The following is a 250,436-nucleotide window of genomic DNA, read 5'->3' as shown; positions in this document are numbered from 1 at the left end:
ATGCCACTCCACTCGCAATGGCTTTGACATAAGCTTCATTCAAGCACCAACACCTGCACAGTACACACACACACACACAAAAAGAACTTACAGATCATCAGCTGCTCAAATTTTTTAAATCACCTGGATGCTGTTTGTTTTAGAACTAAAATCTTATAAGGCAGAAAATCGTTCCATTTGATGCTCCGTTTTGTAAACACTTGGTTGAAAAAATTTAATAATATTATTATTATATTAAATTTATTAATTGAATGGAAATTAGAAGTGGAGTCTTTTGGTAGAAAGATGTGTCTACTCAAATGAAGGGTTGCAACTTTTGACTCTTCATGAATAGTCATATGCTTTCCAAATAGGTATCTCACATTCTATAAATAGGGAAGCCCCCTATAATCACTGAGAGAACTTTTCATTGTTTACATAATCATACATAGAGTGCACTAAATATTAGAGAGTCTCATTGAGTTCATATGAGAGAGTTTTCAACACAATCGTGGTTCATGGAGCCTTGTGATTTGGAGTGCTACTATTATAAGGACGTGGTCGTTGTATCTTGGGAGACTTGCGATGATCAACCATGAGCACTGTAGTGGAGCGTAAACTTGTCTTAAGAACAAAGTGTCTAACACTTGCCTCGACCGTATTTCCAGGTTTTTGTAGTCCATTATGTCATGTTCATTTAACATTGTTACTCATGTGCATGCATTATTGTGATATATAATTGCATGAATTATTTCTTGATTTTCTATTTGATTTATTATAGCAATTAGACCCTAATTTTTCCAACAAGCTTAAGACAAGTTTGCCCCTCAATGGTGTCTCAAGGTTTGCATTGGCAAATGTCTCCAAGGATACACGAATCTTTCTCTTTGCTGAAGTAGCCCTCCAATCCACAAAGAACACCGAATCAAAAGTGTTTAAAACTCTTTCTTTATCAGACACTAAACTACTCTAATTTCTAATTGATTTTTGGATGCAAAACTATATCTAGAATGCTTGACTTGGTGGTCTATTTATAGGCATTGACATACCCATTTTCAAAGGTTGTGTCTGCTTCCAAAAGACAAAGGATGCAATCTTTGTTCAACAGTCATATCCCAACCTTGTGGAAAAGCTGAAGGAAACCGTTTCGGTTTTCAAGTGATTCGAACAAAATGAGGCGTCTGATAGTTGGTATTAGTGCCCACATGTATAAGTGCCTTTTTAACCAATATGTCTTTCAAAATTCTTGTTTGAATTCAAACAAGAACCGGTCAAACCCATGTCCACTTTCATAACAAGATAAAACTAAAAAGAACTATTGCAGACTGCTAATATATAGCCAATTCAAGACTAAACCATTTTTTCTATTTTAATTTCCATTCACTTGAATATTTAATATTTAAATATTAATAATACTAATATTTAAATTATTAAATTTCTAACAATCCCCACATGAATGAAAATTAATAAAAATTAATGCAAATGAAGATGTAGACATTAAGAGAGACTTTGTTGCTTTAATTACAATATATTTATTCGTGTGATCTTTCTCTCTTAAGGGAAAATGGATGATACTAGTAATTCTTCTAGTAAACTGGGCAGCACGTCAGTTGTGAGTGTTGTGCCCGTGGTGATCCCATCTTCCACCAATCATGATGAGAAGCCTGAGAAGTTCAATGGGACATATTTCAAGAGGTGGCAACAGAAAATGTTATTTTACCTCACCACTCTGAACTTGGCAAAGTTTCTTACTAAAGATGCGCCGGTGTCTGGAACTACCGCAAAAGAAGTAGATGCAGTAGATGCATGGAACCATTCTGATTTTCTTTGCAAGAATTATATCCTCAATGCATTAGATAATGCACTATACAATGTGTATAGTCCAATTGAAAATGCAAAAGCCTTATGGAACTCTCTTGACAAAAAAATATAAGACTGAAGATGCTGGCATGAAGAAATTTGTGGTCGGTTGATTTCTTGACTACAAGATGACAGACTCCAAGAAGGTTATTAATCAAGTCCAAGAGCTACAACTTATTCTTCATGAAATACATGTTGAAGGGATGTCGCTAAGTGAGACCTTTCAAGTGGCTGCAGTAATTGAAAATTTACCTCTGCTACGAAAGATTTCAAAAATTATCTCAAACATAAGCTCAAAGAGATGGGACTTGAGGATTTAATCGTAAGATTAAGGATTGAAGAGGATAATCGTTACTCTGAAAAAAAAAAGTCTAACAGTCAACTTATGCAAGCCAAGGCACATATTGTGAAGGGTGGGTCAAAGAATAACAAAAAAAGGAAGCACTCTGGTGAAAGTTCAAGCCAAGGGAATTTTAAGAAGTTCAAAGGCAAGTGTTTTGTTTGCAACAAGACAGGACATCGTGCTAGCAAATGTCGAAACCGCAAAGGCCAAGATAATTCCAAAAAGAAGAGTAATGAAGTACACATTACTGAGGAAGAGAGGCTTTCCAAAGAGATCTCTAATATAAATCTTGCGGCTGTGGTATCTGAAGTCAACATGATGGGAAACACTAAGGCATGGTGGGTTGACACTAGGGCTACTCGCCACATATGCTCTGATAGAAAAATGTTTACCACCTAGCAAGAAGTTACTCATGGAAAGCAACTGTTTATGGGGAATTCTTCTACATCCAAGGTTTAAGGCTTAGGAAAGGTAATTCTAAAGATGACTTCTGGAAAGGAACTCACTCTTAACGATGTGTTTCATGTGCCTGACATCAGAAAGAACTTAGTCTCCGGACCATTATTGTGCAAAAATGGTTTCCGTTTGGTTTTTGAGTCTGATAAGTTTGTACTAACAAAGAGTGGAATGTATGTTGGGAAAGGATATCTTACTGATGGTCTTTTCCAAATGAATGTAATGACTGTTATACCCAAAATTATCAATAAAGTTAATTCGTCTGTTTATATTGTGGAATCACCAAATATATGGTATGGGAGGTTAGGACATGTGAATTATGATACTATCCTTAGGCTAATTAACATGGACCTATTACCTAAGTTTCATATTGATGTAAGTCATAAATGTGAAACTTGTGTGGAAGCAAAGTCAACTAAAGCACCTTTTCACTCTATTGAAAGAAGTACGGAACCTCTAGAATTAATTCATAGTAATATTTGTGATCTAAAGTTTGTGCAAACTAGAGGAGGCAAGAAATCTTTTATTACTTTCATAGACAATTGCACAAAGTACTACTATGTGTATTTGCTAAGAAGCAAAGATGAAGCCTTAGAAGCGTTCACAAATTATAAGAACGAAGTTGAGAATCAACTTAGCAAAAAGATAAAGGTTATAAGAAGCGATAGGGGAGGTCAATACGTTGCACCCTTTTCTGAAATTTGTACTCAGCATGGGATTATTCACCAAACTACTGCTCCTTACTCAACCCAACAAAACGGAGTTGCTGAACGCAAAAATTGTACATTGAAAGAAATGATGAATGCTATGTTGATAAGTTTTGGGGCAGCCCAGAATTGTGGGGAGAAGCATTGCTTTCTTGCAAACCACATTCTCAATAAATTACTTCACAAGAAGTTAGATAAGACACCTTATGAATTATGGAAAGGCACAAAGCCTTATTATAAATTTCTCAAAGTTTGGGGGTGTCTAGCTAAGGCAATGGTCCCTGATCCTAAGAAGATTAAAATAGGACCTAAAACCATTGATTGTGTTTTCATTGATTATGCCATAAATAGTAGTGCATATCGGTTTCTTGTACATAAATCGGATAATCCCGAAATACATGTTAATACAATAATTGAATCAAGGAATGCTACGTTCTTTGAAAATGTATTTCCATGGAAAATTGCACAAGAACAAAGTTCTTTGAAAAGAACTTATGATGACTTTAATAACAATCGTAAGACAAGTTTTGGTTCATTTGTTATATTTATGGTTGAATGAAAACATGAAGAAACGATATGTTTATTGGTTTATTTGGTATATTTATGGTTGATTGAAATATGAAGAAACAATATATTTATATTTGGTTAAAGGGGACACATCTGCGTCCTGGGAATTTTGCTTAAATTGATTCATTTTTCAAGTTGTTAAGATCTACATGCACGGTATTTAGACATAAATATATGATACTTATTTTCAATTTTGTTTATTCTGGTTGGTTTCCAATTTATCTATTCTTAGTTTCTTAATAACCACATGTGACTATGTTGAAACTACAAAGTTTGTTTCCTGTTAGCAAGTAATTTACAAATGCACACAGTGATCAGGAATATAAGAGTATACTTGCTTTCATAACTCTATCCTTATAATATTCTTAAGCGATTACATGTTTATGAATTTTCAAAAATGTCAGTTATTTGGTTATTCAATGCAGAAACTGTATGCGACTTCTGATAGTCGCACCGTTTCGTAGTGGGAACTAATTTGGAATGGATGCTTTTTTTTGAGTTCTTGCATGGCACGCAAATGTAATCATACAGATTGCACACGGATGAACTGGAAATGTAGATTTAATTCTAGCGACTCCAAGAAGAGTCTCACCATTTCAAAGCAAGACCACTTGATTAAGAACTTTGAATCTTAATCCGTTTGTGTCTCTATGCCTATACGAAAACGAATTGGTGAACCATTCGGTCACTGATTACGTGCAGAAATGGCATGGTCACTAGTTTGGTTCTTTTCAGACTGTGACCATATCGGTTACAGTGATAGTGCCATTTGGGATTTTGAGTGGCATAAGTTGATTTTCTTTATACTTGAAATGCCACTATATGATATTAGTAGCATAATTGAGAATAAAACCGCATATAGAATGCATTCTAGTCAAACGGTTTTGCTTTTGTTCCCAAGCACATAAATTTCTGAGATAATGCAGATGCAAAGTGTCTAAAACTCAACTGGCAAAAATTATTGTGCTTCATTTGTATAATACCACTTAGAAGAGGCAAGTTGATCCTTACGAAATATGTGCATTAACCTAAAAGGAAAAATGAATCCCCTGAGAGGCGAAATAATGTGATGGTCATCACCGAAGTTTCAAGTGAGTTTTGCATAACTCATGATTGGTCATAGTATCATGAAGTTGTTGAATGGCGACACAAAAGCACTGTTGAATGGCGCCAACAAGTGTTTTTCTTAAAAACACAAGTGACTTTTATAAAGTCTATGTGAAGATACAAAGAGATTTTATCTTTACAGAGAATTCCTACCTCTTAATATGAAATATAATTTATTGATAGCGTTAAAAGCAACGACAATATGAAAGGATTGTGGGGGTGACTTAGCTAGTTTTGAGAAATGGAATATACTTAAAAAGAATGTAAAAGTAATTTGCTTCTAGAAAGAGATAACTACAGATTATATCTTATAATTGAAGTTTTAAGGTATTGAAAGGTTGGAGATCTTCTAGCAAATACCTTAAATGTGGGGGAATGTACCCGAATGTTAGCAAATTATTTTGTAAGTCCTAACATATGTTTCGAAGGACTTAACATTGGAAAACAACTACTCTCGAATGAAACATAATTTCATAAATGAAAGTGCGCACCATGAGTGATAGTCATCAACCTAGTGGATCCAATTAATTAAAGGTTTGACTAGAGAGTAAGTTGTATCATCGAGGGGAATGGGTTAAAAGCCTACGTCTTTAAGAATCGCCATAATGGCAACCCAACCTAGCTGACTTGAGATCCCAAGATCTAGGTTCAAAGGGACAACCGAATTGTGGATGATTCAATGGGAGCACTACGGAGATCACCTCCTACCCATGTCCTATGATGAAACAGTGCTCTCTGCAGCGTATTTAGGATAAGCTTTGCTTTTAATGATTCCTATACTTGGAAATAACAAGTGGGGTATTGCAAGATACTCTTAATAGGAAGTCACCTATCTTGAGTGAGGAATGGGGCCATTCCTGTGAGAATTTTTTGAAGGGCTTCGTTTTCTAAAAGCACTCATGAGAAACGAAGAATTGTTCAGGGCCAAAATGAACACAACCGAGCAACCACGAGGTGTTTGGAAGGGTATTGGGTGATTACTATTTTCTTGGTTTACACAAACGGCTGATCAGTTCAAGACATCGCGTTCACTGATTAGCCAAGTAAATCCAATAGTAATTCACTACGGAATGTTCAAAGCTAAAAACCACCTATCTCGATGCAGTACTTTTCCTATTGAATTCTCTCTCTAGTGTCTGCATTGCCATTTGCATGATATTGAGTCAATTTCCATTCATGTGGGGGATTGTTGGAAAATTTAATAATATTATTATTATATTAAATTTATTAATTGAATGGAAATTAGAAGTGGAGTCTTTTGGTAGAAATATGTGTCTACTCAAATCAAAGGTTGCAACTTTTGACTCTTCATGAATAGTCACATGTTTTCCAAATAGGTATCTCACATTCTATAAATAGGGAAACCTCCTATAATCACCGAGAGAACTTTTCATTGTTTACATAATCATACAGAGAGTGCACTAAATATTAGAGAGTTTCATTGAGTCCATATGAGAGAGTTTTCAACACAATCGTGGTTCATGGAGCCTTGTGATTTGGAGTGCTACTATTACAAGGACGTGGTCGTTGTATCTTGGGAGACATGCGCTGATCAATCATGAGCACCGTAGTGGGGCATAAACTTGTCTTAAGGACAAAGTGTCTAACACTTACCTCGACTGTATTTCCAAGTTTTTCTAGTCCATTATGTCATGTTCATTTAACATTGGTTACGTGCATGCATTATTGTGATATATAATTGCATGAATTATTTCTTGATTTTCTATGTGATTTATTATAGCAATTAAACCCTAATTTTTCCAACACACTTCCATTCCAAACCCGAATGACTCAACTAAACATTCAACACAGAATTAAAAACTTATATTAAAAGGTTTCTACTCGAATAGACGTGTGAGCTAATCCCGACAAATAAACAGATTGAAATTGAAAAGTTAAAAGTTTTCAGGCAAGGTCTGATTGCCATATCTACAGAGGAATCAAGCCACACAGACGACAGAAAAAAATGTGACTGAAGGCCGAAATAAGATAGGAAATAAAGTGTTCTAGTAATCCTCTAGTGGTCAACCCGGCTTTGCAGTAAGAAAACAAGTACGTAATTTATAAGCATATCGAGATGTGAACATCTTTTCAATGAAAAAAAGAAGGCTTTTGATTACAAAATGAAGAAATGACGAACTGCAACAGATCTAAATGACGAACTGATAGATGAAAGATTAGGGTACCTGTAAAACGCTGTGGTGCGTTTGAATCACTTATTCATGTCTTTAGAGATTGTTCCTTTGCTGGTAAGGTTTGTTGAAGTTTTCCTATTCCTGATCAAAGTTTTATTGATGCATGTACTAACAATTGGTTCCAGAGTAATCTCTCTTCCAAAATATTAGTCTTGGACAATTTAGAAAGGAGACTTATTTTTTGTATAACGTGCAGGTTCTTGTGGCATTTAGGAAACAAACTTTACCAGGATTTTGCTCTCCCTAAAGATTCCAAATCAGTTATTATTGCCTACTTAAAAGATTGGCTTCAGACGAATATTGTTTCCTCCATAAAGCCCTTTTCAAACACATGCTTTTCTTCATTGGGAACATCTTTCTGAGGTTTGGCTAAAGCTTAATGTTGATGGGTGTTGCAAGGAGTGGTCAATTTTATTGGTGCTGGCGGTGTTCTCAAAAATGCACCGGGGGCATGAGTCTCTAGTTTTTGTGCTAATCTTAGTCGATGTGAGATTCTTTGTGCAGAAGTTTGGGGTGTTTTGTTGGGTTGCAGCTTGCGTGAAATAATGGAATTAAAAAGGTTTATGGTGGAATCATGTCACATCCCGACCCAGGCTCGACTCAGCCATAACAGGATATTGTTCGCTTTGGATCCCGATCATGCCCTCACGGTTTTGTTTCTGGGAACTCAAACGAGAACTTCTCAGTAAGTCACCCATCTTAGGAATGCTCTCGCCCTCCACTCGCGCCCCCCATTCAGTGCATTCACTTAACTTCGGAGTTAAGATGGAACTCGAAGCTGGTAAGCTCCCAAAAGGCCTCGTGCTATATGGAGGTGGACATGTACATATAAGGCATAGAGGATCTTCTCCCCTGTGCGATGTTAGATCTAACAAATCAAGTTCTGCACTTGCAGTACAATTGATTTTAAATGTAAAAGTAGATAATCACCCTTTAGGAAGTTTGGTGTTGAATTGTCGTGCTCTTATGCATCAAAGCTGGTCTTGTACATTCAACATTTTTACTGTGAAAAGAATTTTGTTATTGATGATTTGGCTTGTTAGGGTATGTCATGCAGTTTGGATCAAGTCGTTTTTGAGCAAGTTCTTTCTTTTTATAGTTGGTTGCTAGTTACAGATATAACTAAGGTTTCGTGGCCTCATGATATTGTTATGTTATCTTTCCTGTAAAGCCCTTGTAATGGACTTGAGAATAAATATAAAAAAAAAAAAAAACTCTTACAAGATGATATTCTAGGTTATGGAAATTCAAACTTGAGTGAAAATGAACATGCATACTCTCATAAGTAATTGACATAACTCACGTCAGCTCTCTATTATTTAGTAATATTTATCTTCACTTATAAATGAAACTTTTAACATTTAACTCACTTGAATGACTTGTTCGAATGTTCCATACTTAAATATTATAATTGACTCATTGTCTTGCTAGGTCAAATTCCAACTCTACAATCACGTTGGATGTTCTCTTACGGTTGAGATTACGATCCTAACCTCATTAAATGAAACCAACCGGATTTGCAAGTTGCCCTTTATCAAAAATAAATAAAAATAGAAAAAAGAACCCGTTGAACGCAACAACAGGAAAACGCATATTTCTGTGCGAGCCACAGCCGAAGAAGAAAAAGGAGGCAAACTCTCTCCTTCTCTCTCTCTCTCTCCCATTCGCCATTGGGTTTCCACATCCTCTGCAACTACGAAGCTCTCTCCTCCAAATCCAGGTTTGTTTTCTCAATAGCTTTTAACCTTCATTCTCTTCTTTTTTTCTGGTAATTTTTACTTTTTTGGGAATAAATTGGTGTCTGGAATTTAGGGGTTTAGTCTAGGGTTTTGATTTCGTTTTCTATGTATTCCCAAATTGTACCATTATTAGGGTTTCTAATTTAGGGCTATCAGTTATCTTTGTCAAGATTTCATCATTAAAAAAAAGGGTCCTATATATCCAAATTGTTGTTGGGATTCATTTGGTTAATAATGACGAAATGCAATGTAAGCTCTGCAATCACAAAAAATTGACATCTAACAATCTCTATGTTGCACAAATGCAAATACGGCGTTTTGGGATTCATATAACCGATCAGTTAGTGGGATAATGCTTGGTTGTTATTGTTTTATTAGAAGAAATTAAGTGTTGTTGGTAACATGATATATGTCTTGTAGCAATTTATATTATCATATATCATCCCTTGAATGAACTCTTTTTGTTTCTAGGAAGATATTGGCAAGATACAAAATCAAAATGTATGGATCCACAGCGAAGCGGCTTCTTCAGCACTTTGGCGGACCGTTGGTTGGCTGCAGCGGTACCCACATGATTCGATTCCGTCCTCTTCAATCCCTTGTTAGTCGTTCTCACTTTTCCACCACTGTGAACTCTGAACCATTTGCCAATAAACCCCCTAGTTTTGCGAATTCTACATCATCGTATGCCGATGAATTCCCTAATATTTCAAATTCCTCGTCGTCAACAGCCGATCACACTAGGAGATCGAGAGTGGAATACCAAGATGAGCAAGCTCGTGTGCTCCAAGCCTCCCTTCCGCATGTGATAAGGTTGGGATGGAGTGAAGCTGCGATGATTGCTGGTGCGAAGGATGTTGGCGTGTCTCCATCTATTGTTGGATCATTTCCGAGGAAAGAAGGAATGTTGGTTGAGTTTTTCATGGATGATTGTTTGCAGAGGCTTATTGATAGAATCGAGTCAAGTGCAGATGAGCTGAAAAGTTTGATACCCAGTGACCGTATCACCAAGCTTATCCGCATTCGCTTAGAAATGCAGGCACCCTACATATCGAAATGGCCTCCAGCTCTTAGCATCCAGGCACAACCAGTGAACGTCCCCACAAGCTTTAAGCAGAGAGCGATGCTTGTGGATGAGATCTGGCATGGTGCTGGCGATGACACCGCTGATTTTCAGTGGTATGTGAAGCGGACTGTCCTTGGAGGAATATACTCCACAACTGAGATTTACATGCTTACTGACAATTCCCCAGATTTTCGTGATACATGGGCATTCTTGGATGATCGGGTGAAAGATGCTTTTGACTTGAAGAAAACCATTCAAGAGGCCACATACTTGGCAGAAGCTGTTGGTGCTGGAATGGGGACTTCTTTGCAAGGATTTGTGAAGAGAGTCTTTCAGGGGTAAGAAATTACGAAAGCATTCTTTTGCAAGCATCAGTCCTCCCTCCGGTCAGTATACTTAGATGAGATCCTGTGTTAGTTACCACTTTAGTAGTTTCCGGGTGGATCGAAGTTGAAATTACTGTAAATGTTTTCTCTCTGCCGAAGCCTGAGTTACGTTTAGTAGTGGTCTATTGCAAGATCCATTTGTTTGTCAACTAAAGTCTCTGTTTGAATGTCTTGGCGATACTTTTGGTACTTTCTCGAGTCTGTTGAACGTTCTGAGCCATACAATAAATAAAAATATAGTCGAATTAAAGGAAAATGGAGGTGTAATTAAAAGTGTATGAGGTTTTATATGATGTATACAAAGAAAATGCTTCCTATAATTTAAATTCTTTTGCCTTACAAATGAATTTGTATAACTTCATATCCAGCGCTTTAATAGTTCAACCATGGCTTCGTTGCGAAAAAAATTCCAACGAGGTGCTTCGCTACAGGGGTCGCTCGCTTTCTTTCAAAGGCAAGTTGGTGTTCTTAGCTTCTTGATCTGTGGATTGCATTGTGCAACAGCTCAAGTTTGGTACGAGCATGGCTGAACCCAGTTGTTATCACGACCACTGTATCTTCAAGTGGCTCCGCCCGTTCAGTCTCATCCTTATTTGCAGAACCTTCAGGTTTGGGAACATCGTGATTGAACCGACCCTAGTACTGAAGATCCGGACTGCTAATCAACATGCCCTTGTCTACGAGGCTGGAGGGCCCAAGGTTAAGAGGTTCCTTCCTCGACTATGATTGTTTGAACGGGAAGTTCAGATCGCACATACCCACACCGAAGTATATGCTTTATAGATGTTCAACGTCGTATTGGCACGCATTCTCACCAGATTTCCAAAGGACGTAGTTAGTCCTAAATTTACGGCATGCGTGCCATGTAGTGTAACTTTTAAGGTTGCATAAGTACGTTGAATAGTTTGCAGTTCTTCACTGTAAGATTAGTCGGGAATTGCACAACCATTTCCGTCCTGCCCCGAACACCAAAGCTGAAAATTTCGTCAAACTTCTTATCATACCGATACTTATCCTTCATACCCGACCGATTAGACAGACCACCGAGACCCAAACCCGCAAGACCCTACACAATTTCATATAGAAAGTACAGAACCATTGAAGTGTATATTTTGTTCCCTTTTTTAATCCTAGTCTTTCAGAAGGCAGACGATGAGGAGATGGAAATCCTGAATCATGTGGAAGATTTTTGGTTGCCTCAAAGTTTCTTTGCTAAGGAAGAACCATAAGCGAGCGTCAAGCGGCTGTTTTTGTATTGTGTTTGTTTGAATTGATTCAATCCATGTCTATGGTGAATTTTTCTGTTACGTATGAGAGGGAGAGCGTTTAGTAATTTCCTTTGAATTTTCCGTTTGTAGTATTCATCTCTTGATCAATGAATTTCCTTTTTATGTAGACTGAAGAAACAATTAGCAGAGTGAAATTATCGATCAGATGAAATGGTAAATGATCGCGGTCCGTTAGATCTATAGCATCACTTACAATCGGCAGCCGTGGAGAAGCGGCGCAACGGGCAGAAGCGGCACAACGGGCAGAGCCTGCTCTTCTCCAACCACCGAACAATGCAACTGTCATGGTACAGATACCCCAGGTGATTATGAGGGTTGCATTCTCACCTTCTCCAATTTCTCCGGGGAAGATTTAGTTGCTGGTACAAATGTGACTGATCCCCACCAGCACAACCGCCACTATCATCCGGCTTCTCAACCACGTCAACTTTGATGAATGCCTCCATGCCGCCTCGAGCACAATACTTTGTCTGCCACCGAGTAGCCGTAGATCCTCCATTGCAACCATATATGTAACGTAAATTGATCAGTAGAACCAGACGTAACAGTTTGTAATATCAGCTGGGTGAAGAATAGCTAGGAGTATAGGAGTCTTGCTTCTCAAGTCAGACACGAAGCCGTTGAGGAATATTAGTACGTGCTAGTTGTTCAAGCTTGGTTAGAAATTGATTGACATAAGCATCCACTTTGCATTTTAAATTTTAATTTAATTTTTCTCACAGGAGTGATTTTAAATACCGTCACAGTAATAACTCTGTTACATAAAAGTCCTTCTTAATGGTGAACATGAACTAAATTGGGAAAATACTTGTATCCATATCGTATGAGGGAAACTACTTATCCATCTACTTGTGATTATTGATTAAAATATTTTTACTCTTTAAATATTATAAACGAGATTGTTCATTCTCTCTATTATTATTTAAAGATCATATATGTAAAAATCATTCAATTTGGAAATCGTTTAGTCATTTATATATTACATCAAATAAATAGATGGTTGATCATAAAGATTCTATTTGTTTTCAAAATTGTCAATTTATTCGTCGTGCACACGTGAATGCTAAATGGTATGTAAGTTGAATATTTATTATTGTATTTTTTTTTTTTAATTGTTCTTGTCACAATAAACGTAACCAATACGTCAAGCCCAAAAACTCTCCTACTAATTAAGAACATTTCCATCCTATTGGGTGACCAAACAAAACCTAAAAATCCCAATAAATTAAAATTTTCGTGACGTTAATCTTGTTCTACAAAGTACAAAAATAAACTATTAAAAGGATGAGATTACCACGACGGCAAACTAATGTAAGCCTTTCCTTAAATTATTGAAATGGCAAACAATTTTTTAGTAAGATCAGAAATGGCAAGCAATTAAACAGCTAGATTATACTGTTTTTGGCAATATTTTGTTATCTCTAACGCGTCCAACTAACATATAAATAAGCACTCCATCTCCATGCATGCATTAGTCCTTCATTTGAAAAAAAAAAAGTCTCCTTGGATCGATCGAATTATTACTATCGAAGATGATGATGAAGAAGTACGTGAAGCTTCACAAGTGCAAGCTCCAGCAAGACCAAGAGTCGTCTCAAAGACCCATGTTAATGGAGGACCACCATCATCACCACCACCAGAGGCGGAGCCACCGGGAAACCAACATAGATGTAGTTGTTGTTGGTGATGATAAAGAAGTTGTTGGGCCCCACACACCTAGGAGCACAAAACTCATGGATGCCATGCTCAATCTCATTGTCCAACGACAACCCTCCAATCTTGCTCCCAAGTCCCAAGAACAACAGTAATAATACTTTTACTATTGCTCCTCAAGAACAACAATAATAACATATATATCATCATGTCACATGTGGTGGTGGGACGGCCGCTACAGGCGGCGGCCGGGGCTTAGCCGAAATGTGTCACTTCTCGTGTTCCGTGAATAGCTTGGATATTGAGGAAGATCTAGAAAGACATTTAGCTAGAGAATCAGTTTGATTCTATCTCTCTTTTATTATGGTTGAAGGAAAGAAGGATCCTAACGGATCGATCTGTCTTCTTTTAGGTGTTGAACATGCTTCATGCTTGTACAATAGAATTACATATGGAAGAAAGAATTAAAGGACATGAAGATGATTCTGTTCTTTTTCTCTTTGTAATATACTTGTCTTGCCTCTCTTCATTTTTGTTTCATTTTCTGGGTTGTGCATGCCCGTGAAATTGGCATGAATTAGTATTTCACCCTGTGAAATGTTTTAAGGGTGACTTTTTTTGAACCCATAAATTTGTCCAACTATCCACTTTAACTTTTTTGGGGGGTTTATGAACTTTAATCAAAACACTAAAATTTAATTAAAATCTGAAGTTAGATTACATATTGATTATAATTTTTTTACTAGATGTCCATGTCAACATAAATAATAAAATTCTTATTTGACTTTTGTTTAAATATTTAATCCGTATTATTATTATTTTTTTAAAATTATTTATTTATTATCTTTAACATCTTCCAATAATAAAAGTACCTAAAATGTGAAAACATTCCCAAAAAAAAAATATTAATTATACATAAGGAAAATATGCAAATACATGTGTACCGAAATCTCCAAAACAGTTGTGAAAGTATGCAAACACCATGGCGGTTGTGTACACCTTTAATTTTCAGTTTTAATCGTGTAGAATTTTAGTGAAAAATAAATGTTCACCAACACATTAAATTTCGGCATGTGAGGGTTGTAACATGCCACATCGTCCAGGGGAGTGAATCCTCTAAGCCTTATATGTATATTATCATTTCTATCTAGCACGAAGCCTTTTGGGAGCTCATTGGTTTCGGGTTCCATCGGAACTCTGAAGTTAAGCGAGTAGCTCGTGAGAGCAATCCCAGGATGGGTGACCCACTTGGAAGTTCTCGTGTGAGTTTCCAAAAACAAAACCGTGAGAGTGTGGTAGGGGCCCAAAGCGGACAATATTATGCTACGGTGGAGTCGAGCCCAGGTTGTGATGGGGTCCGGGCCGGGATATGACAAGGGTGGACAAGTTATCGATGACACATGTCAATATTTGATTTTAATTTAAATTAAACAAATTAATTAATTTAAATTTAATCAAATAAAAATGCCAAATTGGGCAGATTAATTTGTTTGATTTTAATTTAATTTTAATTTGATTAAATCAAATATTAATTGATGGAGTAAAATCACAAATCACGAACCAAGACACAAATTAAATCCTAGTTCTTTCATAGGCAAAGCTTGGAGAGTCTGTAGATAAGAGGATCCAAAACAAAGAAAAGAGTCAAGAAAATTATTCACACCCAAATGCGAAAGCCTTGAAACTCTAAAGCTCTCAAGCATCCAAATTCTCCGAATTTCCAAATACTTAGAAGAATTCAGAAAGAGCTCTATGTACTTCGTCAAACCTTTGAAGAATCATCAAGCACCACCAGCACTCGTGTCAATTCTTCAATTGCCACAAGCCAAAACCTTGAGCGTTCGTTCATTCGAGATCAAGTCATTGCGACCTTCGGATCAACAACACTACATTTTTTTTCATCTTCAGGGACCGAATCAGAGGATCTAGTTGTAAAGAGATTATAACCCTACATTTACATGGATACAAATTTTCTTTGTACACATGTTCTTGTTTAATTTGCTACAGGTATTTTTGTGTTTACAAATTGTCTGTGCCATATTCTCATATTTTGCAAACGTCGTGTCACATCATCATTTTCAATAGAATCAAATACATTTTTCTCAATGTATACAACCAAAGACGAATCCAAAAACCAAAATTGACGTAAGCTGAACTTTGAAGCCAAATTCTATTAGTGGAACATTTTATATATTACCCAACTTTCGCACATATTATTGACTTCCAAGTACAATATATACAACAGTTCTATAAACAAAATTTGACCGTAAAAAAATACATTTAATTAGGGAATCTATGAGTCTGATTCCTTAAAATGTATACTTATGCATAATAAAAACTCAAGAAAAAAAAAATAATTCCATATAAACTACTTGTAAGAAGTGAACAAAAAAATAAAAATAAAAAAAAAACAATGTTTGATATGGAATGAAAAAGCAAGAAAATTAGTTTTAAAAAACATAATTGGAATATAGGATAATGCTAAAAAAGTGAGGACTTTGTTGAAATGGCAAATCACAACATGTTTGAGGAACAGGTCTTGGGTTGAGTTAAAGTGAGTGGGGCTGAGGGGAATTGGGGTCGGCTAGATGGGCAGCCAGGCCTGGGGCCCGTCCCTGTATACACCGAGCTATCATCAATGCTAATGTTACAAGCAAGTAGACCGAGAGATACTATTTATCCCACCTTGCCTCTATTAATTTTTATGCAAGACTACTAATTTATTTCAATCAAGAAAATTCATTATGTAGATGCTTGTTAGAAATATAATTCTTAAGTTCATCTATAAGAAGTGTGAGCTCTCGACCATAAAAATCTTTTGGAGAAAATCGAGCAAAATGAACTAACTTTTCAATGCTAGAATTTGAGAATGAGTGATTTGGGTTTAAGTATGCCACACAAAGGAGGAACTTTGCAATTGCCTTGTTAAAACAACTATTCAACTCTTGAAGTTGCTTATCAATAACATCAATAAAGAGATAAGTCTGTGACCCCAACAATGCGTAGAACAAACCATGTGGTTATCACGCATCATCGAATGGTTAAAGATGTCTCCACAAGATAATTGTGGTATTTCAGGTCAAATAACTACCTTGCATTATTCCAACTGGTAAACATTCATTAGACATGAGTGTGAGAACTCTTGTTTAATTGTTTTCGGTGAACTAAGTCTCCAAAATCGTTGGGCCGGGTGGACCCAACACTTTATAAAATGCGTAAGGCATAGGCCCAACCAAGGATCGTTAAAAAATTTTGTTGGTAATCTAGCTCGTTTGTGTTTGTTATGCAGTGTGTTTCGTTTGTGTTTGTCGATTATTACTTGGTAATTGGAGATATAATTGAGATAATGTGAATGTGATCTTTCCATTTCTCACGGCTTTTACCCCGTTGTCAACAAAAAAGAAAAAGAAAAGAGATTCAGATTCTTTGAAAATTTTCTTCATGTCCCCCTATTTTGGGTAGAGCTCGTACACATTCGTAATAAACAATACACATCTGAATCTTTTCAACAATATTACAGCTGATGATTTGATAACATGATTGAACACAAGGAACCATGAAAGCCGGGGGATTTTTTTTTATTTGGACCTAACGCGTTTGCTTCTGTGTCCTCACCCTCCTCCCATTCACATTCACATACAAACCTGTCCAAATAGAATAATGCTTCTCCAGTGGCAGCAGATAGAGACATACAGGAAAATCTACCCCCATTCTCTTTGCAGTCCATTCCTACTAGCTACTTGCCCATTATCTTTCTCTCACCTACAACTTACTAGCTACTTGCCCTTTATCTGTTTCTACCTGTCCTACTCAGTTCCTGTTTCCTTTTCTCAGTTGGGTTTTGCAGCACCATGCTTGAATTGTTCAAATTTGATAGCCTTTGATTCATTTGTTTGTTGATCTCATCTGACTACTTCTTTGCCCTTTATTTTCCTTGGTTTTTTCATCTCAAACTTGTCAGTAATTGTAGATTTAGTCGTTGATCAAGCAAGGTTTTGACCATTTTTATCTATCATTTCTGAAAATTATACTTTGAGTTTATGATTTCTGGGTTTCTTCTTTCAAACACAAGAGTTCATGTGCTATAGTCTGATGCAATCTCAGAAAGAAAGTTGGTAAGGGTGACTTCTGTCTGTTGACTTGGTAGAAATTTTGATGCTTTACTTTTTTGGTTACAAATCCAAGCTTTTGATCTTGCTTCTTTAGTGTATAAATTAGAGTCTAGAGAGAGAGAGAGTGGGAGGAGAGTTTGACTTGATCAACGATAGTTGTCGGATTCCGAAATTAGATCTTATGTGTTGTGCTAAGAGACATTCAATAGAGAAGGTTAGATTTTGATGTTAAGCAAGTGTTAAGGAAGGAATAGAGTTTTGGTCGAAATGGGTAACACTTGTGTTGGACCGAGCATTTCCAAGAATGGTTTCTTCCAATCAGTTTCAGCTGTCATGTGGCCAAACCGCTCTCCCGATGACTCAGTTCATACTAACGGAGAACCTGTCAATGAGGCATCATCACCTAAGGCACCTGAGTCACCTATGCCAGTACTAGACAAACCACCAGAGCAAGTGACAATACCAAAACCAGAAACCGAGCCAAAACAATCCGCAAAACCTGAAACTGAGCCAAAACAATCCGCAAAACCCAAGAAGCCACCGCAGATAAAGAGGGTTCCTAGTGCAGGACTTCAGGCTGGTTCGGTGTTACAAACGAAAACCGGAAAGATAAAGGAGTTTTACAGTTTGGGGAGGAAACTTGGACAGGGGCAGTTTGGAATAACGTTTCTGTGTGTGGAGAAGGCGACAGGGAAAGAGTATGCGTGCAAATCAATTGCAAAAAGGAAGTTATTAACTGATGAGGATGTGGAGGATGTGAGGAGGGAAATTCAGATCATGCACCATCTGGCAGACCACCCAAATGTTATCTCTATTAAGGGAGCTTATGAGGATGCTGTAGCAGTTCATGTTGTTATGGAATTATGTGCAGGAGGTGAGCTCTTTGATAGGATTATCCAGCGCGGGCATTATACAGAAAGAAAGGCGGCTGAGCTAACTAGGACTATAGTTGGAGTGGTCGAAGCTTGCCATTCATTGGGAGTTATGCATCGAGACCTTAAACCGGAGAACTTTCTCTTTGTCAGTCAGGATGAGGATGCACTTCTCAAAACTATAGATTTTGGATTATCTATTTTCTTGAAGCCAGGTAATTATCATCGTGTGGTTTTCATATTATCAATGTCATTTCATATTAGTATTGTCGTTTCAGTTATGATGATCAAGATTGTTAAGCGTATCTTGCCCATTATCTAGTACAATACTTTGCATAAAATGTGCCAGAGAATTCTTTTTGCTCTTTGAATAAAACTTATAATTTACAATACTTTGCATAAGGTTCCTTGGTTTCTCCAAGAAAATTATAATTTTTGAGAACGAGTTTGAATATCAGAGTCTGCTGAAGATGTAAGAACATGTACTGTTAATCACAAATTTTTTTTACTTTGACAGATTATATTTCACAAACAGAATTGTGAATTTTATGAGAAAATGGGACTTGAGGTCAAACGTTATCGATTATTGTGGATTGAAATTCGAATCAGTAGATTTTAAATGATAGGAATGATCTTTGAGCTTAGTACCAAAAAGTTAAAATTTTATTGGAACATAAGGAACCCAACCTAAGTTATTTCCATGTTAGTCACTTCTTAAATAAGCAGTACTTGTAATATTCTAGAGCAGTAACTTTACATTGGCATTATTTTGTGCTCAATTTCATTCCATAATCTATGCACCTTGAGCTGAGACCTGGATGGCAACTTATGATAAAAAAATTACAATTCACTATGTCTTATTATACAGTGTTCAGCCATTAACTTCGCAATCGTACTCGTTGAGTATTTGAGACTTCAGACTATCTTCTTTCTATTTTTGTAACTTGGTCCATTTGTCTCGGTTGTTCACTTAGTGAACCAACCTCTTTTGCAGTTTGGGAAATGTTCTGATTTCAGAGAGCTTCGTAGTCATTGTGTTCCCAAATAGTCAAATAGAAGTAATGACTGCAAAAAGCATCTCATGATGTATGGGATTTGTATAATCCGACCCTACATTCAATCCATGCTTCCTAATTGTTACTTTTGGACAAGTTTTCTTCTTTTCAGTGCTCTTTTTGACTCATTGGTGCTTACATAACTAGAGTTTATGATAAAATGATTCAGAATTGATGATTGAATCTAGAGTTGAAAGATTCATGCTTGCCTCCTTGCAGGAGTAAAATATAGTGATGTGGTTGGAAGCCCCTATTATGTTGCACCTGAAGTGTTACGCAAGCGTTATGGTCCAGAAGCAGATGTCTGGAGCGCAGGAGTGATCCTTTACATTCTGTTAAGTGGGGTGCCGCCATTTTGGGCTGGTGGGAACTTTTGACTTGCTATATATTTGATTCTTGATCTTCATATCATGCTTTAACAAACATGAGCTTACTTTTACTGATTGTAACTGTTTTCCAAATTGTTTTCTTCTTAATGTACTTTGTTATAATTCCCCAGAAAATGAGCAAGGAATATTTGACCAGGTCATGCATGGTGACCTAGATTTCGAATCAGACCCTTGGCCTAGTATTTCTGATGGTGCCAAAGATTTAGTGAGGAGAATGCTTGTCCGAGACCCCAAAAGGCGGCTGACGGCCCATGAAGTTTTGTGTGAGTCTCTTCCATCACTTTTTGTATATTATTTAGTTATTTTTTCGTTGCTGTATTTGGAAGTAGGTCATAATATTGTACGTTAAGTACTCTTCTGGATTGTTAGTCAATCTTAATGCTGTGAATCTGACTGTTGAGTAATTGCCTCATTGATGCTTGCCTCTATGGGTTCTGCTATGAGCTCTAATGCGTGCAACATCTACCTCCATTGACTTAAAAGAAAGACAGAATTTCCTTCCACATCATTTGCGTATTGTGGGTATTTTCATTTGTTTTATTGTCTCTCAGACCGACAATAATGTTACCGTAGAAGTGATTAAATCTTTAATTTTATAAACCTCTTAAGAATTCCTGAGATCATTTCTGCAGCTACACATAAAGATACAGGCATTTCTTTAGATATATAATTTTTTTTTTTTTTTAAATTGCTATTTGGTTTTAGGAATGCCATTTACTTTTGATTGATTAGGTAGGTTTTATTCCTTTCAGGCCACCCCTGGGTGCAAGTTGATGGTGTGGCTCCCGATAAGGCTCTTGATTCTGCAGTTCTAAGTCGCTTAAAACAATTTTCAGCTATGAACAAGCTCAAGAAAATGGCTCTCAGAGTAAGTATTAATTGTACCAGACGCATACTTTAGATGCCTTTGGTTAATAACTCTTTTCTTCTGGCCAGAACTTCAATTAGTAACGTAAACATGTATTTTCAGATAGTCATTCACCAAGGAGGATGATGATTTCTTTTTTAACTATTTGGCAGGTCATTGCAGAGAACTTGTCTGTAGAAGAAATAGCTGGCCTGAAAGAAATGTTCAAGATGATAGACACTGACAACAGTGGTCAAATCACTTTTGACGAACTAAAGATCGGATTGAAAAGATTTGGAGCAAATCTGAAGGAGTCTGAAATTTATGATCTAATGCAAGCAGTATGTACCAGATCAGAATTGGAGTACTTTAAACGATAATGATTCATTACGTTTTCAGGATGTCAAGAAGTAGCATAGTAGTAAAGCTCCATGTGCCCTCATAAATGTCATTTTATCTCCAGATAAGCTTGACCAAAAACAAATTCATCTTATCTCTCTAACCTTTTGCCGCCACCCCTCTTACCCTCTCTGGCCAGTGCTTCGTCCAGCCGTAGCCACCATGGTCATTCTAGCCATGTTGACCTGTTTTAAGAAATAAAACAATAGAAGAAGAAATACTAGTAGTATTTTATGTCCAGGAAAAAAAAAAAGTGAAGTTAAGTGAATTTATTTTCTCTCTTTGATGTCGTGTTTGTCAAAAGCAAATTTTAGGGAATATCGACAAGTGACAGTTTCAGTTTCCTTTGTTATCTATGGAATCTAGTTATCATAAATGCTATAATTCTTGAATTTCAGCCATAGGGGGTGTACACATGATTATGCTAATCTGGTTGATAATTTGTTTCTTAAAAACGTCGATATCAGTATATCCAGATTTCAAGATCATAAAGGAATACCCTTTCTGATTTGCAGGCAGATGTCGACAACAGTGGAACAATTGATTATGGGGAGTTCGTAGCTGCAACATTGCATCTGAACAAAATTGAGAGGGAAGATCATCTGTTTGCAGCTTTCTCCTACTTTGATAAGGATGGAAGTGGCTATATTACTCCGGATGAGCTTCAACAAGCTTGTGAGGATTTTGGCATAGAGGATGTTCGCCTCGAAGAGATGATAAGAGAAGTTGATCAGGACAATGTAAGTGACTACATCTTAACAATACAGCATTTGTATCATATTAGGATGGGAAAATAGTTGAGTGAGCTATTTCCTTGCGTAGAAAGATGATGTGGCTCAAAATAAGACATGGATCCTGAGCGTCTAAATTCAGTATCAGCATGAAACTTGACTTAATTCAAAAGTAAACTTGCATTAGTTTGAAGAGTAATACAACAGGTTCACATATTGGAAGAGTGATATATAGTATAAATTGACATGGTAGTTCCATTTCAGATTGTTATAATCCACAAGAAGCATGCTATATGCACCATATTAATCATGTGATTACGAGTGGCATGTAAACTCAAGTCCTGTGTCGGTTTATGCAGCAAATTTTTGTTAAGCTCGAAACTGTGTCAGTAGTATTTTGCTTTCATGGACCCTCATAAGCCTTACGGTGACTGATTAGGGAGCAAGACCGTATGTCTTCTTTCGAGAAATTGGGATTTGGCCTAGTTGCTTTAATTAACGAATTTAAGGCCAAAGTAATGACTGCAATGTCAAGCAGTGCTCTTTGTTATTATGGTGATGATATTCAAAATAGTACAGTGGGTTTGGGGTTTACACTCATGATGACCGAAATGGAGAACCGAGTGTCAATAGTCTGTGCCTTTTCTTTGTTGCAATATTATCATTACTTGCATACACGAGAAATTATTCCGTGAAGCCATCTTTTCTGATCTGTTTGTATGTGAGAGTTACCGTGTTGATTTGTTATTGCAGGATGGACGCATAGATTACAACGAGTTTGTAGCCATGATGCAGAAAGGAAATTTTGTTGGCCCCGGTAAGAAGGGATTGCAAAGTAGCTTCGGCATAGCATTTAGATAAGCACTTGAAATTTAGCTCATAGATAACAAAGAGGGGTTCGGGTTTCCTGCTTCGTTCTTCATTGTTTTGAGGTGTTAAGATTGTATAGAAAGGTACTTAACTGCTCTTCCATGTCGAGCCAGGCATTTCGGGTTATTTTATCCGAATTTATCCGAGGGATATTGAATCTGAAACTCGGAGCCCTTTCAGTATTGTATACAGCGAGGAGAAATTTCTTTTATTGGCATATGTTTTTTTTTTTTTTTTTTTTTTGTATCGATAATGAATATATGCATACTTGGTTTGAAAGACACATTTACGAGCTGTGATGGTAACATACACTGATTTATTATGTCATTGTCACCATACGAACACTCTCCTAGTTATTTAATTTTTTAGTTATTTATTTATTTCGGAAATTCGAACACTTTATCCTAGTTGGGAGTTTTGAAATGTGGAATGTGCCCTCTTTCTAAAAGTAAGCTGAAAGAACTAGTTTATATGGTAGTTGGGTAGAAAAGTGCTTTCACAACTTTCTGCTTTGTGGGCGCGCCATGCAAAAGGAAGGAATTAGAGCATCCAACTGCATGAGCGTATCCCACTTTCTTGCCCACCCGCTCCCTCCCACTCAAAATCATTATATTTGATTTGATTGAACATAGCCAAAGTACAATTCTAAATTAAAATACTTAAAAGCAGATGACGTTTTACTGCTGTGACGGAAAACAATCATGTTTATGCATTCTGGTGCAAGTTTGATCTCTATCGCTCATTTTTCCCTCTAACAACTAACAATTTAACCAATGATGTTGTTTATCAAATAATAAAAATAAAAATACTTCATATGTGTAGACTTCGCGTAACCGGTTGATTATGACAATGTGCTTGTAGTAACTAAATTTCACCGACCTAAGATGGAATACCACATGTACAAGGAGACCTAGTTGAAAACGTCACCCATATGGTTTCGTCAGTGCTTTAACCCTCGCGTGGGAAGAGGGGGCAACACTTTGGGACCTTGGGTAGATATTACAAAGACAAAAGTTGGGGCAGAACCATCTGCATCTAAAAATTTTCAGATTATAGCACATAACCAAGCTAGCAGTGCCTCCTATACCTACTGCATGCGAAAACACGTCTTTACAAGACGTCATGTGGTGGTAAACCCGTGCCATCAAAGTCTTTCTCACAATATCCTTATCGACTTGTTAAATAAATTAATAAACACCCCATTGACTCAAATATATTGATTCTATTTATTAGTAGAACACTGCTTATGGATTTGACGGAGTAGCATGTTTTTGTGGGTATATTTTCAACATGCAAAACTAGATAATCAATCTAAATTTTGAATTGCCTGCACTTTAGCCCTTAAACTTACTAGGTCTTCAAATTTGGTCCTTAGTAAATACTTATAAAATAAAATTCCAATTGTATACCACCCCAAAGTGTGTTGATTAAAAACAAGATATGATAAACATTTACGAAGTTTAATTAAAGTGCCATTGTCACTATGGTTTATTGGTAACCTTTTTCACTAATAGATAGAGATCTAAGGTTCTACTTACGTGAATGATGAGTTTGAAGTGTAAAGACACTTTTAGCAAACAATGTTGTCTAAACCTTTAAATTTGCGTTTTAGGTTTTTAGAAAAATACAGCTTGTTTTACTAATCTATAATTGAGACTGAAGAAAAATGGATTAAGGAGAATTAGAATTCGGATTCTCATTGAAGTTGTTTAATAAACTTTTTTGGAACTATTGTAGGAGCATTGGTTCCATGTTTACTTTGCAACAATGGAAGGAGGAAATATACCAGAGAATTTAAAAATATGGAAAATAAGAAAAGAGAATCAGACCAACCAGGGGAAAATGGAAGGTTGGAGAAAAGGAAAGGAAGTTGCTGACGGGGGACGGTTTCGACGTCGGGGAGAGCGGTAGGCCAGGGAGTTACTAGTAGAGTAGGAAGAAGCCCAAATCGGGATGTCGATTGTTTTGTTTGCTGTATTCAATTAGAACTTTAAAAAAGTTTACAAATTCATATGTAATCAATCCAGATTTTAAATACAGTTCATGGGTATTAAATTAAGATTTTAAGAATTTATAAAAAGAAAAACTAATGAAAATGACTTGAAAATTTTGAGTTTGAACAATAAGGACAAAATAAAGTGTAAAGACTAAAGTGAATAATACCAAGATTGACTTTTAGTGTAAAAATATGGTTTTTCGTTGAAGTGAACAGTACCCGGAGTTTTTTTGTTAAAATACCCTTTATAAAACTCTAGAGAAATATGAGTGTATTCATTTCAGATTTTAAAGTAGTTTATCAAACTTTATATGTATTCAATTATGATTGGAGTTTAAAGTATTTTTAAAGATGAAGGATTTTAATGAGTTTAGAGAGGTTTTATAGTGTTTTATAGGTTTTAAGAAATTAAGTCTCAACCCATAAGATTTCTAATAATTTCCCTTAAAATTCATATGAAATGTATGAAACTCCATTTAACTTCATGAATATAGAAATCTTTTAAGATCCTTCAAATCTCAATTGAATATAACCTTTTATATTTTTAATTGGCTCTTGAATTTTAAGATCTAAAGTAACTTTAAATTCTATAGCAAACAATTTTTTTGGTATTAATCAAAACGGTTGAAAAGATGAATTCTTACAATTATTTTTGAAATTTATCAACGTTTTTGAATAAAATATAAAACCAGTCTTAGTTAAATTGTTAGACTGGGTTGAAATTCTCGGCAATATTTTTATCGAGACCCATTATATGTACCCTATCCTCAATGATTGTACGTGTTCTATTACTTACCAATGAATATCTTATTGTTTAAAAAAAAAAACCAATCTTTGTTATTTTTATTTTATTTTTTTCATTGTTTTTTAAACGATAACATTAGTGAAATAAATTATTAAATATTTATAAAAAGAAACTGATGAGGATCGAATGCGAAACACGGTGCATACAAATTATTATTTTTTTTCCAGTGGTAAAGTACCATATTCATTTTAACCGAATTTATTAGAGCTAGTTTCATATACCTGTGGTTTCCCCAACAAAATAAAAAAAATATCATTCCATATTTCTGTCACTCTCTCCCTGTCCCCGACACGTTTCGTTAAATATCAAATTGGCCCCCTTCATTTCCACTCTCGGTCGGTGCAATTAAAAACCCTAATTTGCAATCCCATCCCTCTCTCTACCCCCACAAAATTTTGAAACCCTAGCGCGCTCTCTCTATCTCTCTCCTCTCTCTCCTCTCTCTCATGGCGTCGCCCGCGCGGGAAGAGAAGCAGAAGCAGGCATACGAAGGATTGGGTGCGGGTGGCAAGTTCCGGAAGACGCCGTTTCGACGGACCACCCAAGCAACACCGTACGATCGGCCACCAAGGATTTTACGAAACCCTAGCGCCGCCAACGATGGCTGGCTCTCGAAGCTCGTCGATCCGGCTCAGCGCCTCATTTACTCCGGCGCCCACCGCCTCTTCTCCTCCGTCTTTCGCAAACGCCTTCCTCCGCCTCAGTCGACTTCTACAGGTTCGGCTTTTACTGCTTTCGTGACTATCTCTGTTAACTATTCCATGGGTTTCTTAGTTGTGCCCTAAGTTTTGGGGGAATTTGTTTGGGTTTAATCATTTAATGTGGAGTTGGGATTTCGTTGTTAGGGACACCTTTCGTTCTGTTTTTGCTAATTTTACTTCCATGTTTTTAACAATTATCTTCTGGCTGAGTTTTTTGTGCTGTGAAATGTAATGAGGTTGATTTCTTTGATATTTTCTTGTTGATTTGAAGCTAGGTATGTGAGACTTAGAATTCATTGTTTTCATTACAATAGTTGTGGCGTCTATAAGAAAAACCTGGAAGTTCATCATGTTTAATGAAAACTGTTTGAAATTGCAATCGACGGAATCCAAAATTCAAGTTGGTCTTCTGAATTTCAAGTTATACATAACATGCAGAGTTACGCTATTAGGAAGACGTAAAAATCCTTTATTTTTGGTAGGAGGAAGACAAAGAATCCTTGCTCCGCCTTATTCTACTGCTGGTTTAATTTATTCTCTTGTAAATTGTTAATTGGTATGATCAATAAGTAGTTCTTGTAAGATTGAGCTTGATTGATACAGAGTCTGATGTTGGTATATCTTCCAAAATCCCCTGATTACCCTTTTTTAATTATTGTTTCACTTTATTTATGAGTAATATATCATCCTTATTAATTTTTCAAATATTAAAAAAATCATCTGTATCCTTTCTTTGAAAGGATGCTGCACCTTTTTAAGTGGTCATTGTGACTTTAACATTTAGTTGGTCGGTGGCTCCTTCCTTTGTTTCTTGAATGCAAGTATGTTCATACATACTGTTGCATGTATGTCCATGTTATCTTGCATGCCTTGTACTTGTTATCATAAAATGTCTTCATTTTTATAAAATGAAAAAATTATGATTAGCCATCGTGAACTTTCTTCTGTGCCCTTTTCAGAAAAATAAAAAACTTTTTCTCTGCCTTCTCCTCTGAGCTTAAGACTGAGATTGCTTTATTAGTTTCTTTACCAACTACTTACGAATTTAGTCTTCCATTACTTTATCAGGGGTAAACCATGAAGCAAAGGTGAAGGACAAAGAAAAAGTTACTGTGGTAAGTTTAATGTGTTAGATATTTGTATTTTAGCACTGATTGGGCTTTGCGCTTAGTGATTGGGAGTAAGCTATATGCTTATTGTTTTGTTAAAAGTCCTGTTTTTAGATGAGATTACATCATTTCTTTCTGGAGCTATTTTTAGGCAGTACATCATGATACTTGGATCTTTCTTGGGCCCTGTGTTTGAGTATTATAAGCATAGTGAACTTTTTTTCCCTCCCATTATTTAGACTCGAAATTTATGTTCACGGGAAATATTTTGTACCCTGATTTTCTTCTATGTTGCGCGCGTCTTAGAATACATTTTAGGGTTAAGTGAATATCTCAAGTTTCCTGCAAGTGCACTGCTTGGCTTTACACTACTAAAGTTATGTTAGAGGACATTATTAAGGAACAGATAATGGCCCATAAAAACTTGATATCCTCAATAGACTATTTATTCACATATTTACTCTTTGGTATAAGAGTAGTCCATGTTACATCCACACATTTTTTGTTGCCCACTATTCCTTGTTGTTTTACCACTGATGTGTAAATTTTATTTTGATTGAGTTATGATGGTATGCTATTATTTATTTTCAAGTAAAACAATTTTCAGTTCAATTCATTTCATAGATTCTTAATCATTTTTTTATGGTTTTGATATCATGTTTGACAATATGTTGTATGTAAATGTACACTGTAAAGGATCTTCCTGGAGTGCTAAAAGTCCCAATTGGTCAATGTTCCGGTCCAAGTCATCCAAGTACTACTGGTGATGGAGGCGAGCTCACTGAGCTTGAACAAATTTTAGAGCAGAAGACCTTTACCAGGTAAGTTGTTATATGCATACTTCTTTTTTGGTCTGGTCAAGTTGATATATACTTCGTGGTATTACTTCCAAGTACTATTGATGAATGGGGATGATGTTTTAGAGAGAGAGAGAGAGAGAGAGAGAGAGATGAAGTGTATGTTTGTGTGTGTTCTTAATGGAATTGATGGGGGTTGGTGTACCACTTGTGCATTTATGATTTCATCCATGGCGTGTTTGGGGCTTAGAACATTTTTTTTTTCTTTGAACATGTGTTTATCATGGAACTTTTTTTCTTCTAACATGGGCTTATCTTGATGTTGAATGTTAATCACCTCTGCAGATCTGAGATTGATCGATTGACAGAGCTGTTGCATTCAAGAACTGTTGATGTGCCAATTGAGAATCAAGAGAAAAGGTCTGAAGTGATACCTTCAAAGTCGGTGGTTTCTCATGACAGAAAGGAGGAATTTCCTAAAACTCCGTTGCTAGACAAAAATGGGATTGAGAGCCGCCTTGCTTCAAACCCTATTGTTAGTGCTAGTGTATGATAACTTACTTTCCATTTGTATATTTTGGCTCATTAGTTTGTGAAAGCCATGGTCTTGTGCGAGCTTATCTTTAATTTAAACTAATTGTGGAATGATAGTTCCTATGGAATATTCACTTTGGCTTTTTTTCACATTTAGTGGTTAAAATGTCTTCAGGTCCTTGATGAAGAAGTTGCTTCACCTGCAGAACTCGCAAAAGCTTACATGGGCAGTAGGCCTTCAAAAGTATCTCCATCATTGTTAAATTTGCGAGGTCAAACACACCATGAAGATTTCCCTATTTTGAGCAGTCTGCCATTTCCTTCAAAATCGCCAACGATGTCACTTGTGCCAAGGAATTCTGGCAGTGGCGTGGCTCCACAAAATGGTTCTGTGACCCCTAGATCTCATGGCAGGTCTGCTATATACAGCATGGCTCGAACACCATACTCTCGAGTCCGCACAACGAGTACTTTGAAGGTTTGTTTGCTATGAGAATAGTTCTTTTCAATTAATGTTGGTTTAGTTGAGTGATTCGGCATGTGGTACATATGTTCAAGGTATCTATGTAGCCATTTGCTAGAGTTTCCTGCCTTCCAAAGATTGCAGGGTTGAGCGGTGTTTGTTGGGTTTTTTTCCAGCCCATGATAAGTTGTCCTACGTCTATAAGGAATTATAGTCTTAGCGGATTAAATTGTTTTCCCAATTGGAGTTGTTTTCTCAATTGGCATAACTAGATGCCAATTAGGATTAGTAATCCTTATTGAAGAAGACCTTTATTATGTCTATATAAAGGGACTATTGTACTATTTTTGAGTTGGGAGCAAAACAATAAATTGTATACCACTCAAGGGATTAGAGTGAGAGAATATTGTAAAGTGTGCGAGAGAAAAGAAAAGAGAGTGTATTTCTTGTTCTTGTTCTTTCAGGTTTTTCGTCAAGTCCTAGTTCTAGAGATTTGGCAAGATTATTGGTTGTACTCATTATTGATATGGTGAAAGATTGTTGTTGCTGTCCCGTGGATGTAGGCACATATTGCCGAACCACGTAAATTCTTGGTGTTATTTATCTTGGTTATTTGTTTTTGATTTCCGGAGTTTGTTCTATTTTTCCCATTCTTAAATGCGATATTCTCAAAAAGTGTTATTAGAGCCAGGTTTGGCTGATATCTGTTTAGAATGGAGGGTGCAACCCGCTTTAATTAGGTTACGTGGAAATCAAGAGGAGGACATGCTTTACTGAAGTTGTTAGGAGCAAGCCAGCAAGTATGTTTGATGCTGATTGGACCAAGATGACAATAAGCGATGTTTTCTGGCAAAGAAGTCTATACTTGCCTTTGCCAATGACGATGGGTATTGCGATCAGGGGGAGCCTGGTCAAGAGAAGTCTAATCAAGAGGGTCTTGGTTAATGAGTAGTTCGATCAAGGGGAGCTTGATTATGGGTAGTTCGATCAGGGGGAGTCTGGTCATGAAATGTTCGATCAATGGGAGTTTGGTCAAGAGGAGTAATCCAATTTTTTTTGTATACCTTCCTCATGGTCTGGAGGGGGAGATTGTTGGGTTTTTTCCAGCCCATGATAAGTTGTCTTACGTCTATAAGGAATTATAGTCTTAGAGGATTAAATTGTTTTCCCAATTGGAGTTAGTTTCTCAATTGGAGAAGGATTCATAACTAGATTCCAATTAGGATTAGTAATCCTTATTGAAGAAGACCTTTATTATGTCTATTTAAAGGGACTATTGTACTAGTTTTGAGTTGGGAACAAAACAATAAATTGTATACCACTCAGGGGATTAGAGTGAGAGAATATTGTAAAGTGTGTGAGAGAAAAGAAAAGAGATGGTGTATTTCTTGTTCTTGTTCCTTCAGGTTTTTCGTCAAGTCCTAGTTCTAGAGATTTGGCAAGATTATTGGTTGTACTCATTATTGATACGGTGAAAGATTGTTGTTGCTGTCTGTGGACGTAGGCACATATTGCCGAACCACGTAAATTCTTGGTGTTATTTATCTTGGTTATTTGTTTTCAATTTCCGGAGTTTGTTCTATTTTTCCCATTCTTAAATGCGATATTCTCAACAGTGTTCTCCAATTTGACATCCGATTTCCCAAAGCAGGTTTGAGGATTTCTGGGTATAAGAAAAAGTACAGATCCCCTTCAGGTTTTGAATGTTTACTGGGATTCACTTGGTCAATCCCAAAAACTTATCTTTTAATGAATGCCATTTTTGGCTTTGGAAGGGCAAGAAAGCCAAGGTCATATGGATTGTATGTTCCATGCGGTAATTTGGGTCATTTGGATGGAGAGAAATAGAAGGATATCTGTTAACTAAAATAAAAAATTAGAAGGATCTCGTTGCCGGCTTCCTTTTCCTCAGAGTTCAGGGAATCTCTCTCTTTTTGCTTAGGCTAGATCAGAAAGTGGTTATCCTTTAAAGTCTTCTAGGTGTTTTCTCAGCTGATTGTGCTGGGTCTTTTCTATGTTCATCTAAGTTTTGTTTATTTGCTGTGTTCTGGGTTGGTCTTCTCGACCGATCCCTTTGTTGGTTTCTTGATCTTCATACAACCGTTTCTTTAAAAAAATCATATATGTTTACTGGGAGTTTGGGCCCTGACTTTGTATTTGCTTGTATTTCAGGGTGCTGGGTCGAAAGTTGATGCTTATGGTGGTGCTTCATCATCTCAGTCTGTATGGGAGCAAAGCCAACTTTCTGGATCTAAACAAGGGGTATGATATCTGATGATTATCTAATGCTACTCTTCATTTGCACTAATCACCTCCAGATTTATGTCATTTGAATTGTTTGTTTTTATTTGTAGGCCTCGAAGCGCAGATTCTCAGTCTTAGACAATGACATAGGATCTGTTGGTCCTATTCGGAGAATTCGTCAAAAACCTAATCTTCTGTCTTCAAGAGGCTTGAGCTCCCCTACTACTGCCATTCGTGGGGCAAGAATAAGTTCTGAGGCTGCTCAAAACTTGTGGAAGCCACTATCATTGGGTGAACCTAAGCACAAAGCATTACCAGAAACTGGAGACAATTCAGGTCCTAGTACAAGTTTCTCTACTGTTCCCTCAAAGTCCAGTGAAATGGCGTCCAAAATACTTGAGCAGCTTGATAAGTTGGTCTCTCCAAAAGAGAAATCATCTGAGCCCAATCTCCATACTGTGAGAGACAAATCGCCAACTAAGCTTTCCCCATCAATGCTATATGGTCAGGCTCGGAAAAGCCTGGAGGATGTGGATTCACCAAAATTTTTGGACAACGAACATAATAATAATAAAAATTTCAATTATAAGTTTGATGTTTCCGCTGATCATGTGATACCAGATGCTCGAGAATTCACCTCTCAAAAGCAGGATAAGGTTAGAGAAAATGGCCCACTTAGGATCGGTGCTCCTCAAGACTTCACCTCTCAAAAGCAGGATAAGGTTAGAGAAAATGGCCCATTTAGGATCGATGCTCCTTCTGACAGTTCAATTTTACAAATAAATGGAGCAGATTCTACAACAGAAAAGAAGGATATTTTGCTAAATGTTAAAACTACAGTTTCTGCGGCATCAAACTCTGTTCATTCTCCACAAAAGAAACGGGCATTCAAGATGAGTGCACATGAGGTATAGTTGCGCTTTATTCTCTTCTAGTAAGTTCTTGATTATCTTGTTTATTCTTTCTGGTACCATGGAATTTGAACATTATGGGTATTGTCTGCAGGATTTTCTGGATCTGGATGATGATGACGATTCAAATGTGGTTGCATCTGATTCAAGAGGAAAGGTTGAGGCATCTTCGACCAATAATACGACAGTTTACTCTGAAGTGAAGACTTCAGCTGCTCCTAGTTTAGCTTCATCCAGCTTGACAGTCTTGCCCAGTGTAGTAGCTACTCAGCCATCCTTTACATATGACAAAGTTGATCTACCGAAAGATTCGCATCCCGGTCTTCCCACTTTTAACTATGGGGGTAATGTTACTTCAGTTAACGTTTCAGATGCAGCTACTCCTCTGTTTAAGTTAGGCTCTAAGAGTGTTGACAAAGTTGCACTGCCAGAGTCTACTTTTACTTCATCACCTGCAGTTGGTGAATCCGTGAATGCAACCTTTTCACACTCCAATGCTGAAAGCTCAAACAGGTTAGTGTGTTAAATCGCTTGTTTCTTTTCAATCTTTACGTTTTGATGAAAAACATAGTTGAGGGCTCTTGAGTGTTGCATTTATTTATGCTTATTATTTTCTTTCATATGAAAAGATAGGTGGAGATTCAAGTGTATAGAAAACTAAGCTTCTGAAGGGACAAATGGAATGAAACTACTCCATTGTCTTTCATTTTGTCATAGTATATGTGTGTCCAAAGACCTTGAGGGTAGATAACCTAATACCATGAAGGCACACTGCCTGTAAATGTCGGTTAAAAGTGCTCACTGAAGGGTGGCAATCCTGTAAATGTTGGTTAAAAGTGCTCACTGAAGGGTGGCAATGAGGAATTAATCTATTGTCAAGAGTAATTCACTGCATTTTCAGAACTATAACCTTCTTTTCTAGTGGTGAAGGCGGTTAGCTTTAATGGTGGTGGTTCTTTTGTCCCCAACCAGATTGTTCATTAGTGATGGGCGGGTGGATAGGTTTGGAAATGGGTTTGAGGGGTTGCTTCTGTGATGGGTTGTAACTTGTAGTTGATACAACTATTGAATGAACAACAAAACAATAGCTTGTTTTCTATATTTTCAAAATGTAACTGTTTTCTCTGTTCCTTGTTTTTCTTTTCAATGGTCTTCTTGACCACTCGTTTTTCCCTTGTTCCATTGTCTTTTGCAATAAAATAGTGGATGTCTAAAAACAAAAATATTTAATCGGTCGTATCATGTGGATATCCCATTCATTATGTATGTGATTGTGGGTGACTTTCTGATTTTTTTACGTGTTGCCAAAATTTTTGTTATTTATCTTTGTTTTCATCTGCAGTGTACATGCGGTTGTATCTGGTGCAACTTCTGTAGTCCAACCACACAGATCAGGTGAAGCAGTTAATAAGAGTAATTCAAATGCTGGAGACTCTTTTGTGATAACTAAAACTACCGTATCATCTGCACCATCAACCACAGGCATATTCTCCTTTGGCACCCCTAATTCAAATATAAATAATGGATCAAGCCCTCTATTTACTTCCTCCACTCCTTCAATCTTCAGTAATGTGACAAGTCCAAATTCATCGGGTAGCATGAGTCTCACTGCCAACAGAGACACTGTTGACTTCTCTACAACTGCATTCACCACCAACAGTAGCAATGGTTCTAGCTTGGCTCAAGCACCTTCATTTTCAACCACGCCTACAGTCAAATTTGAATCGTCTACTGCTTCAACTGTAGTCACACCAGTTCCAGTAAAATCTCCCTTGGAATCTTTTGAAGGCAAGAACAAGGAATCATTTGGAGGCAAGAACACGGAAGACAAAGGCTTTGGTAACATTAGCAGCACTTTGTTTGCTGGCACATCTGCTGCCATTTCAAGTCCTGCTAACCAGTTCCAGGGTTCTCTTTTTGGTGCTGGCAGTGGATCTGCTCCTATTGCCCAGGCCTCGTCTGCTGCAACTGGAATTGCATCTGTTGCACAAAGTTCATCCACTGAACCTGGTTCATCAGCATCCCCACTATCACAAGGGTTTGCTGGAAACACAGCTTTCTCTTTTGGAGGTTCTATTTTTGGCCCAACCTCTACTACCAAACTCCCTAGTTCAGGAACCAGTACTGCTCTTGGTTCTTCTACTTCCTCATTGGAGGCCAACTCCGTTAGCTCTGGCACTGCCCCTAATGTATTTGCTTCCAGTTGGCAACCTGCTGAATCTCCTGTTTTTGCTGCCACTTTGAACTCTACATCTTCGTCAACTGGGTTTTCTTATGTAGCATCCTCCGCTGCTCCTGCTACTAACAGTGCACCTATTGTATCCGGAGGATCCTCCACTGCTGCTACTACTAGCACTAACAGTGCGCCTTTTGTATTTGGAGGATCCTCGACTGCCGCTGCTACTATTAACAGTGTGCCTTTTGTATTTGGAGGATCCTCGACTGCCGCTGCTACTACTAACAGTGCGCCTTTTGCATTTGGAGGATCCTCGTCTGCCGCTGCTACTACTATCAGTGCGCCTATTACTTCTGCAGCATCCACAGTTTCTTTTACAAATAACGGTGCATCTATGTTTCGATCATCAAATGGTGCATCCTCAACTTCCATGTTCTCATTCACTTCAGCTGCACCTAGTAGTGCCCCATCACAGCCTCCATTTGGCAACTCCAATCCTGCATTTCCATTTGGTTCCCCAGGTAATAATGATCAAATGAGTATGGAAGACAGTATGGCCGAAGACAGTAATCAGGCGTCCATGCCTACAGTCTCAGGTTTTGGTCAACAGTTCCAGTTTGGTCAACAGCCTGTTTCAAACTCACAACTTGCCTCTGGATTTGGATATACACCCACAGCCCCAGCGGCGATTCCCTTCCAATTTGAAGGCCAACAGAACCTAACCAACCCACAGAACCCTAACCCATTTCAGGCCTCTGGTAGTTTCGGTGCGAATCAGGGTTTAGGGGGCAGCTTCTCAGTTGGCTCCAGTGGCGGTGATGGTGACAAGCCTCAACGAAGAATAATTAAAGTTAAACACAACAGGCCCCGGAAGAAGTAAAAACTCAGTGGTGTGGTTTTTATGAGTTCTCTGTTTGTCCGAGGGTGAATAACTTGAATGCAATACTAGAGGCAAGGGATGGCTGTTGTCACCCAGAATGGTTCGATACTGATGAAGGTATAAATCGGCCTTCTCAGGTTCCGAGGATTGGATGATTCTGTTTGCTTTACCGATATTGTTTCCCTTTTTCTTTGTACTACCGAGCCAAATTTTCGCAGTTGCAATGAGAGCGTAAGTTTTCACAATTTTACACCAGTTTGTAGTCGGAACGATTATGCAATTGTATTAGTACAAGCAGTAGGTCAATGGTTTTGTATTAGTAAGTGTAGGGGATAGGCTTTCTGGCTGGGCAATTGCGTTATCAACTGTTTTGTGTACTCTGCTATTTGTAACATGAAAGAAAACAGCGGTGAATGTGTCGAAGCTTCTCTGCCGACATCCTGAATTTTTCGAGTTGCCTTGGCAGGATACAGGACGGAGCAGTGAGCACATTGTTTTTGGTATTTAAACAAAAACGGATTAGCTTCTTTCCTAATGAATGTTTTATTTTTTCCTGTACAATGCCGGAAGTTTGGAAAGGTTTGCGTAAGACGAGGTAGCGTAATGTCAGTATGTTAGAATCGCGCGATTGAAAGAATGCATCTTCCGACCCTGACCCTTAGAGAACGCAGTTGACTTGTATCTAATGTGAAGCAAATGGTGACAGATGAATTAGCCAAACCCTCGGACTAAGTTCTGTCACGACGTCTTTTGTGATGGAACTTAGCCTGTAGTGACGTAATTTAGTCTGGTGAGATAAGACTTGAGTCCTTATAAAGCAGTGCTAGAAAGGCTTTTTACTTTAAACCAGTGTTTTAAAAACTCTCAGGGCGTGCGTAGGCAGCCTTGGAGGTGGGGCTTCAACATTGCCGCCTCTGTTTTGTGGGGCGCGCCTAGGAGGTTGAGACGCACTTGAGGCGTTCCTTTTTCATTTTAAGTTTGGAAATCTAGAATTTTTTGGGTTATAGGGTCTGCCCAGCAAAGAAGATGAACACGAAAACGGCTATGGTTTTTACTAGACTTTTCATTTATTAATCCTCTTTGATGATGTTTATTACCCCACCATCCAGAAACCTCTGATCCACTGCAAAGGGTCAATGCAAGGAGCTTACTTCAGGGCAACCTCTGGAGTTTTGCTTTATCCAACCGTCTTTTTGCAATTATTGCGTTTTTGTTTTTATGCCGAGAAACTGTTTCTTGATACTCATTCCAAACTGTTTTCTGGACTTTTTATCAACATGAGGTGATCGAAAAACACCAATTCAATCTAAGACGTAAGCCCCCCCCCCCCCCCCCCCCCAATTGACGTTTTCCGTTAATGGCCGACCAAACGATCGAAGGGCTATGCATATCTTGGCAGCCATTACTTTCGTTTGACGTCCTTCAGGCCGAGTCCTTCAACAATTACCAGAACTATTAGTCAATAGACATAGAAATCACAGTGATATAAGGAAGCTAATTGTTTAAATAACAAAGTAAAAACAATATCCAATCTGACAATTTTTATGCCAAATCAGAGCATATTCACATCTTTAACAATGTTTAGCAAATCATTAGGTAATTGCTCAAGTCCCACATCGGACAGAGATTAGATATTAAATATGTTTTTGAGGATTTACAAAATGTTATGATATTGCCGAGCCTAGTAGCGTGAGTTTGTAACTAAGCAGGGCATTAAAGTGAATGGTTGCCTCCTAACTAGGTGAGGTTATGGTGGTCTTGGTCTGTTCATCCTTGGGTGAAATCACACAAAGTGCGCCCTTAAGCCCTCAGGTTAGTAGGGTTCCTTATCCATCATGGTCGGGTAGCTAATATAAAACTGCTGTTTAATTGGGGTTACTTGGGTTCACCCAAGCTACCCAAATATGTAATACCAAAAGTACCGTAAGACAAAATCAATTCATTTTCTAAATAAACTAGTATACTCCAGCACTACTCTTTTTTATTTTTTATTAGGATTAGAATTTAAGACCTCTTCCAACGTTAATATTGTATATCCAAAAAACTGAGGCTAAATTAAATAAGAAATGCACCGCAAAACATTAGATAGAGATTTGAAATCTCTTTACGTGCAAATCCCTCGTCCGAACACTCCTTAGCCAACACTACTTTTCCATTTTACAACATATACCAAGTTTCAAACAAATAGCAAATTGACCAAGGAGCAATGTATTTATGTTGCATTTTTTATTCCAAATACATAGAAATTGGGGACAGAAAAATCTTTTTGCTCAAACTATTTCTCTTCAGAACAAAATATTTCATCTGTAAAAAATTGGGCAATTCTTGTGAAATTAGGATCGACAAAGAAAGTATATTACAAGAGAATGTTTTGCCATAATCAAATTTCTGTTAATAATGGAATAGTAATATACATCGAAGAGCCTATAAACTAGGAAATATTTGCTAAAGTCCCACGTCAGACAGAGATCGGATGTTAAATATGTTTATAAGGATTTACAAAATTCTATGATATTGTCGAGCCTAGTAGCGTGGACTTGTAATTAAGCAGTGCATTAAAGTGATTGGTTGCCTGATGATGCATAATAAGTGAGGTTATGATGGTCTTAGTCTGTTCACCTTGGGTGAAATCCCACAAAGGGCAACCTTAAGCCCTTGGGTAAGTAGGGTCCCCATTCACCATGATTGGGTAGTTAATCAAAAGTTGATGTTTAGGTTGGGGTTATGGGTTCTAACCCAGGCCCTGCAGACTAAGATATGCCTGCCCTCAGAGTGTGCATTTCATTACACATTCGTTTTTTGCGCAAACCCACATCAAGGTGATAAATATCTTGCAATTTTCCTACGACGTCCTCAGAGTGTGTCCCCTTGTGTAAATGTCGATTGTAATAAAAATGGGGCAAAAAAAAAAAAAAACAATTCAATGCTAAACGGACGAACAAACAAATTATGAAACTACAAATATTATTAATTAGAAACAATAAACAAGAATGACGAGACAACTCCAAATTAAGGATTATACCTTGACTGACTTGTTCATCAAACTAAATTACAAACTATATTTATAGAGAACAAACTCTAAGAAACCCTAATATGTAAATCCCCAAAAAACCATAAATACAAAATCAAATTAAATCTCGAATTAATTCCAACACTACCGGTTTATTTTTTATTTATAATTGGGAGAGTCAGGATTAGAATTTAAGACCTCTTCCAACGCTGATGTTGTATTTGGATGAGGGTTTACCAAGTATCCAAAAAACCAAGCGTAAATAATAAGAAATGCACTACAAAAACATTAGATTAGAGAGATATGAATAGGGCCGTCTTTGAGATTTCGGGGGTCCTGTACGAAATTTATAAAAAAGCCCCTCCTTAAGATAGTATTAAAAAAAAATTAAAACAATGTATTGATGTTAGAAAACAATCACTTGAATCAAAATAAACTTTAGCACTAACTAATTGTAAGTTTACAAATGTCATTAATTATAAGTAAAAAAGCTACAAACATAATTTTCCCTAGATAATCAAAATCTGTTCAATCTTAAACAATCACACATGAAAAAAATAAATAAATAAAATTCAAAACTCTAACTTTAAAGTTCACTTGAATACATAACCTTATTATATAATAAAATTGAAAAACTTCGTTCTTTATGGTGTTATTATTGACAATCAGAATATCTCATTGTACTAGAAATTTTTATATTGAGTGATGCTAGGGATACTAAATTTGTAGGTAAAATTTTGAAAATTAAATGATACGGAAGTTGATGATTGATTATTACTTAAGCATTGATAAACGTGATTCCTATTGGTGATTCACCATTTGGTTCACAAATTTAGTCTCCTTAGTATTATCCTTTTATATTTAGAAAGGAAAAGAATTTACTCTTATAAGGAATGCACAATGAGATTTTAAAGTACTAACAAAAACAATTTTCTAAATATAAAACATTATTACATAACATTAGATGGCAAAAACATATTCCAAGTTTCAAACAAATAACAAAGAATTTACTCTTAAAAGGAATGCACAATGACATTATGGTGGTCTTGGTTTGTTTACTCTTGGGTGAAATCACACAATGTGCACCCTTAAACCCTCGTTAGTATGGTTCCCCCATCCACCATGGTTGGGTAGCTAATAAAAAACTGCTGTTCAGATTGGGGTTATGAGTTCTAACCCAAGCCCCATAGACCAAGATATGCTTGCCCTCGGCGTACTGCCTGGTGTGGCAGCTAAATACACATTCACTTTTTGTAACCCACATCAAAGTTAAGAATATCATGTCGTTTTTAGTGTGTCCTATGAGTTCATACCCACATCAAAGTTCTGAATATGAGAACTATGTCTTGACTAATTTGTTTGTCAAACTAAATTACAAATTATATTTATAGAGAACACAACTTAAGAAATCCTAATATGTAAATACCAAAAATATCATCAAATCCCTGATACAAAATCAAATTAAATCTCTAATTAATTTCTTAAATAAACTAATAAATTTCAAGAAAATGTGTCAGAAATCCATAATAAAGTCCGACCAAAACGTCCGAATTGGTTATCGTCATGCATAAGGATACTAGAATAGTATACAAGCATATATATATAGAAAGCATATATATATAGAAAGCATACATATAGAAATAGAAAGAGATAGACTAGAAACGATTTTTCTTATCTCAATGACCCCAAAGGGATATTAAATTAATGAAATTGAGATATGAATGTAATATAATGAAATAGGACGGTGTTGAGGATCCCTCACCACTTTTTTTATTGTCAGATTCGATGATTTGAAAAATATCAAAATATATAAATTAATCAAAAATGTGTGGAGAACACATCCTTTAACTTACCATCTCTGACAACCCTCTCTACTTTAACAAAAAATATAATAAAATATTTTTTATTATATAATTTAATTGTTAAAATTTATCACAAGTATTGAAGATGCTCACCATCACTGCTTCGACAATCCCTCTCACATATTTTATTAAAAGGGTATTCATGTAATTCTATTACAAAGAAGGGGCGACGGGTTTCGAACTTTGGAGAAAAACCGCTTAGTTGGTAGAAGCAGAAGCCGGCACCGCCGCAGTGGGACGTCGAGCCACTGCCGAAATCACAGACAAAAATGTGGAGGAAAGCCATAGCAACAGCAGCGGCAAGACGCTTCGGCGTCGCACTTCACTACCCGTGGCGCACGATAGCACGCCCCCACTCAACAACCGCATGCCCTTCCACCGCCGTCGACTCTGTTATCCTGCGGTCCCTCAAGGAACACTATATCGATGCCCAGAAAATGAACCCTCCCCCAAAAATCAACCCTCCATCGCCCTTCACAGTCGTCCAGGGCTCGCTTGACGGCAACGGCCCGGCTCTCAAGCGGACTTACGGCCGTGAAGAGATCACCATATCGGTAATGCGAATGGCCAATATAATTCCCGGCGATGGCGAAGGTGGAGAAGACGAGGATGCCGATGACACGAACCAGTTGTTCCTGCACCTCGACGTTTCAAAGCCCGGGCAGAAGGAGTCTCTGCATTTTCTTTGTGCTGTGTATCCGGATGCTTTGGGAATTCACTCTGTCTCCTTGCGCAGAAATGCCGATTTTTCGAGCTCTCTTGATGTTGCTTCCACATATAATGGCCCTGTTTTTGAGTAAGATCTCTTCTCCTTCCTTCTCTTTAATAAAATTCAAATTGCCAATTTGCCCATAGGGTTTAGGGTTTAAAGTTTAATTTACAGTATATGTGGTTGCATTTCGATCTTACTGAGGAACAAACTAAGCAATTTGTTTTAGAAACTCGAGAATAACTACGATTTTGGTGACATGATTAGTTTCAACGGGGCCGGAATTATCAATCTTATATGTTTGGACTTGGTGTAAAGTGGAACTAGGAGCCAGACTTTGTAGAAATCTTACCCAAGTGCTTGGGATTTTTGTTCTTTATCTTTTCTTGATAGGATTTGGATGTCTCATTGCTTCTAAAATTGCATAAAATTGTGTAGTCAGTCGCCTTTATCACGACAATGATAAGAAGATCAACTGGACCTGTACTTAATGTGTGTAGAAATTTATGTAAGCAAATGTTTACAGAAACGGGTTTCAGTTCCCAGCAAGAACGAACTATTTCGGTGCTGCTTGCTAGTGAGCTCACTTGCATTCCCCCTTTCTTCACCAAAAAGAGTAAAAAGTCCATTTAGATGTTATGTAAACATGCTCAAGAGAAGCTCTTTCTTTTGGTTTTGTTTTGTAAGGATGACTTTATGATTCTGTCTGTAAAACACTTCTCCTCTATTCCCTTCTAATCGAGAAGTGAAACTTTTGGACGCTTCTCTAGCTCAGTGATGACTGTATTTTTGTGAGTTGGTAGTTGTTCTCTCTGGTTGTAATTCTTGTTGAAAGGTATATCGGCTCAAGTTTAGTCCTTGAGAGTTGAAACCCTTGATCCTCATTTGTTTTGTTCAGTCCAGTGGCTAAGAAAAGAAAAAAAAATAAAGGTGTGCGGAAATCATTTCCTAAGCATATATGTTAACTCTGTCACTGAGATTATTGTATCCAACGATCCTTATTCAATAATTCGTGCATAAGGGTAAGGAACTTTGGATGAACTAATGCGAATGGGTGTAAGCCTCGCTGCTCAGAAACACCCAGTGCTGACCACACTGAGAGACACGAAAGCGCAGGTAACGCCAGTTGGCGAAGTGACGTTAAGCACTGTAGATTATTGTATCCCTCGGTGCTGCTCTTGGTTTGAGTTACTGAATTTCTTTTTTTCTTTTATAATTTGGTTTTGCTCTTTAGAAATTAAACCTGTCATGTGCTCTGATTTATGCATGAAAAACTGATGTATATTTGGGTTGAATTGTTCTTCAACTGACAGAGATCTTGATGAAACGACGAGGGACGCGTTCCACAATTACGTAGAAGAGCGGGGTGTGAGTGAAAGTCTGTTTCCGTTTCTTCGAGCATGGCTTTATGTCAAAGATCATCGTAATCTTATGCAATGGTTCAAATCAGTGGGAATATTCATTTCTGAAAACAAGAAGGCTAAGGATTACTAGGTTCATTAGGAGACCCAGAAAAATGTTTAGCAGTTTCAATGAGGGTTTGATCTCAACAGTAAGTGTCCATTTATGGTTTAATTAGTCTACGTTTGAGTTCTTTGGCGAAATGTCGCTTAGTACTACGGTCTAGTGGTATTCCTCCACTTGTAAGTGAGAGGTCTTAGGTTAGATTCTTGTCAAGGGCGAATTTGAACCACATTATTGCTAATCCGTTGGGAGGCTTAACCCACTCCTCTACCCTTTTAATGTAGATAGGGTGAACTGCCAATTTAGTGAAAATTAGGTCCCTAAACTATTTTTTCAAAAAAACTAGTCTAGAAATTAGGTCCCTAAACTATTTTTTCAAAAAAACTAGTCTAGAAATTAGGTCCCTAAACTTTTTTTTGAATCGGTTGGTTTCTGTGAAGATGCATCTGATTTGGAGTTTGAAACTTCTTCTTCTTCAATGTGGAGCATCGCTGCTTTTGCAAGTAATTGTTGCGCTAAATCTTGGAGTTGGACAACTTTGTCCTTACTCTGTGCTTGAGTAAGATTAGTCAAGTGGTGGGATAAATTAATTCACCAGAAGGTCATCAGTCAGGTCCTCTCTGAATTTCTCATTACTCCACCTCTAGTCATTCCAGCACAATCATTATCGGACAATAGCCCATCCTCATCCAAGTCAACAAGCACAAAAAGTAAGGACAAAGTTGCCTAGCTCCAAGATTTAGCGCAACAATTACTTGTAGAAGCAGCGATGCTCCACACTGAAGAAGCAGTTTCAGACTCAGAATCTTCAGATGCATCTTAACAGCAACCAACCGATCTAAAAAGCCAAATAGCTAAATGGATCGACTACTAGGATTCTCAAGACCCATTTGCATAAAGCCATGTGAAATTTCAGTCATCATGAGTGTAGCCTAGTCAAAATTCTCATCATTAATACTGACAAAGTAAGAAATTATTCATCTCGTGCTTCAACAGTAAAAGCAACAATCATTCTAGACAAATCACTATTCATCAACAGTGAAAGTAAGTCATTATTCGTCTCATGCTTCAACAGTAAAAGCAAGAATTATTCCAGACAAATCATTATTCATCAACAGTAAAGGCAAGTCTTCATTCATCTCGTGCCTCAACAGGGAAATCCAACAATCATCCAAGTTTCTTTTCAAAAGCCTTTAAAAGGAGGACTCCGAGGAAGGAAGGGCAAGTTTTTGAGTTTTCAGAAAATTTTCTCTAAGTTCACAATGCACTAAAAGAAAATCAAAATTGTAAACAATTTAAGTTCTTAACTGTCAAGGATGTCTACGTGCACCAAGATCCTTCTCATCAATCAATTTCTTATTTGCTGACTTAATTGTCAGTAAATTAATTGTAAGTCCCAATGTAAGTTTTGCAATAAAACTTATTTTCAAATTATATCTACATCATTATTTTCATTATGAATATTTTCATAACAACTTATTTCAATTGGCATAGAATTCACACTCACAATTATCAAACAGCCCTAGTTAGTCAATATGATCCATATTCAATCTCAACATATCAATCATCGTTTTCACCTCAACCAGTTAGTTATACCAAAACATCACCATATGTCAAGAAAAATCCTAGTGAATATCTTTTCATTATTCCTTTTAATCTCAACCATGAGCATGCACCAGAAAAAATAGTCAAAACTATATTTCCATCCAACTTCCATTATCACCCTACAGAGTCATATAAAACATTGAAATTCTATCAAGTCATCCTTAGTGAAACCGAATCCATTTCCATTAAACCACTTTACAATAAAACTCATGAAAACAAAATCCTCTTCCATTCTCCTTACATTGGTCGGTTTCTAACCGAATGAGATTGGGGAATCCCCTTTTACACAAGCAAACCACTTCATACCCAATATGTCCAATTACCCAATATTCACTATAATTATTTTGATGCCTGGACTAATATCTTTCTTCACTAGACATAAGATTTCAGTTATTCATGGTTCATTAATTTTGATAAGAGTTTTAAGTTAAATTTTCCTACATGGTTCCAAATATGGTGGTCAATCCATGGCCCAACAAACATTCTTCTACCACAAGAACTTATGCATAAACTCTCCACAAATTTTCGGCTAAAATTTGATAAAAGCAGATTCAACTACAAGGTTACACTTCTACCAATATTCATGGCCAAGTACAAAGTCCCATGAATTTTGAAGTGGAATTATGAAGTTATTACCGACAAAGTCAATAGAGTAAGATAAGTGGTGAGATAAATTCAATCACCAGACGACATTAGTCAGGTCCTTTCTAAATTTCCCATTATTCCATCTCTAGTCATTCCAACACAGCCATTAATGCTAGTCATTCCAGCACAATCATTATTAGCCATTAGTCCATCCTTATCCCTCAAAGGAATAGTCAAGTCACCCAAGTCAACGAGCACAAAGAGTAAGGACAAAGCTGCCCAGCTCCAAGATTTAGCGCAACAATTACTTGCAGAAGCAACGATGCTCCACACTGAAGAATAAGAAGTTTCAGAATCAGAATCTTCAGATGCATCTTCATAGCAACCAGCCGATCCAAAAAGCCAAATAGCTAAATGGACCAACTACCAGGATTCTCAAGATCCATTTGCATAAAGCCATGTGAAATTTCAATCATCATTCCAAGTCATCATGAGCGGAGCCTAGTCAAAATTCCCATCATTAATGCTAATAAAGTAAGAAATCATTCATCTAGTGCTTCAATAATAAAAGCAACAATCATTCTAGACAGATCACTATTCATCAATAGTAAAAGCAAGTCATCATTCTTCCCGTGCTTCAATAGTAAAAGCAACAATATTCCAGACATATCACTATTCATCAATGGTAAAATCAAGTCATCATTCATCTCGTGCCTTAACAAGGATATCCAGCAATCATCCAAGTTTCTTTTCAAAATCCTTTAAAAGGAGGACTCTGAGGAAGGAAAGGTAAGTTTTTTAAGTTTTCAGAAAATTTTCTCTGAGTTCACACTGCACTCAAAGAAAATCAAAATTGTAAACAATTTAAGTTTTTAACTGTCAAGGATGCCGGCGGGCACCAATATCCTTCTCATCAGTCAATTTCTTATTTGCTGACTCAATCGTCAATAAATTAATTGTAAGTTCCAGTGTAAGTTTTGCAATAAAACTTATTTTCAAATTATATTTGCATCATTATTTTGGATTCATTATTTTCATTATGAATACTTTCATAATAGCTTTCAATTGGCTTAGAATTCTCACTCACAGTCTACCTTATACTTGAGATATTCAATGAATTGACTGTGAATGAGAATTCTATGCCAATTGAAATCAGTTGTTGTGAAAATATTCATAATGAAAATAATGAATTCAAAATAATGATGCAGATATAATTTGAAAACAAGTTCTATTGCAAAATTTACACTGGGACTTACAATCAATTTACTGACGATTGAGCCAGCAAATAAGAAATTGATTGATGAGAAGGATATTGGTGCACACAAGCATCCTTGACAGTTAAGAACTTAAATTGTTTACAATTTTAATTTTCTTTGAGTGTAGTGTGAACTCATAGAAAATTTTCTGAAAAACTGAAAATTAAAAAACTAGTCATTCCTTCCTCGGAGTCGTCTTTTTAAAAGCTTTTGAAAAGAGGTTTGGATGATTGCTGGATTTCCTTGTTGTGGTATGAGATGAATGATGACTTGCTTTTACCATTGATGAATAGTGATCCGCCTGGAGTAATTGCTGCTTTTACTGTTGAAGCACGGGATGAATGATGATTTTCTTTTACTGTTGATGAATAATGATATATATGGAATGATTGTTGCTTTTACTGTTGAAGCATGAGATGAATGATTTCTTACTTTGTCAACATTAATGATAGGAATTTTGACTAGGCTCTGCTCATGATGACTTGGAATGATGACTAAAATTTCACATGGCTTTATGCAAATGGGTCTTGAGAATCATGGTAGTTGGTCCATTTAACTATTTGGCTTTTTGGATCGGCTGGTTGCTGTGAAGATGCATCTGAAGAATCTGATTCTGAAACTTCTTCTTCTTCAATGTGGAGCATTGCTGCTTCTGCAAGTAATTGTTGCGCTAAATTTTGGAGTTGGGCAACTTTGTCCTTACTCTTTGTACTTGTTGACTTGGGTGACTTGACTGTTCCTTTGAGGGATGAGAATGGACTAATGTCTAATAATGATTGTGCTAGAATGACTGGCATTAATGGTTGTGTTGGAATGACCGGAGGTGGAGTAATGGGAAATTCATAGAGGAATTGACTGATGACCCTCTGGTGATTAAATTTATCCCACCACTTGATTGATCTTACTCTGTTCACTTTACTGATAACTTCATAATTCCACTTTAAAATCCGTGGGACTTTGTACTTGGCCATGAATATTGGTAGAAGTGTAATCTTGTAGTTAAATCCACTTTTGTCAAATTTTGGCTGAAAATTGGTGGAGAGTTTCTGCATAAGTTCTTCTGGCAGAAGACTAGTTGTTGGGCTACGGATTGACCACCATTTTGGAAACCATGCAGGAAAATTTAACTTAAAACTCTTGTCAAAGTTAATGAACCATGAATGACTGAAATCTTATGTCTGGTGAAGAAAGATATTATTCCATACATCAATATAATCAAAATAATTATAGTGAATATTGAGTAATTGGACATATTGGGTATGAAGCGGTTTGCTTTTGTAAAGGGGGATTCCCTAATTTGATTTAGTCAGAAAGTGACCAATGTAAAGAGAATGGTAGAGGATTTTGTTTTCATGAGTTTAAAGTAAAGTGGTTTAATGGAAATAGATTCGGTTTCACTAAGGATGGCTTGATAGAATTTCAGTGTTTTATATGACTCTGTAGGGTGATATTGGAAGTTGGGTGGAAATATAGTTTTGACTATTTTTTCTGGTGCTTGTTCATGGGTGAGATTAAAAGGAATATTGAAAAGATATTTGCTAGGATTTTTCTTGACATATGGTGATGTTTTGGTATAACTGATTGGTTGGGATGAAAACAATGATTGATATGTTGGGATTGAATATGGATCATATTGACTAACTAGGGCTGTCTGGTAATTAGGACATGGTGATTGGTAATTTGGCCTGAGGCTTCCTACTGTGGAACCTAAGGGAGTGAAATGGTTGGTTATGGCTTGGGCCAATGAAGAATCTAGGTTTGATTCTTGTTTTACTGGTGGTAGGGGTATAAAGGTTGGAAGCCTTCTTTGATCAGGTTTTCCTTTTGTCATTCTTTCCCTGCAGAAATTTTCTGGTTAGGAAATCAGGAATGCAATTTTGACTACCTTTGATAGATTCAATTTCAAAATTGAAAATACTTAATATAGCTTACCATCATGCAAAAATCTGTTTTGATGAAATGTTTTAAACATCTTTTTGTAAAACATGCTTTGCAAACTTGCAGTCGACTTTTATAAAAAAACTTTTGATTTAATAAATCATCTTGAAATGCATTATACTATAGATAATATTTCTTTCTTAATAGAACTATAATTACTTTGTGCTAAATTTGATACTTCTGAATGAAAGCGAAAAATTTGTTCAGGAGATCGAAAAGAAATTGACTGTTTAAGAATAGCTCCATAACCAATTTCAGAGGCATCAGTTTCAACAATTTTGAATGAATTGGGAGTTGGAATGCCAAGACAGGGCAATGTCTTAACATGTGATTTAATTTGATTGACTATGGAAGTATGAATATTGGACCATGGTGAAAGATTTTCTTTTAAACGATCAAACCAAGGTTTGCATTGTTGCCTAAGATGTGGATAAAATTCTACAACATATTTTAAAGATCCTAGAAATCTCTGTAATTGGGTTCTGTTAGTGATTTCATCTGGGAATTTATCTGCAAATGGAAATTACTCTATCTATTGGCTGAATGGTTAACTGATGGATATTGTATGCTAAAAACCAAATTTTTGTATGAAATAACTTAATTTTGGTTGCCGAGACAACTAATCCATTTGATTTAATTATCCTAGCAAACATATTTAAGTGCTTCCAATGCTCATCTGTTGATCTAAAATAAATGAAAAAATCGTCGATGTAAACAATTGAGAAATGACTGTATAGATTAAATATTTCATTCATGATATTCTGAAATTCACTGGGTGCATTCTTAAAACTAAATGACATTACATTCCATTCATAATGACCAAAAAGAGTGATAAACGTTGCTTTGTATGTATCATCCTCATGAATTTGAATTTGCCAAAATTTAGAATTCATGTCAAATTTTGAGAAGATTACTGCTTGACTTAGTCTCTTAATTAAATCTCTTTTGTTAGGAATTGGATACCGTATCCATTCCAAGACTTCATTAAGAAGTTTGTAATTAATCACTAACCTAGGCGTTCCTCTTTCTAATTCAGCGGTCTTTTCGACATAGAAAGCAAGACAAGACCATAGTGATTTACTTTTCCTGATTACTCCTTTATTGAGAAGTTCTTGAATTTATGTTTTGCAGAATTCCATAACTTATTGACTCATTTGAATTGGTTTGGCTTTTGTTGGTATTTTCTTTTCATCAAATTCCTTGTTGTAAGGAAGTTTAACAATGTGTTGTTTTCTATGCCAGAAAGTGTTGGGAATGTCAGAACAAATTTCATTAACAAATTTCTTTTGAAAGCTATCAATGTTTTGTAACAAATATTCTTCAATTCTTTTGTAATTAATTTCTTCTTTTAAAAAATTAATTTGCTATGATTTTTTGGTAACCAGATTGATGGTTTTTGAAATACTATCTTTTTGTAGTTGTCTTAATTTTTTGAGATCTGTTTCCGTGCAGAACTCAAATGTGATTTTTTTTGTCATAGCATTTTCGTGGTTAAGTGATTGTGGTGTACTTTGAAAGGATATAATAGAGCTATGAATGGTAACCCTAAGATGATTGGGTCTGATATATTTTTTATTAGAACAAATGGTGTTTTAAAGCAAACATTGTTTTGGCAAACATGTGCTTTTGAGATTTGATATTTTAATTGCATTGGTGACTGGTTTGCTATGCTAAGGATTTATGTTGATTTATGGAAATATTTAGGAAGAACTAAACCTTCATGAATACAATTTAAATATGCACCTGAATCAATTAAGACAATTGTTTCTAATTGGAAATCTTCAATTATTATTTTTACTTTAGAATACCATTTCTGGATTCTTATTTTTTGTAATAATCCTAATACTAAGTTATGTGTTGAATTTTCTACAGACTTGGATTTCGATTCTTGATCAGATGAAGAATTATTTTGTTCTTCGTTTGATGGGGATTGGATGTAATTTTTCCTAAGAAATTCTTGTATTTGAATGTTACTGAGGTGAGAACGAATTTCCAAGTTTTCTGATTTTAGAAGCTTAATTCTTCTTTGTTTTTATTGACTTCTCTTTGTAAATTCTTGATTGTAATTTCTTTCTTAATTTTTCCAAACCTATCCATGGTTGTACTAAGACAAATTTTTGGGGTTACTTGTGGTTGACTAGTACTGACTTCTTCTTGGAAGACTAACTTCTTAAGCATTTTTTAAGTAAAATGATTTTAACTTAGGGTCATCTACTTTACTGATCAACTCGATAAGAAGATCTTCTTGTTCTTCTTGTTCATTGAGGATTGAAATTTTCTTACAAGTGTCTATGCATCCTATCTTGATGTCAGGGGATGAAAGGATACTTGAGGAGTGATTGGGAAAGGATGAACCAGATTCTAAATCATCTTCAGATTGACTATGATCTATGTCTCTTAGTTCTAAGACTTGCATTAACTAAGTTTTCTCTTCTTCAGATATTTTTAATTGGTTGATTGTTTTCTTAACCCTACACTTGTTTGCATAATGACCGAATTTGCCACATCTGTAGCAATTTCCTTTTTGTTCTTGATTTTTGGAGTGGGATTTTCTTGAGGGCTTCCTCTTCCACTTGCTGGGTTTGGGTGTCTCGTAAAATTTGTTTGTTACAAAATTCTTTTTTTTTGAATTTATATTTGTTGTATTTGGGATGTCTTCTACTTGGGTACCTATCGTAGGTTTTTTATTTTTTCCTTTTGTTGGATGGAGCAATAGGGGGTGACCCATATTGTTCACAAAATCTTCCTAATTCGTTTTTAGCTATTGATTTGTCTCTATTGACTCGTTTTGTAATTTTCATACCAATACACATTTTTAATCATTCATTCTAGATAATATTAATAATATTTTCATAAGTAAGGATATTATATGGTATGATACCTTCTTCATTGACTAAAACTTGTCTGATTTTATCATTGTTCTAAGAATCCCTGCCTAGGCGCTAGACGGTTGGTTACCATCCCGATTAATGCATAGGCGTTTGGAAATTAACAACGGGCACCTAAATCTGTTGAGGCACCTGCCTACATTGCAACTTACTTAGACAGAAAATAGATAACTTTCATTTTGAATTTTATTTTTTTTCAATAAATTGTAAGAGACTTGTTGAATACTTAAATGAACACACATTATAGGCTTGTTCCCCATATTTTCATTATGTTACAATCCTCCATAATATATGTCATTCTATTTTGTAGTTTATGATGAAATAATATACATTTTAAGTATAAACAAACATTTATTTATATGAAATATAATATATTTACTTAAATCTGCCTAATCCGCCTAGGTGCCCACCTAGGCCCCGCCTAGCTACCTAGGCGCTAGGCCTCAGCCCGCCGCTCGACTAGCGCCTAGCGTTTTTTAGAACCTTGGATTTTATGAGCAAACAAGTTTGGTAATCCATTAATGAATTTTTAATGAATTTTTCCTTCCAAAATGGTTGATTACTATCTTCTCTAAGCATGACTCTAGACATGAAAACATCTTTGTACCATTTAAAATCGCTTAGGGTTAGACATCTTAAGTTACTAAGTTGGTCATGAATTCTTGAGGTGACACTACCAGATGTTCCTATGAAATGTTCTATCATTGTGAAAAGTAACGTATTGACTGCATCTGGGACTTCTCTTCTGATACGTGCATCGAAAATAGGTGTTACTTCTTCATCTCTTTTGACTACATTTTTAATTTCGTTTTTGGATTGTTCAGTGAGATGCTTTTCCCACCAAGAATGAAGCATTCCTGTAAATCCAATGACCAAAAGGTCAACAACTTGAGCTTGACTAAGGTTGATTGGTGATATAACTATTACTAACCATGGAGATGTGTTGTGATTTGTTCAGAAGTTCCTGGTCTAATAATCCATCTATGCTCTATTCAGAGTTTATCAGCTGAGACCGAGAATTGGTTTTGGATGTTTCTTTCCTCAAATTGAATATCCAAAGGTGTTGGTCTTCGATACCAATTTTTGGTAAGAGTTGTTGGATTGACTCTTTTGTTTGTGATTCATTTTAGTTCAAGGTTCTGAAAAGCTTTTTCAACTTTTCTGATCAAACTTGTTTCACTTTCTCCTTCTGAATCCCATATTGCAGAAGTTGTTTTTGGTTGAGATTCATTTGGACGTTGTAGGACATTAACTTTTTTTTCTTGTTCTGATTCTCGTAACATGTGATCTATTTTTTGACTTGTAAAGATCGTTTTCAAGGCTGTTGTGCTAGATGAGGCTTCTGGAAAGTTGACTAAGGGTTTTTCCTCAATTGTGGGTTTGGGGGTGTGAAAGCCTATCTATTTTGGTTTCATTTTATCTAGCTGTTTTCCTATGATGTGTAAACTCTGGTTTGTGAAATTGTTTTGTTCAATGACTGGCTGAACTCTGCATCTTCTTTGGGAAGTTTGAAATGAGTGGCCAGTACCTGAGTGATAGCAGTTGTAATTAAATTGTTTATTGTGGAGGGTGACTAGAGGAGACTATGGTTTTGTCTTCTCTGACCCAATTTTCTTTGGTAACGATTTCTAAATTCTTTTCAAATTCATAACATTTTTCAATGAAATCGAAGAAAAATACTTCAAATCTGTGTTTTTTTTCATAAAATTGGTCCATTTATTGTAAATGTCCAATTTTTGTTCTTTGGTATATTTTTCCCTAAAGATGTTTCTCCTAGGAATGTTTTCTATTTCTTTGATGTCAGAATTGAGTTTCTTCCATCAAATTTTGAATGGTTTTTTGAGGACTAGCAGTTGGTGGTTGACTTGATTTGCTTTGAAATCAGATTATGTTGGAGAGGTTTGTTCTCCCCGATTGTGGGTGTTAGGTTGATATCTTGGATGAGTAACCTGAGAGTTTGTTTCTATTGATTTTAACTTCATGTTGATCAAATCATTAATCAATTCTTGCTGGGTGACTACTGAGCTAGTTTCTACTGATTTTAATTTCTTATTGACCAGGGAATTGATGAGATCTTGATCTCGAACTAACATATCAGTTGATGTGGATGCAGAAAAAGAACTCCTAACTGGTTCTGTAAATCTATGTGACTAGGCTAACTCTTGAAGGTGGACATTAGATTTTCGGGTCGGAGGGTTGAAGTTGATTTTAACTGTTTCGTCAAAATATTATTCTATATTGTCTAGGTTGACTAAGCTATTTTGTATGCTTACTTGTTTTCTTTCATTAATTAGGCACCTATGAAACCCCACCCCCAAATAATTTGTAATTTTATTTTTGTTTAACAATTTATAAAATTATGAAATTGCCCCTCACTTCCTACCCAATCCGAATCCCTTTTCTAGATTCTCTCCCTCTCTTTAGCTACCACGCGGCAGACCCCTAACCCATCCCCTATCTCTTTTTCTCCTTCCCCCGAGTCAACATTCTTCCTCTCTCAGCTCACACATTTTTCTCTCTCTCACAGATCTCTTTCTCGCACTTTCCCTTCCCGATCTATCCACACACGCACACCGAAACACCACCACCCCAATGACCTCACCACCACCACCACCCTCGTGAGAACCTTTTCCCTCCTTCTCTTCATCTCTATGAAGCTCCGAGGCACACAAAGGACACCCAAGAAGCTGTGGTGTTCAAGCTCAGATTCTAGCCACCTTCGGCCACCCCATGACAAATCAAAGGTACCTAATCACTCCATCTCATCTCTAACTTCATTTTGGTACCTAGTTAATAGCCTAGCGGCGAGTGTTGACGGCGACCGGAGCTCGAAAAGCTCCGGACTTCTTCCTCAGCGAGGAAAAAGCCTTCAAGCCCAAACCCAAAGAGACAGGCCCTTGGGGCCATGCTAACTCGGGCTATTGGCTCGTTAAACCCTTAGCCCAAAAACATAAGGGCTTTAGCCCGTTGAACTTTAAACCTTAAAACCCTTGGGTTTCAAGCCCAGTCCTTTTGACCCAAAACCCATTAGACCCACACCTTTGGGCCTTAGAACCCAACCCAGTGGCGAAGCCTAGGCCACCTAACCCAAGCCCAATAACCCAGGCCCAAATCCGGTCTAACCCAGCAGCCCAGCCAGTATGAGGGCGCGTGGGGATACCCGAGGTCCCTCTTTATATTTTTTGACGTCCTAAATTTGTTTATGACGTCCATTTTCCAAAATTCAATTTTTTGAGTATAGTTTTATTAATTGAATCCTTTATGTGCTTAGGTGCATTTATTAATGATGATTTCGTCATTTCTATTTTGTACGGCTCTTCGACGACGGAGTATTTGTGAGTGGACCCCTTCCAAAATGCATGTTTTAATAGTAGAAATGCATACATAAAAAACATGATTTAATGGTTATGTTTTATGAAACGTTTTATAAGTAAATTGGATTTACATTATATGATTATCATGCTTACTAAGAATATTTTGGAATACCATACTTTATCGAAATTATGTTCTTTGTAGTATACTATTTATTAACATGTTTTCTTTACACTTCTTTATATTATATATGATGGATGACTATATGCTATGAAGATGATTTTGAGATATATGTACTTATGTTTGGAAAGAGTATATTCAATGTTTTGTGCGTATCTAGTGGTCACTGTTTTGCCTATGGGCGATGATACTTAAATTGGCTTCAGCCGGGCTTTGGTAGATGGCTTCGACCGGGAGATACTTCAATTGGCTTTGGCTAGGCGTTGGTAGATGGCTCCGGTCGGGAAATACTTAAATTGGCTTCGGCCGGAAGATACTTATATTGGCTTCGGCCAGGTGTTGGTAGATGGCCACGGCCGGAAGATACTTATATATGATACCACTAGTTAGCACACTATACGATATAGGTTTCATGAAAGGCATTATGGCACACTAGGGTTTTCGGAAAACTTAATACATATTATGCTATTGAGTTTTCATAAAACTTTAAGGGTTAGTATGTTGATAATTGTTTTCATGTTACATATATATCAACTTGGTCCACTCATATTTATTTTTGCGCCCCCTTAGGACATAGGAACGAGGCTTACAATCCGAGCTACGAGGCTTTCCCCTACCAGTGATATCGTGCCTTCATCTCTGCTTTAACATCATTGTAATAGCACCTTCCGTTGTATTCTGAATTAGATATATGCTCTGAACATGTCATGCACTATCACTACCTTTATCATTGTTAGCAGTTGAATATTAGTATATTAATTTATATAGTTCGAACAAAATTTATATGCATGATTTACATGTTCCTAGCATATGCATTCATTAAATGGCTTGCGTCACCCTCCGGTGTGGACCAGCACGTGACCATCCCGATGTCCCTTGGACATTGGATCGAGGCGTGTCAGCACTAATCTGAAGGTAGACTGATGTCTAACCATTTGATAGTTCTGGGTATTTTGATATTGGTATTTTCTTGATTGGTTTGTATTAAAAGTGTGTGGTCTCTAGGGCTTTTGACTAAGGCTTGGAAATTCATGTTTGTTCCTGTAACTTTGTAATAAACTCTAAAAATTAAGGCTAATGGTTGGACTCCTTCAAGGACCTGGTACCCTGAAGTTTTTATGTTTAATGTGAGTGTTTTCAGCAATGTGAGGATCTGAAAGGCTTATTGTGAGATCTGGGGTGAATTGGTCTGTTATAAGGGTTTGACTTGATCATTCCAAGAATGCTATCACTGAAGTCAGTGAATCTTGCATCTCTAAGGCATAACAAAATAGAGGTATTGAGGCCTCTTCTTGTTAAATGTTTGACTATGATCTAAACTAGACCTATGTGAATGTAATTGTAACCATCTTTTCTATGGACTTTGATTTGTTCTAGTGTGAACAATTGACAAGTCACATGTTCTTTACTGAGAGCATAAGCCTTTTCAACTGTTTTAACATGATGTTCACTTCTAAAAGAAGCTACTGACCACTTTTTTTTGTAAATGTTTTTAATGGATATTTTGGGGATATTCCAATCTCCAAAATAGACGCTTTCATCCGTTTGAAATTCTAATTTTCGTTCCTCATTTACTATGTCTGGAATCCTACTCAAAGTGGACATAGAGGTAGTGTTGGCAGTTGAATTAGATCTAAATAATCTACTCATCATTCAAAATGCAAATTTTCTAATTACAGAAATCTTACCAGTTTTTACTTTCTTCGCGTATTTGCTAAACTCTCTCTCCACTCATGCCAATCCTATGGACTTACTGTTTGGAACACGCCATACCATTTGGTTTGAGAGTAAACAAATACTTAGAAATCTTAACAGATAAAGTAAACCGTAACTGAAAAGTCGAAAGATGAACAAGAAGAATGGACGATAAAGATGATAACTCAATTAACATGTTTACTTACTTGGACCGATAAAAGTCGCAACATCATAAACCAGGAAAGAGAAGATGAATAAGAATGAGGTTGATTAGTCCCCCTTCCAGATTTTTCAGGCATTTGATTATGAATTTCCAGGCGAAACACATACTTTTTTCAATTTCACGTGTTGGCAAACATACAAGAAGTTCGGAGTCTAAATGGTTCAAATCGTAGGAGAGTTTACGTTAAAAATGATTCCAAATCCTATACGCTTGTAAACATTGCAAATTGATTTCAGCAAACGGAATGAAGCATCAGCGCCGATTCCTTATTTCGGCGCCAATTTACAGATGTTTATCAGCTCCCAACGCAGAGCTTCATCAAGAGATTGTTCGAGGAAAAAAAGGGCAACATCAATTGAAAATATTTATTCTATTGATGAGAAAAGATGAAAAGTCGCATCCTGCAAAAGCTTTTGCAGATTGAAGGAAAACTTTACCAAAACTTTCCTTTGGTATGAATCCAAAAAAGCAGGAAAGGCGCTTCGAAGTAATGAAATATAAGAGCATGCCACTCAATCACCTCCAACTGGACAAAGTTGCGAAACAAGCTTTACGACTCCCCACATGGGTGCATCATTCTGCAGGAAACCATGGAATAAGATGAAAACGTGTACTAGCTATGTTCGTACTTTTATCCTAGTAACCCTCACAAGAATTTCCAAGGTATACTAATCAAGGACATAGCTTATCTATCCCGGTTAACACTCACAAGAATCTCCCACATCTAACAACTTTGCTGAAACACTTAGAAATTTACTATCTCAATTTTTTTTTCAAGGAAGGAATCCTCTCAGCTTCGAACAAACATTATGAATCGTTGATGCTGAAAGGGTACACTATCCAGGGACAAGATAATCTTAAAACGCCAAGTGAAAGAAAAATAGCATTCCTATTCCTTTGACAACTAGAAATGGTCAACCAAAATAGTGAAAGCAACTAGAAACTTTGCAAGGCATTCAGCTCACCAGGTAAACCATATCAAAGGCTTTTCGATAGCCATCAAGAGAGTTCTCCACATTGTCATTCCTGAAACAGCAGTTAACATGGTTCAACAATTAAACTGATTTAAGGCTCACCATTAAATTTTCTTTGACAAAATTATCAGATTTATTAAGAAAAAAAAAATGAAAGAAACTTATGTGCAATGTAAATTAATTTATTCTTTTTCCAGCAAAATAATTAATTTTTAACTTCATTGGAACTTAATAAACAAACAAATATTTTTCAGTTGCAACTTTCCTCTAATTGTTGGTAGCAATGGAACGTAAAAGTAATCAGTAATATGCAGGTGTCCACTCATTTTGGCCAAACAATAACAGCCTCTTCACTTTCCTAGACAACTGAAAAATGCATATTCCTCAACATATATCCATTTCACGTTCTACATAAACTATCTAAGAAGTTGCTTCCAAGATATATTAACATGAGCACTGAAATACGAAAGAAGTTAGTCTTAGATTCACAACTCCTAATTTTTTTATATATATTTTGGGTATGGAATAAAATAAAATATAGACTTACAGAAATCCCACGGATATTCTGTTCTCATAGTTCAAACCGTCAGACATTCCAAGGTCACCAATGTGATCACCCAGAAGCAGGACATTTAACCTGGTCTTGACTGAGGCATTCTCATAAGGTGGCCCGTCTACATCACCTAATCGATCATGAAGGGGACCAGCCATATCAAGAGCATGCTCATTTTTATTCAAACTATGAATTGTCTTCCCTGAAAAATTAAGTCAATTGAAACTCAGAGTATGCAAATTCACTACCTCATCATGATGAATAGAATTTGCATCAATATATGAAGGATAGAGGATATGAATGTTTAGTGTACACCAAGAACCTATGCTCCCATAATTCATACTAACTTACTAAGACATTATCTTAATGATTTGTCTTTCTAGTGTGAGAAGAATTTATCATCAGTGGATACCTCTGAAAGTTACGAGGCGACCGTTATCATCAAATACCATCCGATTGGAGACAATCTTCACATTTTTGAAAAGTCTGTGAACCTTCTGCCGCATGACCTGGAACAATGAGAAGAGCAAACATTAATGCACAAGAAAGTCGCGAAATAGACCTGGAACTTGGAAATGAACACACAAGAAATATGGCCACAAAACTTAACTAACCTCCTCTATGATATCAGCAAGTCCCGCAGAAAATATAAGAACGGGGATGTCTCTTTCCTGCAAAAGCGGATAGTAGGAAATTATGAGCAGAGCTTAATAAAATAAGTTTTTCTGTTTCCTAATTAAAAGAACAAATAAAATTAAGGGGCAAATGAGAAAAAATCAGATGACAATTGCCAACATGAACTAGTTCACACTGAATAAACTCAAACACTAAGAATATCAAAATCTTCAATTGATTATTTCCTTCCGGTGACAAATTTTATGTATTCCGCTAATAAGAATTACTAACATAGTCGTCGGATAAAACAAAACTTACCTCCAAAAACTCAAATAGTTCTACAACACCCTCCCTAAAAGCAATCGTGGAGTCAGCAACAGATTGCTTTATTCCATCGTATGTAACGCCACCCTCAACTAAGAGTCCATGAGTTTTCCCCCACCTGTATCCATGCAATCAGTATTTCTGTGATCTGAAATCCAATAATTGGAACTGAGGTAACATGCGGTAGCTTCCTATGAATATGAACTTTCAGGTGAACCAATCCATGATAATTCGGTGATCATAAGCGAAAAACAGACAAAAAGAGGCTACCTAGAATCGTCTAATGCAGGTATCCATATAGATTCATTAGACTCCGCATACCCTCCTTTAGATAAAAATAACAAGGGAAATTACCATTCTTCCATAAGCTTAGTTTTCTCTTCAAGTGGAATTGTCGGGGAGAACTCTAACGGATGATAATGTTCATACAATTCCTGTCTTTTCGTATCATATTCCGGATTCTCCTGCTGCAATAGACCATGACTACCTACTCTTGTTATCAACGAAAATCGAAAACAAGAAAACCTTGCAAACAGAATCGAGTCCAAAGAACACAAAAGGAACTTACTTTGTCCCCGGCAACCATTGACCCGGTACCTGGTCAAGGTGGCATCAAAATCTGCTATTACCTGACATAAAAATTAATTAATTAAATAATAAAACTCTAAAGTTCTATGTGCACATTAAATTTCCTTCAATGGAAGAAAGTTTCACTCCAAACTATCTTACTTCTTTGCAGTTTAGGACACAAAATAAAGGCGAAAGAAGGGGATGAAGGAGGCAAACCTGAAGTTTGGCGGGACCGGCATCGCGAATAGCATCAATTTTCTTGAGCAGGAAGTCGGAGTCACCCACAACCGCCGCGTCACAAGAAGCATCCGTTTCCATGTGGGTCGGATTTCTGAAGCTTCTGCCGCTACGAAACCAAGCCCTGCAATTGCAATTGCAAGGCTTAAATTCGATATAATACGCACATACATACATACATATATATATATATAGAGAGAGAGAGAGAGAGAGAGAGAGAGAGAGAGAGAGAGAATGTGATAAGATTGGAGTTGGAAGAGGAACCTGGAAATAAACGAGTGGGGTGGAAGCAAGCGGCGGTGGGGGGTGGTGGTGCCGAGAAGGAGGATGCTTTGGAGACGATTAATGTTCATTTGAGTTGAAAGTTGAGAGTGTGTAATTATTATGTCTCTCAGATTCTTATTTGGTAACCACTACCAATCACATATTCCATCATCATACTCGGTTTAACTGAACCCTAACAAACAATTTAGGGGCAGATATTTTAGCGGGTTTACCGACCAATCTTAACCGAAATTAGTTGAGTTGCAAACTTCAAATTTTTACTTTTGGTTAAAAATCATACCACTCGTTTCAAGGGTTGAATCGGATTGGGTTGAAGTATTATTAACCGAAGAGTAATGCTATATTTATTATATCTTTTTCATACTACGTGTGTACAACATTTATAATAGAGGTAAGGAAATGTCGGTGTTGTCTATATTAGAAATATAGTACAAATGTAGCAAGAATAACATTTTTTGTGAACCTAATTGAAACCGACTGAAATATCAAAAATCCTAAAATATACTTTATAATAGATTATACATAAAGAAAATTTAATAATTTTTAAACACGCTTTAAATATTAAGTAACAATAGTGATTTTAAAACACCAAATTCATATGATTTAAGCCCAATATGACATTCATTTTGGATTATGTTAATTATACTCACATTAATGATAAGAAAGTAATTAATCCCATCATAACTTGCCTAAGAATAGTTTGGGTGAGCTGGTTTGCCAATTTTCTTAGGTGAAAATAGGTTCAACTCGACCTTATCGGGCTGGCTAAGAATGATTTATTGTAACATCCCGTCCCGAAACTAACGAAACGTACAATTGAAATTACAATTTTACCCCTAATCTATTCGTTTACGCTTAGTGTTGTGTTGTGTGGGTTGTGGGACCACACACACTCATACACTCTCTTTTCTCCCGGGATTCCCTCCCTCTTTCCCTCACTTTCTGTCACTCTGTCTCTCAGTCTCTCTCTCTCTCTCTCCCCGAGTTCCTCTTCTTCTTCTTCTTCTTCTACATACGGACATACACACAAACATACTCAAATCTTCACCAATCGAGAAACCAAGACCACCCTCGTGCTCGTGAGGCTGAGAGGAGTTCAGAGGTACCATTTCCAGGTAAGGATATAGTTGTTTTCACGTCGATATCGCCATGGCCGAATTATGTACTGTTCATGCAAACCTAAACTAGTGTGTTTTTGGAATTTCTAAGCTTGTAGATGTGTTTGTGAGGTCCCAAGGAGCCTCGGAGTGGTTCGTTGGGTGAATTTGGACGTCACGATCGTTGGATGTAAAGTTGGCCGAACTTGGATCGTTGTTGCAGGTATGATCGTGTGATTTTTAGGCCTTAAAACTAGTCTAACGTTGTTCTACTAGTCCTAAGCTTCATTTTGGTATAAAGATCGTGAAAAATGGTTAAAAAACGAAGGAGAAAACTAAGTTTGAAAATTTCCCCAGTTTTCCGGCGCCGGAGGCTCGCCGGAGAAGAAAGGGGAATATTCCGTTAAGTTTAACGGAATATTCCTAACGGCAGTTGACGGCGTCAGTTAAGGTTAACGGAATATTCCGTCAGTTTAACGGAATATTCCTGACGGCGTCAGTTGACGCCGTCAGTGTGCATGGCACGTGGCCGCGCGTGGGGGGCGCGTAGGTCCGTGCCTAGGACGGCGCGTGGGGGCGCGTGCGTGGTCCAAAAATTATTTTAAAAATATGGGTGTGATCCTGAGGTTGTGTAGAGCACGTTGGTATATTCATTTGTCCAATTTGAGCAATGTATGAGAAGTTATTACGAGAAGTTGGTTATGTGCTTTTAAATTAACGTTTTCGTAGCTTTTTCGCGTATAGGTGATTCGTATTCCGAGGACGAGCGTACACACTCGAGGCAGGGGGGCTACGACCCTTCTAATTATCAGTGAGTGGGCTTTTGTTTTCCGTATATACCTATATACATATTAATTCCCAGAAATTAAATAGAAAAGGTTATTTGTTTTATGCCATGCATCATATGAATGTTGTTTACGCATCATCGCATGTATTAGTAGTGACATACATATATATATATATATATATATATGTGTATTTGGTGCTGTGGACACACAGGTAAGTGCCAGGTAAGCGGTATTCATGTTATTATGCAATAGTAGTTTGAGATGTTTAGAGAGCTCATAATCTGCACCCCCGGTGTTAGTGCTCCCGCCCGAGGCCAGGGCACAGCCTTCACGTGTATGTTCACCAGCACCGCATGCTCGCCTTGGATCCAAGTTAGGTGCAAGCCTGTCGTACAAACCACATTAGGTGGTTCCGACTTGTAGGTGACCCGCGATTTATCGCCCAGCTTCACGTGATCGTAGCACTATAGCATACATATATATATATATATTACACCCAGCCTGTCGTACAGACCACGTTAGGTGGTTCCGACTCGTGTGCAGATTCAGATATTGAGTTGAGATTGGAGCTCTATATGCAGCCGTACAGGTCACGTTAGGTGACTCCCGGCTGCCGGATTATATGTTATTGATGTGATTTACGCTTGAGCATTTACATTTATTATGAGATCCCATTGTGGCATATTATGGAGCATGAATGGCATATTTTGGAGCATGATTGGCATATCTATACATACGTATATATGTTCATTTTCTGGGAAGTATACAGGTTTTACGGTGAGGGGTTAGAATGTATTTTGCTAAAGAGTTTTCAAAGAACTTTGTTTTTGCCCACTCACGCTTTTGTTTTTGCGCCCCTCCAGGTTCTAGTGGTTTAGAAGGTTCGGTGGTTTTTCCCAGAGGGCGTCCCGGCATTTCTGACAGACACTCACCATTGTAGGGTCACCTTCGGGTGTATTTATGTCGTATCTTTTCCTTTTGGACTGTTGTAGACTTGCTCTGAGTTGTGTCTCACATACACTAGTACTTTGTATGCTAGTTAGTTTTTAATTATTCGTACTTTTATATTACTATCTTAATCGCTTCCGCACGCGCACATGGCTACGTCACCTTCGTGTGACGGCCAGCACGTCCTGATCTCGGTCGGGGTGTGTCATTTATAGCCTATGCCCACCCTTGACAAGCATGAGTGAAATTCTAGTCATATCCTTTTTAGGGCTGGAATTCTTTTTAGTGCGGATATGATTCCATTAGAGGATTGCACTTGAGCTTCGAACAAAAGATGATTACACTTGTGAATGAAATAAATAACCGAATCTTTACTCTAGGAGATAGTTATGCGGGAAGTACCACTAATTATGTGATTAAAGAATAAAATATATTTTTAAAAAAACGTTTTCAGTTATTTTAAAAGCACTTCCAAACAAGCCTTATATTGTATTATCTCCAACTGAGGGGGCCACAGGGCCATAGGTCAAAATATAGCTTGTTTGACAAAAAACATATCTCCAACCGAAAGAGGCTATTTTTTAACCCCCTCAATAATTTATTATTTTAATTGAATTAATATGGTTAATTGAATTAAACAACTATATTAAATCGAAAGAAATTAAATTAAATCAAAAAAATATTGAAAGAAAAGAAAAGGATGGACCTCCTCCAAATGCGGATTGCAAATAAAATTTCCTAAAATTAAAAACAAATAAAATAATAGTACCTCAAAAAATGGTACTAGATTCCGTGAGAAAAGGATCCAGCGATGATCCTTTTTTTTGGGGATTTTCAGGAATCTCGTGATCGTGATCGTTCATCGTATATCGTGCGATCAGTTTTCATTAGGTACTATTTATATTTAATTTAAAACTTAAAATTAAAAATGACTTCTGACCGCATGATGTACGATGAACGGTCACGATTACAAGGACTCACAACACCATGTTAACGCAACCTAAACCAGAGCGGGATCCACAACACCAACAACGCCAAGTGAAGTGGGCTACCCAAATCAGGCTGGCTTGCTAGCTTCCTTTGGCCAGCCCGTTGGCCTTGTGGCTGGTTTATGGTCAGGTGGGGCCCACAAGCCTTTTGGCCTAAATCTCGGTTGGAGATGGTTTTCATATAATAAGGCTATATTTTGGCCTACGACCCTTTAGCCAGGTCAGTTTGGGATGACCTTAGGATCGATCAAGGCTCTCAACTGCCCTATTCTTTCCAAATATAATGCCATAAGATCATGTGTGCTACCAGAAAGTTGAAAATTCTTATTACTGAAGATCGGATTCGATAATCTCCTTCCTGCATTTGATGATGTGCTTGACTGGCTCCTTCAGCTCTCATATCCAGATCATGGTAGATGAACATCACCACCACCACCACAACAACAAAGCCTTATCCCTTTAAGTAAATTTGATTGTATATATGAATCCTAGAACACAAAGCATTATCCCACTAAGTGGGTCGACCGTATGATTAATAGAACGCCATTGTACTCGGTTTTGTGTCAAATCTTCTGTTAGATCCAAGTACTCTAAGTCTTTTGTTAGAGTCTCTTTCCAAGTCTTCCTAGGTCTTCCTCTATCTCTTTGGCATTGAGCCTCAGTCTCGTAATCGCATCTTCTAACCAGAGCGTCTATAGGTCTTCATTTCACATGTCTAAACAACCTTAACCGATTTTCTCTCATCTTATCTTCAATTGCAGTTACTCCTACTTTACCTCGGATATCCTCGTTCCTAATCCTATCCTTTCTCATGTGCCCATATATCCAACGAAATATTTTCATCTCGGCTACACTAATTTTGTATATGTGTTGATGTTTGACCGCTCAACATTCCATGTCATAAAGCATTGTTGGCCTTATTGTTGTCTTATGAAATTTTCCCTTCAACTTTAGTGGCATACAATGGTCGCAGCTCAACACATCCGATGCATTCTTCCACTTCATCCATCTAGCTTGTATTGTATAGTTGATGTTTCCATCCAATTCTTCATTCCTTTGCAAGATAGATCCAAGATAACGAAAGCATTCACTCTTTGGTACTTTCTGACCTCTAATCCTCAGCCCGAGTGTAGTGGCACAAAACCGAGCGCAGTGACGTTTAGAATTCATATAGCCAATCCCATTTAGTAGAATAAGGCTTTGTTGTTGTGTTTCATCACTACATGCATTTGTTAAAACAATCAGAAAACTCCCTCTCCAAAGCACATCTGCTCTCAATATATTATCCATGAATTTTGTACCAAAACAAATTTGAAAACATATGATGAATACAAAGAATAAAAAATTTCAAGTTACATACATTACACAACAAGAATCAAGATTTCAAGTTTGTTCAGCAACACAAGGGGCATATAATCAACCCATTTTCGTTACACTCGGGGCACTTATCCGGCTGCCCCTTATCGCCAATGAGCTTGCAGCTCCCACTGCATCGAAAGCAAATCACAAACCGAACTCCATCACAAGCTTCACAGGTGCCAATGGACCGATCCATCGGCACTCCTTCAAAAAGCGGCTTGAGCTTTCCTTGCTCATGAAGTGTCAAAACCTCCTCTGCTCCCCCGATATATCTCCCCTTTATGAAAAGCTTTGGAGGCAGTGCTTTGCAATCCAAAATCTTCCAAAGCTCTTGTCGGAATTCCATGTGCATCGACACATCTCGCTCATAGAACACAACCCGAAAACTCTCCAAAAGAAATCGAACGCTGTTGCAATCGTCAAAAGTCTTTCGAATCCCCCGAAGGGTTGTAGTGTAGAGAACTACCGATGATTCCAAACTACCAGGCGGGCACTTTTCTTCGAAGCCTAATAGAGGGTTTTCATTTGAAGGCGGTTCTTGCTCTGGCTCGGGATTTGGCGCTTCTACAAAAATGGATTCTATGTCTTCATTTGAAGTAAACCTCATATATTCCATCACCGCTTGCTGAAAGGCTAACAGTAGGTTTGGGTCGAAGAGGCTACCGGAGTTTAAGTCCGGTCTCCGGAAAGACAAGATGTCAATCTGCGACAAAGGGGTCTGTCTTCGATTTTCTGAAGCTTCAGAAGCTCTGTTTTCCTCCAAATTTGACTCTGTTGTAACCCAATTGTTGTTGCCCTCTACTCGGTGTTTCGCCTTCGTTTGAGGCCTTACGTTTTCCTTGTCGTTGATGTCAATATAATCGCCATCGGGCGACTCTTCTTCGTCTTCTAGGTCTCTCATAAGCTCCGTGACATCGATAATGTCAGGCTCTTGCTCCGTCACTTTCTTCTCTAACCGTTTGATCTTCTCCTGCTGCTCCGTTTCTTTTGAAATGAAATTATGGGTCTGAATGTTGAGATTTGAATCTGCATATCCATCCGATGCATTTACCTGAAGAACTCGATCTTGCGGTTTCAGGTACCCAATTCCAATCGGTCCGACTGACTTCAACTTCTTCATCAACTTCCCTTTCACCCCTTTCATTGTTTCCAAAATTGAGCTCCGAAAATCTGAACCAGGCAACAGAATTTGAACACGGAAATAAAAAAAAGGGGGGATCGTAGAGATTAGAGAGAAAGAGGGGGAGAGCTAAGGGTAAACGAAGCTGCTGCTGCTGCTTCTTTCTCCGCCTTGACCTTGGTGGTGGTGCTACAGCCAGAGCTTTCCAACTTCAACGGCTACAAAGTTGTTTTTGGAATTTTAAAATTCGAAAATGTGGGGAATGCTGGGAGATGCGGAACAAGATAAGTGTGTGGCTAACGGTCATAATTTACTAGTGGCTTCTTTCTACATCTCTTTAGCTTTTTTCACCTTTTTTGTCTTCCTTTTTCTCTGAAGGACATTGATGGATGGTTGATTGAGAAGCTAGATATAGTATTAATCATCGAGGTGTATCTTTTTGGAACAATGTCGATCCTTCATAATTAATGAGTTGTTTGTCAGATGATTATACTAGAACGTAGTCATGTTGTTTACCCGGATTAATCATCGAGGATTGCATGAGACTTGACAAGGAGTAGATGTTTTCTGAAGTGCCATATGTGATTAAGGATTGTAAATTTAAGATACGCATACGCTTAATGGAGTTCTACATGTTTCAACTTCTCTATGCTTAATGAAGTTTTACAAGTTTTGCTTGAATTGGATCAAAAAGTAACAAAGGGTTTAGTAAGACTATAAGGGTGCGTTTGTTGTCATAAGAGAAATAATTGGAGGTTTGAACTAGAGTTATTGAAAATAGAATTGGGATTGTTTTAGCAGAAAGTTGGATTCAAAGAGTTCTGTCAAAATTAAAATGTCATGCTACCTTTAATTTAACGTTTATTTGATGGAATAGACGAAAATGAGGTGAATTGAGAATAACTGTGACAAAAAGGACAATTTCATGGAAAAAAGTAAGACAAAACTAATTTCAAGAGGTAAAGTAAGACTAAATGACAATCTTAAGGGGCAAATCAATTAACAAGACTTTTTTTTTATAAAATAATTTAACTTCTCACGCATGCATGTACATGTTTCTGTTAATAATTATGATCATTACTCATTAATATGCCACATCTCCCAGTTTTTTTTATTCCAAAAAAGAAAATAAAATACCACATCCTCCTACTCCGTTAGATCATCTTCAACCTTAGGGTCAAAATCTAAAATTTTTAATTCAAAAAATTTAGGTTTTAACCCAGAAATAGTTTTTCTCCTCCAATCCATTTGGATTAAATTTTTAACCTGAGATTAGTAAAAAATGAATTTAGGATAATTTTTTCCTTAAAGTAACTTTAAAAAAAAAATTACGTAGGCTATACTAATTTAATTTTATGAACATTTTAAATTAATTACACTAACACTGTATGAGGTTTATCGAGTTTTCACAAAACACCATCACATTTGAATCATTACACTAACATCCCTTCAAGTTTTAATTCTCTTTCACAAAACCCCTTCAATTAAAATTTTGCTAATAAATTGACAACTTTAACCTTATAACTAATTAATTAAATACTAAAGAAATATATTTAAAAAATAAAATATTAAGTAAATTAAACATTAAAAAATAAATAAAAAACTTAAAATATCGAAAAGGCAAAAAGAGAGGAAACCTAAACCCTACACAATTCAACGTCCCACCATTGCCACCTTCATCCCTTTCCTCTCTGCCCCCACCCTCTCGAAAAAAATTGAGGGCTAACCTTTGTTTTGTGTATGAATGCACCGTACACATGGTCCATAACATAATGGAGCATTACCAGATTCACCACCATTTTTGAGAGAAAATCAATTTGAACAAAAGCCAGATGAGATTATATGCAAATTGTCAGAAACAGAGAAGAACCCAAAATCCAGAATGTTGGAAAAAAAAATAAAATTTGTGAATTTTATCATCTGAATCCTATCTCTCACCGATGCCACAACAGTGCAGAGTTTTCCGTAGTGACTGATAATAATTCTTCTTATAGTAGTGGAATGATCAATGAAGGGCTTTTTCTTTCTTGATAAATATATGACTTATGCTTGATGGAGGAGTTCAATGATCTGAGCAGCGAGCAGGCATGGGAATGATGGTGGTGGTGCAAATTAGTCATAGAAAGAAAGAGAGAGGGAGAAGTTTTCAATTTATTTTTTAAATGTTTAATTTGTTTATTTTTAATATTTCCTTTTTCTAATATATTTCTTTATTATTTAATTAATTAGTTATAAAGGTAAAATTGTCAATTTATTAGCAGAATTTGACTGAAGGGTTATATGAAGGTGAATTAAAATCTGAGAGGGTGTTAGTGTAATGTCTCAAATGTCAGGAGATTTTGTGAAAACTCGATAAACCTCAAGGGATGTTAGTGTAATTAACCTATTTTAAACTAAAAATATTTAGATTTCGATATAAATATTAAATAATCACTAAACCAACACTATGAACTATGAAAAAATATGAAACACATAAAATATTTTTTTTATTACTTTAGCCGTTGGATTTAAATTTGGACCATTAGATTTTATTTTTTTTACTGTTGGATTTGATCATGTTAGATCTTAGCCGTTGAATTCAATAAATTTATAAATATAAAACGAAAAAAAAAACACATATATGGTGGGTCAGCCCCACTAACACCCAGGGGATCATGGGCTAAATTTGCCCCACAAAGGAGTTTTTGATTAAAACTCATATTTGTCTCTTGGAGCAAGTTGAGATAAATTTAAAACCGAAAATTTGAGTTTTACTCGTCTAAAGTCGTCCTCATCGTTTCCATGAACATAACAAGATGATGGACATGCATCTGTAACTATTAACGTTGCTTTTCAATGAACGTACATTTATGGATTTCCTATGACTCCATAAATTAATTTTAATTTATAGCAAATACTTTATTTCTGAATGACACTAACAGGAAATTAAACCTTGTATATCTATATGATGAATGAATGCAATGAAACCGTTAAATTTCCGAAAACTATTTACTACTGAAATGGAAATATGAACGGAAAACCTAATCAGGCCTTGACTGGTCGTTTGCGAGTTATAAATACCGACGACTTTACCATCTTTATGTATAAAACCGTTATCTATGTTAATATTCTAGTCTCTTCATTGCCTTGCCTAATTGCTTGCTACCCCTCTACCTAGCTATAAGTTACAACCGCAGAAAACTCTCTCTCTCTGTTTTCTTCAATGGCTGTGAAGAGTGAGCTTTCCATGGCATTAGTTGTGATGGTGGCGGCGGCGGCGGTGGGTTTGGTTGTTCCTGAGTCACTTGGTTGCATACCGACCCCGAGTGGTGGTGTGAAATACCCAGTCGGAGACCCCTTTTGGACCATTCCTCAAAACCCTGATTACTACACAAACTGGTCCTCTAACCATTTCTTCAAGATCGGTGACTCCCTCGGTAATCCTATTCCCCGTGTATACATATATATATCACTCTGCCTCATATGCATTACTCAAAAAGGGACGACCACAAGCCAACGAGGCTTTTCCCTATGCGAGGGTCAGAGAAAAGTTTATTGTACCCAACCTTACCCTTATTTTGCAAAGAGGTTGTTTTCACAACTCAAACCTCTGACCTTTTGGCCACAAAGGAGAGCAAACTTTTTGTTGCGTCAAGGCTTACCCCCTCCTCATATGCATTACTATATATGTATGTATATGTATACAAGTCTGTGCACATATACACTGCTAAATTTTTTTTTCCAAATGTGGCAGTAATTTTTCTGGTATATTTGTTATGGCACGAGTGCATGTTGACTTTTTTGGAGTTTCCATTCCAATTCCTTACTTTGAAATACTAAGTTCTTCATCCACTGTGCGGTTATATTGTGGTAAATTGGCACACAAAAACTTGTTATCATCAACTCCACATAAATCTTTTTCACACTTCGACTATATATAACATGAGAGATATAAGAATTTATATGTTCTATATCAGATTGACTAAATTATATTGCCTTTTTTTTCGTATTTCCTTGAAGTTTTTGCATTCGATACGGGGCGTTACAACCTCCTGCAAGTGACAAAGCAAGAGTATGAGAAGTGCACAGGTTACAAGCCACTGAAAGTGTTCAACACTGGTCCAGTGACTATTCCATTGGAAGAAAAGGGTGTGTTTTACTACATATGCAACATCTCTACGTACTGTAGTCTTGGCCAGAAGATTTCTATTAAAGTGAACGAGTGTCCTTGCCCACTACCAAGTCCACCTCCGTCTTCCCCACCTCCCGCTTCTCCAACTCCTGTTCCTCCGTCTTCACCACCACTCATATCAACTCCTCAGCCATCTCCAAGCAGCCCTAACGGGTCCCAGCCTCCTTATGTGCAGGTTACAAGTCCAGCTCCGTTGCCAGTTGATAACGGTTCTCCTGAGGGTCCTTCAAACTCTGCAGCATTGATGCATAAAGGGATGTTTGGTGTTGGTTTTGGGGTGCTACTCCTCGTTTTTGGGTGATCTAGGAAAATAATTTGACTAGATTTAAGTTGTTTTCTTAGGATAGCAGAGTTTATGTGTTTAATTTCTTTGCAAACCTTAACCAGAATAATTTGATTGCTTTATTGATATTAGATTAGAGGATTGAAGATCCTGTTGGGAGTACTTCGATCCAAACATGGACAGACAAGAATTTGGTTATGACATACATGGGTCTTTTAGTCACTCAATCCTTTCAATAACATATAGCATTGCTTTTTATTGGTGGAACTGTTTGTACTATTTGGGAGATCCAATCGATTCTGCGAAAATATTTATGATGTCCTAAAGTATCTACATTTTGAGAATTTTAATCGTTAAATCTTGATCATTGTACCTTTGTCCAAAGATATATCGGTTTAAAGTTTAAATCTACAAAGTATAAAATACCTCGGTGTATACTAAAACATTTCCTGATTTTGACTACAATCCTAGTTGAGGTCATCAACTTTTGAAAGTTCCAACTTTCTTTGTTATAAACTCTCACGTATAATGTTCTAACATTACACGTGAAAGTTAAGGGTAAGGGCAAGGGCACTCATTAACACTCAAGAGTTAACATTACACTTTAAGGGCAAGGGCAAAGACAAGGGCAAGACCTTTCACGTATAATTATAAACGTAATGATCATAACTACACGTTTTATGAGCTAAGGGACCAATGGTAATGAATTTTTAGCTGATGAATTATTGCTCCAATTTAATTAAAATTGAGGGACCATTTCTACAATGTACTCTATTTTATTAGTACAACACAAAAAGAACGAGCAGAACCACTCAACAAATATTAAAGTGGAGTCAAAACTGTTGAAACCTAAAATAAGCAAGGGCCAAATTATTAAGAGTATGAATCCAATATCGGATAACAATTGGATAAAAAAAACGGATTTTCTTAGTTTATAGATATAATTATATAATTATATATCTATTATTTTACATAAAATAAATTTTTTGCTACATGGACAAAAAGATATACGCCAATAAAAAATCGTGTCTACAGTTCCCAAAATTGTATTGAACCACGGCACTAGCAGCAGATGCATATGGGGTTGGTAAATAAAGAGACTTGACTTCGTACTTTCATATTGCCGATTCTGGTGACATGAGCTTGTAACTAAACGGAGCATTGCGTAATCGGTTATTTAAGGTTATAAGTTATAAGCTCAAGCCGCACGGACCAAAGATATACCAGTCAGCTGAGGTACCTTGCTACACATAACCTCTTCGCAGTTGTACTCCAACCAGCATCCAAAAGCAGCAGAACAAATTCTTGGCATTCAACAACTAACATCATATTATATATAACCATCCACATGAAGTAGAATAAGCATCTCCTTAACAGCTATTGTTCCGAAGAAGTTTCGGATTCACAAACCAAACCAGAAATAAACGCTGGGAACCTAGACCAACAGACCACGGTGCCGATAACTTTTATTTTTCTCAAATAACTTCATAAAGCTTAATTTAATCATTGCTGAGCACATTGAACCCTCTGGGCACCACCATGCATGTCCTCATCCTCGTCATATGCCTCTTGCGCATGTGCTTGCTTTCGACGCATTTCCTCCTCTATGTTTACATCATGCAGCGTGGTCTCCTCACATTCATCCAATTCCATGTCGGTAAGTTGTGCCGAAGTCCTGGGGGGGAGGACGGTCTCCAGGGCCTTGCACTGTTCTGGGTTCAGTGAGTCGGGGAACTCCACTGTGAAATGAATGTATAACTTACCTTTCATGAATGGCCTCTGGTACATTGGCATACCCTCATCGTTTATAGCCTTGAATTGATCTGAGAGACACCGGTGAAGATAGAAACAAAATCAGGGTAACTACAAAAAAATCTGATGCAACCAAAAATTTCACACTAAGAGCTAAAAAAACCTAATGGTCTAGTTTTCACTCCTGATGCATTTCGTAATTGTGTACTGAATAACCTTATAGAAATTAACAACACCTTGTCAAATTACCAACACCTTATCAAATTAATAAGTAAACAAGTGAGAACTATAAGATAAATTTCCAACTCAAAATGGAGAATGAGAACTTGACTACACAAGCATGTTTGTTGTTCTAATCTTGTCCACGAGTATGAAAGAGTTAAATTACGACTTTGGGGACAAGTTGCAAATATCAATTGGTCCACAATAATTGCACCGCAGTAAGTAGAACACATGAGTCACTAACTACGAGAGAGAGAGAGAGAGAGAGAGGTGCTATTATAGGGATAAAGGGAGATATAAGGTAATATGTTTTAAATTTAAAAGGCAAATATGTTATTCCCACCCACTCCGTTTTCTTATTCTCCATTAGATTTAGAACATATTACCTTCTCACTCCCATTATTCCTATAATAACCTTGAATCCTTGTTATTTTTCTCTTTTCCAGAAAAATTGGTCATCTTTGAATGGCTGTGCACATATTGTCATCACATATTCATCAGTTGTGATGTTTGTTTTCTGTTCATGTATTTTTGGTTGTTTGTTCTCTCTTTGTGACATACCCAAACACTTACGCTGATACATGTATAAAATACCAATCGAAATAATCATCATAGGTTCAAGTGAATATGGACTACACATTTATTTGACCAACCCCAATAAAGGTAGTATAGGAAAAAAAACCAAGAACCAATAAGACAATGACTCATAACATCAAGAATTAACCAAATCACAAGTACAGGGCAACTATTCAGAATGAATACAGTAATGATGAAACTTACCAGGCTTTACAACTTCTCCAGGATGAGATTTAATGAGGAGTTGTCTTCCATCCAAATGCGTTAATATGAATTGAAAGCCACAAAGTGATTCCATAAGTGACAATGTATGTTCAAAGAAAAGGTCATCACCCTTTCTCTTAAACTTAGGGTGCTCTTTTTGTTGTAGGACAAAAACAATATCACCTGTAACGGTGTCCGGCTGTAGAATGAAATAAAACGAAGAGAAAATAGCATGGATCAATAGATATACCAAAGATAACTGACATACGGAGGTACTGAACAACTGAACCTCCAAAGTTCAAAATGAAAGCATGTACACCTACCGCTTCATCAGCTTCACCAGGGAATGTTATCCTCTGCCCATTTTGCATGCCCTTCTCTACAATTACTTCCAAGACTTTCTTTTCCTGAACAACCTTCTCACCCTTACATTGTGCGCAGCGATCCTTGTCATTAATGGTCTCGCCAGTACCCTTGCACTCATTGCAAGGATGTTGCATTTGCTGGATCATCGAGGGGCCAAGATGTCTAATAGACACTTTCATTCCAGAACCTTGGCAGCCAGGACATGTCATTGAAGCACCTGACTTTGACCCTTTACTGAATCATGTCAAATACCAACCCCATATCAGAACCATAGAGCACAAAAGTAAATTTTGGATAACATTCAAATTATTAAACACTAACCCCTTGCACTTGGAGCAGATTACGTTGCGCGAGAGAGAAAGCTTTTTGGATGTCCCATTGTAGAGATCTTCCAAAGAAACCTTAAGGGGATGGATTACATCCTCTCCCCTTCTCTGCCTTCGACCTCTGCTGCTTCCACCACCTGAGAACATAGCATCAAAACACTCAATTCCAAATTACACAAAGTACAAACACAAGGAGCTCCAAACAGGGAAAATGCCTTACCACCGAATGGGTTTCCACCAAAGAAGGATTGGAAAATATCAAATGGGTCATGGCCGCCACCTCCGCCACCCATTCCTTCCTTGAGGGCATCCTCGCCATATTGGTCATAGATCTCACGTTTCTCCGGATCACTCAGAACCTCGTATGCTTGAGCCAACTCCTTAAACTAAATTACAAACCGGAATGGAAACAGTTAGGAAATCAACATAATAAGAAATTACCATTAAACTTTGCTTATTGACAATGAAATTCTAGCACAAGCAATCCCCGGCTCGAAGTTAAACTCGGTGCCCAAGTGTCTGAAGACAAACATATAATAGGATTGAAGAAACCGATGTTCACAAGTAAACTGCTTTATGTGACACCTCTTAGTCATTAAAAACGATTCAGATGAATTATAAATTTCAATAATTTAACAATTCCAACTGCAGCAAACAACAATTCCTATAAAACCCAGAAATCCCCAACATTCCAAAGCATAAAAATAATTAAAAAATTAAGAAAAATATATGCCAGATCTTCATCAAGGGAATCATAGATTTGAACAATCAAGAAGCTGATTATTCAAAAATAAAACAAGAAAATATTATCAGAGGAAAAAGAAAGTAAAACCTTTTCGGGATCGCCGCCCTTATCAGGGTGGTTCTTGATGGCGGCTTTTCTGTAAGCCTTCTTCAGATCGTCCTGCGAAGCGGTCTTTGAAACTCCAAGGATCTCATAGTACTTGCTGTTATCGCTTTTCTTTGGAGCTCTCCCAAACATTCTCACTTATTCCCCTTAATCTGTTAAATAATTAAAAATTAATTTTAAAAAAACACCATTAAATTTCAAAAAAATTAATAAGAAAAAAACCAAATCCCAGAACTCGATTCTGAAATTCATACAGAGAAATACAGAGAGCATACCGATTTTGAGATTCGATTAATTGGAGATATGTCGTCAGAGGGAGCAGAGAAGAACGAGAGACGGCGAGGGAGGAAGAGGAGTGTGGGTTCTGCCGGATCGGTATATTAAAGCGAGGGAATGGACGGCTGCGATTGATTGCGAACAGGGTGGTAGCTAAGGGTTAGTATTGACATTTACATGCAAACATATGTGTGGACATTTACATGCAAACATATGTGTGGATATGCGAGCAAGGAAGGATCTAGAATTTGTCCTTTTTTTTCTCCCTCCGGGTCTCTTACCATTTTTTTTTTTGCCGGAATATTGTTTTTATTGTGTAAGAATTGTTTTAGCATATTTGATTGTGTGATTATGTAAATTAGAAGAGATTATATGGATTTGGAAGAATATTTTGTATTTAATTGTATTATTTGGGATCACTTAATATTATGGTATAGTGGTATTATTTTCGCTTATAAGTAAGAGATCTTAAGTTCAATTTTATCTCTTTTTCATCCATGTCCTTCCGCCTCTTTAAATTTTTTACTTATAACATGTTTTCAGTACACTCTTGACATGTTATCAATATGCTCCTAAAGCTAGGCTTCAGATTTGGAGAGGTCCCCTCAACAACGGAGTTTGGTTACATCAGTCAAGTACTTCTATACGTGATTTCAATTTAAAAAATTTCAACCTTAGTTGCATAAAACATTCATCATAAAGCAAGAGCCTAATTTTACGTTGGATTTTTGTGAAGTGGGCCCAAGCTGCATTTAAGGGCGAAACCAAGATTTTTATCTTGGATGGGCTACTTGAAATTAGTACCGTAGAATCATATGTTCAATTTTTTTTGTCATATAAAATTATATAATAATCAACATAAAATAACAACAATGAAGAATAAGCTATTCTCAAAATCGTAACCCTAATCCATAAATTCAAAAACCATGTAAATAATTAACCTACTAACTAAATCAAGAATAAGTAAATAAAAAAATAAAAAAAACACATAAAAGATGACATTCGTTGGAAAATCTTAATGGAAAGTAAGAAAATTGCAGATACAAAGATTTAATGGTGGATTAAAAACAAGTTTTTTTTTCTTTTGTTGAGTGAAAAGCATAGAAGCGGCGGTAGCTACAGCCCACTTAGCCATGTGAGAGACTCCGCCGGTGCCAATAGACACGTGAAAGGACGTCTGAGACGAGTTTGGCTAGCATTTCTCTAAAATATTTAAAGTTAAATTTTATAAAAAAAAAATGTTTTTTTTAATGAATATGCTCCTAATGCTAGGCTTCAGATTTGGAGAGGTCCCCTCAATAATGGAGTTTGGTTACATTAATCAAGTACTTCTATACATGATTTCAATTTAAAAAACTTCAGCCTTAGTTGCATAAAACATTCACCATAAAGCAGGAGCCTAATTTTACGTTTGATTTTTGTGAAGTGGGCCCAAGCTGCAGTTAATGACACACCCCGACCGAGATTGGAGCGTGCTGGCCGTCACATGAAGGTGACGTAGCCATGTGCACGTGCGGAAGCCAATAAAGTAATAATATGAAAGTACGAATAATTAAAAACTAGCATACAAAGTACTAAACAAGTGCTAGTGCAAGTGAAAGACAATTTCAGAGCAGGTCTACAGCAGTCCAAAAGAAAGTTGCGACATAAGTACACCCAAAGGTGACCTTACGCTGGTGAGTATCTGTCAGAAAAGCCGGGAGAATCCTCTGGGAAAACCACCGAAACTGCTAATCAACTAGAACCTGGAGGGGCGCAAAACAAAAGCGTGAGTGGGCAAAAACAAATCTCTTTGAAAACTATTTAGCAAATACATTCTAACCCCTCGCCGTAAAACCTGTATACTTCCCAGAAAATAAACATATATACATATGTATAGATATGCCAAACATGCTCAAGGGTATACTAAACATGCTCAAGAATGTGCCATGTCAAAGCCTCGTAACGATATGCTAGTGCTCAGGTATAAATCACATCAATAGCATAACATCTGGCAGCCGGAGTCACCTAACGTGACCTGTACGGCTGCATATAGAGCTCAAATCTCAAACTCAACAACGGAACAATTGAACCTGCCCACGAGTCGGAACCACTTAAAGTGGTCTGTACGACAGGACTGGGTATAACGTATATATACGCTCTAGTGCTACAATCACGTGAAGGCTGTGCGAATAATCGCGGGTCACCTACGAGTCGGAACCACCTAATGTGGTATGTACGACAGGCCTGTGCACCTAGCTTGGATCCAAGCTGAGCATATGGTGCGGGAGGTGAACATCACGTGAAGGACTGTGCCCTGCTCAGGGCGGGAGCACTAACACCGGGGGTGCAGGTTATGAGCTCTCTAAGCATGTCAAACTATTGCTGAATGTAAATATGAATAGCATTTACCTGGCACTTACCTGTGCTTCCACAGCACCCAACATGTATATATATATGTATGCCACTACTAATGCATGCGATGATGCATAAACGACAATCATAAGGTGCATGGCATAAAACAAATAACCCTTTTTATTTAATATCTGGGAATATAAATGTATATAGGTATATACGGAAAACAAAAGCCCACTCACTGGTATGTGGAAGGGTCGTAGCCCCCCTGCCTCGAGTGCGAACGCTCGTCCTCGGGGTACATGTCACCTATATGCGAAATAACTATAAAAACGTTAACTTTAAAGCATATAACCAACTTCTCGTAATAACTTCTCATACATTGCTCAAAATAGACAAATGAATATACCAACGTGCTCTACACAACCTCAGGATCACAACCATATTTTTAGAAAAATTTTCCTCCGCCGCACGTGCCCCCATGCGCCGGCCAAGGCACGGCCACACGCGCCGGCCACGCGCAGGCACATGCGGCGCACACTAACGGCGTCAACTGACGCCGTTAGGAATATTTCGTCAGTTTTGACAGATTCCGTTAACGGCGTCAGGAATATTCCGTCAGATTTGACGGAATATTCCGTCTCCTTCTCCGGCGAGCCTCCGGCGCCGTCGCCGGCGCCAGAAAACTGGAAAAATTTCAAACCTTGTTTTCTCACTCGTTTCTCAACCATTTTTCATGATTCTTGAACCAAATCAAAGCCCTAGACTAGTAGAATCACGTTAGATCACTTTTAAAGCCTAAAAACTACGCGATCATACCTGTCTCAAAACTCAAAACTCGGCCAACTTCGAACCAGGCCTTCCCGACGTCCAATTTCGTCCAACGAGCTACTCCGACGCTCCTTAGGACCTCACCAAGACACCTACGAGCTTAGAAATCCCAAAAACTCAATGAATAATCTTTGCATGAACAGTACTCAAAACGGATAACCTCGAATCGACGTGAAAACGGTGAAGTTCTTATCTGAAAATGGTATGGCTGTGTTCCCCTCGACCTCACGAGTTCAATGGTGTAGTTGGTTCCCTCGATCTGTGATGGTTTGGTGGTTTGTGAGTTTGTCCGTACGTATATGGTGAGAACGGGAAGGGAGAGAGAGATGAGAGACAGAGACAGAGAAAGGGTAGAGAGAGACAGTGAATGTGCAAGTGTGTGTGTGTGTGGCCCAACCCATGCCACCACACACAAAACAACCAATAAACGTGACGAAAATGAACTAGGGGCAAATATGTAATTTCACACGTGCGTTTCGATATTTCCGGGACGGGATGTCACAGTTAAGGGTGGAACCAAGATTTTTTTCTTGGATGGGTTAGTTGAAATTAATATCATAAAATCATATGTTCAATTTTTTGGCTATATAAAATTATATAATAATCAACATAAAATAACAACAATGAAGTATAAGCTATTCTCAAAATCGTAACCCTAATCCATAAACTCAAGGACCATATAAATAATTAACCTACTAACTAACTCAAGAATAAGTAAATAAAGGAATAAAAAACACCTAGAAAGTGACATTCATTAGAAAATCTCAATGAAAAGTAAGAAAATTGCGGACACAGAGATTTAAATGTGGATTAAAAACAATTTTTTTGTTCTTGAGTAAAAAGCATAGAAGCAGCGCTAGCTTGCGTAGTATAAATGGGAAAAGGTTCCTTGTGCGGAGAATCCTAGAGATTTTGTGATCATGACCATTCATCATACATCGTGCGATCAGAATTTCAAATTTAAAACTAAATATAAATAGTACTAAATGAAAAATGACTGCACAATATACGATGAACGATTATAATCACATATTCTTAAAAAAAAAAAAAAAAAAAAAAAAAAAAAAAAAAAAAAAAAAAAAAAGAAAAGGATCTGACCGGATCCTTTTCCGTATAAATGGTCTTTTTGTTTACGGGTTTACCAAAAAACCTCACTGGGCTACAGCCCACTTAGCCATGTGAGTGACTCGCCACTAGAGTGCCAATAGACACGTGGAAGCACGTCTGAGGCAAGTTTGGCTAGCATTTCTCTAAAATATTTGAAGTCAAATGTTAAAAAAAAATTGTGAAAATCCAATCCGATTGGCTGAAATACCCACAGAAAAGATGATATCTCACGTCAAGTGAAAGAGAAGGACAATGGTTTTGATCTGTACATGGTTTTGTTAGTTTGACAACTTCCGACGTTGGTGTCACGCTAGTCTGACTCTAAATCCCATATCCAAATGGAAAGTTGAGAATAATTGGCTGAGGGCAGTTTAAAAGGAAGGCTGTCGGTCTGTCTGGTTGTGTTTGGTGTCGGTCGCCGAATCGCAGAGGGAGACGATGGCGAACAGGATAGAGGGGTTCAACTTTGAGCAGAGGCATGGGAAGCAAAGGGTCAGGGTGGCGAGGGTCTGGCGGAACATCGACGGACGCCATACCATCGTCGAATGGAACGTCGGCATCAGCCTCCTCTCCGATTGCGTCTCTGCCTATACCCGCGACGACAACTCTGATATCGTTGCTACCGATACCATGAAGAACACTGTAAGTAATAAGCCTCTCTCTCTCTCTCTCGTCGAATCAAATCAACAATCCAAATGATTATGATTTCCATCCACTCTTAATTAATAGATTATGATCAGTGAAATGATATCTTGTTACCTAGATTGATAAATCTTTTGTTAGTTTTTCAAAGATATGTTTTAGAGTTATTAGCGATCTTGATATTGGCGTGTCTTTTCATGTTGGTCCTTCCAATTTAAAGTCGATAGAAGTGGTCTTAGAGACTGTCCGCGTCACTTATTTTGCTCTTTTTGTAAAAGATCTCCGTTAAATTGAAGAATCACAGTTCAAGTGGAGGGGTTGATTTGACAAAAATATCCTCAAATTAACGGAGGTTTTGCACAGAAGAACCAAAATAATTGACAGTGGAGAAAACTACTTCTATTAATTTTAAATCTTAGGGACAGGTAGAATCCATGGGTGAAACTGCTGTGCAACATATCAACTCTAATGAACTATTGCAGAGCGATAACTCGTAAGGCATATTTAGCAGCTGATCATGATTCTCAGCACCAAATGGCAAAAATATCGGTTGAAACTGGGAGCGAGGAATTTAAGGTTCCTCAGTTAACATGGCTGCTTATGGACTCTAGTTCCAATTAACAGGATGATACTTTTAATGTAATGTCATACTGACACAAGAGAAAAATAATATGTACATATACATGTTTGTTAGCTTCCCCAGTGCTGGAAATCTGCTATATTTCCATCATTTAGGTTGCTATTTGCTTTGGGATTTAACGTAGTTGCAACGCAGGTGTATGTTAAGGCAAAGGAATGTAAAGAAGAACTTTCAGTGGAGGAATTTGCAGTTCGACTTGCTAAGCACTTCACATCTCTTTACCAGCAGGTAAACACTATGTACTTCCAAGTGTTTGTTTTTGAATTTCATCAGTTAATCCCATGCTGTAGATGAAAATAAAAAATGGTTGATATTTTTACCACTGTCACTGCTGAAATGATGGCTGTTTGTTGTTATTCTTGGTTTGCTTCCTGGTTAACTAATCAAGCTTTCATCTGGACAGTGTAATGTTTTTTTTCCTTATCCCTGAAGGCATGACTCATGGTATCTTTTTAAGCTTCTGTTTCATCGGTTGTCTTAAGTTTGGACTTTTTCTGTGCTCTCTCTCTCTCTCTCTCTCTCTAGTGGTTCGTGTGAAACTTGGTGTCAATCAGCTTTAATGAAACAAATTGTGTCTGGACTGTGTGCTATTGTAAGATCAAAAAAAAAATTTCGAGCTAGATATGCTCTCAACACAAACAACCGCCCTCTTTCCATACGCACAGAATTTCACACTTTGAATACTGCCTGGTTGCAACTGCAGCACCTCCTTCTGGCCTTGTCTAATGCTTTTAGTATTTGCTTAATCTAGAAAGAAAGCTGTCGTTTTTGAAATATAAAAACAAATTACGAAAAGGAGAAAGCTTTCCTTCCTGCAACATTTACTGCTAGTTATGGTAGTCTCCCTGAGAGAGACTTGGATAGAGATAGATGAAGATTGGTAATGATAAGGAATATTTTGACACAAACTTCCTCTGCCTACTGTTTTGGACAATATTCACATTTTTATCTTGCTTTTCATTTAAAGATTACATTCAAATTGGCATCTCATTTTTTTTTTTCTGGTAATATTTGATAGTTGGTGAAAAAATTCGGTTGTTCTTATTTTTGTAGGTCACTACTGCCATAGTAAGGATTGTGGAGAAGCCATGGGAGCGTGCATATGTAGACGGTCAACCCCATGAACATGGTTAGTCTATCTTCTGTCCTGCATACAAGTGCGGGCGAAGCTATAAAGCTACTGTATATGATATCGACTATCTAGTGAAGACTTTATGATGCAGGGCAATCACAATAAGCTGCTGTCGAGCGGGTAAAATAGCAAGGAAATAGAGAGATAAAAGCAATAGAATCGAAGTAGAAAGGACGATAATTGAGTTCTAGGGAGAATCCCAAGCGAAACTCTTAAATCTGAAACTGGAATACATTCGATAAAAAACACTGGATACACGGTTCTCTTAATAGCCTATTTATACTAGAGTACAGCCGCCCAGAAACCCTAATCTTGTATGCTAAGAAATCTCATCCAACTAGGACTTACCTAATTAATCACATTCCTATTTAGAATACATTAAACACATAGGGAAGCATAGAAAATATTAAAGAACTAAATTTCCCAGATTAACTAAAACCTTAGCCTAATTCCCCAGTGGACACAAGCAATCTTGAAGATCTTTCTAGATGCTCCTCCATCACTTTATAAGCAGAACACTTGGAAATTAATTAACCATATTTCACATATGAATTATCATTTGCATTTAGCGATTTTTAACTATTTGCTCCACGTTGTTCCTTGTCGTTTTTACTGTATACGAAGATTGTTTATTTAGCTGAGAATTACCTTAACTTGGAACCTAAACAGTGGTAAGTTTCGGGATTAATTTGTTGTCTAGTTGCTTGTAGAGATAGGGTCAAGAGATGACATCATGGATGGTATGTCCGTTCTTGTTGCCTCAAGCTTAATCTTGTTAGTTCACTGTTTTTTGCATCCAAATGTTGAGTAGAAGTCCTTGTTTTTCACATATATTCTGAAAGTATTTCCAAGCATATTGATTTGCAATCTGGAGACATCCATTCTGTTCATTTTTTTAATTTTTAATTTTTTTTCATTGCCATATTTGTTAAAGGTTTCAAATTAGGATCCGAGAAGCGTACAACAGAGGTAATTTTAAAGAAATCTGGTGCACTGAGGGTGACTTCTGGGATTGAAGGACTATCTCTGCTAAAGACAACAAAGGTAATCTTATCCAATCAAATTTATATCAAGGTTTTAAAAGTTGAAGGTGTAATGTGACAATGGATATCGTAATCAATTACTCTGTGCATAACCAAGAAAGGAATCCGCCGGGGGTGGGGGTGGGGACCAAAAGCTAAATCGATCCAAAACTTCATCTACCCTGAATAATCCTAAAAACTCATTCTGTTTAACTCCATCCATATGATCTAAAAAACTGTCATGCCCTTCTACACGTAACAGTTTTTACAACATTGTCTTTCTCAAGATTTTAAGCTGCATAAGACCCTCGTAACATCTGTTTTGGACCACCTAACTTGAATGAGCCTCCTTAAACAATTTCTACCAGATCTGTATCGTAAATGGACAATTAAGAAAAGATGATTGACAGTTCCTTCCCCAGCCCTTCAAAGAAATTTATGGAGCCTTCTTTGAATCTGATTACAATTATTAATTTTCCCCTTAGCCATCAGGAATGCAAGCACTTGAATCTTAAGAGGAATCTTTGCCTTCCAAATTGGATCAAAAGAAAATGGATGCGAACTCTCCCCTATGGTATCCCCCTTTGATCGTAACTGTCCCTTGAATATATACTCCAGCCCCTGACATCAGGGCAAACTCTTCCGACTGTTAAGTCATTGAGATTCCTAACTTAAGTCTTAACCGGAAGGAAACACAGATGCATCTTAAAAATCTTGAAGCTTCTCGATGCTCTTGCTGGAGAGTGGAGAGTGATAAGATCTGGAAACAGAACTTCCAATGCATTAACCTCCGGCTCCTTATGAGTTATCAAAATTTACCGTTTCGTGGTTTCTAACTAACATGATATCATCTGCACGTGGTTGTATTATCATGCTAATGCATTATCAATTTACTGAACACGGAAAGGAGACAGAAAAAGTATGCATTGCAAACATTGCAAGTTGATATAATTTGGGAAGACTTTAACTGCTATTTGCATGTTAGCGTGCATGTGTGTTCTTTTTCTCTTGTTGAGTTTGTTGTTTGATTGATACTGATGATTTTTTGTTTGGATTCTACCTGAACAGTCAGGTTTTGAGGGGTTTATTAGGGACAAATACACAGCTCTTCCTGACACACGAGAGAGGATTCTGGCTACAGAGATCACTGCATCATGGAAGTATGCATGTTTTCATTTGGTGACTTGATATAATGCTTGTTAAGTGGATTTGGTTTCTTCTGTATAATAGTCTTCAGTGGTTACATTGAGCCTAGAGTTAATTTCCACAGGTGTTTGGAGACTACAAATCTACGTTACTGAAACAAATTGCATGCAGGTACCAATATGAATCCATTTTTAGCATCCCTCAAAAGACGCTGTACTTCACTGAAAGATACCTGAGTGTGAAAAAAGCTCTGGCTGACACTTTCTATGGTCCTCCAAAGGAAGGAGTATACAGCCCATCTGTCCAAAGCACTCTTTATCACATGGCAAAGACTGTTCTCAATGGGTATTTCTCTGTCAGCACACACATTCATATTGCATATGCTTGCCAAATAATATACTTATTCATGTTCATGGTTACAGGTTTCCCGACATAGAAGCAGTACAACTGAAAATGCCAAATATCCATTTCTTACCTGTTAATCTATCTAACAAGGATAATACTATTGTGAAGGTAAGACTCTTTTGTTATGTAAGTTTTTGCATACAAAATCTATGTACTTATTAACATATTGAACTTCTGTTCGGTGGCTCACTTGCTCTCATCTGTAGAAGTGTAGTGTTTGAAAAGAGTAAATTGATTTCTTCCCAGTCTAGCATATTACTCAGCAAGCTTTCCTAAAACTATCTTTTCCTTTTATTCTGCTTAGTGCCATGTTGCTTTTTATCTCACATCCCTTGTTTCCCTGCAAAGTAGTTGTCCACTGCGGTGTGCAGTATATTTTGCCTTCCTGGTGCCTTCAGCCCTCACCCTTCATAGCTTGTTTAAAGTCTACTATCCCGATGGTCTCTTCTTTGTCCAGTAGTTCTGTGACTGTTGTTTGGAAACTGCTGTTTCTTTTGCCATACTGGAATTGGTATTCCCTGCGCTTTACAGGTTCAATTCATGTTGAGATCACGTAGGAAATAGGTTCTTCGTGATCAAGATTCATGACTAATATTCTTATGTTATTGTAATGTAGAATCGCAAGGATTCTGTTGTCGGAAACTAAATGGCTAGACTTCATCATTTGAATAATTTGCAAGTTGATAAAACCCAGCCAGTTATCGTGTACAATATACACGTGTTTTAGGGTCGTGACAATGACACATCTTTAAAATAAGGGACTAGGTTTAATGAGATAAGTGTGAAACCGAATCCTTGGTACAACGAAAACAATACTCTAATGGACAAGACTTTCCGATGCACTGTACTTGTATGTATGTGGATTTTTATGGTGATGTTAATCTGTTATTTCAATCGTTCTTTTCTTGGGGTATTAGCTAATGATGCGTTATCCTTCACTGACTCATGAAAATTTGTTTCTCCTTTTCCGTTGTTTGCAGTTTGAGGACGATGTTTATCTTCCAACAGATGAACCACACGGATCAATAGAAGCTACTCTAAGCCGTTTCTGGTCAAAGATGTAGTTCTCGCCATTTCTGTACTTGTAAACTTTTAAAGATACAGAACCAGTTTGTTCGACGTTTGAAGCTATAAGCTTAACTCTTCCTGTAAAGTAGAAAGTATTTCTGAAGAAGACTAAGTCCGACCTCAAGAATGTCTGGAGGTTTAGAACTGATGCAACTGTAAAATAGAAATAAGAGTGTTGATATGATGAATAATGTTTGGAAGTCTGAAACAACTGAAAACCTAGAGTTTAATTCTACATATACATGGTCAATATGTTGTTCTAAAAACCTTTTAAACATCAGTGTATCCCATACATCAGTTTTTGGGAAACTTCGTTTTTGTTACTTTAGAGACGCACACGCTAGAGGTTTTTTTTTTTTTTTTATGTCGATGGAACCACATCCATGCCGATCCATCGGATGCCGTAAGCCAACAGAAACAAGTATCCTCCCATGTGGTGTGACAAATGTGTGTAGAACCATGTAGCACCCATGTAAGAGATGCAGTGTGGCACAGTGTGGCAGATGTCTAACACCAAACAAATCATGAAATTAAAATAAAAAACAAGCCTGGAGTCCATTGGCGCTAACCTCTGAGTAAAAATGAAAAAAGGAGTACAAAAGAAAAAAATGGGTGAAGATCACTTAACAATCTAAAGTGCTTTTGTTGCAGTATTTGAAGTCAATTGCGTATTTCGTGCGTTTTTCAACTTTTCTATATGCAAGATTAGTTTGACATATGGACATCGTAGCATCATGTTGCATTGCATCGTGTCAGTGTCATGAGGTGAAAAGAAAGAGCACGTCAGTAAAAAAAAATAAATCACTGTTGATGAAATTAAGTTGTCATGAGAATTCCACTCCACATTTAAATTTAGTAGGTAGGAAAATGCTTAATAGAAATCACTTTTAAAATGAAGTTGTCACAAAAGTTACTCTCCTTCAACTTGACCACATTCGCATTGAAAGGTAGTAGGTAGGTTACAAACATAGAAAAATGATTGACTTTAGTAATCACTAGTGCATATTGAAATTAAACCCTATTTCTTTTGGATACAAACATAGAAAAATGTTCTCAACATAGAAAAATGTTCGTTGATTAAATGTGTGATCTGTTTTTAACTGCTATGGAGCTACATCTCTTAGCAACATTGTTGAGGAGATCTTAGTCCAAGTACTTCATGGCACCAAAATGTTCGTTGATTAAATGTATAAGCTGATATACAAGGTCCAAAAGTTAGAAGCCGACAAGGCTCTTGAGCTTTTAAGTTTGAATGCTTTCGGAAGAAAAGAACCTTCAGATGATTATTTGAGACTCTTACAACTTGCAATAACTTATACTCATGGCCTTCCATCAGCTCTTAATCTTATAGGTTCTCATCTGTATAATAGCAAGCTATATTGGATAGTTACGATCCTTACGGTGGAGAACCTTATAGAGGATTTCAATGAATACTTCAGAAGAGTTATGATGCCTGGGATGATGTCGTGCAATCACTTTTCTTGCTCAAGCTTCAAAACTGTAACATTACCACCAGAATCTCCATCATACCTGCAAACACAGTTGTCCAATACATAAATTTACTCGAAACAAATGAAGCCGCCTATCTACTCGATCGATCCCAATTGGGAGTGACACACACTTACATGTAGGGACTATATGCTGCATAACCGTGGGCAAGGTAATATCGTGTTGAAAAGAATGAACATCAGCCAACATGTTCTTTTCTATGTCCCAAACCTAAGCACAACATTGCAAAATAATTATTACACGGCAGTAGATAAACAAAGCCAAAAACTAAGTTTCGATAATTCATTCATCGAAGAACGAAAAATATATCAGAGGAAAGCATAGTGTAGAAACTTGCCTCGGTGTGATTCTTGGTATGTGCATTTAGAAGTATGCCTTGGTTCTCCATAAACTGAACACAAACATCACCATTATATCTGACTATTGAATCATCGTACGAAAGAACTGACTGCTATACTTTTCAAGAAGAACAAAGGGTCTCTAAATTTCACTACATTAACAAGAAAACCGAAACGAAACAGTTGGAAATCGAAGAAAGTAACACGTAATACTTGTACCCTGTAAAAACTTGCTTGGAACTGCATTGACAGATTCAAGTAGAGCTTCAGTGTTATCTTTGCCAAATAATTTGATTCGCCATCCCTGTAAATGTGAAGAAATTATCATATATATTTCAAGTGAACGAAAATGAAGACAAAAGACGAACATCTTGCACAGACAATTTCGGAAAGGCAATAACAAGGCTAACTTTGGTAGAAGAAATGGACTACTTGGTTGAATTTGCAAGTAATTTACGGATGGAGTCATAAGCCAACAAGTTACAGCCTGATGGTATTCCATGATGGAATAATATACGTGGATCTTTATCACTGCCTTTAAAACTATGATCAGACTTTCCTCCAGGCTACAAAATACATAACAAATAAGTAATGTTAACTCTTAAACTGCCTTTAGAAACAAATAGATAAATCTGATTTTTAATTTAATACTGTCATCAACTATTTCTGCCACAAAAGCAGCATAAACACTGACCAACAAAAAAAGACAAAGTTTGAATCTATCCCGACTTCCGAGTGACTTGTTGCACAAAATAGTTTAAAACCTTTACTTTTGTTCGACTTTCTCCTCCCTAAAAAACCACTTGAGTTGTTTTACTAGAGAACCACATCTATGAGTGCTTCGAATCCAGATGTAAGGAGGCAGGTTAACAACTGAAAATGCCTAATATCCATTTCTTACCTGTTAATCTGTCTTACTAGGATAGTACTATTGTGAAGGTAAGACTCTTTTGTTATGTAAGTTTTTGCATATAAAATCTATATACTTAATAACTAACAGATTAAACTTCTGCCAGTGGCTCTCATCCGTATATATCTACTGTTTGAAAAGAGTAAATTGATTTCTGACCAGTCAGGCTTTTTACTCAGCAGCTTTCCTAAACCTATCTTTTCCTGTTATTCTGCTTAGGGCCATGTTGCTTTTTAGCTCACATTCCATGTTTCCCCGCAAAGCAGCTGTCCACTGCAGCGCGCATTTTTCCTTCCTGGTGTCTTCAGCCCTCACCCTTCATAGCTTGTTTAAATTATAGTATGCTGATGGTATCTGCTTTGTCCAGTAGTTCTGTGACACTTGTTTGGAAACTGCTGTTTCTTTTACAGGTTCAAGTCACGTTGTGATCACGTAGGCAATAGCTTCTTCGTGATCAAGATTCATGAATAATATTTTTATGTCAATGTTGTAACGTGGAATTGCAAAGATTCTGTTAGGCATAGAAATTGCAAGTTGATAAAACCCAGCCAGTTATTGTATTCAATACACACGTGTTTTAGAGGTCGTGAAAATGGCACATTTTTAAAATAAGGGATTAAGTTTAATGAGATACGTGTGAAACCAAATCCTTGGTATAACGAAAACCTACAGACGCTAATGGACAAGACTTTCCGATGCATTGTACTTGTATGTGGACTTTATGGTGAAGTTAATCTATAATTTTAATCGTTCTCTTCTTGTGGTATTAGCTAATGATGTGTTATCCTTCATTGAGCCATGAAAATTTCTTTCTCCTTTTATGTTGTTTGCAGTTTGAGGACGATGTTTATCTCCCAACTGATGAACCACACGGATCAATAGAAGCTACTCTAAGCCGTTTCTGGTCAAAGACGTAGTTCTCGCCATTTCTGTATTTGTAAGCTTTCCAAGATACAGAACCAGTTTGTTCGTCGTTTAAGCTAATAGCTTAACTCTTTCGTTAACTGTAAAGTACAAAATGTTTCTGAAGAAGACTAAGTCCGGCCTCAAGAATGTCTAGAGTTCTAGAAATGATGCATGAGTGGGGGATACGATGAATAATGTTCGAAAGTCAAACAACTGAAATCTAGAGTTTATTCTATGCATGGATCAATATGTTGTTTTGACAACCAATATTCTTTTTATACGAGCGATATTCTAAAAACTTAAAACTACTCTAGTTTATGGGAACGGAGATCTGAACTTAATCTACGTTTAAGAATGTTGTTAAATTCCAATTCACACTCGGCCTCCAGCCTCCTTCCGTGTGTAAGTACACATTTGTAACAAAGACATTGATGCAGATTAATCAAAGAGTCATGTGAGACAGAGATCCTAGACTATTTTAAATAACACACTAACCTTGATATATATTTTCTACCAAAAACAGACGTGTAATGACTGGAAAGTCAACAGCTACCAGTATAGGGGGAGCACGGCAGGCACTGGACTGGAGGACCACAACACCACCAGGGAGGGAGGACAATGGTTCTTTGTAATTGATAAAAGAACAGCCGCATCCGCATGCAGCCGCTTCATATTTATATATCATTGTTGGGGCCTACTCTATAATGTATTTCAACTAACTAATAGTCAATAAAATACGACAATTTAAAACTACATAACCGTTGGATTAAATAATGGTCATTTTTTTTAACAAATGATATTATCTATAGTAAGGAAGAAGGGGGTGGGTTTATCTTCACAATGCTTTGGATAGTCATTTTAGTATTTCTTTGTATAACCGTATGAGTCCTGGTCTCCTATGACCCTCATTTGAGGACCAGTGAGGACCAAATGCATATTAGCCACAAGATTATATTAGTTTAGATTCAAAGGCTTAAAATATTTGACAACTTAATAAACCAAAACGAAGATGAGTTTTCTAATAGTTCATGGATCTTAAGTTGGTTTTACTTTATTAAGTTGAATGTATTAACTATTTAGATCTAAACTAATATAGTCTTGTGGCTATTATGCATTTAGTCCTCACAAGTCCTCAAAATGAGAGCATTAGGAGAGCAGAACTGATGATGGCATTAGTCTATTTTCTTCACTATAAATAAATATTTTAATGATTTTAAATTAGGTATACTACATGGATATAGATGGTTTGGATTCTTGAAAAATGCTATGGGAATTGAAATATATAAAAGGCAAAGGCAACCGGTGGAACATATACTAAATTATAAAGGAAAGAAACAAACAAAGTAGGAGCTACCTTAAGTAGGAACGTGGGTGGGTTTGGTCTTTTCAATTTATTCATGTGCATATCATATGATTATGCCTTCAATTTATTAATGTCCAATTCATACACTTGCAATTTCTTAATCTCCTTTGGTCTATAAATTCAGATTGCTACCATTCATCCTCTCCACCCCCTTCCAATTAATACACCTCCCTCTCTCTCACCCCAACTTAATTTATGGAGTTCAAAGAAGCTACCATCTCTTCTCCTTCTCCTCCTCGTTCCCTCTCCCCAGCCCCAACCAGCAGGTAAAAGATAATACCTTCTCTCTCTCTCTCTTGCATGATGCATGATAAAACAGTATTTGATTCCTTTTTTTTCTTTTTTTTTAAATTATCATTCTATGCAGACTTAGGTTTAGTCAAGTTGATTAGAATAGTACTTTCCTTCTGCACTAAAATTTGAATCCCCTACCCCATAGTTTAAATGAATTCACAATATTAATTGTAAAAAAAAAATAATCTATGTTGGTTTCAACCCATTACTTTAGTTTGGTCTCAAACCATTTAGGTTAGGTCTTATTAGTTCTCCTTTCTTTTCTTCTCTTCCTTTATGCGTTTAGGTTTGGTCCTTAACCGTTGCTTTTATGTACTTTGCCATCACTATATATTATTTGAGCTTTTAATTTTGGTAGATGCATGCATGGGGTCATTCAATATTACTACTGTTGTTTAATTAACTTTCATGCCTTGACTATAATTGAGAAAAAGAAAAGAACAACAATAATAATAATATTGTGGAAGTACAATTTGTTGTATAATTTTGATGGTGGTGGATCGACATAGAAGAAGATGGTGGTCGGAGGACACGGTTGCAATAGTGACAGGAGCAAACAAGGGAATAGGGTTTGCAGTTGCGAAGAGGATGGCGGAGTTGGGAGTGAGAGTGATATTAACGGCCAGAGACAAGGAAAGGGGTGGCAAGGCTCTTGAGGCACTCAGAGCTCAAGGTCTTCACAGTGTAGTCTTCTCTTGCCTTGATGTCTCCGATCCTGCTTCTATCAAATCTTTCACCTTATGGTTCCAAAAAGCCTATGCAGTATTGGATATTCTTGTAAGCTTTCTCTATTTCCATCTTAATTACTTTTTTTTTTTTTTTTTAACATTACAGTGGAATTATATACCAATTTATGTTATTTACTTGGGCTCCTTACCTTCACGTTAAGTGGTCTTAAAACATGAAATTAATAACGTCTAAATTGTTAAAATTCATGGTAAAGTTATACTATAATCGTCAAAAGTTTAATTTGCAGCTCAAAGTTATATTGTGGTAATATTATGATATAATAACACATAATAACATTGTTATTACTGTAACAGAATCGATTCTTACATTGTAGACGTCATATTACATTGTCACCATATAGTATGTTAAGTGTGAACCTAATTACTTTAATATTATATATTTGACAATGTGATCCGTTATATATATATATATATATATATATAATCGAATATTGGATCCTTCAATATATATCTGTGTGACAATGTAATCCATTCTATACAATCTGTCCATTCTATACAATCGAATATCTTTAATATATATCTGTGTCACAGTGTGATCCGTTCTATATAATCAAATATCTTAAATATGTATCTGTGAAGTTTGACCTTATATATAATATGTTACGTGTATTTGATGAGGGACAAAGAAAAGGTCGGTGGAGATAGATATTCACGTTTCTAGAGAACAAACATGGTCAAGTGGATCAAATGTCATTAATAGTGTCACTGATTATAAGTTTACAGTGAGATCAAGAAATACCTAAATTTACAAATTTCAACATAAATGGTGAACTGTTTAGTGATTTGAGAACTTCTCTTAATTGGCACGAAATAATAAATTAGGGTTAAGTGGTGAGTCCGTGAAAAATGGAATAGTGCGGGAGATAAAACGAGAGGCTGCATTGAGAATTTATTAAAATTTCTATTGATATATAAGTTTGATTTGTGATTACATTTGTAGGCCTCATCACTATATTATTGTTACTATTATTAAATATTAATGATATTATTTATCCTAAGAAATGGAGATGTGCTAAGCCACACATAAGTCTGTCACAATATTTAATATTAAACTCACATCACGATATTTGAACTTAAAATCTTCCGATTACAAAGGAAAAAGAATATCATTATACTATGGTAACATGTGACCACTAAATTATTAATAATTTTTTTAGAGAAATCATAAAAGTGGGACAGTTTTTTTGTATAGATTAATTATCAAAAGATTTTTTTTATTTTCATGTATAGCATTATTATTTACAATATTAGAGAGGGCAAAAAAAATAAATATTGGTGTGCTTCAAACTTGGGGCCTGTGCAATCGAATCTTTCGCTCCTCCAAAGCCGCTATTGATTCTTTATATTGATTATAAATTTGGATATGAAGGTGAATAATGCAGCTGTGTCGTTTAACGATATCAATGAAAATTCTGTGGAACATGCTGAGACAGTGATGAAAACCAACTTCTACGGATCTAAGTTACTGACGGAGGCCCTCTTGCCCATGTTCCGTCGTAGCACCTCCTATGTTGGTCGGATACTTAACGTTAGCTCCAGACTCGGCTCACTAAATGTAAGCGATCAAAAAAATTAAACTTGCTAATTAATATATTAAGCTCACGAAACAACAGATGCATGCATTAAACCTCGATCATCAAGCTCTCAATATTTTTTTCTGCAGAAACTGAAAAACCCTAGCACAAAACAACTTCTAGAAAGTGAAAGCCTATCGGAAAAGGATATCGAGGGGGTGGTTAGTTTGTTTCTTGAAGACGTCAAGAGCGGGAGATGGAAGAGCCAAGGGTGGCCTGAAGTATGGACTGACTATTCTGTATCAAAGCTTGCACTCAATGCATACACAAGAGTTTTGGCCAAGCGATACGAGGGGAGGGGTTTGAGCGTGAATAGCTTCTGTCCCGGCTTCACGCAGACATCTATGACTCGTTGTAAGGGCGACCACACAGCCGATGATGCCGCTAATGTTGGCGCAAGGCTGGCACTGCTTCCTCCTAAGGAGATTCCAACGGGGAAATTTTTTTGGTGGGTTAGTACAAGTAGTAGTAATGTCATACTTTCTAAATTGTAGCTGCTCGAGTCGAGTGATTATTACATTAATTTCGAGTCAACTGTATTAATCCGTTATGTGTGAGGCTCCATGCTTAAATTTGTGTTAGAATTATATATTATGTGAGACATTATTTATTGACGCATTTGGATTTAGATGCCATATCAATTTTAGTAGATTAACCATGTTTAGCTTTTAGACTTTTCATCAACAATATTGTTAGTCATGTTAAATACAAAAGCTAGAAAGTGAAAGGCTGTGTTGTCTTTTTTCGCGATTCTCATTCCTCTCCCTTCTAAGGTGCTACCCATCACACATTCTCTCCCCCCACCTTTTTGTTGGCAACCATTTTTCAATGGCTTAATTGGAGCCTCCGCCCCAAAGTCGAGATCTTTCTCCTCCCAAGGCCTTGTCCTTTGATTTGGAGTTAGATTTAGAATTTTGAGGTGGTTCTTGGTTGTTGGTGGTGAGATTCACCTTCGTTCGCTTAAAACGCAGTGGCAACAACCTCAATGACATGTTTTGCGGTTGCACCGCCTTATGCCCTCAGATCGGATGGCTGCTCACCTTTGGATGACCGGATTTGAAGGTTGCGCCGTCCTAGGCAACGGAATCTGGCGTTTGCGACTCCTTGGGTGACCATATTTTTCTTTTCCGCGATATTAAGCATTTTGACTTGGTGGCCTGACGCCTTGTATGCACTGATATGTCAGTTGATCACCTTGGTGACTGAACTTAACGGCTGCGTGAGTCCCTTCTCGATCGACGTAGGGCAATTTTGTTGTCTTGTCGTTGTGCTACAACAATGGCTATATGTGGTTTTTGCCTTGAGTGAAGAATTATGTTCTCTTATCTATCAACGATGACTTTATGTGATCTTACTTGTGCACGATAACTCACTATTGCGTCTATCATTTTGTGACAGCTTAATATGGTTGGTGTTTGTAATTTTTGTATACGGTAGCCGTTTCGTGTTTACTATTGTCTCTGTTTACCCAATTGATGTACAAACTAAGAACTTTGAATGTTGTAAAATATGCAGCTAGGTTTTCACAGTCAATTGCATACCCACTGAAGCTTGGGTTGCATGTATTTATAATATACTGAAGATTACATTCAAGATTTCAAACCCTTATTTACATTGAAGGTTTGAAATTCAAATATACCATCAGAGCACTTAAGAATATTGACAAAGTCCTACGTCTAACCAACTGTTTAGAGATAAGAATTACAAAGAGAATAAAAGACTCAAACATATTTGATTCTAACAGACTGAGGACTTGGTCTAACATCCCCCTGCAAGATGACAGGATGAGAAACAACTGGAAGCTTGGAAACCAGAAGCTTGAACCTTGATGACGACAAACCTTTCGTGAATAAATTTGCAACTTGATCTTGTGAATAGATAAAATTAACAAGAAGCTCACCACGAACCACTTTCTCTCTGACATAATGATAATTGACCTCCAAGTGTTTGGTTAGGATTAGAGGCCAAGGCTATTGACGAAATGTTATCACACCATATTTGTGGACGAAGAAGAGGGAGTTGCAGATCACGAAACAAAGAACACAGCCATGGAAGCTCAACTGCAATATAGGCCAGCTGCCTATATTCAACCTCTGTGCTTGAGCGCGGGACGGTTTTTTGTTCCTTGGAGCTCCACGAAACCAGGTTTGAACCCAAGTATATATCGAAGCCTCCTGTCAAATGCCTTGTGTCAGGATCTCCTGCATAATCAGCGTCTGAAAACGTACTGAGATGCATGTTACCAGGTTTGTACAGAAGTCCATGATCATAGGTAGACTTAACATATCGCAGAATTTGTTTCATATTCGTCCAATGCTAATTGTTTGGAGCATGCATAAACAGGCACCCTTGATTAACCGCATAAGAAAGATCAGGATGTGTGATTGTGAGGTATTGCAAAGCACCCATGACACTTTTGTAAGTATGATGATCAGGATGCGGTTCACCACTTGCAGGAACTAGTGTAGAGATGGGCTTTGCATCAACGAACTTGGTCCGCTTTAGAAAATCTAATGCATACTTTGTTTGACTAAGATGCATATGATTCTTCAAATAGGAGACTTCAACGCCCAGAAAATAGTGGAGGCCCCAAGTCCTTCATAGAGAACAAAGTACTAAACTTCTTGATTAAATGATGCATTCGGTGTGAATTATTTCCTGTAAGCAGTTTATCATCCACATAAATCAACAAAATCAAGTACACACCTCATTGATTGAAAACAAACGGTGAATAATCACATTTTGATTCCTGAAATCCCAAATAAAGCAAGAAATCTGAAAAATAAACTTGAATAGAGCGTTTAAGAATATTTACAAAATCCTACGCCTAACCAACTGTTTAGAGATAAGAATTACAAAGATAATAAAAAACTAAAACAGATTTGATTCTAACGGACTGAGGAATTGGTTTAACGATTGAAACCTCTGCATTTGTTTTGATTGACTAAGGAAACATCAAACAACCGTTTGTTGTATAAAAATAAGGGGAAATGTTTGGAGGAAACACATTATTGTCTAGGGATAGGTAGGAGGAAATATAAAAGAAAATTTTATATCGACCCAATTAAATTATCTCTACACCTAACTTAAATATTTTCTCCACCAAACTCTCATATATTCCCTTAAATGTTTTTTTTTCTCTACCATATATTCCCTCAAATGATTTTTCTCTCTACCCCCATTAACCCTAAACCCACAACGCCACTGCAAACTGGAAGCATGCATTTTCATTGACTGACTATAAATAAGCATAACAACTATCCAATAATTAATGAGAATTTTAACGAAAAGCTTTCGGTACTGTTCATTTTAACGAAAAACCACATTTTTACACTAAATAGTCAATCCTAGTGCTATTCATTTTACCCTTTATTTTGTTCTTATCGTTAAAACTCAAAATTTTCAAACTATTTTCATTAGTTTTCTCTTATCTAAGTGAGGTACTAAAGCAAGCAGTAATAAAACTGTGGTTCCCATTTGCAGAATCCATCCCAAGTGCAAGTGGAATTTTCCTTGTTTTTCTCCTCTCCCTCTTGTGGATACCCTTAAGAATGGGAACCACCATGCTCTGCCAGTGTCGGCGTTGAACGTGGCTCCACTCTATAACATGTGGCCTCTTTCGAGATTAGTAATGGATCCAACTTTGCCTGGAGAAACAAGTTGGAGAGAGAGGAGAAAGATAAAAAGAGACCATTAATTATTTTTTCTAAATTTTTTTTCTGGTTTTACCTCCCAAATTTTTATCTATTGATCTTCCTCGATCTATTTAATCTGACAGTTTAAACAATTCAATCGATCGGTCAGTTGAAAATTAATAGAGGTGTGTGAGAGATAAAAAAATATGTGTATGGATATCACAATTTTTTTTTATTAACATAAGAGTGCTGCTAGACCCACTCTAGTGTTTTATTTCTCCACCCACGTTATAATCTCACTCATCACAAAAAGTTAAAAAATTGAAATGTTATTTTCCCACTAACTATTATTCCTAAAATAACCTTTATATTGAAATTACTTTTTTTTTTATTGAGTAAAACAAAATCTACAAAGAAACGATTCAATTGATCAAGATGCACAACGAGAATCGCAGCTATACAATTTTACTTACATTTTACACAATTCTCGGCACCTTCTCCATCCTCCAGCATGCCACCCTCCTTAAGAACACCGTGTTCCACTTCATTCGCGCCTCCCACTGCAATCGATATTTGGATTGGACAGACGAGCCTTTATCCTAGTTTTCAAGGTTGCTTGTTGGTACTGTCAACAAAAGCAAACAAATCAAATTAAAAAGGCCAAGGGTAATGGGGACTTGATTTTTTGAAGATTTAAAGAGGTGGATTGTTCTAGAAGATAGGAAATGACGAGCTTGTCAACCTAGAGAGCAGAGGTTTTTCTTTTCTTTTATCTTGGATATCATTTTACAAGAGAGATGAGTGAATTTATCAACACTCTAACATAATTGCAAAGTTGGAATTTAAAGAAATAATTTTTTTTCAGTTGGGTGTGGGTTGAAATATAATTTTACCAAATAAAAATTCCTGTTGAGAGGGAAAGAGAATGAGAGGAGACTCGAGAAAACACTGTGTCCAGAAAACACAGCTTCTGACAGCCGGAAAGAAAATGTCCAACTGTCAGTGGGGTCCACCATTACCATCTCGCCAACTTTTAAGTATTAAAAATCAAATTAAAATTCAATCCTCGTTCTTTGTTTGCTTTCCTCTTTCGTTCAGAAACTCTGCAGCAACAACGAAGGAGGAGGACAAAGGCGAAGCAGATTCAAACAACAAGGACAAGGATGGGTGTTGTGGCCGCCGCAGGAGGCGGCGATTCATTGAGCGCCAGAGCAGCCACAATGAGAGAGTCATTGCAAAAGAGCCAGACCATCACCGACAGCGTCGTCTCAATTCTTGGCTCCTTTGACCACCGCCTCTCCGCCCTCGAAACCGCCATGCGTCCTACCCAGGTCGGTCCCACCCTCTCATCTTCCTCTTCTTCTTCTTCTACCTTTCGTTTTCTGTTCCTAGAACATCTAAACAGATGCAAGTTCGGATCGCTGCTTTTGAGATTGACTTGGCCTTTTACTTTTTCTCACAGAAGAGTAGCAAATATAATATGTGTGTGTATATATATATATATGTATGTATGTATTTTTCTTCTTCTATTTCTTAGTGACCAAACAGCGGATCTCTCGGGTTTTGACTTATAGTTTCATAAGCTTGATCTTAGTTTTGTGTTTTCTTATTTGGGTTGGCTTGTCTGAATTTTGGATTGTGCAGATTAGAACGCATTCTATTCGGAAAGCCCATGAGAACATTGATAAGACATTAAAGGCTGCCGAGGTTATATTGGCGCAATTCGATCTTTCTCGTCAGGTACATTTATCATTTCTAAGCTTTAACTTGTAACAACTCACATACATGTTAGTTAGATAGTATATCTAGAGAAGCATGTCGAGCTTTCTTCGCATATCTTGGAATTGATTTGTTGGCTTTTGATTGTTTGCAATTGCGCCGTTTACAATGAATTGTGCCAGTCTGTTCATCCAGGATTTTGGTGCTTACATACGACGAGCATTGTTCGCTTTTTGGTTCCATTGTAAGAAACAAATTTGATATTTTAGAACGTGACTAGATTCGGCAGAAAAACTATAAAACCCTGGCTGGCTACATTGTATTTTAAGTGGGATTTGAAATTACTAGTTCCACATAGTTTGTTGAATTTTCAATAATCTACCTTACATTTGATTAGAGTTATCCACGCTTTATAGCTTGCAAGAGAGGATCTTACCTTACATTTGATTCCTTTGTAGTCGTTGGATGTTCAATAATCTGCCTATCATTGAATAATTCTTTACTATTTCCAGCAGTGAAAATGCTTATTAGAGTTTTAATAGCTGGGATATTACCGTATGACAGTGTTGTTTTAACCTTATCTTGCCTATGTTTGTACCATTTCACGCATATATTCTGTACCCCTTATGTCTGATGAATAATGTTTTCCCATTTATGGTTGTTGATTTCATTTTGATTTCAATTCACAGGTCGAGTCAAAGATACTTAGAGGGCCACATGAGGACTTGGAAAGTTATCTAGAAGCAATTGATCAGCTAAGAAGAAATATACGGTTCTTTAGTAGCGCCAAAGGCTTTAAGAGTAGTGATGGAGTTCTCAGTCATGCAAATGGTTTGCTTGCTAAAGCTATTTCAAAGTTGGAAGCAGAGTTCAAGCAGCTGTTATCGTCTTACAGGTTAGTATTTGAATGCCAACGATGTTGTTCTTCTGGTGCATTAGTATTTCAACTCTCAAATGTGTCATTGTCTTACAGTCGAGTCCTAAATTATATTTTTTTTCAATCTTTTTGATGGTAGAGTCATTAGTGCTGGGGTAATATTGTCCAAGAAAAAAATTGTTAAACTATTAAAGGAAAATCTAACATTGAATTCGTGAATTAAAGTCTAGCATGGAAGAATTACATCTTCTCCAACTATTGTACAATCGAATCCCATCCCATCACTGGAATCCCCAATCTAATCAATGCAATCCCAAACCCATTTCTTTATTGTAACCACTAGTTAACACAGGTGCTTGTTTGAAACAATTTGAATGACAGGTATTGTGAGACTGTGACAAAGAGACGTGATGCTGTGGTAGGGCGATATGAAAACCCTAAAAACTAGGATACGAATACGCCAAATAGAATACTATGCATACTTTAAAAATGTGTTTAATTAGCAAATTTCTACCCATCATTTTGATATAGATACCATTAGTAATTTTAGTTCAATGTTCGAACAGGCTTTCTAGAAATGTGAGAGGAGAGAATGATGGGCTACTCCACCTCCGTGATACCTCTCGTGGTTCTCTTTATGTAGCTGTTCAGTCCAGCTCTTAGTAATATTCTGTAATATTTTGCATCATGTCAAGAAATTTCTTAATTTCTGTTGGTAATTAGTCACCACATGTAATGTCACACTTCTATTTTTTATTTTTTCTTGGGTTGACCACACATGGTAGGCACAACTTGACAGTATTGAGACTGGTTCCAGTCCAGTCTTGAAGAGACCCTTCCCCTTTGAAGGATCCGTCCCTTTTCTTTTCCACTTCTTCTTGTTATAAATAAGAATAAGGATAATGAAATCTGTAGCTCCCTTTTCTGTTACCAAGAAGGAGAAGAAAGACTCATTTGGTAGGCTAAATTTTCTTTTAAAATTACAAATTGACCTCAAAGTTCCTAAAATTATAATCCCCGTTAGTGCCGTAACCTCACCATATCTGGAACGTATCTATACCTATCCATACTGTACCCGAATGTCAACAGATACTTCAATTTCTGTATACGAAATTTATATCGGGGCCGTATCTGTATGGGATACTCACCCTAAAAACTTTGCAGTATCCATATTACATAGACTGAGACCCAATTGAATCCAATGTCAAACTATGGAACCAAAATGGTCATTTCCATTAACATCATTGTGTATTTTAATTTTTATTGCTCAACTTTGTGATAAAAGGTGACTTTTCTTTGGGAAATTTAATGTTTTGTTAATGACCTTCAGATAGGTTGTTAGGTCCTCTATTGAACTGTAACTGCGCTTCTTCTTTTTCTTAGAATTGAATTGTGCTTCATTTACACCATATATTTGTTTTTTTATTTCAGCAAACCTGTGGAACCTGAGCGCCTTTTTGATTGCCTCCCAAACTCGTTGCGGCCATCCTCAGGATCTCCTGGGAATCAGGGTGATTATAGTGGCAAGAATCCTTCATCCAATCACCATCCTGAACACCACAACAGTAACTTAGAAAATGCTGTCTACACACCTCCTGCTCTGATACCACCGCGGGTTCTTCCATTGTTACATGATTTAGCCCAGCAGATGTTTCAAGCTGGTCACCAACAGCAGTTGCTAATAATTTACAGGTAATAAAAGGTCATTCTCTGCTTTTCATTTATCAATGTGTTATGTTGGTTTTTCACGTCCTACTCATGACAACAGGTTATTTCACGTTTTCATATTTTTTGAAATTCAGATGATCCGTTGGGTATAAAGTTATTTAATGTTGGTGAAGCTCAATTTTTATTTTTTAATGACCAGAAGAGAACTGACCTATGTGTGTGGACGCTTCCATAGAACATTTTCCATGTTGGGCACCCAAGGACATGACACTTGTGTTGTGTCCATGTGCCGAAGACTTCTTTGTATTCTTGGAAATGATGCAGCTTCATATGCTAGAAAGAGTTTAAACTTAAGAAGGCATTGATCACTTTTGCCAAGAAAACTGCACTTAGTTATTGTTGTCTTAAATAGTTTGATAAATGGTTCTTTTACAAGCAATTGTTTTCTTAAGCACTGATAGTTCTCCAAATATGTGAATTTTCACAACTGTATCATAATCTTTGCATCTGGACTTTCAGAAAACGCATAGGGAACACTATGCCCATGTCAACACACCAAAAACATAGGAGTTAAGTTTTCAAATCCTAAAGAAAGGTTATTGTGATTGTAGAGTTGTCTGTATGCTATTATGCTTCAATCTCATTTGTAATTTCTGCTGTCCTCCCTAGGTGCCTAACCACACCATTAACATTGAAGCTAGCTTCAGATCTTGTATTTGAATTTTTATTGGTTACTTAAAGTCTACTTTTCCATGCATATAGTAGCGGAATTTGTATGGACTATTATTTTCCAATAGTGCTTTACTTATATGCGCTTCTTTGACTCATGTCTTTTTCTGTTTAAATTTGGAATATATTCTATCAATCTTTATCTTGTTTATGTTTTTCAGGGATGCCCGTTCTTCAGTTTTGGAAGAAAGCCTCCATAAATTGGGGGTCGAAAAACTTAGCAAGGATGATGTTCAGAAAATGCAATGGGAGATTTTGGAGGCCAAGATTGGGAACTGGATTCATTACATGCGTATAGCTGTAAGAACTTTATGGAATCTGCTCAGTTTCATAGATTATCTGTGTTTTTCTTCAATACCTAACTGTCCTTGAACAGGTCAAATTACTCTTTGCTGGAGAACGGAAAGTTTGCGATCAAATTTTTGAAAGCTTTGATTCTCTCGGTGACCAATGTTTTGCTGAAGTTACCAGAAGTAGTGTCTCAGTTCTACTTAGTTTTGGGGAGGCAATTGCTAACAGCAAAAGATCTCCGGAAAAGTTATTTGTACTTTTAGACATGTACGAGATAATGCGGGAGCTTCACTCAGAGGTTTGAATAATTTAACAAATTTATAAAGATGCACTAGGTATACAATATGAGAAATTGGAGCTAAGGAGACGACACAATTAGGAGTGCCCCTTAGGTGTAGTTTCATCTCTTGATAACCTGAATTTTGTAAGGATATTGATTTGTCTAGAGCACTTTGGACGTTAGGAATTCATCACATTTGGTAACATAGGATCATTAAGTATATCAGACAACTTTGAGATCAAGAATTAGGGGATTTTATTGTAAAATTTATATTCTCTTGTTTCTTTCCCAGATGTGTCTGCTTAAAATACAGATGGCTTTTGTTCCACAAATTATCAATTACATCCATATCAAATTAGATAATTTTTTTTTTTTTTTTTGTTTCCGTTTCATCTATATCAAAATACTTGGTTTCATTGTATTTTGACCTGATATTTGTTTGGTTATCTTTCTTTTAGAAATGGGTTATAATCTTTTGTTTGATTTTGTCTCAGGATATTACTATACAGTTAGGGCTTCAATACTTTAGGATGTCCATGATGCTTTATTTTTATTAATTTTTTTTTCATAATTGGAAGAATTAGTGTTATCACTTATTTCATTCTGTACACTCGGTGGCTGCTTAAAATGCAATTTTTGTAGAACGTCAAATTTAATATAGGGGTGTGATATCCACACACCCCATTTTACTTCTCACCCACCTTTTTAATTTTCGGCCATCGGATCAAATGAATTGAAGAAGATTAACGGACAGAAATTATCAAGGGTGTGTGAGAAGTAAAATGGGGTGTGTGGATAGCACATCGCTTTAATATAATACTTTCTATTTTGCATCAACGTAGTTTCTAGGTCACTTCAAACTTGCCTGTTGTTGAGAAAGTAGGTAGCTTGATGGCCTGGTGCCAGATTGATGCTTTGAGTTGATCCCTGAATTCATCTACAGATTGAAACAATCTTCATAGGTAAAGCTTGTGCTGAAATTAGAGAATCAGCTTCAAGCTTGACTAAAAGGCTTGCCCTGACCGCAAAAAAGACCTTTGGGGATTTTGAAGAAGCCGTTGAAAGGGATGCAACGAAAACTGCTGTAACTGATGGCACTGTCCATCCTTTGACAAGCTATGTGATCAACTATGTGAAGTTTCTTTTTGAGTAAGTTCCACGAATTAGGCTTTAAGACTTTTCCTAGTCCTGTGGTCTGACAGTGATGCTCTGTGGTTGGATGATCATTCCTCTAACATGCCTCATAGTTCTATTGAAATCTTTCTTTATGCTGCTTAACTCTTGGATACATTAATACATAGGATACATACTTTTTTGGCCAATCGACCAGCATATGTTTCTCACTTAGATATTAGGTTTTAACGGTTAGATAGGTTTTTTTATGCCTATTTCTTAATTTTTCATTAAACAGCTTTTTAAGTTGACCAAAACTATATTTTGCAGTTACCAATCGACATTGAAGCAACTTTTTAAAGAATTTGAAAATGGAGATGAAGATGGTTCACAATTAGCCGCTGTCACGATGCAAATAATGCAAGCTCTTCAAACCAATTTGGATGGGAAATCTAAGCAGTACAGAGATCCAGCTTTAACTCACCTATTTCTCATGAATAATATTCACTATATGGTCAGATCTGTGCGGAGGTTTGTCTCAGTTATGTTTTATTTGACTTTTTGGTTTTATTGTTGCAAGCCTATTTTATGTGGCACTCCTGTTTCAAATTGTGTTCAGATCTGAAGCCAAAGATTTGTTAGGGGATGATTGGGTGCAAAGACACCGGAGAATTGTGCAGCAGCATGCAAATCAATATAAAAGAAATGCTTGGGGAAAGGTGCTGTTTGTTAACATAGTTGATTTGTTGCCCAATTGAACCCTGCATGATCTTTCCATAATTTACCTTAGTTTTTGTCTTTATAGGAAGTTAGGAACTTGGTTCTTGCTTTTTGGGCCGTCACTATTTGTATTATAATCGATGTTAAGCTTTTAGCATTTCTTTTATCTTTTAAAAATGTTAATAATGGAGATAACGTTTACAGACCTTTGAAATCCACAAATAAGAACAAATTGATGAAAAATATGATCCGGGTTTGAGATATTATATTGTCATTGTGATATTATTAGACGTATTAGTACACCATTGAGGAGTTATGGAATGTAAGTTTTGTATAAACTGATAGACACGTGCTTTTGTAGTGTTGTGTTTTGATTCTGTTGTGTGTGGCTGGTATGATCAACCATTAGTTTGGTATGTTGATTCCTATTATAAGAAATAACTCCTTTTTTCAAATCCATGAACAATGTGTTTTTTCATATAAAAATCCATTACATTTGCACAATTATGGCCTTTCTTGGAAAATATGGATTCTCTTTTCCATATGCAGTGATGCAGAAGCTACTATACGTATATTTAACACTGTCAGCATGTTCATTTTACTTGGAAGTATTTTTCTCTTAAACAGTTTTTCACTACCTTCTGAAATGTTGGTGTTATCCTCCGTGCAGATTCTGCAGTGCCTCTCCATCCAAGGCTTGACATCATCTGGAGGTGGTAGTTCAGTAGCTGGTGATGGAGGAAGTAACAGTGGAGTTTCAAGAGCAATTGTTAAAGATAGGTTGATCTCAACTTCTATCCTATCAAACATACACTTAAAAATTAAAATTTGATTATCTATCGATTGATGGATTTACTTTGTCATCAACATTTTGACCTAGCTGAAATGTTCAGGTTCAAGACATTTAATATCCAATTTGAGGAGCTTCATCAAAAACAATCGCAGTGGACAGTTCCTGATACTGAGTTGCGAGAGTCACTAAGACTTGCAGTTGCTGAAGTCTTATTGCCTGCCTACAGATCATTCTTAAAACGTTATGGGTGCGTTTTCATCATCTTCTATTGTTTTTCATGCGCTTTCAACATATGTCCTGTATATATCCCTTTAAGAATCATAAACATTGAGGCCCGTTTGATAACCATTTCATTTTAGTTTTCATTTTTTTTTTCTGCATAGAGATATAGGGAATGTATAAGTAGGAATGAGGGATGAAGGGTGGATGAATGGTAGAGGGAGGGTGGAGGGAGAAGTGAAGGAAAATGTAGGAAACAAAATCCAGAAATGAAAACCTACTTAAATTTGGTTTTAGTTTGTAGTGTTTATTTTTCATTTCTTCCACTTACTTCCCACCACCCATCCTCCGCCCTTGGTCATCCCTCATTTCTCTCTTATATTTCTCCTCTATTCCTAGCATTAAATGGAAACTAAGACTGAAAAATGAAATGATTGTCAAACGGGCAAAAATCTCCGTAATTGGTGTTATAAAGAGTAATTTTAGGATGAAAAATAAAATTTCTGAAACGGAAGAGAAACTAGATTGCCTAACAGAGGTAAATACATAGACCAAATTGGCTAAATTGAAAACACCTACTACTTTGGCTAAATGGGTAAATCACATTGACCATTTTGACAGTTAAGCCTTGTAATTTATTAGACCAAACTTGATGCTCTGGCTCTGAAGTCTGGACGTTAAGTCCTCGTTGGGTCTCGAGGATTGGATTGGAAATAAAATAACCCACTATAGTCAAAGGATGTTGAAGATAAAGGTGAATGATTTTTCATTTGAAGGGAATTAGAAGGAGATTAGACATGAATGAAACTTAACCCTTCCTATCCTACCATTTTTCGGGGACTGGAAGGAAGAAGTTTCCTTCTTGAGTAATCTATGTAATTCCGTGGAATGAAAAATCATTCACCTTAACCTATTATGTTGAATATAGTGAGGTCAGTCATTACAATGCAGTACTAGAGACCAAACGAGGCCCACAACTACCATAGACACTGCTCGCTAGACCCAAAGACTTTATTTTTAGATTTGGACACGGACTTAGTCTTGAGCTTCAAAGGAGGACATCTCTTATCTCACCATGCTGTAGATGCTCTCATCATTTATTCATTTATTTATAATAGGACAATAATTTGTTTCTGTTATTCTGGCTGAATGATATGTAACTATTGTTTTTTAATTGGCCCGGAAATCATCTCAAAGGCGTCATTGTTTTTATTTTCACCTTCTCAAAATATGTCCAAGTGTGAGTTACATCTATGGGTTCCAAAATCTGTATATTCTGTTTGTCTCACAGGCCTCTTGTTGAGGGTGGGAAGACCCCCCAAAAGTACGTCAGATACACAGCGGAGGATCTCGAACATATGTTGGGTGAATTCTTCGAGGGGAAGAACGTGAATGAACCCAGGCGGTAGATTTGACTTGTCTCTCGCTCTTTCTGGCTCTGTGAAGGTTTTGCCAATGATGCATAGGCTTTGGTACCCTGTGGAATGCTCGTTGCCCTTCCCGCTGAAAGTTAGCATCTAAATCCCTGCATGGTTTCAATGGATTTATGTTTAGGCGGGTAATGAGTTCGGCATCCATCTGGAAAACGAAAAATATAGATCTGTAGATGTTGGTTTGGTGCTTAATAGCACACTGAATAAGAGGAGTCTTTCTACTGTTCTGCATATGCTTGTATAGTCCCTATGGCCCGGCGGCATTCCAAGTGCATATTTGTAATTTTACATAAATGGGCTGTCGTATTTCAGACCAAATTTGGGTCTTTTCTTGAATATTTTCAAAACCCATCACCGTCGGCAAATGTTATTTTTTGAGCAGATTTTAAAATTCTTTTGAGGAATACCAATGATTTTGTAAACCCCACTACGCTTGCATGTTTCTGTACTGCCTAATGGATTCCAAATCTGCCACGTCATCAATTTAATTTTCAAAATGATTTTACGTGAAAAAATTGATATCGAATTCTGCATCAGTCATGGTATGTCTATGATTGAAGTGTTCAGCTCCCAACTCTTCCATGTCCATCAGACAAGCATCATTGAGAAGAAATTATTAGGTAGTGTAGTAGTACCACGTCAACCACCTTAAATAATTTAGATGGTTAAATCGGAAATTTTTTTAACTGGTAAGTGAGAGGTTTTAGATTTAATTGTCGTTAAATACGAATTTAAATTATATTACTGCTAGTTTATTGTTAGACTTAACCTACTCTTTCCCTTAGTATGGATAATATCGTTTGTTAAAAAAAAAATAATGTCGGAAATCCTCAATTGGAGACAAAACCGTTGTCCCAGTTGCTGAGGCTGCAGCGTTGCATGCGTGATACTTCGAACTTTGTAGTTTGTACACCACCGGAAGTACAAATACATCCTTGTTGAAGCCGATTCAAAACTTGTCATCGACATTATTTCTGGACGTTGCTCTCTTCCTTGGAGACTCAAGATGATTGTTATCTAATAGGATTTAGGTTCGAATTTCATAAATGACTAGTTCAAATCAAATTATTATGGCACGTTTATTGTGTGGCTTTTAAATTTTTCACTCCTTGCTATAAATATAGTAAAACCTTCATATGGTATGTTTGTCTATATAAATATATGAGGTCATAGTGTTGGGATTAAATCAATTGTATGAGGGTAAGGTTTGTATCCCCCTCTTTTCCTGTATTTTCTTTTTCAAGAAGGATAAGATTTATATCCCTCTCTTTTTCTTGTATTTGGTTTTCTTGTTTTATGAGGAGTAAGGTTTATGTTCTCCTGATTAAGCGTAACTTCTTCTTTTTTCATATCAATAAAATTCTCTCGTACCGCCGAGGTTCCCAATAAAAAAAAAGTTAAATCAATTGTATGACTACATGGTGGTTATTACTTAAATGTGAATGTATGTATGAGTGCCTTCGATAATTCAACCTACCAAATAGTTGACTATAGAATCAATATTCACCGTTCGTTTCCAAAATTAGTGATGAAAAATGATGGATGCAATGCTTCTTTAACACCAAAAGTTGATAAAAGGGCATTAAACATGCTTCAGATGTTAGAATTACTTTGGTTTTAAATATCGTTCGGGTTAAAAATAAAGAAGATGAACTTGTTGACGGGTCATTATGTGTCTGCAAGCTCAAATATATGACACTATTTCTAACGAATACATCATCCCATACAACTTTAGAGAAATATTTTACTTTATTTTAAAATTTCATTTGTGAAACTCCATTTTTTTGGATTTATTGGCAATTAGGCGAGTCCTTTAAAATGAAATTTAAAGAATTATACGAGGTATCATCAATATATATATATATATATATATATATATAAAATAAAAAGGAAAAAGAAATAAGAGAGAAATGGACAAGGAATGGCCACGTTGCGCGCCATGAAGCCAGGACTTGTTGTTTGTTGAGTTGGCTGAAGTCGCTGCAGCCTCTTCTTCTCAGTTCTCAGTCTTGTGTTCTTCTGAAACCATCACCTCACCTGTCTCGCCTTCTCATCGCTCGCCATGGAGAAGCATCCGCAAGGTTTTATTTCTCCTTTTATTATTATTTATTTGTTTCTTAATTTGTCTGACTCTAATTGAAGTGGGTTTTTCTACAATTTTCCTTCCGTTGCTGGTTTTTTTTTTTTTTTTTTTTTTTTTTGAATTTCCATATTCGCGTGGTCTCAAATTTTCATATATGAAGGAAAGGAAAAGGAAAAGGAAGGGAGTCAGAGTCAGACGAAGAAGGAAGGCAGGTGTGAATTTATTTCAGGAAAGCAGGACGGCGTTTCAGCTTCTGTTCATGATGATATCATTCTTCACATTCTTAAACTGTGAGTCTCAATTTCACACACACACTCTCTCTCTCTACCGTCTTACACTAAACAGAGAATTTAAGCATATCGGTTGTTAGCAACAGAAGGGTTGCTTTGTTTTGACTGAAAGGTCACGGTTCTTTGAGTTGTGAACACTGTTCTAAAAATTGCCGCTAGCGCCGCTTAGGCAGTTGGCCACAGCCCGATTAATGCCTAAACGTTTAAAAATCAAGAAAGGGCGTCTAGCCTAGACCACCTAGGCACCGGCTAGTCCGTCCACCCCACCTAGGTTGCAACTTACATAGACAAAAAATATATAACTTTCATTTTGTATTTTATTTTTTTAATAAATTGTAAGAGACTTATTGAATAGTTGAATGAACACACATTATATGTTTGTTCCCCATGTTTTTCCTTATAATCCAATATTTCATAATATATATGTCATTCTATTTTGTAGTTTATGAAGAAATTATATATATTTTAAGTATAAACAGACACTTATTTACACGAAATATAATAGATTTACTTAAGTCCGTTTAGGCTCCAGCCTGCCGCCCGACTAGCATCTAACATCTTTTAGAACCTTGGTTGTGAAAACAACCTCTTTGCAAACTTGCAAAGCAAGGGTAAAGCTGCGTAGAGGTTCCACGTACTCTCCCAAAGCAGGGAGCCTTGTTGACTTTGGTCACCCTTTTGTTGTTAGCATGTTGAGACAAAGCTGGTTTTCATGCTTGTATATAGCCTTACACTCGTACAAGTTATTGCATTGTCAATCCTAAAAATGGCTTACTTCATGCATGATCAATTAAATGGGAAAAACATGATTAATTTGAAGAGTAAAAGTTACAAGGTGATCATTTCCCTGTACAACCTGCATATCAAATTGAATTCAATTGATGGTTTTATATTTCTTTTTTCCTTTTTTCCCGGTAAATTTGATGACAAGTTTGTTTTGAATCATTTCAGATACGGGTCCTGTGCAACGCCTTCCGACTTTGAAATCTACTCTCCAAATGCTTCCTTTGAGGACCCACTGATGTGCGCTCGTGGGTATGTATTAGCAATTTGGCATCAGTCAATTTATATGGAATTTTTCCATTAACTATGCTAGAATTTCATTACTTAGTATACTCGTGACGAAATCAAGCATTTGCCTACGGGGCTATCCATAAAACGCCTTGGCTTCGCCTTCGCCTTTTGAAACATTACGTCCAATTTGAAGAGTTAGAGGGTATCTTCCTTGTTGGTAGACCAATCTTCCACCAAAATATGAGCTTGTTTTTGTCATACTCGACCGATGCTCAGTATATGGGATATATCACCTTTTCAATAAGCTGGTTCATTGCTAGATCTTGTTGCTTCATTAACTCTGTCACACTGAATTTATAATTTACAATCTGTGCATTACATTATCTCTATATTTCTTTTGGCAGGTTGAAACAGATCAAATCGGCATTTTATTCACTTCCCAAGGTCCTGTTTCCATGCGGAATACAATGTTCATTTTTTTTTTCTCGTGTGAAATTCTTTTGGGTATCTTTTAAATTCAGTGACAGTTGATGTCATGATATTGCTAGAGCCTTTGAGCATGCAAAGGCTCGTTGGATTCGTTTCTTTTGTTTTTGTTTCCTGTTCTGGTTCAAATGGTTTGTAGTGTATTGCCAACTGTAAAAAGAAATTGACATTGAAGGTTAGCTTGGACTAAATTTCACGATTTATATTAGAGAGTGCTTCACTGAAAACCCGAATTGTTCGTTTATATATAAAAGTGTAGGTTAGCTTGAAATGAAAAGTGATTTGGTTTGAAAGCCAAAGAATAATTTGGCTTAAGCTAAGATAGTATTTTCTCCATAAATGACTGGTTTGAGCGTTCTGGTGTAGCGGTTAATATGGCGGCATTGCTGTCTTTCTTCTTGCTGCAAATTTGTGATCACTGCTGTTGAACGTATTGTTCCACATTTTAACAGCTATGATTTGCCTTCCTATATTTCAGGTCTTTAGTGAATCAAGAATTGTGGAATACAGCGTCAAAGAAAATATGGTTTCACCTGGAAATCACGAGGTCCGGAATTACTTTTGCAACTCTCATCCATTTTCTTTCTGTTTGATCTTTTACTATATGCTTTTGTTGGGTCACTGTGTTGTGACAAGACCTAATTAAAAGTTCCTGTCAATTGAGTCCAGATATGGGTTGATAACAAGCAACACTACAAGTTCATGGGGAAAGACATAGATATGATATCCCTCATCAAATTGTCTGTTTTGGAAGGAAAAGTCGTTCGCCATGAAGATTGGTATGCTCTGCAAGCTCTAATATACTCCAGATCTTACATTTATTTTTTGGTATATTTTGGTCTATTTTTCTTTTAAGTCAAATTTTGGAGCAAAATATGCTTTCTTCTGATTCTCTGATATTATGTGCAAAATGCATGATAGATATCGAGTAAGATGCATTTAAATACAGTGTAATATGCTGTTGTATATGTGATTTTGTTTTATGATCGATGTTAAACCCTGAGAACAAGGTAGTCTGAGAGCCAAAGTTTTGTTTAGGGTAGTTCTCTCCCCACCCTCTCTGGCTGCACATAGCACACTTGCTAAGAGCTTGAATGCACAGAAAAACCTGACCGCGTGGTAAGTTGTATGAGTAACATGCAGATGCGGCATAAATGTAAACCAAAGTTTCATCAGTGTAATATAGGTAGAAAGTTGTTCGTAAGGATTTACTTTCAGAACAGATGTGGTTGAATTTTTTACCGAGCTACTCAGTATATTCCTTAAGAGTGATGAGTATTCGTCGAAGCATGGGGTTTTACAGCTGTATAGTCTGTCTAAGGACTGATGTGGATCGTAGATCTCTAGTTCAATGTGAGATGCAGTTCTTGTTACCAAGAATTCATTCCTAAATCTGCAACGCTATTTACAGAAATTTTCGGATGATGTTTGAAATGGTACGTGAAATTTGTGTAGGTGGGACAAGAAGCCTCTTTCAAACAGAGAAACGGTGAAGGTGCCGCTGCTTGGCCGGATTTTGGAAATGGCTCGTAGGGGTTCAATGCTGGCAACTCATGTTATGATGGGGTTTGGGAAGGATCCACCCAATTCCACGCCTACAAAATGACTTTGGATATCAAATTAAGACTCTTGTTTGTATAATATTGTTTCCTTTGGGTTTGTGAATGTTTTTCTGCAATTTATCTCCTGTTAAGAAGGCATGTCAACATAAACGTTAGAGCTCAAAACCAGCTCCATTGCGTGCTTTTGTGAATATATTACACTGTATGGACGGACAACTGCGTACGTACGTACCTTCTACGGCATCAAGGATTCCACATATGTACGCCAAAGTTGTCATGAATCCGTTGAGGGATACTTCAAATAATTTAGTTATACTTCAAATAATTTTGTTAAGGGACATCTTGTGTTGCTCATTCTGTAACTATTTTTTAACAATCCAAACCGTCTATAATTTAGTACATCATTCTTAAATTATCTTGTAAAAATATTGATGACTCCAAAACTATTCAGACATTCAATTATATGGAAGAAAATAGACGAATACGGTTTTTCAAAGAAACACTATTACAACTTCCAATTAATCCAACAGTCAAATGATTTTGAATTTGGTGATTTTTGTAGAATATAATGCTCAAATAATAAACGGGACTTGGTAGTGTTGTTAGTGTTGATTATTAGAGTAAGTCCACCTGTAGCCCAATTAACAAGGCAATTGGGTTAAATTGCCCTTGGCCTCCGAAAGGGCCCGCCTACCGTCCACTCAGAGCACTTCCACCGTTGGGTTGAGCCCGATGGACTATCCCCATTTGCAACCCAATCATCTCCCTTTCTTACTCTAGCCCATTCGAGCAATTGGGCCAAGGGGGAGCTCGTGGGAAAGGGCAGGCAGCAGTCTAAGGCCCGAGTGCTTAAGGGCTAACGTCAGCCACGTTATACAAAAAATTTGCATCAAGCGCGTGTATAACACGCATGCGTAGGGGCGCGTCACAAACAAGATTTCAAGCAGTGGGGCCCACGGTTGGAATTCTTATATGTTAACATTACTGGGCGCCACATGGCACCCTCAAGGCGGTTGGATTTCAACGACTATTTTTTCTAAACCGTTGGATTTCCAACGTTCAAAAAAAAATTCAAACCTCCCTCAATGGCTAGATGACATGGCACAATCTCAATCGTTCGATTCCAGATCAACTATCCACATTTTTCAAATTTAAATTTTTTTTAAAAAGAAAAAAATCTGATATGTTACTGTTATGTCACGTGGCACAATCTGGAGGGTTAGATTTCAAATTTTCTTTAATCCAACAGCAGAAATTAATTAAGTTAATAAAAAATGTTAAAAAATTAATAAAAAAATCCGAAAAAAAAAAATTTAAGATTTTATTTTTCTATAAATACCTTATAAATATCTTATCAAAATCTATATTCAAACATTCTAAACAGATTGTGACATGTGGCACGACGTGATTGGTTAAAAATCTTATCGGAAATCTATCTTTGACGATTCTAAAAAGGTAACAACACGTGGTGTGATGGAATTGGATAAAAATCTTATCGAAATCTATCACCAAAAATTGTACTTTCGAATAATGACACGTGGCGTAACGAGACCGGTTAAAAATCCTATCCGAAATTACAAATAAAATTATTTTTATTATTTTATAAAATAAAAAATACTAATATTTAATTGTCTATTGTCATGGCTATTCAGTTTAGAAGTGAAGATACAAAAGGCAATTACTGTTCATTAAAATCAATTACTATTTAGTGGAGGGGATTCAATTGCCAATTGCCCTGGGGGACCTTCCTACACTGGAAGTGCTCTAAAGAGGAGGTAATTGGAGGAATGGCAAGAGCCGGTTGGGCTGCCGTGCCAATTCTCGCCTGGACTTGGAGAGATTTTTCAGTGTAACCGTTATATGAGGTGGTACACCACGTGTCCTTATATAAATGGTGGGTTATGTGTGTTAAAAGGTTAATAACTTAAACATTAAAATTTTCCACCACTTGCATAAAAACACGTGGTGTACCATCCGGATTCTCGTCATAACTAAAAATTTCTCCTGGACTTGAGCTCGTGGGCAATGGCCAATGTCAACAACAGACGAAAGGCCCCCCACTTGTAAGCCACAGAGCCAAACGACTCTTTTATCCGTGCACTTCAGCCGCTGAATTCCAATGGGCCCTTGATTTAGACCACTGGATTTTCAAAGGTAGACAAATTTTGCAAAAGAATTTGCAGCTACCATGTGGCGCAATCTGGGGCATCCAATGGTTTAAAAATCAACCAGGATAAATTTAATGGTAAAAAATACAAATAAAAAATAAAATAAAAACCAAAAGACCAAAAAATACCCAAATTTTTTTTTCTATAAATACCTAACAATCTTCTTCATTCCCCACAGCATAACTCAATATTTTTTTTTTTACTACAATCTCCTATATTTTTTTTCTACTTCCCAAATCCTTTTGTTACCACCAAAAAAAAAAAAAAAAAAAAAAGGGGTAAGAGGTCAATTAGTTGATCAAGGAAGATGTTGCTTTGCTTAAGTGTTGAATGCGTGTTACTCATGATCCCGTCATGAAAATGAGATGATGGTGCAACAAATATGGACGAAGATTCATGCACAATTTGTCAAGCAAATTAAGGGCACATCTCGGATCGAGCAATTTCTATTATGTAGGCCCTCATAAGATCGGAAGCCATTTATCGAAGTGGCAATAATCTATCAAATAGGGTGATAACATTTTATTATTAAAATATTTCAAATGTATTATGTAATTTATTATTTTGTTTCACAATTCTTTTTTCAACAACTACAAGCATAAATATAGTTCAATCTTGATAACAACAAAAGATCATTCATAAAGCAAGAATGTCGAAACGTTGTGAAACATACTCTGAAATACAAAACTATTGCCATATGTTGTGAAGCATACTCCAAAGTCCAAGCTACTGAGAATAATATTATTTTAACATCTTTGGTGGGTTGTAATACTATAACTTTGTCTTGTATTTGAAATAAATTATTGAAATTAGAAAGCCGTTTTATTTTCATAGAACAAACTTACAAGGCATACAAAATATATTTGTGAATAGTGTCATTGCCCTTTACAAAAGAGTGGACTTGCACAAAGACAATTACTATTCTGAATAAATAGTAAAAACATATTCACTGCCCTTACCCCCTTACCTTGCTTTTGCCCTCCAAAAACGGATGGACTCGCTCTTAGCCCAATCTAAAACTATACGAATGTTAGATTAAATGATATAGAGGATTAGGATCGTGGGACACCTATTTTTTGACACATTTTGACCCCACATGACATGACGGGGATTATAAATATAGCTAAGACATTGTGATCTCTACTGGTTCTGCACTGTCATCCTCCTCCTGACCTTGAAAAGAACATGACAATGGAGAAGATCTTGAAAAAGAAGAAATGGCAGAAGAAAAAGAAGTGGAATAATAATAATTATGATCAGAAGGAGCAGCTGCAGCAGCAGAAAGAGCAAGAAGGAGATCCACAAATGCTGCCACTATAAAGCCATGGTTGTTCTTCTGGTTGACCTTCAAATACCATCCCAACAGCTCCTCCAAACCCTCCCAATCTTTACTAAGCCCATGACATTCCACCATCTCCTCCATTGACCTCCTAAAATCTTTCAACGGATCCTCCGATTCCATGTTGGCTAACACCGGCACGTACTTTTCCTTCAACAACGGATTCATCATCTCTCCTCCGCCGGTGCCTTTCGCCTTTTGTACCATGGAGCTCGTGTCTTCCGGCTTGAAAAACAGCCTCTCGGATCTTGCCCCTCGGACCACCACCGTATCCAAGGACTCCTCTCCGTCCTCATGATGACACCCGGTTGTTGACTGATTATCTGAGGAGGAGGATGAGTTTATGAACCAAGACTGATCAGCTCCTCCTTCCGTAACTGGATCCAAGAAGGCGGAGTTGACAGTCTTGAACATGTTGTCACTGCCACTGCGGGCTCGGAAGGAAAGCGTCTTGGGGTGGTTGCAAGAGGGCCAGTACTGCCATGGCGCTGCCGATGTGGCTGCTATCGTTTTTGTTTCCTTCTTTTTGAAGAGACAAGGCAACTTCATTGGAAGGATCCAATCCAAGACGTCCGTCAGAGAGCTTACAAAGTTGGTTGGTATCGATCGGGAATCTAGGATGTTTGTTGTGAAGTTTGTGATGGCGTTAATAATAATGTGATAGATCATATATATATAGGTGGCCAGTTACAACTTAGATAAGAGGAGATGAGTGACATTTTAAAAAAGGAGAGTAAATGGAAGATGGAGAGAAAATGGGGTTTTGCTGACGGTGGTGGTGGTGGTGGTGGTGGTGGTAGGGCCTTTTCATGTGTGTATTCAATTCCTCGTTTGTACAATATTGAATGGTGTTGAATGCCTTCCCCAACCAAAACATAAATCTTTTAGTGTGATGAAAACACGATTCGGTATATCAAGTGTTATAATATAAATAGCTACTGAGCCGTGTTTTCGGCATACTGAAAAATCTTTACATCAAAACAACTCAACAAATAAATTGATTTTTTACGCATCATTTTTAGCCTTCTACACACTTTTATTTAATCATGACCCTTGATTTTGTTTGAATTATCTAATCCGGTGACTATAAATAAAAGGGGGTGTGAGAAGCTAAAAACAATGTGTGAAAGTCACATCCTAACAAATATTCTATGGTGAATACTCTAGAATTTTTAACCGCTAAATCTTGATTTTTTTTTTGTTTTTGACCAAAGATCTAATGGTTAAAAAGTCAGAGAATTTGATTTGATATTTCCAACTTTAGTAATGCTATTCTTACCGAACCATCAATTAAAAACTTTTTAATAAACCAATAATTATGAAAAAAATTGATAAATTAAATGATGATTGTGATGTACAAGGATTTTCCCTTTAAATTATGCTTCTCACTTCCCCCAATTTCTTTTTCCACGCCAGTCGTCCAATAATTCTGCTTTTTTCTTCCCATAAACTCTTTTATTTGATTGTATTGAAACTGATTAACGGTCATATTGTCTAAATTTCTATTTCTTTAGAAAAAAATAAAAAATAAAAAATAAAAAGAGCTCTTCTTCTTTTTCGGAGACTACTACAAAACTGACGTGGAAAAGAAGAAATCAAACATAACCAAGCAAAATTCATATGACCAAGCAAAATTCATATGACCTATTTAAGAGGGAACGGCTGAACCCCATCATATACAATTCTCCTCTGCCCAACGTCTTTATGAGGAGTTAGAGGTTACAACCTCCAAAATAGACTACTCATTTTGTGAATCTTTTTATCTTTTTTTTTTTTTGCTTTTTTTGCCCTTTATCCTATTTATCAATTATTTTCATTGACATCGAAAATGAGATTCCGAACATAGAACTTCTTCAAACAGAGAAATCTCACTAGGCAAATGAATTTGTACACGTTGCAAAACGCTAGACATGAAAAAAGAAACTCTAGCCGCTGTGAAGATTACCCACCGAGTTTCAGCTCTGTATCACTTTGAGTGGTAAAAAGACAGAAAATTTCTTGTGGTAACTTGGTTCGAGCGATGCTCAAATTTAAGCACACCATTATCTTGCAAGTAGTGGACGGCCCTAATAGTTAGAGTCTTCCTCTTCAACTCACTACATTTCGTGCGTAGAAATATAACTCCTTGTATTAATTTGAATAAAATACTACTTAATATATCCCTAATTCGTTTCTAACTCTCTTGCCGCACCTCATTCTTTGTCTCTCTAAATTTTGACCTGCACAATTTAAATGTCGTCCAATGGCATGTTTGCTTCCCGAATTAAATTTGGTTAATGAAGTGGTCAATCGTAGGAGGTCAACGAAGCATGTGCAGTTTAGGATGATTAAGGTGGGTAGGAAAAAAACAGTTCACGGTTCATGTACAACTATTTTCCCTTCAAAACAATCAAAAGTCCATCATTCGGAAGACATTGCGATCCATATTCCGACAATCGCATCGTTTATTTGGATTGAGTAGAACATGAGAATTTAGATTCATGCATATCTTCAAGGAATTAAAATTAGATAGCTCAACCATATTACTGATGTATCTTACAATTTTAAGGCTTATTATTAGCTACGTCATCCGAAACTCTATTTTGATTTTATTTTGCTTTTTATAACTCAATAGTTATCATTTTATTTCCTAAAACTTCAAATTCGTTCTACTTTGATTTGTGAGCTCTCTTCTATTTAAAACTTATAGGTTGCCTCATAAAATATATGTAGGACTCTACACTCAATAAAACTATGAAATTTGATTATAAATCTCCATTATGCGTTAATATTAAAATATCATATAATATTAAATTTAAAAGAAATTAAAGAGATGAAAGAAAAAAAATTGATCAGCATGGCTCACTCAAATTCTACTCACATAAGAAATTAACATATCTAAGTCAATGTGGAGTAAATTTGAATTTTATAAAGATGACTTTCAAATTTCAAGAGCAAAATAGGATCAAAACTGAGTTTCAGGGGGCAAAGTAAAGCAAACTTTGAGTTTCAGGAAGTAAAGTGTTGACTTTTGAGTTACAAGGAACAAAGTGAGATTAAAATCGAGTTTCAAGAGGCGTAGCTACTACGCCTAATTTAATGATGCATACTCATATTTAATTTGTCCATTATTTTTTATTCGAGTTATTCAATCCGACGACTAAAAATAAATAGAAGTGTGTGATGATAAAAAGAGTTTAAAAAATAAGCTCCTTAAGAATACGATTTGGCACACATGCTTGGATTTCCTCTGTTAGGATCTTCTTGACTTTTCTTCTTGACGTGCCACCTTATTTAAAATTCATTTGAGGGCTTGGAGTTGGACACCTAACATTTAAGAAAAACAACGAATTGTGTCACTTGGAAAAACCTAAACAAAACCTAATTGCCATTTCTGTTCAAAAACTTGAAAAATTCATATAAAAAATAAGTTCTGTACAAAAGAACATTTAAGCTAACAAAGAATCATGATATCAGTAATGGCACTGGTTCTCATCCTGCAAAAACCCTTCCAGCAATCTAAAATTTCTTCAACCTCACTGCTTTAAATGAAGCTAGAGTCCGAACCAGCGTGCATAACGTCTGTATGCGCAGTAGCATGCTATATCCTTTGTCAGCAACACGATTTAGAAACAGGTTCTGTCGTTTAGACAATCCTCTCCATAAATTCATCACGGTTTATTCCACTAGCAAACTCCGTCTCATCATCGTCACTGATAATATCTATTTCTTCATCACTGTCTACATCTGAACTTACATCTAAGGTATGAAATGAGCTCCAATCAGGTGGGAAGGTCTTCTGCAGGGCTTCTGTAAGCTCCCCACCTGTTGCTTCAATCTTGCGTAAGCACCTCGACCAGTGAACTGCAGTTCCCATATCAACAGTCAACCCAGATTCAATCATCTCTTTACAAATGGACAGAAGGCCCGAGTAGATGTAAACTTCAGCAACAGTAGCCCTTGACAGCAGAGATGTCATCAAGCAATGGTATACAGCTCTGTCCGGCTTCAACCCAGTTGACTTCATCTCTTTGAAGCATCTCAAGGCCTTCTCTGGGAGAGAAGCACGCGCCCAACCCTTTATCATCGTAGTGTAGGTTTTCACATTTGGCTTCACTCCAAACGCTTCCATTTCTTTAATTATTTTTTCAGCTCTCTGAAGACAGAATGTAAATAAAATGAACTGCTGAACCAAATTGATAAATTTAAAATGAAAATGAGGTTAGTTTAGTTTTCTAATTCTTGTATTATATAAGGCCAGGGTTTTGGCCAACTGAAATCAGAAAGATGACAAATTTTTGCAGTTATGGAAAAACACCATTTTCCATTGCTTTTTAATGCATAACAAGTCACGAAATCCATCTGTAGAATAAAGTACTTAAATAAAAGTACGACAAATGTGAAATATATTAAATAGACATTTTATTCATAAAAGCTCAAAATGGCGATGAAAGAATGATCATATAAGTAATACTTCTTGAAATAAAATTATCTCCAACGACCTGACAAAATTGTAAAATACCTGCATATCTCCAGCCTTGCAACAAGCATTTATGAAAGATGTGTAGGTGTGAATATCAGGTCGAACCCCTTCCTTTTTCATCTGCTGCATCAAGTCAGCAGCCTCCCAAACATCACCTCTTCGAGCCCATCTGCATAAAGGAAGGCAGGTTCAGAGGCAGCGAAAATAATCAACTAAAGAGAAGAATATATTGAAAAAGTAGATTCCAGTAACTTGACATAAAACATCCTACAAAACAAAGAAGCAGACGGTAGAATAAAGACCCACGAAAGTACTAGTGTGAAGTATATCAGTGCATATTAAAAACTTTTAACAAACCATACCCATCAATTAATATGTTGTAAACAAAGGTGTTCCTTGGAATGCGTTTAGCACTCATTTCTTTGGTGACCGCTAATGCACTTTGCATTCTGCCTGCCTTGCAACATGCCTTCAGCAAAGCCTCATATGTGAACACATCAATCTCCAGGCCCTCACTCCTCAGTTTGGTAAAATACTCAAAGGCTTTGCCAGTATCACCTAAAGCTGCATAACCATGCATGATAGTTGTGTATGTGTGCTCGTCTGGATTTATGCCTGCTAGTGTCATCTCATCCAATATTTCAACCGCCTTCTGCATCTGCAACACTTACTTTCATTTCAAATTTGAATCATAATTGCAGTGGACGGGGCAATCAAATAATGCAGAATCTTTTATCGTTAAAATTTGAATGTCCCCAAGTAGAGAAATTTGATATGTGTGTGTGTAAGTATGTATGCATGTACTATATGTAATATATGCATTGCATCTCAAGGATATTTACCTGCCGCTTCTTCACAAGACCAAGAACCAGAGCATTAAATGTATGCACAGTGGGAATGCACCCACTCATCCTCATCATATCGAAAATCTCGAGGGCTCTTCTCATTTCTCCAGCCCTTGCAAAACCATGTATTATTGGCATAAACGTCCGTGATGTAGGTCTATATCTCTCCCGCTGCATTTCTTTAACGGTGCGAATGGCACGGTCCATGTTACCCATTCCACAGAAAGCTGTTATAATGTTATTGTAAAGGACTACATCTGGCTTCAACCCATCCTTTACCAAATCTTCTACAACTGAAAATGCATTAGTCCAATCTTTTAACTTCAAAAAGCCATTGATTAACATGGAGTAGGTCTTCATGTTATGTTTTATGCCAGCTGATTCCATCACTTTGCTAACTTCCAGGGCTTTAGAAACTTTTCCAATCTGAAATTCAGATACCAATCTTCAAATTAGTCGTAGCTTATAGACAAAATGATAACAAGTACAAACTTATAGACTTGCGCCCCCAAAATTAATTGTAAATCAGAACTCAAGGAATTCAAAGAAGGAACAAATGTACAACCACTAAAGCGATGGACTCAGCAAGAAAAGGACGAGGACAGCAGTAGTCAAGCAGCATTGCACCGGACAGGTTACTCTCAACTCAGACTCTCACCAGCAAGTAAAATGTAGCAAAGAAATTTGAAGACACAAAAATTTGGCCCAGTTCGATCATTATGAATTTTTTTCCTTAGCTTTTCTTCAGGGGATCAATGTTACAACCCTCTTAAAGTTATATTTGGTGTTTAGGGTATGAATCCCAAATCGGGACCTTGCACGTGCTTATAAGTAAATGGGCTACTCCCCATATTACCAATTGGTTTAATGGTGGAACCCAAACTTCCTTTATAGTATCAGAGCAGGCTGACTTATGTGTGAAGCCCAACGGCCAACACGTGCCCCACATTACCCGATTTGTGTTGTCCATGTGTTAGGCTTGAAAATTCGCCATGCGTCAGGAGGCATATTAAGAGTATGAATCCCACATTGGGGAAAGAAGGGACCTTGCATGTGCTTATGAGTAATTGGGCTACTCCCTTACCAATTGGTTTTATGGTGAAACCCCAACTTCTTCATTGGGATCGTCAGGTTATCGTGAAGCAAGAACTACATTATTCATTCATTTTGATTGGTGGTCATCAGCAGAAAGGAAGAGTACTAAAGAGCATTCTAACCACCCAGTGGATATATACTTTTTATGTATAAAATTGAAAATCTAACACGACAGAATGAAACAAAGAAGACTGGAAGAATAACACCATCTTGGGTTTATAAACAGAATCTGAAAGGCCTACTCTTTATTTCTTAGGTTGGCCTAGGAATTGAGTTATCAAGTAAGCTTATTCGCATAATGATATTTAAGTTTTAAAACTCCAAGTTGGCCTTTTGAGGAAACATTCCTAAGGTTCCAAAAATATAATTGCTCATAATCGACAATGTGTGTATTAACTGAATTGTGAGCCCTTAATGATAGCACAAAGGATAAATTTTGAAACAATTGATTGTTACTTTTATGTGAAAAGGGAAAAAAGGACAGAAAAAAAGGAGCCATACCTTAATGTAAAGATTGATCAGACATCCATAACTGATAACTGAAGGTGTAAAGCCACATTCCTATATGCCAATCAGCAAGTATTAGTATACAGAGAAGAAATATGGCAAATCTTTATGGGCAATGAACAATCACGTTATTGGATGAAGACATTATACATCCCCTATAAGAAATAGTAAAAAAGTTAGGGTATTTAGGGCCTTGAAAAAACACCTCTTTAATAGGCAAGAGTTAAAAGCTTGACGGACAATCTAAGAACCTTTACAGGCAAAAGAAAAGAATAGGCTGCATCATAAGCAAACAATTCTTCAAGTTTTCTGTTTAAAATTTCCATGCATCGTAAGCAAACAATTCTTAAATTTCATTTCTCTCCTTGTCAACATTAATCCTATACTACATATACTTGCAACAAAGTTTTCTGTTTTAAGTTTCCATAAAAGGCTCGTTTAACAATCTCCTATATTTAAATTCTCTATCACTTGAGTATTTCATATACTTGCAACAAAACTATTTCATAAACTTGAAACAAAACAAAAAGAATAAAAAATAAACATCTGTTCTAACTTTCCCATAATGCTCCTTTTATTAAATCACTGATTCATTACTAAGCTGGCAACTATATCTTGATTTCATACTTGTTCTTTTATCAAAAGTTGAACGCGCATAGACATATTTCATACCCGATTAACTAATCATTAGTCTTTGTTTATAAAGAAGTCTTCTATGTTTTCAATCAAAAAGAACATGTTTAGTCAGAATTACAGTTCTTTCCTCCGTTTAACCATAAGATATTTTTTAAATTCTACAACATAGAAAAGAAATCTTGTTAAAACTTACCAGTATCATCTGATTAAAAAGAGTAATGAGACTTCTTAAATTGAATTGTTCATAAAGGAACACCAGCACAGAAGAATGTATATATGCACAACTTAGACAAGGAAAACACTTTTATTGAAGCTTGTACCTTGAGTCGTTCAAACACAATCAAACATTTATCTTCATTCCCCATAATTGTGTAGCCATCCATCATGGTATGATAAATGTCAATAGGAGCATCTATGCCTGCTTCTTCCATGTCCCTCACTAATGCCTCGGCGCGATCCATATTGCATGTTTGACTGTAATTCAAGCAAGGCAGAAATAACATAAAAGTTTAAAGAACAAGACTGCATTTAAAATGCATCTTACTTGCATAGTTACATCATATTAAGATGACCCCAAACAGAATTTGGAGCAACAATGATACATAACACATGATAAGCAAACAGAAAAATCATTAATGCAAGAGAAGTTAAATCAAGAGTTATATTTACTCCCTTGTCTTTCAGATTTTAGAAAATGGGCGTAATACAAATAATTTGTGTATGCATAATGACCGATACATATATAATGATACCAAAATGAATGGGACATAAGACGGAATTTGCAACACTCACCAATAAGCATATATAATATTCCCATAAATGATTGCATTCAAAGTTGTATGTCTCTCTTTGGCCTCCTTAAACCAGTAATCTGCAGCTCTTCCAAACAACATCAAATAGAATTAAATTAAGGACACACAAAAGTTGCTCTGTTTCAGTATAGATGAGAAGTTAGCATTAATAAAACAATCAATCGATCACCTAGATTGTATGTCATGACTTGAAATTTAAAATGAAGGTGGCAAATTTCTACTAGGGAAACTTGCACATATACCCCCTAGGTTCTGAGGGGGTGCACAAATACCACCCATTTTTATTTTTTGTAGACAGTTTTACACCTAGATTACTAATAATCAAACCATACCAATGACTAAACAGATGGGCCAAACTACAATGCACATGAATGAAATTTACCCAAATTCTCAAATGTAAAAATTGTGAATGTACCAAATGTATCATTGAAACAACTTCAATTAGCACCTTATAAAACCACTATAATTACTAGGAAAATGTGCAAACTACATATGTATATTGCTTGCTTACTCAGCATTGCCAACTTTTGCGAATCCCCCGACAATGATACTGTAAGTCACCAAACTCATTTCGATGCCCTCTTCCTTCATTTTTCTAACACATGATAATGCTTCATCCATGTCTCTGCCAACTGCATAAGCATGAATAAGGCTGCACATAGTATAAAACTTTTAATGTCGGGAAGAGGAAACCGAAAACTCTAAAGTACATACTCCTAGAGAGATTTACACTTTTAGATATGATTGGACCCTATAGTTGTAATGCAAACTAGAATAAATTTCATAATGTGATTCTTTGATCTTGTGAAAGTCTTCCCAATTCTCACCCTCTTGTTGTGGGTTGAACTTAAAGCTTTGATTAAATTAGCAACCAAATCCAAAACCAATTGGTATTAGGAGCAGATACTCATAACACTATGTATTGCAACGTGAGGTTTTACATTCTTGATGTGTTATATACTTTGAACAAGTTCCTTCACATGCTGTGTTAGTATTACTAAAGTCAAACATGTGGACAACTCATATTCAAGTGACATGGGAGCATGTGTGGCCGGTGGGTGTAACATGTGGATTACCTTTTTTGATGCCATGATAGAATTAGATCACCCAGCCCTAAACCAATTGGTCTCTAGTGTAAGGCAAGGCTTTACGTTCCCGATGTGGGATATACTCTCTCAACAAACCCCTATGGGCATCCCTCTTGTAAACATTGAGAGTAACTACTGTGACTACAAGGGCCAGTGGTAGTATGATTTGAGATTGAGAGTAATTTCTTTAACACATTAAACCAAAAATAAATGTGCACTGCAACCTACATTAAGGGCATAAGCTCAAAAATATCACCAACAGATACACTGAAATAAAGGCCATAAGTTTTTTTTTTTTTTTTCGATTACAAGGCCATGAGTTTTATCAATCTTACTCTATTGTAAATTTGTAGAAGATTGAAAACATCCCTAAACTTCTAATTTAACAAATGAAGTCTCATTAATCACCCAACAAGTCAGAATAAAATTCAGTACAAGTTGTACAACTCAACAGTCAACAAAGCCTTTATTCATAAAGGAGAGTCTGAACTATATGAATTCTCTTACATATTGAATGGGCTTTATTAAAAATTAGCATGAGAAATAGCATGAAAATTTAACCAAATTAACAGTGATCTCGTATTCTAATTACAAACTCAACTCAAAGCCTCTAATAAAATTGGGATGTCAATCACGTGAGTCCTTAATAAAATCACCTGGAGTCTACTCAAGAATATCAAACATCACCAAAACCATTTTTGAAACTTGAGTTTCATATTTCGAATTCAATACATAATCCATTAAAGTTTTTTGTTAAACTTCCTCGTAACATTTGTAAGAAACAACAGAAAAAAGAAAGAGAAGTAGAAACAGGTGCTTGATTTCTGAACTATAAAAGAAGACTTGCTATTACTTCCCCACAAATTACAGGATCATTAACTTACCCAAAATAAAAGTTGGCCCAAAAACTATTACCGAGAGCTTAAGTTATGAATGATTTACGCGAAGTATTACCTTGTGTACACATGGGATGTTGGTTCTATTCCTCTTGCTCGCATGCTCTCAAAAGTTTCACGAGCACGATGCATGTCCCCTCGCCTTGCATAATACTTCACCATCAGGCCATATTCTCCTCTGGAAGGCTGGTGTCAAGAAGAAAAAAGACATAGGATAAACACTTGTGTCATGCACATATTACCGAAGCAACCATTCATTGACTAAGTACCACATAATGCACGGATATATGAATGTCCACAACGTGTTGTGTGATGAGTATACGAATTAATGTTTCACCAAGTGAATTTGAAGGTGATTTTCATTATTAGCAATAGCATACAGCATAAATTCAAACAGCTATACATATCGAAACAAAATATGCCTGAGGATGTTGACATATAGTGTATGTGAAATGCATATAAACTACGAGTGTAACCGAGCTTTTACCTTCTTAATTCTCTCAAAAAACCTAACAACTGCTTGCCAATTCTCTGGTTCAGTATCCATAACCTTGCGCAATGCCTTCCGCGAGTTCTCCCGCTCTTTATGCCACTGAGACTGATACTCAACGCTGTCGTACCCTTGAAGCCACCGTGTCCTCTCCTCCGTTTTGTCCTTCAATCTGCTCCCATCATCCAATTTGACAGTCAGAACCCTTCCGTGGAACTCCATGCCATCGAACTCCACAGCCTTCGTGGCCGACTTAGCTGCAGTCTTACCACCGTAAATAACAAACCCGAAGCCGGCATTTCTCTCAGTGCTTGAATGACCCTTAATCAGAATCACACTCTTTATGGGCCCAAATTGCCGGAAAAGGTCAGAAACCTCATTTTTCTTGACCCAGTTGGGCAAATTTCCCACAAAGATTTTACCTTCCTGCCGCAACTCAACTTTGGGTAGCTCCGAATTCTTTCCGGGCTCATTGTCCTTGATGGGTTTTTGGGTTTCTTCAAAAGTATCTGTTTCGGGCGGCGGAGGTGGAGACGGAGGTGGAGGTGGGGGAGAGAGCTTGCTGGTGAGCCAAAGCTTGTCAGTGAGCGGGTGTGAATTGGCGTTGGTGGTGGTGTTAATTGGTGGGGTAGGGACTTGGGCGGGATTAATGAGGTTCTTGAAAGGGTTAGAGCGGAATTTGGAGGTGGGTTTGGTGGGTGGAGAAGCGGTTTTGAGGGTTTTGGGGCGGCGAAGTTGGTTAGATGGAGGGGAGGAGCTGATGGGGCTGTCAGAATTTGGCGGCGGCGGAGGTGTTGGTTTGAGAGAGAAAGAGAGACAAGTGGTGGTGGTGGAGTGGTGTTTTTGGTTGAGGTTGAGGACGACGGAGACGGCGGAGAAGGGAGAGGTGGTGTTGGGATAGTGTGGGGTGCTGAGTGAGAATTCCATTATCCGGTCAGGAGTCAGGACCGTGTGAACTGGAAGTAGATGTTTCTACTTCCTAGAGGCCATATGCTTCTATCGAGAGGGTAACCGTAGCGCTCATTTTCCTTTTACAAACCATGGATAATCTACATTAACCTTATCGAACTCCGAAAAATAGATTCAAATCCGAAACTTCGGATAAAAAGTCGAATGCGTTAAGGTCCAGTTTGATATTAATTTTTTTTAAAGAAAACTAACAAAAAATCCTTAAAAAATTTAGTTTTAATAAAAAAATAACAAATAAAGGTGTAAGTGAATAGTACCAAGAAATGTAAAATTGCGGTTTTTTGTTAAAAGTAAACAGTAACGGGAATATTTCGTTGAAATTCTTTTTTTTTTAACCAAAAACCACTTTACTTTAAAGTTAAGCGATAAATAAGTGTTTGATAAAATTAAAATATCTTGCTTATTTTAAAAGTAATGGCCTCCAAACAACAGCTTTCAAATACAGCATATAGGTTGCTTTTAAAAATTGTTCTAACTATGTTCTTAATGATGAAGAACTGAAGAAGGAAATTTTAGACGAAGCACATACTTTCAACTTATTTTATGCATCCTGGTGGTACCAAGGTGTATCATACTATAAAGCCTTACTAGTCAGGTATGAAAAGGGACTTTGCTCAATATGTGAGGAGATGTTTAATTTGTCAATAAGTTAATGCTGTAAGACAAAAACCTTCTTGATTGTCTCAACCGATTCCTATTCCTGTTTGGAGTTGGAAGAGACTACCATATATTTTTTGTAACTTTTTCCCGAACAAGGGATAGTCATGATCGTTGATCTACTCACGAAGGTAGCTCATTTTATTGCGGTTTGTGAAACTTACTCAATTGTTAAATTGGCTAAACTCTTCATTGATTAGATTGTTCGATTACATGGAGTACCTGCAACAATTTTTTCTAATCATGAGTTATGACCCAACTCAGTCAGCTTTATCCCCTCCCTCATTCTCCAAGTCTTTTCTCCCCTAAACTTGCAATTCGACCTCACACACTCTCTCTCTTTCTAGCTCACCGAGACGTCACCACCACAACCACCATTAAACGCCGACCAAATCTTGATTCCAAACCACTAAAACTAGAATCATTGAGGGTAGAAAGGTGTTAACCCAGTAACACAGGTTCTTATGAAGATAGAAAGAGAGAGAAAGAAAGAGAATGAAGATTGTAGAGAGAAAATATGATTGAATTAATATTTGTATATTCACACAGAAGCTATTACAAGATGGAGTTTATATATCCTTAGTAAACCGACTCTTATAACAACTATAACAAACAATCTAATCTGTTTACATGTGGCATCATCTCAGCCTTACATTCTTATACTTCTAACATCCCCCCACAATCTCATGCGTGGAACCGCCAAGCATTAGATTGGTACAATGAATCTTAAACAAAGGAGCACTCAATCCCTTGGTGAGAATATCAGCAAACTGTTCTTGAGAAGACACAAATTGAACAATCAATTTGTTCTTGGCAACCCTCTCTCGAACAAAGTGAATATCTATCTCAATATGCTTAGTGCGCTGATGTTGGACTGGATTGAAGGATAATGCAATAGCTGAAAGATTATCACAAAACAACACAGGAGAAGAACAAACAGAAACCTTCAAGAAAGCCAGAAGTTGTTGTATCCAGTCTAACTCAGCAGCCGTGGAAGAGAGTGCCCGATATTCAGCTTCAGTAGATGATCGAGAAACAGTTTGTTGTTTCTTAGATGACCAAGAGATGGGATTGGTACCTAAGAAGACAACTAAACCGGTTGTAGACCTCATATCATTAGGATCGCCGGCCCAGTCAGCATCACTAAAAGATTTCAGACTCAGATCACCCTTGGAATATGTCAGCCCCAGATGCATAGTCCCTTTTAAGTACCTTAAGATCCTCTTTACTGCTGTAAAATGAGAATTCATTGGTGCTTGCATAAACTGGCACACCTGATGCACAGAAAAGGCAATATCGGGCCTAGTAAATGTGAGGTACTGAAGAGCCCCTACTATACTCCTGTACATGGTTGGATTGTTATAGGGCTGACCATCATCCTTCAATAGCCGAGTATAAGGGAGACATGGAGTATCACAAGCTTTAGACTCAAGCATTTCAGTTTTATGTAGCAGATCCCTGATGTATTTAGTCTGTGATAAGAACAGACCAGTTGTACTCCTAGTAATCTGAATACCCAAGAAAAAATGGAGAGTTCCCAAATCCTTTATATCAAACTCAGTTGTGAGAGAGTGAATGACCTGTGTAAGAGCTGCAGAACTGCTCCCTGTGATGATTATATCATCAACATACAACAATAAAATCACAACAGATTCACCAGCATGCTTGACAAAAAAAGAAGAATCAGAATATGTATGTTGAAACCCCAGAGAAGGTAGAAATGCAGTAAACCTTTCATTCCAAGCCCGAGGGGCTTGTTTCAACCCATATAGGGACTTGTGTAACTTACAAACAAGCTCAGGGTGTTTAGCATCTACAAACCCAGGAGGTTGAGCCATATATACCTCTTCTTGAAGAACTCCATGCAGAAAAGCGTTTGTGACATCAAGTTGTCGAAGGGGCCAATCAAATTGAGCTGCTAATGCCAAAACTAACCTGACAGTAGTTGGCTTTACTACAGGACTGAAGGTTTCTCCATAGTCTAAACCAGGTTCTTGGCTAAACCCTTTTGCGACCAACCGAGCCTTATGCCGAGCTATAGACCCATCAGAGTGCTTTTTGACCTTGAAAACCCATTTGCAGCCCACTAAGTTCTTTTGAGGTGGTAAAGGAACCAAACTCCATGTCCCTTGTTTATACAATGCAGCTAATTCTTCTGTCATAGCATTGAACCAAACTGGAACCTTGAGTGCAGATTTGTAAGTAGCAGGTTCCACCAAAGAAAGATCAACAGGTGGAGACTCATCAAATGTGGTCAAGAGTACCTTCTTTTTAACAATTCCACTTTTACTCCTTGTTTGCATAGGGTGTAAATTGAGTGGAGGTATGGGTAATACAACTGGCAGACTATCAGGACTAAACTCAGTTGCCACAGGGATCTCAGGATAGGAATTTGCAGCTGCAGTAATGGACTGAGAAACAAGATTGGAGGTGACTGGTTGTGAGGGTACTAATGAAGAGGGAGTGGAAACAGAATGATGTAATGGTGTAACACCAGGACTATGAGATGATAAACTTGGGGACACAGGTATAAAAGATGTATGTGAGGAGGAATGCGACGGGAAGGTAACCAATTCATTAAGACTATTAGGGATAGGGAATGGATGTGTAAAAGGTGCTGCTGTAGAAGACTGTGAAGATATCTTATGTAAAGAATTAACTGCTGTCAATAAGACTGAATAAGGAAACTCTGTCTCAGCAAAGATCACATGTCTAGAAATGTAGAATTTTTTACTGAACACCTCATAACAGATATACCCTTTATATTTGGAAGCATACCCAAGAAAGACACATTTGATTGTTTTAGGTTGCAATTTGGTAGTGTTGTAAGGCTTAAGAAGAGGATAACAGGTACACCCGAAGACCCTTAAGTGTGAAATAACAGGTAAATCCCCAAACAAAAGCTCAAAAGGTGACTTATTGTGCAAAGTTGCAGAGGGCATCCTATTGATGAGATAGTTAGCAGTTTGACAACCAAATGACCAAAATTGGGATGGTAATTGAGCATTTTGGAGAAGGGTAATTGTGGTTTCTACCAAGTGTCTATGTTTCCTTTCTGCTAAACCGTTTTGCTCAGGGGTATAAGGACAAGAAATTTGATGGGAAATGCCTTTTTCTGTAAGAAACCTTTGAAATCTGTGACTAAGGTATTCCCCACCCCCATCACTTTGTAACACTTGAAGGGAAACTGAGAAGTGATTCAACACAAATGAATAAAAACCAACAAATGTGTCAAACAAATCTGATTTATTGATGAGAAGAAACAGCCAACAAAACCGAGTACATTCATCAATGAATGTTACATAATATCTAAAACCATCAGCAGAAATACATGGTGCTGGCCCCCAAATGTCACTATGAACAACTTCAAAAGGTTGAACAGCCTTATTGACACTACAATGAAAAGGCAGTTTGCTAAACTTGCCTTGTAAGCAACTTTGACACAACACAGGTAATGAAGATGTTGTACAAGGTATTTTAGCTTTACTGAGCATTAAAGACACAATAGGGTTTGAGGGATGACCTAGTCTACTATGCCAGAGAGTAGATGAGACAAGCTGACCAAGGAAGGCTGTGGGTTGCAAAACCGATTTCTGAGATGCAGGATGATGATTGACAAGTGAAGGGAATGTATATAGCCCATTACTGCAAATTCCTTTGAACAGTATCCTCCCTGTAGCCTTGTCCTGTATCCAAAAATTATAGGCATCAAATATGAACCAACAGTTGTTGTCAAGGCAGAGTCTATGCACAGATAACAAGTTTTGAGACAATTTAGGCACATATAGTATAGAATTCAGCTTAATGGGATGAAGATGAGATTTGAGAATTGTACTCCCAATATGAGATACGTTCAGACCTTCACCATTAGCAGTGTGCACTGTTTCAGAAGTAGGATAAGGAGTAGCCAAGGTCAAATTGTTGAAGTCAGCAGTCATATGGTTGGTGGCACCAGAATCCGCAATCCAAACTTGAGGTGAAGCAGCTGGAGTGGAGGACAGTCCAGGTGTTGACTGTGAGGGATTAGGAAACACAGTGTTCATTGCTTGATAGAGTATTGTGGAGGAGAGGAATTAGGGAACATGCCAAACTGTGGTTGTGAGAGACGAGGATCTTTATCCTTGTGAAAACAAAACTGAGCCGTGTGATTCTGTCGGCCACAAATGTAACACTTAGGCTTGGACCGGAATTGATTAGGACAGAAAGGTGCAGTGTGGCCTTCTTGATAGCACAGTTGACAAGTATTATAAGGATCTGAACAACTACCATAAACTTGCTGAGGAGCATGACCAAGAAGACCTGGACTTGGAGTTGGAAGCACTCGAGTTTGAGTATTATATGACTGCCTTGACATGTTGAATCTGTTGCCTTGATGAAACTTGCCCTTACCTTTGTATTTATTATTGTATTGCCGAAAACCATAGTTGGATTGCCCAGAATTAGAAGAATTACCAGAAGAATGATCACTTGAACCCCTGTCAGTAGGAGAAGAATTGGTAGCCAACATTGCAGACAACATATGAGCATTAGTACTAGCATCAACAATTCCTTCCTCAGCAAGCAATTGAGATCGAAAGTCTTTCAACGAGATAACCTTTTCTCTTCCACGAATGACACACCGAAAGGTGTTATATTCAGGAGGTAATCCATTTAGAGCCAAAATCACAATATCTTCATCTTCAAAGAACACTCCTGCAGCAGAAAGATAATCTCGAGCCTCTTTGATTCTCTGCAGATACTGAGAAATTGTATTGGAGCCTTTTTTAATGTTTTGTAAGTCAGACTTCATCTGAAAGATACTAGTTCTTGAAACTGTCGAGAAATTGTCTTTGAGACGAGTCCAAATGTCCTGAGAACTAGTACTCCCTATAGCGCAAGAAACAGCTACAGGAGATAGTGTAGCCGTGATCAACTGCATAAGGGCACGATCATGCATTTTCCACACTTTATATTCATCAGATTCAACATTGGCAGATGAATCACCAGAACTGACTTCAGATGCAACAGAAGAAGAAGATACAAAACGAGGAGGACATGGGGACGAACCATCAACAAACCCCATAATTCCATATCCCTCCAGCATTAATTCCATTTGAAAATGCCAATTAAGGTAATTAGAGTCATCCAATTTGACATTCACAGAAGTGGACACAGAGGAAATCAACCCAGTAATCGGAGATTGCAAAATCTGAAGTTGCGAAGCAGTAACCATGATTGTATACAAAGAAACTGAGGAAAAGAATACCTTTCTGTGACTCAGACAAAAAAGCAAACACCTGGTGTGCAGTCAAAAAACACCCAGAAAACAAGAATCGTGACGTGAATTAGAAACCCTAGAATCTTGAACACCAAGAGAAATCACCAAGAGAAATCACCAAGCGAAATCACCAAGAGAAGAGAGGATTCAGCTCCAGAGTAGCAGACGAAGATATGTAGAATGCGGAAGCAACAAAGGATCGGATCTTTATGCGTGAGCAACAATGGCTCTGATACCATGTTAACCCAGTAACACAGGTTCTTATGAAGATAGAAAGAGAGAGAAAGAAAGAGAATGAAGATTGTAGAGAGAAAATATGATTGAATTAATATCTGTATATTCACACAGAAGCTATTACAAGATGGAGTTTATATATCCTTAGTAAACCGACTCTTATAACAACTATAACAAACAATCTAATCTGTTTACATGTGGCATCATCTCAGCCTTACATTCTTATACTTCTAACAAAAGGTACTAAATTCGAACAACCATTCTCAGTGAACTCTGTGGCAAATTTCGAATTGAAACTCAACGACATCGTTATCATTTGAGCTTTGATTTAAGAGTAAATTGTAGCAATGATCCCTTAACTTTAACTCAATTTGAGCAATGGTCCCTCAATTAAAATCTATTAACATTGGTTATTCAACTCATCAAAACGTGCAGCTATTGTCCCTCAACTAAAAACTCATTACCATTAGTCCCTAAACTTTAATCCAACTAAAGAAATATTCCCTCCTAATTAAATCAATAGTTCCTCAACTCTAACCAAATTGTAGCAATGGTCATTCCAACATAACTCATTTTGACAAAATTTTGACAAAATTGACGAAAATGACCACAACTACACGTTTTGATGAGTTGAGGGATCCTAATTATAGCAATAGTCCTTCCAACACAACTCATTTTGACAAAATTCTGATGAAGTTGATGAAAATGACCATAACTACACATTTTGATGAGTTGAGGGACCAATGGTAGTAGATTTTTAGTTGAGGGACCATTGCTCCAATTTGATTAAAGTTGAGGGACCAATGCTACAATTTACTCTTAATTATTCAATTTGATTTTAGTTTCTGGCGAGGAAGCTCGGCCAAACTCCAACTAATCTGAGGTGGATTCAACCCCAATTTGCCAATTTTTGAGTTTAGTTTCCGACGGCCGACGACACACTTAACAGTAATGGTGGTTTCCATTAACTCTTAACAGAATAATTGACAGAAGAGGTGCAAACTTGAGTAGCCTCGACAAAGGCAAGACGCTTGTTATAGAGACACAATCCGAATTTATGAGATAGTGAGACCAAAGCAGTAGTGAACAACAACGAGTGGGCTTGATTATATTACAATATTTCTACGAAGTAAGGTGATTTTACTTTTGTCTTGTCTTTATCTAGTTGTAATAAAACATAGCCAAACTATTGGTTATGTATGCACATCACAGACTGTTTGTGAATAATGTACTATTGTTATGCTCTGAACATGGTGTGATTAATTAGTGTGGGACCATGATTTTCCAAGGTCGATGTAAGGCAAATAAGAATACGAATACCTCAAAAATCTGGTCATGGACTCTACAGCTTCTGCAACGGAGTTACACAGACAGAGCTGCGCTGCCACCATCATCCTGTTCCAGAGCAATGGGCGAAGTTGACAACTTCGTTGAGATTGATCATACTTTTTCTGAAAGACACTAAAACTTGATCCAGTAAGGTATCAGCCAAGTTTCCTATATTCTTATAATCCTTACAATCTAAAAAAATTACCGGGCATCGGAAGTAAACATACTCCTAAGAGGATGCACTATATACTCCTATATATTCTTTAGGATTCTCCCTATTTAATACAGATTCCATATCCTAAAACGACTCTATCTTGACTAGTATGAATATACCCCTTTAGAGTTTATCTCTGGTAACGGAATTACCGCACACGTATTCTCTTGTCTCTACTTGAATCTCATATATTTACATACTAACTTGGTCGTTAGAGAGCTTTTGGGCGACACCCTTGGTCCTTGGCTACTTACAGTTATTTATTGTCTTGCATGTTAAACAAGTTTGTGCATCTCTTCCACACACAATTTACAGTCTTGCATGTTAAACAAGTTTGTGCATCTCTTCCACACACAATGACTTGCGGATTTGATTGCAACAATTGAGATGAACCTATTGTGTCCCCAAGAGGGGAGGTTGTTGTAGTTGACTTGCAAGATAATTTTAGTTTACGCATGAAATTATGATTTTTAGTCCAAATTTTATCACATCTTTTAATTATTACCTATGGTTTTGTTATCATTTTGGTGATGAACTACACATCTCTACCCTAATTTGTTGACTATTAGGGGTGTCATGGGAAATCTGCAATAGATGATAATTGCCTAGCTATTGTTGTATGGTATGGTCTTGCTTGATTAATCCGCATTGGGGGACCATACTATATTATGTATGTATATGGTTCTGCTTGGTTAATCTGCATTAAGGGGTCATACGCATTATAGGGATTCCATGGAGTTGGTCTACAAATACTATTTCCTAAATGGTTTCGTTGTGTTGGTCCGGAACTACTATGGATTCAATTGAGTTGGAATGGAATCCTACTCTTTATATGATTCCATTGAGTTGGTCTGAAATCCTCGATTTTAGGGATTCTGTTAAGTTGGTCAGGAATCATACTCCTTATATTGTTCCGTTGAGCTGGTCTGAAACCTTATATTATATGTATCTCATTGAGTTGATCTAGAATCCTACTTCTTATAGGTTCATTGAGTAGTTATGAAAACTAATGATTCATGCGGACTCTGTTTTCCTGCATGGTAGTTCTATGAGAAGTTTGGAAATCATATGAAGTGTAGGCTTGGGGCAACTGTGTCATCCTAGCTCTAAAACTTGTTTATGTATGGAAGAGAGGATTAATGATCTAGGAGAACACGAGATGACAGGTGTGACCATAGAGAAAGATGATTTAGGATGTATAGCATTGTAAGAATACTTGTCATAGAGATTGGATGACAATAATCCGTACTTATGGCTTTATGACATGGCATGCTTAGTGAATCATAGTTTACTTACTACTCACACAAGCTACACAACTTATTGGGTTTTATCTATCATATACACCATTCTCACGGTGCAGTGCCGGTTTTGCAAGTTGACAGATTTGAGGGACCTCAAGTGTGCTGTGTTGGGATTGAGCACTTAGAGTGGTTTGGTTATGTTGTTATGTTCTTGCATTTTTCATTTGGAGTGGGATTCCTTCCCTTCTTAATCTCTCTTCCCTTACATCCTTTCTTATTTAAATGGTTGCGATTCCACCACGTCTACATCTTGTTTTGAATTTTTTTATATAGAGAATATGACAAAAAGAAGAGCGCGAGAGGAGGGGATGGAAGGGCATGATAATAGGAGGGAAGAGAATCCTACTCCTTTTCATTTCGGTACTTCCCTTTTCGAGCCTCCAGACGTTGATTATTAAGTACTTTGTTTATATACTTTGTTGAAATATTGAATCTAGTTGATTTTTTATATAGAAAACTTTATTTTAATCCTTGGCAAAGATGACTTTTAGATTAAAACCATGAGTAAGATCAAAATCTAATTTTAGTTCCTTGATACATTAATAACCTCATTTATTGAGTAAGATCAAAATCTAATTTTAGTTCCTTGATACATTAATAACCTCATTTATTAATTATGTTTTGATTTTTTAATTATTTCTCTTTTCTTCCTAATTTTTAATGTATTAATTTTATTTCATTATCATTTTCATTTCATTTATCGTAATATATTTTGTTGTAAACATTTAGATTAATTAATTTTTGTTATACAATATATTTCAATGTACTTTGTCTTCTTCATTTAGGTATATTAATTTCATTATAATATATTTTGGTACATACATTTAGGTAAGCACATTTCCGTACATACATTTCGATACAAACATTTAGGTAAATTAATTCAATATAATACATTTCGGTACTAATATTTTGGTGTATACATTTCGGTACATACATTTAGGTACATTAATTTAATATAAAACATTTCGGTGCATATATTTCAGTACATACATTTTGATACTAACATGTAAATATATTAGTTCAATATAATACATGTTGGTATACATATTTCGGTACTAACATTTAGATATTATCACTCCAAAAATCTCATTTGGCACTACAAACTTTCTATAATGAGATTTTTTTGAATGCTAATAGCAATTCCCATAAAAATTTGTATATTAATAAATTTCAATATTTAATGGGAGACATTAAATAAAATGCACATTAATTATTTTGAATTAAGGACACATCAAGGGATTATATTCAATATGTAATCTAACACCAAATTTATTTTAATTCTGTTAAAGTTAAAAAACCCTTTTTTTTTTAGTTTTAATGAAACATTTCTAGTACTATTTACTTTTAACGTTAACGACATTTTTAGTCAAAAAAGTCACCCTGTTACTATTTACTTACATATTTATTTTGTCATTTTAATTAGGGAAATTTTATTTAGACCCATTTATCCTCTTTTTACACCTAACTTATTAATTTTTATTTTGAAATTCCAAATGTGCCCAATAATTTTCTTTCTACACCCAACAAGCACAAAAAGAAAATAATAATAATTTAGCAATAGGCAAGTCCAACCACCCTATCTCTTCAAACCTCAACCACCCAGTTTCTAACCTCCCCAACTCCCCACCGCCACCTCCCTTACCACCCACAACAATTTGGAAATTAGAACATTATTCCCAACAACCCACGATTAAAAAACCCAAAAGAAACATGTCTATATATATATATATATATTTTTTTTTTTTTTGTTGGAAAAATTAATGGTATTATTAACATATGGGCCAACACAATTAGATTCGACACGTCGATAATTTCGGCATAATTCGGACATGTTAGAAGAACTGCATGGAAGAAAGAGCTATTGTGTGGCCGGTAAAAGGTCGGGAAGGGGACATTGATGGCTAAGATCTTTAGGAGTTTCATTGTGGGTTATAAGATGGCGGTGGGGGTTGGGGAGGGGTAGAAATTGGGGGTGGTTAGGGTTTGGAGTGATGGCATGGCCCAAGTTTTCTAGTGTTAGAATTTTATATTTTAATTTTTTTGTTCTTTTTCATTATGGATGTAGAAAGAAAATTATTGGGCAGATTAACTTTTAAAATTAAAAACTATATATTAGATTTAAAAAGAAGATAAATGAGTCAGAATAAAATTTCCCTTTTAATTAAAAGTTAAAGTTTTCGAATCCTTTTCGTTACTTTTTTTTTTTTGATATTGTTGTACAACTAGGACCTGACATTACATGTTGACAGAAAGATGCCCTCCCAACCAGCCTGAGTGCAATTTCTTTGCTTAAATCAAACGCCGTGTGCAAAAGATACCGACTTTATAAGAGCGCGTGCGAGACAAGTATTACTTTATCTTTATCGCCACGTGTGACCGTGTTGGTTGACTAGTATTATAAGCAAGACAACACGGGATCACAACCTTCTAGGTCTTCATCCTCACCACGCAACCCTCGCATCCGCAATTACTTGTCAAAGCAGCGGCTGCTCTGTCAAACCCTTGGCCAATCCGAAACCCTAGCACCGCCGCAGTAATCACCACGACTCCGACTGCCCCTCCACAACGGCGCCGTTCCCTTTCACCAACTGCTTCAGAATTACTCAGAGTCCATCGGTCTTTTTCATCTTTCTCCCTTCGGCTTTCAGGTTTTCAAGTCTCTAATTAGGTTACGGTTTCTCTTGCCGTCTCAGAAGCCTTCTTCCCGTTTTAAATGCCAAATTTCCAAAATTTGATCCCGATCGGTTTTTTTTCTCATTTTCCCTCCCAATTTCTGTCTCACAATTTTCAACCGAAGCCGTGGATGCAATTGAAGTCATCAGGAAGCCGATCTGTGAGTGTTAACGGGGAAAACTATATTTTGAATTTTTAATTAATTATTTAATCTACAGATAATACTTTTTTTCTTTTATAATTTCAATTATATTTTGTTTTGGTGTTAGTATCTAATCAATTTTATTATTTTTTGGTCAGCCTTGATTGTACCGTGGTTTACTGGGTTGATGCTCTGAGGATTGAGGTAACCGTTGCTTTATTTTGGTTGATTGATACTGTTACTGTTTAGATGATTAAATATTTTTGAATAGTTATTTTATTCTGCTTATGTGGTTGAACTTTCAGTTTTGATTGTAAATGATCTGAATATCTGTTTGGTTTCTATGCTATTTTTAAGTAAACTGTTTGCATTTGAATCTATGTTGAATCGGCTTTGATCTGTTTGAAATTGTATCTATGTATATGGACTGTTGATAATTCTGGACATTTTACAAAATTAGATTTCAGATTTCTTTCAGTATTTTTTTTTTAATTTTTTTTTTTAGAAGAAATGATAACACTTTATTAAAAAATACCATGAATTACAAATTAGTGGATAAGAAATCCACCATCTAGCAAAACTAGCTAAGACCTCTCAAGTAGATCGATTTACAAGTAATATAACCACATTTTACAGCTGCTAACATATCCCACACTATATGAGAAAGAGAATAATCCCTGAACTCATTCAAAACTGATGCCCAGATGGCTGCCCTGTATCTTACTCTACCCGATAGTTCTGCTACCCCCACTCCATTATAATCTTCAAAAACTCTTCTATTACGCTCCAACCAAATGTTCCAAATAACTGCCAACACCAAACAGCCCCACAAAGCTTTAGCTTTCCTCCCCTTTCCTAAAGCGTCAAACTTGGTGCTTAGAAGCTTGAAACAACCCTTTGGAATGACCCAACTAGCTCTAACTTCCTGAAACAATTTCCACCACAACTGTATTGAGTAAGAACAATGGAGAAAAACATGACTAACACTCTCCTCAGATTTACACAAGCTGCACCAATGGGGAGAAATACAAATAAAAGGCCTTCGCCTTTGAATTTGGTCACAGTAATTTTGTATCGGAGAGACCCTTTCTCTGATCAAAGATCAATCACGACAACCACTTTTGTTGATCTTGATTCTTTCCCAGATGAAACAACATTGGTTACAGCTCATCTAACCCCCTACTGGTAGAAAGAAGAGAGAAACAAACATATCTGAGGTGTGGGATCATTTCCCTATAGAAGATCCCCGTATTGACACCACAGATCCTAGGACAGAGGTAATTCTTTGAGGCAATGTTGCATGCTCTTCTAAGCGGTATTACTTGCTCTTAAGAATCCGTTTAAGAATTCTTCTGACTGGCGTTTTTATAGTTTTTTTTAACCCTTATCTCTCTCTCTGGTTATTATAACATTTGATTTAGAGGCAGCTTCTAACTATGGAATTTCACCAAGTGCTATAATCTTCAATTTTAATGCCTTTATGCTAGTCATATCTTTGAGTTGCTATGTCATTATGTTATCAAATTGTAATTTTCTTTTGGTAAAATTTTTGAGGGGTATACTGTGGCACCATCTTAAATTTAAAAAAAAAAAAAAAAATGAATGATTGATGCTCCTTGGTTGTATCTCTCTCAAGAAAAGACCCATCACCACTGAATTATAGTTATTTTGATTTGATTCATTTTCAGTCTCCTGCATCCTGATTTGGTAAAACTACGTCAATTACAAGAATGATTGTCTACTTAATTAGCTGAAAATTATCAGCATTCTCTAGTTATATGGAAGTTGTATAGTGCTGAATTTATTGGTTGCATAATGATGCATGTTTTGGTTTGCAGTCATTTTAAGTTTGCTTATCTTTCTGTCTGATTTTTCTCCCCTGATTAATATTTTCTTCCACCCAGGAAGTATTTGAAAAATATCTTCAATGGATCATCTTCTGAGAATGATCGGGGCTGGAATTCTATCTTAATTTTGCATTCAAACTTTTGGATTCAAACTTGCTGATAGATATTGGTCTAGTAGACAGAAATGGAAGCAAAGGTCGCAAAGGTATTGGATAGTGGTCGAAGAGTTATGCTCGGCTTAAAGAGAAAGCGGGCAACTCGGTATGCAACATATTTTCCTGGAGCTACACACAGAGTGTCACAGAGGCCGAGCTTGAACAAGCTTGCCAAGCGAAGGAAATTATATGGATGCAAAAGTAAGCTTATGAGCCGAGGATCTCAACGATCCTTACTTGTATCTTATTCAAATTTTTCAAGGAGTGGTGTGCCACAGCGTCTAATGTTTTATCAGAGTGGTGAATGGACTGATTTTCCTCAGGATCTTGTTGACTTGGTTAGGAAAGACCTACAGGTCAAGAAGGAAACTGTGAACATCAAATCACATGGTGAACATTATGTGCTAGATTTTTTGCATATGTTCCGATTGGACTTGAAAACTGGTCTACAGCAACCTATTGCTTGGATTGATGAAGCTGGTAATTGTTTCTTTCCAGAAATTTATGCTGAGGACGATGATGAACCAAATTGGTACTGCCCCCCTGAAGGTGGCAAAGGTTTGGAACCCTGGGCTGAAGATCAGAGTGAATCACATGAGATAAGACTGCACCTGGAAATTGAAATAAATGGTATGGGTCAATCTGGGTTGAATGAATGTAGTGGGGAGTCGAATGCCTTTGTAAAGAAAATTCAGGTTGATCAAATACCTGCCAGCAATCGTGATGGTATAGAAGTTGAGAATAGTTGCAACAGGAAACCTGGTCTAAACGTTGATGAGTATTCTGAAGATAATGAAGCAATGACAAAGAATTTAGCTAGCGCAACTGAGATTGAACCAAATTGGTACTGCCCACCTGACGGTGGCAAAGGTTTGGAACCCTGGGCTGAAGATCAGTGTGAATCACGTGAGATAAGACTGCACCTGGAAATTGAAATAAATGGTATGGGTCAATCTGGGTTGAATGAATGTAGTGGGGAGTCGAATGGCTTTGTAAAGAAAATTCAGGTTGATCAAATACCTGCCAGCAATCGTGATGGTATAGAAGTTGAGAATAGTTGCAACAGGAAACCTGGTCTAAACGTTGATGAGTATTCTGTAGATAATGAAGCAATGACAAAGAATTTAGCTAGAGCAACTAAGATTGAAAAGGAAAAGTTGGATTGTGATACTGTGCGTAAGATATTCCTTAAAGGAATGAGCAACTTTGATAGTGTAGAAGTACTTGATATATACAAATGCTCAAGTACTCTGATGCAAGCACGATTGGAACTTTTTCAGAAGCAGGTAGAAATTATGAAAACGTTTCGTGGTGATGCAAATATACGATACGCTTGGCTTGCTTCTTCTAAAGGAGAGCTGTCAACTATAATGATGTATGGGCTTGGTCATTCTGGGCTAGCCACGAACAAGTCCATATATGGAACTGGTGTTCATCTCACAGAAGCTAGCTTCTCTAACACCTGGTTAGTGTTTGTTTACTATTTTTATGTGTGTGAATTATGTTCATACTGTTGATATGAATGATGAGATGCTTGAAAATAGTTAGTCTTCCTGGGTTGGAGGTATGGAGGTGTATTGTCTGTCGGCCACTATTAATGTTTTTGTCCTGCATCTAGTGTCTTGGTAGGCCTAGTTACTCCATATGGCATGTCCCTCAGTGACCTGCAGTTGTTTATTAGCCATTACCCTGTAAAGTGGCTATTTTGAGTGACAATGCTATAGCAGGCATTCATCATTTGTTTGTGTTCACTACCTTCATTGTTATAAATGTACTAAGGTCATTGTTGATTGCTTCTATTTTATTATTATGGTTATATGTTACTGCTGGCTTCCTTTGTCATGAGAAGTTATTGGTATTGGTTATTAAGGGTAACTTTTCTGATAATTTGACTTATCTCTTAACAGTTGTTTGATGTATGGTTATTTTTTTTAGTATGCTTATTCGAGGTGGATTGAACTTTTCATTTGTTCACAGTGCAAGTTCTTGTGATGTTGACGAAAATGGGGCACGACACATGATATTATGTCGTGTCATAATGGGAAATATGGAGTTACTTCACCCTGGAAGTAAGCAATTCCATCCCAGTAGCAAAGACTTTGATAGTGGGGTGGATGGTCTTCAGGATCCAAAACATTATATTGTCTGGAATATGAACATGAATACACACATATGTCCAGAATTTGTTGTTAGTTTCAAGATCACATCCAATACTGAAGGTGATACTCTAATCCTTAAATCTTTCTGTTTGTTTCAGTTTTTTTCTTTTTGTTAACCTGTAATAAGAGCCTATGTGTCCATACTTTTTATATTTTAATAGTTTTATGGCTCTGAAATACACAGTTCAATTTCTGTCACAACTTGGATGGAAAATGTTTAGAAGTTAGTTTAAGCAAACAGGCTTCATCCATTGGTCGTAGACATCAATGGTTGGGATGTTTCACTAAATCCAAGAGATGAATGAGGAATCACCTCTCCAACTTCTGATTCAGTGAGATAGCTGGCAGTATCCTCAGAAAACGCTGTATTTATAATATGATTTCATTATTTGAAGCTTCTTTTATTACTTGAAAACTGGCACATGACGTTTTTACAGGACATCTAATTGGAACTGCGACTAAAGTTGGTGCTTCTGGGGTTGGGACATCCTGCCAAGGACCACAGGGCTCGTCTGCAGTTGATACAGTGCGTGCCGTTCATATATTTTTTTTATGATTCTTCTTGGCTTTAATATGGATGCTTGTAATTTGACCTGATTACTTGTGTGCTTTATTGCATCTATTCCTCGTAGTAGCATGCTTGAAATGAGTTACATACATGTTCATCCAATCCAAGTGGCTGCCTCCTGAAAGTTTTATTTTAATGAGCTTCGTTTGACATATAATTTCACATCTATGTTGAGGCTTAGATCTTATTTTCAAGCTGTTTGATTTATTGAACTGAAGTCCCCAAGAAGTTTGTAGGCTTTCTAGGTCTTGCACTGAAAGTAAAATTCCACTTCAGTGAATAGTATAGCTTGCATTATTTTGCCTTGCACTGAAAGTAAAATTCCACTTCAGTGAATAGTATAGCTTACATTATTTTGTCCACTGAAAGTAAAATTCCACTTCAGTGAATAGTAGTATAGCTTGCATTATTTTACTTGTTTCGAAGACAGTTTCTCTTTAATATAGCCATGTATCGTATGTTGACTGTGCAATATGGTTATGGAAATTAACTTCAGTATTAGAATTCATTGGCTTAGATAATGTGCACATGCTGGCCCTGAAAGCAATAATGATGGTTTGAGTATTATGGGTCACTAGACATTCATTCTCTTTAATCGAACGCATGTGGAACTTGCATTAGTTAGATAGGAGAGGTGCTATGGATCTTATATTGGCTTTTGTATTGAACACCTACGAAAGATCATCGGGTGCTTCTGGACTTACGAATAATTATCTGTTCACTGCAAGTGCATTGTATGACTTGTTTGTTATGAGTTGCATTCATGCTAGAATGAACTACTTTTTTGGGTCTTAGTATCACATTTTTACTTGAGAATAGTTTGTATTGCAACAGAAGTTTTCTTGCTATATTTTTTTACTTTCCTTTATTGACTGTGGAGTACTAGTAGACCATGGTACTCAGCAATTAGCATTTTTTTTTTTTTTAAACTAATAGGGGAGCGAGACTCAGCCACTTTCTGATTCTGGGAAATCTCATGGAAACAATAGTCAAATGATTTCAAAGCCTGGAAGATTTCAGGGGGAAACCACTACCACTGGTTCTGCTCCTCAAAGAACCCCTAAATCACCCTGGATGCCTTTCCCCATGTTGTTTTCTGCTATTGAAAATAAAGTTCCTCCTGAAGATATGAAACAAGTTAATGTTCATTATGACTTGTTCAGGGTATGATTAATATTGTTATTTTCCCTTTTTCCTTTTTTGTTTGAACTTTTTTGCGTCGAAATATGTGGACACTTTGTGTGTCTGATTATGATAATATATTTTCAGGAAAGAAAGATAACTCGTGATGAATTTGTGAAAAAGTTGAGGTTGGTTGTTGGAGATACTTTGTTGAGGTCTACGATAACAGAACTTCAGTGTAAGGTACAATGCTAATTTTGTTAGATTAATTGGTGTCACATTGATCTTCATCAACCTCAACATGGTTTTATATAGTACATTAAAAGGATGAAATTCATTTAATGAAGAACGATAACGCTATGGGGTTAAACTTGATTTCATTTGAGTTTGAAGGTCTCTTTATGATAACTCCTTCTGTGCTCGTATTGAATGGATTGTTTGAATGAAAGTCTTTCATTAATCCTCTCAACTATTTCTTGATAATCTGATGTAATCAATCGAGTAATTTAACTTGTAGTTTGCTATTTAGCTATTATATTCTTTATTTAAAATTGTAAGTTGGAAACAAGTCTTTATATACAGTTTTACAAGGGTTTGCAAGTGTTTTCTCTTGTATTAAATTATATTATAAAGTATGATTATGAAAATACATGATGTTGAATCGATATCATATACAAATGAAAGTTAAATGATTATTGATGTGTATTTTGTCTTTTTAATTTTAAATGAAGCATAAATTACCAATCAAGATTTGGCACAAACTTAGGCTCTGCACGTTGTTATGCACGTTTTATATTAGTGTGTTATATAATGACAGGGTTTTTGAGCACAGAACTCAACTGCAAAGCGTACGCTTGAGTTACAAGACGATCTTGGCATGTTTTATTATCAAAGAAGTTACTTGATTGGACGAGTCCTTTTTATTAGTTGAAAACATGAAATAAAGAGGTCAGAATACCAAAAATATGGATTGCGGTAAATGGCGTAAAGTCCAGAAGAATTGTTTCCGATTGACCTGTTTAGTCGAAATGTATTCCTAATCATCGGCATCAAACAATTTGTGGTCCATTTCTTAGTAACTTGGGTTCATTCCCTTGGGACTTGGAAATTCCTTTTACCCAAACATAGCCTATGGGTAAACCAGACTCGATGGTTGATTGGTTCCAAGTGAACCCAGTCACATTGGCTCATCCAGTTAAAATTGTTAAATCCAGTTTTTAGATCAGATCCGGTGGTATAAATTTATTCATTATTTTGTTTTTGCTTGCAGATACCTCATAAAGCAATGAGTAAATTGGAAGTTCCAAAGACGGGTTTACGCTGCCTCAAGTAGTGTGTGGTCCTGTCTCGAGTAGCCTGTCCATAAAAGTTTCAGATATCTCAAGACAATGATGGTTTGAAGCTGGCATGGTAGTAATGTGTCGACATGAAGTAAACGTTACCATGGACCTATTTAAGGTTTGTAATTTAGGAATATCGGACTTCTTAGCTTTTGTTCCTTATGGTGAAATTTTATCCAAACATTTTACATTTACCTTGGTGTATTGCTTTAAGTTTATGCTCTGTAAAGAAGTCTAGACTTGAGCCCTGACGATTTTAACGTGTTTTTCTGCTGCTACATTTCTTGTGTATATTTTGGGACTCATAGCATGAAGATGGTGGTGTTTTTCTCCTGTGAAGCCTCTGCACTTTTCAGTAACTTTGGTCCAAGGCTATTTTGATTCGGACTTTCATACTTTTGACTAACCCTTTGCTCTTTCCTCGCATTTCAAAAACTGATCGGATCAGCCTTGACCCATATCTGGATCCCTTTTGGATTATTGGATTCAGATTTGTTTTGAATAATTGGATTGGAAGTCTCGATCCATATCCTATTAATTACATAGGATTCGGATTGGATCTGGATCAAAATCCGAATGATTGACAGGTACTAGTAGGTGAGGCTATCGTTTGAAACTCCAAATCTGACTACTTGGTTTTTTTTTGTTCTTGCAGAAGTCACATAGGGATTCATCATTGAATAGTGATTTTCATAGATCCTTTTTAGTGTCTTACACACTTTTTATAGCTTACTATTAAATTGAATGAATCAAATTGAATCAACGGCTATAAATTAAATAGGAGTGTCAAAGGCTTGAAAGGGCAGTGCTTAAAAGGGTTAACTACGGTAGGGAATGTGCAGTGGCCATTTATCTTGTAGTGATTGAAAAGGTATTTTTGACAAAATGATTTCTGAGATTTGCATAACTCTTTCACTTTGGTTCCTGAGATTTGAAATCAATAGAAATAGTCATTGAGATTGTCCATCATCAACTATTTTGGTCATTTCGTGAAAAATTATGTTAAATAAGGATTGAAATGATAAAAATACCCTCAATTTAACAAACAATAGGTCAAAATGATTTGACAAAAAATTAAGGTTATTTTTGTCATTTTATTCTTATTTAATGGAGATTTTTTAGAAAATGATCAAAATGATTGATGATGGACAATCTCAGGGATTACTTCTATTGATTTCAACTCTCAGAGACTAAAGTAAGGAGTTATGCTAATCTTAGGGACCATTTTAGCTAAATAACGGATTGAAAATGATTACTAGGCTCCCTTTAAAACAACCACGTCTGATGATGATTGACAGTGAAATTAAGTGGACTAGTACAGTTAAATAGTAACGAGATCTTGAAGAATTTCAACAAAAGTTGCAAGACTGCAAGAGAGTCGGAGATTACTCGTAAAACCTGTGAGTAAATTGTAATTTTATTCGTTGATTATGTAGTTATTTTAAAGTATTAAATTTTATTTTTAAGATTAATTTGGGTTTCAATCTTTTTAATGTTAATATCAAAGATTGATATTATCTTAAAAAAAAAACTTATTAATAGTTGATTTGGATGCTTAATATTAAAATGATTGTACATTTTAATAAAAATATTTTTGGAACTAATCATTAATAAAAATGTATGTGAATCCTAGAAGAAGAGAGATATGCTTCCCGTAGGAGGCATCTTAAGTGTTTTTAGAACCTAAAAAATTTTCATTTATTCTAAAAACACTACCACACGAGCCCTAAGTTTCAATTTAATATAAATCGAGCCAAACACATGTTTACGAGCTTGAGCTAAGCTGAGATAAACTTGAGCTTGAAAGATTGTGCATGCCGGCTCTAGCTCTGTTGTCCCGTTTTATGTGTCTCTTTGCTAATGTTTTGATACATGTCCTTTAACTTAACTTAGATATGACTGTTAACTTTTTTACTTGATATTAAAAGTTAAAAAAAATCCAAAAAGCGAATTGGGATGGCTATAATGTATGAATTTGCAAAACCGACTAAAAATCGAATGTGTAACTCACGTCCTTTTGTCAAAAATGCAAATTTTTTATTTTCATGAAATATTTTTCGTGAGCATTAAGGAAAACTTTATAATTCATTTGGAAATAGACTTACGATTTATTGAGCAACAAATATATATTTAGTAGAATATCTAAGAACTAAAAAAATAAGTGAAAAATATAGTAGTGAGAACCAAAACATTGTCAAATGGGGTTCTAACCTTAAAGAATCTCAACGGAAAGTCTTGCCTTAATTTTCAAAACTTCATAGTGAGGCGAAGGTGAAAATAAATAAATTGAATGGTGATTTAAGTACGACTGGGTGAGGATTGGTAGCGTGGTACCGCTGTTTTCCTACTCCAATTTTTTATTTTATATTTTCTGCTTTTTTGTTTTTTTCTGAGTTTTTTCTTCCTATGTTACTTTATTTGAGTAACAACTATTAAATTCACATATTTTTAAAATTAGGTTTAAATCGTTGGTTACAAGTGTTTAAATATGAATTCTAATAGATTTGCATGGAAAATATATTTTAAAGAACATGAATAGATAGTTTGTTGTATGGTAAGAGAAATAAAAGAAACATTAGCAAAATCTTAAAAAAAAAAAAACACACACACAAAAAAAAAAAAAAAAAAATTGAAGGGGGGGGATTGGTAATGAGAGCAGTCGCTACCACACTAGCGATAGATCTTGTGGACAATCGGTAGCAAGTACATATCTTATCATTTTCTATTTTATTTATTGCTTTTTTTCTTTCTTTTTTTATTGATTTTTTTTTCTTCCTACGTTACTTTATTCAGACTGAAATACCTCTAATCCAGGGCACTAGGCGGAGTCCTGAGACTTCGTTGGATGACCATGCTTGTTCCACAAGACACAAAATCTGATTCGGATATGGACAAATCATATTCTATAAGTCTTGAAGTTCTTACAACCTAGGGATTGGCGTGCACCACAAATAATCACAACTCTTAAGAGGATGCAATATCTACTTCTAGATATTCTTTAGGATTCTCCCAGCTTAAAACGAGAATTCTATCATAAAAAAAGTCTCTCCCCACAGTATAAAAACACCAACCTTGGGTTCATCTACTGTCACGCAGTATAAACACTTGAATTCTCTTGTCTACTGCTTGAGTCTAAAGTCATTCACTAACTTGACCATCGGAGAGCCTTTGCCGGCACACTCCTCTCCTCGTCGGGTCCTAGGTTTCCTCACGGTTATTTCACTCTTTTGTAGGTTGCTTGGATTTACTTGGATTTGCGCTCAACCACCACTCATGGAAGTGCACGAATTTGGTTCCAACACTCTCCACTTGGGGTCACATCCTTGAAGTAAATTCAATTTTTATATCACATCAATTAGTGCATAATAGTAGTGTGTACAACAGTAAAACACAATGTACGTGTTATACCATATAATTAAAAGTAAGTTTATACAATTGATTACAACTCATTAGTGACAAAGCAAAAGTGAACCCACTATAGGAAGTCCACGCTACTACTCGTCTTTCTATAACTCAAACCTTGTTCTCGCTAGGTTCTAAGGGGGCGCAAAACAAAGTGAGTGGATCATGACCATGTGTCATTCTAATTTTTTTAAGGCTTTTTAGCCAAAATAGTCATTGAGATTTGCATAACTCCTCATTTTGGTCATTGAGATTTGAAATCAATAGAAGTAGTCCTTGAATTTGTCCACCATTAATCATTTTGGTCATCCCATGAAATTAAATAAGGCTAAAATGACAAAAATACCCTTAATTTTTGTCAAATCATTTGGCCCATTGTTTATTAAATTGAGAGTATTTTTGTTATATTGGTCCTTATTTAATATAAATTTTCATTGAAGGACCAAAATGATTGATAGTAGACAAACTCATATACCACTTTTACTGATTTTAAATTTCATGAACCAAAGTGATGAATTATGCAAATCTCAGAGAAAATTTTAGCTAAATTTTTTTTTTAATTTTTAATGACTCAATTGAAAATATCCAACCATACAAGAAACTGCAAAAATAAAAAAACAAAAAGGTTAACATAAAAAAACTCGAAAAAGTAAAAAAGGCAGAAAATAGGCGCGTACATTTGGCACTCGACTTGTGCAGCTGAAAACGACATGAAACAAAAAGTAACAAAACGTGTCGATTTTGAAGTATGAGCTGGCATTTTGACTCTCTCCGCACCCAAAAATTCCTTAAAAAAAAAAAAAAAAAAAAAAAAAAAAAAAGTAAAACGAAAAAACCTCCAAATCCCCAAATCTATAAAAACCACAAAAACTCTCCAAATCTCCCACCAAACCTAACAACGCGAAATGTCCAAGAAACCAAACAAAAAACAACAAAAACCCGAAAAAACCCCAAGCCCGCGAATGTTCCAAGAAACGGCCCCGTGTTGGTCGGACGTGGCTCAGTCGGCGGCGTCGGCTCCGTGGACTCGGTTTGAAGACAAGCTGTTTGAGCAGGCGCTGGTCAGGTTCTCCGACGACTTGCCCGATCGGTGGGAGAGGATCGCCCAAGAGCTACCGGGCAAGACTCCTAAAGAGGTTTTGGAGCACTACGAGGATTTGGTGCACGATGTCTTGGAGATCGATTCCGGCCGGGTCAATTTGCCGAGTTATGCTGATGAGTGCTGGGACACGGCCCGTCAGATCACTTTTGGGTCCAAGGTCAATAAGCATGGCGAGCCTGAGAGGAAGAAGGGAACTCCTTGGACTCCACAAGAACACAAGTAATTTCTTTTTCTCTGGTGTTTCTTTAAATTATCAAACTTTGGTTCTAACCGGTAAGAAATTGAAATTTAACTTGTTACCATATTATATTATTCGATTTGAGGGAAAGATTCAACTAAACTCAGATAATTATTGTCATATATATATTGATTATTTGGATTTTCGAAAACAAAATGAATGCGATTTGGGTTGTTTTTGTTTCTTTGCTTCTGATTTTATTATCCCATCTTTTTGTTTTGGGGGAAATTGGCGGAAACGATGAATTTTCAAATTCCAGTGGCTGAAATGGTTACTGTTCAGTATTTGATCAAATTTGTCATCCATATTTGACCAATATCAATCAAATACTTTACATTTCGCCAATTGGAATTTGAAAATTCATCGTTTTGGTCTTTTTGTTTGGAAATATTGGGTTGTAATCAATTATTTTTAAAGTCAAACAGACTAGAGAATTGGTCTTAATATTCCAAATGTTGGTTCATTACTTTGTCCTCCATTTTCTTTGCCACCAAGCGAAGCTAGTTGGAATGTCATGAAAACTTTGTCCTCCATTCTATATTTAGGTTTACCGAGTTTGACGGATGTCATGAAAACATTCTTGCCAGCTGAACAAGATGTTGCATATTTTCTAAATTAGAATGCGCGTTTGTTGCTAAATTTGGAACAGAGGATGAAATAGTTGTTATTGTGTCTGAAAACATAGTTGTGGTTTTTCTAAGGACAGAGAAAAGGAGCACGAGGCCGTGAATTTCTTCGTTTGGGGCTTTAAGTAATTGAAATTCTTATTTAGAATGTCTAAGCTTAGTCCTATTTTTCCATTAAGATATAAATGGACGTATTTTTGTAGTGGTCCAATGCCTAAACTAAAGCTGTTGAATGTCGTTTCGATATAATTTTTCATCTCAAAATGGCATTGAGTAGAAATTTGTTAAGTTTCCGTTCGAGTTTCCTAATATTTTATGTAGTTCATTGACAGGTCAGGCATACTGAAGTGGTTCTGTTATCACGAGATGTATTTCATTTATTGTTTTTACGACCCTACATCAGATTTAAATACGACGCGGTTGTGTTAGGAAATACTAATACCAAATTCCACTTATACCTTTTAGCCCGATTCTACTGTTCAGGAGCCTGATGTTTTTTTTTCTGTATTCTAACAGGTTATTTCTAATCGGACTAAAAAAGTTTGGTAGGGGCGACTGGAGGAGCATTTCAAGAAATGTGGTTGTGACAAGAACACCAACCCAAGTAGCAAGCCATGCCCAGAAGTATTTCCTTCGCCAAAGCTCAGTGAAAAAGGAAAGGAAAAGATCAAGCATTCACGACATAACCACCGTAGAGAGTAACTCGGTACCAGTGCCTGCTGATCACAATTGGATTCCTCCACCTGCAGATCCGACTCATCAGTCTCCATTGCAACAGTTGACCCCGCAGAGTCGTGTGCCTGATCAGGGGGGTTTGTTGGGGTACCAAGACTTCGGCTATCCGATGTAAAGAAGCATATAGATCTCGTGCTGTACACATTGTATATAGAGAAATTGCCTGCTATGAACAGTACAGTTTGTAAAGTTTTATATGTTTTTTCGTTCTTTTAAGCCGGTATACGATTAGGAGAGTTGTGTAGTGAAATTGACAGTTTAGGTTCTGCTTTCTTATGTGAAGGGATACAGAAATGTAGGATACTCTTATTGGTTGATTCAAAAGTAGCTTTTGTGTACAAATTTTCTTTCCTTTACTGGTTGTTGGCTACTGCGGTAAAGGCAAACACACACCGATTCTAATTGGCTGCAGGGCGCTTTGCGATGGATTCTGCTTGTGCAGTGTTGCTGACCAAAAGCCTTGGTTTGGGCTGTCTACACTCTTTTTAACTTCATACACACCTTCATAATTTGCAGCTGTCGGATTAACTGAATTATAGAAAATCAAGAACAAAAATTAACAAAGGCTGTGTGAGAAGTAATAAAGGGGGTGTGGATAGCACTCCTTTTCGGATGGGTAAATTGGTTTGCAGTTTTCATTCCAAAAGTTTCAGATCGGATCAGAATTTTCAGATTCAAAATGTTTGGGATCTCATAGAATTTTCGCAACATAATTATGAAATAGTTTTTACCAAGTTTTTGATGTTCTTAGACTGTTTAGTATATGTAATTTATCTTTTTTAATATTTAGTATACGATTGCGTTTAAATTTGAGAGTCAATTTGCACTACCATTTGATAAATAAATAAATAAAGGAACTAGTAACATTTAATTTGAATGTTAGTACTGTAATGCAATCGCCTCTAAGTATAAAAATCTCACCTTAACAATGTAGTTAAGATAGTATGGCATCCACATCGTAAATGACAACCTTGTTATGGTAATATCCAAGTCATTTTGCGTAATTAACTATAACATTACAATAATTATGTGACTTTAAGTAAATTTGAACGATTATGGTGTAACCTTAACTTTTTCCCAATTGAGACATGAATATTACTTCATTTTGTAACACCATTACAATGTTAATTTTGATAATGTTCCTTATTAATAACTTGAGGGTTTCGCCGTTTTAGAGGCGAGACTTTGAGGGGTTTTGGGGAGATGGAGGTGGTGGCGGTGGTGGTTGTGAGGGTAGAGTGGTCGGAGGAGGCGGTCGATTTGATTGAGAAGGTGGTGGGTTTGGCGGTGAGGTTTAGGGTTTGGAGAGGGGAGACGGACTTGGATTTGATGGGGGTGAAGGAGATGGGTTTTCTGAGAGCTGATGAGGTGGTGGATTTGGTGATTCTGATGGTTGCGGTGGCAGCGGCGGTGAGGTAAATCAGTGTGCATGTGCATGGTGGCTTCTTTGGATCTCTGGCTGTGTAGCCTCTATGTCATCTAGCCTCCTTTTCGTACAAATCATTCTCGTCGGAATTATCCCCTATTTTTTATTTCGCTCATTACGTGACGGGAAATTTGAGTTTAATGTTTTGTATAATGAATAAATCATCAAAAAGGTAAACAGAAAGAGAGTATTTATCAAATGTGGTCAAAAATTAATTTTTAATTTCAAAAATTAATTTTTTATAAAAACTTTCAAATATATCTAAAATTTCACTTAAATAAACACAAATATCCTCAAATTTAACAATTAAATAAATTAAAGACATTTTAGCTATTGTTGTCTTAAGCTCCAGTCCAACTTCACATTTACTTTTACACTCCATCACCACAACCCTATCCCCTTCAACCCCCTGATCACCGACATTGAGGGCCGCCGTGGTTACCGCAAGTGAGAGTAGCAGAATTTCAATCATGCCTTCAACTACTTTTTTCTTACTAATATCATTTTCAATTTTAAATATAAAAATAATTTTTAAAGTTAATTCACATATCGTTATATGATTGTATTTGCGAGACCCACGTGGCATCACGTCATCACACTAATAGAGCAATTGACAGAATTTTTCCGATAAAACTAAAATGATCACGATGGACAAATTCAAAGAAAGACTAAAATGATTCACGATAGACAAATTCAATAACACTACTTTTGATTATCATTAATTGTTAAAGACCAGATTAAGGAGTTATGTCAATATCACGAATCATTTTGGCTAAAAAGCCTTTAATTTATTTGATTGTTAAATTTGAGATTATTTATGTCTATTTAGGTGAAATTTTGGATATATTTGAAAGATTTTATAAAAAATAATATTTTTGAAATTAAGGGTTAATTTTTTGTTATATTTGATAAATACTCACAGAAAGATATAATTGCATTTTCCAAGTCATTAGCCAAGACCTCGAACTCGCTTTTGCCATGGCAAGAGCACCTTCATAACTTTGATTTCCACCAACAAATCCACCCATGTGGACAAAAACACATCCGGGAATCCCAGCCGCCTTCGAGAGCTCCTCGTCCCTAAGCCCTCGCCACTGTGATGCAAGAGCCTTCCGGCTCTCAAATCTATCAGGACCAACTGTCACCGCTTTAACTTTCCAGTGTTTGCTCCTATCATCCTGCCCATTGTTTCATTGTGATGGTAAAATTACGGACTCTTCTACGATAAAACATCCAGACATTACCAACACAACTAAACGAAAGGGTAAAGGTCACTAAAAGCGTTCATTTTTTTGTTAAAATGCGGCCACAAAGTTGTGCAAGAATACACTACGCTTCCAAATGATCCCAGAGAAACGTTTTTAAAGCTACTTACATTTCCAGTAGCTCCTCCGTGAAGAAGCTAAAAATATTTCGAATTGCACTGAAAGAACTTGCATGTTCATAGGTAAACAAGTTTCCTAATACCAATTATTATATCCATTGTTGTGACGGCGATTCATAACATTTTCTTTGCACATGCTTAATAAAATCACAAGCAGGCCACCGGAGAGATAAAGGTACCTGATAGACAACATATTTGATGGGAGGCTCAATCTTCATCTCCTCTTCAAGCTCAAATAAATGTAGCTTCCACTGCGGGGATTAAAAACATATTAACCACATAAAAACAGTTGAAGGTAATGAAGAAATTATCAAGCTAATAGCATTAGAATTATGACAAAGCATAAACCTAAGAGTATTTAATTGGCAAAACGAATACGCCACTGCATACTTACGGGGCAAGATCGAGTCAAAACCATGATTTCTCCACTTGGATCAACACTCCATTTTGCTAAGAGACACTCCATCACAATAGACCGAGCTGGTAACCATGATTTTGCACGATAACAGACACTCTGAAATTTGAAAAAAAACAATGTCATGGAAAAGGGATGTGATGCAATAATTACAACTAAAACACAACCTCAGTAAAGCGTTCAGCCCCTGTTTATTTGGTCGTCCTCGAACTTGAAAGAAAGCAAAGTGAAAAATTATCAAAATGAAAACAAAGAGCAAATTCTACGTATCTGTTAAGTCTTAATGAAAGGAAGACTTACACTTAAAAACTCACTTCCTGCCAGTTCCATTGCTCATTGAAAGGCTTCGCTCTCCTTGTCAGATGATTGATCAGGATTTATCCAATCCAAATTCAACCTGCTCACCCGTTGAAAGACGTACACTTGGAAATCCCATTTCTTCAATCCTTGAAAAGAAAGGACCTTCTGAAGCAAATACCTTGTAAACCAGACCAGCACCACTCAGCTTGGTCTTAAACCCGTGTCCGAAAACCTCCTCAAATCCCTTCTGGTGATGATCATACCGATCCCTACTAGGATCATACACACCCCCAACATCAAGCACAGAATCCAGACCCTCCAAAACCTAAAACCCTCGAACATACAATAACAACAATATGAAATCATAAATTGCCTCAAACATTTTCGAGCTCGTTTGGATATGCTGTTTTAGAAAACACTTTTATTTGGAAGCGTCTTTAAGCGTTTCTATTTGGAGTAGATAGAATAGAAAAGGGAACCGGATCCCCTCCGGACCTAAATAAACTGAGCCTTCTGAGCAAAAGATCTGAATTGTTGAAATTTGATCTAACGGCTACAAAAAAACCCTCTAGAGTTACAATAATTGTAGACCGTTGGATCAAATTTCAACCGTCCGAATTCTTGATCTTAAACTCAGTTTATTTGAACCTGAAAAAGATCAGCTTCCAAGAAAAAAAAAAATTAAAATGCTTCTTGAAGGAAGCATTAGAGCAACTCCAGCGTTGGAGCCCTCCCCCTGGCAATACACTATTCAATCCACCTAATGAACAGTAACTGCCCTTAATGAACAGTAAGTAGCCCTGGCAATAGAATTTGCATCTCCACCGTTACACTTCAATAGCCCTGGCAATAGGCAATAAAATATTAGTATTTTTTTTATTTATAAAATAATACAAAATAATTTTAATTGTAATATCGGATAAGATTTTTAATCGTTCTCGTTGCGCCACGTGTCATTATCCGAAGTATTATTAAATAATACAAAATAATACAATTATTAGTGATGGATTTCTGATAAGATTATTAACCAATCACGTCGCGCCACGTGTCATAATCGGTTCACAATATTTGAGGATAGATTTCCATCAGATTTTTAACGAATGACGGCATGCCACGTGTCATAATATGTTCACAATCTTTGAGGATAGATTTCCATCAGATTTGTAACGAATGACGGCATGCCACGTGGCATTATGCAGAACCTAATCCTTTCTGAATCCTCTATATAATCCACCATCCATCCTCACAAATCTCACACCAAAATTCTCAAGATCTCTATCATTATTCATAGTTTCTGCTTCCTTATTCACAAAAATCTGTATCATTATTCAAAGTTTCTGTTTCTTTCTTTCAATGTCTTCTTCTTCTTCTTCTTCCTAATTGGAAAACGGGTCGAACCCGACGCGCGTTCAGGGAGGGGCGTTTCGGGCACTTCTTCTGCATCATCTTCATGAACATGATCGGGTGTAGAGTGTAGAGGGGTGCTATTCATGTGCACTTCTGGACCGACTGACACAACTCTAAATTTAGGACAATCTTTAACAATATTCCAACATTCCCACCGGTTGAATGATTTATTTTTGCTTTTGGTTTTGGCAGCGTACCAAGCTTGTGCTTGAAGTTCCTACACAATAAAAATAAGTAACAAATAAATAATTATAATGAAAATAAGTAACTAGCAAATATATACATATATATATATATAAGTAACAAATATAATGAAAATAAGTAAGAAGGCTTCAAGTTTAGTAAATAATGAAAATAAGTAACAAATAAATAATTATAATGAAAATAAGTAACTAGCAAATATATACATATATATATAAGTAACAAATATAATGAAAATAAGTAAGAATGCTTCAAGTTTAGTAAATAATGAAAATAAGTAACAAATAAATAATTATAATGAAAATAAGTAACTAGCAAATATATACATATATATATATATATATATATATATATATATATATATATAAGTAACAAATATAATGAAAATAAGTAAGAAGGCTTCAAGTTTAGTAAATATATATATATAAGTAACTAGCAAATATATATATATATATATATATATGTCATGTTAATCATAACATGGGGCTAGAGTTCCAAGTTTAGTAAATAAATAATACAAACAAACAAATAAATAAATAATACAAACAACATAATTATAATGTAACAAATAAGTAACAATAAATAATAAATTTTGTACGTAACAAATAAATAATACAAACAAATAATTATAATGTAAGTTTGGGTATCAAATAAATAATATATTGTTATCTGATCCGAGTAATTTTCCTCACTTCGAATATTACTACTAGCTTGTGCCAAAGCGTCTCTCCACGTACTAAACGATTGGCTAAGTAATTTCCAACGACTGGACATCGATTCTTTGGTTCTTTTCCCACCAATTTTCTCAAGAAAATTGGTATGAATAAGACTCCACATTTCTCGCAACTGCATCTCATTACCCGTAAGCGAATTATGAGTAACTTCAGCCCAGCTAGTACACAACGCAACATCTTCAATAAGCGACCAATTCGTACCTGCACCAGTGGTCATTTTGTTGAAAAAAAATGGATTCAAACTTTGAGACAAAGAAAGGAATGTGATTGAAAGTAGTTGAGAAAATATGAAATTGTTGTGTAAGGTAGATGATAATGAGAAGGTATTTATAGAAAAGTAAAAACAATTTTTTTTACAATTTTTTTCAGATTTTTCAGATATTTTTTTGAATTTTTTACAATTTTTTTAAAATTTTTATTCAATTAATTAATCTCTGCCGTTAGATATAAAAAAATTTGAATTCCAACGCTCCAGATTGTGCCACGTGTCACAACGGTAACTTTTCAGATTTTTAAAACTATTTTTTCATTTATTTTTTAATTTATAAAGCATTTTAATATCCACCGTTGATCTCAGATCGAACGGTGGATATTAAATCTGACTTTTTTTTTTTTTTTTACCGTTGAGATCTAACGGTCCACATTAAGTGACCGTTACGATCTAACGCACCGTGGGAAGCTACGTGACTTCCCAACGGTAACTGACAATTGCTTTTTTAAATTTTTTTTGTGTCGGTGATGCGCCCCCACACGCGGGTGGGGTGCACGCGCCTGACACAAAAAAAATTAAATAATGCGCTGACGCCACCCTGGCGTCAGCCCCACCTCGGGCTCAAGGCCTGGCAATCCCTCACAGGCCTGGCCCTCGGGCCTCCCCCTGCATTCGGCCTCCCCCACGCTGGAGCATCACCACCGGCCCTCGGGCCATTGTTTTGGAGCCCTTCCCCCGAGCAAAACCCCACGCTGGGGATGCTCTTAAGCACTTCAACTGCTTTATTAAACCCCTGAAGCACTTTAAACCATTTTGGTTTGGCAAGCATTGTCAGAAGCGCTTTTGAAGATGTGAAAGCGTTTTTAGTTATTATAAAAGCACCTATGAACAAGACATTCAATCGATTTCTTCATTTATCATAAATTTTCTCGGGAACCAATCAGAATAGGAAGGGGATGGAAAACCTGGGGGTCTCGAATGCGGACGATTTCGGCATTGGAGAACTTGTCGGTGAGGCGAATCATGAAGCAGCTGAGGGCTTCGTCGCAGTGGAAGCTGCCATTGTGGGTCCCGACTCGCTTAGGCGGAGTAACGGTGGCGATGAGAGAGCGAGTGAGGTGGAGGTATAGGCGATGGTGGCGGGTGGGGAAGACGAATGGAAGTGTTTGCTTAAATCCTCTGCCTACTAGCGGAAGCATGCCTTGGTGCGGATTTCAACAGTCGGGACTCGGGAGTTTTCGAACCTAAGCGCTTTTTTAAATCAAATTCGTGATAATCAGACTTAAAATTTCTCAATTACAATTACAAGTAAAAAATATTATTATTAGACTGTAATATTTGAGAGTTATTTGTATTTTTTTTATTTTGTCATTAATTCTCACCCTATAAATAAGATAAATGCTAAGGCGATTAAAAGTGGGATATTTAAGAATTTTCCGCTATCTCACGTTTTTGACACAATATTTTATAATGTTAACACAAGAATTGTGTCAAAAATATTGTGTGACAAAGAGTCATGGAGAGTTGCACTTTTGAGTTTGATGCCTATAGGGTTTAGGGTCTCATGAGTGAGTTTATTTGTTGAGTATAGAAGTGCAAGTTAAAATGATGTTTTTGATTTTGATAATAAAATTTCTAAATTTGAACATGAAAATTTCAACCCAAATTTTTTCTGAAGTATTTTGATAAAAAAAAAAAACTTTCAAAAACTTTCAATTTTTATAGTTATTTATTCAAATTATATATTTGCAATCAACTTTTGTATTTTAGTTAGTTTTGGATATATTTGGTTCATTGTTTTTACATTTATTACTTATTACTACAATTTAGTGATATTTTTCTTCATTTGTAATTTCATTTTTAGGCAGATGCAGATGTATATATCAAAGTCAGATGTAGATTATCAATTCAAATTACTAATGTCGATTGTAGATTTTCAGATGCTAAAGCGATGTAGATTTGGGATTATAAGTTGATGTTATGGTGTAAGAAAATAAAGCATATAAACGCTACTCATTTAGAGGCCGAATTCATAATTGCATATTCCAATAGTGTTAATGCAAGATTCCAATGCAAATTACGAGAAAAAAAAAAATCAAAAAATGACTTTATTGCCATGTACAACTGCTACTCAAGTGGTCATTAATCCAAACACTCGAGCAATCGTCGTACGATAATTATGAGTTTTATATATAAAAAAACATGGGACATGTTTAGTGCTTGCTTGTTAAATTTCTTTATTATATGATTGGGTAGCTCTTTTCTATATCTTATCATTTATTGTAAAAATAAAAAATCACTCATGAGTTGAAAACGTTGAAGTAGAAAAATAGGAATCCCTCTCATTCTAATCAGGGCTGGTAAAGAGGAAATTATAGGGTGTGGGTAGATGTAAAAAGCCCCGCGTGGGCTTTTCCACGTAAGCATTGGGGATTTCAGAAGACGACAACACTGACACAGAAGAGAGGGAGCTTCTTCCTCCTCCTCTTCCTTCTCCTGCCGCTGTTGCTGGTTTCACACATCAAAACGCAGCATTTTGCAGAGTTTCTCTTTGATAAGCAACTCTGCAACCACATAGCCATGAACGCCCCAATTATCGGTAAACCCCCACTTCTCTCTCTTCATTGTTCACTTTTAATTGAAGAATTTTGTTTTCTTTTTCTTTTAATTTGATGGTTTTTTGGCAACAAAACCCAAAATCTGAATGATTAAGTGTATAATTAATCAATTAGTTAATTAACTAAATACTTAATTGTGTGAAGACCCATTACAAGGGGATTTCCCAGAAGTGATAGAGGAGTATTTGGAGCATGGCGTTATGAAATGCATTGCCTTCAACCGCCGCGGTACCCTTCTTGCTGGTATTTTTTCCACCCACCTCCGCCCCCTTTACTTTCTGTTGTTTTTTACTTTTCTGAATAAATTTACAAAAGGATAAACAAAACGAAAGTTGTAAATTTGGTGCACATTAAGTTTTCCTTTTGAGTAATGAGGTCTTGAGTCCACAATTTGTAACATTGTAGAATTGCTAGCTATCCCATTTCATGCTCAACGTAGCAATTTCTTAATTGCCTTCGATTTATGCCCGAAAGAGCTAACAGGAGAGTGTTGGCATTGCAACATTTTGGGAGGTATCTTTTTCTGTTTTTTTTTAATTTTTTAATTTTTTTTCTTCAGATTGGAGCGCCTCTGTTTTGTAGTTCGTCGGAATTCTGTTATTGTCTTCATGCTTTCCCCTACGACAGTGGTGTTGCTGCGGATTTTATGTTTTTTATTTTCTAGACGTGGGCTCCTTGTTCACTTGTATGTTGTTCGCTTTTAAATCTCATGAAGATTATGTTTCTTATGTAAATTAAATTTAATAAAAAGTCTTAACCACTTGTCGAGTTGCATCTGCAAAGAATTAAGTGAGGTTGTCTATAGGAAGCCGTAACATTAAATGTTGATTGTTTAGTTTAAATTTGAATTTTGCATTCATTTGTACTGCCATTGACATTTGATGTGTCCTTATGCTACTGGAGATATTCTGAAGGGTCTTCTTCTTACATTCGATACTTTTTTGGTATTCTTGACCAGCGGGGTGCTCTGATGGAAATTGCATCATCTGGGATTTTGAGACCAGGGGCATTGCCAAGGAGCTTCATGATAAAGATTGTGTTGCTGCGATAACTAGTGTATGTTGGTCAAAGTATGGCCATCGCATTCTTGTGTCTGCTGCGGATAAGTCGTTGACACTATGGGATGTTGTCAGTGGAGAGAAGATAATGCGAACGGTACTGCAGCAAACCCCTTTACAAGCTCGGCTTCATCCTGGTTCGCCTACTCCATCTCTTTGCCTGGCATGCCCTCTCTCTTCTGCTCCCATCATTGTTGACTTGAATATTGGAAGCACAGTTGTTCTTCCAGTTTCCATTCCTGACTCTAACCCAGGACTTGTCCCTCTGTCACGGAACAAAATCTCTGAGGGAACTCCACCTTTCTCTCCTACTGCTGCTTGCTTTAATAAGTATGGTGATCTAATTTATGCGGGGAACTCCAAAGGTGAAATACTTGTAATAGATTATAAAAGTGTTCAAGTGCGTGCCGTGGTTCCCATTTCTGGAGGTTCTGTGATTAAGAACATCGTATTCAGCAGGAATGGACAGTATTTGCTTACAAATTCAAATGATAGAACAATCAGGATCTACGAGAACCTTCTGCCTCTGAAAGATGGACTTAAAACCCTGGATGACCTAAATGAGACCCTTGATGGAACTGATGGTATTGAGAAGTTGAAAGCTGTTGGATCAAAATGCTTAACACTTTTCCGTGAGTTTCAAGATGCCATCACAAAGATGCATTGGAAAGCACCTTGTTTCAGTGGTGATGGTGAGTGGGTGATTGGTGGTTCTGCAAGCAAAGGAGAACACAAGATTTACATATGGGATAGGGCCGGGCATCTTGTGAAAATTCTTGAAGGGCCAAAGGAAGCCTTGATCGATTTGGTGTGGCATCCTGTTCACCCCATTGTTGTCTCTGTTTCACTGACTGGTTTGGTTTATATCTGGGCTAAAGATTACACTGAGAACTGGAGTGCATTTGCTCCTGATTTCAAAGAGCTTGAGGAAAATGAGGAATACGTAGAACGAGAAGATGAGTTTGATCTAATCCCTGAAACTGAGAAGGTTAGAAGAGTCTGAATCTGGGCTATTTTTTGTTCATTTTCCGGTGTCTAATTTAAAGTTACTGATGCAGGTAAAAGGATCTGATATTAATGAAGATGATGAAGTTGATATTGTGACAGTGGAGAAGGATTCAGCTTTCAGTGATTCAGATATGTCACAGGAAGAGCTTTGCTTTTTACCTGCAATTCCTTCTCCTGATGTTCCGGACCAACAAGACAAGTGCATAGAGAGTTCATCAAAGTTGGTGGATAGTAATTCTGGCTCCCCTATTTCAGAAGAGGGCACACCAAATGGATGTGCAATTGATCATGCATCAAGTCCACTTGAAGGTAAGATTACTACTTTGATGCGTATTATGTGCCTTTGCACGGTTTTTATCACTTAAATTTCAAGTTCACGAGGAGTACAGAACTCTCATTCCCATTTTCTATTTTGACAGGAAAAAGAGCAAATTTGTTTTTTGAAAATTTAAAACAGTGCAACGAAGGTTAGCAGTTTATCAGGCATAAATTAATATGCCAATACCATAACAAACATGAAGCAAATTTTTTTTGAAAAAGCAGTTGTCCCAAATAAGCAACCCCAAACAGGCACTAAAACTTCATCTTAAAATCATAGATGATCAATATTCTTTTTCCTTTTTGTGCACAACACACCAATGGGGTAACAACAAAACATTACTCCTTTTCCTTTGGATAATATCATATTAACAACTCCACTAGTAAGCTTAATTTGTGAGGTTTGGTGCTTTCTTTTATATTATTCTGGCATACAGTGATGATCCATAAGACAGTGAGCTGGTATTCAGATTGTAAATAACTTTTTTCTTGCACATGTTTGTTGGACAATTTGCTCGTATCTAAACTTATATATGTCTACTACAGAGGATGCTGGAGCAACACGCTTGAAAAGAAAACGGAAGCCTTCCGAGAAGGGGTTGGAGTTTCAGGCTTAGAAGGTTAAGAAACCCTTGAAATCTTCTAGTAGAACATTGTAACTTAAACATAAATCTATAGTCAATTAGGATTTCGCTTCACATGTGTGTGTGTATATATATATATTTAAAAGAAACACTTTTTATTATTTTTCTCCATTCTTCTTATATTTCCATAAATATAGGCTACATAGATTTTCCTAAGTCTGTCATATTTAACAGTCACAGCAGAGTGTTACTCCACTTGTCACTTTTTCTTTCTGTCTTTTAAGAATTATGAAATTAATTCCCTTGCTTGCTGTATGGATCTATTATCTGTGTTAATGGTTTTGTGAGTTTTCTGAAGGGTAATAGGGTATTTCTTTGATTACAGTATTCATTTGTACCCTCATAACTGTAAAGCCTTTGAGGTTCTATAAGATTGTTCTGAATTGTTTGTATCTTGAAAATAATTTGAATATAGTTGAAGTAAAATGCTGAGTGAATCGTAGCAACATATAGGACGAGTGAAACATAGAAAATGCTTGGGGAAGTTTTCCAATGAGAGATAATGACGGCCTTATGGGATATATTCGTGTAGATGTGGCAAGTACTATTTCTTTATCCTCCCTAAAGAATGCTTTGATTTATTGATGTCTCACTTTTTTATAAATTTTCCGCAGTTTCAAATACAGCAGAGATGGCAACGGTTGATGCTGCTAGGTATGACCATTCTCTTGCATCTTGAAATTTGGGTGCTTATAGTGGCAGTGACAAAATATCTGTGGTGACTAACAACTGAAGAAGTATGATGGCATATATCAATGGCACATCGATTGGTTTGCCCAAAGCTTATGATCACTGTTTTGCCAAAGACGTCATAAATGCCTGTATCTTCACCTGCGTAGCACTCCGTAGACAAAATCCTATTTGGATTACTTGATTGAGATTTTGAGCTATGTTGACACTTGCAGAAATTTAGGAGGATGAGGGGAGCTTTGGATGATTTTTAGGTATGTTGTATGATTAAATCATGTGCATGTTAGACAAAGCAGTTTATAATCTTAGTTTAGTCAAAATGACCAATTTGATCCTCATCGTTGGGTGCCTCTTCAGTTAGGTCCGTGTAATTATAACCGTCTATATCATGTTTGCATGGATTTTTGTCTACATTTGATGACAAAATTAAAGAATTCGTCAATTAGTTGGAAATTTCTCAATCAAGTCTATGTATGTATGTTTTCTTTCCAGTCAGGTCTGTCTTAACGTCCTATGCACATCTCACTTGCATTATGTTTTAACTGATCGATGAACTCTTAGTTTTTCATTGAGAATTTCATGATTTCTTTGATGGCCACTAGACTTGTATTCCACAAACATAAAGGCAGATCATGTAATTTGTTTTGAGTACTAGTTTTGGGGTCCTCTGCAGATCAACATATTAATTTTTTGTTTCGGGTATGAATCAATTTCGAGATGATATACCCCTGCTGAACCAGTCATTTGTATTGCTTTCATCCAAGGATGGATATATATTACACCTGTTTGTAAGGTATATTTATGCGTCGTAGTTAATTTCTATACAAATGGATGTAAAAGCTGCAATACTTGTGTATGTGTTCGTGTAGTTTGTAATAACAGATTTGTAATGGAATGTGAATAGATGCCTGCCTTAGTTTTTGCCTTTCCCAGAGGACCACAAACTGTAGGATGCAGAAGCCCCTAGCACCATAATAACTAGAACCGCTGCGCCCATTTTGATCAACTTCTGCTTCTCTTCATCATTCATCCCGCTTCCGAGATTTTTCGTACGCTCCTTTGCAGCAGCCATCACATGTGCAGCAATAGAACCCTCCTCTTTAGGCTTACTGAAACCCCTGTCCTTGTTCTTTTCCCTCTCTAAAATCTTAAGGAGGGCACTTGCTTCTTTGCTTCTCTCATCGGTCTCCCTTTCCTTGTTTATATTAGTTTCGACAACGTTCTCAGCATTCTTCGGTTCTGCATCAGCCTTTCCTTTTGCTTCTTTCTGATCCTTGTTTTCAACCCCCGTGTGATAAACACTCTTGACAGAAGCCTTTCCTCTCTTTCCATCCTGATCACCCTCGTCAGACTTGGGCTCGCCTATGCCTGTTTCCGGACCAGTCAACGGTATCAGCCTCTTCTCATCCCTTTGTTTTTCCTTCTGGATCGATGAAATTGGTTTTGGAAGAGCCTCATCCTCCGTATCCTCATGTGCTTTTGTCTCAGCTGCAGTGCCTTTCGGAGGAGCTAATGGAGGACGACCATTCTTGTCATCCATTTCTTTTTCATCTCTGGCAGTGAAAGTAGCCTTTTCTGCCTTTGATGCGGCAGCAGCAGCAGCTTCTTGAGCACTTGTCTTGCCCCTTTGTTGTTCACCTCGAGCAGAAGCAGCAGCTGTTTGAGAAATAACTTCCCGACCATTTGTATCCGAAGAGGTGTCTGTCGGAGGGCCTGCCGGTGTTGTCAAACTCGGCTTTGAAGAAATTGGGTCCTCTTGAACTTCGTGTGGCTTCGGCTTGACCGTGGTTGCAGCAGGTTCGGCTGTTGCAGTCCATGTGATGAATTTCTTTGGTATTGTAATGGTAAGAATCCCATTGCTAAATTTGCCATGAATTTTACTTGCGTCGCAATTCCGTTGAACCGGAAATGTTTGGTTGAAACGGCTCCATATGTTGTTGTCGAGAGGTCTTTGTCCATAAACCCTAATCACACCAGGGTTATTCATATAGGTAATCCTAGCCTGTTCCTTCTTAAAACCTGAAAATAAACCATATATTTTGCAACACGTGAGTTAGGTCGGTTCAGTTATCTAGTGAGTCGAGAATTCTCCCCGCTCTCTATAAAATAATGTAGATTGTTAATATAATACCAACGTAATTTGGTTCAATCAATTAATTTTAAAATAACTAAAATCCGTTTTCAAATCATCAAAAGCGCTTATGATCATGTTCGGCAGAAAAAGTTATGAAATGTTTTTGGATTCAAAAAAGCACTTGCAATTTAATAAAAAATTTCGACGTGCTTCTAATAAAAGCGATTCTACCAAAAGTGCTAATGAACAAAAATGTATTATAAAGAAGCAATTCCAAACGAGCGCCCAACTTGAGTAAAGAGTCGGGTAAAGAAAGAAAGTAGGAAAAGAAGAGGAAGAGACCAGGCAGATGAACTTGTACAATGTGAGCTTCCTCCTCTTCCTTCAATTCAAAGTGGGGCTGGAAATCTTCATAAATGGGACGATGGGATTGTCTTGGGCGGGTATTAGCACTGGAGGTTCGGGATCGGTTTGGGATTTGGTATGACATTTTCGGTACGGCCTTAGCCAACTCTCTCTCTCCCCTCTTTCTCTCTCCTGTTTGCCTGCCTTTTGTTAGAGATCGTATAATTGGTGCTTGGTTTTGGGTTTCTTGTAGGACATGTTGGGTGGCCTGCGTGACAATTTATATGGGGGGAGGGGGGATTGGGGGGTGTAGTTTTCTTAATAGTGGGACTATTCCTCTTCCAATATTCCTTTTTGGTTGCTTTGGTTTTGTGGTGTTTTACAATTTCAAGCGTCCCTTGGTGTTGTACGAGGTATAACCTCACCTGCAAACTAAAGTTGGCTGGTTGCCCTTACCCACCAACCTCACTTCTTTCATTTTCTTTTTACTAAGACATTATTGTAAACTACTCTAATTTTCGGAAAGTGATATTTTGTTAACCTCCAATAAGATTTATATACTAATATATAATTTAATAAGTATATCTATGTCGTATCGTATCTTAATTTTCACAAATTTGTCTTATCGTGCCATCGTACCTATGGTTCATAGGTCATACTTAAACACATTTGCATGTTCAATGGTGCTATCCACACACCTACTTTTACTTCTCACACAACCCTTGTTACTTTAAAAGAATGTGTGAGATATAAAAATAGATGTGCGGACTGGACAATCGGAATTTGTATTGGATGGGAAGAGTCTGCAAGCCTGCATGAAGGAATTGAATTGAAATCTGGGGTGGGCTTTGGCAAAGAAATTGGATCCTGTACTGAGTGTAGAAGGAGGGTGAGAAGGAACCAATTGTGCAAGCCGGGCAACATAAGGTGGCCCATTCAAACGAAGTGGGCTTCAAACCATGTCACATTTTTTATTGACCTAAGTCAAAGTAAAGAAAATATCTTATTGATTTGGTCTAATACAAAAAGTGATTATTGATAAATGATTAATTAGTAAAGATTTCATCGTGACAATGATAGAAATTGGTTGTTCTCGTCCGGAGAACTGCTAAAGATATTTTATCAAAAGTGAGGCTCGTAATTAATTTTTCGTTACAACGTGGTTTAATGTCAATTTTTATGTTAATATTATAAAACATTGTATTAAAATATAAAATAACGAGGAGTTTTGATAACGTTTGCATCAACTTCTATATTTTAGTTGATGAGAGTTTTATGGGTAAAAAAGTTTCTTTTACGATGATTAGGTAGGAATTAATTAGGATTAGGAAGAGAAAGTTGATTTACGAAAAACAACGTTCAGGAGATTCTCAACGTTCCCACGTTATTCTCACAAAGGTAAAGTTACAAGTTACAACTGCACGAACCAACCAATTAAAACCCACGTTCTTTTTTTCCCTTTTTATTTTAATAAATAAAGGAACACCAGAAAGAAAGAGCAAAATAAATGAAATTAAAACCACCAGACTTGTGTCTGCAAAAATTCTGTGATGCAGTTTCCGAAAAAAAATAATCTATGATGCTCGTAATGTATACTTTGTAATCATTAAATTTTGTATTAGAATTTAATTAATAAAAAATTAACATATTTAATATTTTGACTACTTATTACTACGGTTTAGTATATTCCTCATTTACTTGTAAATATGAAGCATTAAGTTCGATTATAGTTAAAAACAAATTTAAATTATATCATTAATTCATTACTAGTCTATTGAAACAGCTCACACCCTTCATTTTAACGTAAATAATATCATTTGTTTAAAAAAGATTCTAGAGCACATAAAAAATGGGCTTATTCAATTTCAGATGGCGACATAACCATGAGCTAGTGGTCCGTGGTAAAAAATACAGATTACGAGGCTTTCTTAAGCTAAAAAATGGTGGTCTCAAGTTCGAAACTACTATTGATGTGGAAGTCAAAATTATAACCATGGGAAGGTTAATATACATCTATGAGTTTTTTCGAACCTCCAGAAAGACGAATAGGCCAACAGTTTTCCCTTTTTAAAAGATAAAGAAAAAAAAAAATTTCAGATGGCGACACAAGTCAAGACTCTTCCTTTCTCTCTCTCTCTCTCTCTCTCTCTCTCTCTCTAATTAATAATTATAAATCGGCTTCTTCATCTTTGTGCTTGCTGCCTGACCGAGCTGCCTATAAAACTGAAATTCCTTCCTTTCAGTTGCATTAACGCTACTGAATACTGATTCCCCCATCGCTCTCTCTCCCTCCCTCTCTCTCTCTCTCTCACTCTCTCTCTCTTTCTCTCTTTCCTTTTTACACTCTCACTGTAAGATCTCTCTCTCTCTCGCGCTCTCTAAATCACAATGCTGCTCTTCTTCTTGTTTGATTATATATATTAATTGTTAGTGCTGAATTACTTCTTTGTTCTGTTTTAGCTTCTGAGAATTTTAGGAAGATTAAGGACAATGATTTTAAATGTTTTTTTTTTTTGTTGAAAATATTTGGATTTATATAGTTGCTGTATCTTGCTGGTTCCTCATTATATAGATTGTGTTTCACATGATCTCCGATACGAGAAAATATAATAAGCTACTGCAAAATCAGCAACTAGGATTTTAAATTTGGAAAATGATTGCTTTGGGGTCCATTCAGATTATTATTATTATTATTATTATTATTATTATTATTATTATACAAAATAATTGTATGTAATTTAATGGGTTTTCAAAATATAATCTCCCTGTGCAACAAGGACAATCACATTGAACAAAAACTCTTTGCATACTTTTTTCCGTGTCTTGCATTTCTCAGCCACCAAACAGATATAATGGTTAGAACAAATGATGGGCATTCTGTAATTCGCTCTTTCGTGTTTGGTTTACCAGAGTGAAAGGGACCGTGTTACAATGGCTTGGGTTTCGTTACCAGTCGTGGGTTTGTTGTTGGTTTGGTGGTGGATGGGTTTTGTAACGGTCAAAGCCGATTACATCAAGTACAAAGATCCATCCCAACCACCGGCTGCTCGAGTTGGAGACCTTCTTAGTAGAATGACTCTTGAAGAGAAGATTGGTCAGATGGTGCAGATTGATAGGAGTGTTGCCTCTGCTGATACTATGAAAACTTACAATATTGGTAAGGCAATGCATCTATTTCAATACAACTACCTTCAACTGCGTTTGATGCACATCAACGTAAATTGTTCCATTTCTAGTGTCTGTGCAAGCTTCAAGTAACTGCATTTTGTGTCTCATAGTCACCGCATTTCATTCCTGCTTTAGCTTCAAACCAAGCCGTTAAGTGACTTTTAACTTCAAATCGTTTGATGGCACAACTCCATTCTTGTGTATCTTTCTTGTGGACTTTTATCTTAATAAAAAGGTGCTCACGCATGAGATGGGGTGTTCTCTAGTGAATTTAGTTTATATATACAAATGTATCAGTTGAAGTGGCTAAAGGAAGGGGTGCAGTTGGTAGAAAATCCCTGCAATCCAATTGGGGTTGTCCGGCAGCGATAGATGTTTGTGCATTCAATATTTACGAATTTGTACTTACTGTGCAACTTTTCCCAAACATATGTATAGATTCCTGCTTTGTTGACACAAAAAAAAAAAAAAAAAAAAAAACCCCCCACACATTTCATCTCTTTGTTGCATTTCACTGAACAGGAAATTATCACTTGACTCCGGAGGGAGTAAAAACATATCCGGTTATGAGATTGGTTCTTCTTTATTCAATTAGCAAGGCTTGAGATTGTTCTCCTTTTTCCTCCATGCTTGGTTGCCTTGGAGGGAGTAAGACTCTCTGTAAAGAGCAAAATATTGAACACAATGAGATGATAAGACAATTGAGTGATGATGTCTGTTGGTTTGTGCAGGTAGTGTATTGAGCGGTGGTGGCAGTGCACCACTTCCAGAAGCTAGTGCTGAAGACTGGGTTAACATGATTAATGAATTTCAGAAGGGAGCTCTATCTAGTCGTTTGGGCATTCCAATGATCTATGGCATTGATGCTGTTCATGGACACAATAATGTCTATAATGCTACAATATTTCCACATAATGTTGGGCTTGGAGCTACCAGGCAAGTAAAACTTTCAGATTCTATTTGCTTCATTTCACAACATGATAGTGCATTGTTCTTTTTTTACGCAAAGGATGAGATCTATCACTATCTTTTAAAAGAAGCACTCTGTAACTCTATAACTACAACAAGGGCCCATTAGAGTCAAATCCCTACAATTAAATCTCTGTCCTACTCCAGCGAGCTTTAAAATAACTAACCACGTATTTCAAAATCCTTTGAGATGTTTTCCATTTAGTTCATTGAGTGTGTCTTCTTCCTATTAAATATTTCCAGTATACAGGGACTCTGAACTGGTACGAAGAATTGGTTCTGCAACTGCTCTTGAAGCCCGAGCTACGGGGATTCCTTATGTATTTGCTCCATGCATTGCGGTAAATAACACATTGCAAAAAGGATTTATGTGTTCAGCATTTTCTTCTTTTACGTGGATAATGATGTCGTAATTTTTTTCCATCCGGTGACTTCTGTGCATTACCTGGAACTTCCTATATAGGTATGTAGAGATCCAAGATGGGGTCGATGTTATGAAAGCTACAGTGAAGATCACAAAATTGTGGAGGAAATGACAGAGATTATTCCAGGTTTGCAGGGAGATATCCCTGCTAATTCTCGGAAAGGAGTGCCATATGTTGGTGGAAAGTATGAATTTTATGAAAATAAGCATACTTCTATCTTTTCTTTGTTTTTTCTCTGTTCATTTTAATTTTAATTTTCCTTTTGTTTGATTTAAAAGATAGTCATACCTTAGTATTGTTCCTGATCTCAATTTACTTTATTTTGTGAGTAAGAAAGATAATTTTACTCCTCTGGAAAAAAGAAAGATAATTTGGAACATATATCATGTTTTTCTAGTTATGAATTCAATAATAAATCAAATGAATTTACTGATTCCTTTATTTATTTTCCCCTTTATTTTCTTTAAATTTTGGTTTATCTCATGATTTGCCTTACATGATGCATAAGCGAACCACCAGTTTACTAAAATATTTTCCTTATTAATATTCTTGTACTTCAATTATTTATTTGTGAAAACTCTGCTACAAGTTTCAACTGCTGAAATTATATGTTAGAAGTTCACCTCATGTTTGCATGTTTTCTTCTGTTATTAAACTCAAGCTTTTAGTGATTCCTGATATATTTTTTATTTATTATGTTTTAGGAAAAAGGTTGCTGCTTGTGCAAAGCACTTCGTCGGTGATGGTGGGACAAGCAGGGGCATTAATGAGAACAACACTGTGACTGACCGGCATGAGTTGCTTAGCATCCACATGCCTGCCTATTCTGATTCGATCATCAAGGGTGTCTCAACCGTGATGATTTCCTACTCCAGTTGGAATGGGGAAAAGATGCATGCAAACCGTGATCTAATTACGAACTTCCTCAAGGGCACCCTTAAATTTAAGGTAGCATTTTATTCACTTTTATTTTATATCCAAGCTTGTTTACCAAGATTTGATGTAAGCACGAAGCTAACACACCCCAGTGTTTAACATCGTACCATCAATACAAGAAAGGTTTCTGGTACCAAAATTTTGCATATTGCATTTATTGGTAGTTTATTTGTGTGGTTTTCTCTTCCTCGACATCTTATAGCTTGAATCACAGGTTTTCAAAGTATATGTTCCTAATCGAGACTAGTCGACTGCTTTATATAACTGTTCTTGCCCTCAGTCTATTTTTATTCTTCAAATACTTGTCAGTCTTATCTGTTTTTTCTCAACATTGTGTATTTTTCACATGTTGGCCCCAGCATCTTTAATCAAATTCAATTTACTTCCACATTACACATTAATGTGGTTGAGTTTTTCGGGACATTGCCGAGTGGTTAGCATGATTATTCACTTTCCTATGTTTTCACTTTGTCTATATGTGGATTCATTGCATTTACGTATTCTTGTATTTCCCGTCTAACATCATCTTCATTTCATTGCATTTTTCGAACTTGTTTCTCGACTGCTCGGTGCCCAATGATGTAGTCAATACAGATTGTTGTCTTTGTATCCATCTTACTAAATTCACCTGATGCAGTTTTTGCTCATCACTCTAGATACAATTTTTGAGCTGGGCATATATCAATTTTGTATCACTTATATGATTTATCCTGATTTGCATCGGTTCTCACTTTTTAGTGTCTTTAAGCTTCATCTGTCTTAATAAATGAAATTTCAGATTCAATACAAAACTAAGATATAAAATGATAATTTTGCTCATCTTCTATTCTGGTTGTTATTGGTCTCACAATAGGTGTGGTGTGCTTCATTTTGGCCATTGTTCGTTTACCTATGTTCTGCGCAGTTTCATGCTAACAGCACATTGTGTTTTGGTGGAACATTCAGGGTTTTGTTATATCGGATTGGGAGGGTATTGACAGGATTACCTCGCCACCACATTCAAACTACACATACTCTGTCCAAGCTTCAGTTCTAGCTGGAATTGACATGGTTCGTGTCTTATTTTATATAAAAGCCTCTTACAGAAATGAAAGAAGATAATAGTGTCTCTGCTACACCGTAGTCAGTGAAACAATGAGAAAAATAATGCATATGTAATAATTTTTTTTTTCTGGGTTGCAATTATAAAACTCTGAAGATGGTTCTCTGTGTTTTGAAGGTCATGGTCCCTTTCAATTATAAAGAGTTCATTAATGATCTCATTAACCTTGTCAAGACTAACGTGGTTCCAATGGATCGTATTGATGATGCTGTGGGAAGGATTCTACTTGTCAAGTTCACCATGGGTCTTTTTGAGAACCCTTTGGCTGATCTCAGCCTAGTCAATGAGCTTGGAAGCCAGGTCAGTTTATCAAAGATAATCAAATATCAGCATTGCAACTCTCATGTTGGTCATTTGATTGATGTATATAGTTCGATAAAGTTAGAATGGACAGTCTTATTGAATCCAATTTTTCTAGTTATCCTTTTAATATTGGTGTTACATTTAATGGCCAACAAGTACAGTCCAAGTTCCATGGTCTTCCCTTGTCAATTATCAATGTTAGTAAAGACTAAAGAGTTAAGTTTTTTAGTTAGTGACTACCTGACATGAATCAATCATTTTTGTATTATATTTTTTGCCATTACTAGGCTCACAGAGATTTGGCAAGGGAGGCTGTCAGAAAATCCCTTGTGCTTTTGAAGAATGGGAAAAGCAAGAACAATACAGATCCTGTCATACCTCTTCCCAAGAAGGTGTCCAAAATTCTAGTCGCCGGCAGTCATGCTGATAATCTGGGTTACCAATGTGGTGGATGGACAATGACATGGCAAGGATTCAGCGGCAACAACTATACAAGCGGTATAGTCTGCTTTCATGGCTATATTGATAGATTACATTTCCTAAACTTCTCGTCAAGTATTATTTCATGCACTGGAATATGTCCAAATACATTTCAATCACATTTTTTATTTATTTTAAGAATGTTTAATTCCAGGAAACTACTTGAGCAGTGATCTTGACAGACTTTGTTTTCATGATTAGGGACTACAATTCTTGGTGCTATAAACTCAACAGTTGACTCAAGCACAGAAGTTATCTACAGGGAAAATCCTGATGGCAATTTTGTTAAGTCCAACAACTTTGCATATGCTATTGTTGTGGTTGGCGAGCACCCTTATGTTGAGACTTTGGGAGACAGCACAAATCTAACAATGGTGGAACCTGGCCCTAGTGTCATCAGCAATGTGTGTGAAAGTGTCAAGTGCATTGTTATCTTAATTACTGGCAGACCTATCGTAATTGAACCATACATTTCCTCGATTGATGCTCTGGTGGCAGCATGGTTGCCAGGCTCTGAAGGTCAAGGTATTACTGATGTCCTTTTTGGGGATCATGGATTCAGCGGAAAGCTTCCAAGGACATGGTTCAGAACTGTAGATCAACTCCCAATGAATGTTGGGGATTCACACTATGATCCACTTTTCCCGTTAGGGCATGGACTTGAAACTGAGTCAGTCAAGCAGCTTGTAGCAAGGTAACATTTCATACATATACATCTGTATAGGACCAGCTTTGTAAGTATAGGACCATCGTAGGGACCTTGTATTCCACCATATAGGACCTCTTACATATTTCACTGTTTTACCCTTGTTTTGCACCAGAACACGAGGGTCCTATACGGTAAATAATGGTCTCTATCATCTCGTTTTCTAAAAATCGGATCACATGAAGTCATCTATGTGATCCGATTACCCTTTCTTCCATTTGAATTATATGCTTTTCACTACTGTTTGATGCATTCCTGGGAAGAGAGAGGAATTCAGTTATTGTTGGTTCATGTACGGTTGCATTGCTTTCATAGCGTTTGCTTTCAGTCCATCTTGCTATTTCTTGCATTTGAACATAGGACGGCATCTTTGCACATTTATTTAGGGGTCGGTCTTTAATACAATAAAACTTAATGGTAAAGAAAAAGAAATGAAATAATGCAAGGGAGTTGAGACCGGTGGTGGCTTCTAGGTTTCAGTCTATGTATTACTACCTATTGTTTTATATCATTCATGAATTCCGGTGTAATATAAACAGAAGGAAGAACTGGTTACTAGTAACGAACGATACTTATTACAGCTATCTGATGCCTGCAGGTCAACCTCAGCTGGTGCTGTTGCAAGGCCATGCATATTTGTCGTCGTGGTTGCTCTAATTCTGAGCTTATAGTTTAGAGGTATAGTTTTGGACACAGCTTATGCTTATGGACCACGGTAGAAGGAAGGGAAAAGCTTGAGGAACCTCTGCTGGATTTGACATTAGGTTTGACTTCAATGTCGCTACTTTGAGTTAATTAGAAAAATTATAAGCATTCATTATCGAGCCATTTTAACGATTACATGTAGAAGCTTTGGATAACACATTGAATTTTTAATTTCTTTTTTTTGTGTTTTGTTTTCCTTTTGCTTTGGAATTGCTGGTGATGATGGCCTTTCAATCCATGATAATCACAACCAAAAAACAATCATGGGTGCCTCTATGCTGCGGGAAATTTTGTACCATCCCTCTTCTCTTAATCTAATTACGTGATGAACGAGGCACTCATATGATATAAAGTGCATCATTATCTCTGGCGATAGTGTACGTATGACTCTTGGTCGAAAAAGAATGTTAGGATCATAGTGTAGACTATAGGGACCTGAAGAGACTCACTTATCCAATAAAGTTTTAGTTTTGAGGCATCATCGTTTATTAAACGCTTGTTACGTGGTCAAGAAGTACAGTATCCATCCATTGAACGATTGCCACGTGAAGAGTTTTTTTGGATTCTGGCTGCGCGATTTCATTAAAAAAGATCCGACGGCTGCACGTGTTATCCTCATTTTCTTTTTCTGAAAATGGTAACCCTTTAGAAAGGGCCTATACCTAGAAGTTGAAAACAAGAGCAATTTTGTTTTGTGAAAAGGGGAACTTATTTGGTTCCCCGTCTACCAACTCTCACGATAACATTGACAAAGTCTACACTCTTAAGAATGTCACAAGGTAATCATTTTTAACCGCAGGATGAAATCCGACGGTCAAAAAAATGCCTGTATGCTACAGGGGGCGCACCGAAGAAAAACCGCGCTTAGAGAGGGTTTTGCCCTGCAAAGATTGATACACAATACAACATAAAAAAACCAAACAATAAATTACAGTAGTTGAAAGCTTGCGTTCGCACTGGATGACCGGGGAGAAAGATCCAGCCATAAAACTGGAGAACAACCCTGAACAAGCCAAGGGATGATCAAAACATGCACAAATGGCTAGGAGATGCAGAACCTTGCAAACACACAAGGAGAGACCGACCTCCTCATGAGTACGGGGAGAGAGGATCGAGTTCATATTTCCAAATTGATTCTAGTGGAAAAATGGAGAAAACCCCCCCGGAATCTGAATAGCAAGGTGGCTGCTTGGTGTTCTACGGTGGTTTGGTTATGATCCTAAAAAGTTTAGAGTTTTATTTAACATATCTCTGGATAGAACTCCAAACTCTAGGGTTGATGCTTTACAAATTCACCGTGACAGAATGTCAATCTGCACCATGCTTAAGTGGCAAATAATATTTTCGGATTCATCATGTTCGAGAGATCATTATGGGAGTTCATAAAACATTAGGAGACAATTTCGACATTTGTAGGGGTTGCAAACAACCTTCAGTCACAGCGTTTTTTGTGCCAAGCAGCCTACCCTGCATTATTGGTTTAATGTAAGTGTTGGAGCAGAACTTGAGACAATTTCTACATTTTTTAGATGAAAGGATTGCCTAAATCAACCACATTTCTCACATCTTCGACGCGGAAAAAGCAAATGCATTTCTGCCATCTATAAATTCCTAGTTCACATCATATTGGGCAATACTATTTTCATTGACATCAACAAGATTCAAACTAAGAAATTACGTCAATATGAAGAGACATTTGATCTTGCAATAACAAAACGACGAGAGACCGCAGAAACAGAAAGGGTCAGAACTAAACCTGCAAGAAATCTTGAGGTAAAACTCAAACATTCTTTAGCTTCTTCATCTTTGATGGAGGCCATCTGCCTTTCTTTCTCAGTTTTCGCTTGCGAACAAGTCGGTTCCTACGAAGCCTTATCTTCTTCGCCAGTTGCATCTTCGCCTTCTGCTCTAGCCGCTCTTGCAGCTTTGACTCCAAGGGAAGCTTGTCGACGGGTACCGCCACCTCTTCCTTGCTATCTGGAAGGGGCTCACTACCCTCATTTGCAGCAGCAGTTCCATCAATGTCAGAGGAGGCCTTAACAACTACTGACCCTGACCTTTTCACAACGGGCATACGAAGTCGAACTCCGCTGAAAAATTTCGGACGCAGACCATTTGGTTTCATGTGCATCCATGAAACTGAAAACCAGAGACACAAAACAAAATTATCATACGAATACGAATACGAGCCGAAAATTAAACAAGAAAGCAGATAAACAAGCAAATTAACTACAAAAACGCTCCTCGAATCACACTGTACGTTTCCATTTTGGAAAATTTTTGCACATTTATGTATTGATATTAGAAAAAAACGAAAATGGAGCTGAAACTGGATTATTGAAGGCGAATGCCTGCACGCCAAGTGTTTGACAAAAGACCTGAACGAGCAGAAACCAACCAAGAACACCCAATTGAGCTGTGTGGCTTGGAGAAAATAGGCGAGCATTTGAAGTAATTTAAATAATACAAAACAGAATGCAAAAGCTGATGTACTAAGTAAATGGAGAGAGAGAGAGAGAGAGAGAGAGAGAGAGAAGAGAGAGATAGAGCTTACTAGTTGCAGAGAAAGGTGAAGGTGATGAAGTTGGAGACGGCGAAGAAAAAGAAGAAGAACGGGACGAAGCGGTTGTGAGAGGGAGAGGATTGGAGTAGAGAAGAAGACCCATTTTCGTGCTCGCTCTCTCTAGTGTCAAGATTGAAATTTGGTTGGTTATGTTCTAGCTTTTGCTCCTTTGGATAAGCCGATGATGATTATAATCCTGACCGTTAGTTTTCAGTAATACCCATCTGATCCGTCGATTCTTGAAATTCTAAAGAGCTTCAACAGGTTTTTTATTTGACCTATTTTTAGCTCGGCTCTGTACGTTCCATTTTGGTTTGTTTCTATGTATTTCGTTAAATAGCAATTCAGTTTAGACTTATTTTTGTTACGCTCATTGAAATTCGATTTTGATCTCGGTTTGCTCTCTAAAACTTTAAATTTACATTTTTTCTATGTCTCGAACATATAAATTCTACTCCAATAGAAAAAAATGTAAATTTAAAGTCTTAAATTTTCTACCTTTGACTGGTGGGGTCCACATAAAAAAGATGTAGCTTTATTTTTTTAGTCACATTTTCCGGCCAAAATAGATATTTTACATTTTATCCATTGCAGAACTTTCAGTCACCCTAAAAAAGATGTACCAACTTCATAACATCAATTGTATCCGGTTTGTTTTCTTAACGGAATAGAAAATCTCAATAACTTATGCTTGAAAAGGGGTTTTTCCTTCACCAGTTGCAGCCTGGAAAAAATGACATTGTACTTCAACTAGTACTTTTAACTTCTATCTTCACTTCTGTTGCAGACATGAATACGAGACTACGCTAGGACAAGGATCGATAAGCGTTCCCGGAGTATACAGGAGCTAATAGCAGCAGATCCTCATAGTCCGTTGCAAAACAAGCTATCTGTATGCAATTCCGACCTGGGTATCCGCCCAGACAGATCTCCAATTCACCTCGTACCATGATGCGTTCTCTAGACATTGATACTTTAGGATACACTTAAATACACTTGAATCCAACTCAAATGCTAACTTTGACAGGCACGGAAACATCATGAACTGAGTGTCCCAGTCAACGGCAATTCATCTGCATGCTGATCTGTGTCCGTCTTGATAGAATTTAGCAGTTCGAGCTTCTTCTGTTCATGCGCTCTCCTCCTATTAGCTTCAAGGATAATGAGGAGAGCAGTGATATCGGCAGGGCTCACCCCACCAACTCTACTGGCTTGACCAACGGTCTGCGGCCTCACCTGAAAACATCATTTGTTGTTTCATTAAAACTGAATGAAACATATTCAGAACAAAGCAGCATACAATTACTATACGATGCATGATACAGCGACAGCTTGGTATAAAAGAGGAAACTATCACTTTCAAAAGAGATTTATTATCACGTGAAAGAATCAGTGTCATGCTTCCAATTTTCATCAAGTCATTACATTTAGGCGTCTATGCATATAAAATGACATATAGATGAAAAGTTAAAAAAAAGAACAGGAGTTTGGTACTATAGACATTTTGTCGACAATATCAAAAGCATATTGGTTTCTGCCACATCAGGGTTCTGGACATATTGGTAAAAGGTTATGGCAAAATAAAATTATATATCGTGCACACCTTGGAGAGCTTCTCGCGTGATTCAAGAGATAAAGTTGTTATTGAATAGTAATCTAAGTCCTCTGGAAGTAATCTGTGCTGTTGATGGACCATCTAAACACAGAATAAGAGTTGGACAATATGAGATTATGGATGAATAAAAATCAAAAGTTGCTAAGCATCTAAATAGGAAATAAATCAGCGAATTGCATGATTTAAAGCAATGGCAAAGGTTCTATTGAAACACATAATAGTTCCTCACTTGTTGGAGTTGGCTCTGTTGGCGCAGAATGAAGCCGGCATACTTGATGTCAATCTCCACACATTCTTTTTCTATTCTAGACAACAGTTCATTCCCAAAACCATGCTTATCAAGAACTTTATATTCTATGTGTGGTTTCTTTAGAAGACTCTCCAAAGTTGTAAAGTCCTTCACTGGCTGACTAGAAAGACGAGTAACATCAGCTGCCAATTCCCCTCCTGAAAGAAGCACAGAATAATAACTATAAGTTCCAGTTATATAACTCCAAACCCACAGATCTCAGTTTATTCGACTTTTTTAATATTCAAACCAACTTAAAAGGAATAAGCAAAAGGCAAAAAAAAAAGACATGGTATTGAATCAACCAACCCATGCCCAGTTTTGCCCATATAGCTTAATCCTAAGGAACAAAGTGTAAGCCAATGCGTACAGCTATGTGGTGTGTGACATGCGTCCCAACGCGCGCTTTTTAAACACTGGCCATACTAGACTATAGGGTGGGTTATAGAGCACAACTGATGCTCGCATTAACAGGGAGTGAATTATATGCTTACCTTGCTACTTAGACTTGAGATCCCATTCGAAATTTCATGAATGCTTATTCTTTTTGTTAACAAGATTAAACAAAAGAAAAATATTGGTATGAACTGAAAAAAAATAGGGTTGGCATAATTGTTTGTATTGCAACTAAAGACACAACGTAGAAAGGATCTCAAGGAATTGCAAGGTTAACCCATCAAGTTGAAATCAGGGCCAATTGAAACTTCCTGGTAAACTAGAAGGGGAAAATGTACTTCGGCTTGATAGTTTCACTAAAATATGCCAAGTTAAACAACCTAAAGTACACAACACTGCTAAAAGCGTAAAGAGGCTACAAATTATAAGAAGAATTAATAAAGAGATGAGAACCTGAAATTCTGACACTTTTCAATCGCTTCTTTTCTTCTGAAATTCGAGCTTGTTTGTCCTGGTAGAGTTTCCATCGTCTATCATCTATTAACCCAATTTCACGCCCCAGTGGTGTGAGACGGCTATCAGCATTATCAGATCGGAGAAGTAACCGGTGCTCTGATCGACTATATTGGAAAATAAAGGATAGGATGTTATGGAATGTTAAACCAACTTGAAAATCTACAGATGAATTATGAACTTATTTTATGTTATGAAGAATTAACTGACGCTAAGCAGATAAATCAAACTATCTACGATTGGTATTCCGCCCATGGCATCTAGAGGTAGCAGTGCCCCTCAACATTCACAGGTTCTTTTGTGTAGAAGCCTAGAAGGCCACAACAACGACTTCTACTTACACCGTTTAACTTCCAAAAGTTGAGCATTGTCTTACTGCCATATAGTTGCTCGTCCTCATTGTACCTTGAAAATTGATGGGGAGGCCAGTGATCTGCCAAGGGCAGTGATACCCAATAGAGAAAAAGAGATGGTCCTTTACGGGTGGGAGTAGTGTTACATTTAAGTTTTCTACATAGCTACATCATTGTTTAGAAGAATAGTTGGTTCTTTTTATGACACCAATTGGCTGTGTGTTATAGTAACATCGATTGGCTTGTTTGTCTAGAAAATAATGAGATATTTGTTACAATAGAGAAAAAAATAGATGGTCCGTTATGGGTGTGAGTAGTGTTACGCTTTAAATTTTATTACAGAACCTCTTGGTGTCATAAAAAGAACCAACTATTCGCCAAAACAATGATGTAGCCATGTAGAAAATGTTAGAATTTAGAAAGACTGTTTAAAATGATCTAAAGTTACGCAATTAAATAGTCTTCCAAGTTCTGCTTGTATCTTCAAAAACATTCACGTGACCACTTATGATGTGAACTGTGAAGTGACTAAGCCGAACCATCAAACATGCAACCTCAACCACCCACCAAATTTAATACTCGGCACTTGCTGATTCCAAAAATTAAAAGTATGACCGGAAATAACAATGATCTTATATATATTGGGATAATATCATGAGCTCATTACCTGGTTAGCATGCGGTAAGGCTCTCGAAGGTCCTTTGTGACCAGATCATCAATCAATGTTCCTATATAACTGCTTTCTCTCTCAAGAACAATGAGGGACTTGCCATCTGAATGTCTGGCAGCATTGATACCAGAAATAATGCCCTTGAGAAAAGCATAAACAAGAATAAAAAAAAAAAAATTAGAACAAATAAATTATTGATTTAGACACAACAACCCAAAGGCACAAAGTTCCTTTTAAACAAGTGAAACCCTAATGCATGATTCTTTCAGATGTAGCATTGCATCGACAACTACAGATAGATTGTATTTCACTGAGTAAAGGTACTCTAAAGAATTACTTGTGCTGCAGCCTCCTCATAGCCTGTAGTTCCATTTATTTGACCAGAGAAGAAAAGCCCATCGATTTTCTTTGTCATGAGAGACCGAGAACATTGATGAGCAGGCAAGAAGTCATACTCTACAGCATAAGCAGGCCTCAGCATTGAACAATTTTCAAGCCCAGGCAAAGTCCTCAAGAGTGGTAACTGTAGTCTCTCTGGTAAACCAGTTGAGAATCCCTGTGTGGAGAAGGAAATGATGAAATTTAGGGAAATGATGTTTATAAAAAGCATATCCATAACATAGATTATAAAATATTGATACCAAGTATCATCTGCTATAGTTAATCTGTTAAAAACTTGACAAAATTCGGGTATCTATATGCATTCAATCAGAGACAAATTGATGACATATATATATATATCTAAGGTATCAAAAGAGAAATAAAAAATGGGCACTAACCATTCAGTTAAGTCATTTTATTTATATTTTTCTCCTTTTCATTTAATGCAGAGAAGGAAAAAGGTGAATGCTAATATACCTGCACATAAAGCTCCGGCACATCTCGGCCCTCTGGTTCAAGAAATATTTGATGAGACTCTTTATCCTGAAACCGAACAATCTAAACCCAAAAAATAGGCCAAAATGACGTCAGGAAGCTTCCCTTGATAGGAAAGAAGAAGATTGGAAGAATGTTATTTTATCAATGTTCCACAAGGTATATTAAACAAGTGAAGGGTTACCGGTTGTTGGAAACCATGTTTAACATGTTTGTTACTTTCTCATCACCCTTCATTTGATTTTACTACTGTTTGACCCTTAGGAGTATTTTAGTATGACCCTTAGGAGTATTTTAGTAACACTATTGTAAATGCTTCTACTATAATGTGTTGGGGTATTCTCCATCTATAGTGTTCTCCCCACCTTTAAAGAAGAAACTAAACAGTTTCCACAGCAACCATAAATGATAGTACATAAATGGTGCTTCATGTATGGAAAGGATGCCCTATAGTGTGCATCCCAGGCCTTGCTTGTCCTAACAGCTTCAGACACAATGTGCTAAATAAATTTGACTATGTCGCCCCACTGAGGCAGAATTCTTGCAGCCACAGAACCAGTGGAGGTAATCTGGGATTTAAAAGGTATATATCTACTGTGTTTTGTGAAAGTTGGAGCATTATTTATCTAGCAATAAAATGGACAGACCATGAGCAACCAAAGAATATTGATATCTGGATGCAAATTATTAGGGATGTCATTTGCCTACAGAAGTATAGCAATGGGTCATCAATTGCCATTATCTTAGGTAACGGACAGACCATGAGCAACCAGAGAATTATCAATATCTGGATGCAAATTATTAGGGATGTTATTTCCATACGGAACTATAGCAATGGGTCATCAATTGCCATTATCATAGGAATAATTTCACTCGTTTATGGCCTCATTTCCTAAGCCTATAAAAGGATGCTTTGAGAGCCATTTGGAGAATACCTCTTTATTTCAAACTTTTTCCTTGAGAGTTATAGTTCTAGCTAGTGTGACAGTGAAATATTATCTTTTAAATTCGTTAAGTCTCACATAGAGACTTTTTCTTAAATAACAATCATGCATTCATTAATAAATAAATTAAAAAAAAAAAAAAAAAAACCAGTACAAGGGAAGGTCTCACTGTGAGACCTCACATCCTCACATAGAGCCAGATTACAACAAAATTGATATGAAAGTGTCAAGACTCAAAACTATGTTGTTTTTCATGATACTGGAACACTATACTTCACTTGGTGATGCAATCGTAGTTTAAAGGGCCCAACTTCATATAAAATAATTAGAAAACTAATAGTACTAGGTCAATTTCAACTTACCTTATCTTCAATTGAAGGGCAATACCTAGGCCCCTTCGCCTCAACCCATCCTCCATAAGTAGGAGTTTCATGCAAGTTATCTTTGATTAGTTGGTGAGTGCTCTTTGTGGTACGTGTGAGATAGCAGCACATTTGTTCCCTTTCAATATGGACATCAAGATCAAAACTAAACCAGCCAACCTGTTAACCATCAATTCAAATTTAGAACACAATTCTCAAAGCAACAAAACTGATAGTTCTAAATATTAAGCTCTGAAAAGAAAAGGTAAATGTTATTGTTATGACATTAAATACTTTTTAACATCTACTTGAATGACGAGTGCAAAGCACGAATTAAAATTACGAGTGTCACACAACCAATATACAGAACCTACTTATGGGATTAAATAGATGGACCTCTTCATCGCCACGTTGTGGTTCCAATCCAGAAAAATCAACAGTGCGACAGTCCACACGCGCTGGGGTTCCAGTCTTTAACCGGTCAGTTTCAAATCCAAGGCGCTGTAAGTTTTCAGTGAGTCCAAGTGAAGCTGATTCGCCAGCTCTTCCTGCAGGCATACAAGTTCTACCAACCCAAATTTTACCACTCATAAATGTGCCTGTCGTGAGAATAACTGAAGGAGCATAGAAGTTCATCCCAAAGAATGTCCGCACACCTTCAACATTGTCATTCTTTCCTAATAAGATATCTGTCACCATTGCCTCTCGAATTGAAAGGTTTGGTGTGCTGCAATACAAAAGCAGATCAAAATATATGGAAAGAAATAGCCACAAAAACATAGATCTGCAACATGAGAATAAGTGTGATAATTGTGCCATATTTTGGTTTAAAAACAAAATTCTGTTTCTTCTCAATAAAAAGGAGAATAAGGCCTTCTACAGTTAATTCAGGTGAGTTTGATTCCTATCACATGATAGTAGAGTGAGTCTGACGGAGGTGAGTTCTTTTTTGAATGGTTGACCATTTGTATTGTACCAAACTCATGAGTTGTATGAGAGTGATTCCAAGTCTTGATTTCAATATATTAAACTCAAGGATCTCTAATATCTGAAATTAAAACCTATTAATGATTTTCAGTACAATAAATTAAAAGAGACACTGTGAATATTGGCAAGAGCACATGAATATATATCCTTCTAGGAAGGGTTGCATTACAAGCTTCACAAAATAAAATGAAAACTCAATTATCATTACTTGAAACTTGCCTAGATAACCGATCATTTTCCTTTGTTATTCAGTTCTCTTCTTTCTTGATGAGTGATATCATGTTAACATGCCAGGTTCAAATGTGTAGTTTTATTTCATTTTATAAATGAAAGAATTTAGTATGAGAAATATGGAATGCTGCTTGGTCTATGATATCATTCAGTCAGCCACAAGGAATACGTTGGAGCAGAAATTTTTAATACAATTTAACGTCAAAATCGTACCAAATTGAACTTTTAACCTGTCAAGAATTAAACTAAGCTACGTCATTTTCAAAGCTAATTCATGTCCATACCAAATGCATAAAAATATAGAAACATATCAAATGCATACAAAGATGCATACTCATATAACCAGTGGTAATCTAACAAAGATTTAGACGAAAGACATATCAAAGCCATACAAAGATGCATACTCATATAACCAATGGTAATCTAACATAGATTTAGATGAAAGCTTCCATCTAAACCCATAGATCAGACACAGACAGTTAAGATGCATCTCATCAGCAAACTATATCTGACCTCACATTTGAGATGCAAGCCCTTAACGTAGCTCCCCAATTTAGGTCCTCATTAGAACATTTTCCACCTAGTTTTTTTTTTTACCACATTACTTCTTTTTCATTTTGGGATTTCATCCGTTTCCATAGCCTAAGGGCTAAAGTTGAAGAATACACTTTATACCAAAAACGTTAACTTAATGTAAGCAATTCAGCTGCTTTTACAACTTTTATCTAGTTGCTTCTACTGTTTGGCCGCACCAGTTGGCTGCACTGAAGGAAACATCTCAGAAGGGGAGAAATGTGTTTTTGCCAGTACTGGGGCAAGTAACTCTGTAGCAAATGCTGACGACAGCATCACTAAATCATAAATACTTTCTAATGCTTGATCACACAGCCAAAATAATAGCACATTTTCGTAATTCAACCTAAAAACAAAAAAGAAGCAGATATATTTGATACTACAACATGCATTTACAGGGAACAGGTATTACATTTCAAAGTACGAAAGGGTTGTTTCGAGCTTCTAAGCACTAATTTTGAGGCTCTAGGAATTGGGAGGAAAGCTAAAGCTTTGTGGGGTTGTCTGGTGTCGGCAGTTTTTTGGAACATTTGGTTGGAGCGTAACAAAAGAATTTTTGAGGATTATACTGGTGTGGGGGTAGCAGATCTATGGGGAAGAGTAAGATATTGGGCAGCCTTCTGGGCTTCAGTTTCAAATGATTTTAAGAATTACTCTCTTTCTCACATACTGTGGGATATGTTAGCAGTTGTAAAGTGATTTTGGTTGAGGTTGTCCTACTTGTAATCAGATCCTCTGGAGAGATTTTCTTGTTCTGTTCTTGGTGGATTTCTTATCCACTTCTGTGTATTACACTTTTCTTTTTTAATAAACTGTTATAGTTTCTTCTCAAAAAAAAAAAACATTTCAAAGTACGATAATTCAAAAAATAATACCATATCCCAATTCAAGCAATCATGATTCAGAATTTGCAAAACCATAAGAACCAGACCGTGAAGTGTTTGCTATTAAAGTATAAAGACTGGATAAAATCAGCCACATATGAATTTCATGATCGTCTATGTGGAAATAATAGGTTAAAAAAAGAGAGAGGAAAATAAACCAAACCCCACAATTATCAGTAAAAGGACAGTAAAAGAATCATGAAAAAAACCTAAAGTAATACTTGCCTCTCTACTATTTTTCTCATTTCCATAGCATATTCCCGTTTATCAGTCTGTGCACGCAATGCCCGAACAGCAGGGCCCCTTGAGGCATTGAGCACACGCTTTTGTAAATAGCACCTAAGCATAAAAATTGAAAATCAGTAACAGTTGCAAAGACTGAAGGTGAACGTGGGGGACTTTAAGGTAAAAACCAACAAAAACTAAAACATTTAAAAAGCAAAGAATAAGCAGAAAGAATTACAAATTATCTGACATGCTGGCCCAGGAAAAAATTGGCAGGAACCTTACAAATACATATTGCATTTCATATTGTAAATATTTTACCATTAACAAGAAAATGTTTTACCATTATCAGAATATATTCTGCCAATTTAACGACCCTATTTAGGGCATATCGAAGCTTAAGGGTTAAGCAAGCTTACGCAATGGCAGAGTACCTGAAACAACTTCTTTTTGTCCACAAAGAAAAACAAAAATCCAAAATGGCTTTCCCAAAAACAAAAAGGCAATACTTTCCAAACCATTTGTAGACTGGATGAACAGCATTTTCTGATCATACTCCAATGATCCCATCTCAAAAAAAAATTCTTTTCTTTATTCATAAATTATAGGCCCAGTTACCTAAAAATAAGAATTTTTTTGTACTTTTCATTTCTACGTTAAGGGGTTGCAACACACAATTACTTACACCAATACAATCACTTTACTTTTGTACTCAAGCATTTTATGCAATCCTTCTTAATGCATGTGTCATTTGACCCTCTCTAATTCTTCGATGTAAATACCCCAAACCCGCACCAAAACATACAAAGTTCTTGAAAAGTCAGTTCTAAATTTCATCGTCCAAAATAAAAACAATAGCAAGCCACAAGTATACCCTCAAGCTTCTCAGAAAAGAACATTCAAATATAGGAGATTTTATTACTTTACCGATCAGATATCTTCCCAATTTCACCACCAAGGGCATCCACTTCGTGTACAAGTTGAGACTTTGCTGGTCCACCAACTGCTGGGTTGCAGGGCTGCATCGAACATTTTTCATTAAGAAGCTCTGTAAATGATCTGTGTCATGATTCTAAACACCTAAACCATTTTGCATGCAGTAACATGATCGCACCTCTATTTGTGTGCGTGTGTGTGGAGAGAGAGAGAGAGAGAGAGAGAGAGAGAGAGAGAGAGAGAGAGAGAGAGAGAGAGAGAATACAACATCAAATCTAAAGGTGAGGAATTGAGAATAGTTAAATAAATTAGTTGGAAAGCCTGACTCCCAGTTTTTGTGTTTTGCAATATGTATGCTAGATACTACATCTCATTGGTTTAACTTTCAATCAGACCGAGATAAAAAACCTGCTGAACTTTCTAGAGTAAAGGATAAAAAATTTCTCCTGCTCCTTTAGAGGAATTATAAGGTTAAAATCAAAATGAAAATTAATTTCACATATCTAATTTTGAGAAATACAAAAAAACTTCTAAATACAGCAGAAAAAATATAAGGTTATCAAGAAAAAGCAGAATTAAACCTGCCAAGCAATTCTATCAATATTTAGGGTGAGTAGAAGAGTTTTCGCCCCTAAATGAGCAGATGCTAGGGCAGCTTCACAGCCTGCATGTCCTCCTCCGACCACAATGACATCATATCTTTCATCATGTATCCCATCATCACTTAGACCTGTGAAATTGTGAACAATAGAGTGATTGAATTTCACCTTTAGTATTCATACTTACAATTCCTAAATTTGTGAATGGTAAGGGCTACTTAAAAAATCAAGGCCAATGTAAAACCCACACATGTTAAAAAAGACCATCTCATGCTATTTGTTCAAGGTTAAGAGATTGGAACAAAAGTAAGAGGCTAGGTAACAACTAGACTAGCTCTCCTCTTCAATTTATCATTATTATTAAAAATAACTATACTAATAATAATGACACTTTTATTAAAAATATATGGGTAATTATTAGAATTCCAAATTTTTTGGGTTTATTTACTCTTAAATAGCAATATAGCATATACAATAATTTATTTAGAATAAGTGCATTGTAGTAAACACAATGGTTTCGTTCCGATTGACTCTACCCCAACTTTCTTCAAATTTGAGTCTGACTCTACCCCATTCAACCTTTTCCTCAATTCCCTTCCTCCAATTCCTATTCTGATTACGGATTAGTAAATGAGCCATAATGATATTCCATATTGAGTGGGTCCCAAACAAAAGTTGTGGGTCCCACAAAACAGAGGCAAAAGAAAGACCACCTTATGCTAATTGTTCATGCCGATACAAATTCGGAAGAATCGTTTGTTCCAAAACCACCTCATGTTATTTGTTCAAGGCATCCTACTGGTTATTTGTTGAATTTAATTTAAAGGCTTACAGGCACTGTAAATGCAGGATTTTGATATGACATCACCAGCTTGTCTAGATTATGCAGTCCAAGCTGGTAAGCCGTTGAGGTTTTGTTGCAGTTATATTTGCCTCAGAGAAGAGTGAGGGCGGAGTGAAAAAGAGTATGAGAGTTTGAAAAGCTTGTGACCAAATTTTGGTTTAGAGAGAACTTGTCCCTACGAAATCATCTTTGTAAGGGAAGGGAGCAGAAGAGCTCATACACTCTAGCAAGATATTCTATTTTCCCAAATGTGGGATGAAGGTGTTCCCGAACCTTTTCTTCCACCTCTCCTATCCAATCCTCGCTCAAACTTGTGTTCCCTAAGCGCTATGAAATCGGGGTCTTTCCTTCTCATGCTCTCTATTTCAAGTTCAATTTTAGCTAAAAAGACTACAAAACTACCTTAGGAGCTTCCCTATAAAAATTTCTCTCCAACCATACACTCTAATATATGGAGTCAATGAACCAATAAAATTATTAAAACAGTAGTAATTAACGCTACGAGCACTTAGGGCTCATTTTGAATCCCAGATTTAGGAGCTCCGAGCGGTTTTGCTATCCTAGGAGAACGATAGAAGTGTGATTGAAGACGAATTTTTCCAACTCCGGGCTAAATCTTAGTTAGGAGCTCATTCAGGGAGCCCATTGGAAATGCTCGAAGCAGATTATTCTGCTACACAAATAGAGATTGCATATCACATAATGCTCAACCAACGCAGAGAGAGACCGTTAACTGCATAAAGTACACTATTTTTGCAAATTAATGTCAATTACTGAGAGGCACGGGACATGTTCGACAAAATTACTGACTGACAAAGAGAAAGAAGCACAAACTTATTGGAGTCGTACCTGGGCCGGTCGAGGCAGCAACAGAGAATCGGCGGGAAAAGTTGAAGGTGGAGAAGGAACAAGTGCGGCTGAAGGGCAGGTCAGGCAGCCTGAGAAGGAGTCGAGCACGAGGAAAGTGAAAAGGAGTCGGGAGAGGAGAAGAAGAGAAAGGGAAGTGGCGGGCGAGGCGAGAGAGATGAAGCGTCAGTGCTGGCGTGGTCGCCATTGCTGAATTTTAGAGAGCTGCTTCGCTCTCTCTTTTTCTTATTTGTGACTTCGTGACAGATGAAGCAGATAAAATTATGAAATTAGGTTATTATTATTATTTTTTGCTATTTTATTGATTAAAATTTTATTTTAATTTTAATTTTTTACTAATATTTTTGGGTATTAATAAACGTCATTAATTATTTTAATAATAAAATATTTTTTATTCTAAATATATTCATTTAGTGTTACAAATGTTGCATTTTAGTGTATTTATATCTAGTCATGCTAAATTTTTTATCATATATTTTTATTTTTAGTTTGTGCCTAGTTTTAATTTGCAACCCTCTTTTAAGTTGTACTAATTTTCTTTTCAATTTTAATTTGTACCTATATATTAATTTCTTTTTATGCCCATATATTTTAAAATTTTATTTGTATTTGTACCCATATTTAAATCTACTAAATGTACTCATGCTAATTATATGTATTTATTTTATGTTTTAATATATATATCAGTAGTTATTTTTTAAAATATGTTAATAATTATGTGGGTTGGGTACATTATTTTCTTGCTATAATTTTGTGAAGAACAATGATACTCTAATATTTATCTTTAAGTTTGACAAAAAAAATATATATTTTTTTAAGTATTTACTATATTTTTAAAATATTATTTGAATTTGTTTACATTTCATAATTTGTGGGACATTAAATGCATAAATACATGAGTTAAATCTCTTAAATAATGTTAAGGACCTTGATCAAAATATTTAAACAAACAAGATTTCAGCTCAACAATTAGGTTGATTAGGGATCGGAATCAAAATTACTCTAAAATTATTATGAAATAAGCAAAGCAGACATAATCGCCATTCAGATTTAGGGTTTGTCCATATTGAAAAATTGTGTAATATTCGGTAGATACCTACCGAATCGATTAGAAATTCAGTGGGTACCTGCTGAAAATTTGAACAGTTGCATTTGTTGCCCAATCTTTGCTTTAAGCCCACTGAAAATACACACAACTTCCGTAGCTACTTGCTGAAATTTATACAATTTTGGTAGTTTTCCTAATGAAATATTGTACAGTTACGGTAACAACTTCTTGCCAAATCTTAAATTCAGTATTTACCTGCCGAAAATATGAACAAATTCGACACTTAGAGTAAGTATAAAGGCATTAACCACAACGCTATCTACCACTTGCATATTGAGATATATATTTTTAATTTAAAAGTTGTGAGGTGTGTTTAACCACCTTTTAAGATATTACATTGATTTTTAGCTAATATAGGAGCAAAAGAAGTCTTTGAAGATGAGATGTGGGGCTTGTTTTTGAGTTTGAAAATAGCTTTGGATAAGGGTGTTAGGAGGATACTTGTGAAATCTGACGCTGTTATTTTAGTTCCCTTTTCAAAAGTATTGTGCATGATTTGCATCTCTTGGCTTCATTGTTATATGGTTATCATCACTTGATTTCTCAACGTGATCAATGTGATTTAAATCATATTTATAGGGAAAGGAATATATTGGCAGATGGTTTGGCAAAGTTGAGTTTTACTTTGGACCTGAGCTGTATTATGTTGGATGACCCTCATTGCTCAATTGTTGGTCTACTTCTAAATGATACTTCAAGGTTGTTAGGACTCGAGCTGTTTGTGTAAGTCCTTTGGGCTACTTTGTATCCGAAAAAAAAAAATTAACTTGATCTTTTATTAGTCACTTAGGGGATAATTTGTTATTGAAAAAAAACAAAATTAGACGAGGACTATCTTAATTATATGAGATCACAATGTTCTCTTTTTTTTTTTTTTTTTTTTTTGAAACAAACGATATTATCTACGCTAAGCGGAAGGGGTGGACTTTGCCTTACAATGAGCTAACAATAATGTGGTTTAAATTCGTCTTTGGCGAAAAATGAATCTAAGACCTGAGAAATATTACTAGACCGTAATAAATGACCGACACATTAAGCACTTGTTTAAATATTCTTAGAAATTAAGGACTTGTTATTTAATACGTCGATCAACAAACATCATGGGGAAATGTACATCATCAACATCGACCGTCTTCCTTTTAACAACAAAAATTATGAAGAACAAAACAGAAACGAAATCATTTTGTAATTAACTTATCGAGCTTAATTAATGTCTAGCTTTGTTAGCTAGCTAGCCCGAAGCATGCTGCTGCCGCGCGTATCTTGAACGATCAGCACTGCATCAGTCGGTCTCAACGAATTAAACAAATTTATTCGACTTTGCAGGCTTCTTGAGATTCATGAACTTTTTCACATGGAATTAATATCTGTCATTGGAATCCAGATCATGATAACATTGATAATTCGGAGCTGCCGGAGCATCCGTTTCTTGTTCAGCACGAATAGAAAAAGCTTGCGCCGGTGGAACAAAATTATAAGGCTGTTGGACTTGAACCGGCATAAGAGCTGCTGGTTTTACCAAATTACGATAGTACAGATCATCATCCTGACCATGCACATTGTCTGCAATCCGCCGGTTTGCATGATCTTGCAACAACTGATCCTTGCAAACCACGGCGAGATGTGTTCTAGCATGATAAAGCTCTCTCATTGCTTCTTGCAGCTGGAAATTTAATTGGTTTATGATTCCCAAACAGCCTGTGACAGGAAACTTTGCGCGCATATCGGACTCGAATACAATAGACTGCATTGCGTCTGTTTTCTGCTGAGGTTCGTCAATTTGTTTAAGAATCGTCTTAATATTGCTCACCCCATACAAACGATGTGCGTTCCGAAACGTTTCGGGCTTACTAGCGGGGAAATGTGCGGCGAGAGGGCAGTCTCGGGTGCATTTCTTTCTCTGGTGTTTGCATGCTGCACAAGCCTGGCCTGCACTGCCTCCTCCTTTCGCTGGCATTGTAGGGAAACCGAAAAACGTACGTTCAAAAACTGATGCGGGAATTAGTACAATGCAGAGATACAAGGTGAAAAGGACTGCTGCAGCTGAAGTTATCGAATATCGCGCTGGCTTCATCGATCAGAAAATGAAGAATTGAAGGTTTGATTGTGATTGATGTTGTTGAGTGATGAGAGCATGGACTGGAACTGAGAGATATATGGATATTTAAGAGATAATATTTAAATTCAAATTGTGTAAATTTATTAAGATTTGAATTTGAATTTCATTGAAAATTAATTAGTAGATGTTGTTGGTTAGCCGTAAAGTATCTACAAAGAGTCGTATATATGCAAATTACTACGTTAAAATTAACTTCCAACCAACAAAAACAAAATTATAATTAAGTTGAAATTTTAAACGCGATTAGTTCATAAAAACCTCAGCAAAACTCCATATATTATAACTAAACTCTTTGACTCACCATTTGTTACTGACTTTGAACATTAAAACAAAAAAGGGTTTATGAGCCCTAGCCCTGTAAGCTCACACCGGCGCTCAGCCAATACTTTTCAGCTCCCAATGCGCTTGCCAGCATGAATCAAGCACAATTATTGTCCAGCACCGACTGCTCCCTTCTCAATCCCCAACTGAAGCAGGCATGAATCAAGCGCAATTTATAATCCAGGACTGACTGCTCCCTTCATTTCCCCAAATCAGAATCTGTTTTTGACAGACGTCGCCGGAACAACTGAGGTACTTGAGGTTGTGCCAAAACAAATAGCATCAGGCAATGTAGCCGATGCAGAAACATTTCCAGCAATGGTGGAAGCCAGTAACTGGAGCTGCAGCAGGAGAGGCTCTCTCAGCTAGTTTCAAACAATAACCAACCCATGTTGGAGTATGCTGATTTGTTGAAAGTGCTTGAAGAAGATCCAGAGGAGTTCAGCTTGTTTGACAGTGCACCAAATGCAGGTGATGCCGACCATTACTTCCAACTGCTAACGGAACTTTACTTGAAAATTGCCCGTATCCTCATCCGCTATAATTTATCAATTCCAAAGAAGTCTTTTCTTGTTCAAAGGTTTCACTGTTTGAAACAGTAATACTGTTGTCTTCCTCGCCGAAGAAGGTTCTTCGAATTCTTGGTCTGGTGTTGCTGAGAGAGTAATGGCCACTAAAGCCATCAGCATCGCTAGCTGAAACAAAACCTTGAGGGATTTCATGTGATCTAGTTGTGATTGGAAAAGAAGAATATAGAGTATTTGATTTTGAAAATTATGAATATATAGTTTGGCTGGATAAGCATGCAGGGCTTGAACATGTATATATATGTAGGGGACGATGCATGAGGGTTGACATACAAAAGTCACCAATGGGGGGAATATTGCATGGTTGGTATATTAGCAAAATGTCATAATTCAGTAAAAAAAATGTAGGCTTCCAGAAAAAATTGTAACTTGTATATATTATCTCAAAATTAATTAGGTGAATAGGAACAAGAAACATGCATACTACACAGATAATATATAGGCAGATTGCCGAAGCTCCTAATTCTTTTCATTGGCCGTATAATTTCTAGTTTGGTTTATGCAGCATGCTCTAGGGGTATGTTGATTTTCATCCCTTGATTAAGAGTTTTCTGAAAATATGTGACAGTTTAAGTACTTATAAAACGTGACAATTCAATTACTATGATCTAACGGTATTCTTCTTTACTTGTAAGTGAGAAGTCTTAGGTTTGATTCTCGTCAAAGACGAATTTGAACCACTTCTTAGCCTACTTCCCCATCCTTAGTATAGATACTACATAATGTCGTTTATTAAAAAAAACCGTGACAATTTAATTACTTCGTAAAGAATGGTGAGTAATTAAGGAAAAATTGTACCAACCCTCAAAGGCTTAAACGTTGTTAGCAACGCCGATTAGTAAAAGCCATCTTGCACACATATTTAGTGAAAAATAATAAAGGAGGAGTAAATTATGCCTAAACTGTTTATATGTTGCAACTCTCATTTAAACAGAAAATAGATAACTCTCACTTAAACAATGCATTTAAAAAAAAAATGTGACATTATTGTTTAATTGAATATATATCCAAAAAACAAAAACAAACTTTTTCTGTAACACTTCAATGGTATTTTCTACCCCACACTTAGTTATGGTGCATTATACATATTCGATAACAACTAGATAGCTATAGAGAATGGTGTTAGCAATTAATTATCATTTTGACCAAACTAATTTTAATTTAATTTTTTGGACATATGCTGTTTTAACTAGTTTTATTCGGGTTTCCCATTTTCTTGCAAAGAAAAAGTTGTCCCACCAACTGGCTACCGTCTCATTGTTCGATCATATCTTGGGCGCCGATATAGATATGATCTCATCCAATTAGATGCCCGGCTGGCCTTTCCTTTGCAAATTAAATTCCCTCTAGGTCACTTAGTACTACGGTCTAATGCAGTAACAGAACTATTTGAGGACCAAGAAAGGTCCTGGCCTACCCTGAAATTTTTCATTTTGTAGTTTTTGTTTGTATACTTTTAGTTGGATACTCTGCATTCTTCAACTTATGTTTCTCCCAGCTAGCATTATTGTGTTTTGCTAATTGACAAAAGAAAATATGTTTTACAAGTATTGGTATGAAACTAAAGACATATATCAACTAGCCTTCCTTAGTTAGTTCACTAATTTGCATGGTAGAGTGTTCTTTTATAGTGAAATTATGCATAAATAGAATAGAGGAAGAATTTATCTTGAAAAACAATTTTCATAGTTGCAGTTTTGAGTTGTGGTTATTAATTTTTGTTCAACTTCATTATAGGAACTTATAAACAAGTTTGGTTCTTACGATACAATTATCTCAAAAAAAAAAAAAATCGTGTTTTCATTACTCTCTTTTGATTAAAATTTTTCATTCCACTATAAAAAATGAACCTTTTTCTCCCATTATTTATATATTTTTTTTCAATTTCTTTCATAGGGCTTAGAGGCCCCTCCTAGCTTTAATTTCTAACTTCGCCATTGGTCTAGTGATATTCCTCTTTACTTGTAAGTGAGAGGTCTTAGACCATCTCAAACTGAAGGAGGGCCAGAGGGCTTGTTTTAGCCCTCTGGCCCTCCAAGAAATTAATACTTTAATGAACAGTACATGACCATATTTCTTACCATCTCCAACCGAGGGCCAAAGGGCCATAGGGCCAAACATAGCCCTGTGACAAAAAAACATCTCCAACCGAGGGCCAAAGGGTCATAGGGCCAAACATAATTTATTATTTAAATTTAAAAACTACAACAACTTAAATTTAAAGTCCATAATCATCATCATCTTCATCATCCGCCATTGTAGGAGTATAGTGAGAGGTAAACAACTGCTGCCAGGTCATAATTTCTTTTTTTTTTCCTATCAAAATAGGCCTTACTCATTGGAGTGTAATTCGAAATGTTCATTTCCATATTCTTATCATCTATCTCTTCTTGTATTTGTTTGGCCCGTCCATCATGCTTACAGTTCCTTTCTTTCACGGCAATGACATTTTGCTCCGCCATTGATTGTAATGATGTTGCCACTTCCTATTGAGTGGCGTAATCATCGTTTGCCTTACCCTTTTCTTTCAACCTTCGGGCCTTTTTTCGTCCCATAGCCCTAGGTATGGTACCTTCACCTGAAAACGGATTTTCTACCCTTGTTTGTTGAATGGTAGGAGATTCATCTTTATCCACATCTACAGCTGAGGATGCAATTCCGAACACCGGCGTAGGACTTACTCTATGTTGAGGTGGATCTTCAAATAACACCCACCTTTTACAAATTTCCCAACAACTGTGATGCTGAAAGGGTTTCCAGCTGCCCTCCATATACAATTCCTTCGCTTGGCGTACCTAGAAAATATAATTACAAAAATTAAAGGAAATTAATTTATGAAATTAAATGTAATATAATTAAATATTTAAAATAAATTGTGAAAACACTTACTTCGTCGTACAAATTGGTGCCACTTTCATGTCTACTTGCGACTACTAATAGTGCTTGATGCCATTTGTTCAAACTTGGATGAAGATGTTTCTTCCATCTTGAAGAATAACTCTCGTGGTTTCGGGTATATTCAGTGGAGTGGTGTCTTCGTATAACTCGTAGTATTTTTTCGACACACGAGTCCAAACACCTTCACTTGTTTGAGAACTCTCCCTCACACTATCTTCCGAGACCCATCTATAAGCCCTACAAAGAGCTTCATCTCTTTTCGGGTCCAAGCCCTACCTTTAATTGCAAATGAAGCCATTTGAAAACTATTGAAAAAATTGAAAGAAACATTATTGGAAGAAGTAAGAAAATATGAGAATTGAAATGGTGTAGGAATGGTGAAAATTTTGTGACAAATGGTGTAGGAATGACTTTGGAATTTATAGGAAAAAATGAGAATTTTTAAAATTGTTTAAACAAAATTTTGGCCAAAAAAAAAAAAAATCAAATCCAACAGTAATTGATGTCAGCATGACGTCAGCTAGCCGTTGGTGTCTAATTTATAGCCCGGCCCAGGGCCGGTTGGCCCTTTGGCCCTTTTTGGTCCAATGGGCACCACGAGCCCTTTAGCCTAGCCCTCGGTTAGACGGTTTTCGGGCTGTTTTCTACCCTATAGTCATCTGAACCATTCGGTTGGAGATGACCTTAGGTTCGATTTTCACCAAAGGTAAATTTGAACTAAATTATTGCTAACCCGTTGTGAGACTAAGCCAATCCCGTCTCGTTTAGTGTAGATAATATTGTTTGTTTAAAAAAAAAAAAATTCATTATATCATACGTACAGTACCAAACTAATCAATTTGAACGGTGAAGATGATCTCCGCATAAGAACTTAATTAATTAAACAGAAGATTATATTTCCCCTCATAATTGAGAGAGAAAGAGACCCACTTCATAATAAACCTCTAATACCAGGTACTTATTTAAAACAATAACCTGGAGTACAAGCTAGAATATTTCTTAACATAAAAGAATTATATAGCACACAAGAACAAGGAAACAATCCTAACCCTAAGAGGAAATATAGAATCCAGGTTGGATCCTCCTCCTCTTACAAATGATTTATTCCTTAATTACATTATAATAAAAAGAAAAATCAAATTATAAACAATAATTAATTGGTTAAGTCCCTCAAATGGTAACTTCTCATAGACACATGAACTGCCTTTCTCGCATTTGTTGTTGCAGCTCCCATAGTTTTTCTTGTCAGACCTAGGGTTCACACACTTGCTTTTGCAACATGTCTCCCCGTACTTGCATTTCTTCCCACACGTGCCACAGTTTATTCTGTGTTCGTATCCCCACATTTCTTCTTGCAGCAATCTGGCCCTGCGCTGCCCGATGCCCGAGAAACCCTAGGGCATTTGTCGCATGTAGTCACAATGGCCCAAGAGGCAAGCAAGTGGCTTCTTCACCTAAGAGAAGTGGTTTTGGGCTGGTTTGGTATTGCTGTGCTTTGAAAAAAAAAAAAAACTGCTTCTACTGTGATGTGAGAATAAGCTCATTTTTGCTGTTTCACTTTTTCAACTTTTTTTCACCCAAAACTACAAAAATAAGCTATTTTTAAGTGTTTACCAAACAGCTTTTTGAGCTCAGTTTTTTTTATACCCATTTTTTTTTTATAAAAGCACATCAGTACCAAATCAGTACTTTATCTGATTGCATGCTTTTGGTTGCATCATCTGTATCTTTGTTTTCCTCATCCAAGAATGATTCTTCTTGGTTCGTAGTTGGAGAGAGAGTAATGGCTAAAGCCATTACCATAGAAAGAACAAGCAAAACCTTAAAGGCTTTCATAATGTTTTGGTTGCGTAGTTGGGTGTATTGTATATATAAAAGAAGAGATTTTTTTTAAGGGAGAGAAGATGGTGAAACAAAGTATATATGTATGAATGTTTTGGATGGAGAAGCATATAGGGTTGGAGAAATATTTATAGTGAAGAATGAGAGGGGGTTTATTGGAAGTTAGTCCAGTGGTTATTAGGGTTTCCTGAATACTAGGGTAGGTTTACAGTAACACTGGACAATAGGGGGATTGGTCAACTATTCTTCTTTGTTCCTTCTGGGTATTGATTGTTCCTTATGTGGTTAAGAGTCCGGTTTATCTTTGGGTTGTCAATCTTCTTAATCTTAGTTGTCAACTCTTTTAATTCAAGGAGTTGTTATTTGTCTTCCCTAAGCCACCTGTTGTGGCGTAATTCAAGGAGTCAACTAAGCCACCTGTTGTGGCATAATTCAAGGAGTCAATCTCCTTATATATTGTTGTACAATTGTAAAGAACTTATGATGGAAATACAATACAACCTTTGAAAATCAAGATGGTATCAGAGCAGGAAAATTAACCTGCATCTGCTATATTGATATCTGAGCATTTTCAATCTTCAAAATGGCTGAAGACAATCTGTTAGTATCAGAAACTGAAAGTTCACCAGTGTTTTCCTTCATGAACGTGCATGAGGTGGATGTCAACCCAAATCAAAGATTAAGCTTAGTCGTGTTGAATGAGTTTAATTACTTGCCTTGGTCGAGAGCAGTGTCTCTGGCTCTAGGTGGAAGGTCCAAGTTAGGGTTCATAAATGGAAGCATCGAAGTACCTGATGCTTCATCACCAACCTATGAATCCTGGCTTAGCAAGGATCAGCTAGTTATGTCATGGCTCTTGAATTCCATGGAACGTAAATTAGTTGAAATATTCAGTTACTCTGAATCCTCATACCAGCAATGGGAGGCGGTCAAGGAAATGTATGGCAGTCAGAACAATGCTGCACGGGTATTCCAATTAAAGAATGACATCTCCGATCTGCAACAAGATGGCAAGCCTTTTGTGTAACTCCTAGGAAGCATGAAGAGCATGTGGAATAAGTTGGAAATTTATCGCCCTCATACGACTGACGCAACACTGCTACGAAAGAGAGCAGAAGAAGACAAGATATTTCAACTCTTGTCCAGTCTCGATTCAACTTGTGAAGATCTACGATGTCACATACTCATGAACACTGAACTTCCTTCCTTCACCAGTGTATGTGTGACAATTCAACGTGAAGAAGTAAGGAGAAAAGTCATGAACATAGGTACAATGGCCAGTGTATCTGAGGCTAGGGCATATATAACCAACGAGAGAAAGTACAAAGGAAAGCATCCGAACTTGAAGTGCCAACACTGCAATAATACGGGTCATGTTAAAGACACATGCTGGATTTTACACCCAGAGTTAAAGCCTGATTTCATGAAGGACAATAAGGGTGTACAAAGGGTGAACCGTACTCCACATCGAGCAAATCATGCAACTGCCGCCACCTCCAATGGGTCTGATCCATTCAAGAACTTTACATCGAATCCAGCTGAACTCATGAATGAGTTTATGTCGTATCTTCAAGGCAAGAAAAGAGGGGCTGGAATTAACCATGCAGACAACATAGAAGAAAGGAACTCGACGGTATTGCTCAGCAAGTTTGCAGGTTTCTTGGTAGACACAAAACTCGTACCCCAAGAAGACATGCAAGGTATCATGAAAGCCTTTAAAACAGCTCTTAAAATAAATATGTTGCATGATTTTTGGGTTGTAGATTCAGGTGCCACATATCATATGACCAACCATGTGTCTAAGTCTCAAAAGTTTGAAAAATTTGCAAATCCTTCTCAAGTTTCAATTGTAAATGGTGAGAATGTAAAGGTTTTAGGAAAGGAAAAAATAAAATTAATGTCAGATGAAATTGAATCGATGGCTTATATGTTCCTTCCTTCCCATTTCAACTTCTATCTGTGGGAAATATCACAAATACCTTGAATTGCTTAGCCATTTTTTCTCCTCACAATGTCATCTTTCAGGATTGTGCTACCAAGAAGATGATTGGTCAAAGGTTTTATTTAGATGGTCTCTATTATATATCAAAGAGCAATCCCAGAGGACTCCAAGCCAAGTTCAACCACATTCAAGATAATCAATTGTGGCATCAACGTTTAGCTCACCCTTCTCCACCCATTTTGTCAACTTTATTTCCAAACTTAGGGAATGATGCTATCTCATGTGAAACATGTCACTTGCATAAGGCCACTAGATTACCTTTTAACTCTTCCTTGTCCAGGGCTAGTAAGTGTTTTGAACTAGTTCATTCAGATGTATGGGGACCAACTAGTGCATCATTTGATGGCTATAAGTATTTTGTGATTTTTGTCGATGACTTCTCTCGAGTCACATGGTTGCATCTTCTAAAGTCTAAGAATGAAGTTATGGAAGTATTTAAGGACTTTCATAACCTTGTTAAAAACCATTTCTGTTCTCAAATTCAAACCTTAAGGTCTGACAATGGCACCGAATATATGTCCCATATCATGAAACAATATTTAAGCACTCATGGCATCATGCATCAAACAAGTTGTGTAGGCACACCTCAACAAAATGGCATAGCCGAACGAAAAAACCGTGATCTACTTGAAAAAAACAAGAGCTCTAATGCTACAAATGAATGTACCAAAGAGATTTTGGTCCCAATGGGTTATGGCAGTTGCTTATATCATTAATAGATTACCCAGCCGAGTCTTGAATTTCAAGTCTCCCCTAGAGGTCATGAAAGGAAGAAAAATTGACCTCTCACACCTTAGAGTTTTTGGCTGCATCTGTTTTGTGCACATTCAATCTCATCACCGAGATAAATTAGATCCTAGAGCTGTTAATTGTATTTTCCTTGGTTACTCATCTACACAAAAGGGATATAAGTGTTATAATCCCCAACTAAGGAGAATGATTGTGTCCAAAGATGTTCAATTTCATGAAATTAACCCTTTTTTCAGCAAGTCAAGTGAAATCACCATTCAAGGGGATGGCTTCTTGGATGTGTTCCCACTACCAAGAATCGAACTTGAGGCTTTACAACAACAAGATCTTAGCCATGCCAACATTGATGCATCTCTCAATGAAAATAGTAATGAAGGGTCTTATTCTGATGGTACACTGCATGAAGATGGTGACAATCAAGATGATGTGAACGAGTGTGAAACAACTCTGTCTGCTCCTCGACGCAATCCAATGCGTGTTAGGAAAACTCCCACAAGACTTGAAGACTTTGTCATCTACAAACCCATACATCCCATCTCCAATTGTGTGTTGTACAAGAGAGTGACACCAGCCCATGCTACATTCCTAAGCGCTATATCAAGTTACAAGAAGCCTCATAATTTCCATGAGGCCAATAGCCAAGAGGTGTGGAAAGAAGCAATGTAAGAATAACTTAACGCCCTAGATCAACACAACACCTGGAGTATCACCAAACTTCCAACAGGCAAGAAAGTCGTGGGTTGCAAATGGATTTATAAACTCAAATTCAAGTCAGATGGATCAATTGAGAGGCATAAAGCGAGACTGGTGGCTCGGGGATTCACTCAAACATTCAAGGTGGATTACAAAGAAACGTTTGCACCTGTTGCCAAAATGAACACAGTGAGAGTGTTATTGTCCGTCGCTGTAAACAAGGGGTGGTCCATGTACCAAATGGACGTGAAGAACGCATTCTTGCACGGTGATCTCAAAAAAGAAGTCTACATGAAATTGCCACCAAGGCATCCTTAAAGCAATGAACCGGATTTAGTGTGCAAATTGCACAAATCCATTTATGGCCTGAAACAGTCCCCATGAGCTTGGTATGCAAAACTAAGCTCAGTTCTCACTAGTGTTGGTTTCAAAAGCAACAATGCCGATTCTTCACTATTTGTTCGCACATGAGCTGTGGGCAAATTGGTTGTGCTAATTTATGTTGATGATCTGGTAATTACGGGTGATAATACTGACGAGATCTTCAACCTCAAACAAACCCTCAGACAAAGGTTTGCAATTAAAGACCTTGGGATATTGAAGTACTTTCTTAGTATAAAAGTGGCAACTTCGCATAAGGGACTGTTTCTTAATCAAAGAAAGTATGTCTTGGATTTGCTCAAGGAAGCTAACATGAGCGATGCTAAACTGGCCATTACTTCTCTTGATAGCAAGCATAAACCTAGCTTGAAGGGCACGCCACTCACGGATATCAGTCATTATCAACGATTGGTTGGTAAATTGATCTATCTAACAATCACCAGACTCGACATCACTTATTCTGTAAGTCTTGTGAGCCAATTCATGCACTCCCCGACTCTTGAGCATTTGACCCTTGTTAAAAGGATCTTACGATACTTAAAAGGATCAGTGGGTTGAGGTATCATCATGCAGAAGAATGACAACACCCAATCATGGGGTATTGCGATGCTGATTGGGCGGGGAATGCAATCGATTGTAAGTCTACCACAGGCTACTGTATATTTGTCGGTGGAAACTTGGTCACCTGGAAAAGTAAGAAGCAAATTGTTATCGCCAGATCAAGTGCCGAAGCTGAGTATCATGCAATGTCTTCAACTGCGTATGAGTTGATCTGGCTCAAGGGTCTTCTATGTGATTTAGGTGTTCCTTCAACTCTTCCTATGTCCTTATTTTGTGCAAATCAGGCAGCCATGCATATCGCATCAAACCCCGTGTTTCACGAGAGAACGAAACACATTGAGGTTGACTGCCATTACGTTCGGGAACAGGTGCAGTCGCAGGTGATTTAGACACATTATACAAGAAGCTTCGACCAACTGGCTGACATCTTCACAAAGCCTTTGGCTTCTCATCAGTTTCAACAACTTTTGTTCAAGCTTGGTCCATAAATCTTCTGGATCCAACTTGAAGGGGAGTATTGGAAGTTAGTCCAGTGGTTATTAGGGTTTCCTGAATACTAGGGTAGGTTTACGGTAACACTGGACAATAGGGGGATTTGTCAACTATTCTTCTTTGTTCCTTCTGGGTATTGATTGTTCCCTAGGTGGTTAAGAGTCTGGTTTATCTTTGGGCTGTCAATCTTCTTAATCTTAGTTGTCAACTCCCTTAATTCAAGGAGTTGTTATTTGTCTTCCCTAAGCCACCTGTTGTGGCATAATTCAAGGAGTCAATCTCCTTATACATTGATGTACAATTGTAAAGAACTTATGATGGAAATACAATACAACCTTTGAAAATCAAGAGGGTTATGGGTGGTATTAATTTGTAGAGTATTCATCTACTTAATGGGTTGTCTAAATCAAAGGGCTACGAAGCGTTTAAGTAAACAAAGTTAGGTTTCGAAAGAAATATTGTACTCCAAATTAATTAGGTGGATAGGAACTTATGAATAAGAAGATAATTTACTTGATGACAAAGTAGGCAGGTTAGGCTGTGGTATTCTCCTTATTTGCTTGGGTTAACCGCCCTCATGCATGCATAATATTGCATATATGTTGGTACTTACGTGAGCTCTAGCCCGCCTTCTTGTTATTTCAAGGGTCCAAGAAACCATGGTCCATTTTCCAAGGGGGGGAACCGTTACAGAAGCACTTGTTGAGCCTCTATGTTAACCTTTTTCCTTTAATTAGTAGACTTTTGGAATCACATAATTGACCATTGATCGACCATATATATTAGTGAAGAAACTTCGAGGAGGGTGACTACCCGATGACTTCAATACCATCCAATTCGATTTCGTTACCATAGATTTGGTTCTGGGAATAACATTTTAAACACATGATCATAACTACGAGTTTTATTTAAAAACACTGCAATAGCTCAACCGGAGGAAAAAATAAAAATAATATATATATATATATATATATATATATATATATATTCTTACACATCCCACTTTCCTTCTCCCTCCTTCAAATTTCAATTGTTTAATAGATTTTTAGAATGCATGTGAGGTAAAATTGGGTGTGTGAATATCCAATCTTACTTCAATACATTGAAGCACTGCGGACATCGAAGTCAGAACAGTGCACCTACGAACATGGCTTCAACATTGGTAAAAGGTTAATTAAAAAATGTATGGCTGGTTAATGGCTTAAACATTTTAAAAAGAAATCTTTGGCACTATGCTGTTTTAAAAAGTTTTATCAAAAAACTTTGCTCGTTTTTCCCATTTCCTTGCAAAGAAAAGTTCCCGTGCAACTATAGATGAACTCGTCGCACTATCTGTTAAAAATGTAGATCCAATATCGATAAACTAGTTAAGAAATTTTGCATGCATGTATCTATAACGAGTTGGGGATCCCCTCTATTGCCAATTAATATAGGTGAAATTCAACTACGTACGTCAAATATTTAAAGAGGCAAACTACTGATCTACTTCTAACCACACTTATATTGTCTTAACTTACCCATCTATTATTAGGTGTTGAATTTAATCACAAAATCTTATGGTGTTATTAGAAGTAGAACGATACACTTATAATTTCACAATGTGAAAACTTATATTCAACACGCCCCCTCACGTAGGACCACCACATAGTGGGCCACACGTACAACCAATTCCATGTCAGACATTAGCGCATAAACATAGTGTTACATTAATAATTAACTCGGCCACAACACAGACAATGTTATATTAAACTTGGTAACTAGGGCATGTCACGAACCCACATGACCTACAATCAAACCCTCTCTGATACCATGCCAGACAGAGAGACAGGTCACTGACCCACTCCTGACCACACTAATATTGTTCTAACTTAACCAATTATTACTAGGTGTTGAATTTTATGACAAAAAGCCTCGATGTTGTTAAAAGTGAAACCATATGCTTATATGTTATTTTATTCTCTTAATTTCCCAATACACTTATATGTTATTTTATTGAGTAATGCTATTTATACCATGTTTTTGTCCCACATTTTCATACCACCTTAGATGGCATTTGATGTGGACAGCCACATTATTTGAATTAATCAGATTTTTAAATTTAGTTCATTATTTAATAAACTAATAATTAAGAAAAACTAGTTAATTAAATGATGATTGTGGTATATGAGGAGTGTTTCTCCTTCATTTTCTTAGGTTTTGCAAATTTTTCCAATGATGTGGCTGTTCACATCAAATGCCACCTAAGGTGGTATAGAAATGTGGTATAAAAACATGGTATGAATAGCATTACTCTAAAAAGATTGAAATTAAATGATGTAGCTTGTCCAACTCATTTGCCACCTAAGATGGTAAAGAAATGTGGTATAAAATTGTGGTAAGAATAGCATTACTCTAAATTTGGAGACTAAATTTACAAACTAAATGATGTGTCACCAATAGAAATGAGCGCATTTATCAACACTTCAGTAATAAATCAATCATATACCTTTCATGTCCTTTAGTTTCCAAAATTTATTCTCTAAATTTAGTCTCTCTAACATTACCCTTTTCTTGCAAACTAAATTCCCTATACATACAGTATCAGACTGAAAGTTAATCTTAACTAAAACAAACATGATATTTTCATCAATTAATTAAAAAAAAAAAGCTTTGCAGGTATAAAAATAAAATATGTACGCTTAAAATTAAAAGATAAAACAATAGGTACTTATAGGAAATTTGAATGGAAGTTAACAAAGGTGGTGCTTTAGCATTACAACAAGAGTCTGAGTGGTAATGTACATATTTGTGTGCAGGGAGAGGGAACCAGATTTCTAATTGAATGTTAAAGATCTAGATATACAAGCATGGTAATTAGCGCACACATGCCTGAAAAGGCAGAGACTGAGTAATCGTTATACGATTAACCGGAATATCTAATTGCAAGCTTAACATAAATAAAATGAAAGATAATATTTTATTCATTATTCTTAAGAATTTTTACATTAATAATAAAAGAAATAGTCAACAAATAACTGGCCAAGCTAGCACATCAAAAGGTGATAACTAGCTGGCCCTTATTATCCTTGCACACATACATAAATTCATATAGCCTTATTTTATCTTCGCAATGTCGACCGAATATAAGTTCATTATCTGCTGATCAGTAATTAATCTTCGATCACGCATAGCTGCACATGCCATACGCACATGAACTGCCTTTCTTGCACCTATTGTTGCAGCCGCCACAGTTTTTCCTGTCAGACCTTGGATTCACACACTTGCCTTTGCAGCATATCTCTGCGTACTTGCATTTTTTCCCACACTTGCCACAGTTTACTCTGTCTGTGTTCGTGTTTACACATTTCTTCTTGCAGCAATCTGGGCCTCCGCTGCCCGAGACCCGACAAACCCTAGGTTTTTTGTCGCATGTCATCACTGCAGCCCGAGAAGCAAGGAAGCGGCTTGTTCCCCTCAGAGAAGTGCTTTTTTCTAATTCGCTTTTGGTTTCATCGTTTGGATCATTGTTTTCCTCTTCGAAGAATGATTCTTCTTGGCCTGGGATTGCGGATAGAGTACTAATGGTTAAAGTCAGTAGCATGGCAAAAACAAGCAAAACCTTGAAGGCTTTCATGATGTAAGTTTAATTTGTTGGTGAAGCGGAGAGATTTCAAAAGGGAAAAGTTGATGAAGGAACGTATAGGATGTTTTTTTTAGATGGATAAGCATATGGGTTTGTAGAAGTATTTATAGAGAAAAATTTATCAGTGGGGGCTAGTTGATAGAGGTCAACGAGTTCGATATCATTTGAAAACCAGGGCTGCATGTATTAGTTAACTTGTATAATTTGAGAGTTCATGATGTCCTTAATGCGTTGGTCTAATTCAAAGGGCTACAAACAAAACGTTTTAAGTAAACAAAGTTAGGCTTCCGAAGAGACATTATACTCGAAATTAGGTCAGTATGAACTTATACAGGAACGAAGAAAGGAAACTAAGTCACTGAGTTTGCTCATAGGCTGACGGTTAATTCATCACACTCATGATGAATCATTAGATTTATAATTTGCTTGGGTTAATTCATCATACTCATGCATGCATTGATGCATGTATATATGTTGGCAATTACATGCGAGCTCAAGCGCCCGCCTTATGGTTTCTCAAGGGTCCAAGAAACCAAAATTAGTCCATTCTCCAAACGAGGAAACCGTTACAGAAGCACTTCCACTTGTGGAGCCTTATATATTGACCCCTTTTTTTTTTTTTTTTTTTTTCTTCTGTTGATACTTCTGGAATCATATAAGCAACATGTAATGTTAAGGAGATCATCTATTTATATTATATCTTGTAAATCATATGACATTGTTGTTAATGATTAAATCATTATTTAAATGTTGAATAACGTGCTTATTTTTAATTGATGACACATTACATGCATGTTTTGCAGAAGGTCAGCATATACTTAGCACAACTCATAAGCAACCAAATATATGTATTAAGAAGCTTCCAAGGAAGGTGACCATCAGGGCCTGTTAGATTAGAATTCTTAACTCTGGAATTTTTTTTCATAGTTACTATTTCTTGTATATAGCAAGTAGTAACCAATTGTAATTAGTATAAGATTCAATAAAAAAAAATTGTTATAGACTATATATATGTTGTACTATTATGCATCGATCAAAATAAGAAGTCACCAATTCAGTTCCATAGATTTGGCTCTCGCAAAAAATATAAGTATATGAAAATTTTTAATGATAATATATATACACGTGTGTGTCTTCATTATATGATAGGGCAATGTTTACTTTGTTTTGTGCATTTGTCCTTAATTATTTTCCTAAAATTACAAAATATGTAACTTTTAAAAATTTGCTCCTTTAATCCACTTTTAGAGTTATGCCTACATGTGATTAATTTGAACTAAATCTTACAAGATAAAATTCCAAACTAATATGGGTCAGTGATTTCTAAATCTCAAAGGATCAAGGACTAGCAATTGATAAAACGAAATATGTCAGATTAATTTATTTGGGGTTAATTCAGAATAGTACTAGTATGAAAGATTGCTCATGGACCAGGACTAGTATGCGTGGGACAGTGAACATTACATGGACACACACATCAGAATTTTGGCAGAAAAATGCATAGATAATTGGTAATGGTCTTAGAATAGGAGACATATTGTCTGCCCTCCTGATATGGTGCCCTCCTCATGCCTTTCTATTTTGTGCAGTAACGGTTAAGCCACATTAACATTTTATATTGATTTTTTTATAGAGATAATAAGACAAAAAAACAATAGGAATATAAAATGTTGATGTGGCTTAACCGTGACCGCACAAATAGGAGGGCATGGGGAAAGCACCATATCAGGAGGGCAGACAATCTGCCTCCCTTAGAATAATATAATTCTTCAAGTTCATTGCATTTTTTATCAACTATTTAATGGGTAAAAATTTCAGAGGATACCCTCTTGACCGTTAGATTTGATTTTAATAAAATTATGTGGTTGAGATTGTGTGGCCTGTGATTTAATTTCAACCACAAAATTTCATTAAAATCAAATCTAATAATTAAGAGAGTGTCCCCATTTTTTTTTGAAAAATGAGGATCTCTCTTGTTAAAGGGCCTACACACACATGCTATAAAATCCCTTATCTTTGTTGGTTACATAAGATTGTTATGTAAGTTGTCATAATGTGACAGGATAAATGTATAGCAGTAGTATACTGTGAACTAATCATGCATAATGGCACATCCCATAAACACAGCCCTTCTTGCACTTCTGATTGCACCCACCACAATGCCTATTGTCAAACGATGCATTGACGCACTTACCCCTTCAACAAATCTCAGTATACTTGCATCTGTAGCCGCAAATCCCACAGTTGGACCGATCAGTCTTCACGTCAACATTTCTTCTTGCAGCAGTCTGGCCCCAGGTTGTTCTTCGCACGACAAATCCTAGGAAAGTTGTCGCAAGTATAACTGGGCAGTGGGATATTTTTATGATGATTATAAAGAAAACGGCTCACTCCTCTTAAAGAAGTAGTTGCTTCTGCTTCATCTGGTGTGTCAGGCAATGTAGTTGCTTCTGCTACAGTACTAGTCTGCACTTCCACGTCTTCGATATGATGTGGAAATTTGCAGCTCCAACAACGGCCATTGCTGCTAGGAGAGTAAAGAAGATGTTAATCAACTTCATGGCCATGACTAAATATTATCTGAAAGTTATGAAATATTTGTAAGGAAAGATGTTTTTGAAGAAGAAGAGTGTAGACTTATTGTAGGGTGTCAATTGAGCGTGTGGGTTTTATAGAAACATAGGGAAAATGATCATTTTTTGTATATTGTACGGTCAGTTTTCTTTAGGTACTATTTATATATATAATTTTAAATTTTAAATTTTAAAATAATTTTTTACCGTATAATATACGATGAACGATCACGATAATGAAATTCATAAGATTCCCAAAAAATGGATACGGTGAGTATCGTTTCCGAAACATAGGGAGGAGAGAGTTGACAATTGGAAACTGCATGTACAAGTCTTGCTTTATTTGCGTGGCTTAAAATGATGATGGTCTAAATTCAATAGACTACTTGTATTTTATAAATGACTAAATATCTTATATGTACAGAAATCATTTGATTGACAAGAAAGGAAAGTTGTACTCCCTGTGATTCTGATTCTGTATCCCATCATAAAGTTTAAGATACAAAAGTTCAAATAAAGAAATATGCAAAAATTATCCTTTTCCTCACTTTCACAGCTATGATAAATTTATGTAATATTTAATTTCACCCCATTATGAAACTTAATTGCAACTCCAATCCAAATTTTAAGGCTGGTCCAAAGCTTAATAAATAGGCCGGCACCATGTAAAATCCCTCCAGCCGAGCAAAATAGGCCAGTTCATAGCTCAAGCCAGCATGTAAGTCGGCCCAAAATGCGCTAAGTAATGTACCGACCTATGTGATGTCATGCTGGTGTTAGCATGACGTCAACAAAGCCAACATTTTTTTTTTTTTTTGCGTTAGGTGCGTGGGAAACATTCGGATGCGGGCCCACATCCTAGATAGAAAATAGACGGAGCGGCCTACCGTCTAAGGTGCACTAAAGGGGCTCGGAGATGGGCCATGTGGCGCGTCTTCGTCAAACGACTAGTTTTCTGAACCATTGGACTTCCAACGGTCAAAAAATTTTGAAATTCAAACCCAACTGTTTGTGACGTGGCAATATCTGGGCCGTCCGATTCCTAGATCAATGGTCCACGATTTTCGGCCAAAAAACATAAAATAAAAAAAAAATGTCAGAATTATTACCGTTGGCCACATGTTGGGCTGTTGGATTTCAACCTTTTTCAAATCTAATGGTCTAGATTAATTAATAAAAATTATTAAAAGTTGTTGAAAAATATAGAAAAAATAAAACAATTTTTTTTTTCTATAAATACCTAACCATCATCATCTTTCACATTACACTACATTTCAATATTTTCAACACTTCGAACCAAAGCCTTCATATATTTTTGTGTGCAAAAAATGACAATTTGGACGGTCATCGAAGATGTTATGTTGTGTGAATGCTGGATTCAAATTACTCACTACTAGAAAATATTATTTTGCCAACAAATTTTAGGCCGACAAAGCAAACATTTTGTCGGCACGAGAGTTCTTTCCCAACAAAAATTTTAATTTATCAGCTCATAGTAGTTGAACCTATGCAGACTATAAATTTATTGGCATAAAATATTTGTACTAACGAATAAAATGACAGTCGCAAAAGCATGCAAGTTTGTCATCTCTCACAATTAAAAGAAGGGTTTGGACTTGTTAACTTTTGAAGTTTGTGTATTTGTATATATTGTTGTATCTAGGAACCGAAACATAATACAAATATATAGAGAAGTTTGAGTGAGTTGCAAACAACACTCAACACTCAAGACTCTAACCTAGAACAACCTTAAATCAAGCTGGAAGTCTCGGCATAGGAAGAATAATTAACCTCCTTGAATTAAGGAGTTGCCAACCAGCTGCCAACAAGACAAGACAGCTGCCAACAAGACAAGACTCAGCTGCCAACAAGACAAGACTCTTATACAATTAGGTAAAGCACTTACTTTAGGTAAAGCACTTACTAGGGTTGACACAAACCCTATTACACAGATAATATACAATATACCTAGAGGACTTTCAATACTCCCCCTCAAGCTGGATCCAGGAGGTTGATGGATCCAAGCTTGCCGAGAAGCCGCTGAAACTGAGGTGATGCTAAAGGTTTAGTGAATAGGTCTGCGAGTTGATCGTAGCTCTTGACAAAATGAGTTTTGATGACCTGTGATTGTACCTGTGCACGGACATAGTGACAATCAACTTCGATGTGCTTGGTTCTCTCGTGGAAGACAGGGTTGGACGCAATGTGCATTGCCGCTTGGTTGTCACAAAAAAGAGACATGGACTGAGTAGTAGAGACACCTAAGTTGCACAGCAAACCTTTCAACCATATTAGTTCACAGGCAGTAGATGCCATGGCGCGATATTCAGCCTCAGTGCTGGATCGAGCAACTACAGCTTGTTTTTTACTTTTCCAGGTAACAAGATTGCCTCCCACAAATGTGCAATACCCCGTTGTAGACTTACGATCAATAGAGTTGCCAGCCCAATCAGCATCACAATAACCTGTGATCTCAGTGCTCTCATTCTTTTTCATGATGATGCCACGACCTATTGAACCTTTGAGATACCGAAGTAGTCTCTTGACAAGATTAAAATGCTCCATGGTGGGAGAGTGCATAAATTGGCTAGCAATGCTTACTGAATAGGCTATGTCAGGCCTTGTAATAGTCAAGTAGATCAGCTTACCCACAAGACGCTGATAATAGCTGATGTTGGGCAGTGGTTGCCCTTCCAAGCTAAGTTTGTGTTTCGTGTCTAGGGGTGTATTGACAGGTTTAGCATCACTCATGTTTGCTTCCTTGAGAAGGTCCAGAACATATTTCCGTTGGCTGAGAAAGAAACCCTTGGGAGAGGTAGCCATTTCGATGCCAAGAAAATATCTAAGTATGCCAAGATCTTTGATGGCCAAACGTTGTTGCAATGAATGCTTGAGCTTAGTTATTTCATCCATGTTGTCTCCTGTGATGATTAAATCATCGACATAGACAAGAACGACCAGTTTCCCAGCAGTGCCCGTGCGTACGAACAATGAAGAGTCTGCATTGCTTCTTTTAAAACCAACCGTTGTGAGGACTGAACTTAGCTTGGCATACCAAGCTCTTGGTGACTGTTTAAGACCATAAATTGATTTGTGTAATCTGCACACAAGATCAGGTTCATGACTTTGAGGATGGCCTGGGGGTAACCTCATGAAGACTTCTTCTTCAAGCTCACCATGTAAGAAGGCGTTCTTTACGTCCATTTGAAACATAGGCCATCCTTTGTTAACAGCAACTGAAAGGAGTACTCTTACCGAGTTCATCTTTGCAACAGGGGCGAATGTTTCTTTGTAGTCCACATCAAATGTTTGAGTAAAACCACGAGCCACTAATCTTGCCTTGTGTCTTTCTATGGATCCATCTGAGTTGAATTTAACCTTGTATATCCACCTGCAACCTACTGTCTTCTTTCCCTTAGGCAGTGTCTCAATGCTCCAGGTTTTGTGTTGATCAAAGGCATGCAGTTCATCTTGCATGGCTTGCTGCCAAACTGGTGATTGATTTGCTTCTTGGAATGATTGAGGCTCAACATGCTCAGATATAGTACTCAGGAAAGCAATGTGTTTAGGAGACATTTTGTGATAGGATACGTAGTGAGATAGAGGATGTCTTGGTTTGTAAGTGACAAAGTCTTGCAGTCTTGCTGGAGGATGTCTTTCACGAGTAGGATTGCGTCGAGGTGCAGTCGATTGCAACTCGTAGGATGATTCCTCAGGAGCAATACTGTGGATTGATTCAGAATTGTTGGTATCATTACTTGAGGCTTGGTTGTCATTTTCAGTAGGGATATTTGTGTGATGAACAGGCCCCATTGCATCAGGTACTTCAGTGGCAAGGATTTCAGTTCTTGGTAATGGAAACAAATCCAAGTAATTCTCCCCCTCACTTGAACTATCCAGAGCTTGGATGTAATAAGGGTTATTTTCATGAAATCTGACATCCTTGGAAACAATTAACCTCTTAAGTTGTGGATTGTAACATTTGTATCCCTTTTGTGTGGATGAGTAACCAAGGAAAATGCATTTGGTTGCTCTCGGGTCAAGTTTGTCTCGATGCAAGGACTGAACATGGACAAAACAAATGCATCCAAAGACTTTAAGGTGTGACAGGTCTATTTTCCTGTTTTTTACCATTTCCATTGGTGATTTGAACCCCAAAACCCTGCTAGGTAACCTGTTGATCAGGTAAGTGGCTGCCATAACACTTTGAGACCAAAAACGTTTAGGTACATTCATTTGAAACATCAATGACCTAGTTTTTTCAAGAAGATCTCGATTTTTTCTCTCGGCAATACCATTTTGTTGAGGTGTGCCAACACAACTAGTTTGATGCATGATGCCATTGTTGCTCAAATATTGAGTCATGACTTGGGACATGTATTCGGTGCCATTATCAGACCTTAGAGTTTTGATTTGAGAGGAAAAATGATTTTTAACAAGACTATGAAAGTCTTTAAACACTTCCATCACTTCACTCTTTGATTTTAACAAATATAACCAAGTTGCTCTTGAATAGTCATCAACAAAGGTTATGAAATATTTGTAACCATCAAAAGACTCACTAGTTGGTCCCCATACATCCGAGTGTACAAGTTCAAAAAGATGAAAAACTCTAGACAAAGATGAACGAAGGGGTAGCTTTGTTGCCTTTGACATGTGGCAAGTTTCACAATGAATTTGTTCTTTGTCTAAATCTGGAAACAAGGTGGACAAAACATGTTGAGATGGGTGTGTTAATCGCTGGTGCCACAAAAACTGGTCTTGAATGGAGACATGTACGGGTATAGACTTTGCTTGTAATCCACTGGGAGAGCTTTTCGAGATGTAATAGAGACCATCTAGGTAAAATCCCTCACCAATCTTCCTCTTGGTGACAAGGTCCTGAAAAATGACATTTTCTGGTGAAAAAATGGCTAAGCAGTTTAAGGAATTTGTGATTTTTCCTACTGAGAGAAGTTGGAATGGAAATGAAGGCACGTATAAGGCCATGGACTCTATTTGATTAGATATTAAGTGAATTTTTCCCTTGCCTACAATCCTAGCACCTTCACCATTAGCTACAGACACATGTGATGGTTTATGAAGTTTCTCGAATTTATGCAATTTTGACACTTGATTAGTCATGTGATCTGTGGCACCGGAATCTACAACCCAAAAATCATGCAACTCATTCATTTTAAGAGCAGTTTTGAAAGCATTCATGATACCTTTCATGCCTTGTTGAGGTAAGCGATCAGCATCAGCCAGGAAACCAGCAAACTTGCCAAGCAATGCCGAGGTACTTCCATCTTCATGTTCAGCAGCACGATCTTCCCTACCCTTCTTTTGATGGAGATAGGCTGCGAACTCATTTATAAGAGTAGCAGGATTTGCAGTGAACTGTTTGTATGGATCAGAACTGTTGAAAGATGAAGATGATGAGGTGTTGGCACGAGGATGTGCTCGACTTGTCTTCTGCGTGGTTTTGTCCTTCATGAAATCTGGCTTAAGTTCTGGATGGAGAATCCAGCACTTATCTATCACATGCCCGATGTTGTTACAGTGTAGGCACTTTAGATGGGGGTTTTTTCCTTTGTATCTTTTTTCATTTGTCAGATACGCCCTAGCTTCAGTCACAATGGTTTTTGTACCATTGTTCATGACTTTTCTTCTTACTTCCTCACGTTGGATGGTTGCACAAATGCTAGTGAAGGATGGTAGCTCAGGATTCATGAGGATATGGCTTCTCAAATCCTCATAGTCTGAGCTCAGACTAGACAGCAATTGAAATATCTTATCTTCTTCAGTTCTTTTAAGAAGCACCGTGGGATCAGTGGTGTGAGGTCTATAGACATCCAGCTCATTCCACATGCTTCTTAGAGAGCCAAGATGTTGAACAAAGGTTTTACCTTCTTGTTGAACGCTGGAGATATCCTTCTTGAGTTGAAAAATGCGGGCATAATTATTTTGATTACCATACATCTCCTTCACTGTTGTCCAGAGAGTGAGTGACGACTCGGAATAGCTGAAGATCTCAGCAATCTTCCTTTCCATGGAATTAAGCAGCCATGACATGACCAGCTGATCTTTGCAAAGCCACCCTCCATATTCAGGAGAAGTGACTCCAGGAGCAGGAAGGCTGCCATCGATGAAACCCAGTTTGGATCTTCCACCTAGTGCGAGACTAACCGCTCTTGCCCACGGTAAATAGTTGAACTCATTCAGTAACACTGAACTGAGTCGTTGATTTGGATTGATATCCATTTCAGAGATGTGAGTGGAAGGAGAAGCAATGGTGCTCTCTTCCTCCGAATGCTCATCAGCCATAGTTTTGCTGAAGAGAAATCACAGCGTAAGATATTCAAAGACAGGCTTCAGAGGGATGCCTGCTCTGATACCATGTTAACTTTTGAAGTTTGTGTATTTGTATATATTGTTGTATCTAGGAACCGAAACATAATACAAATATATAGAGAAGTTTGAGTGAGTTGCAAACAACACTCAACACTCAAGACTCTAACCTAGAACAACCTTAAATCAAGCTGGAAGTCTCGGCATAGGAAGAATAATTAACCTCCTTGAATTAAGGAGTTGCCAACCAGCTGCCAACAAGACAAGACAGCTGCCAACAAGACAAGACTCAGCTGCCAACAAGACAAGACTCTTATACAATTAGGTAAAGCACTTACTTTAGGTAAAGCACTTACTAGGGTTGACACAAACCCTATTACACAGATAATATACAATATACCTAGAGGACTTTCAATAGGACTAAATCATTCTCGCGCCTTTTCGTTTTTGGTATTTTGATTCACCTGCTTCTTATTTTTTCGATAAATTCACCCTTAGTTCTATAACCGCTGTATTTTTTTGGTAAAATAAAAAGAGAAAACATTTTATTTTCATTCAACCTTAATATTGTGGATAGACTAACCCTTTCCCTTCTCTCCTTCGAAACGCTCTGCTCTCCGGCGATCTCGTTCAATCTGCTCATCATCGCTCGTTCATCATCGCCGTCGATTTACTTACTTGTGTCACCATCGATTCGTCTACTCGCATCACCGTCACTCCGTTTGCTCTTCGTCAGCTGCTTCGTCTGCTCTCTGTCACTGTCGAAGTGCCCGGCCATTCTAGCTCCAAAATCTCCAATGCAGAGTGTTTCTTTGCATTTCGTTCTCTAAAACCTTGGGTATGTTCTCAATCTCTATATACCCTATCTTTCCCCTTAGTTTTTTGCTTAGTCTCTACTTTATGGTGCTTTTCTTAGTTTCGTTTGACCACTGTAATTTTGAGGGATTTTAGGTAGTGAATTTGGTTGAGAATCTCATTTAGGTTAGTAGTTTGTTCCAGGTTGCCTGGGTTTAAGGATGATTAATCCACTTTCTAAATTTTTTTTACTTTTAACTTTGATTTCTGGGAAACTGCAATCAAAATGCAGTTATGGCTATATATTTAGAATCGATTATGAGTGTTTGCACCACCTCAATCAATTCATTTTTGTAACCAATTGAATTTAGGGTCAGCTTTAACTAAAAGCTTGTATCTTATTATGTAAGAGTAACAGTTCTGAGAAGATCAGCTTAAACACTTTCCCCTAATTATAACAGTAGAGCAATTTTTTTAGGCATTACTGCAAGAAGAGTTCATCTTCTCTTGATTTACTTACGTTTTGAAACGTTACGTTATGGTGCCTATAAAACTTATTTTTGTATTGTTGGAGTAACAGTTCAACTGGATAAATGTTTCAATTTTGCATGTGTAGCTACTTTTGCTTCATTAATTAGTAGTTAGTAATTATTACACTTGTGGTTAACTTCTGTAATTTCCACTTTCCAGTAATATGTATGTTGGTTAGCAGGAAAAGTTTTATCCATACTCGGTGTTTTTGAATGGAAACATAATATTCCTAGGATCATATATTTGTTATTAGATCATAACTTGTGGATACTAGCTAGGGTGTTTTGACTGATATGATTGTGAAGTTTTATGCTATTCGATATTATGTTAAATAGTTAAGGTGTGCTTTCAGAATCCTGGTTAAAGGTATGCTAGTTTTCAAGTTTTCTTGTATGGCTAGTCGGTAATTGACAAGTGAATTTTCACTTGAGGCCACTTTTAGGACTTTATTTAGTGAAATTTACATGTTGTACTACTGGTGTACTGATTCTAGTGGTAATCTTGATTTAAATTATTTGTTGTGAATCTTGTGATTCAAGTGAAGTACTCTTGGTTGATGAATTCTTCCTTCTTATAGGTATGGCTCCAACAAATTTCTTTGCATCAATTTCTAGATATACAAGAGAGAAGAACTTCTGCATGCTGTTTTTTTGGCCAGAATCTGAGACCCTTTTGGCATGTGCTGCTTCCTTGTTCCTATGTTATAGTTTCACGTGTTGTTGGATCATTCAAAGTGTTGTTTGCAAAATCTACGTAAGTTAGTTTGCAAGATAGTTTTTCTTTGTGTAACGCAAGTGGTGCAATCAAGCAATTCCCTTATGTTTCTAATTCCTTTGTTTTTCTTGGCAGATCTAACCTGTTACGTTTGGCCATGTCTAGCAATTATGAGTTGCATAGCTGGTTCACATACTCCATGCTTCTTTTATTTCTATGTACATCTAGATTGTGGGTATTAGTTATTGCAAAATTAAGTTTAGATTGCTTGGTTTACAATTTGCTGGAATTGCATGCTATGGTGCTAGTGTTATTGAATGAAAGGTTATCCTTTTTCGATGCAATTCTCATTTTTTCCTATGTTTCAGATTGCTTGGACATTCATTTCCATTTGTACAGGATTTGTATAGTTTTAAGAATTCCAGGATTTGTATATAATCACATTCAGCCTCTAGATATACATTCGGAATTTATCGATCAATAAAGTATTATTTCTTAACAATTTAATTTGTGTATTGTATTTTGATACATATATAGTTGATGAGCATTAAAGCATTTTTTTTTTTTTTTTTTATAAATTAAATATCTTTCCCAACGAAACAAATTTTGTTGGGAGAGAAGACTGTGCCGACGAAATATTCACGATGACGAACACATTTTGTTGGCTGAATAATACTATTTTTCAGCTTAAAAGCCTTTTACCGACGAGAATACTTGTCAGGAACAATGAAAATGCCGACAAAAAAGAGTTTGTTGGGAAAAATTGAACCTTCCAACGAAGTATCAAAATTCATCGAGAAAACTCTTACGTGACAAAATGGCTGGCAAATTTTTTCGTCGGGAAAGGATCTTTGTGGACAAATTTTGATAAACAAATTTTTTCGGCAAACTCAAAGTTTCTAGTAGTGAAATGTAGGGTTTCATTCAAGCAGGCATAATATTTCCTGTCAAGTTAGTAATATCTTAGTTTCCTTTTATAGAAGACTTCCTGTTCTCTTCCATCTTTTATGTTGGTTAAAGTTAGTTTGTACCAAATCAAGTATTTGTAGCCAAATGAGACTTCGCTGCTGTAATCTAATTTACTCTACTACTGCGTATAAGCTAGGATATTATAGCTAGTAAATAATTGAATTGCATACTTTTGACATTATATAGAATATTCATAAAAAAATATATACTCACTTGAATTTAATTAGAAAACATATGGAACGAGAGCCTTGAGATTATTGGGGAAATGATATTTAAACTTGGAACGATACCAATTCCTGGTAGCATAGCTTCTTCCGGCCAAGTAGAGAGCGGTTCCAGCGGTAAAGGAAAAGGAGTAGAGAGTCTGAGAAATGAAAGATATCCCAAGAAATGTTGTGATTTCAAAGAGATAGTGAGGGCATATAACAAGCTCAAACAAACCACCCTTGGGAATCTTGTACTCCTTCTCTTCACCTGGCTTCGCCCTCATCTCCGAAAGAAGGTAGTGATGGTACAAGTTGCCAGAAATTCCTATTACAAACAAGACAATGCCAGCGCTCTTCAAATCAATTGCTGGCTCTGGAAACCCTAGCCCTTGGCTGCTTAGGTATTGACCATAAATCATGCTTCCGGTCGACAACAAATAACTCAGACAGATCGGAACTGCTGTATCAACGCCCATTCTTCCACTATACTTGTGAACAAATTGAACCTATACATGTACATGCAGATACATATGTTATATATATATATATATATATATATATATAGGTACGTATATACACACACAAACATTACGTATGTACGTACCTCAAGAATCCTTTTGAGAAAATGAAGGGTTAGAGCGTAAGAGAGCAATAGAGATCTGATATCGTTATGGGGAAAAAACAGCAAGGATGTGAGAGCAGTGACAAAGGCAGGAGTATAAGCGACGAGCATGCCTGTTCTACCGGACAATGTTACTACTTGTCGTTGTTGCTTTTCTGAATTTGGTGCAGTTTTTTCAGGATTATTGAAATTCCAGAACTTGGAATACTGCATGTGCTTTCCTCTAATCTCTGAAATCCCAGCATTTGCTAATGACGTGAAGCTAATCACTGACATTGCTGTCATGAATATAGAAGGAGGTGGTGGGAAAATCAACGTCGAGATTATCGACATACTACTCGTCACCATCATTAATCCTAATAAAACTCCCTTACTAGAACAATTAATGGTGGATTAGAAGACAATTTCTAGCTATTTAATCAGTCTTAATTTGTTCTAAATTACTCTCTGTGTATGTATATCTAGTGGGTGGCTAAATGGTTTTTTGTTTTTGTTTTCTGGTTGTTTTTTTTTTTTTGTTTGTTTGTTTGTGTGTAGAATGGCTGGCTGGTTTGGCTACAGGTTAAGTAAACAGGAACCACAATCAAAACCAGTAAATGAAATTAAAGGCCTTCCAGGCCACAAGTTTTCCGGCCATGCATTAAATCCGGCTCCTTTGGAAGTTTGATTGGCTATTATAACCCATGAACATGCGATGTTTAGGCGGACCACGTTGCACAGTGCCTGCTCCCTCATCACCCCTTGTTTCATTTCTCCTTATCTTTTTTTCCCCAAAAAAACAAAGAAAAATGTTGGGCGGACGCCCAAATCAAGCTAAGATGGCCGACACTTGAAGAGTGACATAGCCATAACAAGCATGACTACGTAGTAGTACCTAAAATTAAACGAAATCTACCGAAAAAATGACTATGCAAAAAAATAAGTGTTAAAAAAATCATCAATCTTTATGAACATACTAATTTCTTATTGAAAAACCCATATAGTGTAAAAATGCATATAAATAAAGTAAAATTCACAGTTAGGGCAAATGAAGTGGATGGCACTACTTAGTACTTTTGCTTCTGCTCGTACTCCAGTTTGCTCCGAACCTCTTGCATGCGTGTGTAATAAAGGCTGCAACTCTCTGAGGACTTTTTCTTTAATTCCAGTTGACTTTTGAACTTTTATTTATCATCGTGCATGTTAAAATTGCGTAGAAATTCATCCTCAAAACATTTTGTGGTTGATTCACATAACTTCGTGCTTATAATCTAAAATATTTAAATTATAAATCACTTTGTAAAAAATTTTAACACATGATCTCTAGATAGTGATATATAATATTAACAGGTCATATCACATACATGAAGTTCCGTAAATCACGAATTATATTTAAGAGGAATTCATCCACAATTTTGTTCAACCATGTATTGATCCAAAACGTTTAAGAATCATTTTGGTGACTTAATTTTACAATACATCAGTATTCTTCTTCATTAGTTGGTGAAAAATCTTCAATTTGAATATCGTATTTATAAGTATGCTACAAATTTTTCCATCACCCTTTTGTGTAAATACATTGTTGTATTATAAAAAAAAAAGACTTTTCAACTCACAACCGTGAGTTAAAACCCGATGCTGGTATGGAAGCCAGACTTATGACCAGGAAAAAGCTGAAATACCTCTACAAGTCTTTCCGACCTTCGAAAAGGATGAATAACCATGGCTTGCCATAAGTTGTATCCCCTTTTATGAAAACAAACTCGTAAGAGTTGCCATGTCACCCTCATGTCTTATTTCCCCATCCACCTTCGTACCAATTTCAATCAAATCCAGTCAAGAATTGGCAAAAACAAACTGGTTGGGGCAAATGTACCTGCAGCTAATTAATTTCACACTCCAAAACTTACAAAATAAATAGAGAACATCCACAGGAAGCTGAAGATCCAATATTATACAGAGCTTCCATCATGCATACATGCAAAAAGATCAACATACTAGAACTGGACAATCAAACTGCATTTTTAAACATGCAAACCTATACCCTCTATACATTGCCCGCCCCAAAAATCTTATATACGGAATTACAAGGATTAAAACGAGACGCGTCCTACGTCACACCTCAAAGACAGTTGCCTTCAACAATTCAGAAACATCAAGGATACACATCGTTTAGGCTAAAGAATTTTATGCCCCGTAAGATCAATAACTACTGCCAAATGAAAGAAAAGCTTCCTTTGTTCTTCTCGGACTCTTCACAAGACTCGGCATATGTATATAACGTTGAATCTGTGAAAGGAGCTGACAAAGTCATCACCATTCTTTTTAGTTGTAGATTTTCACTGGCTTCTCAAAGGTGTGACGATTCTGCATAATTCAAGCATAGTCCGCACAGGATTAAGAAAAACTGATTATCCGGGTTGGGCCTCTAAAGAACATAAAAAGATACAATGTTTTCTGCATCCCTGTGCCTAATAGCTACCTCCTGTACAAACTAGTCCAAATTTCTACCGAGAATAATTGTAAAGACAATTGAGAACGATCCTGGATTGGCCTCAACCGTATAAAATATACCTGATTTGTTGTGTGTGACCTTTTAGGAGCATGATCGGCGTGTTCCAATCCAAGGTACTGTTCCCATGCTCCATACACATCCCTTCTCTGAAAAAAGATATTGAAGAATACAATTCAGATTCCCATAGAAATTAGACTCATGACAGTGTATGTGTGAGCGTGTGGGTGCACAGAGAGAGAGAGAGAGAGAGAGAGAGAGAGAGAGAGAGAGAGAGACCTGAAATCGGCTGGCCACAATATCATTGTCTTGCAGGTACTCAGGACGACCCATGGACAAAAATGCAAATTTCCACTGAGCCAAACCAAAAACATATGATATATTACAATTCAAACTAAAGCTTATGGTATTTCACGAATGTGCACTACTCTGAAACTGCTGTAATGAAGCAAATACCTTTGAATACTCCTCATCTGGGACTAGTAACTTTTTCTGTACACGCACTTTAACTTCTGCTAATGTCTCATCCTCACGAATGACCAAGAAAAATGGTTCTCCGAAATTCTGAACCTGACAAATTCAAAATTTTATAATTACAAAGTGGGGTGGTTGATGATGATGGCGATGATAATAAATTCTAAAAGAACATATCGATTCTGAGAAAAAAAAAGAAAAACAAATAAGAAAAGCAGGAAGTAATTATATCTTCCTACCTGGTTTTGAGCTGTGTCCTTCACAAAATGATAAACATGGATCAGACGATCACGAGGACCAAAGTTTTTCTCTTCTTCAGGGATCTGAGCAACAGACAAGAATAAAGGTTTAAGAGCAGCAGTGTAAAACAAAGATTTCTTACATATAAAACAAAGCACTGGAACATAGAATAATTATGAACCCAATACTGTGCAGACTAACCTCTTCTGCACGCAATGTCCAGTACTGATCATTTATATTCTCAATCTTTTCATTTGGTGGGAAAATCTGTAAAGAGACAATTAGAAGAATTGCAGAAATGAATGCCGATTCTAAAAGGTTTCAAATTTTCAGATCGAAGAAACAACAATAGATTCCTGCAGCCGCAACAAGAGAGCAACTCCTGCTTCTGCCTAAAATAAAAAAATTACAGGCATTCATTGTGCCTTACTGATGCTTACTTCTTTAGACCAAACAATGTTGTTTGGAAGGGTTTAAGGGACGTAACATAAAGTTCTGTTCATAGACAACATTCAACATTTATATGCATGTTATCCAATACCTTGTAGATTTTGTGATAGAAAACTTCTAACAATCTGAGTTCGGCATTAGGATGAGACAACTCCACCTGTTCCAGATAGAGGAAGGAGATACGTAAGTGTATTTCCATAATCATTTATACAACGTTCGCTGAAATATTGCCCTCAGAATAAAATAGAAACCGTACAACAACACAATTAGACTTAGAAACAAAAGTGAATAAATCCCAACCAGGAATATGACACTTTTGTTTCATATCCATTATCTACGTCCATGCTTTGTCTTAAGGTCAGAAGCAGAAGCATCAAAGTAATTACCTTTGTCTTAAGGTCATCAATCACATCCCCTACAGTGCTCTGCTTCGGTAATCTAATAGCATGAACCACAACCTGACAACATAAAAGTGCTTTTAAGAGGCAAGATTTCACATATTAAATAATTAATGGTTCCATTGGTATCTGCACTCACTTCATCCTTGGTAGCATGATGAAAAGCAACTTTCAAAGTTTTGAGGCCTTGCAGCTCTGGGAGAGGGATATCTAATACTTCATAATAGAGTATGTCTGTAGTCTGAAAGAGGAATACAAAATTTATGTTTATATAACAGTCAACGTGGCAGGGAAAACACTTCTTAAACAGAGCTTAAAAATCTGGTATTAAACAACCTGATTGTAGTGCACCAGCATGTCAGACAAATGTTCTACTCCTCGATACTTGATTGGTTGGGGTTTAGGTTGCTGTGAGTAACAATTATGAGATGTGAGCCTAACTTTAGATGGATCATCCAAGCCAAGCTGTAGAGCAACCCTTTCCACAACATCATCATAGGTGTGAAACTTTGACCTAAAAGTTTAGGAAAAGAATGCCAATAAAAAAGTTAATATTAAACTATTTAGACTGATTCACCCAACTTCCAGAAGAATACAAAAAATGATACTGCAAACTTACAACTCAAGACAGAACTCATCTTCCTTTGGCTTGTCCAAAGAACGAAAGCGAACAACCTGTCGGTTGTCATGGAATGTCACAATACAATAACAAAAGAAAAATTATTGACCCCCACACCCAAGGGCCCCAACACACACACAAACCCCTCTTCTGGAACTTCCCATTATCATTTGAAATTCAACTTGAACTTGCCAATGCAATGAAAGCTTCTTTTTACAAGCAAGAAAAATGACTTAAACGCACACCCTCAAGTGCACATGTGCAAATATGCAAGAAAATCAAAATTGTAAAGATAAAAAGTGGTATAGTATGCATGTCGATTGTTAATAACCCACAACTCCCCTTATTGGGATAGACGATGCCTAATAACTGGGCATATAATAATTACTAGTCCCAGCACTAAAACCTTTCCACATTTATGGACTAATAGGCAGACAATTTGAAACAACAAATAAGCAAGAGACCCTATTGCTTATCTGGTTTTGGTCCCCGGGTTGCAGGAGCAAAAATCTTCCACCATACAAATAATGGAACTACCAGATATCCATCTCATGATAGCACTAAGGATACCAAACACACTCGACGGTTACAAAACATAACAACAGAGTCATCATTTAACTCTCCTATGCATGGACGATGGACTTACTTCCCATTCATTAGCAGACACATTGTGTCTCCCGCAGTTATGTATAAACTAGTGGATGATGAGAAAAGAAGGATTAGGGGGTTTATTTAGTTTTTAGAACTTTATATAAAGGTGACAACATTGTACCCAAAGACATATCAAGCGCATTTCCACATTTAGAGGTACATCCCGTGATGTTGGTTCATCCCCATTCAAAATAATGCAGCACGTACTCATCAAAACAATTCATGCTTCTGTTTATTTCGTTAAAATATCATCCTCCACTTGAGGGGGGAATCCCAACATCCTTCATCTCTTTGCCATTCATTTGCAGCAAAAGGATTTGTTTCTCTATAATCTTGCAAACAAGTATACATTCAGGTATGTTTGGTTGGTTGGAATGCTATGGTAATAATATATTTATATCACATCTCACGCTTACCAAAATAATTTGCAGAAAATAAATAGGACTTTGCAGCAGTAAACAGAAAATCACTAAAAAGTTCTCTAAAACAATTCTCAGGAGCTACGAAGGAAGGCCAATTTTGATAACCATTTGGTTGAAACCACGTTTTATAGTGCTCAACTTCAGATCTGCATCTGCATAAATTAAAGTAACTTCTTACCAATTACCAAAAAAATAGTTTGACTTCTAACAAGTTTCTCTGCACTACTCTGATAAAGAAAGGTTTGTAGAAATTTCTTTTTCCGCTTAAAACAGTATAGTTGTCAAGTGATAAAGGAACATCAGATGGGACTTTGCATCCCAAAGCTGGATGGAATAAAAATACCAACCCACCCTTGGTGTATATAATCCGCTCAGCGGGCAGAACTGACTTCTGTCAATTCCTTGTGCTTATATCCTTTTTGAGAACTAAAGAGTTAACCAAACATGAAGCCCTGATATAATGGAAAATTAACTCCCTGATCTGGATTCCAACCAAACAGACATAGCCTTAGAGAAATACTAAATCATCCAAGCTTTGACTAGTTGTCAATGATCACCAATCTCCCTAGTTTTCATTGTTAGAAGTCTTTTCTTATTCTGAATAATAGACTATTGAAGATTGACCCATTGGGCAGGGAAACTAAAATATTGAGACTCCAACATGGAGTTGAAAGTTTGGGAGATTCTGAGCTTTAAAAAGAAAAATGAAAATATACCTGACGGTTACGAACATAATCCAGGAATGAAGGAACATCCGGGTAACGAAATTGTTCGCTGCTTCCACTCTGAGGGGATTTTTGAAAGCAAATGATGTCCCCATCTTCAAGCTGAAAGAACAAAAAGGTTGCATAAGGGAATAATATCATAAAGATATTCAAAATTAAAAATCATAGTTTGAATACTTATTGAAGACCGGTTTATAATTATTAATACGTAATACACCAAACCCCAAATACAAGAGGAGGGGAAGCAGGGCGGTAAGAGAGTAAAATAGCATAGATATAAGACAATAGCTTTGTATATACCTGAGCACAAATTTACATATGAAAACAGTACAAATTAGTCTTTGAAATTCATACCTGACTAACACGGAAAGTTGCCTTCTCATCAATGTGTTCGCACATGATATTAGGTTCAAACTTTATTTCCTGACAACAAAAAAGATGGATATAAAAGCCTTTAGACTTTCTTTTCAAAGAAAACTATGTGCCATAGAGTCTCATAAGTGATGTGATCAGAGTTAAGCAGGTTAGGTGGCACCTATTATACAACACAATTGACACAATTCACATGACTTCCCTTCAAAAAGAATCCATGTGACTTACCTCAAAAAATTCTATCTTTTCATCAGGACTGAAACCAGCCATTTGGTTTAGTTTTGTCAATAATTCAATGGGCTTACCACTTCCCTTCACAAACAACCTCCCAACGAACCTGGTTTTGAGAAGGAAACCTAAGTAATCAAGTGTAATTTCAACTTTGATGGAAGAAATAAGGAACATACCGGAGCTCTTCTTTCAAAGGGTCATAAAGTTTGAAAAATAGAAGAATCTCTTCTTTAGTCTTCTCTGGGGGAGAAAGAGGCAACAAATCCTGAATATGATATATAGAACAACGGGTGAACACCACCATTGAAATAAGATGATCAAAGCTTGTCAAAGAATCACACAACTTATTGGGGAAAACATGAAACAAATTTAGAAGGTCACGTTACCGGCCCAAGTTCTACTTCAAGAAACAGCTTTAGCTCTGCATTATTTGACTTATTGGAAACTTCCCTCAACTGTCCTACCTGCAAATACCATACTTTGACAGATGAGCAAAATATATTAAGCCACTGAAGTGCCAATTTTTTTGTGAGCGCATCTTATATCTAGTTTCTCATAAGCTAAAAAGGTGCTTCTTCAAGTTACATTTTTTTCATGTGGTTTGGCATCACTTGACAAATGTATTTTTTAGCAGAAGCTAAGGAGCATCTTTTTGGAGAAGCTCCTACGATCCTATCTATATATTCACTGCTTCGAAATAGCTTTTGTTGAAAGCAGTATAGCTTCTTCTTCAGAACCTCTCAAAGAATCTCTACTGATGGTAATGAAGATTTCAACTGTAAATTACCTAAATGAATTTCTACAAATCCCAAAAATATTTATAAGTCATGAAAAGAGGAATGGAATATGCTTCATTACATTTACACACAACGTAAGAACCATGAACTAACCATAAAGTCATAGAACATGTAACAACATCAATGACATAACAGGTATCAAGCTAAAGGAACTTACCGATTGTGCTTCCTCAAGAGGTGTCAGTGGTCGATTTGGCCGGTATGTATGGTTTTGACGCTTTGCCCACAACCAGAAACGTTGACATTGAACTGGTATACCAAACTCTTTGGCAACCTCTTCCTGAGGGTGGACTTCAATTAGAATGATACTGATCTTTTGGATCCGGCAACTAGAATATTACATATAGACTACAGCTTCATCATAAGTTTATCTAACGACATTTACTTGGTTAGAATGATTCTAATCATTTGGATCCGGTAACTACAATATTACATATAGGCTATAGCTTCATCATAAGTTTAATTTCATTCACTTAATTAAGCTCAATATAAAACTATGAAAATAAGTGAAGACCACATTGATAATTTTCAGTATGGAAACTAGCAATACCATGGAATAAATGGAGCACAGTGCACACCGAAAACTGAAAATGTCAATCATTTCAATACAATAAAGTTAAAAGAGTAAAGACGCTACCTTAAAGTGGTTGAAGGGCATCTGCTTCTGAATACGAAAACTACGAACTTTATCATGATCCACAAGATCAAAATAGATATTCTTTCCTATCTGTTCAAGCAGATCCTCGTTCCGCGCAACCTAGGAAACCCATAAGAAAATCTGAATTAAATAATGTTCCACAAATAAAAATTTACATAGCTCAAACAAAAAGAGACAGGAGGCAGAAAAGAAAGGGACGAGGGGAAAGAGAAGAAATGGAGAGGTTGTAAATATTGTAACCTTTATGATAGTATAAAGGTGCGCTTCAGCTTTCTCCTTTCTCTTTTGCTCCTTTTCTTCCTGTTCTTTCTTCAGTCTTATCTGGAATATGGTGTTCAAAGAACACAGTAACACGGCATGACTTAGCAGCAAGACAAAATAAAATTAAGAATATTACAAGTCCAAGTCAAACAATCTGTCTTACCCTTAGATGTTCTGCAATGTCTTTCTCATCCACATTACAAATTATTTTCTCCTTGTCAACTTCACGTATATAAACAAGCATGTAGGCATTGGAATATTTAGTAAATTTAAATGGAGCATTGTTGAACCCAGGATTTGTCTGCGGTAACTGTAAAATGCAAACAGTGAAACATAGAGTACATCAGAACAGACGGAGGACGTAGAGATAACAAACGTGAAAATAACCAAAGACTTTACCTCTTCTTCTCCACCATACTGCTCCTCTAGAGCCCTCTTCATATCTTCTTTTGTTACTCGTTCATCTTCAAATTTAAACCTGAAAGCAACGAGTTGTGGGGGATTTTAAATTTGTTAAACTGAACAGGACAAGTCATGGTATGCAATAATAACTCACTGTTGATTCTCAATGGTAAAGATCAAACTAGTTAAGCACTTTCTTAAAAGCACATGCATGTACACTTCCAAAATTGCACAATACCTTACCAGTTACTAACTTAATAATAGGATGTAATTTTAAGGGAGAAAAAAAAAAATAGAAGTAGATTGTTTTCCTAAGTTATCGTACATCCAAAATTCTAACAGACATGATTTGTCACTAGAATCTTTTTTCAATTAATTCAATTCAAATGCTAAAAGAAGAACGGATGAGTGTAGCGAAATTCTAGAATGGACGAAGATTATATAGCCTTTGTATCCAAGGAGAGGGTCAACATCTAAAATTATTCAGCCAAGTCAGTGTCATTGGTGCAAACTTATTGCTTTCTTTCCCAGTACTGTTGACTCCCTAGAAGTCCAGCAAGCATAAATTCATTCAAGTACAACATTAACAAATTTTATCCAAACAAAATTTTCATTGGTTCAAACCCCAACATACTTTATCTTCATTTCAGAAGACCACCAGGGATCAAGAGCAGAAAATTCAAACCTTTGGACATCCCTCTTTGTCCCTATCTCACTAGTTCCACATTCATTTGGTCCATACTTATCTATTCTATATACATAAGTGTTTTTAAAGAACTGAGGACTAGTATCTCATTTACCACAGTTGAACAACGCCCTCCTAAACTTAACATTGAAAAGGTCTCCCAAAACAGCTAGCTCTCTCATCAAAACTACGAGACCAATTCAATCCTTCCACCTGAAAATTCAACTTTCTTCCGGGGTAATCTAAGAAGCGACAAACTCAGGTACAATTCCTTCTTTCTCTCTCAATCACAATGCCTTCCTCGTCGTCCAACTTATTCATCAACTTGTTCACCTTTCTACCAGAGAAACAACTTTACTTATTCTCCCACTCCTTGATCCTTCTCTTTCCAAGTAAAATGAACAAGGGCATACATTTCAAAAAACTTAGTTTTCCTGATGTTGCAGATATTACATTAAAGTAGTCCTTGAAGTACATTTTTGAGGTAATAAATTGTGAAGCTACATTATTTTGTTTACAAACCAATAAAGGAAAAAAGAAAATCAATAAAATCAGGAAAAGCAATTCTAAACATTGTTAACTACGAAACAAACAAACAAAAAGAAAGCATGGCTACAAACACAAACTAAAGTCCATTACTATTAACTTCCAATTCGAGTATTTGAAAGAACATTAACCAGATATATGGTGCAAAAATTAAACTTATTATTGCAGAAAGAAAAAATGCTGATATACCACTGTTCAGAAAGGGTTGGCCTGATATAAGCATAGTAGTGCCCACCATGCACCCCGCCACTGTGCACCAAAACACTGAAAACAGACAAAAGCACACATTAACAATCTCCATGCACAGAGTCAGATACAACGGCCATGCATGTACAACTTTGTTACAATAGCAAGCACCAAAAATGAACTTAGCATAATGAACTACTAATTTTGACGCATAAAAAAATTAACCATGAACACATTGAACTTGCTATACTGCATCTGCTTTGACAAAATCTAAAGGTATGCATATAGTTCGACATTCCATCCCCATTATGCCACCAATACATGCCAATAGGTATAACTGGAGTATCAGTGGGCACTTCAGCAACTTTCAGATACGGCACTGGTAAGTGGTGGATCCATCAATGTACGATCAAGATATCTACAGGTTTATTTCGTAAATACTTGTTTAAGAGATAGGTCGAGATGTGATTCTGAAAAATTTGGGGTAAGCTTCAAGAATACCCAAAACGTATGTTGTCGCACTCACATAGTTCCTCTTTTCCTCTATGGTTCTCCACTTTCTAAGATTGCATCCACAGAAAATGGAGCAGAAGAACGGGAGGAGGGGGGGGGGGGGGGGGGGGAGCCCTAAAACAAAAAATTCACCTTACCTGCACATCACAAGACTAAGAACATGGAAATTCTATGACAAATCTTATGCCAAAATTTTTGATAATTGGAATGTAGATTAACTCTCCATCAATGTAAGTCATACAAATATGCTTAAAATAATAGCTTCTTCGCCCTTTTCCTTAACCAATGCAACAGGGATGGTTCATCCTATCCTGTCAAAATATTGCTTTCTACACTTATTTGAGTATGATTCTCCTAAATGACTATCATTTGCATCTTCATTTCCTCTTTTATATGACCATATATGAATGCTATTTAACCAATGGGGGCCACACCCACGTATTTCTAAAAAAAAAAAAAAAGAAATCAACATTAAGGAGACAGATGTATAATCATCCCCACAAAATGCACAATATACTAAAAATAGGGTGGCCGAAAAGTATAGAAGAACTGTTGACAGCTTGGGGAGAGGACGTGGAGATATTGCAAGATAAAGTTCCTTTTTGTTGTCTGGTGAATTTGGATTCTACATAGTTTAAGAACCACCCTGTTATTTAGCCGGAGCCAACTACTCCCCAGTATATTTGTAACTCATTAATCATAAATAAAATTTTGTTTCTCATAACAACCAAAAAAGACAGCAATGCAAACAGAATAGAAAAGACCAATACACATAAATTACAATCATTACTAAGAAAAGGTGAACTATTTTATGCTATATCTGTTTAGCCTATGATATGGTATGATTACAGAGAACTCCGTTGCAGTACATCCAGATACTCTCTCGCAAAAGCAGACACGGAAATGATACAACTCTCTCTATCAGTCTATGCCGGTCAATCTAATGAACTAACAAATTATTTACCATATAGACAACTTTTCACAACAAAGGGTATAAATAGTCTCAAACACCAATAATCTTAAATTACTAATACCTATGAAGAGTGTAGAGGTTGCGGACGCTCCTGTCAGCATCAGGTGACAGATATTTCCCATTCTCCCTATCAAGATCAAGTTGCAAGGGGAACTCAAAGCGATCATTTATCTGTTGGCAAGCAGAAGACTAAGTGATTCCAAGTAATTATGTTTAAGGAAAATTATACAAGTATGAGGAGAGAGAGAGAGAGAAAGAGAGAGAGAGAGCGCTAATAAATTACATTACCAGAGACAGCTCAATTGCGATAGTCTTAATTCTTATAGGCAAAGATAATGAAAGAATAAATAAATTCTGACAAAGTTGAAAGTCCAAAATTTTAACAAAATATGGGCCTATGGCAAATGAAAGCAAATTAATATTGCTTTAGAGAGTGATTTCAAATGCACAATACAGGGTTTTAAAGCTCATTAAAAGCATAAAGTTCAAGCATTTTACCAAAATTCTATTATGAGATTACACGAGATTATAAATGCTAAAGTAGGCCTACCAAATGGGAAGAACCTAGTAGCACTATGCAATTATAAGACCAAATAGTTCATCAATCAAACCTATGAACAGCTTCAATATTTTTGGTTTATACGTCCCAGGAAATATATAGATAGTTAGATACAGTTACAAAATATGTATGAAAAGGTTCAGTGAAGGCAGATTAATCTATCAACCACACCTTTACCATGGTGTCCCGCATAAAATCGTACTCGAAACGTTTTAGCTGAAGTTGAAGGACAGGTGGAAAATCAATGAACAGGACACCTTTCTTAGCATCCTGAAAATGTCAAACAATTGCAAAATGTTACTAAAAGCAATTTTCAAACTATAGCAAACTGATATAATAATACCATTATGATAAAATAACCCCCACCCCTGTCAGAAAGAAAAAATCGAACACAAGATTTTAATTTTAGCATTTTACACCCTAAAGGTTTAAATTTACATCAACTTTTCATCGGGGAAAACCATTGGTTTTGTTGTTAAATTGATGATTTGGAAACCAGGAGACCCATTTTTGTGTTGATATGTGGAAGAAAAATCCTAAAAGAACAATTTTATTATTTTCTTAATATTTAAAGGAAAACTAATGAAAAGGGCTTGAAAACTTTGAGTTTTAACGATAATGACAAAATAAAGGGTAAAGTGAATAGTATTAGGATTGAATTTTTAGTGTAAAAATGTGGTTTTTCGTTAAAGTGAACAGTACTGGAAACTTTTCGTTAAAGTTCCCGATATTTAATCCTATTATCTTTACCCCACTTTTGTCCTTTTAAGAGAAATTTTACTATTTTCTTCCCCGTCAGCAAAAATCTCATAATTGCGACCTTATATATTTAACTGCAGAACTAACAGTCTTCCTAATGGAAGGTTTAAGTTGTCGTAAACTTAAAACTTTAGGGTGTAAATTGCTAAAATTAAAACCTCATGGTCCATTTCAAAAATCACCCCCAAACACTAGGGGGCAAAATTTAGTTAATCCAAAACTAAACAAAGCATAAGAAATAAAAACATGAGTTGACTGGTGATAGTCCAAGTAAAATCTCTGTTTTTTGCCAACATTCTCAAGAAAATAGATAAAACCAACAGGGAAATGTACACCTATTCCAAAGAGATCTACCTGTAAACCATACTGTTCAGCATGATATTTATTATCACCCTCAAGGCGCTCCACTTCCACGTACTTATCGAATGAAGCATAAACATCCCGACACCCTTTGACATCCAATTGAAGATCTGCAAATAAACATACAGAATCTTCCATCAGACCTACAGTATTTATGTTCCTTTAGTAATCTACTTCAACCTCAATCACTTACCATAAAATGATTCTTTCCTCGTTGATTTATAGTCCACATTGATGCATTCAATATAGTTCATCTGGTGCCCTTCAAATAACTGCTGTATTGTACCCTCCACAACAGTTCCCTATTCCAGTAAACAAAGTTCAGTCAAAGTAACCTCCAAAATAGATGTAGAAGAATTAAGTGCAAACAATGAAGTATGATACAGTAAGAGCTTCATACTTTCATCTTGTCTTCAAGCTTTTCAGAAAGAACCCTATTGAGTTCTTGGACGTCATGCTGCATGAATGAATCATATGCATCCCATCCAAATGACTTCGTCAGCTCTTTGGTCGCTACACTAGTATCATTGTACTGAAGCTTGTAAAATAAGCTTTGCAAGGCAAGTGGGATGCTTCCAGATGGATTATCATTCTCCGTTGTTGGCATATGGTACACAGCCTAAAAGAACAATTTGAGATATGGGGCTTTCTTGTACACAAAGTGGGATAAAGTGTATTTAGAAATTATGCTACCTTTCTAAAATAAGGAATATGGTACAGCGTCTGAAGAAGAGAGTTCATATAACAAGTAGCTCCTTGGTTTTTCAGTCCAACAAAACCAGTTTCCTTTTTAGAGTCATGTGACCAGTAATCAATAACCTTTCGAACTGCAACATCAGCTTCAACTATGCATGTATCATTCACAATATAACCTCTACTAGGGTCATATAATTCACCAAGAGGCATGAACGAAGTGAAACCCCAGTCACTCTCACGAGCATTAAATTGGTGCTGTGTTTCTGCAAAATGCAACACAAAGCAGTAACTACAAATAGTTCTAACATACATGCTATCATAAACACTCAACCTGAGACAGACAAATCAATTCAATGTCATAAAAACAAATCTTGTTCTGTGCTACCATATTAACGAATAACATTTTTTTCTCTCTAAAACATGTATGTGAATGTTTATGAGATGTTGCGACTCCAGCTGTCATAAGAAAAACATTTCATCTACTAGAAACAGCAATATCATGTAAGAGAGGCCTTGGCTTAAACCTGAAGTAAAAGAAAAATATTGAAACATCATGTATTAGTATTTCCGACTCTTTTTCTTGTTTGGCTTAATTCACCTCATCTCTGGTCAGAAAAGGTAAGAAAAGTACTCTTCACATGTTAACCGAGTATACATTTACATTTGCATCATTTTTATATTGGTAAAACCAATCCCCCAATTTCCTAACTAAAGTCTTGGAAGAACACGTACTAAGAATCCAGTTTTTATCTACTTTCACATAATCCAAACGCTACATAACTTTATTTTCTATTCAACATCTCAATGATACCAAGATGATTCTGGTCAACTCTTCCTGTCTCAGCTTTGGAGAGAAGTTAATTTGTTCTAACTGAGCATACCTTTACATTTTGTACCATTTTTATATTGGTCAAACCAATCCCCCAGTTTCCTAGCTTAAGTATTGAAAGAACATTTAAGTAAGAATTCAGTTTTATTTATTTCTCACATAATCCAACCACTACATAACTTTATTTTCTATCCAACGTCTCAATGAAACAACTTTTGGAGTGAACTTTCTTCGTTCTAAGTTCAAACAAAAAGTTATTGTCCGTCTGCAACTGTGCAACATGCCAAAACAGGTGCATGTATTTTACTTTTGTGTTTCTTTTCACACCCCCCTTGTTAACTGGTGAGAGTTTGAAGGGCTACGAGAAGATAGACCACATGTCTTGGTAACATAAAAATCAGAGTGACATGAAATGCACATTTACTTTTGGGGAAGCTCGTGATGTGAGACAAAAGAAGCTGGCTATTACACAACTCGCAAATATATGTGAAATGCCATAGCAGTTTGTGTTTTATCCCCTTATTCATAGCACTTCAACCATTAGGACATATATGAAAATTTCTAAAGGACAAATAAAGTCTAAATTTATAAAACTACTAAAACTATCATTTCTTAAAGGTACATCAGCGGCAGAGAAAGTACCTTTTCTAATAGAGTATTTACTATGAACTTGATTGACAATAGACAAGCTAAACTGAGCATATCTACTCCATCCATAAGGCAAATTTCCAGAATCTGCAACATCCAGATACATTGACAGATGATCCACATTATTTCCTTTGGGGAAAATTAGTATCCGCCTGCAAAGCGCATTAGAAATTCAATCATGATTATAAATCATAACAAATCAAGTATCAATATCTACATGCATTCCGATCAAAGATTCAAAATTTAGCACTGGTAAGAGATTTAAATACCATTTGTAGCCTCCAACAAGGAAAACATCAGAATAGAGCTTCTTCGTATTAAGCCTTGAAAAGCTCTCAATTGGCCATGTAAATCTAGCTGACAATGGATCATCCACCGTCGGAGCATCCACCGCACTGTTAGTTTCTGCTTGTGCTGCCAAACGTAATAAACCAGAAACAATTGTTTGATTGTCAAGACCAGCGGACAGAAAGAGCAAAACAAGGTAAATCTTATATCACAACTTTTTTATTATACACCCAAGAAACCACATAACTTACTCAACAAAAAACAATCCGGTAATTTATCCAAGTTATACCTTTTCTACATATTTCTTTCTACAACCAAAGGAATGGTTAAATACTGCCCAAGGAGCACAATTCCAATACACACTACTGGCCTTTTTCATCTAAGTAACTTAGACAGAGAGACCGAGCTACTTGATAGCCACTCCTTGATACCGTAATCACCAACGGACCATTTTTCACCTGAGTAATAAAATTTGGCCATTCCATTCCGTATGGCTTAGCGGAAATCAATTCCGACTTCTATTAGCAGAAGTGACAAGAACAGTATGGTTAGTTACTAATAGTTTGATTTCAATTTCCTCAGTTGTCTCAGCAAAATAAAAATGGAAATTAGAAAAAGAAAAAACCAAAATTACTATTGCCCTAAAAACTACTACTGTTGTGTCCAGCGGCAAAGCAAGACCTTGACATAAAACTTCACCGATTATCATTTTGCTGAAATTTTCTCGAGAAACAAACAGAAAGTAAGAAAAATAAGTAAATAAAGATAGAAAATAAACAAACAACCTTCCTCCATGGGCTGAGGACCGTCGGGCAGGTCGGAGTGTGGGACCAGCATCTCATCTTCCTCCTGCGGTTGCTGCTGCTGCTGCTGCTGCAAAAACAAGGTCAATATGAGAGCTCCGATCTGCTAATTGAAACCCTAGCACAACATTCATACGCCAAAACGAAATCGTCTGGAGATCGCGTTCGAAACGAGGGGGAGACGGGTTTAGTAATCACATCTAGCGGCGGCGGCGGAGTCATCAGGGTCATGGGCGCCGGAATTGGAGGCCGCCTGATCGAAGAATCCGAGTGACTTGTGCTTGCTGCTAACGAGAAGAGGAAGACTGAGAGATTTCGAGTCTAACTTATAATATGAAAGAGGGCTTTGCTGCTGGTTTTAGCTAGTCGAGGGATAATTTCGGAATTTTGTAAAAGGAAGGAGGAGACCAGACACAATAAAGGCAATAAATGAAACCCAATTATAAAGTACACCCTTCTTTACGAGTAAACCTATTCCGATGCCCATTTTTACTTTTCCCAATCTCTTAATTTTTAGCGATTATATCAAACAATTGAAAGAATCAAAGTTTAAAAATTAATAAGATATGTGAAAAGTAAAAGTTAAGTGTGAGAATTATTTCTTCTAAAATCAATGGTTTGAACCTTCAATTTGAGTTATAACATGTAATTTTGAGGGAATATTTTTCTCACTATTTTTAAGTAATGTTCACAATTTTATTTACTATTATTTTTAACATTTTAAAAAATTATTTATTATATTAAATAAGTTTAAATTTTAAAAAATAGATACAAATTTTAATACACTATAAACAGAACCCGGGTACATCAAATATCGTGATAAAAATTGTTGAATTTTTTTTTTAAATTCAACAACTTGTATTATAATAGTTGATTTTAAAGATTGTGTTGCGGCACATTGAAAAATATAGTAAATTTTTTACCAAAAAAAAAAAATAGTAAAAATGATGGGGGAGCCGGCCACCACCAACATCATGGCTGTTGATAATTTAATTTACAGTTATGCCTTTTCCGTTGAATTGAATTAGAATTTAGGGATTTTGCAGTCGCACTGATACCAATCCAATGGCGCTGTCGCGATTTTGTCATCCCTGTTGTTCTACTCTTCCCTCCCCACCACCACCGCCATCCCCGCCGCAATCTTCGTCTGCTCCTTGTCTCGGTAGCATCTATTCACCCTCCAAGTCCCCAGTATTTACAGGTTCTGCCCTCCTCCGCCCTCTCCGTTGGCAATCAAGCCACCGGCACCTGCGGTCTCTGACGGCGGTGAAGGTGAGGGGCAGCCTCTCTTCCGCCGCGGAAACTTCAATTTCTGGCAGAAAAGGAGAGAAGGAGCTGCTACTCGAAGTGAAGGATCTAACGGCCGTGATTGCCGAATCCAAACAGCAGATTCTCAAGGGCGTCAACCTTTCTGTCTACCAAGGGGAGGTTCATGCAATTATGGGAAAGAACGGTTCCGGGAAAAGCACTCTTGCCAAGGTCCGTATTATTAAGGGCTCCTTTGGAAGTGTGAAAGTGTTTATTATTGAAGTGTTTTTTTAGAATTCACTTATATTTTTAATGTTTCAATACTGTTTCCAAAACACTTCGTTAAAAGCGTTTTCAATCATTTTGAAAAGCACTCCCGAACACACTTACTTTGTCTTTCTGTCTCGAATTATCAGAAATTTGAAACAATTGGTAAATTAATTCGTTCATTCGTATCGTTCATTGGTTCAGGTTCTCGCCGGGCATCCGGATTACCAAGTTACAGGAGGTAGTGTTGTGTTTAAAGGTGACAACTTGCTCGAAATGGCAGCAGAAGACCGGTCACTTGCCGGGCTTTTTATGAGTTTCCAGTCCCCAGTTGAGATCCCCGGTGTCACCAACATTGATTTTCTCAACATGGCTTACAATGCTCGCAGAAAAAAACTAGGACTGCCGGAGCTTGGACCAATTGAGGCAAGCTAGCTACGCCCACTCGTTCTTGTTCGAAGCTGCTGTTTGAGATGTCTCTGTTGTTTTACTGATTCATTCTTGTATCTTTATTTATGTCCTTGCAGTTCTATGCTTATATATTTCCCAAACTTGATCTTGTCAACATGAAGACCGACTTCCTTAATCGAAATGTTAATGAAGGCTTTAGTGGAGGTGAAAAGAAGCGCAATGAGATTTTGCAACTGGCGGTATGGTTATCATTCTTAGTTAATCTTCCTGTTTCTTTTGTAATTTTGGTCAAAACTTCATTTGTAAGAAAATGCTTGGTGTGTGTGTGTTGAATTGAACATATAGTGTAATTACAATATTTGTAGAATTATGTAAACCTGTGGGAAGTGGGTTTCTTCCCCAGAGATATAGTCTTGTAATTTCGGTAAGTTGTCGTTCCTACACATTCATGTAAGCTTTACTGGGTACTTGTCTTTGTATTCACATGCTTCTGCTAAATGCAGGTTTTGGGAGCAGAGTTGGCTATATTGGATGAAATTGATTCTGGATTGGATGTCGATGCACTACGAGATGTAGCAAAGGCAGTCAATGGGCTTCTGACTCCGACAAATTCTGTATTGATGATTACTCATTATCTACGACTTCTGGAATTTATAAAGCCAACATGTATCCATATTATCGTAAGTCATTGGAAGATATGAAAACATACATCAACAAGAGAGGTTTTGGGTCTTGGTTCAATATCTGTCTCATGAAATTAGAAAACGAAATGGAAAAGTAATAAGGGATGCTCTATAAATATAAAGTACAACATGGTTCAGAAAAAAGGATGACAAGGTAAATGAGTTTATTAGTTTCATGCGTCCGGTAGTTTATCTCGGACTGCATAAACATACGGTTTGGATTTTTGCTGTTCTATCTTCATGTTATGGCTCCTTATAAGCAAATCTGTTAAAGGTATAGCAGATAATGCATCAGCAAATAGGGCTTGTTTCATGCATTCTTCCCCAGAATTCCTGGCACTTATGTTTTTACTTATGAGAGAACCAAGTGGGCAGGATTTGAGAGTAAAATTTTAGAAGCTCTGGATACTTGTAGAATTAATACAACCAAGATAGCTGCATGTTGCTTAGGAGATACATGAATTGGGCATAACCTTGGAGTACATCAACTCAAGAAGATTTGGAAAAAGAAGAAATATCTCTTTTGTTAATTGAATCTTTTTAGCTTTAAGAAAGCGTATAAAAAAAAAAAAAAGGTTATATAAGTTGGCTGCTTCAACATTATACAGGATAATCAATAAATTATCATTGCGAGGAATACAGTAAGCTTTTTAAAACTGTCCCTAGATTATCTTTCAGTATTGATCTAAGTATTTAATTAAATGATTTTATAGGAGGATGGGAAAATTATAAAGACAGGTGACATCTCCTTAGCAGAAGTGCTAGAGAAGGAAGGGTACAAAGCAATTTCTTGAGCATAACTTTATGAAAGGTATTGCTCTTCCTTTCTCACTCTCTTAAACCTCAAAACATCTTTTACTGCCTGGATACTAATATTGTAGGCGTGGACCATTAATTTAATTTATCTTCTCAAATAAAAGTAAATAAATAAAAGTAGTGTCTTGAGTAATGCGTTTTATTATCTACAAGACTTAATTGGTCCTTCAATCACATTTATTTGCCTTTTTGCATATAATTGCTTTGGTTCATGTGGTCAATGGTATGTAAACAGAAGGGCAATTATATATGGCTTGTTATTGTTTTAAGAAGGCCCTTCCCAACAGCAGAACTTCAGGTTTCTAAGTGAACTTCAGCATCCTATTTAGAATAGGAGACGACTTTCCGTCTTGGTAAAAACTTGCTCCCTATGAGTTTAATAATTCATAGCAGTGTTTCAAATAGTGTTTTCCTGGCGGGCTATATCGCCCGTTTTGTGGCAACGCGTTCAGTAACTTCTACAAGGTGTAGTCATTTCGCGGGGGATCCAAATAGCATACACTGTTTTATTAAAAGCGTATGCAATTGTAGTTATAGGTGAGGTATATTTTTGGAAAAGGCAATGTAATGATAGGTGCACTATATTTGATTAAAAGCGCACGCAATTGTAATGATAGATCTCTTATCCTTTCTTTTTTGTGTGGCTGAAAAGCTCATGCCTCGGGTTTGCTTTCCAAAATCAGAATGTCATGCAAGATAACACTGGACACAAGCTCAGATGTAGTATTGCTGAAACTGCTTCAGGGTATGCTTTCCCAGAAATGTTTATATTGATCATTAATGTTCATCCAATTTTTCTTGGGTTTAGTCAAGTTGTTAGGCCTGTGGTTTGCTGTCACATGGAGTTTGTTCCCTCAAGGTGCCTATCTAGCTATTTGATAGAATTTCCTGCCTCCCAAAGATTTTAGAATTTTTCGGAGGGCCCAGTTTCATATTTGAGTTGGCAAAGCGGGTTCGGGGATCTCTGGGTAAAAAGATAGTGTTTACTGATGAAGTCAAGTGATAGGAAAATCAGTTCTGCCTGCCCTATTAGGAAATTTCGCATGCAATGGGGAAGGAAATTCCTCTAGATTCAGAATGCAAATGGTCTAATGCTGAAACACATTGATTCCTTTGAATGACTGTCAGTTAGAAATCCCACTTCTGATGACAATTGCGAAGCTTCCTGGCCATAGTTTGTTGATTCTGAGCCAATGATATATGATAAGGGTCCAAAATATACCAATAATGTTCGAGGAACGTGGGATAGTCATAGTTTGTTGATTCTGAGCCAATGATATATGATAAGGGTCCAAAATATACCAATAATGTTCGAGGAACGTGGGATAGTAGTGATCACCGATTCACTTGAACTGCTTGCATTGTCTTGTAATTCTCACTAGGAATATAAACAAATTATATGGTTTTTTTTTTATTGCTGCGGCATCTGTTGTATATCTCAGTTCGAAACTAATGTTGTTTTGACCCTTTCTCATTCTTGCAGATTTGATTCGGGGAAAAGCGGGTGCAGGAGTAATGATCTCTCCCCGAAAAACCATAAAACATAATCTGCGTTCACTGCTTGGTAATTTGAGTTTTACATTTGTCTAATTTGTTAGGACATATTATGGGCATCATGTTGTGGAAAGTATGATGTGGTTTTTGCTATTTTCACACAGCCCTGATACCTAAGTAATCTCATATAAAAGTGAAATAACTTGAAAGTTTTGCTATCTGGTATGGTCCATGCTTCTGACTCAACCACAAACGTAACCTTTTGATGGCGATATTTTAAACTACTCTGTTCTACGATGATGAGGGGAATTCAAAATTGAGTGCAGGGGTTCGGGCACGTTGTCTTAGTTAACTGGAATAAGTAGAAATTGGAAATTGATCCCCCAGAAAATTGAATTTGATTGGTTGCACTAATGGCCGGATAATACGGGATTTGATTAATTCAGCTTAATAGTTTTTGGATTTTTATAAATCTTTTTTAGCTTGGCGCATACATTTTTTTTATATATTTCTTGTCATCGGATTCAATAAATTAAATGAAAACTTATATGATTACATATTGGTGTGGAGGAGAAATAATGTGCATGTTTATCTACTTAAATTTGCGGAGTCATGAATGATGTCATGAATGAGAAAAGGAAAGAAGAGTGAAAAATGAGATCAAGTAGGGCTAGTTAAAGGTGGAATCTACTCTTTTTTTCACCTTTTATATTATTTTCATATGTACTAGTGCGTTACAAGGGAAGTTAGGAATTAGATTCTGTGTTTTCAAGGAAGCCAAATATCATTAGTACCATGTGGCGATGACAAATTGTTAGCATTTTCATAAGATCCAACCTACTTTTTCTAAAGCTGTTTTGTCGATTTATTCTCATAAAGTAGAGCAATAGTTTCTGATCTAATTGGTGCTTTGTTTCTGAACCAATCGGTGCTTTTGGTCTTTGAACTAAAAATTCGTGCATATTGGTTCTGAATTTGTTATAATGTAAAGCAATGATTCTTTTGACTAACTCCATTAGAACTTTCATATTAAATAAAGGGTTTAAAGGGACCAAAAATGGAGGGGAGTTCTAAGCAAAGTTAGCCAAAAAGATCATTGCTCCACATTGTAACAAGTTAAGGGACCATTGCTCCGTATTATAACAAGTGCAATGACCAATGCTCACGGATTTTTTGTTCAGGGATCAAAGCTCCAATTGAGCTAAAGTTCAGGACCATTGCTCCAATTACTTAATTTAGTCTCGTCTTTTTCTTCTTTACTTTATAACGCACATATGTCAACAATTAACAGATGACTTGAGGCAGTGAATAATAGAGGTATAAAAGTGATGGAAAAATCTGTGTTTGAGTACAAAAGTACGACAGACAACTAAAAGTTGAAAATTAGAAAAAACTTTTGGGTAGTTAAATGTTAAATGTTCGAAGGGAGAGTGGAGATGAAAGAAGGAATACCAAGAGAGGAAGAACGGCCATTGGAAAATTCACTTAAAAACTGAGGAGGTTGAGCTTGTATCTTACAATCATTGTATTAAATTCAATAAGTGGAAAGTTATAGATCTTCTTACAAATTAAGATAACGTTTATGCATAATCACACACATTAAGTCATTCAAGAAATATTGACGTTTCCTGACTTAACAGTAGCATCAGAAAACATGGCTGTCGCCGGTCTCTTTGTAGCCTGGTGGCTTCGCATGAGGTTCACCGGGTCAACAATTCCACTGGCACCATAAGAAGAAACCATGGCTATCTATTACTTTGGTTTGTCAATTCTCCTTAGCAGGAGATAACCGATGTTTTGACCACTCTTCCAGAGCCCTGCGGTGTAGAGCATTCATCCTAATGTAAGGACGTTTCTCTCGAATTAGTTTCTCAGCATTTTTCCAGTCCTCTTCAACCCCAAGAGCAACTAGTAGTGCACACATGACAGCTACACTTCTCCCATGACCTATAAAAGAAAATTATGAAACAATTTCTCGTCACAACTCAATACCTACACCCATCCAAATAGTTCAGCAATCAAATATCATTACTATGAAAAAAAACAGAGTGGAAATTGTTACGAAAAATATTTAGGAACGAGCCCCTTATCACCCGAAACCTCCTATCGCAGGAAATTTAATGCAGAAAACTTTATTCATCAATCCAACTAGACATAGGAAAATTGGAGTCAATCCTAATAATATAGAAAACCAAGTTAAATCCTATCTAAAACAGGGAAACTAAAAACCTCAGGAAACAAACAAACAACACAGGAAGGTAATCCAACCACAAAGATATGTTAATGAGATCATCTTTTCTTCCATCTCTTTACTTGGTAAACAGTAAATGGTTTTTCAGCAATGTCCTCATCAAATTCTCCCAAAGAAAAGCTATAAATCTAAAGGCTAAAAGTCTCAATAATTCCGCACATAACATCAGGGTTTATCCAGGATCATGTCCAGAATTACACGCGTAAATGCAAACTTAAATTTTGTTACTGTGTGTGACTTGTATTTCTGAACACCAACAGCGATGACAGCATTGTTCCTCCATAAGAAATGACTGGACAAGATCATATCTAGCTTAAAAATGAGACAGTACAAAAAGTTTCGAACCTAAACAATAAACGAGTTAATATAATCGTTAAGTTTCTTTTTTTCATTTTTCTTTTTGTAGGACATTAATTATGCAGAGTATGGAGCATTTCAAAGATGTTTTGAAGAGGCCAAAGCTAATCGAATCATGTCACCCTCTTGATGCGCTGCGCTTATAACTCATCTACGCTTTTTTAATTATTTTCGTTCTCTTTTGTGTGAACCTTTAAATGTATTTAAAAAAGCGTAGATGAGTTATAAGTGAGAAAGTGCCGAGTGGTAATTGGTATCGAAAGCACTGTGAAGCGCTACCCCGTTTCTTATCATCCATTGTTTACCAATTACCATTCTGCAGGAACAATACCCCGTTTCTTATCAAACCCGAGGATGCACCTGAGCAGAGTAGTAGTGGTTGATCAAGAAGTACGTCCTCCATAGGGCTTAACCTTAAGGCAATCTTATCTGCATTGCACCACAACTACCCCTCACTTTACTTACCTATATAGATATCTAGGAGCTAATACCACCAGACATGTTGCATTGCAGAACAATTCACAAATATATACACACATTATACGCATCGCAAAACAAGTGAATCTATCTCACTACCAACATGAAAAATTACTCAAAATTTGAGCAGCATACCGTAGGCGCAGTGGACGAAAACAGGCTTATTCTGAGCCCTTTTTTGGCAAGCCCACTTGACAGCAGATTCAATGGCAGGCGGCTGAGGAGCCCTCGTGTCCCATGTTGGCACACACAAATAAGAATGCCCTGTAACCTCACACTTCCTTGGCAATTCACAAGTGCAATCAACAATGGCAGGGTCACCTGGTGGCAGTTTATCAAGCGAAGAAGGCCACCCGCCAACGAACAAACCCTCGGAGATTTCAGTGTAAGGAGCCTCCCTACTCTGCATCCTCCGCAATGCCGAGAAGAAGCGGACGAAATACAAATAGGGGCTGAACATTATAATCGACCAAGTGGGGAAACTCCCATCTGGGTTCTTCCCCAACAGCATGGGAAGGTCTATCAATGGATGAGCAGCAAGTGAAACCAAAGCAAAAACCAAAGAGGCATACAAAAATGGTATGGAAAGCACTGTGAAACCAGAGCTTTTGAGGCATGCAAACAACGCGAACAATACTGCTGCCTGCCACCCTGTCCGAACCCATAGACTAACACCCATCTTTGCTCCACTACGGAGTACCCCAAATGTGCCTGCCAGGTACTTGATGGAAGTCCTCAGAGAGGCCAAGGGCAGCTCTTGTTTTGCAGATCATATCTCGACTGGAGAAATATAGTTTAAATAAGGGTGGGATTGGATGCTGGAGGGTATCCTCGTGTTTCTTGTAAAAGCAATTTCAAAGTGAATTTAAGACTCCTCCTTCCATACTCAAAGAACAGAACCAGAGGAATTGATGGTTTCACGGAAGACTTTTTGTTGCGGAATTGTTATTGCCACTTTAAAATTCTCATTTTATATTTTAAAATTTTTACATTTAAAAAGAAAAATACACTTATAAAAAATATAAAATGAGATTTTTAGAATGTTAGTAACAATTTCCATAATAATAATAATAATAATAACGGTTAGATTGATGCTAAAGAGATTATTTATTTGACCCGTATTTTATAAATCACATGATATAACGATTAAAATGTAGCTTAATAGTTATTTTAAGGGAGGGATTGAATGCTGGAGGGTATCCTCGTGTTACTCGTAAAGCAATTTCAAGGGAATTTAAGATATCTCCTTCCATACTCATGGAATAGAACTAGAGGAATTGGTGGCTTCACGGGTAGACTTTCCACCACAATCCAAAGACAAAATGAAAATTTTGAACTACCAAGTTTCTATAATAATAATAATAATAATAATAATAATAATAATAATAACAACAACAACAACGGTTAGTGTGATGCTAGAGAGATAATCCATTTGAACCGTATTTTCTAAATCACATAATGTATCATCGATAACTATTTTTCTTTTTTAAATCATTAAAAAAAGAATTCAACCATCAATTGTCACATCATTTATCTACAAACTATGATTTAAAAAATATGTCTCTCTAACATTTTCCCAAAGGTTAAGTAGAAATAAACTAACAATGTGCTGGAAAGTCATCAAACGCTTATCATTACAATATTTTCCTTTAGTGTGTAGGATTTAGGTCATCAAACACTGGTCCTAACGAATGTCAAATTTTAAAATATTACGTAATTATTTGAAATAAAATTGGAATAAGAACTAAAAATTTGTATGGCGCCCATATAAAAAAGGGAGGATAGTGTTATTAACATACTTATTTTTACTTCCTACACACTTTTATTAATTTTTTTTTTATCATTGATCTTCAATTCATTCGATCTGACGACCAATTAATAAAAGTAGTGTGTGAGAAGTGAAAATTGGCGTGTGAATGACACTTCCAAAAAAAGGAATCCCATTCCAAAATTTTGGAGGAATGACATTTCTTGACGGGGTGGGATTGAAGGAGAATGGGAATTAACTTTATATATCAAAATTTCTTTCACATTTTTTATTGATGAAAAGTGAACTAGTTTTTATTAGGCGTGCAACTTAGGTTGGGCCAACCCGAACCCGTCCATATTCAACTTGACTTTAAATCCGAATTCATTGATTGGGTTGGGTTGATCATTTGTCCAACCTAACCCAACCCAACCTGATTGGGTTGAGTTGTGCAACATGCTTCTCAATGACCTTTGCACCTTCGTGGAGGATTCACTAGTGACTTTTGATAGATTATGATAGAAAAGTGCATGGAGTTGCAAAAAGCAATTGTTGTTCTAGCAGTCACACTTTGTTTTTTCTGCAAGAGCTTCGAAGGACAAGACTTGAGTTGTGAAATCTCATTTCCGGATTTCACTGTTATAATCTACGCATTGTTATTATTGAAATTTTATGTTATTTTGGGAAATTTATATTAATTTATTTGAATTTAGATTTTAATTAAACTAGTTACGAAGTTTGAAGTTTGGAAATTAATTATTTAAAATCCATAGATCTTTCGAGGTCACAATTTATATTTCTGAATAGAGCTTGATCCCACGAACGCATACGCGAAATCCGTTTGTGAGTCCGGATTATAACGGTATAATTATGGACGTTTGAAGTTGGTTATTTAAATGTAGTTAAATTATTTGAACTCCCACCTTGTGGGAAGACTAACTAATCAGCCTTAAGTAAAGAGAGAAGGGGACCAATCAAATAAAAAGGGGATGGAGGACCAATGAGAAATAAGAAAAGAAGGAAAAAAAAAAAAGAAAAAAAAAAGAAGGTGGAGTAGCCTTCCTGTCGACCCACACCCGTCGCGAGCTCCCATTTTCCAAGGTTGATTCCGGCCAACTCCGGTGGATATTTTCGACGCCATCACCACCATCTTGAAGCTCTCATTCCCCTCTAAAAACCCACCCATGAACCACCTTGATTAATCACGGTATGTGGCGGTTTGAGGGCACAAAAGTCGACGAAAATCAATAGTACTCTGACCACCTTTTTCGCCAAATCAGCAAAGCAATGGCCGATGTCACCACTTGGGCTTTGTAGCCCATCATCACAGGAGAAAATCTCAACCAACCTTGACCCCATTGGACCACTGTAGACGACGAATCGACGTCGGGAAGTTTTAGGCACCCGTTGGCTTTGTGGGCAAAATTGACCCCCTTCCGTCCACTTTTGGACTTTGTGGCAGGTATGAAAGTTGTTCCTCTCTTTGAGATCTTCATTTTTGTAAATTTTGGTAATTTTTTGTAATAGTTGGATTTTTCCGGCGAGTCGGGGCGGCTGGCTGCCATCCACGGCGGCGTGTGGCCAGGGGGTTGTTGATGTCATTCTTAGGCTAAATTAGATGCCTTAAGCTCAGTTTTGATAATTGTATGACATAAGTTGATGGTTGGAACCTAAATTCTCTACGATACGTTAATTGGTAAAAGTATGAATCGATGATCCGACTGTTGGATCATCACCAAACTTTAACTTATATGATATGATTATTACCTTGATTTCTTATATTAGTATCACCTGTGAATATAACTTGGTTTTATAATGTGACGTCTATTGAAATGTAATTATATATATATATATATATATATATATATATATATATATATTTAGCCATAGACCTGCCGGGTGCTTGATGGAAGTCCTCAGAGAGGCCAAGGGCAGATCTTGTTTTGCAGATCAAATCTCCACTGGAGAAATATAGTTTAAAGAAGGGTGGGATTGGATGCTGGAGGGTATCCTCGTGTTTCTCGTAAAAGCAATTTCAAAGTGAATTTAATACTCCTCCTTCCATACTCAAAGAACAGAACCAGAGGAATTGATGGTTTCACGGAAGACTTTTTGTTGCAGAGGTATTGTCATTTTAAAATTTTTATTTTGTATTTTAAACTTTTTATATTTAGAAAGAAAAATACACTTGTGAAAAGTATAAAATGAGATTTTTAGAATGTTAGTAACAGTTTCCATAATAATAATAATAATAACGGTTAGAGTGATGCTAAAAAGATTATTTATTTGATCCGTATTTTATAAATCACATGATATATCAGTTAAAATGTAGCTTAATAGTTATTTAAAGGGTGGGATTGAATGCTGGAGAGTATCCTCGTGTTACTCGTAAAGCAATTTCAAGGGAATTTAAGATATCTCCTTCCATACTCATAGAATAGAACTAGAGGAATTGGCGGCTTCACGGGTAGACTTTCCACCACAATCCAAAGACAAAATGAAAATTTTGACTACCAAGTTTCTATAATAATAATAATAATAATAACAACAACAACGGTTAGTGTGATGCTAGAGAGATAATCAATTTGAACCGTATTTTCTAAATCACATAATGTATCATCGATAATTATATATTTTTTTTAAATTATTAAAGAAAGAATTCAACCATTAATTGTCACATCATATATTTACAAACTATGATTTAAAAAATATGTCTCTTTAGCATTTTCCCAAAGGTTAAGTAGAAATAAACTAACAATGTGCTGGAAAGTCATCAAACGCTTATCATTACAATATTTTCCTTTAGTGTGTAGGATTTAGATCATCAAACACTGGTCCTAACGAACGTTAAATTTTATAATATTACGTAGTTATTTGAAATAAAATTGGATTAAGAACTAAAAATTTGTATGGCGCCCATATAAAAAAGGGAGGATAGTGTTATAACATACTTATTTTTACTTCCTACACACTCTTATTAATTTTTATTTTTTTATTTTTATCATTGATCTTCAATTCATTCGATCTGAGAACCAATTA

General features: G+C 36.7%; 26 protein-coding genes, 2 long non-coding RNA genes and 3 pseudogenes across 48 annotated transcripts; 15 read left to right on the top strand and 16 right to left on the bottom strand.

Moving 5' to 3' along the window:
* Positions 1–8,698: 8,698 nt before the first annotated feature.
* LOC137735286 (uncharacterized) lies at positions 8,699–10,661 on the top strand. 3 transcript variants are annotated; one of them, XM_088696278.1, is made up of 3 exons: positions 8,699–8,934; positions 9,425–9,554; positions 9,685–10,661. In XM_088696278.1, the coding sequence occupies exons 1-3, from the start codon at positions 8,716–8,718 to the stop codon at positions 10,359–10,361; spliced, it is 1,026 nt and encodes a 341-aa protein (XP_088552404.1). In that variant the 5' UTR covers positions 8,699–8,715; the 3' UTR covers positions 10,362–10,661. The 3 variants fall into 3 exon arrangements, with proteins under 3 accessions (XP_088552404.1, XP_088552403.1, XP_068330800.2); XM_088696277.1 differs by having other exon boundaries at positions 8,740–8,934; positions 9,429–10,661; XM_068474699.2 differs by having other exon boundaries at positions 8,745–8,934; positions 9,425–10,661.
* Positions 10,662–16,712: 6,051 nt separating this feature from the next.
* CPK1 (calcium dependent protein kinase 1) lies at positions 16,713–22,907 on the top strand. The gene is made up of 7 exons (XM_068474388.2): positions 16,713–18,546; positions 19,606–19,749; positions 19,886–20,038; positions 20,528–20,643; positions 20,796–20,963; positions 21,537–21,761; positions 22,506–22,907. Exons 1-7 carry the CDS (start codon positions 17,727–17,729, stop codon positions 22,611–22,613), a joined length of 1,734 nt encoding a protein of 577 aa, XP_068330489.2. The 5' UTR covers positions 16,713–17,726; the 3' UTR covers positions 22,614–22,907.
* Positions 22,908–25,713: 2,806 nt separating this feature from the next.
* On the top strand, positions 25,714–35,773 carry LOC137733668 (uncharacterized). 2 transcript variants are annotated; one of them, XM_068472818.2, is made up of 9 exons: positions 25,714–26,140; positions 27,193–27,239; positions 27,930–28,054; positions 28,376–28,565; positions 28,740–29,042; positions 31,200–31,289; positions 31,382–32,179; positions 32,277–32,695; positions 33,525–35,773. In XM_068472818.2, the coding sequence occupies exons 1-9, from the start codon at positions 25,870–25,872 to the stop codon at positions 35,236–35,238; spliced, it is 3,957 nt and encodes a 1,318-aa protein (XP_068328919.2). In that variant the 5' UTR covers positions 25,714–25,869; the 3' UTR covers positions 35,239–35,773. The 2 variants fall into 2 exon arrangements, with proteins under 2 accessions (XP_068328919.2, XP_068328918.2); XM_068472817.2 differs by having other exon boundaries at positions 28,376–28,577.
* A 4,380-nt stretch (positions 35,774–40,153) lies between these two features.
* Positions 40,154–42,566, top strand: LOC137735494 (uncharacterized protein At2g39795, mitochondrial). Its single transcript, XM_068474926.2, has 2 exons — positions 40,154–40,906; positions 42,133–42,566. Exons 1-2 carry the CDS (start codon positions 40,380–40,382, stop codon positions 42,311–42,313), a joined length of 708 nt encoding a protein of 235 aa, XP_068331027.2. The 5' UTR covers positions 40,154–40,379; the 3' UTR covers positions 42,314–42,566.
* Positions 42,567–56,155: 13,589 nt separating this feature from the next.
* On the bottom strand, positions 56,156–59,697 carry LOC137735174 (5'-nucleotidase / magnesium ion binding protein). Of its 2 annotated transcripts, XM_068474569.2 has the most exons (10): positions 59,503–59,697; positions 59,218–59,362; positions 59,000–59,060; positions 58,786–58,918; positions 58,426–58,549; positions 58,107–58,163; positions 57,905–58,001; positions 57,487–57,694; positions 56,931–56,991; positions 56,156–56,543 (listed from the first exon to the last, which is right to left on the bottom strand). In XM_068474569.2, the coding sequence occupies exons 1-10, from the start codon at positions 59,589–59,591 to the stop codon at positions 56,478–56,480; spliced, it is 1,041 nt and encodes a 346-aa protein (XP_068330670.2). In that variant the 5' UTR covers positions 59,592–59,697; the 3' UTR covers positions 56,156–56,477. The 2 variants fall into 2 exon arrangements, with proteins under 2 accessions (XP_068330670.2, XP_088552349.1); XM_088696223.1 differs by having other exon boundaries at positions 58,786–59,060; positions 59,503–59,666.
* A 4,902-nt stretch (positions 59,698–64,599) lies between these two features.
* LOC137733330 (uncharacterized protein At3g28850-like) lies at positions 64,600–66,151 on the bottom strand. Its single transcript, XM_068472484.2, has one exon. It carries the CDS (start codon positions 65,846–65,848, stop codon positions 64,739–64,741), a length of 1,110 nt encoding a protein of 369 aa, XP_068328585.2. The 5' UTR covers positions 65,849–66,151; the 3' UTR covers positions 64,600–64,738.
* A 5,429-nt stretch (positions 66,152–71,580) lies between these two features.
* LOC137733641 (dnaJ protein homolog) lies at positions 71,581–75,133 on the bottom strand. Its single transcript, XM_068472778.2, has 7 exons — positions 74,850–75,133; positions 74,557–74,726; positions 73,945–74,110; positions 73,720–73,861; positions 73,356–73,632; positions 73,033–73,231; positions 71,581–72,101 (listed from the first exon to the last, which is right to left on the bottom strand). Exons 2-7 carry the CDS (start codon positions 74,704–74,706, stop codon positions 71,782–71,784), a joined length of 1,254 nt encoding a protein of 417 aa, XP_068328879.2. The 5' UTR covers positions 74,707–74,726; positions 74,850–75,133; the 3' UTR covers positions 71,581–71,781.
* Positions 75,134–79,288: 4,155 nt separating this feature from the next.
* LOC137733842 (uricase-2) lies at positions 79,289–85,443 on the top strand. The gene is made up of 8 exons (XM_068473035.2): positions 79,289–79,764; positions 80,540–80,632; positions 81,458–81,533; positions 82,471–82,580; positions 83,627–83,718; positions 83,876–84,049; positions 84,127–84,217; positions 85,090–85,443. The coding sequence occupies exons 1-8, from the start codon at positions 79,561–79,563 to the stop codon at positions 85,171–85,173; spliced, it is 924 nt and encodes a 307-aa protein (XP_068329136.2). The 5' UTR covers positions 79,289–79,560; the 3' UTR covers positions 85,174–85,443.
* A 4,876-nt stretch (positions 85,444–90,319) lies between these two features.
* LOC137733337 (short-chain dehydrogenase/reductase 2) lies at positions 90,320–93,434 on the top strand. 3 transcript variants are annotated; one of them, XM_088696647.1, is made up of 4 exons: positions 90,320–90,469; positions 91,007–91,274; positions 92,616–92,801; positions 92,910–93,434. In XM_088696647.1, exons 1-4 carry the CDS (start codon positions 90,399–90,401, stop codon positions 93,312–93,314), a joined length of 930 nt encoding a protein of 309 aa, XP_088552773.1. In that variant the 5' UTR covers positions 90,320–90,398; the 3' UTR covers positions 93,315–93,434. The 3 variants fall into 3 exon arrangements, with proteins under 3 accessions (XP_088552773.1, XP_068328590.2, XP_088552774.1); XM_068472489.2 differs by having other exon boundaries at positions 90,321–90,469; positions 91,010–91,274; XM_088696648.1 differs by having other exon boundaries at positions 90,322–90,469; positions 91,013–91,274.
* A 4,044-nt stretch (positions 93,435–97,478) lies between these two features.
* Positions 97,479–106,724, top strand: LOC137734811 (exocyst complex component EXO70A1). Its single transcript, XM_068474094.2, has 12 exons — positions 97,479–97,786; positions 98,100–98,195; positions 98,864–99,069; positions 100,483–100,743; positions 101,610–101,748; positions 101,825–102,037; positions 102,963–103,168; positions 103,463–103,663; positions 103,752–103,851; positions 104,523–104,632; positions 104,746–104,892; positions 106,156–106,724. The coding sequence occupies exons 1-12, from the start codon at positions 97,619–97,621 to the stop codon at positions 106,271–106,273; spliced, it is 1,965 nt and encodes a 654-aa protein (XP_068330195.1). The 5' UTR covers positions 97,479–97,618; the 3' UTR covers positions 106,274–106,724.
* A 1,498-nt stretch (positions 106,725–108,222) lies between these two features.
* LOC137733914 (Nuclear transport factor 2 (NTF2) family protein) lies at positions 108,223–112,070 on the top strand. The gene is made up of 7 exons (XM_068473131.2): positions 108,223–108,378; positions 108,541–108,670; positions 109,622–109,705; positions 110,089–110,128; positions 110,649–110,717; positions 110,840–110,949; positions 111,626–112,070. Exons 1-7 carry the CDS (start codon positions 108,360–108,362, stop codon positions 111,774–111,776), a joined length of 603 nt encoding a protein of 200 aa, XP_068329232.1. The 5' UTR covers positions 108,223–108,359; the 3' UTR covers positions 111,777–112,070.
* A 2,630-nt stretch (positions 112,071–114,700) lies between these two features.
* LOC137733220 (transcription repressor OFP13-like) lies at positions 114,701–116,081 on the bottom strand. The gene has a single exon (XM_068472374.2). The coding sequence runs from the start codon at positions 115,906–115,908 to the stop codon at positions 115,024–115,026; it is 885 nt and encodes a 294-aa protein (XP_068328475.1). The 5' UTR covers positions 115,909–116,081; the 3' UTR covers positions 114,701–115,023.
* A 2,508-nt stretch (positions 116,082–118,589) lies between these two features.
* Positions 118,590–127,149, bottom strand: LOC137735353 (pentatricopeptide (PPR) repeat-containing protein). The gene is made up of 10 exons (XM_068474774.2): positions 126,068–127,149; positions 125,639–125,766; positions 124,108–124,248; positions 123,577–123,663; positions 123,105–123,258; positions 122,143–122,202; positions 120,544–120,972; positions 120,064–120,359; positions 119,741–119,870; positions 118,590–119,374 (listed from the first exon to the last, which is right to left on the bottom strand). The coding sequence occupies exons 1-10, from the start codon at positions 126,995–126,997 to the stop codon at positions 118,865–118,867; spliced, it is 2,865 nt and encodes a 954-aa protein (XP_068330875.2). The 5' UTR covers positions 126,998–127,149; the 3' UTR covers positions 118,590–118,864.
* An 11,123-nt stretch (positions 127,150–138,272) lies between these two features.
* LOC137735619 (inactive poly [ADP-ribose] polymerase RCD1) lies at positions 138,273–146,376 on the top strand. Of its 3 annotated transcripts, XR_011068668.2 has the most exons (9): positions 138,423–138,864; positions 139,005–139,050; positions 140,751–142,313; positions 142,826–143,067; positions 143,445–143,533; positions 144,512–144,739; positions 144,845–144,940; positions 145,515–145,645; positions 145,968–146,376. XR_011068668.2 is itself a non-coding variant. In XM_068475065.2 (8 exons), the coding sequence occupies exons 3-8, from the start codon at positions 140,878–140,880 to the stop codon at positions 146,028–146,030; spliced, it is 2,154 nt and encodes a 717-aa protein (XP_068331166.1). In that variant the 5' UTR covers positions 138,273–138,864; positions 139,005–139,050; positions 140,751–140,877; the 3' UTR covers positions 146,031–146,376. The 3 variants fall into 3 exon arrangements, 2 of the variants coding, with proteins under 2 accessions (XP_068331166.1, XP_088553781.1); XM_068475065.2 differs by lacking the exon at positions 145,515–145,645 and having other exon boundaries at positions 138,273–138,864; XM_088697655.1 differs by lacking the exons at positions 144,512–144,739; positions 144,845–144,940; positions 145,515–145,645.
* A 928-nt stretch (positions 146,377–147,304) lies between these two features.
* LOC148695474 (uncharacterized) lies at positions 147,305–149,472 on the top strand. Its single transcript, XR_015964547.1, has 2 exons — positions 147,305–147,437; positions 149,271–149,472. It is a non-coding gene; the product is annotated as an uncharacterized LOC148695474 (long non-coding RNA).
* An 839-nt stretch (positions 149,473–150,311) lies between these two features.
* Positions 150,312–152,482, top strand: LOC137735455 (transcription factor DIVARICATA). The gene is made up of 2 exons (XM_068474880.2): positions 150,312–150,760; positions 151,922–152,482. The coding sequence occupies exons 1-2, from the start codon at positions 150,345–150,347 to the stop codon at positions 152,253–152,255; spliced, it is 750 nt and encodes a 249-aa protein (XP_068330981.2). The 5' UTR covers positions 150,312–150,344; the 3' UTR covers positions 152,256–152,482.
* Positions 152,483–154,214: 1,732 nt separating this feature from the next.
* On the bottom strand, positions 154,215–159,443 carry LOC137733597 (uncharacterized; annotated as a pseudogene). Its single transcript, XR_015964546.1, has 5 exons — positions 159,184–159,443; positions 155,666–155,990; positions 155,345–155,464; positions 155,130–155,201; positions 154,215–154,744 (listed from the first exon to the last, which is right to left on the bottom strand). The product of XR_015964546.1 is annotated as an uncharacterized LOC137733597 (transcript).
* A 1,047-nt stretch (positions 159,444–160,490) lies between these two features.
* LOC137734089 (protein RBL) lies at positions 160,491–165,007 on the top strand. 3 transcript variants are annotated; one of them, XM_088697654.1, is made up of 7 exons: positions 160,597–160,817; positions 160,981–161,079; positions 161,396–161,521; positions 161,795–162,882; positions 162,953–163,211; positions 163,767–163,840; positions 164,479–165,007. In XM_088697654.1, exons 4-6 carry the CDS (start codon positions 161,983–161,985, stop codon positions 163,835–163,837), a joined length of 1,230 nt encoding a protein of 409 aa, XP_088553780.1. In that variant the 5' UTR covers positions 160,597–160,817; positions 160,981–161,079; positions 161,396–161,521; positions 161,795–161,982; the 3' UTR covers positions 163,838–163,840; positions 164,479–165,007. The 3 variants fall into 3 exon arrangements, with proteins under 3 accessions (XP_068329466.2, XP_088553779.1, XP_088553780.1); XM_068473365.2 differs by lacking the exon at positions 161,396–161,521 and having other exon boundaries at positions 160,491–160,817; XM_088697653.1 differs by lacking the exons at positions 161,396–161,521; positions 163,767–163,840; positions 164,479–165,007 and adding an exon at positions 163,322–163,718 and having other exon boundaries at positions 160,593–160,817.
* A 275-nt stretch (positions 165,008–165,282) lies between these two features.
* On the bottom strand, positions 165,283–167,261 carry LOC137734090 (uncharacterized). Its single transcript, XM_068473366.2, has 2 exons — positions 166,971–167,261; positions 165,283–166,573 (listed from the first exon to the last, which is right to left on the bottom strand). The coding sequence occupies exons 1-2, from the start codon at positions 167,116–167,118 to the stop codon at positions 165,468–165,470; spliced, it is 1,254 nt and encodes a 417-aa protein (XP_068329467.2). The 5' UTR covers positions 167,119–167,261; the 3' UTR covers positions 165,283–165,467.
* Positions 167,262–169,068: 1,807 nt separating this feature from the next.
* On the top strand, positions 169,069–175,943 carry LOC137733916 (Glycosyl hydrolase family protein). The gene is made up of 11 exons (XM_068473133.2): positions 169,069–169,324; positions 169,884–170,130; positions 170,873–171,077; positions 171,361–171,451; positions 171,574–171,719; positions 172,240–172,483; positions 173,417–173,521; positions 173,691–173,873; positions 174,164–174,374; positions 174,558–175,050; positions 175,661–175,943. Exons 2-11 carry the CDS (start codon positions 169,905–169,907, stop codon positions 175,731–175,733), a joined length of 1,977 nt encoding a protein of 658 aa, XP_068329234.2. The 5' UTR covers positions 169,069–169,324; positions 169,884–169,904; the 3' UTR covers positions 175,734–175,943.
* Positions 175,944–177,334: 1,391 nt separating this feature from the next.
* Positions 177,335–178,484, bottom strand: LOC137734878 (large ribosomal subunit protein cL37 alpha). Its single transcript, XM_068474189.2, has 2 exons — positions 178,322–178,484; positions 177,335–177,906 (listed from the first exon to the last, which is right to left on the bottom strand). The coding sequence occupies exons 1-2, from the start codon at positions 178,431–178,433 to the stop codon at positions 177,548–177,550; spliced, it is 471 nt and encodes a 156-aa protein (XP_068330290.2). The 5' UTR covers positions 178,434–178,484; the 3' UTR covers positions 177,335–177,547.
* Positions 178,485–178,829: 345 nt separating this feature from the next.
* Positions 178,830–190,760, bottom strand: LOC137734139 (uncharacterized). 2 transcript variants are annotated; one of them, XR_015964544.1, is made up of 14 exons: positions 190,477–190,760; positions 188,766–188,914; positions 188,176–188,267; positions 187,249–187,362; positions 184,745–185,075; positions 184,349–184,528; positions 183,025–183,105; positions 182,504–182,722; positions 182,164–182,306; positions 181,084–181,250; positions 180,175–180,392; positions 179,934–180,026; positions 179,076–179,566; positions 178,830–178,926 (listed from the first exon to the last, which is right to left on the bottom strand). XR_015964544.1 is itself a non-coding variant. In XM_068473433.2 (13 exons), exons 1-13 carry the CDS (start codon positions 190,679–190,681, stop codon positions 179,369–179,371), a joined length of 2,190 nt encoding a protein of 729 aa, XP_068329534.2. In that variant the 5' UTR covers positions 190,682–190,760; the 3' UTR covers positions 179,070–179,368. The 2 variants fall into 2 exon arrangements, 1 of the variants encoding a protein (XP_068329534.2); XM_068473433.2 differs by lacking the exon at positions 178,830–178,926 and having other exon boundaries at positions 179,070–179,566.
* A 2,202-nt stretch (positions 190,761–192,962) lies between these two features.
* LOC137733596 (LOB domain-containing protein 25-like) lies at positions 192,963–193,559 on the bottom strand. The gene has a single exon (XM_068472728.2). The coding sequence runs from the start codon at positions 193,557–193,559 to the stop codon at positions 192,963–192,965; it is 597 nt and encodes a 198-aa protein (XP_068328829.2).
* Positions 193,560–197,115: 3,556 nt separating this feature from the next.
* On the bottom strand, positions 197,116–199,363 carry LOC148695473 (uncharacterized; annotated as a pseudogene).
* Positions 199,364–207,311: 7,948 nt separating this feature from the next.
* LOC137733593 (uncharacterized) lies at positions 207,312–207,919 on the bottom strand. The gene has a single exon (XM_068472725.2). It carries the CDS (start codon positions 207,859–207,861, stop codon positions 207,409–207,411), a length of 453 nt encoding a protein of 150 aa, XP_068328826.2. The 5' UTR covers positions 207,862–207,919; the 3' UTR covers positions 207,312–207,408.
* Positions 207,920–209,966: 2,047 nt separating this feature from the next.
* LOC137733462 (uncharacterized) lies at positions 209,967–210,437 on the bottom strand (annotated as a pseudogene).
* A 6,874-nt stretch (positions 210,438–217,311) lies between these two features.
* Positions 217,312–219,283, top strand: LOC137733230 (uncharacterized). Its single transcript, XR_011068431.2, has 3 exons — positions 217,312–217,611; positions 218,677–218,852; positions 218,949–219,283. It is a non-coding gene; the product is annotated as an uncharacterized LOC137733230 (long non-coding RNA).
* Positions 219,284–219,936: 653 nt separating this feature from the next.
* LOC137733414 (uncharacterized) lies at positions 219,937–221,147 on the bottom strand. The gene is made up of 2 exons (XM_068472565.2): positions 220,593–221,147; positions 219,937–220,494 (listed from the first exon to the last, which is right to left on the bottom strand). The coding sequence occupies exons 1-2, from the start codon at positions 220,959–220,961 to the stop codon at positions 220,006–220,008; spliced, it is 858 nt and encodes a 285-aa protein (XP_068328666.2). The 5' UTR covers positions 220,962–221,147; the 3' UTR covers positions 219,937–220,005.
* A 1,303-nt stretch (positions 221,148–222,450) lies between these two features.
* LOC137735188 (ubiquitin C-terminal hydrolase 13) lies at positions 222,451–238,084 on the bottom strand. Of its 7 annotated transcripts, none has more exons than XM_068474585.2 (32): positions 237,845–238,084; positions 237,629–237,713; positions 236,825–236,969; positions 236,550–236,707; positions 235,076–235,341; positions 234,783–235,001; positions 234,576–234,684; positions 234,377–234,492; positions 233,435–233,533; positions 232,766–232,875; positions 231,222–231,296; positions 229,799–229,877; positions 229,563–229,709; positions 229,379–229,459; positions 229,118–229,237; positions 228,638–228,760; positions 228,070–228,147; positions 227,860–227,948; positions 227,681–227,789; positions 227,435–227,503; positions 227,072–227,182; positions 225,283–225,338; positions 225,000–225,177; positions 224,803–224,904; positions 224,652–224,723; positions 224,357–224,422; positions 224,017–224,082; positions 223,815–223,898; positions 223,558–223,671; positions 223,381–223,455; positions 223,164–223,250; positions 222,451–222,956 (listed from the first exon to the last, which is right to left on the bottom strand). In XM_068474585.2, the coding sequence occupies exons 1-32, from the start codon at positions 237,875–237,877 to the stop codon at positions 222,915–222,917; spliced, it is 3,363 nt and encodes a 1,120-aa protein (XP_068330686.2). In that variant the 5' UTR covers positions 237,878–238,084; the 3' UTR covers positions 222,451–222,914. The 7 variants fall into 7 exon arrangements, with proteins under 7 accessions (XP_068330686.2, XP_088553774.1, XP_088553776.1 ...); XM_088697648.1 differs by having other exon boundaries at positions 237,629–237,719; positions 237,845–238,000; XM_088697650.1 differs by having other exon boundaries at positions 231,225–231,296; positions 237,629–237,719; positions 237,845–238,000.
* Positions 238,085–238,533: 449 nt separating this feature from the next.
* On the top strand, positions 238,534–242,783 carry LOC137734656 (ABC transporter I family member 6, chloroplastic). Of its 3 annotated transcripts, none has more exons than XR_011068569.2 (7): positions 238,534–239,125; positions 239,366–239,587; positions 239,689–239,811; positions 240,076–240,252; positions 240,969–241,066; positions 241,724–241,816; positions 242,555–242,783. XR_011068569.2 is itself a non-coding variant. In XM_068473913.2 (6 exons), the coding sequence occupies exons 1-5, from the start codon at positions 238,712–238,714 to the stop codon at positions 241,047–241,049; spliced, it is 1,017 nt and encodes a 338-aa protein (XP_068330014.1). In that variant the 5' UTR covers positions 238,635–238,711; the 3' UTR covers positions 241,050–241,066; positions 242,555–242,783. The 3 variants fall into 3 exon arrangements, 1 of the variants encoding a protein (XP_068330014.1); XR_011068570.2 differs by having other exon boundaries at positions 238,635–239,125; positions 241,755–241,816; XM_068473913.2 differs by lacking the exon at positions 241,724–241,816 and having other exon boundaries at positions 238,635–239,125.
* Positions 242,784–244,024: 1,241 nt separating this feature from the next.
* LOC137734877 (uncharacterized) lies at positions 244,025–246,511 on the bottom strand. Its single transcript, XM_068474188.2, has 2 exons — positions 245,786–246,511; positions 244,025–244,512 (listed from the first exon to the last, which is right to left on the bottom strand). The coding sequence occupies exons 1-2, from the start codon at positions 246,327–246,329 to the stop codon at positions 244,331–244,333; spliced, it is 726 nt and encodes a 241-aa protein (XP_068330289.2). The 5' UTR covers positions 246,330–246,511; the 3' UTR covers positions 244,025–244,330.
* Positions 246,512–250,436: the final 3,925 nt, after the last annotated feature.

This window comes from Pyrus communis, chromosome 7 (genome assembly GCF_041283825.1).
Source record: "Pyrus communis isolate YQ-2024b chromosome 7, ASM4128382v1, whole genome shotgun sequence".
In the NCBI taxonomy this organism is placed as follows: Eukaryota; Viridiplantae; Streptophyta; class Magnoliopsida; order Rosales; family Rosaceae; genus Pyrus; species Pyrus communis.
Note: the sequence above shows the minus strand (reverse complement) of the source record. Positions and strands in the feature narration are given on the sequence as shown.

Coding starts and splice junctions, on each gene's coding strand:
- LOC137733596 (XM_068472728.2), bottom strand. CDS start 193,559: ATGCCAGCGAAAGGAGGAGGCAGTGCAGGCCAGGCTTGTGCAGCATGC.
- LOC137734090 (XM_068473366.2), bottom strand. CDS start 167,118: ATGTCATACCAAATCCCAAACCGATCCCGAACCTCCAGTGCTAATACC. Junction 166,574..166,970: donor TGTACAAGTTCATCTGCCTG/GTCTCTTCCTCT, acceptor GTTTATTTTCAG/GTTTTAAGAAGGAACAGGCT.
- LOC137734656 (XM_068473913.2), top strand. CDS start 238,712: ATGGCGCTGTCGCGATTTTGTCATCCCTGTTGTTCTACTCTTCCCTCC. Junction 239,588..239,688: donor CGGAGCTTGGACCAATTGAG/GCAAGCTAGCTA, acceptor ATGTCCTTGCAG/TTCTATGCTTATATATTTCC. Junction 240,253..240,968: donor CAACATGTATCCATATTATC/GTAAGTCATTGG, acceptor ATGATTTTATAG/GAGGATGGGAAAATTATAAA.
- LOC137733641 (XM_068472778.2), bottom strand. CDS start 74,706: ATGTTTGGGAGAGCTCCAAAGAAAAGCGATAACAGCAAGTACTATGAG. Junction 74,111..74,556: donor AGGGCGGCGATCCCGAAAAG/GTTTTACTTTCT, acceptor TTTGTAATTTAG/TTTAAGGAGTTGGCTCAAGC. Junction 73,862..73,944: donor TGGTGGAAACCCATTCGGTG/GTAAGGCATTTT, acceptor CTATGTTCTCAG/GTGGTGGAAGCAGCAGAGGT.
- LOC137734878 (XM_068474189.2), bottom strand. CDS start 178,433: ATGGGTCTTCTTCTCTACTCCAATCCTCTCCCTCTCACAACCGCTTCG. Junction 177,907..178,321: donor TTCACCTTTCTCTGCAACTA/GTAAGCTCTATC, acceptor TCTGGTTTTCAG/TTTCATGGATGCACATGAAA.
- LOC137734877 (XM_068474188.2), bottom strand. CDS start 246,329: ATGGGTGTTAGTCTATGGGTTCGGACAGGGTGGCAGGCAGCAGTATTG. Junction 244,513..245,785: donor TTTCGTCCACTGCGCCTACG/GTATGCTGCTCA, acceptor TTTCTTTTATAG/GTCATGGGAGAAGTGTAGCT.
- LOC137734811 (XM_068474094.2), top strand. CDS start 97,619: ATGGGTGTTGTGGCCGCCGCAGGAGGCGGCGATTCATTGAGCGCCAGA. Junction 97,787..98,099: donor CCGCCATGCGTCCTACCCAG/GTCGGTCCCACC, acceptor TGGATTGTGCAG/ATTAGAACGCATTCTATTCG. Junction 99,070..100,482: donor CAGCTGTTATCGTCTTACAG/GTTAGTATTTGA, acceptor TTTTTATTTCAG/CAAACCTGTGGAACCTGAGC.
- LOC137735455 (XM_068474880.2), top strand. CDS start 150,345: ATGTCCAAGAAACCAAACAAAAAACAACAAAAACCCGAAAAAACCCCA. Junction 150,761..151,921: donor TGGACTCCACAAGAACACAA/GTAATTTCTTTT, acceptor GTATTCTAACAG/GTTATTTCTAATCGGACTAA.
- LOC137733842 (XM_068473035.2), top strand. CDS start 79,561: ATGGCGAACAGGATAGAGGGGTTCAACTTTGAGCAGAGGCATGGGAAG. Junction 80,633..81,457: donor TCACATCTCTTTACCAGCAG/GTAAACACTATG, acceptor TTATTTTTGTAG/GTCACTACTGCCATAGTAAG. Junction 82,581..83,626: donor CTCTGCTAAAGACAACAAAG/GTAATCTTATCC, acceptor CTACCTGAACAG/TCAGGTTTTGAGGGGTTTAT.
- LOC137735286 (XM_088696278.1), top strand. CDS start 8,716: ATGAAACCAACCGGATTTGCAAGTTGCCCTTTATCAAAAATAAATAAA. Junction 8,935..9,424: donor GCTCTCTCCTCCAAATCCAG/GTTTGTTTTCTC, acceptor TTTTGTTTCTAG/GAAGATATTGGCAAGATACA. Junction 9,555..9,684: donor TCCGTCCTCTTCAATCCCTT/GTTAGTCGTTCT, acceptor CGTCGTCAACAG/CCGATCACACTAGGAGATCG.
- LOC137733916 (XM_068473133.2), top strand. CDS start 169,905: ATGGCTTGGGTTTCGTTACCAGTCGTGGGTTTGTTGTTGGTTTGGTGG. Junction 170,131..170,872: donor TATGAAAACTTACAATATTG/GTAAGGCAATGC, acceptor TGGTTTGTGCAG/GTAGTGTATTGAGCGGTGGT. Junction 171,078..171,360: donor GTTGGGCTTGGAGCTACCAG/GCAAGTAAAACT, acceptor TCCAGTATACAG/GGACTCTGAACTGGTACGAA.
- LOC137733330 (XM_068472484.2), bottom strand. CDS start 65,848: ATGAAAGGGGTGAAAGGGAAGTTGATGAAGAAGTTGAAGTCAGTCGGA.
- LOC137735494 (XM_068474926.2), top strand. CDS start 40,380: ATGTGGAGGAAAGCCATAGCAACAGCAGCGGCAAGACGCTTCGGCGTC. Junction 40,907..42,132: donor TATAATGGCCCTGTTTTTGA/GTAAGATCTCTT, acceptor TTCAACTGACAG/AGATCTTGATGAAACGACGA.
- LOC137734139 (XM_068473433.2), bottom strand. CDS start 190,681: ATGGCGACCACGCCAGCACTGACGCTTCATCTCTCTCGCCTCGCCCGC. Junction 188,268..188,765: donor TTGATAGAATTGCTTGGCAG/GTTTAATTCTGC, acceptor TGTTCGATGCAG/CCCTGCAACCCAGCAGTTGG. Junction 184,529..184,744: donor CACAACGTGGCGATGAAGAG/GTCCATCTATTT, acceptor GATGGTTAACAG/GTTGGCTGGTTTAGTTTTGA.
- LOC137733914 (XM_068473131.2), top strand. Junction 109,706..110,088: donor CCACTGATGTGCGCTCGTGG/GTATGTATTAGC, acceptor TTCTTTTGGCAG/GTTGAAACAGATCAAATCGG. Junction 110,718..110,839: donor TTTCACCTGGAAATCACGAG/GTCCGGAATTAC, acceptor AATTGAGTCCAG/ATATGGGTTGATAACAAGCA.
- LOC137733414 (XM_068472565.2), bottom strand. CDS start 220,961: ATGATGGTGACGAGTAGTATGTCGATAATCTCGACGTTGATTTTCCCA. Junction 220,495..220,592: donor TTCTCAAAAGGATTCTTGAG/GTACGTACATAC, acceptor GTACATGTATAG/GTTCAATTTGTTCACAAGTA.
- LOC137733593 (XM_068472725.2), bottom strand. CDS start 207,861: ATGAAAGCCTTCAAGGTTTTGCTTGTTTTTGCCATGCTACTGACTTTA.
- LOC137735174 (XM_088696223.1), bottom strand. CDS start 59,591: ATGAACATTAATCGTCTCCAAAGCATCCTCCTTCTCGGCACCACCACC. Junction 59,363..59,502: donor CCCCACTCGTTTATTTCCAG/GTTCCTCTTCCA, acceptor TTGCAATTGCAG/GGCTTGGTTTCGTAGCGGCA. Junction 56,544..56,930: donor CCTTTGATATGGTTTACCTG/GTGAGCTGAATG, acceptor GGTTTCCTGCAG/AATGATGCACCCATGTGGGG.
- LOC137733668 (XM_068472817.2), top strand. CDS start 25,870: ATGGCGTCGCCCGCGCGGGAAGAGAAGCAGAAGCAGGCATACGAAGGA. Junction 27,240..27,929: donor ACAAAGAAAAAGTTACTGTG/GTAAGTTTAATG, acceptor TACACTGTAAAG/GATCTTCCTGGAGTGCTAAA. Junction 31,290..31,381: donor TTTCTGGATCTAAACAAGGG/GTATGATATCTG, acceptor TTTTATTTGTAG/GCCTCGAAGCGCAGATTCTC.
- LOC137734089 (XM_068473365.2), top strand. Junction 162,883..162,952: donor TAATCCCTGAAACTGAGAAG/GTTAGAAGAGTC, acceptor TTACTGATGCAG/GTAAAAGGATCTGATATTAA. Junction 163,212..163,766: donor TGCATCAAGTCCACTTGAAG/GTAAGATTACTA, acceptor TGTCTACTACAG/AGGATGCTGGAGCAACACGC.
- LOC137735353 (XM_068474774.2), bottom strand. CDS start 126,997: ATGGAATTCTCACTCAGCACCCCACACTATCCCAACACCACCTCTCCC. Junction 125,767..126,067: donor TTTTTGAGAGAATTAAGAAG/GTAAAAGCTCGG, acceptor TCTTGACACCAG/CCTTCCAGAGGAGAATATGG. Junction 124,249..125,638: donor ACATCCCATGTGTACACAAG/GTAATACTTCGC, acceptor TACTATGTGCAG/CCTTATTCATGCTTATGCAG.
- LOC137735619 (XM_068475065.2), top strand. CDS start 140,878: ATGGAAGCAAAGGTCGCAAAGGTATTGGATAGTGGTCGAAGAGTTATG. Junction 142,314..142,825: donor GCTAGCTTCTCTAACACCTG/GTTAGTGTTTGT, acceptor ATTTGTTCACAG/TGCAAGTTCTTGTGATGTTG. Junction 143,534..144,511: donor GCTCGTCTGCAGTTGATACA/GTGCGTGCCGTT, acceptor TTAAACTAATAG/GGGAGCGAGACTCAGCCACT.
- LOC137733337 (XM_088696647.1), top strand. CDS start 90,399: ATGGAGTTCAAAGAAGCTACCATCTCTTCTCCTTCTCCTCCTCGTTCC. Junction 90,470..91,006: donor TCCCCAGCCCCAACCAGCAG/GTAAAAGATAAT, acceptor GGATCGACATAG/AAGAAGATGGTGGTCGGAGG. Junction 92,802..92,909: donor CCAGACTCGGCTCACTAAAT/GTAAGCGATCAA, acceptor TTTTTTCTGCAG/AAACTGAAAAACCCTAGCAC.
- CPK1 (XM_068474388.2), top strand. CDS start 17,727: ATGGGTAACACTTGTGTTGGACCGAGCATTTCCAAGAATGGTTTCTTC. Junction 20,644..20,795: donor TCAAGAAAATGGCTCTCAGA/GTAAGTATTAAT, acceptor ACTATTTGGCAG/GTCATTGCAGAGAACTTGTC. Junction 21,762..22,505: donor GAGAAGTTGATCAGGACAAT/GTAAGTGACTAC, acceptor TTGTTATTGCAG/GATGGACGCATAGATTACAA.
- LOC137733220 (XM_068472374.2), bottom strand. CDS start 115,908: ATGATCTATCACATTATTATTAACGCCATCACAAACTTCACAACAAAC.
- LOC137735188 (XM_088697648.1), bottom strand. CDS start 237,877: ATGACCCTGATGACTCCGCCGCCGCCGCTAGAT. Junction 224,423..224,651: donor TTGATGACCTTAAGACAAAG/GTAATTACTTTG, acceptor TATCTGGAACAG/GTGGAGTTGTCTCATCCTAA. Junction 222,957..223,163: donor GGTCACACACAACAAATCAG/GTATATTTTATA, acceptor TGAATTATGCAG/AATCGTCACACCTTTGAGAA.